Source organism: Camelus ferus, chromosome 21 (genome assembly GCF_009834535.1).
Source record: "Camelus ferus isolate YT-003-E chromosome 21, BCGSAC_Cfer_1.0, whole genome shotgun sequence".
In the NCBI taxonomy this organism is placed as follows: Eukaryota; Metazoa; Chordata; class Mammalia; order Artiodactyla; family Camelidae; genus Camelus; species Camelus ferus.
This window is the reverse complement of record NC_045716.1, coordinates 22,189,552-22,468,778: the sequence shown is the minus strand read 5'-3', so window position 1 is coordinate 22,468,778 and position 279,227 is coordinate 22,189,552. Positions and strand designations below refer to the sequence as shown.

The following is a 279,227-nucleotide window of genomic DNA, read 5'->3' as shown; positions in this document are numbered from 1 at the left end:
GGAGCAGCCACCACATGGTGTAATGTCTTTGCTGCCAAACTGTGATCACCTTAATAGCTGGGGCTAGGTCTTTTTGATCACTGCGTCCTAAACACCGGTTACAGTAGATATCCAACAAATGATCTGAATTGTTGAAGGGGAGTCTTCTTCCCACCTTTGACCCTTTTCCAAGGCAGAGTAACTGCACACATTCCTTCTCTTTTCCTTAAGGCTTTTATTCTCCACTTCTTCCCTTGGTTCCAAGGTTTCTTGAATTCTTAAGAGATTATTACATGTTTATGCATGCATCTGCCCTGGAGCTTGTGGTGCAAATTTATGGCCACTTCCACATGCATTATGGGGCCTGTAGTCATCCCACATCCTCTCTAGTCCTTTGCTGATACCTGTCTTGCTTTTCCTTCTCAATTTCGGGAGCTGAGGGCATGTTAAATAAGTTGCTTTTAGAGAGGAATTTTCCTCTATACGTTAAAAGATCTAAGTCCTACCCTAGCCCTCTTCCTTACTTGTTGAGCCCTCCCAATATTCCAGGCACTGTGCTGGTTCATGATCTAGCAGAAAAGGCAGCCACCACCTTAGGTTGTTTCATTTACTCATTGGACACCTTCTGGAAACATGTAGCATGGCACCTGACCTAATCTTTGGTCAGGCATAGCTTCCTTCAGGAACATTTCTGACAGATGTTCAAAGTTAAGTAGAAGGTGGCTAAGGGAAAATGAATGATAAAATAACCAAGGAAACTACAGATTTAAAAGGCCCTGAAGTGTGGAGGATGGGAGGGACAGAATGTTCAAGGATCTTAAAGTCACTGCCAATAGGAGTGTGGGGCTGGGAGTTGTGGCTCAGAGGAGGCTGAAGAAGTAGGCAGAGATGGAAAAAGACAGAGCCTTGATGTATGATAAGGCTGCTTTAGTTGGGAATCTTTTGGTTGAAAGTGAGAAAAATCCACCTAAAAAAAAAAAAAAGGAAGCCTTTATTGGCTCAGAAGCTAAAAGTTCAGGGCTTTCAAGATCAAAGATGTCATTGAGTTTTGACACCTCTGTCTGTCTCATCTTTGCTCTCCTTTGTGTTAGCTTCATTCTCAGGCTGGCCTCTGTGAAATCGTCCTCTGATCCCCCTTGTCACACAGAAGCCAAAGACTAGAGAGGAAGGGAATGTGAGTGAGAAAGGCTAATTGATAGGGGCCACTTACCCTTCCACTCTTGAAGGTTGCCTTCTTTTCAGGCCATGTCCAGATGTTCCGGCCTTAGCTCCCTTGGCGGAGGGCAGGAGGCCTGGCCTTTTAGGGAGCTTATGGAGGGAAATAAGGAACAGGTGAGAGGATCCTGTTCCCAGACTCCAAAACTGTTTGCGTTCTTAAAATAGCAAACCTATATCCGCCTGTCTCTTTCTTTAAGGGCCTAAAATGCATTTTCTGGGCTACATCCTCAACCTTCCCAGGAAGCAAGATCTTATGGGTTTGGTAAGAGACAACGAGGAAGACAGGAACCCCAGAAACTCCTCCCAACTCCCGCCCCGCTCATTCTGGCCCTCAGTCCCCCGTGCTAAGCGAGTCCTGACCTACTTGTCTTACTCGCGCTTTCTTCTTGCACCTTCTCAGACCTTTCCAGGTCCTGCCCCACCTTCGGGGCTCTAGAACTCCTCTACCGCCCCATGAGCCGCCCTTCTTCCGCCTCACGTACACCCTAATTAGCAGGACTAGCAGAAGAACATCCCACCCAGTGACCCCCTTTTATTCTGGGCTCTGGTGCTTCCGCCTCCGGAGCGGAGACTCCTCCCCCTCATCGTCCCAATTGTATTCCCTGGAAGAGCAGCCGGAAAAGCCTCCGCCTGCTCAGACTGGGATAAGCGAGAAGCTAGTTCCTTCTCGCAGCCGGCTCTTTGAGCCCCAGGAACCGCCGGCACAGCAGCACCAAAGGTCGCGAGCACAACGCGGGCTCAGATCCAGCCAGGAGCCAGTGGAGAGGGAGAGACTTCAGCACCACGGACAGCGTCCCGCCCGCGGCCCTCCAGCCCGCGGCGCGCTCCGGCCGCTTTAGGCGAGACTCCAAGCTATGCCAGAGGCATGGCCTGGCGCTTGGGCCCCATGGCGATGCTCATCTGCTTCGGCCTCCTCGGGCTGTGCTCAGGTAAGGACAGGTCGCCGCGTTCTTTCACCCCTGTCGGGGTCGAAAGTGGGAAGGAGGGATCCCTGAGGCGAGGGAGTCTGCTGTGGGTTAGGGGAGAGACACCCCTCTACAACCACCCCCCCCGCCCATCCCCCGGGACTGCAGGGAGTACCTGGGAGGAGGACATACCCAAGGTGATGCTGGGAAGAGATGGCAACTTGGGCAATGGTGGTGGAGAGGGTGTGGGCACAGAGAGGAAGGAGGGAGGGGCTCTCCCCAGGTTTTCTTGGTTGGCAGGAAGAGGAGACTGGTTGCAGCTGAGATGCCATTTGACTTCTTGTGAAACATTATCTCAAGAAAACCTACCTGGTTTAGCACCTTCCCTTGGGTCGCCATCACTTCCTATCCCCCCAAGAACATTGGGCTCTTGATTTTGCTCACGCTACAGGGACAAGTCAGGAAGGAGAGAGAAGCAACTTCTCAACTCTTTTATAGGGTGGACAAGAAACTCGAAAGGGAAGAGGTTCTGCCAGGCTGAGGGCCAGGGAGGAGTCTCTGAGGAGGCTTCCTGCAGAGTTACAGGAGATAGTGTTGAGGGGCAGGTGCAAAAGGAATATACAACTAAATGCACTTTCGACACACCTGCCTGCAGTCTCATGGGAGGTGGGCTCCTGTGTGCTTGGAACTTGGGACTAAATATATGCCCTGACCCACTGCTCAGGCAGCCCAAATATTCTACTCCAACCCAGCACCCTTGGGGTGAGACGGTCACAGCCACATAGATGGGCACTGAGAAGAAAGGCTGTATGATGGGACACGAATAACTGTTCCCATTTCACCACCCTCCAAAATCTTCTTGAATTGTAGGAATCTTCTAGGAGAAGCCATGGAAACAGAAATCTCAGGTCTTTTGAAGCCACTCTCTGAGACCTTGCAGAAAGAGCAGATCTCCACTAATTCTTGCAGAATGGGTTCTTAGTCTGGGGGCATGTGTGTGGGGCTGTCTGGGCTCCTTGGTCAGTGATCTCAGAGAGGGACTTCTCTAAGAGGGGCCTCCACTGGGGTGACCTAAGCATTGGGGATGGGGCTGTGGGAAGCTACAGCTTCCTGTTGTGGCTAGGTTGCCCCACTTGCCTAGGGAGAGTGGGATCCTGGGTAGGCCCTCCTTGCCTACGTACTTACCTCCTGCTCAGGAGTCTGGGGTACAGACACAGAGGAGCGACTGGTGGAGCATCTCCTGGATCCTTCACGCTATAACAAGCTTATCCGCCCAGCCACCAATGGTTCTGAGCTGGTGACGGTACAGCTCATGGTATCACTGGCCCAGCTCATCAGTGTGGTGAGTCGGGGGGGAGGGGTCCCAAACTCTCTGAAGCCAGCACAGCCAGAATGCATTTTTTTTTCTTCTGGAGTTCCCAAGGCTTGGGGAGGTGTGGGAGGGAGCATGGGTGGTGTATATAACAGGCCCACAGGCTTGAGGGGGTGGGTGGGCTTCTAAGCAGCATCTCTTCTTTCCCCCAGCACGAGCGGGAGCAGGTCATGACCACCAATGTCTGGCTGACCCAGGTTAGTGCTCTTCCTGCCCATATCCCTGGGCTTCTCTTTCCTCCTTTCTATTCTTTTCTTTTTTGGCATGTGCTTTGCCCCTTTTAATCTCCTCAGGAGAGGCAGAAACGTATAGACTTTGGAGTCCAAAATAGCTAGATTTGAATCTTGGTTCTTCCACTCACCAGCTCTGTGACTTTGAATATGTTAAACTCTGCAAGATTCATTTTCTCTTTGTCAAATGTGGATTCTAATATCTTGGTTTAGCTATGCAAATTAAATGAAAAAGTCACATTTGCTGGTAAAGAAACCATGGTGGGGAGGCAATGGCTTTTAAAAACCTCCTCAAGCCAGATAGGCTTCCTCTTGTCCCTGTTCTTGACCTTGAGCCCCTCCCAGGGCAGAGGTTGGTGCTGCCTCCCTCTCTCCCTTCCCCAGGAGTGGGAGGATTATCGCCTCACCTGGAAGCCTGAGGAATTTGACAACATGAAGAAAGTTCGGCTCCCTTCCAAACACATCTGGCTCCCAGATGTGGTCCTGTACAACAAGTAGGTGACCCTGGAGCAGTGGGAAGGCTGGAGGAGACCATGGGAGTGCTCAGGTCTTGGGGAGAGGAAATCAGCTCATGCCAGGGGAGAGAAGGGACATTTCATTGGCACAGACCAGTCACTACCCAGACAGACAGACCCAGGCCAGTGAGAGAATGTGGACAGCCAAGGTAACTTGGACCATGCCAGCCCCCTCCCAGCCAATTAGGATTCCCAGTATTTGGAGCTGCAGTGGGATACAAACAAGGATTGACAGCCTCCAGTGCTTGAACTGATTAAAGAATAGCATTTCCTGGAGAAATGGGCAGAATCAAAGAACTTGGAGGTCCCAGTTTCTCCTCCATGTTCCATCCTCTGTCTTGCAATAATCCCTCTTACCTCCAAGATCCAAAACCACTAGTAGGACCATCTCCTGCTCCCACCTGCGTCTGTCCTCCCTTATTTCTTGTGGCTCCTTCTCATTCTGGCCTCCCTGGCCCTTCAGGCCTCCTGACCAGGACACCTCTTCTCCCCACCAACCCACCCAGATCCGCTTCTTGCTCAATTCCTGCTCCACCTCCCTATACTCCTAGAAGGTTACCCTTTTCCCATAACTCCCTTTGGTTTTCCTCTCTTCCCACTCAGGGCTGGGTTGATGGGTGGGTTGGAGGAATGCTTAGGCCAGGGCTGATTGTGCTTGTTCCTTGGCAGTGCTGATGGCATGTATGAGGTGTCCTTCTATTCCAATGCTGTGGTCTCCTATGATGGCAGCATCTTCTGGCTGCCACCTGCCATCTACAAGAGCGCATGCAAGATCGAAGTGAAGCACTTCCCATTTGACCAGCAGAACTGCACCATGAAGTTCCGCTCATGGACCTACGACCGCACTGAGATCGACCTGGTGCTCAAGAGTGACGTGGCCAGCCTGGACGACTTCACACCTAGTGGCGAGTGGGACATTGTGGCACTGCCCGGCCGGCGCAACGAGAACCCGGACGACTCCACTTATGTTGACATCACCTACGACTTCATCATCCGCCGCAAGCCACTCTTCTACACCATCAACCTCATCATCCCCTGCGTGCTTATCACCTCCCTAGCCATCCTTGTCTTCTACCTGCCATCCGACTGCGGTGAGAAGATGACTCTGTGCATTTCTGTGCTGTTGGCACTCACTGTCTTCCTGCTGCTCATCTCCAAGATCGTGCCGCCCACCTCCCTGGACGTGCCGCTTGTCGGCAAGTACCTCATGTTCACCATGGTGCTCGTCACCTTTTCCATCGTCACCAGCGTGTGCGTGCTCAACGTGCACCACCGCTCACCCACCACGCACACCATGGCGCCCTGGGTCAAGGTTGTCTTCTTGGAGAAGCTGCCCACGCTGCTCTTCATGCAGCAGCCCCGCCACCGCTGCGCCCGCCAACGCCTGCGCCTGCGGCGGCGCCAGCGGGAGCGCGAGGGAGCCGGAGCCCTCTTCTTCCAGGAAGCTCTGGGGGCTGACTCCTGCACGTGCTTTGTCAACCGCGCGTCGGTGCAGGGCTTGGCTGGGGCCTTCGGTGCGGAATCGGCGCCGGCAGCAGGCCCCGGGCGCCCCGGGGGGCCGTGTGGCTGCGGTCTCCGGGAGGCAGTGGATGGCGTGCGCTTCATTGCGGACCACATGCGCAGCGAGGACGACGACCAGAGCGTGAGTGCTGCCCAGAGCCGGGACGCGGGCATGGGATGCGCGGCGGCAGGGCCCTCGGTATCTGGAGGTCAGAGCGTTGAGCAGACACGCGCAAAGCTAAGGGGGAGGGGGTGCAGGGTGCGGGAAATGTGAGTCCAGCCCGTTGCCGTGGGCCTGGGCGCTGGCGTGGGCTCTTTGTTGGCTTCTGGAAGGCGGTGCCGTCTAAATTGGAGTTCGTACAGGATGACCTTGCGGCTTCCTGAGGACTAGTATGCAGAGCGAAACGCCTCAGCTGGGGCATCCCTAGTGTGGAGAGGGCTGCCAGCAAAGGGGAGGAGGCCCTTCTGGATTTGCAGCTGGCCTGTCCGTGACCCCAGGAGACCCTCCCTGCCGCTTGTATTCCAAGCCCACGTTGTTAACCTACAACTCAGCACAAATGGAGATGAGTCCTTTGTGTGCCCTACGGGAGAGGCAGGCTCAAAATTGAGGGCAGTAGAAAGTGTGTATGGGAGGGGATGGGGGGTAGGGTTAAGAGGTTCCACCAGCCGCTTGGGTGAGGACAGAGTCCCAAATCAATATCCTTTTCCTGCTTTTCTGGGTCCCGGGGGATGGCCTCGTGAAATATTTATGGAGGTGGGGGTAGGGGGAGGCCAGGGCTTCCTAGACCCGCCCCCCCAGCTTTCTGCACACCCACCTCATTCTGCAGTGGCTCCCCAGAAGGGGGCTCCCTGAACTCTGAGTCAGGGAATGGGGGGAAGTATGATGAGTTGACTTCCCCCCACTTTGGGCTGTGGCTGGCCTGGCCCCACAGTCTTTGGGCACCTGGCTGGTTCCAGGCTGTGGCTCAGCTGTTGCCATGGTGACTGGCCATGCTTACACTGGTATGCAACCATTCTGGTTTAGGGGGTGAGGTAGGGTGGGCTCCTGCACTACCGTTTTGGGTAGTGGGATGCTTCAGAGCCTGGCATTTCTATTCCCTGGGAGGGGAGAATATGGAGCTGGATCTGAGGCTTGAGCCAGGGATCAGGTTATGGTCCTGATGGAAGAAGAGGGGGACTGAGGCATGAGGAGATGGGGCAGGAGCCTCATGGGTGGCTGAGGCCAAGTGGGAGATGCCAGTGGTACAGGGGCTCAGCCAGCTGCGTCACTGCCTCCGCCTCCCCTGCTGCAGTCCAGTCACAATGTAATGTGCATTTACTGAGCTAGGTGATGAAGATGCAATGACCTACTTGGATGCTTCACAGGCATCTCAAACTGAACATGTCCAAACTGAGTGCTTGATCCACAGCCCCACCACCAACTTGCTTCTCCTCCAATCTCCTCATCTTTTAGTAAATGACATCACCATCCACCCAATGGTTTTGACCAAAAACCTGGAGTGATCCTTGACTCCTCTCTTTCTCTCTTCCCTCCCCCACCATCCACGTAATCAGAAGTTCTGCCTGTGAGCCCAACCTCCAGAATAATCCTCAGCTTCATCCTTTATTCACCATCTCCACACTACCTCCCTGGCTGGTGGCCTCCATCAGCTCTTGCCTGGGCAGGCCATAGACTCCTAATGGTTTCTCTGATTCAGCACTTGTGCTCATCCATCCAAACAGACAATGTCTCCTGCTCACCTTGTGCCTTTTCCCTACTACTCAGGTCATTAGCTGATCTGCTCAATTGTTCTAAGCAAGCTAAACTCTTTCTGGCCTCAGGACCTTTGCACGTATATGTCCCTCTGCTTGGAATGCCCTTTTTTCCCTATAAGAAATTATTACTATTATTTTTGCTCTAATGTTTGAGAGAAAATTGTGGACACCATGACCCTTTATCCTAAATACTTCAGCTTGTCTCTCCTAAGAACCGAGATACTGTCTTGCATGACCCATATTCACTGATCAAATTCAGGAAATTTAGCATCAGTATAATACCTTTATTTAATATAAAGTCCATACTAAAATTTTTTCAATTATCTTAGTAATGTCCTTTGTAGCATCACCCCCACCCCAACCTAGGATCTTGAATTATATTTAATCGTTCTGTATCTTAGTTTTCTTCAATTTGGAACTGTTCCTCAGCTTCGTGTTTTCATGGCATAAACATTTTTGAAGGATATAAGCCAATCAAAGTTCCCTTATCTTGGGTTTGTCGGTTTCTTTCTTCAAGTTATTCCTGAAACAGCTGGCTCCTTCTCACTTATCTGAGCTTAGCTTAAATGTCACCTCCTCAAAGAGGCCTGCCCAGATCACACCCTGAATTATATATTTCCCTCTGTTTCTCTGTCTCAGTCCTTTGTTTTTGTATAAACACCTACCAGTGTGTAGTTATTTTATTTTTACTTATTTTGTATCCTTCTCCCTCGCTGGACTATAAACAGCAGGACGAGTTTGTCCTGCTCTCAGTCACATCCCCCGTACCTCGCATGGTGCCAGGTACATAGTAGGTACAAGTGTGACATGAACGAGACATTATTTAGCCACTGACTAAGTGGAGGGGTGCAGCTGCCTCCTTCTCATCTGCCCAGCCAGCCGGGCTGCAGACGAACATGTGTACAAAGGTCCAGGTTCAGGCTGGAGTGGAGCAGCTGTGTGTGGAGGCCAGCCCTCCTGCAGGTCCTGTGACTGGCTCCCAGACCCACAGAGGTTATTCTTTTTTGGGCAGATTTGATTACATCTGGGACCCAGTCCTCACCCTCTGGGGCAACTGGATGGGGCTCCCTAAGTAGCCATAAGGAGCGAGGCCTGCAGAGGCAGCCATTCCTTCACTAATTCAACACCCGTTTACTGGCACTTTGTGTTTGAGATGCTAGGATTACAACAATGAATCAGATCAGGTCCCTGTAGTTTAGGAGCTCATAGCTTAAGGTTGGGGGTGGGGAGGGGGAGAGGACAGGCATACAAATTAAAATGACAATACAGTGCAGTAAAATTACTGTCACAGAGATGTGTACACAGTACTGAGGGGACCCAGAAGAGACAGTGGTTCATTCTGATCAGAGGGATAGGGAAGCCTTCAGAGAAGAGGTGGCATTTGATTTGGGCTTTGAAGGATGTGTAGGAGTTCACAGGTAGAGCAAGGGAGGACTGGAGTTCTAGCCAGAAAGGAAACTCAAAGGCACAGAGACCTGAGGACAGACTGGAGTTTGGTAAGCCAGGTTAGAGGGTGGAAGAAGATGGGAAGTTGGCTTATATTTGTCATGTATTTGTCTTGATTCTAGATTGGGAGTTTGGATGGTTGCTGAAGCTACTGGGGCCACTGGAGGCTTTTAAAGCAGGCAAGATTGGAGCCTTGCTTTGGGAAGGTTACTCTGGGGTAATGAAGGGAGAGGAGTGATGTGTGGTGGAAGCTGCTTATCCCTGATCCACTCCTCTCCTGTATCATGTGACTGATACCTGGGTCTCCTTCATCTCCTCTGTCCAGGTGAGTGAGGACTGGAAGTATGTCGCCATGGTGATTGACCGTCTGTTCCTTTGGATCTTTGTCTTCGTCTGTGTCTTTGGCACCATCGGCATGTTCCTGCAGCCTCTCTTCCAGAACTATACCTCTGCCACCTTCCTCCATGCAGACCACTCGGCTCCCAGCTCCAAGTGAGGCCCTCCCCAACTCCATGCTCCTTCACCCCTCTGTCCTCTGTTGTACAATAGTTTTGGGTGGAGGAGGGACAAGTGAGCTACCAGGAAGAGGGGTGCTGCCCCCACAGACCCATCTTTTCAGTTCACCCAGAGTCCCTCCCCCACCCCCTCCCGCTACACCCAGCCAGCGTCAACCTGGAGGCTGGGGTCAGCTGCATCGAGTTCTGGCTGCTCTCCTCCTCACATACTGATGCAAACAGTAGTGTTGCTGGTAGAGGATGAAGGCTGAGAAGTGGAGGATGGAGATGTCAGAGCCTTCGATCCTGAGGAGAGTGTGATGGGGAAGGGGCCAAGAAGGGAACAGAATCATCTGCTGCCTCCAAGTCATGGGAGAAGGGGTGCGTGGGAGGATGGGGCAGGACAGGGGCTCCAGCTTTGTGCTGGGCTGGCCTGACACCATGGCAGCTCAGAAGGGAGGAGCAAGGGGAGAGGCCGGGTGTGACTTGCTGTCAGCCCATTTAAGTCGACAGCAGCTGGGCTGGGTGGGCCTCACAGAGGGCAGGGTTTCCTGCCCAGAGGTTAGCCTGGTACTGTGGTCAGAGTCCTGGGAGAGGCTTCCAGCCCAGTCCCACAGCCCCTCATTTCTAAGGGGTCCAGACCTCAGTCCCAGGTCTCCTTCTCCCAGTGAAGAATTCTCTGTACCCCCTAAACTTCCTTTTTCTTTCTTTCTTGCTCAGGCCAGGTATGGAGGGGGGCAAGCCTAGGTATTAGGGGAGCCTCTGAGTCTTTGGGTGATCTGCTTGAAGGTTTGAGGTCCAAATTCCCAAACTGTGGGAGTTCAAGTTCATAGGCTGTTTTTCTTCCCCGTTTGAACCGACTGGTCGTTGGAGTAAGTAAACCAAGGATGTTAGCTTTAAGCAGACCCAGCCCTTCTGCCTGCAGCAGAGCAGGCTGGGCAGTAGAGGGCTGGCTCTGGAGGCCAGCCAAGCAGGGTGTGAATGGCCAGAACTCTGCCACATCAGCACGGCTCCTGCTTCCATCCTTCTGTTCAAGGCTCCATCCTTCCTGCTCTGGCTCCTCCCCTTCCCCCTCCCAACCAAACCTGCAAGGGGCTGAAGCAGAGCTGTGGAAGGACAGGTCTGCCGCCGCTGGTCTGCACAGCGGACTAAACCGCGGGCACAGGCTTCCGCTTCCCATCCTGTGGGTCCCTGGAGGCCGTATCCTGACGCTGTTCTCAGGGGCCAGCGGGAGGCCACCTGGCCTGTTAACCCAGGAAACAGACCTCTTAAGGGATCTCCTGGCCTGGCCAAATGACTGGCTCTGATTTGTGGTCCCAGCCTGGGCTCAGTGCTGGGCCAACGGGTGGCCACAGAGGGGTCAGTCTGCCCAGCGCACCCGAGGGGCCTGCCTGTTCTGCTCTCTGGAGCCTGGCTGGACTCCTGCCCCTCCAGGCACTGCGGAGGTGGGAGATGACACAGTGCAGGTGAAGAGCACTGGACAGGGACCAGAGTCTGGGTTCTAGTACCCGCTGACACTTACTTACTCAGCCATCTGGAGCAAGCCTCTTGGTCTCCCTAGGCCTCAACCTCTTCACCTATAAAACGGGGAGAGTAAGGCCCCCTTTGTGGGGTTACCGTGAGGAAGAAGTGCAGTTTGTGAAGCAGCCCAGTGCTGTGCCTGGAGCAGAGTAATGCTTCGTGAACGTCGAGCCTGAGAGGCAGTCAGAGCCGGCCACCCATCGTATCGTCTTCCTCCCAGACTCAGCTTACCTTGCAGCAAACAGTCCCCTGAAACAGGGCCTGGGTCTAGGGGAGCTGGAGCTGGAGAGGAACAATGCAGGGGATGCTGGGGTGAGTCTATCGGGAAGGCCGCTCTCTGGCGTGCCCTCCGCAGAGGTGCATTCCATACCCGGGCTGAGCTCTGGCCCTGGCCTCCCTTCCGGACCAGCTCCTCCCGACGCAGGCGTGTGCTCAGGCCACCCAGGTGACCTTGTTCATGTCCTGGCCATGGAAGAACATCACTGGGATGTTGAGCCAGCAGCCGCATATGATGTGCTCAGTGCATTTCCCCACCTGTTGGTGGACATCTCTTCTGGGAGGTGAGTGTCTCAGCACTGTGGAGACTCCCTTCTTCGAGAACAGCAACTTGAGAGTTGCCTGTATTATGCCTGGACCCACTGCCAACTTGCAGGCCTGAGGAGACATCCCAGAACCCGAAACAGCTAGTGGACAGGAACCCTCCCTCTGAAGGGTAGGTGCCGGCCTGGGGCCCTCCTGCCCAGCTCTCCTGGGCTCCTCGCCAGGGCCTGAGCTGCTGGGGAGGCCCAACAGCGGCTGCTGTGGCTGGACCTGCTTTCAGTACTTCCCACAAGTGGCTGTTGCCCAAGTAAGTCACAGACAGTGCCGGGGGGCTGTTGGAGAGCAGCTTGTCTACCTCCTCTCCACGACCCACCTGACACACAGGGAAACCGAGGCCCGGAGACTGCGGCCCAACCTTGTACCACTCTGAACTTGCTCGTCGTCTGTGACGTGGGGCGACAGAGCTGGCTGAGGGCTGCAGCAAGGAAGAGAGGGACTGATATGTAAGAAGGGGTTAATGGGGCAGGGTCCCTGGGGCAGTGCCATTCCCTCCATCACTGGGTGCAGCCCCTTGGGGACCATGCCAGAGGTAAGGAGGGGAGAACAGAGGCAGAGGAAGGAGGGCTCAGGCAAGGTGTCACCCCGTGTCAGTAGAGTCTTAACTCTCAGGGCGCTGGGGGGCTTTGGAGAACCAGTCTCTTCCAGTCGTGGGTCCTCCGTCTTCTTCTCTTGGGGTCGTCAGGGCAGCCCCTTGGCCCCTTCCATGGAGGGGGGCTGTCTTTGGAGAGAACTTGGGTACCCAGCTCAGTGCCGGGCCAGGACTGGAGGCCCCAGATCTAAAGGGGGAGGTGGAGATCCTGGATCAAACCCAAGCAAGGTGGGCTTGGGAGGGACAGCAAGGAAACTGTTGGGATTGTCTCCATCAGAGGAAGGCCGCAGGCCATGGGAAAACCATTTTTGTCGGAGAAGAGGGCACGAAAGACTCGCTGTTGCCAGCTGGCACTGTGGCAGGTGGGAGGCAGCGCCCCGGCAGTGAGGTATCTAATCCTGGGACAGCTGGTAGCAAGTTATCGCAGGTGTAAAAGCAAGTGAGACGTGGGCAGCCCCCAGCTGGCTTTTTCTGTGGAGGAGGGCTATCTGGGCGGGAAGGGCAAGGTGGCTTCCCTCTAAGGAGACAGGGTGGATCTGGGGGCTCCTGTTCTGCGTCTCCTTCCAATCCCAGTATCAGCTCCTGTTTCCTGGTGACCCGCTCTGGGCCAGCTGCTTCACACACCGTCTTAATTATCTCACAACAATCCTGCAGGGAAGGGGGCCCTGTTGACAAAAGAAAAATGAAGCTCAGGGGGACCAAGTGACAGCTGGTGAGTAGTGCTGGGCCTGAAACCCAGGACTGAGCCCAGAGTCCAGGCTCTGTGTGGCCTTCGAGGCAGGAGGGCGGAGGAGCGCTCCTTGGGAGGGAAGTGAGGCATTTGGGGTCTTCTCTGAAGCCCCTCCCCACTCAGTTCCAACTGTCACCCTCTGCTTGTAGGCAGAGTTGGGCTGGCGTCACAGCATCCCTCACAGGCTGGCTGGTGCCGGCCAGTCGCCCACCCAGACTAGACAGAGAATAAGCAGCCACCTTTCAGTACTCATCCCACGGGCCTCGGAGGTCAGTGCGGTGGCTACAGGGTCCCAAGGGGCTACTGGGCTCTAGGAGTCACTAGGACACCTCGCTCACCCACTCGTGGTCCCCCATCGCCCCCACGCTGGCCTTGGCCACCCCTGCCTGCGCTCCTGGAATATTTGCACTGGTCTAGCCCACCCCAGGCCAGACTCATTAGGAACTCAAGATTCTCATAAAGAAAGTTGTTTCCAAAGATGTCTTATCTCTGTTATATTTGGGGGGCACGGGGAAATCCTCATGGGCCAGGGCTGGCAAATAAGGGGAAACGGGAGAATACTGGGGACAATGGACCGTGAGAGGTTCAAGACAGTACAAGGGTCTGAAGAAGCCTTGCAAGCCTATGCATCAAATGGAAAAGATATGGCCAAGTAGCTGGGCCCAGAGTAGACAGAGCCCAGAAATAGCTCCTGGGGAGGCCCTTTGTCGAGGGACCCCGGAGGACAGGGCAGAGGTGAGGACCGGTCTCCCAGAGGCGGGGATGGCCAGGCCTCCGCTCACAGCCCTTGCGCTCTGGGGAGTCAAGGCCGTCTGTGTGGATTCTGGACCTGCTCCTGGAATGCTGGTTTGGTCTGGGCCCACATCCTGGGAGCAGTATGAAGTGGTGGCCCCAGATGAGATGCAGGGAGAACAGCTGAGCTGAAGGAAATCCCTCTAACGCTCCCATGGGGCAGCCCTGCTCCCAGCCCACAGGGAGCCAGATGGCGGGGGGACAGTCTCATGTCACACACTCACCTTAGGGATGAAGGGAATGGTCCATTTTCTAAAAGGCCTGGATGCTACATTTCCCTCCAGGTGGAACCAGGTGCCTGAGAACAGAGAGGACAGGGGCGCTCAAGGCTCCTGGTAGCTCGCAGCAGGCGGAGATGGTCCTTTGCTGTCTGTAAAAACTGTTCTGTTCGGCCAGAGCTGTATTTCAACAAACTATGAGCGACCCCTGTGCAGAGTTCTGGTCCTTACTTAATGTGCCCCCAAACATATCACTGGCCTTCATGGCCTCAATTGTTCCATCTGTATAGTGGACGAGGGAGGTTTCACTGTGACTTAGGAAGCCTTGCTGTCAGACACTTCATGTCCTCTGGTACAGTATTTTTACAAGGTCAAGGAAGAGTCTCGTAGAAAATTCTGGACTAAATTGCTATGTGGAAAGTGGTATATTCTCTTTGAAATCAAGACGGAGAAATTTTCTGGATGCCATCTATGAAGTAAAAAGCAAATGGCCTGTCTCTTAAGATTGCAGCCAAGCCAGTTCTGATCCAAATATGTATCTCCCTGCAAGCCAAACAGCTGGGAGTGGAGGGCTGTAGAAACCCCTCAAGGAGAGCTAGGGCTGCGTGTGTAATTTGTGAAGTCTCCAGGGTGGCTTTCCTACTCTGGGCCCTGAAATCTTGCACAGCAAGTCTGTGGACAAGATACTTGATGGTGGAGTCTGATAGGAGAGGGTGTGTGGAGCTGGGGAGGTAATTAAAGGTTGCTTGATGCACCCCAGCCCACCTGACGGAAGCTCATCTCCTAGGCAGGCCCTTTGAAACGGCTCTTTTCTGCAGGCTGAGGGAGACCCCTCCCCAGGTTGTGTGTCAGATGCAGCTGGTGCTGTTGCCAGAAATCCCAGCATCACAGCTCCCTCTGTCCCCACTTTCTCATCCCCCAAGAAACCAAGACTTGAGGCTTTCTAACAATTCAGACTCTTTTCTTTTTTTATTTATGAGGAATGTGTATTATTAGTCACTTTTACCAAGGGACACACAAAAGCGGAATCATAAAACGGACTGCAGCCATCGTGGCACCCAAGTCTACGCTTGGGCTCTTCCCCACTCTGCTCTTGGAGTCACTGCCAAGACCCCAAAACCCAACAAAGTCCCTTCAACATGAGTAAAGGAAACAGCTTGAAGCAGCGACAATTTTTACAAGTGATTATTCAAAGAATGCACAAGAGCCACAGTTCAGACAAATCAACTACAAAGATCATTAAAAAAAAAGCTGGGGAGAAGAGGGTCCTGCTTATTAAAAACAAAGGTTGGACGGAAGTCAAGAGAACACGCTAGTGGGAGCTCTGCCTCCTCTGTCCTGCGTGACTCAGAGGGGCGGGGGTGGGGGTGGGGCGCGGCCGTGCAGGGCCGGACACAGGCGTGTTTCCAGCAGACACGTGGGATACGGGGAAACCCTGCTCTCTTCCTATAGTAGAAACTGAATACTGCAAGTTTGCTAGACAAGAGGCAGCTGAGTCTGAACTTCTGCAGGAGATCCTACTGCCCAAGATAGACCAGAGGGGCCGAACATGCCGAGGAATCAGTAGGTGATGCCCTCCAGCCCGAAGTACCAGGGAGAAGGGCTGCCTCCCGGGCGGGGCAGGGCTGATTTCACGTGCCTTGGGCAGATTCACAGGACTGGGGGGCAGGCCCCTCCCACCCTAGAAGACAGGCACTGTTTCCCTCCTAGTCCCTTGGGCCACTTTGGTGTTCCGCAAAGACATCCTCAGCGTATTTAAAACTTGTGTTACCTCATCTTGATTAAAAGTAAAGAGGAAGAGTAGCCACAAGACTAACCGTGCGGACGTGGATGTATCTACTGTTTGAAGAGGTGGGACAGACGGAGGGTGAGCTAGTCAGTGGTTTGTGGGGTGTGGGGTGGGGTGGAAGGTCGTCTGAGGGCACTGGCTCGGGACTTTCACAGACAGACAGAGGAGTCATCCAGAGGAAGGGGGCAGGCTCAGGTCTGGAGGGGCCAGGGCCTCTATACTTTTCTTGAGCATGTCTGCCTGGCTTCGGCCCAGAGCCAGACTCCACAGAGAGGCGAGGGTTCTGACCTCAAGAGTCCGCATTAGCCTGAGGTGCGGACAAGGGTCCTACCTCCCAGTCTTAGGACAACCTGCCCTTTCACCTACAACTACTGCTGAGCATCAACCCTATAAAGATTCCCTAGCAGGCAGGGCGACCTGAGGTCTGTGAACGAACAACCTTCTGAAGCTATCAGACAAAACAAAAGCACTTGGTTAATCAATGGAACATTACGTCTGAATTTTAAACCTGTGCAATTACAGGTTATCTGTAGCTGTTAAGAATCAACATTTATGGCATTCTTTTAAAACTCCCAATTTGCCCATCACTCCGTCACCTTCCGTTGGCATCACTGTCATGAGAAGTACGCTGGGTGGGACGGTGATCAGACCCAACATGATTTTTTGCTCTTTTTCTTGCTAAGTCCTGATTATCTGAGCAGAGAGGATTTACCCTCTAGGTTTTATCCTGGGCTTTTTCCTACCAGTGGCGTGGGGGTCTATGGTCCTGCTCCCCTCCGTTGGTAGGACAAATTCCTAGGAATGCTTTAGGAGGACGGGCAGCATTCCAAGACACGTCTGCCTCCCCGGGAAGTGGTCCGTGTCACTGCTGCAGAACAAACCTCCTCTACTGCTTAGGCAATTCCTTTAGGCCTGGTTGGCTAGTCCCAGCCTTCCCTGCCGCTTGGGTGGAGAAGGGATGCATTTCCCGAGGAGCAGCTTTCCCTGCCTCTCGGCCCCTCCCAAGCCAGCTAAAGTGCAAGGTCCGAAGGTCACAGAGCATCATCTGCAGATTCTGATCACGCTTGGCACCGGTAACCAACTGACTGCAGTTTTAAACTCCTGCCCTTATAAATGTTTCACCAAGTTCTTTAAGTTCACCTCTTTACCCTCTTGGAGGAAAAGGAGAAACTTAACAATCACAAGGAAGGAATCTCAGAAGGGGAGGAGGGGAAGCAGAGGGGCCTCAGAATCCACACATGAGATCATTAGTCCCTGGCGTGATTCACACAGAGTTAACTGGAACCTCACTGAGACCACAAGAGGTCAGTGTAGCAAACACAAAGGGAAAGGAAACGGAAAAAACCGAAATAGAAGTGAAGAGGACGTGGGCGGCAGGTGCTCAGTGACTGCTTACTCTTTGGGTAGAAAGAAGGGACAACCCCTTGTCTCTCCCCTTAGGTCTCTACCTCTGCTTGGGAAAGAGAAGGGGTCCTGGCTAGACCTGGCCTAATAATCCCAAAGAAAGCAGGATAAACAGGAACCCCAAGTTCTCAGTGTCACCAACTGTGGTTCCATTAAAAAAAAAAAAAAAAAGAAAGAAAAGAAAAGGAAAAGAAACTAAAAACCAAAACCCCGAAACCCTGACCGATGTGATGAGGAGTGCTACGACCTCTCTCTCTCATCCCAGTGTGAAACACCTCGACCCGTCAGTCACCGGCTCACACTACACTGGGCAGAGATAGAAATTCTTTTCCTCCTGGGGTTTGCTTATCCAATTCCCATAGCCCATGTCCTTCAGACTTTTTTTGAAGTAGTTCTTGGCTGTCTCGTAGTCACGGGCAGCTTTCTTGGCCTCACCATAGGAGAGTCTAAGTAGATCCCTGCGGTACCGGAAGGAGCAGAGCTTCTTAAATAGAAGAAAAATGTTCTTTTTGGAGACCCGGGACAATTCATTCCGTGGCCTGGAGAAACGAAAGCACTCATTGCTCACCTGGGACAGAACAGGTTGGGGCGGGGGGGGGGGAGCTTGGGTGGGGACACACGGTGGGTGGGCTGATGCCCCTCGGGAGTCCGGCTAGCACGCCTGGCCCTGCTTTCACTGTGCCCCCAGCTCCTTACCCATCCACGGTGCCTCTGGTCCCATCCAGGATCTCTAGGTCATAGCCGTCAGCCAAACACCAGTTGACGCTTGTCTCCTTGGTCTTCCCGGACTGCCTCTTGGAATCGTATACACTGACTCGGCCAACCTAGGAGTTCCGGGAGCGATGGGAGAAAGATGGAAATCTTTCAGGGAGAAGATTCTGAAGCAGGAACTCAAGACTCATAGGAAAGAAGGAGTATGGGGTCATGATCTTTCCCCCTTATTTAGGATTCTGTTTGACTAAGACTCAGATGTACTAACCCCACCTCAATTCAAATGAATTCCAGACTAAAGGACGGAAAGCCTTTGGCATTTAAAAGGAGGAAAGGAAAGGTTCTGCGGACACCAACTAAGACTCCCCTTGCCCACGCTGTACATTTTTGCTCTACTGACAGGAGTCCTTGAAAAGGAGAAAATGTCAAGGGAGAAATGGAAGGGCCTGTAGCACCTTGGGGTGGTTGACGATAAAGGGGTGTCGTAGTCCATCCTCAAATGCACTCCCATCTCTTGTCACACGACAGCAAATGGCCCGGGTCAGATGCCCTTGGCTGAAAAGGTAACCTAGGAATGACAAAAAAACGCACATACCCGTGTTCACCCCAAATGCTGTTCAACGGCAGGAGCACGTGGGGAGTGAGAAGGTACAGACAGCTGTTAAGACAGAACCGGCTCCCTAATCAGGAAGCACCTCCGGACTGGGGCTGCCCAGGATACACGCGGGGGCATCAGACATTTAAGCACAACATGTAAGGTTCAGGTAAGGCCAAGGGCTGAGGAGAACAAAGACACTCAGACACTGGGTTTCTCTAACTCATCTTGAGAAGACCTGCCTGCCAGGCCGTTACTTAGGCTTGCTGCCTAAACCAGTCTTCCCATCTCAGCAGACTAGACACTCAGAATCAATTACTAACCACTGAATCGAACACACTTTGAAAAGGGGAAACATCATGTTAACACCGGGCAACGAAGCATGCAGCTGGCTGGGATCTGGGCACCAGAATGACAGTCAGGTTCCAGCTCCCAAGACAGGTCCTTACCCAGTGTGACTGATTTGAGATACACAGGCTGCAGGAAGTGGGTCAACAGTGCCCCCTGTAGGCCCAGCACGTTCCAGCGTAGGATTTTGTCACTACAGGACATGGTTCGGAGTCTCTCCCCGAGGCGAATGCCGTCCCACGTAGGCACGATGTCACTGGACTCCACTGGGATCGTGCCTTCTCCTGGGTAAGAGATTTGGGTCAGACCTACAGGGGCCCCTGGACCAAGCCACTCGCTGACATGGCACTTCTGCTCCTTAGACTTGGGCCAGAGGCCACTTATTTGTTCTTTAGATATTTCACAGCACCTACTACATGGCCACAACCAGGTAAGATCCTTGCCCTCCTAGAATGTTTATGGGTGAGGGGATAGAAAGGGAATGGAACAGACACTAAACGAGTAAACCAACACATACACAGGAATTCTAGATGGCTTTGAGAGAGCTCTGATGGAGGACAGCCAGGGGGACCTCCTGGGACAGGACTGTCAGGGGAGCTGAGACATGAAGGAGAAGAAGGAACAGCTGAGCAGGCTGTTTCAGACACAGAGAACAGCAAAAGCAAAGGTCCTGAGGCAGCAAGGGGGTTGGTGACTGAGGGAGCTGACAAAGAGCCAGTGTGGCTGAAGCATGGGTAAGTAGCAGGTTTTGCTTTTCTGTGAAGGGCGGTGGGAAACCACTTAGCATAGGGGGCTTTCTGTTTTTAGTAACAGCTTCATTGATATATAATCCACCCATTTAAAGCATATAATTCAGTGGTTTTTGGTATATTCACAGTTGTGCAACCCTCACCACAATCAATTTCAGAACATTTCAAAAGAAGCCTCCCATCCATTAGCAGTCACTCCCCATTTCCCCCCAACCTCTCTCACTGCCAGCCCCAGCTGGCCACTAATTTACTTTGTTTCTATGGATTTGCCTATTCTGGACATATCATAGAAATGGAATCATGTAATACGTGATCTTCTGTGACTGGCTTCTTTCACTTCTTAGAACATTTTCCAGGTTCACCCAAGTTGTGGCATGTGTCGGGACTTCATTCCTTTCTATGAACAAACAATACCCCATGGCATGGATAAATCTCATTTTATTTCTCCATCCATCAGCTGATGGACATTTGGGTCGTCTCCGCCTTTGGGCTATCACCAACAGTGTTGCTACGAACAGTCATGTATTGGTTTTTGTGTGGATATATGTCTTCATTTCTCTTGGGGATGTACTGCGGAGTGAACTGCTGGGCCATGTGGTAGCTCTGTGTTTACATACTTTGAGCAGGGCAGTGACGTGATCTGATTTACGTTTGAGGGTCACTCTGATGGCTGTAGAAGAATGGCCTGAAGGGAGGAGGGGTGGACGTGAGGAGCCAGTCAGGAGACATTAGAGGACAGTGGAGGAGGAGATGCTGGCAGACAAGGAGCAGAATCTGCAGCCAACTAGACAGGAGGGGAACTGGTGCTTGGCGTCCTCCTGTCAACTCCTCGGGGCTTGGTTCTGCATCATTTCCTTTCCATTTTCTCCAACCTTCCCTGAGGGGGTCCTACCCACTCCATGGCTGTGAAGATCAACCATAGGGGGATGATTCCCCAGCATTCATTTCCAGCCAGGTGCTGTCCTCTGAGCTCTGGATGGTCCCTCTGCCTCCTCTTTGATATGGAGCCTTCCCCCATCTACCAAGTTCAAGATGGAATCTTGATCTTCCTACAGATCTCCCCCTACCCAGATCTCCCCTCTCCCTGTAGACAACAGCCTCATACCCCAGCAACTAACAGCACACACCCAGCTGCTGTGCCCTGGCCCTGTGATGGGCCTGGGGCTTTGAGAGCCTTTTTGCGGGAGAGGGCGGGCGTGTCACTCACCGTTCTCCACTTTGGTGCGGAGCTTGCCCTGCTTGGGATTCTCAAAGACAGGGTAGTGGCGGGAGTCTGTGCTCTCCACAGCCCGGTCACTGCAGGACTTGTCAAAGAGGGCACCATCCCCACACGGGGCCGTGCTGCAAAACAGGGGCCTCTGTTAAAACCTCCAATTTCTTGGGCCTCAAGAATAGCCCAGCGTGGGAGAAGCAAGGGACTTTCCCCAAAGCCTACCACGCCTGCTGGAGTGGGCAGAAGTGTACGCAAGAGTCATTCCACAGCAGGCCACGTGCCTCAAACACAGAGTCGAGTGGGGCTCATTGAACAAGCTCTGATTTACAGACCAGGAGGGCACTCAGACACCCAACCCTGGCCGCCTCGCACGGCCAACTCTGGCTGCAACAGAGAATGTACAGACCTGATATAGAGATGGAACGACACGGTCTTTTTTATTTGGAGCTTTTCTCCTCCCTTAGCAGGCTCGAATATACTGTCCTTCGCGGTCTGGGGGTTGTATTTCATTAACTCGCTGTAGAGAAACCTACAAGAAGAAAGACTGGTGAAGAAGACGGTTTGATTCTGGGAAGAGCAGTTGCTTCTATTATCTGATCCCATGTAAGGAAAAGCCTTAACGGTGCAGACCTTTCATGGTTTCTTGGTTGAAAGAGGTGGTGGGAAATTCCCCATGGGAGACCTCAGCATTTCTTAAAGCTAAGTTAACCCTTCAGGTGTGTTCCATCTCTGCCAAGAACTCTGTGCCATGGCAGCCACAGGGATTCTAGGGCAGAACTAGTGGACTCCAGGACTCCAGGGGGCTGCCACTTCTCCCCACGTCTCTTGTTTATCAATTAAAGAAAAGATTGGGGGGGGGATGGTACAGCTCAGTGGTAGAGTGTGAGCTTAGCATGCACGAGGTCCTGGGTTCAACCCCTGGTACCTCCATTAAAGAAAGGAAAGGGAAGGGAAGGGGAGGGGAGGGGAGGGGAGGGAAGGAAAGGAAAGAGGGAGGAAGGAAGGAAGGAAAGGAGGGAAAGGAAAAAAGGAAGAAAGAAAACCAAACCTAATGACCTCCCGCCACTCCCCCCGCCCAAAATGAAGAAAAAGTGAACTGGAGAAGAGAGCTGACAGGACAGGGGGTTTCACAGAGGTCCTCAAAGGGAGAGGGAAGGCTTCCTCATCCCTACAGTGCTGAAGGCTGAGGTCACTGTGTGTTTTCAAAAAAGGACTCAAAGTGGAGTTAGCAGGAAGAGAGAGCTCGCAATCAGCAGGCTGAGTAGCGGGATGCAGCCGGTTCACAGAAGGGACTTAGTCTGTAAGAGGCTCCGCGCTCACTGACCTGATGAAGCCTCTCCGGGAGATGATCTCTGCGTGGCAGTCGTTGACGGTTTCTCCCTTTAGGCTCAGAGAATCTCCTTTCACACAGCGATTCCCTGGGAAGGTGGTTAAAGCAAATGTGAAATTTCCAAAGGAAAACGATGAGGACTAGGGGAGAGGCTGTGTGCTCTTAAAGCCTGAAGGCAGAAACAGCCTCGGTTTCTCAGCTCCTGATCCCATACTCCTTTCTCTGGGCAATGATAATACGTTCCCTGCTCTGAATTAACTGGAGCGAAAATGAAACTTAAGAAGGGTCTTCTCTGTGCCTTAAATTCACCCACACCGGCCCCCAGGAGAGAACGAGGAGACGCTTCCAGGCACCGTGGGGGACGGCAGGCAGGGGGAGCCCACTGACCTGTCCCCAGGCTGACCACGACACCCAGGTCGTCAGAGTCTTTCTTCATGATGATGGCAGCCAGGATCTTGCGGCCAAGCAAGGAGGGCTGGAAACTGTTGGTGAGGGCGTTGAAGCACCGGTGGCTCAGCATGGCTATCTGGTCGTGGAAGGTGCTGCCCGTGAGAGGAAGCTGTGGGGACAGGGGGCCGTGTCAGGGCCACAGAGCCTTGTCCACGTCCACATGTTTCAGAGTGGGCACGGGGACCGAGGCCTGCTCGACTTGTGAGTCACCCTTCCCCCTCTCACATCTAGTGTCCCAGGTCTATGTTCCAGCGAGGCAGATATGAAAGCCGAGGGATAATTCACATGCCAGTAAGTTAAGAGCTGACTCCCCCCGGAGAGGAGTTAGCAGGACCCCCATAAAAGATAGCACCAAAAGTAGACGTCTTAACTGTCTTTGGCTGTGTCTCTGGGGACCTTGAGAGGAGGAGCATAGTTCTTCTGAGACTGGCCCCTGTCACTGGGGTTACCTCTGTGAAACCCATGCGCTCTGCCTTCTCGTTCTCCCCGATCAAGACGCGCAGAGCCGCATCTGCCGCTTCCTGCTTGCCTTGTTTCTTGCTGTGCGCGCAGACGGCTGGGAACCAGCGCCCCCCAACTTTCGCTTGGTAAACGAACCTTTGGGATGAGAAACAGGGAATAAAGACAAGCACCTGACCTGCTGGCTGTTCCAGAGAAGGGCTGGTTTTGCTCCAGTTGCAGGCCAGTGTTGCCAATACCCACCACTCTGTTTCTAAGGCAGCATTTCCCGGACTTTGGGCATTCATGAATCACAATGTGATTTCTGCTAGATCCAGATATCACTTGGAGTCTTACTTTCTTAGTGTTTTTCTCTAAACTGACTCTTTAAAAATATTAATACACAACCCATTCCAAAAATAGGCGGAACTAAACAAGCAATTCTCCAAGGAAGACATACAAATGATCAATAGGCACATGAAAAAATGCTCAATATCGCTAAATATCAGAGAAATGCAAATCAAAACTACAATGAGGTATCACCTCGCACCAGTCAGAATGGCCATCACTAAAAAGCCCACAAATGACAAATGCTGGAGAGGCTGTGGAGAAAAGGGAACCCTCCAACACTGCTGCTGGGAATGCAGTTTGGTGCAGCCACTGTGGAAAACAGTATAGAGATTCCTCAAAAGACTAGGAATAGACTTACCATATGACCCAGGAATCCCACTCCTGGGCATATATCCAGAAGGAACCCTACTTCAAAAAAGACACCTGCACTCCAATGTTCATAGCAGCACTATTTACAATAGCCAAGACATGGAAACAGCCTAAATGTCCATCAACAGATGACTGGATAAAGAAGATGTGGTATATTTATACAATGGAATACTATTCAGCCATAAAAAGACAACATAACGCCATTTGCAGCAACATGGATGTTCCTGGAGAATGTCATTCTAAGTGAAGTAAGCCAGAAAGAGAAAGAAAAATACCATATGAGATCGCTCATATGTGGAATCTGAAAAAAAAAAAAAAAAAAAAAAAAAAGAACATAAATACAAAACAGAAACAGACTCATAGACATAGAATACAAACTTGTGGTTGCCAAGGGTGGGGGTGGGAAGGGATAGACTGGGAGTTTGAAATTTGTAGATACTGACAGGCATATGTTGAATAGATAAACAAGATTATACTGTATAGCACAGGGAAATATATACAAGATCTTGTGGTAGCTCACGGTGAAAAAAAATGTGACAATGAATATATCTATGTTCACGTATAACTGAAAAATTGTGCTCTACACTGGAATTGGACACAACATTGTAAAATGACTATAACTCAATAAAAAAAGTTAAAAAATATATAAATACATTTTAAAAGGAAACGTCATATCATTACTGTAAATGGAAAACCAGTATCACTTGCCATAACTTGAAGGTCACTGTAAAACTGAATATGATAAAATCATGTTATTAAATTCTGACAGGACACTATTGCCTGTAAAGCTCTAGACTTCTCTTTATTATAAAGGAAGTTTAGCAAGTATCAGAGAGGGTTTAAAGAAATACTAACACACGTGGACTTTCTTCGTAACTTAAGGAGAAATGAGAAGAAAGTAACCTTCTCCCTACTGAATCACTGTTTTTTAATGCTCTGATTTTTAAAGTACCTGATTCCATTTCCTGATTAGCTCAAGAGGACCTAACCTGGAGAGGTTAGTGTGTCAGGTTCTGCCTCAGATCACGGACCCACACCTTCACAAGGAGTTATCTTTCAACTCCTGGGAGCCATGTGATGGCTGAGGGGGAGAAGAGTGCATCTCGGGCTGTGTGCTCTGCTGATGGGAAGCGCACAAGTGGAGCAGGGAGGCAGGTGGTGCCACTGGGGGCCCTGGAGGTCCCCTCCCTTCCTGGCTGGGGATCTCCACAAACACAGAGGGAAGAGCATGATGGAGCGAAACAGCTTGGGCAGCTACCAGACAAGATTTCAAGAATCTTCGCTTTCAACCAGATCCTAATCTGCTCTGGGGAACCCAGCTTTGGATAATCCAACTGCATATAACAAAGCTTTCAGCATCAAGATTTCTCAATCAGCTCAGGCAGTAAAAGGAATCAATCTTTACGTTCAACCACACCGAGCTTCTCACTATTTCTTGCTTATCCTAAGCAGCTGAATGCCTTTGCTCCTTTCTTTGATGATGCCGACAGGTTTGCACAGGCCAGTGGGCTAAAGTTCAGTAAAGGAAAAGGACAGTGGTGTGAAAAAATGTTGCCCAGGGGATAGGGGCTAAACCTCGCAGGATCTTTCCCTGTGGGATCCCGGAGAATTTTCTGAGTGTTCTGTGTGTTTGAAAAGACCATGAGCTCTTACGCACAAAGACATATACATATGTACGCAAATACACACACATATATACCTGTACATGCATATAAGGTAAAGTTTGTTAGTTTTGCGATTAGAACCCACTAGAGCTGCACTGTCCAATGTAACAGCCACTAGCCACACGAGGCTATTAACTTTAATTAAAATTTAACACAATAATTCAGTTCCTCAGTCACACAAGCCGCATTTCAAGTGCTCAGTAACCACATATGGCTAATGTTTACCCTTTTAAGTGTAATGCTGGGGACAAAAGCCCAACTGGCATGAGTTAAGAAAATGAAGACAATGAAGACACTGAGTGGAAACAATTCTTTGAAGAGGTTTGGCTGTGAGGGGAGCAGAGAGACGAGGTGGGACCTGGAGGGAGACGTTGGGTCAGGGGAAGGTTTTTAGAAGACGGGCGAGGGCATGTTTGTAGGCTGATGGGAGTGACCCAACAGAGGGAGCAAGTGATGACGAGAGAGGGAGGTAAATGAGGGAGCAGATGAGGGGGAAGGGGATCCAGGGCGCAGGGTGGAAGAAGGATGCTCCCCGCATACCGGCACAGATGCAGCGCACGGATGCAGGTAGGAAGGTGGATTTGGTGATTGGAAGGGACGGTACCTGTCAGAGGATTACTGCTAATTTCTCAAGTGTGAAGTAAGGTCATCAGTTTAGAGTGAGAAAGAGGGGTTCTGGTGGAAAGCTGAAGAAAGAGGCAAAGGTCTGAAATGGTTTTCTCAGAGTAGGAAAGAGAATTTAAAACAAAAATATAGTAGGAAAAACGCGGGGAAGGAAGGCAAAAGTAGGGGTTGGGGGGGCAAGTAACACTTATTAAAAGCCTTCAGTGGCTTTCCACTGCTTGTGTGGCAGGAGCATTACATGGCCCACAAGGTCCCCCTCCAGTCTCATCTGGCATCAGGCTTCCCTTTGCTCTCTGCTCCCCTACACCGGCCTTCTTGCAGCCCTTTACCAGCTCTGCGGACGCAGGGGTACTATCTCCTTTGCCTGGAACCCTCACTCCTTCTCTCTTAATCGTCCTTAAGGTCCCAGCTCAGTGTCACTGCTTGGAGATGGCTGCTCCCCTCTCCTTACTGAGTCAAGCCATGCTATATAGATTCTCACCGCATCTTGTAACTCACGCCTTTTATAATATGTATCAAATAGGAGATGTTACATTTCTCTCTGCGATTATTAATACCTGCCTCCTGTTCTAACAAGTACAATGTACTCTATAAACACTTCTTGAATGAATAAGTAAAGCAGGGAGACCAGGAGACTAGCACCATGGTTTAGGTGAGAGAGGACAGTGGCTTAGCCGAGAGTGTTGACACTAGAGGAGGAAAGAGGAGGAAGGGATCTGAGATAGAAATTGTTGGTACAATAAATGGAACTTGAGGACGGTTTGGCTGACGGGGGTGAGGGGGATCGGGGAGACGGTCCTCAGGTTTTTGGCTTGAGCAGTTGGGTGGACAGTGGCATCATTTACTGAGATGGAAAAGGTGGGCAGAAAAAGAGGTTAAGGGGGCAAAAGTCAAGAGCTCTACTCTGGACATGTCACGTTAGGGACGTCTATCCAAGAAGAAGTGACAAGCAAGCAACTGGACAGAGAAATCGAGAGCTCTGAGAAGGTCTGGGCTAGAGATATAAACTTAGCAGTCTACAGCATTTCCATATTAAAAGTCATGAAATCAGGTAAGGTTGCCAAGAAGAGTAGAAAGAAAGGAAAAAAAAAAGGACCCAGCACAGTTCACATCAAGACTGGAGTAACGTGTGTTACTGTATCAGGCCGTCAATAAATGTAGCTACTAAATGAGTATTTCCCCTCCTGTATGCAACCTTCCTCGACTCCCCAGGGGCCACCGGTTGCAATGTGCTCTGTGTCCCCACAGCACCCTGCATTTACCTCCACGATGGCTCACTGCCGCACTGCGCTGTGACTGCGTGTCTGCAGTACGTGCAGGGGCAGGACTTTTTCCTATCTTCAATCCAGTTCTGAAATTCTGCCTGAATGACTGACCTGAAGTCCTGGAAATCATTTTATACATTTTACGGAAGGGAAGGGAAGAGAGAAATGAACTGAACCTACCACGTGAAGGATGAGGTTAAAGATAAGCGGGGCTTACTGAGAGGGAAGGATATGACCTAGCAGAAGAGCGGCTGGGGAGCGGCCCCTTGCTTTCCTGGACAGCTGCACACAAAGGGCAGATTCCCAGGGTCTCTCTTATGTGACCGCATCCATCCTGCCACAAGGACAGGATGAGAAGGCCTTTTCTGGCCCCCTCCAGGTTGAATGTTCTAAGTTGGGTCATGCTGGTGAAAGTATTAGTTTTGTTTTTGTTTTTGTTTTTTATGTCAAATGCTCTTACATATCAGTAAAGAGTAACCAGCCAAAACAAAAATGGACAAGTACAAGAATAGATGGTTCACAGAAAAGGAAATACAAATAACATATAAGCGTGAATAGATGAATACTGTTACTTACTATTAAGACAAATTTAAAATAATAAGATACCACTTTTATGAACTTTTCTCCTTAATGACTTTTTACGTTTGAAAAGTTGGATACCACACAAGTGAAAATTCAAATAGTTAAGAGTATATGTGAAAAGTGAGCGACCTTCTTCCCCTAGAAGCAAACAGTTACCAGCTTTTTAAAATCCTTCAAGAAAATTTTCTATGTATATAGAAGCACACTATTTATACCTCTCCCCTCACTTTGCACCTTGCTTTTTTACTAGGAGTATACCTGAGAGATCATTTCATATAGATGTGCCTTGCTCTTTTTAATGGGTGTATAGTATTCCCAAGTGTGGACACAGCAGTTTACTTAGCCAGTCTGCAAATGATGGAGCTTTAGACCGCTTCAAGTCTTGTGCTATTATAAACAATGCTGCAATGAACATCTCTGTACTTGTATCATGCACAACGCATGCATGTGTGTGTGAATTCCTAGAGGTGGCATTGCCAGGTTGAAGCATCACTTTACGCTTGGCTATAAAGCGGATGATGAATTACATCACTGTTGCTAAAGTATATTGACAACATGTAAATTTAACATACAATGTGAGGTTCAGTACCTTTTTTCATTTATTAATAATTCTTTGTTTCTTTTTCTGTAAATGTTCAGTTCATACACTTTATCTATTTTTCTATTAGATTGAAAACAAGCCCTTACATATTAAAGAAATTAACCTTGGGCTGTTGTGTATGGTAAGTGTTTTTCCCTCAGGTGGAACTTGCACTGTACACCAATTTTCTTATAGTCACATTTCCTAACCTTTTCCTTTATGACTTCTTTCCTTTATGTTCTGTGTCTTGATTAGAAAGGTTTTTGCCACTCCAAAATTTCAAAAAACCCCACAAAAACCTCACTTTTTATCTAGTGATTCTATGATTTAATTTATTTCATATTTAAATACTCCATCCAATAGACTTTAGGTATAGGGAAGGAGACAGACATTCAGCTGTTTCTTCCCCCCAGATGGATCAGCAGTTTCAACACCATTACTGAATAGCCCACTGTTTCCCCACTGATTTGAAGCCTCATCTTTGTAACGGACAGAACTCCCACTTACACCTGTGTCGACTCTTAGGCGCTTCACTGTGTTCACCGATCTGCCTTTCCATCCACAAGCCAACACAACACCACTGCGACATCTGCTAGGGTCTTTATACCTTATTACTCTTCCAGAATTTTCCTAGCTCTTCTTGCATGTTTATTTTTCATACGAACTTCAGGATCAAGTTCTCTAGTTCTAAAATAAACAAGTTCTAGTGGCATTTTTATTGGGATCACATTAAAGGTAAAGGTTAATCTGGGGACAGCTGCTGTCGTTACGTTAGATTTTTGTATCTAATAAGAGTATTCCCCCCATTTAATTAAGCCTGCCTCACACCCCTCAGCAGCATGTCACTGAATGCGGAGCCGACATGGTCCCCGCCGGGATGTGCCTGGGTTGCTTATCTTCTTAGTTGACGCTGCAAACAGGACATTTTCTGCCTGCTTATTGTTGTACACAGAGAAGTTCTCGATTCTTATATATCAGTGTAGTCCCCTGCTCTCCTAAATTCTCCTTTGTCTCTAATATTTCTTCAGCTTTCTCATGAATATTCCAGGTATACTATTGTTATCATCTGCAAATAAAGGTAACTTCACCTCCCCCTTTCCTCTCTACACTCACTTCTTTCTCTGAACTGACTGCATTGCTAGTAATTCCAGAATAGTATTAAATCACGGCGACACTGGCATCCACACCTCCCTCCCAATGTCAGTGGGAATAATTCTAGTTCAACATTAAGTAAGAGGCTGGCTTTTGACTTCAGACATGTATTTTTATCATGCAAAGGATGCATTCAATAACTTCTATTTTATAAACTGCTTGGTTTCTTAATCTGAATGGATGATGAATTTTACTAAATGCCTTTTCAGAATCTCTGGAGATGATCATGTGGTGTTTCTCCTTTGATCTATTATGTGGCAAATAACAATAATAAATATCCTAATGTAGACTAGCCTTTGCCCTGCACTGAGATACCACTTTTCGCATTTTAGAATGCTCATGGTGTAGAGGAAGAGCCATTCTTTATCTACTGTTGATGGAAGCATAAACAGGTATAATTTCATTGGAGGAAAGTTTGGCAAAATTTACCAAAATTTTAAACGCATATGTACATGTTATTCATTGCAGCCTTATTTATAATAGCAAAAGTTTGGGAGCAATTCAAGTATTCATCAATAGGGGGCCAGTTAAATAAACCATAATAAACCCGTACACTAGAACACTGTACTTCACAGCTGTATACAAAGAATATAAAGTGACATGAAAAACTCTCCGAGATAATACTGCTGTATGTAAATAGCAAGCTAGAAATCCATGCATATATGTGTTTCTGTGTAACAAAAAGGGAGTATTTATATAAAAGATACTCTTGTATTTTTTGCTTGTATTTATATAAAGATACTCTGGAAGGATACATAATAATGTAAAGTTGTTATTACATGTTAGTGTGTTGGGGTGTGTGTGTGTGTGTGTGTGTGTGTGTGTGTGTGTGTGTGTAGGTGAGAGCAGGGCCAAAGTGAGAATGAACATTTTATATTTTTATTTTTGAATAATATTTAAAAATTTTGTACAGTCTATTACCTATTAAAACAACTTAAAAAACAATGCACATTAAAAAAAACAACAATGTAGATGACCCATGGCCAACAAATTCCACTCCGGAAAATTTACACCACAGACAAGTCTGCACATCTGAGTGAGAACATACAGGGCCCTGCGGGAGCGCTTCTAACAACAAAACCAAGACCAGCCTGGATGTCACTGGAAGTTGGTTAAATAAATTATGCAAGGTGGGGCTTCAAACAGTAATAGCAACATTCTTTTTCTTAGGTAGAAAGAGTACTGGGTAGTAGGTAGCTGGGTGTCCATTTCAGAAAGGAATTTTTACATCTCTTGCTCAATAAGGCAATTTAAAAATTGTGAGCATCTATTTAATGAAGTACTATGTAGCTGTGCATAAGAGTCGGGTACATCTATACATGCTTATTTGTAATTATTTTTTAGACAATGGTAAGTAAAGGAGTCAAGGTGCAGAACAGAAGATATGATATATACTTCTTTTGTTTAAAAAAGAAAGAGAAAGGAAAATGTGCTCATATATGCATGGAGATTTCTAGTAAGGACTCAAGAAACTGGTAATAGTGTATGAGACTGTGGAGGGAAACTAGAAACTGAGACAGAAATGAGACTTTTCGTTGCACATTTTTTTCAATCAGCTTGAATGATTTTCTACAGACATACATATTCCTTTAAAAATTAAAATTAGTTTAAAAAATTACAAAGGATCACGCTCCCTGGAAGAGTGACTGCCTTCTCAAGATGGCTGATGTACTGGCTTCTCAGAGGCCCTGGGGACAGGGCTGGACCTGCCCCTCCTGTCACCCCTAGCTAACGCACATCCCTTCTTCCCCGGGGTTATATAGGCCGTCTCCACTCTGTGACACATGGCTGTAGCCAAGACAACACTCACTTGGGCTCATGAGGAGGCCCGGACTGGTCGACCAGCTTGAACTCAGCCGCGAAGCCGTGGGAGCGGGCGTACTCCAACAGGCCGCCCACGGGGTTGGTGTTCAGGTATCTGACGAGCTCGCCAATCCTCCGGACCTTGTTGGGCATCACAGATTCCAGGTTATCAAATGATTCCGTGTTCGTGCTTCCGGGCTGCAGGAGAATCGGCCAAAGAGGAACCATCAACGTTTAATAGAAACTGTGAGGGACTCATGGGCAATCCTGAGCCACTCAGTTGCTAAAAATTTATTTATTTTGAGGGGGAAGGTGAGGTAATTAGGTTTATTTATTTATTTTTAATGGAGGTACTGGGGATTGAACCCAGGACCTTGCGCACGCTAAGCACACACTACCTCTGAGCCATACCCTCCTCCCCTGGGTTGCTAAAAATGACCTGTATCTCTGGAGTTGAGAATGGCCACACCTGGTCATCAGAAGATGTCGAGTTGGTCGCCTCCCCGTGCAGGGCCTTCATGGCCTCCTCTGCAGCCATCTGCTTTGCCGCTTTCTTGCTGGGGGCACTCGCAGTGGGGAAAGTATGGGTTCCCATTGCAACACAGTACTGGAACCTGACAGGAGACGAAAGGAGAGGATTAAGCCAGTTTTGATGGAAGAGCTTTACCTAGCCTTTGTCAGGTTGTCATCCTTCACGACTTGTCATTTCCTTGTACACATCACCTCTGTGCCTTGGCTCACGCAGTCACTTCTGCCTTGAAGAGCCGGTGCCTTTCACCCTCCTCCTGCCCCCAGTCTCTCTCGGCCTGGCTGACCCCTATTCAACATTTAAGCATCCACCTAATTTCACCTCCTCCAGGAACCCTTCTCTTGAACATGTGAGCCTGCAGAGCCTCAGAGCAGAGAGCGTCCCGGGTACGCCCAGATCTTGCACCTTTCAGTCCCACCACTAGTAACCTCCAAGCCGTGTATCTCCCTCGTGCTTGGTCCCTGCTTTGCCCTTTGAATTCCTAATCCCAGATGCTCTGCTCCACAAGCAGCAACCATGCTCTCAAGGCCCCCTATTTTCCATATTGAAAACAGGAGTGATTGCTCAGTGAAATTAGCTGCCATCTCTGAGGAGGCAAGGAGGAAAATGTATCTCTCTCTTTTTTGAGAAAACCTCAGCAGAGATACATGATACAAGAGATGTACTTGGGGTCATGGGCAGGGCCTTCTCTGGATAGGAGGCGGAATTCACAGGAGCTCCCCAGCTTGTGCACACACTCAAGCAGTGTGGTGACGGGGTTCTTCCCAGAAAGGAAGGATGTTGCTGAAGGGGTGGTAGTCTGGGACTCTGCAGTCTGGAGAGAATGAGAGACAAAACAAACAAACAAACAAACAAACTAAGGAAACTTTGACTGTTCCACCACGGCAGAGGGAACGGGGACGGGAGAATTTCTTGGATCAACTGCACGTTTGGGGCTGGCTTTCCAAAGGAGGAGGGTTGCAGGGATTTTTCTAGGCATTTACAGGAAAGGGTCAGTTATTTAAATGTTCTTGGTTCCATTTCTTATCTGCCAAGAGAGGAGATTGGACTTGATAATTTTTAACATCTCTTTCGACTCTGAAATTCTGCAATTCCAGTTAGGTGGGGGGTGGGGCTGGAAGGGGAGCTGGGTACAAGTGGAGGGAAGGCGGGCTGGGGTGGGGGGTGGAGGGAGGAGTAGGCCCTGACTCTGAGACAGAGTTGGCTGCGTAGGCTGAGGCTACTTCAGGAGGGTCAGCTAAAGCTCTGATACTTCCCAGACTTGGAAAGTGACCTGACGCCCTCCTGGAGGGCGGGACACCTACCTTCTCTGACTCTTTCTCCGAGGAGGAGTAGTAGGATTCTTCTGATCTTCCACTGTCCTTGGCTTTCGCTTCCTCAAGCAGAATTGTCATGGCTTTCATAGCTGCATCCTGCTTGGCCACTTTCTTGCTGCCAGCTTCAGCTGGGGGAAACTCTCGGCCACTGATGACAACTTGGAATTTAAATCTTGATGGAAAGTGATTAGATGTGTGAACACTAGTCTAGGCCATCCCTTCTGCCCTCTCCAAAGCGATCTTCACCCTGAAATCTCCTGTTACACTAAGGGGCTTGTTGACTTGCAGAGGAGACGGAGGGTAGGCCAAGGGACTCCTGTCCCTTTGGAGGCTCAGCCTAGTCCTACTTTTGGAAACAAAGCAGCCAGTGACTCTCTCCCCAAAGCTCATTAGAGCAAACATACAGCCACAGGTGAACACATGAAACTAGCTCAAGGGAAACCCACTATCTTTCAGCAATGAACTAAGATAAAGTCTGTACAAGAAATGATGAGCTAATAACATCACCGTTACCATTACCATCTCGTTAGCAACCAAAACCCTTTTATCCTAAAGCAGTGGTGGCAGACTGGCCACCTCAAGGGCAGTCCCTAGAGAAAGCAAAAGCTTCTTACAGCGCAGTCTCACACTCCCTAGATGCCTACCGGGATCAGTACCTGCCGCTTCTGGGGGCCTGTTTTTCTCCCCAGCCTACCCGTGAGAGAGACCCCACTCTCCTGGTTTGAGTCATCCTATAGCTCTATTTGTCTGCAGCCTGCGATGAAAGGAATTTCCCCGTGTTATGCAGAGAACCAGAAAGTATTTGCTCTAGGCCTCTGGACGGAGCTTAGACCGCCTTTGTACAAAGCTCTCAAATTTGTTCAGCTCTTTGCTCAATCTGGGATTTCATTTAGAAAAGTAGGTCAAATTTCTTATTTCCTGGGTCTTCTGAAATATCTGAACATGGCATCAACGTTTCTTACAGCTGGAGTCCAAAGAAAGGTTAAACCACAACCCACTGCTGTTCCCCACCTCTGTGGGGGGATGGAGGGAGAAGAAAGAGCGACAGCCACCCAGTCTCCACCCCAAACAGAAGCAAACCAGTCCCGGCCCTGCCAGCTTTCGGACAGACAGACCCCCTCTTCTTAACAGCTCTCCTGCAATGCCATCTCAGTGCCATGAAGACGGTCAGGGTAAGGATTAAGGGTCACAGCTGGGAATCCTTACCCTCAGGAGCCAGCCTACAGTTAGTGTACAGGTGAGTGGGTTTCTCTCCCGGCCCCCGGCACGCTCTCCAGCTGTGGCGAGCGGCCACTCAGCTTCAGCGGCCTCAGCTCTCCGCTGGGCCCCGAGGCGGCTCCTTCTGGGCCCACCTGTCTTCCCCAATCTGTCTGCTGGCTTGTAAGAGCTTACGTGCAGGGCCAGGCCAGCTGTCTGAGTGAGGTAATTTCTGATTTCACAGCTTAGGAGCAGCAGCAAGTGCTAGCCCACCCATCTGTGCAGAGGCGGTGTGTAAAATTAGAACCACCACCTTCAACAGGCAGGCAGCCGTGCGCACGCTACAGCATCCTGTCCTTACAGGAGCCGAGCGGGGAGTGGAGCGGTTTGGACCCGCTGCTACTTAGCAGCACAACCCACACTTACTCTCTATGTGCAGTCTGCCCCAACCCTCCTGTTCCTGCACCCTCTTGGGGAACTCAGCTCGGGGGAAGGGAGGATGGCATGTGGAAGAGGGGTGAGAAAGGCGTCGAGTCTTCATTACCTCTGGCCTCAGGAGGCAGGCATGACACTGATGCGTGGAAACTAATCATCTCCCAAGAAGCTACATTTTAGCCCATCGTGTCAACCTCCCCCTTGCTCGGCCAAGATTCTGGCTGGGCCGAGGTCTACGTTCCCTGCTCAGGATGTGGAGGAAGGGCCAATGAGGGTGATTTAGCCCACAGGCAGGCAGGAAGAGGGAAAAAACAGGGGCCACCAACCGGCACTGCTCACAAGTTAGCCGAGACTGCATCAGGAGCAAGGGCGCCTGACCCCAACCTTAGGTACAATTGCTGGGTGGTCTCTTACCGAGGTTCATGGGGTGGTCCGCTCTGTTCTATCAGGTTGAACTCACAGGTCTGACTAGCGAACTGAGCATATTCTAACAGCCCGCTGATGGGGTTCTTCAGCTGGCACTCGGTCAGCTTCTTGTAGGGTGAACACCGTGGCAGGCCATGACTGTAGAAGGAGGGCATCTCCATGATGGCTCGAAACTCACCTGGTGCTGCGTGGATACTGTTCAAGTCATCGGGGATGTCATCTGTGGCCCACTGGCCATTTTCAAAGTCAACATACCCTGTTCTTGGGGGGCCGTTGTCATGAGCAGGTGGTTTCAGTTTTATTGGTTCTGGTGTGACTTCTTGCTTAGGTTCTAACTTGACAACAGGTTCCTGCCCATTCTCCACTTTTTCTGTGGTGACCGTGCTGTTTGAGGTGTCTGACACGGCTAAGTGGCAGGTGGGGAGCTCTGTGACTTTTCTGGTCTCCGGGATAGCAGCTTGAGTGGTTTCGGGAACACTGTTCATGTTTCTCTTGATTTGTATCCTCTCCCGCTTCTTGTCAGTCAAATACCATATGGGAGGGGTCGTCCCTTGCCTATAGACATCTCCCTGCCTCTCCAAGTCAATCAGCACGGCATTCACATCTCGGGCCTTGGTGAAGCCAATGTTTTTAGCCAAATTCAGGGCAGAGGAGTTGGACACGTTAAACAGGTAGTCGCAGATCTTTTCCTTGATCTCAGCCATGTCGAGAGGCTCAGGAGGATCTTCTAAACCAGATGTGGGGCTTCTGTCCCCAGTTTCCCAACTGGGGTCTGTGCTTGGGACTCTCTGGCTGTGGCTGTCTGCTCTTGATACTTGCCTGGGCTGGCTCCAAGCCTGAGCTGGTGCTGCAGTTCTCCACAGAGGTGGCGTTCCTGCCTCCCGATGCAGCTTACCCTTTTCTGCCAGAGAGTATAAGATGTGATTGATTTCCTTCTTTGGGGCTTGGAGCTTCCTAGCCAGATCATGCGCTGTGGTGACCTTCCCTTCCCCAAGCTCCTCCAAGAGCCCCAAGATCCTTTGTTCCTGGCTGATAGTCAGTTCCTGGAAATGTGAGGAGAGCCTATCAATGCCTCTCCATGGACGAACCCAGCCACGTGGGGAAGGATGCTGGAAACTTCTCGGGAGCACCTGACTTCTGAGAGGCACTCCCCTGGGGACACCCCAGATCTCTTGTTGCCTGACTCTGGCAGGTGGTCCTGGAAACCTTGGCTGGAGTCCAGGGAAGAACGGTGGCAGTGACGGTGTCTGCTTTCCAATTAAGGGTACTTCTGTGAGCCGCCCCTTGAGAAACTCTATTTGCTGGAGCTGGAAACTATTAGGATGAGATCCCAGCCCCGGCTGCTGGTGTCTGAGATTGCTGTGCTCATAGCCTTGAACTGGATGGGGGTGATATTTGTTGAGGGAACACCCCTGCAGAACAAGATGGAAAAGAAAGTGAATTAGGACAGCAGTGGTGAGCCTGTCCCTTCCCCTGGCTGGGGTGGGGGTGGAGGCCACACCGGATTCCTGACGAGAGGAAAAGGTGAGTGAAATGTGGGCTTGTGACCCAGCTAGGGCGGCTTGCCCAGCTCCTAAGTACGGCCTGTGGATCCAACAAAGGGAAGGGGGGCGGGCAGGAGGTAAGATGCACAGAATTCCCAGAAGCGCACAGGGATTCTGACACCTCAGCTTGGCCTCTCCAGCAACCTAACTCCTTCTTTTCCCTTCGACAGAATTTTAGCGCGTTGAGAATGTATCTTTCCACTCAACAAAATTTTTTTAGCCTTGTAAAATCAGAAATACAAACAAATACATGTTTTGTTTTAAAAAACAAAAACAGCATAACCGAGAAATACCAAGGGTGTCAGAAGGCCAGGAAATGACCCACTACCCAGCCCCTGTCTCTAAAATCTATTGTTTGGGTGACTAAAGAAACAAGTAAGCGGACCAGATGAACTGGAACCCCATCCTCCAAGGCTGTAGCAGAGGAAGCCTCCCCGCCTGGGGAAGGGCAGCAGGACTGCACAGGTCACCTCCTCGCACTGCCATCCCGGGAGGACCAGAATTTGGTTTTTGGGGAGCTGGATGGTTTCCTTAGAAGGCACATTGTTTTTATCCGTCAGTGGGGTGCCTAGGCTCAGAAGGGACAACGGGCACTTCTGCTCAAACCACCAGGCTCACCTGGATGTGCGGGGCTAGCTGCATCTACTCCTGGGCACCTTGGCCCCACGCTCCCACACCCTCTTAGCTACTTCCCATCAGCCGCTTCCACTGCGTGTCTTCAGAACCCCGTTCCGTCGGCCACAAGCTACGTCACTTTCTCACAGATTGTCACACATTTACCAGAACAGTGAGCACTGTGACCCCTTTTCCACCCACACACCAGTGCTCCTCCTCTCCCTGCTGCTACTCACTGGAGGGGCAGAGGCAGGAGGGATTTACGTGTCCCACCTGGGTGGGAGTGTCTGTAAACACCTTGCGACCTGTCCGTGAGGCTCGCACATCTAGGAACATTTCCTCATGCTCCCATCCCCCTTGTCTGATTTTCCTGAAGGCTCCTGGGACCTGCAGGCGGCTGTGTCCCTTTCGTCAATAACTTCAGCCTTCCAGTCCCCCACCCCGCCCCCCTTCACACTTAGGAGGTTTCGGCACTCTGGCCGGCCACGCTCGTGGGATGCTGGCTGCAGAGCTCCTCAGTGTCTCTCCAATGACCGCCACTGCTGCCTTTCAGCCACACGAGTGGCTTGTCCAGCTCCTCATTCAGTTTCACTGTTACTCCAGCTGAGGCCACCACCAAACCTCAAACCCGGAAACTCTTTGTCAGGGTCAGTAAACTTTTTCTGTAAAGGGCTGGACGGTGTTCAACTGTAGCACAAAAGCAGCTACATGTAAACTGTAAACCCTCCTTTACAAAACCAGGAGAAAGGCTGCACTTGGTCCATGGACCGCAGTCTGCTGACTCCTGCTCTTCTCCAACGGCAACTTCCCTGTGTTTCTACAACGTCCGCTCCTTCCCTCTGCGGCACCGGCTGCGCAGTGGCCCTCTGCAGCTGCATGCCAGTCACTGCCGGCTCTTCCCCATTCTGGCTTCACACTTCCCCACTCAGCCTGGGTCTCACGGTTAGTTCCCTTCTCCACTCTCCTGCTGTCCCCTTTTCCTGTTCCACAGCCTCCAGATGGTGCTGGAGAAGGACACCACCACTCATGCTGACGGGGCCATATAAATCCCTCCTCTTGAACTTCAGTTAGGTTCCACTGCTATTTGGTGGTCAATTCAGTACAACAAACGTGCATTGGCCCCCTGTGGATTAAACTCTTCTTTAAACATTCTCCTGCCACAGCCTGGTGACAAAGCACCAAGAGACTCCTCCTACCTCTCTTCTTCCTTCTGTCTGTCCCTGTCCCTTTCTTTCACCCTTCGTATATAATCAGTCCCCGCGGTTTGTCAAAGGACCTCTTCTTCCTTCCCCAGGCTGATTTCATCCACTCCCCAACCTTAACCAGCCCTCTTAAGAAACAGCGTTCAAATCTGTTATCTCCAGCCACTGCCTTGTGCTGAAGCTTGACTGGAATTTTCAAATGTCTAGACAATCTGTCCACTTAGATGTCCTGCCATTACCTCACATGCCACACACTCCAAACCAAATTAATCTTTTCCCTCAATCCAGCTCCTTCTCCTGCTGTTCTTATTCCTGTTAATGGCATCATTCTCCTCTTAGTTATGAAGGCTGGAAACCTGAGTCATCTTTGCTGCCTCCCTCCCTCGTCTCCCGCATCTCATCAGGTAGCTGCCAAGTCCTATCTTGTCTACCACTTCCGTCTTTTCTCTTAAATATGTCTTTTTCTAGTTCTGGTCCCTCATTACCTCTCACATGGTCTACAAGAGCCTCTCATCTTTCCGTCCCTCTGCATCCCGATGCAACGTGCCTGCTTCTCCCTCTGCTGCCACCTATTACCACTCTGACCCTTTCCTCTCTTGAAATGCCACTTTCTTCAGGAGACTTTTGACTCCCACATCCCCCAGCCCCTGGGAGTTTCCTCTCCTTGGACTCCTGCTCAGCACCTGCTACACCACTCATGTTACCTTTCGTCATAGCTACTTTTTAAAAAATGACACACAGAGATTGTAGTTTATCTGAAAGGTGATTAACAATAGGAGGTGACCTAGAAATTATACTCAGCTCTCCATTCTCAATGCTCCCCATGCAGTATTGATGGGGGCTGCAGGCAACTCCACAGTAAGCTCCTGGGGGCAGGGACTACGGCATCCCTAGCACCAGGCACACAAAGCTGATCCTGAACCAGCATGCGCTGAATCAATGCCTGCACAAACAAGATGTCACTAGGCACGCAATCCCATCTCTTTCCTTTCTTTTCTTTTACTTTTTTTTTTATTAATAGACTTCATTTTTTAGAGCAGTTTCAGATTCACAGCAGAACTAAGCAGAAAATACAGACAGTTTGCACATAGCCCTCCAAACCCACACAAATATACTCCCTACTCTCAACACCCCTCATCAGTGTGGCATATTTGGTACAATTGATGAACCAACATGGACACATTATTATCAACCAAAGTCCATAGTTTACATTAGGGTTCACCCTTGATGTTGTACATTCTATGGGTTTTGACAAATGCATAATGGCATGTAGCCTCCACTACAGTATCATACAGAATAATTTCATTGCCCTAAAAACCCCTTGTGCTCCATCTATTCATTCCTCCCTCCCTCTCCCTCCCCAAACTCCTGGAAACCATGACCTTTTTATCGTTTATGTAGCTTTGCCTTTTCCAGAATGTCATTTGGTTGGAATCATATAGTTTGTAACCTTTTCAGACTGGCTTCTTTCATTTAGTAAAATGTCTTTTAAGTTTCTTCCATGTCTTTCATGGCTTGATAGCTCATTTCTTTTCTTTTTTTTTTTTAACTGCACATATATTTTAAAATTTACATATATGTACTCTTCATTGTTTCTAAGAACATTTAGAACTTTAGGTTTTTAAACTTACATAGTTACCAAAGGAATAAAGCAATCACAAAATAAGAATTCAAAAAGATACATACACCCCACTATTAACAGCAACATTGTTTACAGTTGCCGAGATATGGAAGCATCCTAAGTGCACATCAATAGTTGAATGAAGATGATGCAGCATATATATATGTAATGGGATACAGCTCACTCATAAGAAAGGAGGATATTTTGCCATTTGTGGCCTTTCATTCACTTTTCTTTTTTTCACTTCAAAAACCAAAATTTTATAATTGGCATAAACATTTCCATTGCATCTAAAACAACAAAATACCTAGAAATAAACTTAACCAAGGAGGTTACCTATATTCCAAAAACCAAAATAACTCAAAGAAATGGAAAGATTTCTTGTGCTCTTGGACTAGAACAATCAACACTATCAAAATGGCCACACTACCCAAAGCAATTCACAAATCCAACACAACCCCTGTCAAAATACTCATGACATTCCTCACAGAACTAGAACAAACAATTCCAGAATTTATAAAGAACCACAAAAGACCCCAAAGAGCCAAAGCAATCTTTTGTAGGTCTTTTTTTTTTTTCTTCTTTCTTTCTCTTTCTTCTTTTTGTTCTTTTCTTATGGTCTGATGACTAGAGAAGGTCCTTTAACATTTGTTGTAAAGCTGGTTTGGTGGTGCTGAAATCTTTTGGCTTTTGTTTATCCGTAAAGCTTTTGATTTCTCCATCAAGTCTGAACAAGAGCCTTGCTGGATAGAGTATTCTTGGTTGTAAATTTCCCCCTTTTAACACTTTAAATATATCGTGCCACTCCCTTCTGGCCTGTAGAGTTTCTGCTGAAAAAATCAGCTGATAACCTTATGGGAGTTCCCTTGTATGTTTGTTATTTGTTGCTTTTCTCTTGCTAATTTTAATATTTTCTCTTTATCCTTAATTTCTGTCAAGTTGATGACTATGTGCCTTGGTGTCTTCCTCTTTGAGTCGATCCTCTGTGGTACTTTCTGCGCTTCCTGGACTTAGGTGACTGTTTCCTCTCCCAAGCTGGGGAAGTTTTCAGTGGTTCTCTCTCCAAAAATTTTCTCAGGTCCTTTCTCTCCCTCTTCTTTCTGGGACCTCTATAATGCGAATATTATTGTGCTTCATGTTGTCCCAGAGTTCTCTTAAACTATCCTGATTTCTTTTCATCCTTTTTTTCTGTTCTGCAGTAGTGATTTCCATTAATCTGTATTCTAGCTCACTGATCTGTTCTTATGCCTCATTTAGTCTATTCTTGGTTCCTTCTAGTGTATTATTCATTTCAGTGTTTTTATTCTTCAACTCTGTTTGGGTATTCTTTATATTTTCCAACTCTTTGCTAAAAACTTCTCTCTGTGCATCTATACTCCTCTTGAGTTCTCTGAACATCTTGGCCATCATTACTTTAAACTCTTTCTCAGATAAATTGCCTATTTCCTCATCACTTATTTCTTCTCTTGGGATTTTTATCTTGTGCCTTGGCCTGGGAGATATTCCTTTGCTACCTCATATCATCTATCTTTCTATTTTTATTTTTAGATAAGTTAGTTATGTTTCTCGACCTTAGAGAGGTAGCCCTCTGTGGGAGACATACTATGTGTCCCAGCAGTACACTCCTCTCTTGTCACCCAAGGGTCAGGGTCCATCCAGTCCCAGTGTAGAGTCTGGCCTATGTTTGTGGATTCCTTCCACAGGCTTTGGGATTGTTGTTTTCTTATTTCTAGTACCTGCCCCTGGTGGATGAGGCTGGACTATTGGCTTATGCAGGGTTCCTGGCAGGAGGAGCCGGTGCCTGCCCACTGCTGGGTGAAGCTTGGTCCTGGACCTCTGGTGGGTAGGGCTGTGTCTAGAGGTCTTTGTGGCTTAGGAAGTCTGCTGATGGGTGTAGCTGTTCCCACCCTGCATGTTGTTTGGCCTGAGGCTTCCCTACAGGCTGTTGGGTGGGGCTAGGTCTTGGGGCTGATGATCCAATCAGGATGTCAGCCCCCAGGAAAGCTCATGTAGATTAACATTCCCGGAATGTCTGCCACCAGCTTTTATGTCCCCTGAGTGAGCCGCAGCAGTCCCCCACATGCCCAGGAGACCCTTTATACCAAGCAGGCAGGCCTGGCCCAGGTTCCTATGAAATCACTGCCTCTTCTCTTGGACCTGGTGCACATGAGTTTCCATGTACATTTCCCAACCGAATGGAGTCTCTGTTTCCCCTAGTCCCGTGGGGCTCCCAGAGCCAAACCCCCCTGGCCTTCAAAACCAGATGTCCTGGGGTCTCCTTCTCCCAATGCCAGGACCCGGGCTGGGGAGCCTGACGTGGGGCTTAGAGCTCTCACTCCTGTGGGAGGGCCTCTGCGACTTAATTATTCTTCAGATTGTGGGTGACCCACCCGGGGAGGGTCTGAGGCCCAATTATATCACGAGCACACCCCTCCTACCGTCCAGCTGTGGTTCCCTTTTTACGTTTCCAGTTGCAGAAGATCTTTTTTGCTAGATTCCGGTCTTTTTTCGGATGGTTGTTTAGCATTCAGTTGTAGTTGCGAGGAGAGGCGAGCTTGTGGTCCTAACCACTGTGCCATCTTGACTGGAAGCCTCCCCATCTCTTTCCTTACTTCTATTGGGGTACACGATTCTCGTACCCCCACCTGGGGCCAAGGTATAGGTAAGCACAGAGAGTGAGCGCCCGGCTCACAGAGCTCAATTATGGGGACTTCAGGGGGTTTCTGATTAGCTCTTTGAGTGACCCTGGTAAAAGAACTTTGTTTCAAAGTGGCTAAAGACAGTTTCTAGCCCAATGTTTTCTAGATTTAAACTGCTGCTACTTGGTCAAAGCCTGCAAACTATTTGAATGTCTATCTACAGAAGAGTTGAACAAATCATGACACATTCGTGCTACCGAACCATACCTACTCACAGCTTGTTTTTTTTTTTTAATGTGTTATTTAGGAATGATATAATGTTTAATTAACCAAAAAAAGCAACCTGCGGGGGAACATGAATGCTGTAATTCCTTTTTTTGTAAACAAAGGGAAAAAGAATCCATGAACATGTGCACACTAGAATGAACACAGAGGAAAGACAGAAGGAAAGGATACATGAATTTGTTAACAATAGCTATTTTAGGGAAAAATTAGAGGGAGAGTATTTTTTTCTTTATACTTCCTTAAATTCCCTGAAAGTCAAACCAAGCGAAACCACCACTGGAGAACAGCCATGTGGAGGAGAGTCATTGAATGGGAGTGAGAGCAAAAAAGTGGGAAATCAACCCATGGTGATCATTCCTAAATTCCTCAACATCTCCACTCACCACCTCATGCTTATGTACTATGCAAACTATATAACAAGCCACTCAATATTCACTGCCCTGCAAAATTTCATTTTAGTCTCATATATTCAGGAGCAAGAGACCAGCCCCCCACCTTTACCACATGAAGAAATGATTTCCTCCAAGTCAGGTGTCCCTAATCCCTTTAAAGAAGGAAAATATATGCATGTATGTGTGCATGTATACATATATACACACATATATACATGTGCACATATATATGTACACACATACACATATGTGTACATGTATTTTATATACATTTCAAATGGAAGTGTAATTTACATCCAGTAAAATTTACCTTTTAGTGTTAATTCTATGAGTTTTGACTATACAGATTCAAAGCACATATAGCCTAATAACAACCCACCAAGATCAAGCTATAGAACATCTCCATTTCCCAAAAAACGTTTTCTCATGCACTTTGCAATCAGTTCCTTTCCCCACACCCAGCCCCTGGCAACCACTATTGTTTTCTGCCCCTCTAGCTTTGTTTGTTTGTTTTTTCCAGAATGTCATATACATGGACTCAAACAGTGTGCAGTCTTCTGAATCCAGCTTCTTTGCTTAGCATCACCAGTCTGAGATTGGTCCATGTTGCATGTAGCAGCAGTTCCTGCCCCTTTTGCTAAGCAGTTTTCCATTATATGGATGTATTCCAGTTTATCTAATCACCTGGAAGGACACTAGGGTTTTCCAGTTTTTAAAGATAACGAATAAAGCTGCTATAAACTTTCTCCTACAGGTTAAGAGAGAAGACCGCTAAAAGTAAAGCACGCTGTCCAAGAGGGGCTAAAGGCGGGTTGGGCAGCCATGGAATCCTAGCAGAAAAACTGAGGGGTTGTCCCGACCTGAGCTCAGGCTTTGCTCCTCAGATGGGGGGCCATTTTCCCCACAAGCCCTCTTCCACACCTTGCTCAACACTGCAGGATTAATTAGCATGATACAAATTCCTAAATTCCTAGAACAGCAATTTTGCTTGGCAAAAAAACCACACACATTCTATCTCTCTCTCTCACAATGCGCATAAGTCACGTTTGGAGCGCACAAGAAGGATAAGCTGAGCCAAGAGAAGGCGAGCAAGTTGTGAGTGGCCCGGCTCTGGGCTCTGATCCCAGCCGCTTACCTGCCTCGGGTCCATGGCGCGCCCCAGGCATGACCGGGCGTCCAATCGCCGGCAGCGCGACCCTCCCCAGCGCGGGCCGTCGGCCTCCCAGACACAAGGGGCGCCTCTGGAATCGGGACAGGCCTGGGTCGGGAGCTGGGCTGCGAAATGGCTCCGGTTCAATTTCACTTTCCTTTCTTCAGGAGGACCGCCCCCTTTGGAAAGTTTGGCCGAGGGGCGGGGCTTGGGTAAAGCTAGCGTGAGCGGTCGGGTTTCACGCCGATTACAAATTTAATCCTTCCTTGCAGGAGAAGCGGGCAAGATACTCTTTCTTTAGGAAAACGGCTATAAATACTGAACCCATAAGGCCCCTCAGATCCTTCTCGGGAAAACATGGGATAAAGCAGACGGAGAACAAAGCCGCCCCGCGAAACCCAGCCCTGGAGCAAACGCCTGACGCTCTGCCGTCTGCCTCCCGGCTCCTCACTAACGTGACCACGTGACGCGCGGCCCTAAAGTGCAACAGGGCGGGGGCAGATCGCTTCAAAAGACTGAGGTCCCACTGCGGACTGTTTTCTCATACTCTAGCACATTAACTGACGTGAACGCATAGCAGCCAGTATAGAGTAGCAAGATAATGCTGACAGCAACTGAACAATTAAGGATCTACACCATTAAACCACGGCCACCACTCATCACCCAGTCAGGCAAGGGTTAAGTCCTTTACATGCCTCATCTCCTTAACAGTCACAACAGCTCCGCCAGGTAGGCGCTATTCCCAAATTACAGGTGTGGAAGCAGAGGCTCCACTAGGGCCAAGCCGTTGCTAAACCCAGATCTGACTGGGGCAAGTTCAGTCTTCACCACCACTCTACACTCGCTGAAGTTATACCATGACTTTCTAAAAGGTAACTTTTATTATCAGTTGATTTCACGATCAGGCTTATATAGCTGCTCTCTTTTGTTCAAGATGTCTAGGAAAAGATTCTACAAATCAATTCTAATGCTCAACAGTCCCCTAGCCCTCCCCATGAAAAAATGTCTTTTTCTGTATTTAATTGCAATTTTATCCCTGCTGCTTATGAGACTTACAAGGCAGTCCCTTCACAGCATTTTCTTCAGTTGATGCCCTTTCTCACCATCCTCTCATTCCATTCATCCTGTTAGTCACTCCAAATTTCACATTTCTAGTGTAGTGTGCACTTCCTCCCTCCATGCCTTTGCTCACTATTCCTTTGCCTCGAATGTATTTCCTCCACTGCTTCTGGTGAGTCTTTTAAGATTTGTTTCAAATATTAACTCCTAGGGAACCTTTGCCCCATTCTGGGTGGGTGGGTGGGTGCAATTCAAGGTTCCTTATTTTGTGCTTCTCCCTCACCCAACACTTAGCCCTACCAGAGCACTTTCACCATCCTCTGACAATGCCTCATTCATTCATTTAACAGAACTTTACAAAGCACCTAGTATGTGCCCGATACTGTGTTAAGCATTGAGGACATAACACAAATAAAAGTTCAGTCCCTTCAGCTAACAGTCAGCCTGTTGGAGAACAAGGACATTTCAACAATCATCATAATGTTATGAATTACTTGTTTCCATATTTGTCTTTAGAGCTGGAAAGTCTTCTCCTTGGGGCAGGGAACATTCCCACATACCCTGCATAGTGACCTTCAGAGGGCTGGTCAGTTGACTGAATAACAGACTGCTCAGTAGAAAAAACAATGGGCAAAACAGTGGCACAGGAATGTCACAAGAGGAAATTAAAAATGTCAGTACACATAAGAAACAATGCTCGATCTCATCACATCAGGGAAACACACAGTAAAGCCACAGCGAGTTACTGTCCATCCATCAAACACCTTAACCATCTGATCAGAGCAGGTGGGAACAAGGAGGCAGAGCAGCTCCTAGTCACCACAGGAAACCAGTTCACCATTACATGGGAAAAGTGTGAACATACACACCCTGCAATTCAGCAATTCCATCCCTAGACCTAGATACACATACATGAAGTTCATAGCTGCATTATTCATAATAGCTCCCAACCTGAAACAACCCAAATGTCCATCAAAAGGAAAATGGATAAATGGTGGCATTTGCCTATGAGAAAATATTATACAGCAGCAAACATGAAAGAACTATAACCACATGCAACAAGATGGCTAATTATCTAAACATGATCAGTATCATGAGTGAAAGAAGCCATACATATACTGTATGGCTCCACTTACATAAAGCCCCAAATAAGGCAAAACTAAACTACAGTGTATACTGCATAAAAGACAGGATGGTGGTTATCTCTAGGGAAGAAGGAAGGGCTTTGACTGGGAAGAAACGTTCTGGGTGCTGGTAATGTTCTAGTTCTTGACTTGGGCAGTGGCTATATATTTAGTTGCTTTCCAATAATTCATTAAGTTATACGCTGACGCTTAACGCACCTTTCTGTATACATGTGCAAAACAACAGCAAACTCTCCCTGTAGCAATTCCAGCTTTTTTTCCTACGTTCTATTTTTCACTTAAGTAAAATGAACTACATCTCACCTCTGCTTTCTTGTCTTCAGGCTAAACAATCCCAAAGCCTTTAACTCCTCCACAAGAATGGTCCAGAAAAGCATTAATCACAACTACGGTGCAGGGGAAGCTACACCGCTGCTGCCTCCATTGCTTCTAATCCAACCCAGGATGCAGAGGTGAAGCTGGAAGGGGAAATTTGTTTCCTAAACAGAGGGTCAGTTTATGCCTTGAAAGAAGAACAACTGGTCTTGTCATTTAATCTTAGCAGCTCAAGTAATTGCAGACAGTCTTATTCATAAACGTTTCATCTCCTCCCCTCAGTGACTGTTTCAGCACCCACAGGGTTGTGAGATGGTGATGGAATTCTTTGTGCTGTTCTTTTGTAGGGACTTGATGTGTTGGATGAAGCTCTTTTAAAAATTAACCAAAAGTAACAAGTTGATGGCAGAAAATTTCAGAAAATACAGATAAGCAAAGGAGGTCAAAGGTATCCCTATTTCTCCATTGTTAACTGCCCAGTGCCCACCCTTGCCGTGTTTCCCTTGTGCATGAAGGCTCCGTGGCCACACAGGCACAGCTCTCCTAACGCAGGTGCTCACCTCCCCAGAAGCCCCTGAGTATCTGCTGCCCGGCTGTGTAGTAACATTAATGCAAGTCCTCCTGTGTCCATACCCCATAGGTAATAACTGGCCTAAATGGTTAAGAGTTACCATCTAAAAATTAGGCAATCAAGAAAAAAAAAAAAAAAAAGCCCCCCACTCGGTGTTCTGGGAAGCCTGCCTTCCACGTAACACTTCCAAGCTCTGGCCCCACATGTGCCTTCAGGAGCTGGCCTGGACTTCCCCAGTTACGGGGAAGGACGTGTTATCATTGGGCCCCTGGGTTGGTTTTAGTTTCCAGTCCCTGCTAGTCTTGCTTTTTAACTATAAATAACTGTTAGTCTGGCTTTGTAATGATTAATTTGGCTTGTCGTCGCTCTTCTGTTTAACCTGACTGCGTGCAGAGATGCATATTTACAACAACAGTCTTTTTAGTCTGTAATTTCCTATAACCAGGCTTTACTGCACATATGGGCTACATCCAGTTGGATCATCTATCTCCCTACTGTAAAGCAGATGTCTGCAGACTCCTTCAATATTTGCTCATACAGCAGATACTGCAACAGAAATGCACTGTCTGTTAATGTGTGCTACTGAAATTGCAACATATTATTTAAAAAAGCAATGAATTACTGAGTTATTTTTAAGTACTAGGGCGCTATTTTAGAACAGGAGCTGCACATAAATAAACTCATGTTCTTATCTTAACTCCTAGGAAACACATAATAAGCAATTCATAGTTGCTAGGCATATATTTATTTTTGTTGTTGTTGTTTCCCTTTAATTCTTTATCATTGGGGTTTTTTTTTTTTTCATTCCACTAAATAGCTACTGCCACATGAACCTAATTTTCACAATTCCCTGGGTCTTCCCACAATAACCCGCCTCACTTTGATAACCTGTAAGGGCTTCCTGTGGGCAGAACCGCGGAGCTGCCCGCCCGGCTGAGCAGTGCTCCACAGGGGTCTCTGTGCTGCTGCAGATTTCACTGGTGACTGGACTGGCTTGTGAAGTTATAAAAGAGCAGGCGATGCCTCCAGGAGCGGGTAAGTGCCTCTACACAAAGTCATCCAGTAAATGAAAGAAGAAAACGGGTATTTATCAACTATCTCTAGGCATTGTGGTAACTACTCTCATATATTAAAAATACAATACCAGTAATAATGTCAAAACAATACTAATAATAGTGGCGAACAGGCCTGTGTGGAATGTTTTACATGTAAGTTAAGGGACATTTAGTCTCAAAACCACCCCACAAGATGACTCTGCACAACCTGTGGTTTTATGTACGAAGTTCTGGCACCGTGGAATCACCTCTTCTGTCTGTCTGGCACATAGCACCTGACTGACTTCTAGTTTGGCTCTGGTCAGCACAGGGAGATTCAGCTACTGGCCCACATCGGGGTTCCACTGAGTCAGAGTCCAAAGAGAGGACCCCCCGCTCACTCTTGCCTTCGTTCCCTTCTCTACCCTGGGACCTGGCCTATGAGTGGCTGGGCGCAGTCCCAGTTTCCCAGACTGCAAGGGCAGTCTCCCCATCTCTGGCTTGCAGGTGCAGGCCTGTTCTAGGCAGGCTCGGGGCAGCTCTGCGGTGTTTCCTGGGGAAGTGGGTCGATTTCGCCATCGGCCAGTTGCAGACAGCCAACTTCCCAAATGGCCAAGTCTCTGAATAACCCATTTACTAAACAACCAATATGCTGACCTTACTTTTTTCTTTAAGCTCTCTAGTCTTAACTGACCAGCTTTTATTCTGTCTTCATAATAGTGTTAGAGGAAATATACTCTGCCCATCTCCCTGTTGCTGAAGAGCTGCAGACTGAGGAGGAGACTGGGGGGCAGTGGGAGGGCACGAGATTGAGGGGCTTTTGTAGAACTGAATTTCAGCAGACTGATTTTCTTGCGTTGACCTAGAGCCATTTCCAGGTGACTACAGTCTTCTTCCCAAAGGGAATGAATATGCTTTTGTTCTTCCTAACACGTCTCTAAAAGCATTTCCGTCAGGATTGACAAATTCACAAAAATTTCCAACTATGCACACAGAAGAGGTGTGTGAAGACTCAGCAGAGAGATTTGAAGACATTGGCCTTGAAGACCGGAGCGATGCTGCCACAAGTCAAGCAATGCAGGCAGCCACCAGAAGATGGAAGAGGCAAGAACAATCCTCCCCGAGAGCCTATGGAGGAAGCACAGCCCTGAGACACCTCGATTTTGGTCCCATAATACCGACTTCAGATTTCTGGCCTCCAGAGCTGTGAGGGAGTACATTTCTATGGTTTTAAGCCACTAAATCTGTGGTAATTTGTTACTGCAGCTTTGGAAACTAATACGCCATCCTTGGCAGGCAGTGCAAACCAGGGAGCTCCGAGTGCAGGACCAGGACAGACCTTGCTGTGCAGCCAGGGATTCCTGCACTTGGGGCTATCAAGGGAAAAGACTGAAACAGACCAGCTGTTGTAGGTGACATGTACACAGCCAGAATTTTCACTTTTTAGTTAAACTAAACAGTAGAGCCTTCTCATTACTATCAGCAGAATTAGAGCTTTTTGTTTTAGTTGTAGAAAAGGGTATTTCTGTAATATAACAAAGACTACCTACCATAAACCAATAGCCAATATCATATTTAAAACGGAGTTGTTAGGCATTCCCACCAAAATAAGAAATAAAGAGGGCCACCATTACCACTGTTATATTTCCTTAATTCTGAGATGTACTTCAAATATTTCTGATATTGGAATGTGAACTACATGCATGTACATTATATACATGTACATTTCATCTAGTAGCCCCTAAAAGCTATTATTAAACTGATAGCATGTTCTTATGCTCAATGGTCTTAGAACCAAAGAGGTATTTAACATTATTTTGAAAACCCTAGCATATTCTATAACACAAAATAGAAATAAGAGATAAACTACTAAAAAAGGAAAGAAAAACAGATTATTTGCAGATGATACTATCATATGCATAGCTGATCCAAGAAAATTAACTGAAAACTCATAGAACCAACATCAGTTAAGGAATGTGGCTGGATATAAGAGAAATACACAAAACACAATACTTCTTTATATGAAAAATACTATATTCTTAATATCAAATAAAACATTTTTTAAAAGGAAACATCTGGGAATAATCCTAAGAAGTGTGAAGAGCCTACATGTGAACAGTACAAAGCTCTGCTGAGGAACACGTGTGATGGCTGAGTAGTCTATGAGTGCTACTTAGTGCCAAATTAAATAGCAGTTTACTGCAAATTCTAATGAGGTCAGGGGCAGTAAGGAGTGGATACCTGACAAAATGATTAACCTAAAGTTCAAGTGCAAGAACAAACAGGCAAGAATGGCCAAAATGTTTTTTAAAAAGAGGACAGCGATACTGATTACATCAAGGCAGCACTGATGTAACACAAGAATGGAGCTACAGACTAACAGAGCAGAAGCACGTTTCCCCCAGGGGATCCTATGTGTGTACAGATCCAACGCATAAGAGTCACAAGCAGCAGTGAGGGGAAGAAGGGCTGGTCTATAGATGGAGCTCAGCCAACTGATTGGGTATGTGGGGAAAAAAAAATCTATCAGGAGCTTTGCCTTATATTCATAAGCCAAAATGAATTACAAATGGATTAAAAGATTATTTGTAAAGTATTTTAAATAAAAACACTAAGAAACAAAGTCTGTGTGTATACCTTGACTTGCTTCACAGCAATGGAAGAGGTCACAAAGGAGAAGACTGACATCAGTTCACTGCAGATAAATTCCCGTACTTCAGAATAGCAATGTAACGTTTGAAAGTGTTCAAAGTAAAAGGTTCTTTAAAAGAGGCATTAATAAAAAGATGAAAATGGACAGGGAATCAACAGTTACAACCCATCACGCACAGGACAGAGTTAGTATGTATATATGGATGTATAAAGCCCACAAACCTAGATAAGCTAGCATGTACATATGCGGTGCTCAAATGGGCCAGCACTGAAGTTTACCTTTTAATTTTCACAACCACCTTATGAGAGAGTGCACTATTACTGTTCCCATGGCACAGAAGGGGAAACTGAGGCAGACCAAAGTCATAGAGGTTGTTCAAGGTAACACAGCCAGTAACCGGCAGAGCCAGGATTCAGACTCAGGTCCTTTGGCTCTGGAGTGGGTGCTCTTGGCTATTACACTATGCTGCCCTCACCCAAACTGCAGTTGATAAAAAGTCAATTCACTAAAAAGGAAGGGCAAATTTTGAATTCCCAATTAGAAATTTGCACCCCTTAGGGAGTGATGGAAATGTTAGCTACCCTGATCGTGGTGGTGGTTCCATGGGTGTATACATCTATCAAAATTCATCAAATTGTATATCTGAAATATGTGTGGTTTACTGTACAGGAGTCATATCACAATAAAAGCAGTAAAAAAAAAAAAAAAGGAGTGCCCATCAAACGCTTGGGGAAATAGGCAATCATACTTGTAGTATGATTTAGGTTTTCATTCATAAATTAGCAACGAAAACTACCCCTCAGTGCTAGCTGAGGGGACTTCAGGGCTACCTTCACAATCTAATCTTGGACTCTAGGACCCTACTCTGGCCTCCTTCTAAAATGTTCTCAAATATGATTAGGTCACTGCCATCTCCCTTCTTTAACCCTTTAGTGGCCACTCATTACTCTTAGGATAAAGGCCCAAGTCCCTAAAAAGGTCTGCAGTGCACCGCCCACTCCCTGGCCAAGCCTATCCTTCCATACTTCACAAAAGGCACCTTTCATCCTGTCTGCCCAATAGCCACAGAACGCAAAAGCCAAGTGTAGACTGCCTTCTCCTCCAGTCCTGCCCTATGCCAGAAGGCAGGTAAAGTTTACAGTATCTATAACCCTAGGCGGCTTCCTTCATAATCCTTATCAGTAGCTGTAGTTACACAGTTGCATAATCTTTGCCTGTCCGGCCTGAGCAGCACTAGTCTTGTACCCCCATGACCCAGTACTGTGCTTTGGCTATAGAAGGTATTCACCAAATATTTGTCAAATGAACATACATTAATGACTGAATGAAAGAAAGAGGAGGGAGAAAAGTAAAAAATAAGGAAGGGAGGAGAAATAGGCACTCTACCATATGGTGGAAAGACTAAGATGGGTTCCACTTTTTTACAAAGCAATTGGACAATGTGTGTCTGAAGTCTTCAGTATGTTCATAATCTGTTAATAGCCAACAACCATTATTAACATTGTAATCCTATTGCTACATAATTACTAGTACATATAATAATACAATCATGAAAATCTACCTTGAGGAAGATAATTTGAAATCCAGCACACAAGTTTATACTCGCTATAGAATTATTTACAATAGTTAAAAAATAAAGACTGAAAACAGCTTTAATGTCCAAAACTGGAGACATGGCAGATTAGATTCTGGTACAGTCATAAATTATACAATACATAAAGGTGACATTTAGGAAGAGTTAATGCTATGGAAGATGTTTAGTTCATAATAACTGGAAAGACAAAAAATCTAAACAGAGAACAATTTCAGCTTTGAAAAACAATATGCCTCAGTGGCCGAGAATGCTGAGTGCCCCCCCCGCCCCGGATCTCTGCCTTCCTTTCTCAGAGAACCCCGAGTCTGTCCTCACTCCTCTGAGAAGGCCAGGCTCCCCACTACGCCCAAGACACCGAGGGAGGATCGGGATTAGTCTAACGCGGACTTAGCGAGTCCACTCCTCTTTCCAGGGATACGTGTGATACAACTCTGGCCAACAAAACACAAAGGAAGTCTGTCAGGGGCTTTTTGTAACAAAGGTTCCTTGCCGTGAATAAGCGATGCCCTGAAGATGGCAGAGTAGAGGGCCGGGACAATGCTGAGTTGCTGATTCAGCCTGCCCTGGAATTGCCCTCTCTGTGGGCAAACCGACACAGTATTGCACAAAAGACGCCAAAATGTTAATGATCATGTCTGAGAGGTAGGGTTACCAGTGATTTTATTCACTTTAATTGTTTCTTCAATTTTCAAGTTTTCTATAATAAAGCATCTATCACCCCCCAAATAAGGGGGAAAAGTTAGTAAGAACAAAAAGATAACTACATGTTGCATGAACCTTGCCCTTAAGAAGCTCAGTCTAGTAATGAAAACTATGTAAATAAATAAATAAATAAAGCTATGTAAATAAATGATTAAGACATGATAAAACCACAATGATACCACTTCCATTAGCATGGCTAAAATGAAAAAAAAAAAAACCCTCATAATATCTAATGGTGAGGATATGGAGCAACTAGAACTCCCATGCACTGTTGGTGGGAATGTAAAATGGTACAACTATTTTGGGAAACTTCTGAGGCTAAATGTGCAATCACCCTATGACCCAGCCACTACACTCCTGGGTACTTACCCAAGGATAATGAAAAGAAATGGCCACAAAAAGACTTATACAAGAATGTTTATAGAACAGGCGTAGGGAGAAAAGGAAAAGGGGAGTTAATGGGTGCAGAGTTTCAGATTTACAAAACTGAAAAACTTGTTTCACCATGTGAATATATGGAATACTACTGAACTGTACACTTAAAATGGCTAAGATGGTAAATTTTGTGTGTTTTTTAAACCACATCAAAAAAAAAAAAAAAAAAAAAAGAATGCTCATAGAGCTTTATTCTTGATAGCCATAAACTGGAAACCGCCCAAATGTCCACCAACTGCTGAATGAAGGAACAGCAGATGTGTATGTGTACAGGAGGCACTGAGATATGCAGCAAGGCTGAACCTCACTGAAGGCAGCTGCACCCAAAGTATGTCTCGTATAATTCTACTTATGTGAAATTTTAGAACAGGTAAAACTGATCTTTGGTGAGAGACATCAGAACAGTGATAGCCTTTGGGGATAGTGGTGGCTAGCAAGGTTCATGAGGGAACTTTCCAGGATGATGGAAATGCTTTATTTTCTTGATTTGGATGGTGATTACATGGCTATACATATTTGTCAGAATCAACTGAATGGCACACGTAAAATATGTGTTTATTGTATATAATTATATATCAAAAAGAGATTTATGGAAATGGTGAGACAACAGAACTGGAAGAGGAGACATTCATCATCTTGACTACACACTGAGAGGCTGTGAGCAGAACAGGGGTGCTTCTTTAAATGAGATCAACAGCCACAGATAAACACTATTTCATGCAGCAATTCACAGAAATGCTAAAGAACGTTAAAATTATGAGAATCATACACAAACTTGAATCTCAGTTTTCTGGAGCAGGCTTTGACATTCTGCTAAATCAAAACAAGAAAAAACGAGTGATACATAGGCACTAATGTGAATATCTTTAAAACAAAATATAGAACTTTATCTAATTAAAACTGATTTTATTTAAAACACTACACAATATTTTCATCAAATATCTTGTTAAAATCTGCAATAACTGAAGATTAGCTTTTTAAAGTCATATGTCAAAAAGCAAAACTTTAGAACACAGAATGAAGAAAAAACACTTTTAAGCTTACAAGCAAAGGAAGAAATCAAAAAGGACAAAATATTTCTACAGAAGAATGAAAAATAAGTTTGTATGTTTAATGATAAAGCCAAAATTAGATGACAAACAATAAACTGAATATTCACAGCAAATAGAGGTTGTTGTTTATTTTTTTACAACGAGCACATTCTCATGTCTTTTAGAGAATTTGTATAATTTATTAAAAAATCATTTAATAAGTGAATAGACAAAATTATGAATTAACAGAATTTTTTAAACAGAAATAAAAATGGTTAATAAGCATATGCAAAAAGAGTTCAAACTTAATCATAACAAAAAATGCAAATTAAAATGAGACATCATTTTTCAATTTAGCTAAGATTTTTTTCTCTTTCAGTTAAAGTACCCAGTCCTGGGGAAGGCAGGGTGAGACAGAGGCACTGTGCATGTTCAGGCCCTGCAGTGCCAACTCAGATTCCTTTTTTAGGAAGCAGATGAGGACTAAGCTCTACAAGAAGGTACCGCACTTGGGTGGAAGTGGGGCCCAGATGTTTAGGGGTGAGTGTGGGGTTAAACAACAGCCCTCTAACCTTAAGGCTCTAACTGTGTAAGAACTACATATTTGTGTTAAAAGAAGAAATGAAAGGAATAGTATTCCCTCTACTTTTTTGTTGGCGGCGTGGATGTGGCGTGGGTAGAGTTCCCTGAACATAAGGCACAACAGTCACCAGGAAGATGGAAGTGGGCTTGGGCCCTCCGTGGGAGAGGGCCGGAGACCGACACCCGAGCAGCCCCAGTCCTGAGGGACAGAGTGCACTTTGGGCCGCTAGTCCCCCAACAGCTCTGCCTCTCACCCCAAGGGGGGCGGCTGTCCCTGGGGAGTGGTGGTGGGTGCAGCTTGAAGACGGCTATGGAAAAGGCAAGGTGCAGATCAGCAGGTACAACCTGGCTGCATCTGGGTGAAAACCAAGCAATAGCAAGATAGAATATATTTTACTTAACAGCTATGACTGTAAGATCCTGAGGAAGGTAAGGGAGGAGACACTCCGCAAGCCATTGTTAGTAGTTCTCCCTCCGGAGGATGAGAGGAGCTGGATGGAGAGGGGTCTCGTATCTTTCATCATTTTCTAATTTGGATTTTTTTTTAGCCTTTTTTGACTGTTTTGGTATTTAAAAAGAAAACACAGTTTTAAAGTTTACAACCCTTGATCCCAAAACTCCAGTCAAAGAATGAGTTGTTAAAGGACTTGGAACAGTGCCTGGCACATTGTAAGTGCTCAAGGAAATGTTTTAGAGATAAATACTCAAATTAAAAAAAGACCCAAACTATGGAAAAAGTCTTAATATACAACCTATTATAGTTCAGAAGGGCTCGGGGCTGGGGCTGGGGGTGAAACATCTCACAGGGTGGAAATCCCAGGTGGCTGCTCCCTGGGGCCTCCCGCATTGCCTCTGCACGTTCAGATGCACATGGGAGAGACTCTGCTTTTCTAGAAAGGACCCGCAGTACTTGTGTTTACAGACATTTATAGTGAGAACTCTATCTATCGTGCAGACTGAATCCTCATCAACACGGTGGCAGCATTTTCTCTCTGTGGGCAGATTTTCATTCATTCGTTTAATAAACATTTATTAAGTACATACTATGTGCCAGGCACTGTCCTAGGCCCTTGAGATACAGCAGTAAATAAAGCAAAAATTCCTTTCCTCATTATTCTCATGAAGCTGATGTTTTAGTGAGGAGACAGGCAACAGATAAATAAATAAACAACATCAATTGGTTGTTAAGTACTAAGAAAATGCTGGCTAAGAAGGTGGTAAGGAATACAAAGCAAAGAGCACCTCCTTCCTCAAGGGGCTCTCAGTCTAATGCAGAACCGACCAGCAAACAGACAATTATCAAACAGGAATCAAATCCACAATAAGGTAGTGCTCAGGGGTTTATGTGACCTGCTCATTGATGAAGGTCAAGGAAGACCTCCGGGAAGAGCAGCATAACTTGAATCCAGAAGAAAGTCAGCCAGACAAAGCAGTGTGTGTTTGTGTGTACATGTGTGTGTGTGTGCACAACCCAAACAGCAGATGCAAAGGCATGGAAGGGATAAAGAGCACACAATTGATGCCACAACAAAATAACACTGTGTGATGGGCAAACAAAACCAGGTGGATCCATTCCAGTTGGAAGGCTCTGAAAGGGCCTCAGAGAAGTGGGACATGAGCACACATGTAAGCGCATGTCTATGCATACACACACATACACACTTGTGGTAGTCATCTGCTGTTTTTGCCTGCCTCATACCTCTGCACTTCCCCATCCCATGTAGTTATGGAGGGGCGTTTTGCTCCTTCATCCCTCAAGTGGGCCTGTGACACACACCTGTCTAATTGTGGCATCCCTGTCACCTTGTCCAGAGTGATTAGTTTACAATGCTAGAAGAGAGCTGTAAGGTTAGGCTTGGGGCTGCCAGTAGTCACCTTTTTCAGTATGGGTGGAGAAAACAGCAGGAAAGAATGAGGGTAATAAATAAAAAGCAGAGGAAGACAGGGCCAAGAGAATCCTCATGACATTATTTCAGCCTCATGATCCAGCCATGCCTGAAGCTCACCTTTGAACCTCCCAGTTAAATGATCAAAGGCAGGGATAACCCTTTTTTGCTTATGTTAGTTTACATTAGGTTTCTGCCACTTGCAACTAGATCACTATACCCCTTTTTGGGGAAAGAACTTCACTTTGTGTGTGGTGGTGGTGGGGTACAGAGGGAAGGAGAGGATGAATTATGTTAGAGGGTCTCCTCCATTTAGATTGATAAACATGATGAAATAGGTAGCTTCAAGGCATCTGGGAAGGTACAGAAGCTGCAATGAGAGCTCCTTGGGTGTAGGAACTGAGAATATATTTGTCACGGTCTATATGGATGTGTTATATAAACCTGGTGAGTTCCTAATAATTTACGATACAGCCGTAAGTCATCCTCAAACTGAGAACCAACACAGAATAGCTCATCGAAAACACCAAGCACATCATCTCTTTAAAATCCATTTACTATTCCCACATTAATGCACATCAGTCACAGATCTTTCCCAAATGTTTAATTTTGTGACAAACTTAACATTTTGAACTCTTTATCCCTGACACCAAACAATCATCCAGTGTTCTCTAGAAAATTTAACTCAAGCAGCTGTATCCATTATGGTCCAAGTCTAACAGATGTTATAGCAAAATAAACTGCTGTATCACAAGAGATCACTACACAAGCCCAAAAGCTCAGCTCCTACTGTTCACATATTTGAAAACTCAAATCAGTTGGTCACAGATAATAATACCAATCTTGGTCTGAAACACAGCTTCAAATCTTTAAATCCATGAATCAGAAAGATGCTCACATTATACTGTGTTACAGTATAAAAATAGCTGGCTCAAGGGAAACTGTGTGTGTTAAGAAAAGGGCTTCCTTCTGGCAGAAGTAACAATACCTCAAGATTTTTTCTTCTTTCCACAGGCATTTAACAAATACCTACTGTGTGCCCACGATCCCAGCACTGTGCCCATGAGCCTTTCCTTTTTCTCTGGGTGAAAAGGCCAAATCTTGGTTCACATCTGGACAATGCTGGGTAAAATGTAAAATAAAAATAATAATTTATCATTGGACAATTTGAGATGTTACTCTTACAGCAAATACTGGCCCTCTAACTCGGCTGATGGCTCCCATCCCCCGCTACATCAGGTTCACACAGCTAGGACTCCAGTCACTGAGAAATAACAAGACTCAAACTCCACATAGCCTGAGGGCCTGGGTTCAAGTTCCAGCTCCACCATTAACTAGTGTCAGGAACTTGGCCAAGACTCACCTGCATCTGTAAAATGGGGATAATACTGCACTGGGTTGCTTGAGGGATTAAATAAATCAGTGTATGTAAAGAGCTTAGTACAGTGTCATGCATATAGCAAGTGCTCAATAAAGAGAATAAAGTGAGGCCTTAACCTCTTTCCAGTTCTAAAATTTTACGGTCTATGGTAGAGATGATGGGTTTTGAGTCTCCCCTCCCCCACCCCAAGTCTGCTTTATCGTTATCTGGAAGAATAGCAAACATCCAGAATAGTAAAAAAAGTTCCCCTGCTTTTCCAGCAGCTGTACTAATGGGAAACCTTCAGCAAGGGAGCAAGTTCAAGTGCATGGGTGCTGGGCCCTTACTAATAATAGCTAGACACTTCAAATTCTGACAACAACCCTGCAACGTAGATAAAATTATCCTCATTTTATAGATAAGACCAAGTAGGAGTAGAAAGGTTAAATAACTCATTCACTGTCACACAGCTGGCAAACGCAGACCTGACTCCAAAGTTCATGCCCCCTTTCCACTCTATTTCTTGCCTCCCATACAGCAAACACACCCGACTGTTAGTGAAATAATGAAAAAGATATTTCAGGATCTCTGAAACGATGGGAACGGGCCTTCTTTGGTAAAGAAAGAAATTGGCATCACCTTTCACATTTGCTCGACTATTTGTTGCTCCTGCGTTCTCTGCTCCCAGTGACCTGTTCTAGCCATCCGGCCTCCCTCTGACAACGGCCACTGTGCAGGCCTCTGTGAGCAAGTCTCCTCCTTTAGCAGCTTAGACACTGTTCCCTCCGCTAACCGCAGGATGGGACTCCCCACACTGCGTTGAAAAATCCAATGATAGGTACGTATCCCTTTCTGAAAGACAAGTTTCCCAAACTGTGGCACCAACACGGCACACCTGAAGCAGGCTTACCCTCTAGCGGGGCCCAAGAATCAAGCCAAGCAGATGAAGAAAGGGGAGGTGACGCAACCAGGCCTCCTGCACCAGGGCCAGACCGAGGCGGAGCGCAGTGGCCGTGACCCCGCAGTGGGCTCGCCACGGCAGACGCCTACGCCTTCCCTGTGTAAGGCAGGCCAAGGGCGGTGGACGTTATTCCAGGGATCAGGCCTATGCGGTCAGGGGAGAGGGCGCAGGAAGGCACAGACCTGGAAGAGCCCCAGGCGCCTCGCTCTCCACTCTCCCAAGCGAGGGAGCTGGCGAGAGGGAAACCAGGGCCTTTGGTACCCAGCTGTTCGGCTCCGGCTGGCACGAGCGCCAGAGCATCCGTGCGCAGCCTCTGCCGCCCACACCCGCGCACACCCGCCAGCACAAACACAACGCACTCAAGCCCTGGGCCCCCGGCGCCCGCCTCTCCGCAAGGCTGGCGAGCCTCTCCGCTCCCCGAGACCCCCGCCTCCCCACCTGGCGCCGCGGCCACCCTCAGAGCCCACCCGGGCGCCCCCGCGCTCCCCCTTCTAGCAGCGCCGGACGCTGGAGCGGCGGCGCGAGCCGGGCGCTCAGGCCCAAGAAGGTTACGGCGAGGAAGAGAAGAGCCTCTTACCGGGTGTCGTAATTCTCCGGGATACAGCCCGACACCAGAGGCTGCCACTGCCGCCGGGACCCTCCCCCCTCCCTCCCCCACCACGTAGCCCTCTCTACCTTCAGTCGGGAATCAATGGCCCGGTCGCGGATTGGTGACATCATTGGCGCGCCGGGCGTGGGAGGGAGCACCACGTGATTCCTCCCTCTTTTGTTTGCGTCTTAGTTAAGCCAGGATTTCTGTTGCTGTCTTCCTAGAGTTTTTAATTGATCTGTTAATGGCGTCTTGGTAGGTGTGGTGGGGAGGGTACTTGGGTTTGGGATGCTGCGTTTTTGCTCATGGCGTTGATTAAACTCCTCAGTCATTCATAACGTAGTTGGGCTGGAAGGCCTGAGATGGTATGTGGGTACCATACTTTTAAAAAATAGATCTCAAGTACACAGAATTAGTTAATAACGCCCTATAATCAGTAGTCCTTGGATGGCCCATTCAAATTAAATTAGTTTTTAAATGACATAATGATCACCACCTTTAACTTGGCCACTTTGCCACCCCAAGCGAGAACTAAAACATCACCAGTAATTTTCATCTGCTTATAAGTGGTCCTGATCCTCTACCACTGCCTTCCCCTCAGAAGTAACCTCCATCCTGACTGCTGTTTACACAACTCTTATGTTACTTTAATTTTTTTTTCACATTTATATGTATTATTAAGCAATGTATTTTTTATTAGTTTTTTCTGTGTTTTTGAACTTTCATGTAATGTTCTGGACTTTATTTTAACAAACATGTTTCTAAGTTAGTTAGTCCATTCAGGCTTCTATAACAAAATACCACAGATTGATAAACAGAAATTTGTTTCTTACAGTTCTAGAGCCTGGAAGTTAGGGTGCCAGCATGTTCCAGGCAGGGCCCTTTTCCTATTGGCAGGGTTCTTCTACACCAGAAGACATTAGGGAGCTCTGTCGGGTCTCCTTTAAAAAGAGCACGAATCCCGTTTATGAAAGCTCCACCCTCCTGACTTAAGCAGCTCCCAAAGGTCCTACCTCCTAATACCCTCCATTGGGTATTAGGATTTCAATATATGAATTTGGGGAAGGACACAAATATTGGCCATAGCACTAAGATTCATTCTTCTAGTTGAGTGAAGTTGCATTTCATTCATTTTCACTGCTATAGAAAAATTCATTTTGTGAGTATACCATCATTTATCTGTTCTCTGGCTGCTGAATATTTATGCAATTTCCAGGGTTTTTTGTTTTTGTTTTTGTTTTGTTTTGTTTTTTGCTTTTTCCAACTATGCTTCTATGAGCATTGTCTTTTGGTGCCTCTATACAAAAGTTTCTCTTGGGTATTTACATAGGAGTGGAATTGATGGGTCTTGAGTATGTCAGTGTTCAACTCTATGTGATAGTGCCAAAGTTTTATTCAAAGTAGTTACTAACAGTTTACAATCCTACTAGCATCCGCATCTTCTCTAATACTTAAGATTTCTTGATTTTTGCCAGTGAAATGGGAGTTAAATGTTTCATCCTGGCCTTATTGGCATATCACTGAGGTTAAGCACCTCTTACATATTTTATCTATAGTTTTGTGAAACGTCAGTGTAGGGGATTCAGGGGTTTCAAGGCAGATCAAGGAAAAAGATATGACCATGAGGTGGCAGTAGCACACTCAAGCTTTATTTGGACAAGCTTTGACAGATTTGCAGACAAGGGAAGTCCCTCACGAAACCTGACAGTCCAGAGACTATTTGAGGGAAAGGAGGGGAAGCATCCAGAAAGAAGAGCAAGGAAATTCCCAGAGGATAGGGGACTTACATGTTTATGTGATGTGCTTGGCAGCCTAACAAAGTCTCTGGGTCAGAAAGCTCCAAAGGACTGCAGCAGCCTGCCGTCTTCAACCACAGGGTTTATCTTATCTATGAGTAGCAGATGTTGGTTGCACTTTGGTGAAGTATGCATGGCAGGCAGGCAGCTCTAAATGGCTAAAAATCTGCTTATTTGGGTTATGCTTTAACAACTAGATATGTAAAATTTTGAGTTTGGTGCAGGCAGACTTTTGAGCTAATTGGTTCCAGCCTCCCACGAAGAAATAAACAACCTAGGGGGAGCTATGTACAGAGGGCATCACTGGCTCATTTTTACAATAGTCAGTTCGTGTCTTTTGCCCATGTTTAAAGTGGATTGTTTGTCAAATTCTTTATATACTGTGATATTAATTCTTTGTCAGTTATATGTGTTGCAAATTTCTTCTCTTGTTTCTAGTGTGCCTTTCCACTTTCTATTTTGATAAATAGATGTACTTAACCTTGAACTATAAATATTTATACTGTTTTTTCCCTACCCTAATATATATTAACTTACTCTTCACTCTAAAAATATGTAGTTTTGCTTTTGGCTTTTAAATCCTTATTCTCTCTGAATTTACTTTGGTTTATGATGCAACATAGGGAATTCAATTTTACTTTTTACATATGACTGACTTTTCCAGCTTTGTTTGTTAAACAGCCCCACCTTTCTCGATTGATCTGTTATGCCAACTTTGGCAGTGTCAGCATCCCACTTACGCATATACGTCTGTTTCTAAGCTGTCTATTCTGTTCCACTGAACAATTTATCTTGGTGTCAAAACCACACTATTTAATTACCATAGCTTTATAAGGAGCCTTGATTATTTAGTGGGGCAAATTTTGCGTATTTTTCTTCTTTATCTTCTGTCTTGGCTATTCTTGGTCCTTTGTGTTTCCATGCATATTTTAGAATTTGCATATGCACAGGCACACACACACAACCTGTTGGGACTTTAATTGGCATTGTGTTGAATATATAGATCAATTTGGAGAGAATTGACATCTTTATGATTTTGAGTCTTCTGATTCATGAACAAGGGGTAGATCTCTTTTCATTAGGTCTTTGTTAATGTCTTTCAGTAAAGGTTTTTTATTTTCTGTGTCCAGATCTTGCACATCTTTTGTTGCATTTATTCCTAGATACTTTGTAGTTTTTGTTGCTATTATAAATGATAATCCTTTAAGATTATGCTTTGTAATTGTTGCTAGTATAGAAATAAATTGGACTTTTGTATATTGATATTGTATCCAGTCACTTTGCTGGATACAATAATTTGTCTTTGATTCTAATAATTTGTCTATTATTCTTTCTAATATTTTTTTCTATTGATTCTTCCAATAATTTGTGTCTTGATTCTTTTGAATTTTTCTATGTAAACAATTATTATCTGAAATTAATGCCTGTTTTTTCTCCTATCCAGCTCTATTGCCTTTTATTTTTATTAAAATATTACACTGGTTAGGACTTCCAATACAATGTTAATAGATACAGTCATCTTTTCTTGACATTCTTACTTGGGCATTCTTGACTTGATTCTGATTTTTGAAAAAGAAATTTAGAACTATTTTTGTAGAATTTTTTTTGGTAAATAAATTTAGAATAACATTTTGTAGGCTTTTTGTAAATCCCCTTTGTCAGATTAAGGAAGGTTCCTTTTATTTCTAGTTTACTGAACAAAAAAAATGTATCTTGTGGGGAGGGTATAGCTCAGTGATTAGAGTGCCTGCTTAACATGCACGAGGTCGGGGGTTCAATCCCCAGTACCTCCATTAAAATAAACAAATAAACAACCTGATTACCTCCCCCCAAAAAACAAAATAAATAAAATATTAAAAAAGTGTATCTTGAATGGATATTAATCAAAGTTTTTCTACATCTATTGAGATGATCATATAATTTTTTCTCTCCCTTTCATATGTTAATATGATGAATGATATTTATAGATTTTCTAATGTTAAATTAACCCTGCAGTCTTAGGACACACAACTTGACTGTAAAATATTATCAGTTTTATATGATGTTGTACTCAGCTTATATTCTGCGTAGGATTTTTGCATTTGTATTCATGAACAACATGGGCTTGTGATTTTCCTTTCTCATTCTGTCTTCATCTGTTTGGGTTTCAAGGCTCACAGAATGATACAAAGAGTATTCCCTCTATTTGTATGCCTCTGGAAGAATTTGAGTAAGATTGGAATGATCTTTCTCTTCAAATTTCAGTGGAATGCACCTATAAAACTGGGCTAGGTATTTTCTCTGTGGGAAGATTTTAAAATACTGCTTTCATTTCTTTAATACTTACGTGACTATTCAAGTATCTTATTTCTCCTTGAATCAGTTTAATAGTAATATGTTCCTTGGAATTTTTCCATTTCATCTGACATTTTAAATTTATTGGCATAAAGTTGATAATATTCTCTTATCTCCTTAATCTTTCCTGAATGACTGAAACAGCCTTGTGACTGTTGATCTTTCTTTCCAAGCCATCTTTCCACACCTGCAACTAAGTTTAACTTTCTAAAATGCTCCTCTAAGCACCTCACTCCTGCTTACCACTCTCTAACGACTTGGCATCATTCTTGGAATAGAGCTCAAACTCCATAGCAAGGCATCCCAGGGGACCTCCCTTCTCCCACTCTAGCCCTCCCATAGCGAAGGTGCTTGTAGTTCCCCCGGAAGCCCTGGCTCCTTTGGCTGGGTACCCTTCCTTCTGCCCATCTCGCCCCCGTCTCTTCCTCTGTTCCTTTAGTTACCTGACAAAGGGTTATTGCCTGCTAGTTACTCGGAACTAAACTTGACTCTAACCTTGTCTGGGAAGCTTTTCTTGGTCTGCCAAGGTTCAACAAGCTGTTCTTCCTACTGGCCAGAAGCATCAATTTCCTTATCTGACAAATGGGGATAACAATTCCTATATTATACGGGTTTCATATCTGCTTAGTGGTAGGTAGGGTAACCATATATCCTAGTTTATACTTGTTGTTCCTAAATCGTATCTGGTTAGTGTCCTCTGAGAATGGAGACCAACTACAGGTAGTTTAATAGGATTAAGAACCAAAACTGCATTAACATAACTTGAACTCCAAGAAACTCCTTCCCAGGAAGATGAAGTTGCAAATAGCATTGTTATTTGTTTCAGGAACTTCTAGAAAATCAATTTATTTGAACATAGACTCCTCAGCTAGCCCTCATCAGGGTAAGAGCCCCCTACTTACAACAGTGGCTTATCAAACACCTGTTCACTCTTCAGTGTTCCCCCCTAAATCCTCTCCTCCCTGTATCCACCAATCCTAAACTATCATATCGTGATTTTGTCAATCCCAATCATCCTCCCGGGCCCCTGCATTGAAAGATCCAATTTAGACCCAGTTCTCCAAACCTTCTAAATATCCTACCCATAAACTCCTCCTTCAGAGACGCTACTAAGGTGGTGGTCTCCCTTGCTACATTAAGATATAAACTTAACTTTGCTGATAAACAGTTTATTTTGATGATCTCTTTGAGGCATCAGCAGTTGACACCCTTTAAATTCAGGAAAAAAAATCCCAGTTTGGATGATAAATGATTCCTATTATAAATTGTTACCCTATTAATGTAATATTTATTGTTCTCATTTAATCCTTACAATAACCCCACAAAATATGTATTATTATACTACCATTGTACAGATAGAAAAGTGAAAACACAGAGAAGTTCAGTAATTTATCCAAGATCCCATAACTTTTATGTGACTGGATTATAACCCAAGGACTCTGACTCCAGAACTGATATTCTTTTTTTTTTAAGTAGTTTTCTTTTTAATTCTAAAATCACAAACCTGGGGGATAGGGTATAGCTCAAGTGGTAGAGCGCATGCTTAGCATGCATGAAGTCCTGGGTTCAATCCCCAGTACCTCCTTTAAAAATAATAAACCTAATTACCTTCCATCCCCGCCAAAATAAAATAATTAAACAATGCCATAATAAATAAACAAAATCTTTTTTAAAGAAGCACAAACTTATGAAAAAGTTACAAGTATGGTACAAAGAACTGCCCCACCCCTCAACCAAATCACTGGAGAGTAAGTTGTCAATCTGATGCCTCATTTCCTTCAAATGCTTTAGTCTTTGTCCTACGAATAAGGACATTCTCCTAGAAACCACAACACAGCCATCAAAATTAGGAAATGAACACTGATACGTAACTATCTCCCTCAGAGCCCACTCTGCTCTTGCCAGTTGTCCCTATAATAATCTTTATAGCAGAAGAATCCAGTTCAGAACTACATCTTGTTTAGTTCTTAAATCTCTTGACTTTCCTTCAGTCTGGAAACAGTTCCCCAGGCTCTCTTTGACTTTAATGACCTTGACATCCTTGAAGATTACAGGTTATTTTGTAACATGTTCCTCACTTTGAGTGTGTCTGCAGTTTCCTGGTGCTTAGATTCAGGCTGTGCATGGGCGGAGGTGGTGCTGTGTTCCCACTGCTCGCTAGCAGATGGGACAAGATTCTGATGTGTCCCACTGTTAACAATGTACACACTCCAGAATTTGATTTAGGTGGTGTTTGCCAGGCTCTTTCGTTGTAAAGTTACATCTTTCCTGTTTGTAATTAGTATGTTGTGGGGCACTATTTTATTTTATTTTGGATTGTTGTTGTTTTTCTAACTTTCTCCACCCCCCAGCTTTGTTGAGGGATAATTAACAAATAAAATTGTGTATGTTTAAGACATACAATGTGATATAATTGGAAATAGGTATAAGGTTTGATATCAGTATACACTGTGAAATGATTACTACAATCAAGCTAATGCATCCATCGCCTCACACAGTTACCACCGTGGGTATGTGTATGGTGTGGGCTCTTTAGATCGACTCTCTCAGCAAATTTCAAGTACTGTATATACTGCAGTGTTATTAACTATAGTCACTGTGCTGTACTTTAGATCTCCAGAACTTACCTACCCTGCATAACTGAAACTTTGTGCCCTTTGACCAATATCCCATTTCCCCTGCCCCTCAGCCCCTTCAACCACCATCTACTCTCTGTGTGTATGAGTTCAGCTGTTTTAGATTCCACATATAAGTGAGATCACACAGTTTGTCTTTCTGTGTCTGGCTTATTTCACTTAGCATAGTGCCCCTCAACTTCACACATGGTGTCATAAATAGGATTTTTAAAAAAAGTCTGAATAACTGTGTGTGTGTATATATATATATATATATCACATTTTCTTTATTCATCCATCAACATGCTTTGTTGTTTCCATATCTTGACTACTGTGAATGATGCTCTAATGAACATGGGAGTACAGATATCTCTTTAAGATACTAATTGTTTCCTTTGGATATATACCCAGAAGTGGGATTCCTGGATCATATGTACTTCTATTTTTAATTTTTTTGATGAACCTCCATACTATTTTCTGTACTGTGTAGCAGTTTACATTTTGTGGGGTGGTATTATAAAATATGTAAATATCCTATTCTTCATGAAAATTTCTATTTATTCACATCAATATAGAGTCCTGTTTCCTATGTTCTTTCAATGGGTTGTAATCTGTTACTTCATTATTTATTCTGATGCCTTAATTTTTCTAGAATTGGCCTTTGGGAGTGCTTTCAAGCTGCCTTCCAAATCTCTTTGACATGCTCCGCCATTCTTCTAAGCAATTTCTTGTTTGGGTAGATAGTATTTTTTCCTTATCTGAAAGACTAAATTAGGTATATATAGAATTTAATTGCATTTGCTCAAAAGATGGTATTTTGTGTTAAAATGAAATATCCTCCTAGAGTTTTAAATCATGCAGTGTGAACAGATACAAATGAGAGTACCAGTTTATCAATGGGAGCACTCACTGAGCGTCTGTTCTGTCAGGAGAAATGAATCTGTTCCATGTTTTCTCCATTAGGAGACTATAATTAGAAACTGAGCCTTTGAATAGCATTTTTTTAGTCACTTAATTTTTAGTTTCTCATTAAAAAATCCTGTATATTTGTTCCGTGAAAATTTATTAATAGTTCTGCAAATTCTCTTCTACCCTTAGGGAAGAGATTATGTATTTAAATAGTCTTTTCAGGCACTTCAGCCTGAGCACCTCCCTCCTCTGGGCTCCTGCATCGGCTACCTACTTCTCTGTTTACAGGTTCATCTCACCCACGAGTCTGTTGCAAGCTCCTCAGGGCAGGGACTTCAACGTCTACACCTTTGCACCCGCCTGGACCCGGTTTGGGGCCTGGTGTGTTACAGATGCCCAGCAGGTGCTGGTGGGATGCCCAGGTGGTCACGCACTGTGTCTCGTTTCTGCCCACAGGATGGCAGCATTTAGTCAAGGCTCCAGCCTCACCAGTGGCCTGGCTGTTTGGGAATTTGAAAGTACCTGGCTTCTTCCTCAAATGAAAACAGTACTCCAGGTCTCCTCCTATGAAGAAACCCTCCACGAAACAATGCACAGTGTTATCTTCCCATTGTCTCTCCAAGGTGCTTCCTGGAAGATGACCTCTCGGAGGTGAACGACATGATGTTTTTGGAATGTGAGCGTCCATCCCTGAAGGACTATCAAGGTCTGGAGTTTGTGTTTGCTAAAACTGAGCAGGCAGGCTGAAATCACGACCTCATTTTGCATACAAGTCAGGAGCTGCAAAGACCTGTTGTTATTTAAAGAGAAAGGAGGAGCAAGGAGCTCTTGCGCACTTGCTGTCTGCCTTCCGCTTTAAACCAGGGGCTCTCATTCATGAGTGGGCATCAGAATCACCTGGAGGACTGGTTAGACCACTGATGGCTGGAACTCACCCCAGAGTTTCTGATTCCGTAGGTCTGGGATGGGGCCTGAGGATTCGCATTTTAACAAATTCCCAGGTGCTGCTGCTGCTGCTGCTCCATGAAATCACTGCTTTAAAGGATCTCATTTAATCCTCAGCAGCCCTTCCACGTGGGCATTACTCTTTCCATTTCACAGATGAGAAAACTGAGACCCATAAATTTAAAAAGCTTGCCTACTGACACATCCCAGTACATGGAGAGCAGGAAATGTGAACCCTGGTCATTCTGACTCCAAACTCTTGCTCTGTCCACTGCACCAACTGTAAGAAAAAGGGAAGGAATCTGTACTTCGGGGATGTCTCTGAACCATTTGGCTCCAAAAAATATGACACAATTCCCAATCCCAGTGTGATGCTTTTAATTTTTAAGAATTTAGCCATAACAGTTAATCTTTGCAATTCCTCTGGTATGCAGGTAATGAAGAAACCTGCCAAACTGGAATAAACAGGTGCCTGGCATACGAAGGTACAAGAAACTTTGCACTATTCATTTAAAATTAAAATGTCTTTGGAAATGAAATATTGATCTTTTAGGTATTTTAATCACCAAACTCCAACTTGGAAACTAGAATAGGATGTGAAAATAAGGCAGAAGTAAGTAATTATAAAATCCATTAGCTTGCCCATGGAGAGGGAGGACACAGTTCGTCTATGGGAAAAAATGAGGAAATCAAAGCCGGTGGGCTTTCTCCAGAAGTGAATCAGCAAATTAATGACTCGGCTCCAGGTTCCAGCAATTGTTGAGTCCCTGATGTGCCAGCCTGGGATGTATTGAGAATCTGTCCTATATTTGTTATTCAGGCACAACCTGCCTCCAACACTCTCCCTCCAATTTTACATAAAAAATTAAACCTGATCTCTCAGAGGCAGGGATGGATTTTATTCTAAATGTTTGTGGAGGATGGGTGGGGCAGGGAGGAAGAGAATGGGAAGAAAGAGATGAACTCGGCTCAAGCCAGGCTTCCAATCTGGTGAATGAAATGGTCTCCGCACTTTGGCTGGGCTTCTGCTTGGCTCCTGTTTCTCCTCTGCAGTCAAGTCTCACCTGTCCGGTCCTAACTGAACAGGCTCGCTCATCCTGGCCTTTAAAATGTTGCCAAAGAGGCCTTATTAAGAATGAACGAGGGGCAGAGATGGGCAAGTGGGGGCTTTACACTTAGGATACCGCCATGCTTCCTGCTTCCAGTTCCCAGGGGAGCCTCACCTGCCACCTGGAGTCGACATCTCTAAGGAGAAATTCCGTTACTACAACCTGTGTGATCTGAACATCCAGAGGCTGCTCCAGAACTGAGGGTTCCTGAATGTTTCCTTCTACCTCCTTCTCCCAAAGGGGTTATAACCAAGCCCTTGGAAAAGAGAAGTGCCTCTCTGGGGCAATGGGTAGTGCCCTGAGCAGCGGGGTCACCTGGCAGGGCGCTGGGAACAGGGAGCACGGAGACAGCCTGTGTGTCCGGAGGCGCATCACCTACCCTCCCAGCCTGCGCCTGCCGCCCCAGCCCTCCAGGAGGGTTGCAGCTCCAATACTGGGCCTCAGCCCCTTCACCCTGACACACTACACTTCCCAGGAAGTGTAAGCTCCCAGGGAAAAACAGAGGCTTTTAAAGAATAGGATGCTACAAAAGAAAGACTGTAAACTGAAAAGCGTATACCAAACAAAGCAAAAATAATACTTGAAAATATTACTTGGTGGTCTGGAGGTTGGGAACCATGGCTTTCATGGGTGGGCTGCAATCTTGACTCCTGGTCCTTAATTCTTTGCTACCAGCTGAGTTCTAACACAGGTCCCTGCGGCACGTCACCTCGCTCTGCTCTGCGGGTTCGGGCAGCCATCCCAGGCTCTGTTTCCCGGTCCAGGTGGAGGCCACTGCTGCTCTCCTAGCCAGTGGGAGCGGAAGTTACATGACTTCCACCCACCAGAGAAGGATTCCTCTTCAGTAAATTCAGTTTCTGCTGCTGCTCCCTTGACCAATTACTCCTTCAGTTCCCTGCTGGGTGAGTGATGTACCCACAACTCACCCACGTGCCTCCTCCATTTGACACCTATGCTTTAAACCGCCCCCTAAAAACATATACTCTTCAAGCCTTCCCCAAAACAGACCCTGTGGCGAATGCATCACAAATGTTTGCATTTCTGGTACTGAGAGAACATCAGCAAATAGGAATTTCAGACTTCTTTTACCCTTGCTCTCAAGCAGGTAAATTTGGGTAAAAACAGCATCAATAATAGAACATTGTTAATTGATTTACATACTGTCTGTTTTCACAGATGATTTGGAAGTGGCTTACTATATTAAAATACCCAGAGAAGAAAAGAATATATAAAATGAAAGACAGGAGAAGAAATCAAGTGATTCACAAACCTTTAACTACATTTTGCCTCCATTTTCTTATCTTCCTGCCTCGGGAGCAGCTCAGGGACTCAGACCACTGTTGCTTGACTGATTCTCTCCCTCCCTCCTTGCCTTCTTTATTAATTCACATTTCAGCCAGTATTTACTGAGGGCCTGCTAGATGGCATTTATTGTGCTGGGTGTTGGGGCTGCAAAGATGCCCAAGATATGGATCCAGCCTACAGGGAACTTGGCATCCAGTGCCAAGTGGTCCATCCGTTTCAATGTGACTTGCCCTCCACAAACATAAAGCATCACGTGGTTTACTGGAACCAGCACCGGCTCTGAGATCAGGCAGATCTGGGAGTGAATCCCACCTTTCTTTCTCACTTTAAGCCTCAGACCCCTCATTGTAAACTATGATGAATAATAACTATCTTTCTGGGTTATTGTGAAGATTACTTGAAGTGTGTGCCAGAGACACAACCATAGTTAACATTTATGAAACACTGAGTCTGCCAGGCACTTTTCCTGTATTAACTCACTTAAAACTCACAACAACCCTCTGAGGTAGTTACTATTAGCATCGTCATGCCTGTCTTTTGGAGGCACAGGGAAGCTGAACACCTTGCCCAAGGTCAGGCAGCCAGTTAGCAGCAGAGGCAGGCTTCAAATCCAGGGTGTTTGGTTCCAGAGCCCACGATCTCAGCTGCTACCCAGCACAGCTTCTCAGCCACTGCTGGGAGTTAGCCTCACCTGTGATGCTTTGGCGTGCTTTGCTTCTAAGCGGGAGATGCTGATTTAGGTCTGGGAGGAGGTCCAGGAATATGTATTTTTAGAGAGCTCTCTAGGTGATCTTGATGTGCATGTTGAGAACCAATAGGTGTTTAGATAAATGAGAGCTGTTACCCTTGGAGTGAGGGAGATGGAGAGGGCTTTAGAGAAGTAGGTCTTGAAAGACGGCGTAGATGTTTCTCAGCAAAATGTAGGTAAGGGCTCTCCAGACAGGAGACAGAGCATGTGTAAACCCTTAGGGAACACAAGTGTATGAAACTCAGGTTTATGAAACCCAGTTGTGTGTGTGTGAGTGTAAGACAGGGTAATGGAAGAGGGAGAGGGGATGAAGAAAGGGGGACGGGTGGTGGAGAGAGAGGGAAGGAGGCTGGAAGGTGGGTTGCGGCAGCGGGGGTGAGGGGTGGGGGGCAGGACTGGAAATCATGCTAAGGGATGTAGATTTGATCCTAGAGACAGGGGGAATACCTGAAGAATTTCCATGCAGGGTAGAATGTAATTTGCTTTCTCAATGTTTTTTATTTAAAACCTTGTCTTTTTGATTCCAAGAATTTTGACATATTGAAGGAAAATAAACAGAAGCAGAGAAAAGAAAATCACAATTTATAATTAATTCAGCCAGAAGCATCTTAGCACTTTTGGTGAGAGAAGAGAGTAGACTGCTGAAAATTGAATGCACTGTGAAGTGGCTATTATTTCACTGACTTACCTCATTTGGGAAGAAAAAGGAGGAAGAGAGAGTATTTTCACGGCTGAAGATATGGAGGCACGATTAAGGGAAATCAATTGCTGAGCTCGGCCTTCCCGGGTGGAAGGTGGCAAAGGGGCCCTCGCGGGAGGCAGAAGGCCCCGCAGCTGTGGGGAGGGGGGAGCCCAGCCCCCGCTGGCCTGGGGACGCCAGTGTTTGGTGGCTCCACAGGGATAAGGGGAATGAGATGCAGCAGGAGGAGTTTCCCGGGCATCTTCCTCCGCAGGAACCGGGGGCTGCTGCCTCCCCAGCTCCCTGGGTTTCCTGAATGATCCATGCCTCCCTCTGAATGCCCTTAAGAGATTCAGACCTCTGTAAAATTGGATCGGGAGGAGATATTTATCAGTCCTTACGGTTTCTTGATGATTGGGAGGACTGGCAAGAATGTGCTTTTGAGGCAGTAAAGCCTCTTTTTAATCACAGTGCACAATGTGCTTTCGACTCCCGGGTGTAATCAGAGTCGTGTGAGCTGCATTCTTGATTTGCGGCCCCTGGGACGCTGTGTTGGGATTTCCAGCCTTCTTTATTTTATGCTGATAGAGTCAGTTGAATCTAAGCATGGCAGAGACTAGAAAGCCCCATCATTAGACAGAAAGAAGCAATGGCTGAGTAAGTCAGCTCCCTCTGGGTAAAACACAAAGCTTGGAAATAAGCAACTCTACATAAACAGCAGGAGCCTGGGCTAGCTGGGTGCCTGTGGGAGGTGACCTCACATATGCTACCTCATTTGATCTTCATAGCAACCCTCCAGCAGGAGTACTATTAATATTCCCTTCTTACAGATGGGTAAACTGAGGCTTGGAGTTCTTTCTCGTGGAAGGTCACCAGCTAGTAAGCACCTAAGTCAGCATAAGAACCCTCGTCTAGAGGACTCTAAACCCAGGTGTTGTGTACTTAAGTTGTTCTTGATTAAATACGACATACTTGACAGGGCTCCTTTTTCCTCTATGGAAACCTTTAAGGATGGCTTTCTCCTTCCTTTAGTCTTCAGGAAAGTCTGCCATGTGCTCAAGATCAAAGTTCTCTGGTGATAACGCTCTCCTCCTAACTGAAGAAGTATGTATGTAATTTATGGGCATCTCATTTATTTTCTAAAGTCCAAAACAGCATCAGAGGCTTCCAGGGGTGTCCCTTCAGCCCTGCTTTCCTGGATGCTGGGTCATTTCTCCTACTCACCTTAGTTGGTGCTGCTGCCAACTAGCTGAATTAGACTAGAGGAAAAACCTGGCATATTTTGAGTGTTGCTTTATTAGTGACTTTAAAACTAGGAAGTATAGCAGGTATACAAAAAAGTGTACGCATACATCTTTGGACAGGTTAAAAAAGAATAATAAAGGGGCAAGGGTGTAGCTCAAATGGCAGAGCACGTGCTTAGCTATACAAGGTCCTGGGTTCAATCCCCAGTACCTCCTCTAAAAATAAATAAAATAAGTAAACCTAACTTCCCCCCACCAAAAATTAAAAATTTTTTTAAAATTAAAAAAAAAAAAGAATAATAAAACGAACATCTGTATCTTATCTACCCAGATTGAAATCTAGAAAATGTTCAGAAGCTTACAGTTCCCAGCACCCCTCTCCAGCCCATCTTCCTTTCTTCCCCACGACACACCAATGTCTGCATCTTTAAGCAGGATATGATTTATTTCTGCCTGGTTTTGAACATCAAAGCACAGGCACATACAATGTGTACGCTCCCTCAGGTTGCTTCTTCCCTCAGTATTATGTGACTGGGCTGCATTCCTGCTGGGGTACCTGGCTGTAGGTCATTGATTTCATCTTCACTGCTGCATGACATTCCATTGTGCGACTATCCATAATTGTTATACCCACTCTATTCTTTTTTTGGGTCGATTCTGGTGATATTTTGTTTATCTGTTTTATAAACAACTCTGGCTCACTGGATATGCACATACTCAACTAATCTAAGTAATGACAAATTCTTTTCCAAAGTGATTATACCAATTTACACATCCACCAGCAGTGGGTGAGAGTTCCAGTTGCTCCACATACAACACCTGGTATTATCTGATTTCCTTTTTTTTTTTCTGTCACTCTAGTGGGTGTGAAATAGTAACTTGTCATTTTGTTTGCATTTCCTTGATCACTAGAAGCTGATCACCTTTCATATGTTTATGGACATTTGTGGTTCCTTTTCTGTGAAATTCATGTTCTTTTTGCCTATTTTTTTCCCAATTGGCTTGCTTGACTTTGTAAGTCATGCAAGTTGTAACTCTCCTCTTGCTTTTAAAGAAATACGGAGTCAAAGTCTTAATCTCAATATACTCAGATTTGTCAGTCATTCTCCCTTGGTCTGAGCTTTTGGAGCCTTGTTTAGGAAATGTTTTCTATTGTCTCCTGAAAGTTTTGCAGTTTTTCTTTACATTTATGCTTTTAATTCAATCAGCATTAATTTTTGTGCATAAATTTAGATAATCATTTTTTTCAATGCAGCTCATTGAATAGTCAATTTTCCCCCATCTGATTTGTAAGGACAGCTCTATAATAGAACAAGTTTCCATAAATGTATGAGTCTGTTTGTCAGCTCTCTGTTGTGTTTCATTGTTCAATTTGTCTTCCTCTCCCTGCACAAAGGCCACGTTACCTTAATTACTAGAGCTTTATGACAAACATTCTTGATATATGGTAAGTCCTCCTACCCTATTCTCCTTCAGAAATGTCAAGGCCCTTTTTGTTTTGGTATCAATTTAACAATCAGCTTGTCATGCTTCACAAAAAAACCTGCTTGGATTTTGATTGGCATTGTATTAAGTTTATAGATTCATTTGGGGGAGAATAAACATATTTACAATCCTGAACATGGATATTTTCCCATTTATTTAAGTTTTCTTTATTATCCTTTAATAACATTTTATACTTTTCTCTGTAAAGCTCAAATACATATTTTATTAGTTTATTGCTAGATTTCCAATATTTTTGGATGCTACTATAAATGGTTGCTTTTGTAAGATTTCATTTCCTAGCTTCTTGTTGATAGGATATAGAAATGTAATTAATTTTTATCTATTGTATTTGTATCCAGCAACCACGCTCTCTTATTAATTCTAATAATAATTTATCTTTAGATGCTTCAGGGTAGACAAGCAGACAATCACATTAACTGCAAATAATAAAATTTTCTTCCTTCCTAATGCTGTTCCTCTTATTTTTCCACTGATACTGCACGGCTAGGGCCTCCACTGCAGAGGCGGGAGTTACGGGTGTCCCGGTCTCACCCGTAAGTGTGATGTGTGCTTTAGGAAGATATCATCTTGTAGAAATCATGTACTGGGTTAAGGAAGTTCCCTTAGTATTAATTTTTTTATTGCTGTATTACAAATTACTACAAGTTTAATGGTTCAAAACAACACACGTCTATTATTTCAGTTTCCATGGGTCAGGGGTGTGAGCACAGCTTAGCTGGGTCATTTGCTCAGAGTCTTACAAGAGTGCAGCCACCTCGTTGGCCAGCCTGTCTCATGTGGAAGCTAGACTAAGGAAGGATCTTCTTTCTAAGCTTGTTCAGAATGTTGACAGAATTCATTTCCATGCAGCTATATGACTGAGGGCCCAGATTTCTTACTGGCTATTGGCTGTCCTCAGCTCCTAGAGGCCAGCCGTAGTTCCTTGCCGCAAGTCCCTTTCCATGGCAGTTCACAACATGTCTGTTTGCTTCTTCAAAGTCAGCAGGCAAATCTCTCCAGTCTGCTAAGATGGTCTTCTATAACAAGACCCAATCACAGGAATGACATCCCATCACCTTTGCTATATTCCACTGGGTAGAAGCAAGTCCCAGGTCCAGCCCACACTCAGGAGGAGAAGAGCATACAGAGGCATGAATCACTGGATGATGACACTACACCTTCTCTGCCTAGTTTGCTCAGGGTCTTTTTTTTTTTAATTAACTGATGTTGAATTTAATTAATCTCTTTAAAAAATCTATTGTTATTAAATGATTTGATCTGTTAATGTGGTGAGTTTCATTATTTTTCTAATATTAAACAAACACACTTTGGGATAAACATAATTTAATTATGATGTGTTTGTTTCCCATTTATTTCTAGATTTAGTTTGATAATAGTAGGTTTACAATGTTCGTGTCTATAGTCATAAATAAAACTGCAGTTTTCCTTGTACCATCTTTATCAGGTTCTGATATCAGTGCTATGCTAGCCTCATGAAATGAGTTGGGGAACAGCTCTTTTTTTTTCTTATGCTTTGGGAAAAAAAATGTGTAAGATTGGAATTATTTTGTTCCTTGAATATTTGGTAGAATTTGCTGGTAAAATCAGGCGTTTTCTTTATGGGAAAAATTTGAACCATTTAGTTATTCATAATGATTTTATGGCTATTCTACTTTTAATATTTTCTTGAGTCAGTTTTGATAAGCAATCTTTTTTTTTTTTTTTGCTATTTTTCCCCACTTATTTCCAAGTATCCTCCTATTATCATTTTAGTGATTGTAGCATCACTCCTAATACTGCTTTGTATTCTCTCTCTCCCCTTCTCTGTTCCCTCCCTTCCTCTGTCTCTTTTTGTTCAGTCCTGCTAGAGGTTTATCAATTTTATTTGTGTTTTCACAGGATCAACTTCTGGCTTTTTAAAAATCTTATCGAGTGTATGTTTATTTTTTATTTAATTTCTGCTCTTTATTTTATTCATTCTGCTTTTCTCAAAATTGCATTCAACTAATTTTGATAGGTATTTTCATTAAAGTTCTGTTTTACATATTTTAAAATGTCCATTATGATTTATTTTTTGATTCATGAGTTATTTATAAGTATGTTTCTTAATTTCCAAAGGACATGTTTTTTGGGTATAATTTTTTGTGTTACTGATTTTTAGCATATATCACATTGCAGTCAGACAGTGTTGCTTGTGTGGCACCAGTCTTTTAAAATGTGTTTGTGGCCCATTAAGTGGTCAATTTTCAGGAATGGTCCATGTACTGGGAAAAAGTCTACTACAGATTTTATGATGGTTAAGTCATTCAAATTTTCACAATCCTTTCAGATTTTTTTTGGTCTGCCTGGTCTACTGCTTACTCAGAGAGATGTGTTACATTTTCCTACTATGATCGTGGGCTTGTCTGTGTTTTGCTGTAGTTCCATGTTTGTTTTATGTATTTTGAGGCCACATGATTAAATATATAAATTCAGAATTGTTCTGTTTTCTTGGTGAACTCAGTGCACTTTTGCTTTTACATTAAAGTCTGTTTCACCCCTGATAGCTGTTGATACCAGGTAGTGAGATCCCTGATAGTGGATAGCTCCACCACTTTCTTTTGGCTAGAATAACCTGGTGTATCTTTTTAAAATTTGTACTTTTAAGTGGTGGGGGAGGGTATAGCTCAGTGGTAGAGTGCATGCTTAGCATGCGTGAGGTCCTGGGTTCAATCCCCAGTACCTCCATCAAAATAAATAAATAAACCGAGTTACCTACCCCAAAGAAATTAACACAACATTGAAAACAACTGTACTTCAATTAAAAAAATTTTGTACTTTCAATTTTTCTTTATCTTCATGTTTTAGATATGTCCCTGATAAATAGCATTTACTTGGATCATTGAAAACAGTTGGTTTGACAATCTTTTTCTTTGCCTAGAGCATTTAGTCCATTATTTTCATTGTGATTATGGAAATAGTTGGCTGTATTTGTCCTGTTTTGTTTTGGCCTTTCAGTCTGTTCCACCTTTTCTGTATTTTTCCTCCTTTTGAATTGACTTTGTCGAGTCTTTCAACCTCAACTAATTTGAAAGTTATAGACTATTTCAAATATACAATTGATTATAATTTTAATGATTTACTCTGAGGTTATCAATGTTTACCTTCCTTCCAAACAATATCCAGACCATTTGTACTGCACTCCTCATCCCCACCTGCCTGATCGTCATTGCCTGCTTTAGTCTCGTCTTCCTGTGAAAACCTGGTTGAGTCATTTGACAGAATCTCCTTCCTCCATCACCTTTCTACTTTGGTGGTCAAGGTACACTCTAGAGTCAATCTTGACATTTCCAATCTTCTTGTTATCCTGTTTAGTTTTTGTGTTTTAAACTTTTTAAATGTCAGAACTACTGAGCAGGCATTTCCTTTCATTCTCACTCTGGGTACTCCTCTGGGAAATCAGACATGTGTACAGAAGATTGGTTCTTCTCCACCAGGACTCTTTATGTTGAATGTGACTGAAAACTCAACTCCAAATGGCTTCACCATAAAGCAAAGTTACTGGCTCAGGTAATTAGAAGATTCAGAGGCTCCACGGATGTACCACGGCCCCCATTTCTCTCTTCCTCTCCTCTCTGCATTTGGTGGCCTGGGCTTTATCCTCATGGTCCACATGTTGCCCCCTGGCAACTCCACCCTTGCACCTCATGAAACAAAATGGAGCATCACTTCCTGACAAAATCTGTACACCATACCTTCCCGGGGAAGCCTATCTTTTCTGGTAGCTCCTGCTTAAGCCCTGGCTCTGAGACTCATTTGCTCATGTGGGCTTAATGCGAGCCATGTGCCCATTCCTCAGTGAGGGTGATGAGTTACTCTAATTGTCTTAGCCTGCTTTGGTCCACCATGGGTCTGGAAGTAGGATTAATCCCACCCAAATGCACAGTGGAGATGGGGGAAGGGTGAGTTCACCAAATTAAAATCCATGTACAACGGGCTGGAAAACTGGGGGAACAGATGTCACAGAGGTAATGAATAATGTCCTCTGTAGCCTTCTTTCACCACGTTCTCCATGAGAACTGAGGATGCCAGGTCCTCTTGTTGACCTTCAGACAATAATAGATGATTATTTTCTCATTTGAACCGAAGCCAAACAGGATCCAAGGTTCCTAATTTCTGAGTCAAGTAAATACTGCATTGTCATCCTTACAGAAAATTCTCTAGGAAATCTGAAGTATAAATCTGTTAGGATTCCTAAATTCTGATTTTTCAGGCAGAGCTATATTTCTACCTTCTCATTCCAAGAGGTGGGAGGTGAGGAGGGTGTTCGAAGAAAGGGCAATTGAATCACCGTGTATAGGAGCTTACAGAAGACCTGACATTTCCCTTGATGAGTGACTGGGGTGTGGGTGCCCCACTGCTCTATGTATTCTTTCTTGAGAAATACTTGATGGCTTTTAAGCGATACCCCAGTGTTGGAAAGTAGGAGGTAGAACAGATTTGGAAGAAAACTTTACCTAAGTAAAGAGGAGATCACCTGTAGGGAACGGTAACATATTGCATTTGTGTTTTCCACCTTCGCTTTTCTAGGGGACAAAATTGCATTTTAAGAGATGCTATTAAGTGTGACTTGTCCTTGGGAAAAAAATGAAGTGTAAATTTCAAATTCATGCTACAAAAAAAAAAAAAAGATTAAGCTAATTTTGGCTACTGTTCATGTACTATTCGTAGTAGTGACTGAAGTAAATATTAATAACCTTGACCACCATTAGCATAATCCACTGTAATGCTGGATATAAAATTGCATCATTTTAATAATCTAATTTAATGTTTCCTAACCAGTGGGGGTTCTTGTAGATTTGCAAGTATTAGCTCTAAATTCTTTAAACTAAAAGCAGATAACATTGAAAATGATCAATGCTACTGGAATATAAAGTACACGATGAATTCATTTAGCCAGTGACAATATGCATATCTTTGTTTTCAGTGAGAGATTGATGATGTGGGGTGCGTATGTGTGTGCGTGAACATGTGTGGGGGGAAGCAGGGCCTTTTATTTTTATCTAATGTTGGCAAAATTGATAACTGACTATGAGGATGAATCTAGGAAGAACATGGCGAGGCTCTGGGCAGGCCTCAGCTTTCCACACCCGCACAGAAGGCATTCTCAACATGCGGTGGCAATGTTCCAGTCCAATTTCTGCCCAATTAGGCAGAAACTCTCTGATTTTGGGCCAATCACTTCTCTTGTCCCTCCATTTCCTCTGTGTAAATTAAGGGACGTGACAGACAAATGAGTTTCCAGGATGCCCAAGGAGTTTCCTATTTCCTCACGTTGCTGTATCTCCATCTGACCTGCAGGGGGCAGTCTTATTCAGAGGGCCCTGAATTTAGCAGCATGTCCACTTCTGAGAAGCGGGTCCACCTGTGGGTTCTAATGTCCCTTTCCCCCCGCTTTCACAGCTATGTATAATGTAATAATGGGTCAAGTTTCCTTTTAGATAGAAGACAACACCTTATTTAACAGTGAAATATAGTTAGGACAAAAAAATCCATGGGTGTCACATGGCAGGCTACCCTGTTTTTGTGTTAGGTTTAATGAGACACCTGCTAGCAAGGACAACATGTTATTTTTAACCTTAACCTTTCGCCTAATGAAAATTGTTGAGATGGCCCTCCCTGAATCTTCACCCAGAGCTGAGGCCAAAGAAAGACATTAAGCCCCAGACAGACTGGGTGCCAGGAGAAACAGAAGGCTGCAGCCGCAAGGCAGACAAATACCGAGTGAATAATAACCTGGCTGCATTGTTGGCATTGGCCGAATATTCGTGTAGAGCCGAATGCAAATGAGCACAGGTTCATGGGGCCAGAACTAAAAAGAAACGAGGGCAGATGAAAGGAGTGGAGCTTCAAGCAAATCCCTGTCTTTACACAAATCTATCCTCCCTTCCCCTCCTCCCCAGCATCTCCTTGCCAACTCAGGGGAGGGTAGAGATCCCCTGGGGGGCACCGGCCAGGCTGGGCACTGGGGGGGGGGTCTCACTTCAGAAAGCTCTGGATCAGCCCTCAACTCTGAGTGCCCCCAGGAACCCCTTGAGGGGCTTCAGGGAAATGCCCGGGCATCACCCCAGATGCTGCCATCAGAATCTCTGGGGCTTAGGGGCACTGGCTTGGATGTTTTCAAAAGCTTCTGAGATGATTCTAGTGTGAAGCCAAGATTGTGAACCTCTGCTCAGATAAATGGAGTGACCACCATGCTCAACGGCCTGAGTCTTTATTTGAACACGGCGGCAAGCAGGCTTTATCACACATCAGTGTGTCTATACCTTCTCACTGGTGAACAGCTGCTCACCTTGGGCATGGGTCTCACTTTCTTTCTAGGTTGTTAAAACCAGGTTAGGCACTAAACCTGTTTATGTGCCTGCAGGTTGGCACTGACATCAACACCATCTTGGCCTTGCTTCAAGAGGCAACTTTTCCCAGGGGGTTCTGTTTCCAATCTAAATTAAGATTTCCTCCTGAAAAAAAACTCCTATTTTCACAACTGTAGACTAGGGAAGGAAGAAGACAAAATTAAAGGAAATCAGCCACTTGTATTTTTGGTTTTTGTTTGAGTCAGTTCCCTTCTTGTTTTCATTTAATGCCATCATATTTGTATCAACATTTGCCAGACCATCTTTAAAATGCCCTTTCTCTCTCCAGCGTCAGTGCAAGAGGAAGTAGAGAAGGCCAAAGACTCAGCTCAACCTCGGTGGCACAACTCCTGCACTTTGCACAAAGAAAGAGACGCAGCCTTCCACCCAGACCTCCAAACCTGCAGTCCACTCCACCACTCACATTCCACGCCTGGGACTCAGCATGTGGACTCAACACGCGCTCTTGGTCTTGCTCATCCAGAGATGGCTGGCCGTAGAATCTGAGCCCCCAGGTGTGTGTTCCCTCCCAAAAGGTGCTGAAAAGTCCTAGATCGTATTTTCAGTTTTATGTCCTGACTTAGGTAAGTCATTTACTGCTCGGTTTTCTTTAGCTTCATTTTCCTACTTGAATAATGGGCATAATATTTGTCATCCAGCTCATAGGGCGACAACTAACTTATTGACATTTGAGGTCCTTAGATGAAAGTTATTATTGTTTATAAGTAAAAAGTATTATTATTTAGTAATCACTGAGTTGGTAAATGTAGTACTTCATAAGGAATTTTTGGAAGAGAGCTTTAAGGAATGAACAGCAGCAGAAATATAGCTAGATATATTTTAGAAAATATTTTTTAACTTAGAAAAAGTCCCAAATAGTAGATACCAGTTTTGAAAGCACCTAAAAGGCATTTTCTTCTTCTTCTTCTTTTTCTTTCTTTCTTTCTTTCTTTTTTTTTTTTTCTTTGTCTAGAGTTACAGAAAAATTCAGAAGGAGGAAAGTAAGGGTATGGGGGTTTCCATTTGGGGACCTTGATTTCCCATCCCCTGGCTGCCAAGCCTTCTTAGTGATGGTTCCACACATGTGGCTGCAGCTGTGGGGACAGCTGGAGAGACCTGTTGTCTTTCTGGTCCCCTCTGATATTTTGCAATGTCCCTTCTGATTGACCCCGTGAAGGGCATGACCTCTCTGGCCTGGCTCTGGCTGTCATGAGGGTGTTGCCACTTGGATAGGGAGCAGGAGAGAAGATGTAGTTGATTTGAAAAAGTAAAATGCTCCTTGGAGCTCATGAGTAGAGCCATGGAAACCTGGTGACTCCCCCTGGCAGCTCTGGGGGCTTCTAACCAGAAAGGCTGGTGCTTCACAAGCTATCACACGGTAGAAAGAGAAGAGCTTAGGCTAAGGTAGCGAGACTGATTGGTACAGGCCATTGTGTTACTGTAGAAAGGCCGGGCACAGGGGCTCTAGAAAGTTCACTGGGGCCCCTCAGCCAGCCTTCTAAGACAGGTTCCCACCTGGCCCAGGGAGAGAACTTCCCACTTGTCTTTCTGTGTGTGTTACTGAAAGGAAGCAATAGTTCAACCAATCTAAGCCCTGTCCCCTGCAAGTTAGTCGGCCTGATGCCAACAAAACCCTGCATAGGACATGAGGACCAGGCCCTTCTGAGGCTGCTGTGTGATGAGCACTGGGCACTAGGCCGAACAAAATGTTTGCTATTAAAATGGATTACAAGGAAATTACAAAATCACTTTAACCACTCTTCTGCACTCCTGCAGAGGGAAAACAAAGTGGCTGAAACAGAAAAATGTTTCCCAAAGGAAAATTTAATTTCCTCTTTGGTAACCTGAGAAAGTTTACCACAATTTCATTCAAAACCTTCAGGTACTGGGGGGGAGGGTATAGCTCAGTGGCAGAGCACATGCTTAGCATGCACAAGGTCCTGGGTTCAATCCCCAGCACCTCCATTAAAAAAGAAAAACAAAAAAACCTTTAGGCACTTGACTTTTTTTTTTTTTTTAATATCCTTTACCTTTTTAATAAAAAGTAAAAAACAAACAAAAAAATACATCGATGTCCTGAATAGAACCTCTCTATGTAAAGTTCTCACTAAACAAATAAACATAGGACCAGACAAAAGAAATGGAGCTGCGAATAGCAATATGATATATTATGAAGCGTTTATATATATGTATATATTATATATGAATGTGCAGGTATATGTGTGTGCACCTATGTACGTATAAATATGCCTACGTATGTCACACACACACACACACACATATATATTTATACTGACCTCTTTAGATTGAAGTCCAAGGCACTTTTTACAATGAACAGGTTAAAGCCATTAATTCAGAACGTAACTGTTTCTGGGTACATATCGATTTATGGCGCCAACATCACAATTCACATATTTCCTTGTTTACCTTGGAGGGTCTGGTTGGTGTAATGAACAAGAGACTTGGTTTAAAAATAGATTAGGAATGTTGCTAGATGGTTAAACTAACTTCTTTTGCTAGTTTCCTCTGGGGAGGAGAATTCCCACTGCTGGACTGCCGAGTTTCTCAAGGAAGGAACAGAGGTGCAGCCATTTCTGCACTACCCTGGGCTGTGACCTGGATGGCCTTCTGGGGGACCTGCCCTGAGAAGCCACCTGCTATTCTGATGGCCCTGCTAGCATACACTAAAATGAAAAACTTAAAAAGGTGCTTTGAGGTGGCTCAAGGCTATGAAGTGAGTGCTTTTAAAAATGAGACTAGAAAAAGACTGCTTCTTTTGTACACCACCCAAGCTCTATGACCTCAAGAGGAATTTGAAGATGCATTTGTTTTTAATTCTTATGATTGCACGGGACCTCTACTTCATCAAATACTTCTGTAAGTGAGGGTCAGGGAAGAAATGGTTTAATTTTTGATCATTAATGATGTTGGTTACCATTGGCATGTGGTGAGGCCAGCACTTCTCAGCATTTGTGTATATATATATGCAGATCACTTGGGGATCTTGTTAAGACACCCAATTTGATTAAGCAGGGCTGGCATGGGGCCTGAGTTCTAACAAGTTCCCAGGTGATGCCTATGTCGCCGGTCCACGTACCACACTTTGACCGGCAAGGGTTAGCATATAGCTTACACCTGAATTACTGTCAAGAGATCTGCTTTCCCCAAGTCAGGAATTTGTATTGAGTTCCTTGATTCTAGATTGAAGAACAACTTTGAGTAGAAAAATCAGAACACTCTCTACAAGTGTAAAAGCCTTGGCCTGGGAAAGGCTAGAAGGAAAAGACAAAAGACACAGTTCTATTTAGTAGTGGAAAAGTATTGAGAGACAAATCAATTACCACCAGTACATTCATCAGTCAGTTATAAAATTGAGAATAAACTAATTTCCATTACCCAGTGAGTGAGTAACTTGCTAAAAACAGATGCCCTGGAGTTCTGATGGCTTTAATGGAGCTCAGGCTAACATGTAACTAAGGGGCAGAACGGAGACCGAGAGAATTTAGCTCAATAAAAATAAAATGTGTGTTCAACTTAAGTCCCAGCTATGCAAGACTGAAGCTGGGCATTGAGAAATTTCTCTTTTGAATGGCGTGAATAATATCATTGAAGCCCCAGCCTCATCTATATGTAAGCTCAGATAAATGGAAGTTTGTGAGGATTCCAGCTGTTTCCCCAGGAGAAAACCTGCTGTTTTGCACTAGCGGTGTATCTGTGTGACCTTTCAGAGACTGCAGAGGGAAGAGATGCGCACACTCAGTTGACTCTACCCTGATGCTACTTGGTTTGCACCTGTACAATATTACACCAAAGTGATAACAAGTGAGGGTCCGTTTTGGGAGGAGACCCACTGATCCTTGGAAAACCTTTGTTCTGTAACCAAACACATCCTGTTTTCATCTAGAAATAGTCCCTTGGTCAGTCAAAGGAGGGAAGTGAAAAATTCTACATGTCTCAGAGGAGGCATGAATATCATCATTGCCCAAGGAGAGAATTTTCCACAAGTTTGCCAATAAAGGAAAACATCTTGATTGAAACTCGCTCTTTCCTCCCAGCTAGAGTAAACTCGCAGAAAAGGAAGCCCAGCTCTTTGCTGGGTCCTGCGTGTCCTGCCTCCTCCCCTCCTTCCCTTAGGAGCTGTGCTCCGAGTTGTGGATAAGCATGTGGAAACCTTGCTCCCTGTAGGGCAGCGCCGACTCGGAAAAGCGCATCTACAAACTGGGCTCTCACTGGGCCCCATGTAAATGGAATTCCAGTCCCGGCTATGCTCGGACACAGAGAAACTTCCAATGCCTAGAAGGACGAGTCTGTTGTGTCACAGGAGAACAGGACTCTTCCTTATGCCCAGTTCTGACATTGCCAAAGGAAAAACTGGTTGGCTGAGTTTGAGACTGACATCATTTATGTAATAGGGTCTTGGCATTTATATAGAAAGAGCCTGCACTTTTATTAAACTGGCTTTGCACAGCTGCTAGAGGAGTGATGGCTTTTAAAATCTCTTTGGAAATGGCTTGATAGAATTTAGGGTAGGATTATTCTTCTAAGCTGGGAATAATGTTGTTTTGTCGCTAATAGTCAGGTCTCAGAGAATTAGAATATGGCAGTTCTAACGGCTAGGGACCCTTGGTCTGGGTGTCAGGCAATCACTAACAGTGATTTGTACTCAGAAACAGTCGTTGGGAGAGCAGGTTGACACTGGACCTGCTAAAGACTAGTTGGATACAAAATGTTAATTGAAAGTTACAATATATTTTATAATATAGCAATATATTTCATATTTAAAATAAACTGTTATGCTTTCTCCTATCGTTAAAAAATAGCAAGCAGTACAGAGGCAAGATGCAAATTCATATTGAAGCTCATCTGATTCTGAATATAAACACATCAGTTTCTGAGTTCACCATGAAAATGTTTCCTCCGTTAACATCCTGTTGCTCTCTTTTGTTGTTCTCTTCTGGTCATTGTGGAATGGAGAGTCTGGGGCCAAAACTGAGTTGTTGCGCCATTAAAAAGTGTGTCTGATGAAGGTGGATCAGTCCTGGTTGAGATTCAAAAACTGAGACAACATGACACAGTTAGAGAATGTTGTTCATTCACTGTCCTTCTTCTGTGGACTTGGATGTTGGCTGTTCCGATCAGACTGATACTTGATTTGTCTCTCTCTCTAAATATATATATATATATATATATATATATATATGTTTTTTTCTTTTTGGCTATAAATTCAGCATCTCTTTGGGATCCAAACTACAGGTTGGTTTTGGATTTTGTGCTTTTCCTCCATCAGCTTGGTTGGTCACAACGTCTCTTTTGTTTGTTTCAACACACAGTCCAGGCCCAAGAGTACAGCTTCCAGAACTCATTTCTCAGGTGTGTAAACAACTGTGGCAGGGCACTTGGCACCTAGGTTTGGAGGTCATATGTTGAAGATTTGATAATGGTTTTGTTCAGAGGGAACTCCAGTTCATGTTTGGGCGTTTCCAGTAATGGTGTAAGAAAAAGAGATCACAGTTATTTTTTTCTCTATCTGTATATATTTATATACCATTGCACTGAGTACTTCTTAATAAGCTTCGGTCTATTTTAGTAAAAATCTACATATTACGTGTCTGACAGGAGTTTAGTGTTAATTTCTAGTCATGCAGCCTGGCACAAGCTTTCGGAACGAAGAGCACTCATTTCTATTCTACTACCAGAAGCAGGCAGTTAATATTGCTATCCCTGTAGCACTCCTTTCGTAGTGGTATCAATGATCCCATTCCCACAATGTTTACTTTGGCCGTGGCAGACAAGGAAGGGATACTGTCCAGGGTGTCATTAAGCCAACTGACTGCAGGGTAGGGAGGGGAAGGGGCTGTTCCCGCCTAACAGGAAACCACCAGATAGCTGTCTAAGGTACTGAAACCTAATGCCACAGAGTCAATAGGGACAGCGAAATGACCACTGACAGAGCCTTCATCTGCTTCTAAGCAATACCCAGGGAAGTAGAAGGACCGTGTAGGACCGGGGACGTATTTTAGGATTTAAAAGCAGAATCTTTAAAAGAGCAGTAACCTACTGGTAGTGCAATGACTTCATAGTGTCTCAGTTGTGGTACTGTGATGGTTAGTAACACCATTTGTTCTGAATGAAACACTGATTCTTAATCTGGGGTGCACTGTAATGTTGAGGTACACCCTGAAGGAGGAGAGAGGTCCTGGGAATATGTGCTAAGCCCATGTTTCTCCCTGCTAATGTCACTAACTGGTTGATAGGTAATAATTACTTTTTGGTAACATTTGACTACATTCAGAGGCAACATTAAAGTGTGGACTAGACAGAGCTGGTCTGGGCTGCTGCTGACAACAAGAGTGACTCCATTTTTAAATCTACTGAATACTCTGTACTTACGAACATTAACTCTTACTTTCATTTGAAGTATAGAGAAATTGAGGTATGAGGTGGTTATATTCATTGGCCAAACATGTGGATTCAGTGTTAGAGTCTTATTTATTCTGATTCTTTGTCTCTACTTTTCTTCTTCTCCGTCATTATTTTTTCACCAGGAAATTATTAAAAATCTAAGGGGGAAATCTTCAAATACATTAAAATCATTATTTTTTTTCAATGCCATTCCTTCTTGACCTTTAATGAATAACGACAGCTCGCACGCACTCAGCACTTCAGAGCCTGCATGGACATCTTCCACGTCTCGTCCCCGACGAGACCGCTGTTACACTGCTGGGACCTGCTGAGGTCAGAAGTCAGTGGTGACTCCGGGCCTCACCCTGCCTGTTGTTTTGGATTGTATTAAGCGTTTCCAGAGATGTGGTGTCATGAAGTTACGTTACGAGAATGGTGAGAGCAGTTCATAGACACTTTATGGCAATTTATTGATGACAATCACGCATATGTGGCCTTTGATCCAAAGATGCAGCTTTTTATTTGGACTTCAATCTAAGGAGGAGGGGGCCCCTAGTCTGATATAATTTGCCAACTGATGCTATGTCCTGAAATTCCACTGAGATTAGTGGTCTTAATGTGTCACAGTACATCCCTGACTTTACAGTACATGGCGCTATAATATGGCTTAAGCGATGAGGGGGTGGCTCTGTATTTTTAATTCAAGTGTCTAGATAGTTTAGGGAATATTAGAGTACTTTTACCTGTTATTGAGTTATCAGAAGGGTGACAGTAGGAGCTTTGCCGCTGGGTCAGCCTTCCAGAAGTGGGCAGAACTCCATCAGTTCAGTATTGGAGTGAGGTTACCATAATTAATAGTTTGTCCATATAGCCAATTCTTGAGAAGATGATTAAACCTTCTCCACCACCAAACTTGAAAATAAGGTACAAGAAGGCATGGCGTGAGAATCCACCTGCCCCCTTTGCCCATCTGACGGCAATGCTGAGGTGCAGTGGAATTAGCCAAAAGACAGGCTGTGGGAAGGAAACCTGGGTGAGCTACACCCTGGATAATCGATACCTAAGTCATCAAGGGTTGATTGTACTTGCAGGAGGATGCATAACCTCCCCACAGAAAGCTGAAATACTAGTACAGAGATGCAGCCTCCCATTTACCATTGTAGGATCAACATGCAGATTCACTTGCTTTTTTTTTTTTTTTTTGGAAGAGTAAGTATTCTTTTGCCAAAGATAAAAACCATACGTAGCTATTGCACTACCAATAGGTCCAGTCATGCTACAAATGCCCATGTGTGTCCAGGATGCCCGTGGCTACTGCTACTGGATGTAAGTCCAGTCACTCCCTTTGCTAGTGCCAGGCATCAGGATTTACCTAAGGATACAGCATGAGCAGTGGCTTAAAGCAGAATCACCCACAGACGACAATGGGTCAGTGACAGTCTGTGCACACTTTTGGGCAGGAGGAGTGGCAGTGGAATCTCTCATGGCATTTGTTTGAAATTCAGATGAAACCCTTATATGCGTGCACGTGCACACACACACACAACCACACACACACACACATCGCAGGGTTAAAGCAGAATGGGAAGGGTGACTAGGAATTAAGACTTGATGGCTGTCGTTTAAAGGATCAGGACTGGCAAGCTCAGGCTGACCTGTCAGTGCTCTTCACACTGTGAAATGAACTAAGGCCACAGAGAAACTGCACGGTTATTTCGTCTGCTTATATGTTCAGCTGTCACTGAAAACACGAGCACCCTTCTTGGACATAAAAAAGGAGAGGGATCTTTCAGATAATCAATAGTCAAAAGAAGAAACAAACAAATAAAAAAGCCAGCAGCAAGTGTGGCATCTGTGGTATGCAAAACAACCAAGGAAAGTCCTCAAAGGAGTTATCAAGATAAAAATGAGGCCATTAAGGGAATATCAACAGCTATAAAAATAGATAAAAGAAGAAGTTTAGCAAGAAACCACATCTGGAAAGAGTGACCTTTCTAGAGTCGTCTACCTTCTGCTGTCTGGTCCCCTTGTCCTTAGAAGACCAGGTCCAGGGCTGCAGAAGAGACGTCTCCACAGCTAGATGCCACCTTTGGAAAGGCGGCGACATCCTGTGCAAAGTGAAACCCGACAGGACAACCATCCGCAAACGACCGCCTTCCGTTTTACCGTAAACAGATGAAATGCTCCCTACAGCATCATTTAACTCCACACGAGCAGAAGTCAGAGACCTCAGAATGAGAAAAGTGATGGATAGCGGGGGGGTTTGGCATCACAAACGTTCCGCATGGTTAGATGATGGAGCGAGGAGAACATTTTGCATCCCCATCCCCTGTCCTCTCCGTGCCTGTCACTCGCTACACCAGATCTGGAGGTTTCTGAAGTCTCTTGGAATTTGAGATGTAATTAGAGTCGTTTGTGCACCAAGATTAACGTGGCACAGTAGGAACAGGCTACTGACGCATCCGTGTCACCTTACCTTACCCACAAGGCTCCTTAAGGGCTCCCTTTATCCTCATAACCCTTCACTTTGAAGTGGTTTTAGGGCAGGTAGAAGGGACCACCTGGGTCACTCACCATCATGTCTCCTCCCAGCTCTCAGGTGAAGCACTTGACCTCTTTGCACCCCTAACATCTGGGGCTGGAAACCTGTCGCTGGGTAAATATCACAAATGAGCAAACCCTCAGACAACACTATTCGCGCAGGTGTCATGGGGTCGCACCTGTTCGTACAGGTGTGCACGCACGTGCACAGATGCTGTTCCCCTTCCCTCGCGTACATCCACCCGATCACACGCTCCACTGGAACCCAGCTTGTTTGGACATAAGATGAAAACTCTGCAGAAGCTGTTATTTTTAGAAAGCTGCTTATCTCTCCAGAATGCCAACAATTTGGTCTTGTCATTCATCTCAGAGCAAGCATGGTGCGTATCCAGGACGAGGTACCCTGTTTTGCGTTTGAAGGGACATGTTTGAAGGGTCATCTTTAGTGACTCTGCGAATGTGGCCACCACTGGCAAGCTACCTGAACTGAGGGCACCCACATCCAGATTCAGACCAACTTAATGAACATTTAGAGGGTGCCTACTGCGAGCAGGGTAAGGTACCAGGTCCCTCTTTATTAGGGTCAATTGCAAACAAGAAAAGACCTGGGTTGAATATGGGATGTGTGTGTGTTGTGTGTGTGTGTGCGCACACGCTTGCAAACACAAGGGTTTATATGGGTATTAATATTGGATGGAAAGTCTGGCTTCTTATTTGTCTATTTTTCTTTCGGTCTAAATTGAGTTTTACAACTGTGTAAGGATGGGAGGAAAGAATGTCTGTTTTGGCAAGATGTGGGCAGCTCTCTTTTACTTTTGTCATCCAGGGGCCTCCTTAGACGAAAGGAAAGAAGAGACGTGGGCTGCAGGACCCTGTGGTGAGGACCCATCCCCCCAAGCCGGATTCTACACCCTCCCTCCGAGGGACCCTCCTCTGGGTTGGCTTCACTGTCGCTACTTCAGTGCATCTGACCCCCCACCCCCCCAACGTGAAGACCTGAGATTGAACGTGGATTTCTGTTCTCCACCAACTCTGCAGCAAGGGCCCTGCCAGAGGCGTCGCTTCCTGTCATCTCCTCTTCCTGCTCCCAAGTAGAGGCACCTAAACAGAGATTAGATTTCTGGTTTCAAGGCATATCAAACCAAGCACGCTGAATGAACATGAGTTAGTTAATTAGCTCGGTCTTTCTTCTTTATGTTCCCTGGTCTGAATGTTCCTTGATGGCCAAGTGACCAGGAGAGAGTTGATCTGCATCTTAAGACCTATGGGTAATGCTTCTGGAGTGGGGAGTTTTATTTAGCAACTGCTTGAACTTGTGTACGGGGTCGGGAAGGAGGTGGAGCTGACCCCGATCGGGCTGTCGGAGAGTGGGGTGTGGGTGGTGCCCACCGCCACGCTGACGCCCCGGGCCTCCATGAGGGCAGACAGGAGCTGCTGCTGCTGCTGGCGCAGAGTGTCCGCGATGAGCAGGGGCAGGGAATTGAAGCTGGCGGTGAGATGCTCCAGCTTCGACTCCAGGCTGCCAATCTGTTTCTCCAGATCTTCGCTCCGATCATTGAGTTCTGTGATTAAGTCATACATGACGTTTTGCATCTGTTTGGAGAGACAGAGAGATGAGAGACAGGAGATGACAGATCATCACAGAAGAATCCGCCATGGGTAAAAAGAAACATTCTCCAAATCACAACTGGACCAGCAACATGGATGGACCTGGAGGTTGTCATCCTAAGTGAAGTAAGTCAGACAGAGAAAGAAAAATACCATATGATATTCCTTACAAGTGGAATCTTAAAAAATGACACAAATGAACTGATCTACAAAACAGAAACAGACTCAGACACAGAAAACAAACTTATGGTTACCAGGTGGCGAAGGGGGTGGGAAGGGATAAATTGGGAGTTCAAGATTTGCAGATGCTAACTACTATGTATAAAATAGATAAACAAGTTTCTACTGAACAGCACAGGGAACTATATTGAATATCTTGTAGTAACAAATAATGAAAAAGAATATGAAAAGGAGTATATGTATGAATATAACTGAAATATGATGCTGTACGCCAGAAATTCACACAGCATTGTAAACTGACTATGCTTCAATAAAACAAACCAACCAACCCCAAATTACAACGGCACCAACTTCCACACCGGCTGTGTCTGATCTGGCCAAGGACGGAGAAGCGGTTTACTTTCTTGGAGACATGGAGGCTTGAACGACACAGCGTTTTCGTGTGTGTGTGTGTTTGCTATTGTTTTCTTATTACAAAAATAATGCACATTACTTATAAAAATATATTAGAAATTATGTAGAATGGAAAAGCAGCAGCACTTTCTTCTTAAGTAGAGCGAGTGTCTAAAGTGTCTTCATGTTCTTACGACGCCCAACCTCTCGGGTCCGACGTCAGTGGAACCCACTGATTAAGGAGGTGGCACTGTGGTGGGGAGTGGACAGCGCAGTAGACTTATAATTGGTAGGTCAGGGGTCAAGCATGTGTCTTCAGCTCACACTAATAACGTGCCTTCCCTCAGGCTCCTTCACCTCTCTGAACCTTGGTTTCCTTATAAAATAGGAGTTAATTAACTATACATAGTCATGAAACTATCCCGCGACCCCCAACCCATTTTCAACACAGTAGCCAGAATGTATGATGTACGACATAACTCACTCAGGCACGGGCTCCAGTGAAAGGGAGCTACCTCGCTGAGGTTACTGCCCCTACACTGCCTGGTCAAAGGGGAGGGACGCTGTCTCCGTCTGGGACATCCCTACGGGCCAGTCTACCTTCAGAGCACCTGTGACTCAGCAGAGGCCTTTGTTGATTGTATCACACTTCAGACTCTTCCTCTGCCACATTCTGGTTCCCTCACTCCCTGACGTGCCCCCCAGGAAACCTCCTGTGCTCTGTGCTGTCTCCCAGTGTCCCATGGGCCCGCCCTGTCCCCAGTGCTCGCCCCCTACCCATCCCATGGCTGACAGCCTCGCCTCCACTAAGCCTCCCCTTAAAAATCACCTTCTCAATGAAGCTGCCCCCATGCCCTTGATAACACTGCTCCTTGTCCACAGCTCCATTCCTGATCCCACTAACCCTGCTCAACCTTTTTCTTTTCTTCATGCCGTGTTCTAATACAGTAGCTAATTTGCTATTTCTTTGGCTTATTGTTGTCTGTCGTCTACTGCAGGGCAGATACCTTTTGCTGTTGTTTCACTGATGTGTTGAAACAGTATCTGGCACATAGGAGATGCTCAGCTAACATTTCTGGATGGACAAAGGTACATAAACATGCCTAGTAAGGGGGCCTGTCACACGTGATTGGCACTAAAAGATGTCGATAGAACTAATGAATGAATAAAGTGCTGACACAGGGGAAAACCACCATCCCTGCCATCCTTTGCCCAAGGTAGGAGTTTAACTGATGGGGAAAGACCTTTGGCACCACATATTATTTCCACGTACCTAGAAGGTTTCTCAGTGTTTACCACCAAGAGCTGAGTGGCTTGAGGAAAGGACAGAAGACTCCCCAGGGGGCCCAGCCCAGGGCCTGCCTCTGGAGAGCAGGTGCTCAGTAAGCTTTTGTGAATGAACGCGGAAGGAGGTCGTGAGAGCAGGGGAGCAAACATGGGGTACCTCCAGGGAACTGCAAATACGATAAAACTTTAAAGTAATAAAATAAACTTGTCTTCTGAGAGTTAAATCATAAAACCAGGTCAGAGCAACACTAAACAAAGGGAGCTCATGCCAAGTGCACCACTTTCCTTCCCGGATCTGCGCTTGGGAGCGCGCCCTGTCTCCAGGCACTGCCATTCATTCAAGCTGTCCCAACTAGAAACCTGGGCGTCATCTGGTCCCCCAGCCCTCACAGCTCGCCAGTACCAAATCCTGCCCACCCTATGTCTAAATATCCCTCAAATTCAATTCATTTAATTGGAACGAAATCATTTTTGTCCCAACCAGTACCATCCAGCAGGCTGCGATGCCCTCAATATAGTTGAGTCCCATGGTTCTGACGCTACTCTCGGTGGAGGTACTGGGGATTGAACCCTGGACCTTGTACATGCTAAGTATGCTCTCTACCACTGAGCTATCCCCATCACCTGCCCCTGACTCTACTCTTATCAGGCAACTTTCTGATTATAATTTGGCTTCCAGGGTTAGTCTGTAGAATCCTTGTCTATGTGACAGCCACATTTCTTCCTGCAAATTAACAAATGACATCAGACTTGGGAGCAAGATTCATAGGACACTTCGAGCCCTTGGGTGTTTCTGTGGCTGCAACGGCAGGGAATCCGGCTGGTGGTTGCTCTGTACTGCCCCCCACCCCACTCTCCACCTCTAGGCCCTGTGGCTCTGGTCATCTGCTAGTGACACCCTGATCCTATTTCAGCTGAAATTTCAAGTTACTCCAGGAAGATGCAGAAACCACTGGTGCCTGCAGGGGCGAAGGGAGTGGGAAAAGAGGTGAAAGAGAAAAAAAGTGAAGGGAGGTGGCAAAACGCGAGAAGCCAGAGAGGAGATGGGGAAAGGGAGATTGAAAAATGTAGTGATACTTCCCCAGCTAGTGACATGCCCCAGAGAATATTGGCTGAAGCCCCAAAAGGAGCCATCACGGAGGTGGACTGGGCAGCTCTGCCGTTGCAAGATCAGGATTTTATTGTGGATGCCAGGGAGGCGAGGATGACTCTAGACGTGGAAGTGCTTCCTTCATTAATTAACATTCACAGAAGCTCCTCAAGGCGCACACTCTTCCTGGAATGTACAGACCACAAAACTATTTGATCGCAGGGCACCCTGAACTAAGTCCGGGCCCCTGGGTCTTGGCTTCTGTGCTGTGGCTGGCCAACAACCCCACCTTGGGAGGGTCTCTTTGCTCCTTTAGATCTTGGTTTCCTCATGTCTATTCCTAATCAGAACTACCACGTGCAAAACCGTTAGAGTTCACAAAGCATTTTCATGGCGATCATCTCATTTGATCAGTTGCACCTCAGATGTGAAGCATTATTTTTACATTTCAATGGGAGAAACTGAAGCTAGCACATAAAGCATCCGAGCCCCCAGCTCTGCCACCCTATGAGAGAGCTCTTCAATAGAGCCAGTGGTATGTGGAGGCCACACGCCTTTCTCTTCATCTAGAGAGGACCAAAGGGCAGGGCTGGAAGGTGGTGAGCTGGGAGGACAAAACACAGAACAAAAAAGGAGCGAACATGGCATTATTATGTCTCCCCCATTCTGTTGCCTGGAGACGGGATGTCAGGGGGAGTGTGGACCAACGTGAATGATGCCAGGCTGCTGCCAGGACCTTGGCTGTGCCTCCCAGGAAGATAGACTAAGACTAGATGGATGTGAGAGCTCGCCCTCCTGGCAGGTCCCACCCCCATCCCCCTGCAGCCCTGCAGGAGCCTTCCTGTGACCCTCTCCTCCACTCCCTTTCTCTCCAGGTAACTCGCTCCCAGGCTATGATGGTTTAGTTCCCCACCCAATTCACATGAGCCTCTTTCCAATTCATGGACTTTCTCCCCTTGCCCAGCCTGCGCTGCATGGAGCCCCATCTCTGTGAGAGGCAAAGCTGGCACTGAAGAAATCCAGGCTTGAAAGTCCAGTTTACCTGCTATTTCCAGGAGAGCACAGCCACAGCGAGTCCTGCCAGGTGAGAGGGGAGGCAGGAAACATGGCAACTTGTAAAAGGAATATCTTAGGGCTTGTTGGGGCATTCCTGCATCTCCCGGCTCGGGTCCCCAGCTTTCCCTACATGACCCTCCTCCTGGCCACAGCTGATTGGTCCAAGGGTGCACAAGTGACCCAAACTGACCAGTCATCTCATCCCTTCTGAGGATTAGAACTAAGACCAATAGGAGGCCGATTTGTCTTTGCCTGTGGCTAGACTCGAGCATGTCCTCTCTGGGTAGGGGCCTGCCCTGGTCTGCCATGGAGACAGGAGGCATAGGAAGTTGTCAGGAGAGGAGGGAGAGAAAGAGCTGAAGCAGGTACTCAAACAGGAGAGAAAAGAGAGGGTGAGCGAATACTTCCTGGGGTGAGGTCCAGTTCTGGTTGGTTCCTTCCTAAGGCTGACCACGTGCCTGCCTTAAGGTTCTGCCTGGAATGAGACTCCTGGTATCCTTATAGCAAACGCCTCCATCTTTAAACCTGTTTCTAATACCAAGAGTGTTAACCAACGTACCCAAGACCCAGGGGGTTCCCTCCTGCACTTGGGCTCTCCATTCACACACCCCCCTCCCCCAGGCTCCCAGGAGCCCTGCACTCTGCCTCAGCGCCCCCTCCAAAGGCACACAGACCTGTGGGCTTCTCCCCGCCCTTCCTAGCCACGTACTCCCTGATTGAAGCCCTCCCCGGCCTGGGGGGGCCTTTCTCTGGCTTGATCCCTGAATTGAACAAGGCACATGCGTGTCACCCAACAACTGGCAATTTCTCTGATTGTACCCTCTTCTCAAAGGGGGCTTAATTTGCCTGAGGGAGTTTCTCTTGCTTACCCAGGGAGCGGGTTCCACGATGCTAACTGACATCTGCTGGAATGTTCTGCCAGCCTGGCCCTGGGCTGCGCACTTGATAGATGATTTCTATCAAGAGGCGCTAGGGAAGAGGGGCTGAGGAGGGGAGGCCCCCTCTTCAGCGGTGCCTCCACACAGCTCAGCCAACAGCGCAGGCTTTGGTTCTTTTGCTCCGGAGATTTGCAGGAGGGGTGAATTGCTTTACAGTATTTAAGGCAGTTTGGTTCCAAAATGCAGAATGACAGTGAGGCCCTCAAAGGAGGGTTCTCTTTTTTGGCATCTTCATGAGAAATAAAGAAATGCACCTACCACCCCCACCACCCATTTGGGGCCGGGAAAGCTGAGTTGTAAGGACTGGAGGATGCAGAAAAATGAACTTCCAATTATAACGGCAAACCGGAAGGACCTTCCTCGGTGTGACCTAGGCAGCAGCATCGCTATTGTCACCACTGGGGCTCATCAGTGTGCAAACTCAAGCTTATCCTTCGCAGCCCTTCGTGTACAGCTCGTTGGGCAACACGCAAAAAGATTTAGCCGATCAGCTAATTCATTCGCAGGCAAGACAAACCTGAGCGACTGAATTTAAGAAACAAATGCCAGGCTTTAAAAGTCAACAACCCACACCAGTAGATTGCATGTGTCAAGAACGTGAACTTAGATTATTTTTTAATGAAGGAGGAAGTGGTCTTTGCTTTCCTGGTCCTGCAACGTCCAAGTGGGCAGTGGCCTGCTCTTCCCGGCCACCTCTGAGAAATCGAAACGGCAGCATCTGTGAACCCTTTACGAGGTCTTCGGGTTTTGCCACTCACCTTGGAAAGGTCCACGAGGGTGTTGGCTTGGTCGCTCAGCTTCCTCTGCTCCATCTTGACGCTCCTCAGTCTGTGGGAAAGAGTCGTAACAGCCGTACGCCTCAGTGCCTGCTAGGTTCAGCCCCACGAGCAGATTGCACCTCCACACCAGTTCGCCTGATTTTGGAACTTAGTACAACCAGGGACATTGAGCGTGGGTGACAACTAACCAGAATCAAAGGCTCGGCAGGCACACTCTTGTCCCCACGCCTGCTTGCCCTCGGTCACTTCCGTTCCCTCACCACTCCCAGATCATTTCCCGGCTTCCACACCTTTACCTAGGCTGTTCCATCTCAAATGCCCTACTCTCAGCCTTCCAGGTTCCCGAAACCTCCAGGTCAGAATAAATGTTTTCATCCTCTACTTTTAAAAATCCACTTTACTTTTTAAAGACTTAGCTTATAGAAAGCACTGACCACAATTTGTTCTGCTTCAAGTTGTAGTGTGTGTGTGTGTGTGTGTGTGTGTGTGCAGAATGTGAGAGCCCTTAGAGGCTCTTACCTAATTTTTACTTTCCATAGCTGTCTGCCCAATGCTTGGCAGCGGCAGGTGCAGTAAATGAAGAAACAGACTGCCCTGGGTCCAGGCCACCCCCCTGCCCAGTGCCTGCTGAGTGCCACAGAATGGATTTCTTCTGCTCCTCTTAAGGATATGGGAAGATATTGATGGAGTTCTGGGGAACCCATCACTTCCAGTTTGGTCCTCTGGTGGCTGAGCTACCCTGGCATACTCACTGGTGAATAGCTTGGAGGAACTTCCTCTGGTGTTTCCTGACTTTGGCGTGGTCAATCTTCTTTAGCAGCTTCGTGTGTTTATAGATTAGCCACGTTTCCCGAAGGACGTTGGCTGCAGCATTCTTGATCTGAGGGAAAGTAAATAAGGCAGGTTGCTGTCAGGTGAACATTCCCAGGTTCGCACAGCATGTTTTTTGTGTTTGCTGATAGAGTCTACCTTATAAGGAGATGATTCTTTTCCCTGAATCAAATCAGGAACACTTAGAAAGGATGAATAAAATGCATCTCTTGTTAATCCTATGTTGGACACAGTAGACCGGAGCCTGAAGTTGAGGGGTGTTTCTCGTTTCTTCCTTGATCATTTCAGGACAGCCTCTCCACTGCGGCCACTCATGCTATATTTAGGCAGGCTGCATTACCGAAACCTGGAGGCCTGGGGCACCCTTTGAAAAGATAAATATGTACCACTGCTGCCCTTGGATGCAGAGTTCTACACTCTACCTGAGATTTCTATTTACTGCTCATGGTACATTTCTTGGATTCAGAGAGTAAACAGATTTCCTGTCAGCTGGAGATTTTAAAAGCCCTCTTTGAGGAAAGGTCTTTCCCGCCGAATGAAACTATAGGTAACAACCAGCCCCTTGTTTCCTCTCCCAAATGGCCAAGAACCTTTACACTGCAGTTTGACATGTAAATGTAATGGGCACAAAACTGAAATAATTTCAAAGCAGTGTCTGAAAATCAGTGCAGACATGTCGGTGTGAAACCAGAGCTGCCTCTCTCCCAAGGCTGGCTTCTTCTCTGCACGGCAATCACACATTTCAACATATGACGCTGTCATCTGTTGACATGGAAACCACTGATCTCACCCAGCTCACGACAGAGCTGAGACATATCAATGGCATCCAGATGGCAAGGGACAAAGTTTTAATCCAAACACAGACATCTTCAGCAATTAGTAACAAGAGCAAGAGGAAACATTTCTTATTAAGCACAAGCTAGACAGATTTTTGATGAACCGTTCCCATTTCTGTCAGCCATGCAAATTGGCACAGGCCCACAGGCCCAGGGCCTGGAAGTGAAGCAGGCCAGCCTAGTAGAAATCAGGTTACTAGCCAGAAAGGATTTTAATAAAATTGGAGAGGACAGACCTGCTTCTTCAGACTGACATCAACAGATGGGACGTTGTTAAAATACTGAGACGTGTGGGAAGGCCTCAGAAACATTGTTTTGCAGCCTGATAACTTGTGTGTGTATGTTTTAAAAATTTATTACTAAGGCTGGATTGTATTTTTCATTGGCGCTGAAGCGATGTTTTAAAAGAACAGCTAGGTCTTCTCAGAACTAGCTAAGCCACATAAATATTGCTTTTTTCTTCAGTAAAAATCTACTGTGAAAATGGCTTTAAATGACTTAATTGCCCACCTCTGGAACTTTCTTGCCTGAAAGGAAGCAGGTGGTGGTGAGTAGCAGCTGGAAATGGTGGGGGACCAGGTAGGAGGGGGGAGGCGGAGGAAGGGGTGGTCACGGGGGTTCTGTCCAGGGGCTGGTGTGGACATCAGCCTCCCGGCCAAAGGGGCAGCACAGAAGGGAAGGCTTTCTCTCTGCGGAGTGGAGCGAGAGGGCCACTTGGCACATGGTTTCTTCAGTTTTCCTAGGCACTTAGCCTCTAAGGAAAGCCTCACAGAAGAGCAGGAGGGAGAAGCCTACTTTTAGGATGACTGGCAGAGCCCCAGTTACACCAGTCTCCTCTTCGGAATACTGAGAAAACCACAGAATGTCAATGCTGATGAACCTTTGACAATTGCCTCTGTCTTGATGTGCAGCAAACAAGTGAAATTGGAAAGCTTGCAGGTGAATCCCTGTTCTGCCAGTTTGGGAGGAAATGCTTCATTATCTATAAGACAGGAAAAATAAATCCTTACCTAAAGGGTTGCTATGAGGCCCAAAGGAGGCCATGACCATGCTGCTGACGGTGCTGGGGCTGACAGCGCACATTTACCGGGTGCCAGTTTGCCTACATGTACACTCATGTAATCGTCACAGCCACCCTACCAGGCAGGTGCTAATATTAGCCCCATTTTACAGATGAGGAAACTGAGACCCAGACCCAGACCATAAAGTTATAAATGGCAAACTGAGTCAATGTGGATTTAAGAGTTCTCTAAATTACAATGTACCAGAAAGACACTAGCTGTCATCATCTGGCCCAAACCTGCACTGAAAATATGAGGAAACAACGGCTTCAGAGACAGAATCCCACAGCTAGCTAATGGCCAAGTCAAGACAAGAGCCAGGTCCAAAAAGAACATAAGGGTTTCATGTGGTCTGAAGAAAGCTCTGAGTAGATATCATCTCTACACAAACAGAACTGTTTCCTGTTTTCCAGGATGAAGGAACTGGAAAGGACATTAGACTTTTTAATCATCACGGCCGTCACTTAGCAATATGACAGAACAGGGAGTCTGGGTCCTGCACTTAACTTTAGCCCAAATATTAGGTACTAAAATTACAGCACAGCCTCGGTAGCTGAGCGAAGCAGCCACAGCATCTTTATGGGTTTGAACAGGAGGCCCCTGCGTATTCGGGAAAGTGTCGTTAAACGCAAGACTTGGTGCTGACTCGGAATTAATCGCCAGCAAACAGCCTGGCACAAAGCTAAGTAGATCAATATCTGCAAGAGAAAAAGAAATAGGCTTTTAACTGCACTGTGCTTTCCCAGGTCAACAGTAAACGCTATTGTGACCAGGTTCTTCCTCCAATTCACCTGGCTGATGCTTTGAGCATCACTGGGGCGGGAAGAGGTGGAGGTCGTGTGCCCCTTCTGGGAGCCACTGAGCTTCTGTGGGGCTCCCAAGCACAGTTCCCTGATGGGGACTTGGGTACCCTCTGAGCTCTCCTGGTGGGCAGGGGCACCAGGGCCCAGAGATGCTCTCGGGGGTTGAGGTTGGCAGTGGGATGGGTCAGGGAACTGAGAAGAACTGGGTAAAGTTGGCCATGATCTATAGGCTCAGGGGTGGTTAGAGGAAGGCCATTTGTGCGAGGAAGGCTGGCTGTTTCATCCCCCAAACCCATAAGCTGATTGTTTTCTGAGGGTCCATTCATTCTCTACCAAAAAATTGTATGCTTTCACTCTGATGGGGGCCAGAGAATGGGCTCAGTCACCTGTGTACTTCAGAGTGGGCCCTAAGATGAATGGGCCTGGGCAGGAAAGTCATCCAACAAAGATCTTGCAAATCATACTGACAGCTAACATTCATGGAGTGCTTACTGTGTGCCAGGCTCTGTGCCAAACACTTCATGTTTACACTCTTCCATCAGCCCTCAGAAAAACCTCACAAGCGGATGAATTATCATCTCTGCCTTGGACCAGTTATGGAACCTCTCAGAGACTCAATTTTTTTGATTCCTTCTTTCCAAAAACACTTACTGAGCCCCCACGATGGGGCAAACACTGTTCTCGGCAGTAAGACTAAAGGGACACACAAACCAACAGCGTGCCTTCCCTCTGGAGCTTCTAATCTTGTGGAGCCGGCACGCACTTAGTGATGCAATATCAGGTGGTAAGTGCTTCAGAGACACGGCAGCGCAGCAGGTGCTACAGCGATGCCAGTGCTCCTGGTCTGTGAAATGGGACTGCGGCTGATGGAACAAGGATGCACTAAAGCACTCAGCACAGAGCCGGGCTGCACCTGCCCCTCTGTACGCGGCAGCTTTATTGCTGTTTTTCCCCCCAGCAGATGTCAGCTTCTTCCCCCACCTCCAGCAAAAGAAAACATAAACCAGAACACATATGTCTGCCCTTGAGCTCTTGGCCATATTATCCATGTCAACCACTTGCTCTGGCCACCTCTCTGCCAGGGTAGCCTGCCTCTCGGTACTACGGGGAGCTGTTGCAGAGGAACATGCTGGGCAGGATGAGAGGCACGCTTCTCGTCCCCCACCCATGCCCTGGGAGAGCAATTCCAGGACCCCCACTGGTGGGGACCCCCCAGGGAAGAAATATTAGCATGTCCACGCTTTTGCCAGGAATTCTTCCCAGGGAAAGAGTTTTCGACCTGGAGGCTGGAGAGGGGGCAGGAAGGAAAGAAGAGGGGGCCGATCAAGCCTGGCAGGTGGGTGCGACTTAAATAACTTCAAGAAGTTCCAGAGTTTGAATTCAGATTAATAAAGCTAAAGGGATGAGAAAATCGCAATCCGAGAACCCTCAGGCCAGCCCCACCTTCAGACACTGGACTGCAGGTGTCCCTTACACCCAGGGCCCGCCCGTCTTCCCCACCCTCATCCCCACAGACTCCCCGTTGGCCCCTGTGGCTGTCATCTCTTCAGACTCCCTGCTTATATCCTCTCTCCTTCCCTCATCTGTCCGATCCCAGAGCCCATTCTCAGGCTTCTCACCCGCTTCACCCGGAAGCCTTCACCAAACACTTAGAAATGGGGGCTGCACCGCTGTGGCTGGCAGGACACTGGGGCAGGGAGCGGGGAGGGATGTCCTCCTGTGGTTCAGAGCTGGCATTTGTAGCTCTTTCCCCAAAGCAACACAGTAATGAATCACAGCTAATTCCATCATGCTATTAACATGATGCTCAGCTTGTTTGGAGGTAAACTGGCCTTTCTCTCCAGCAGGCCTGGGACCCTAACCACTATTCTGAGTTCCAGGGAACTGACTGTTCTGGAAAACCCACTGGGTTATGGCAGGAGAGCTACCTGGCAACCTGAGAACAAACGGCAGCCCTGGCTGGGACCCAGCTCACTGCATATGGCTGGGGGCCCGCCCTTGCCCATCGCTGGGCCTGAAGAGGCTCATCCTTAAGAATCCTTCCAGATCAAAAGCTCAATGTTGCTATGGCTATTGTCAAAGACAAACTATACCCACTCTGCCTAGGACAGAACTTCCGTGGGCGATATAATTTATAATCCCCTTCTGGGGAGAATTAGCGTTCCTGATAACTGCTTGACTGATTATCTGATAAATTTTTATAAAATTAAGATGGGTTCTGGGAATCCACTCACAGGTCCAACCAGGCGTCAGTCAGGGGTCTAGTGTCCTTTATCCAGACCTTCTGCACCCTGTATAACAATGACTACCCTTGTCTTTTCCTATAAAAGACCTCTTCTGTGAGTAAATCTTTGAATTAACTTGCTGGGGAAAAAAAGGTTTTTTTCCCAGCAGGGTTGTGATAAAACTTTGACACATGTTCATAATTAAAGTTTTCTTTACTCTTTCTGTCTCCGGCCACCGGAAAGATAGGAGCTGCCGCCATGTCCGCGCATCTGCAATGATGGTCGTGCGGAACTGCTTCAGCGTCTTGATCAAGAGGAGCAAGCAGACGTACAGCACCGAACCAATAACGTGAAGGCCCACAACGCCTCCCGCTACAGTGGGCGGAGTCACTGCAAGACAGTGGGCGTGGGGCCGGCGGCCGATGGCAAAGGTGTCATGGTGGTGATGAAACGGAGATCCAGCCAGCGAAAGCCAGCCACTTCCTATGTTCGGACCACCATCAACAAAAACGCAAGGGCCACCCTCAGCAGCGTCCGTCACATGATCCGAGAGAAAAGTACCGCCGAGATCTGCGCATGGCCGCCATCCGCAGAGCCAGCTCCATCCTGCACAGCCAGAAGCCTGTGATGGTGAAGGGGAAGCAGACCCACCCCACCAAGAGCTCCTGAGCACTCCCTTCCCAGAGCAATAAAGATGTCAGCCGACCAAAAAAAAAAAAGTTTTCTTTAGCACTGATGAGTCCTGGGGGGTTACTAAAAGTTTTTGAGCAGGATGGTGATATGTTCAGAGTTAAGTCTTAGAGTCTGAAGAGATTCACAAGGAAGCAAAGTACAGGATGACTCAGGTAAGGGAGGCCCAAGAAAGATGAGGAGGTAGCAGGCAACTGTGATGGGGGTGCAAGACTGAGATGGTGGCTTGAAGGATGGTGGGGCAGAGGGCCTGGAGAGGCTGGCATGCATGAACAGCCATGGCCAGGTCAAATCAGACTCTGAAGCTGCTCATCCCCCTGTGGGGACCAGGGCAGAGAGGAGTTGGAGATGCTGCTAAGATGTCAAGCCTGGAGACTGGAAGGATGGTGATGCCATCAGGTGACCAGGGAAGTCAGGAGAAGGCACTCACATGGGGGAGACATGGTTTGGTTTTGGTCTCACTCATTGACTTCATGGGGCAAGGTGCTTGGATGAAATATTTGAGGCAAGAGCCCATCATGGCAAGGATGAGACATGGTCCTTAGCCAGGGGCACACACACACACCATGGTAGTGCCTGAAGGTTTGACAGGGAGAGTAGGTATGGCAAACAGAACATCTGTCCGTAGTGCCGTTGAAGCCAAGTGTGTCCATGGGCAGCTGCCTTGTCCTTTAGAAAGGAGAGGTGCTCTCTGAGGGCAGAGACCATCTCTTACCCATCTTGGTGTCCCCAGAACACCAGGTACGGCATCCAGCAGGGGATCCCTGTGATAGGTATGTTTAGTCACATAGAGTGGAGAGATGGGGATGTGTAGCATTGAGTGGGAGAAAAGATAGGATCTTTTTTATAGTCTTTCTGTGTGTCATCTACGTATATGTTATCTAGTAGCCTAGAGGTTTGCAATAAATTGTAATTCTAGATTAACAACGGCAGTAACACTGCAAAGTCAGTGTGGGAAGATCTGATCACATTAAGTGCACAGATGATGTTGCCACCAGGGTTGACAAGTTATACAAGAGAAAGAAGAAAAGCCATGTGATTCAGGAAAAGCAGAAACTGAGTCCTGACCCTGTGTGACCAGACTTCTGCCCCACCCCTACCCCTGCCTCCCTGGCAAATAAATAAAAATGGTGGGGCTCTAATGGTAAAGGCTGGACTGAAACCTTTATGTCAAGGCAGGCAGAATGAATAAACACTAGAACAACTTGAGTATTTTTGTGATTAATAGGTTACAATTCCTCTTTTCTGTTTTTTGGCTTAGATGTTTGAAGAATTAAGGTCACATGTACTTGTAAGAGATGGCTTTTATCTGTTAAATCTGCTAATTGCCCACTCCTGAGAGGTTTGCAATTATGCCACAATCAGCGCCTCCCACGATTGGCTCTTCCTCTGTGAATTCACTGAGATGAATAGACTGAGCTTAGCGTCAGTTTGACCCATGAGACGCCCCAGCTGGACACACTGGGCCTTTTGGAGAGGACACAGGATGGATGAGGCAGCACCAGGGGAAGAAGGGTGGGCTTCTCTGAGGCCAGGTCAAAGGGAGCTGAAGCCAGAGCAGGCCCAGCACTGCGCCTTTCAATGAAGGTTATGGAAAAGAACCTTTCAAAGTCCCAGCCCTGCAAGCTTTGAGAATCCTTTCTCTGTAAGAACCATCTCTTTTGTGTTGTTTGTTTTTTTGGGAAAAGATACGAGACATTAAAGGGACATTTCAACAGATTTAAGTGTTCTTGGAAAAGGGAGATGTTATTTGATTAAAAAGGTGACTTGTACTCACGGATGCACAATAAATATTTGTTGGTTTGATTTTTCATCCTACTTTTCAAAAAGTAAGCGGACCTGAGGAGGATTTTAGAGAATTATTTTTTGAAAGATTGAAATTAGCAACCACATTCTCATCTCCTTCTACAATTATAGTGCAGGGAAATTGTTTATTTTCCTGTCATAGGGAGCTGGCTTTCCTCGGCTTTATTTTCCTCTAGTGTCTGATTCATGGAGTGAAAAATGGAGAGGACAAAGGAATAACATGAAATACAAAGCATATCCTTGGTTGCAAAACGCAAACCAGAATAAACAGAGACCATTGATATCTCTGCTCTAAGAAAGAGCTTCTGAGCAGATTTTGGAGGGCAAACTCCCTTGCTCCTGACTCCTGCACTAAATTATTCTGGGAGAATAGATGCAAATATATTTGCATTTAGGTTCCACCAACTTTGGTAAATTTGCTCCAACCTGAGCATGCATATCAGGGGGCTGAGGGAAAGCAGCTGGGTTACAGGGTTTGGGGTGAACCTGGCTGGCTCACCCATGGGCACAGTCGTCAACCCTGCCGTCTTGACACTACAAGTCACATTTGCTTTGGTACATTGGACAGCGCAGGGTCACGATGTACCGTATACAACCATCTGTATGTCAACAACAGAAGCGTATTGGCCTGCATCCTTTCTTGCCAACATCTGTGGAGGCTCTTTAAAGAGCCCAGTACATGTAATCAAAGACCAAACAATCAAGCACCATAAATAATTCTGCAGAGAAACTGGAGAGGCCTTGGCAGCTTCTCCATCCCCCTTGGCCTCCCTCTGAGCTCACACCCTGTCACACTCCCTCCTTCTTTTCTTCTCCCTTCCTGCCTTTGTCTCCATTTCCGACATATTTTTACTGCACCGCAACATTCATCACTGACGTTTTCTCCAGCTTTCAAAAACCCCAATCAAAATGTGGTTGCTCGTAGGTCTCCTAACCCACTTTAGTCCTAAATGAGGAAGATTTGCTCTGGCGGCCACGACCCCAGTACAGGGTCCCGCTTCTCTCTCATTTTGGAAAGAGGAGAGTTTTGCAGGAACTCATATTATTGACCCTCGTTCAGCCTGCAGCTCTAAAGAATTTTCCATAAAAGCTGTCATTAAATAAACAGCTCCTGCCTCGCTCATTTGGCCCACTGTTATCCTGGAAGGCGCATTGCTGTCTCTTCTAAATGGGCCTTTTCTTCTCTGACAATTCAGTGGGAAGTCAGACTTTTTGCAGCTAAACGATCTCCCCAGTCCTGCTTATATTCAGTTTTTCACCCTCCTTAACACCTTCATCAGGGTACAGGGAGAAATATTATTTGGAAAACCTGAAAGGGGAAAATTGGTTGATGACATTTGGAGGGACATTATTTAGGAGTGATCATCTGTAATGATTTTTTTTTTTAAGGACTAGACTTAAATAACATTTCCAATATAGTTTTTTAAGACTTTCTACTGCTCCTCCTAATGAGAATCATGAAAATATTTGAGCATAAACAGAAACGCCTCATGCTGGGTGATTTACTCGGCACCGTTCGGCAAGGGGGTGGGGTACTTCATTGTATGCTATAGATTTCATTATCAGGAAAATTATTTGGTTGCCTGAACCACACATGGTAATTTAGGAGCAGACAGGAGCCTGGGCGTCGGGAGACTGTGACCGTTTTGTGCCAGCTGTGTGCATGTGTCCGGGGCTCCCTCAGCCCTCCTGACCTGTCATAGCTGCTTTCTGACCGCCTCCCATGTGGGCTCATGTCCCCCCGTAAACCATGGGCAGTGGAGTTTTACCCGTTTGGTGAGCTGAGTGTCCATCATGAAGTTGTGAACGTGCTTCTCCGCTTTGGTGAGTTCCAGCTTTCGGGCCACCACGGCCACCACGAGGGCAGTGCAGCCTGCACCCTGTGGGGGGACAGCAAGAGGGCCAGAGGAGAGAGCATGTCATTAAGAGGCAGGGCTCAGGCGGAAGGCTCGATGTGCCCCGCGCCTGCCGTGGGGTTCCCGGGAGCGGAGTGGGGACCTGAGCTCGCTGGCTGGTCAAGGCCACGCCACAAAACCCATCGGGGCCCTGATTCCCGGCCCCGCACAGTGGCCTGCCGTGCCCTTGGCTTAGCTGCGGAGCTGTGTCCGGGAGACTGAGTCACTACAGAACAGGCCACTTCTGATGGGGGCAGGATACTGGAGGGGGCTGCGGCTTGGGGGGAATGTAAAACAACAGATATCCCTTGGTCACCTGCCAGGCTGTGCACGGAAGAAGGAAGGTCCGGCACACGCATGCCCCGCTCTCCCTCATGCACATCCCAGCCCCGCTGCCAGCTCCCGAGCAGGGGGCCAGGAGGAAAGAAAGCCATGCAGTATGGATGGAACACCTGCTGGTTGTAAAGAGTTTTCCTGAAAACAATTTAATGAAGAGGCAAAACATTTGCCCCTAAGTCTGCTTCCCAGTGGAACACTGGTCGGCAGGAGTCTGCTTGTTGCTCGGCTGGGCCTTTTTACCTGGAAGTCTAGGCTATGACTCAGCACAAGAAATCAGTTTCTTCCTGCTTTCACCAGGAGGCTCAGGAAGTCACCATCTTGCAGAGATTTTAAAGACAACACCACGCCTGCCTCAAACCAGTGCTTTAAGGGAACAAGCAGAAGGCCCCCAGTATTTTCCAGAGCAGCATTCCTATTCTGCTCAGGTAGGTCGGTTCTAGCGGATGGGTCGGGGGGGGGGGGGGAGGCGGAGTAAAAGAAGCAGGTTACACAGCACTCTCTCTCCCCTAATCTTCTGGGTGCTGAGAAATGAGCAGAAAGAGGCTCATCCCAATATTCTCCTGAAGGACTTTCAAGTCCTCTTCACTGACCAGCTTGTGCTTGGGCTGTGAGGGGGTGGGGTGTAGGGGAGATGGCAGTGGAGGGAATGCTACAGTGAGGGGCAGTGAGAGAAATCCACTTGTCCCTGATTCTTCTGCAGGCAGCAGACATGAGCCAAGCCCCCGCCCCGGTCCTTGGACCAGAGCATGCCCTCCCCAGCGTGCTCTTCTTGCACACGGGCCCCTGGGCTGCCCTGACCTCCACTCATGGAGGGAGACGATGCAATCAGAGAAGTCAGTGCTTTGATCCTCGAGATGCCAAACAGTAATTCCAGTTGCCACAGAGCTCAGTTTAGCAATTGAGGTCCCAGGGTTGAAGGAATCCATCCATAATGTTTGGGGCTCACCAGGTCTAACAGCGTGTGTGGGAAACAGTAAAGGATGTTTTGAAAGGTACTGTAGCCTGTACCAGCGTCGGCAGGAATGCATATGGCAAATCAACCCCCTGCTCTCTCCTCCATCATCTCATTCTTTCCTTTTCCACAGGTTGGCAGAGGCTGGCCGGCACGGGGTTTTGGCATGACCGAAGCTGGCAATGCTCTCCCCTAGCTTTTCACAAGGCTTCCCATGAAAACAACCTCGTGTTTCTTGGTACATTTCGTCACTTGGTCAGCCACCCATTTCCAGCACAACAAGCTGAAAAGGACAGAGTCCGTGTGAACTTTCCTTTTCTGACCTCAGTTTCCTTTCTTGTTCAGGGACGGCCCTGTTTTCTTGGCACCTGTGACCTGCCAGAGACTCTGTGCCCAGTTTTCAAAGGATGTGTTCGGGCAGTTGGACAGCCTGGTCTGTAGGTGTCATCAGTTTAGCCAGGCCTCCAAAAGCAAAAAATAACTTAAAAAGAAGCTGTTCTAGAGGGAAGATGTGTGTTCCATTTCCCCTCAACCAGACCGAGTATATTCCTTCTCTTTTGTATGGAGTTCCAGAAGTACTCTGGGCTGAGAGCCCCAAAAGAGGGATATGTCATAGTGTGAGAAATGGAGCATCAGATGGAGAGGGTTCTTCCCAGGCTCCAGCCTCCCTCACCTCCCTGGGTCCAGGGAAACTACTTAAATCACCCCGAGAGCTGGGAGGGTGGGCAGGATCAGCATGAAGGAGTCTCCCTGCTCAGCACGCCACTGGGGGAGTCTCATTAAAACAATCAACCATCCACAATCCAGAATTCCCAGGGTCTAGATGGATTGCTCTGTGGTTCTTACCATGGCTCTCAACCTAGCCCACTGAAAGCAGGTGGACTCCAATGGGAAGCTAGCGTGTTTTACCTGAGGAACCGTCTGTCTCTCATGATTCAGACACACTTCTGCAGGGAGGCAGGAGGGTGGGCTTGAAGACATTTCCTAGTTTCTTTCAACTTAAAGATGTCAAGACTCCTTTATCACGGATGTTCCTCTGAAGAATGCTTGGTTCTTAACCCCTAATTCTAAGTTGAATAGAGAGCAGTGGATACTTTCAACTTGATTTTTCTTTTAGAAAACCGGTCCTCTGGATTGATTAGGGAAGTAGCCAATAATGAAGCCTAATCTGGTCGTTTCCATTAAGAGGTAACCTTGTTAACGATGGGGTCAGACGTTAGCAACCTTCCGAAAGTGGGCAGGTGCTGAAATCCAGACTGGTCCTCTCCGCTGTGTGTGTGTGTGTGTGTGTGTGTGTGTGTGAGAGAGAGAGAGAGAGAGGGTGGAGGGGGGGAGATGGAGGAAGGGAAGGGAGGGAAAGGAAGAGGGGAGATGCAGAGAGAGAGCCAGAGCGGAGACTGAGACAGGGAACAAGTTGTAATGCCCCCTTAACAGTATGAGACAGACAGGGAAAGAGGACAGGAGGAAGTGCGGGAATAGGAAAAAAGGATGGGCTGATGGGATTGAGAGGAAGTCAGGAAAAACAAGGAGCCACCTGAGCCTTGAGTCAGAAGTGAATGGTGGACTTCGGCTCAGGAGAGGAAAGAAAGAAGTACCATGGAAGCCCCTTCCTCCCACGGCGTCCACCTTTAAGTGGTGTCGCGATCACCTGCGCCCCTTTGGGGATGACGGGCCCTGTTACTTAGATGAGCTTACAGTCTGACAGCAGCACGTTAGCCGTTTGGGAATGCTTGTGTGGTGTGGCAGTGATGCGGGCTGGTTTGAAAAGACAAGTTGCCAAGGACTTGGCTGGTCTGAGGGTGTGAGAGCTCATGCTGTCCTCGCTGTCCTCGTGTGGAATCTCAGAAACGGCTGGTGGGCAGAGGGGGCGTGTGAGGAGGGGACAGAGTGGGACAGAAGAGAGGAAGCAGCTGCTGGTACGACTTCCATGGGGTCAGATGGTGGAGCAAATCCATGACTCAGACTTCTGCCTTCAGTCGTGCCAAGTCCTGAATCACAGTTGACACCAACTGGATTCCCTGGGTCTTCTCTGTCCAATGCGATTTCCATGGGACGGTGACGGGAGGGGAGAGGGTCCACCTCTAACGAGGTCACACTTTCCAAGGTACACGACGAGCAGGAGCACAGGAGGGAACAGAGAAAGGAGTGGCTGGCGTGGTGTGAACACACCGAACTCATCTATAGATTTGGACCCTAATCAGAGACCCGGTCTCCTCCACACCGGTCCTCCTCCTTCTTGTTTCCAAGAGACATTTTCCAGCTGGAAAACCTTAGAATCTTGAAAAACAAGTGTCCCAAGGGGAAAAGTATGAGGTGTTCTTAACTAAAGAAGCATGAAATAAAATAAAACATAAATGAAAGTGACAAATGGAGGAGGGAAGCCTGGAGGATTTACAGTTGGATTCTGTTTCTGCAGCAGATTCCATGTAACCACTAAAATAACATCAACTGGTTTGAAACCAAGGTGTTCCAGGGAGAAGCTCATCTTCTAAAACTGACATTAAGCAGATGTCTTGCTGAGCCCTCCTTTTCCCTCCTCCCGGAATGACTCAATTCGTGCTACCTTTTACTTCATCATCCTTTTCCTTTGACAGTTCAAAGAAGCATCTCTCATGAAGCCTTGGGGGAAAGCTCAGTGTCCCCAGCAGATAGCCTGGAAGCTCTTGTCTCTTTGTCCCCAACTCGTGAAGGGTCCACAGAGTGAGTCCTGCTTTAGAAGACGGCTCTGTTAAAATGGGTTTCCTACCAAGCAGTCTTGGGGGCCCCAAACGTCTTCCAGATGCCTGCCGAACCCAGAAGCCTTCAAAGGCCCATTGTGGATATTGAATACTGTCAGCTTTCCCTCTGCCTTGTAAGTGTCATCATAAAATTCTTTACGGCACGATGCTGGACTTTGATATATCTGCCTTTGTGGGTGAAATCTCTCAGACACACCAGGCCTGTGCCAACAATGTCAAGTTGTTCAGACAATTATATACCCTGCTTAATGGTTGATAATTACACCGTTACTGGGATTGCCAAGAGAAAACAATGATTAAGACTATTTACAGCCCGCACACACAAATCCTTCTTTTCCCTTCCCCTTCCCGAGCAGGCCTTGCCTTGGCCTGTGCAGTGTCCATGGCAACCAAACAGGAAGCCCTACCTTGAATCAAGGCACTTGCAATAATAATCTGGAGACAGACAGTGTTGGGAGGCTGGGGGGAGGGGAGGAAGGGATTCTCAGCCACGGGAAACCCTTGAAAAGGAGTGACTCAGCTAGAAAAGTCATGTTTGTTAGAAAAATGCCACCAGGGCTCCTCACTGCAGCTGTCCCCAGGGGGAGGCAACTGACTTTAATTTGGGTAAAAACACTCCAGCAAGCGGAGGAAAGCTTCCTGCCCCTGTGTGTAGATAGCTACCTATGTATGCAGGAGGGTTTGAGCAAAAGGAGAAGATGAAAGGCATGTGCTGTATTTTCAATATAGGAAGTGGGTATTGGTTCCTCCTCACCCGTTAGTTCTTGCCACTTTGATCACACCTCTCTCTACAAGGAAAAAACATCCCCTTCCAAGGCGCTGCAGTAGCCCTAGGAGCAAAAGGGGTGCTGAAGGCCACACCCCAAGGAGAAGGCAGGGAGGGGCCCGGGGTCCTGTCCGCATGCCCGGCTGTGTCAGAGTAGAAGCCGGGAGAGGCGGGAGGGCGGGAAGCAGGGACGTGGCGGAGATGGGCCCGCTCCTTGGATAGGGCACAGCTCCTTGCTGAGACGAAGAATGGCTGGTATTTAAAAATAACGGAGGCTCCCAGCAGGGCCATCCACCTATTGGCAGCCCGGCTCTGGGCTGGGGCCTGGCTGAGAGCTGGTTCTGAGGTACAAAGCTCGCGCCCCAGGAGCGGCTGTGAGATAGGAAAGCTTTGGCCTTCGGGTGGCATTTCATTCCTTTCTGGAAGGAAGAATGGTTCCCTGGTTTCCTGGTGACAGCTGGAGCTGTGCCAGACAGACTCCTACTGACTGAGGGGAGGCATTTGTTCTGAGGCCTTACACTTACCCATGATTTATCCCCGCCCGGCGCTAAGCCTTTCGTCATTAACTGCTGCTGAGGACTGCCTGCTAATGGGCGCCTGCTCTGGATTTCAGTCAAAAGGGGAGAGGACTGTGTCCAGAGGTGATGTCGCAGCCCTGGACCCCTCCTGCTCACCAGCCCCACTGCCCCGGGCCTCTGACCCCCGGCCTCCTCTGCTCTGAGCAGCCCGGCTGCCTTGTCACCCAGATCAGCCCCAGCAGGCCACCAGGCTGTGTGGGGTGGGAGTGCGGCAGCCACCACCCCTGACAAGGAGGACCCTCGGGCTTAGGTGCGTGCCTCTTCTCTGAGCCTGTTTCCTCTTCTGAAAAGAGGACCCTGTGTGTTCACTCTGTGCTCTGGGGAAGGAGGTCGAGGAGCAGGGCTGCCTGTCCTGGTTGGAAAGGAGCCCTCATCACCTGGCCAGTGAAGGAGCAGTGGGGGCGGGGATGCTGAGGACTCGCCAGCACTGATTGGCCAGAGCAGCTCCTCATTGCCAACGGAGCATATTAACATAAAGCACTGCAATCCATCCTCATCACCAGCTAGTGAGGAGGGCGGGGCGGGCCTCCCACCCACACTGTGCACTAGAGAATGCTGAGGTCCAATAGGCTAAGTGTCCTGCCCAGTGTCCACAGTGAGGACCAGCAGTGGGAATTCAGACTCCGCTCTGAATCCTGACTCCCTCCCATACACTCTGCTGTGACAGTCATGTGTGTCGGGGTGGGGGTGGCAGGGTGATGGGCGGGAGAAATACACCTTGAAAGGACGCAGCACAGCTTCTGGGCACCTGGGGAGAGATGGGGATGGAGGCATGGGCCAGCCGGGCGCCAGCACTGGGAGGGGGCAGGTACACAGAACCCAGCACTGCCACATTTGGATGTGGAAGCCAAAGTCTGGGGAAGTCAAGAGCTGGCCCAGGGCCATATCATCAAACCAGGACCAAACCAGTGGCCAGCTCAGGCCAGGACATAGGCCTCTCACGGCCAGCTCAGTGGCCTCTCCCTGGTCCCTGCCTCCCTGAGTTCTGGCTAAACATTATCAGATGTGGTGCCAGGGTCTGTGTGGCCCAGGGGACAGGAAAGAGGACAGTTAACCACAAGCCCTGACACTCATGGGCAAACTGGACGGTCGGGTGGTGGATGGGAGTGGAGGGCCAGTCCATTTCTGGGGGGCTGTGAATTGGCCATTCGCCGTCAGGAACCAAGACCTATTCCTAGCTTCAGAAAAGAAATGGAAAAGCGAGAAGCCATGCAGATTTCACGCCTTCCTTCCTACGTGCAGGGACACGCATACTGGCCTGCTGGCCCCACGCCTGGACAAGGGAGGCCCCTCTGTGCTCACAGCAAGGGCACTGCTCCGGGCAGCATTCGGAGGGAGGGGAAGGGTAATGGGCGGAGGCAGGTACTCACCATGATGCCCGTGAGGAGACAGACACCTTTCCCACAGTATGTGTGGGGCACCATATCCCCATAACCAATGGAAAGGAATGTGATAGAGATGAGCCACATGGCACCCAGAAAGTTACTAGTTACGTCCTGCTGGTCATGGTACCTGCCGGGGGAAGACAGGAGTTAGTCAGTGGAACCGCCACACCCAGGAGTAACTCTGGGCAAACCTGGACAGAGAAGGAAACCTGGACAGAGGAATGTGATCTTTTGCTGAGGTGGAGACAGCAGCGATGGTGGCACACCGGTCTCTCCAGGAGATTGAAGCTGCTGCGACTCTGCCCACTGGGTCCTGCCGGCAGCTCTTCATCCGACCCCACAACCCCCCACCATGAGCTTGGTCCCAGTGGTAAAATGTTTTGTCATGATTGGCACCATATTGTAGACGTCCTTTCGGTAAAATAGCTTTGGATGAAATCACGCAGTAATAAAATTGAGATTTTCCCTTCCAAGCTGACAGTCTAAATGTACGTGGATGTGATTAATCTGAAATCACAAGCTCCTGAACAGGGAAAATGTCAAAAAAAAAAAAAATCACCAAACACATTTAGCAATTTCCCGTAAGAAGGTTGATGGAATCCAAAGACTGGCTCCTCCCAGGTGTCTGCAGGGAGGCTGCGGCAGCCAGGGCTCTCTGGGAGCTGTTTCCAGGGGATGCTTGGGGGTCTCCGCCGAGGGATGGCCCCCTCTTCTGAGCTGGATGGAGGCTCGTGGCTGTCCTGCCCTGGGAGAACCAGCTGGAAACACATCACCACCATTCTGTCTGTCCGATGCCCATTCCACCCCATCTTTTCCCTCCCTTCCCTCATCCCCAAACTCCAAGGTCCACTGTGTGCCAGGCTCTGTGCCAAGCACTGAAATAGAAAAATGAACAGGATACAGCCCCTGGCCTTCGGGTTCCCAGCCCAGGGAAGGGTCCTCTGAGGATGCAGACATTTGCGAAAGAGTCAATAAGTGGGTGGATGAGGCTCCTGGAGGACAGGAAGGAAAGGACAATGACCTTGACCCAAATGGAGGAGGGCTAGTCAGAGGCTTGAGTTTTCCAGGCAGGCCAGAGGGGAGGCTGTTCCAGAGGGAAGGCCCTTATGAAAACCCAGGGCCCAGCTTGAGTGCAGCCGGTGGGCCTGGCTGCACCTGGGGTGGCCGGGCAGGTGAAGGTGTGTCCTTCCTCAGAATGTTCTCTACCAGAAGCAGTCCGAGTGACACATAATGGACTCTGCATTTTACCCTGCAGGGACATCACTACTTGATAAAATCTCCCCATCAGCGTCTTGGAGGCCACTGGATGGGAAAGATAAGACAGGGCCGGGGAGACGGAACCATCCTGGTTGGATAGAGCAGAAAGCCATTTAGGAACCTTAAGCCACAGAACTGAGTTACTGATCGGGCTTACATGAATTAATGCACATGACATGCTTGGGATGGGGTCTGGCACAAAGAGGCCCCAGATAGTATTAGCTGCTACTGTCAGTTCTCGCTACGCCCCCTGCAGGGTCTGGTGCCCAGCAGGCACTTGGCAAATATTGCTTTTCTTTTCCTTACACCCCCACCCCCAGGTCAGGTGTGCAGGAAAGGCTACAGGTACAGGTGCAACTGGGGATGAGCCTAAAAGGAGGCAGAAGCCTGCTAGTCAGAAAGGAGGTGGAGGGCGCGTGAGCAGGGAACACCAAGGGCACAGTGTGACGGCTACTGTTCATCGACTCTTACTGGATCAGTACCACCTACCCCAGGGCTAGCACTTTGTACACAGATGCTCTAGCTCTCACAACATCCTGTGAAGGATTTTTATAGGCAAGCAACTGGAAGCAAAGAGACATTGAGTGACTTGCCCAAAGACACACAGGAAGTAGCCAAAGCAAAGCCCATGCTCTTTCGCTGTTCCACTCAGCATCAGAGAGGTGGAAGCAACTGCTGTGTGCCTTGGGAGATGATGAAGAAGTTTCAGAAAGAGGAGGGCTCCTGGGCTCCAGGAGCAGGTGATGAGGTAGCTTTGGAGACCAAGGGTCTGATTTTGGAAGGCCCTGAATTCTATGATAAGAGGTTTGTATTTGGTCTTAGAGGACTTGGAAGTAATTCTAGGTTCTTGAGCTGATGAATGACAAGATGACACAGCCCACTGGGAAGAGAGGTCTGCAGGTGGTGAGAAGGATGTTTAAAAAGATGCAACACACAGGTGGGGGAGCCAGACAGGAAGGAAATGAGCAAAGCCAGAGGGAGGTGCCGGCAGCAGCCTTCATCGCCCACCTCAGCCTGGTCCTAGCAGATCCCCATGAGCACATCATTGGTGGGCCGTCCAGCCCCAACTTGAGTCGTCTACCAGCAACCAGAGGGGGCAGCATTGGCCTTTCCTGGCTGTCTACACAAGAGCATGCATGCCTGGAACTCCATGGGGATCTGAAGAGCAAACGCTCCCTCCCCAAAGCTCTGCTGGTGGGATTTCTTACCTGCCTTCTCCTTCATGCTTCGCTTGCACCCCAGCGACACTCTGCTGCTACCCCAAGGGCACTCTGGCTGCCTGCTCCTTCCAGCTGGCCTCACCTCCCCAGGGCTGGGCCTGTGTCTGCTCATCTGGCCACACCACAGCAGCATAGGCTGGCAGTGTCCAGATCTGATCCCCAAGATGGAGTGTGCCCTGCCCCAGGGCACCAGCCCCATCCCAGGTCTGACGTGGTCTTGGACGGGCAGCCACCCTCCCTGTCCCATTCCCCACAGCCCTGGGGTTCTGCCAGGCCTTCAGTCCCATGCGGTCCCCTCCACTTGCAGCCTCCTGCTCTCTGGCAGGAAGGAATGGTGGCAGACCCTGGCTCTTAGGGTCTGTGCTGAGGTAGTGATGGGGACTCGTTCCCTGGGGGGATGGACCTTAGGGTCTATGAAGCAGCAAGACTCAGTGACAGACGGAGCGTGGGGGCACAGACGGGGGAAGACTTAAAGACAGCTCCATGCCACAAGCCAGCAACGTGTACACGCATGTTGAGAGTGTAGCCAGGGTCATCAGTCCATCAGACATTTCCTGGAAGGGGTCTTGGCTCAAGTCTGAGGACAGTGAGGTCAAGGTGGTGGGTAGAGAGGAGGTGAACCTGAGATCCTGCGCTCGGCTCACCTGGCTTCAGGGCCCAGCGCCACCTTAAGTAGCTCCATGGCTGTGGGCAAATGACTTCACCCTTCTGTGACCCAGTTTCTTTACTGATGGGAGGATTAAGGAAAATAATCCACCAGCAATATTAGCACGGTGCTTGGCCCAGAGTAAGTGCACCCTAAATGTCATCATCACTGTTGTTGCTGAGAGGGGCAGGTGTTATCCATCTGTTTGCCTGAGAAACAATCTACAGGAAAATACAGGGGCAGAGGGATACAAGTGCAGATGAAGAGGAAGGGAGGGATAAAGATGAAAGGGGGGTGAAGATGTCTTGATGTTTAGGCTGGAGAAGTATTTGATGCAGGGATGAAAGGAATGTACTGTAAGTTCTTGGAAAAAGAAGGGATACGAGACACTTGGTAACTGAGAATGATAATTCCCACAGCTACATGCAAGACTGATTAAAGAGGGCAGGTCCCAGGCATTGAGAATGGCTAGGAAGTTTGCAGGTGCCCGTGGAGAAGCAACGGAAAGCCTTGAATGCTTTGGATTGGGGTTTGGATTGAATTTGCAGCCTGTCTTCCAAGGACATTATTGGCTTTGCTGTGCACGCGGGTCTCTACAGTCCTCCTTTCCTTGCAAGGAAAGGAGGCTTAAACCAGTGTTCCCTGGCTGCTCAGCTGCCCTCCGGACCATGGCCCATCCTATTCATATGTGGGCAGACTCTGAGGGAAAGAGAGTAGAACTCCAAGTAGAGTATAATAACAACAACTGGTAATCTCTCTCTCTCTTTTTAAAGTTGAGGTCTGATTTACTGCTTTATTTTTCTCTAGATTCTCTTTATGGTCTTGTGGGTTTCTTTTTCATTCACCATCTAAAATCCACTGGTGCTAACTAGGTGTGCTGAGAAGAGGAGAAGCAGATCTTATTACGGGTGTTATTCGTTCATCATTTGTCAGACGTTAATGATGTCCCCTCTGACAGGGGCTAGAGAAGACTCGGAGATGAATCGGACATGCACCCGACTCTCCCGTGGCTGGGAGCGTCGTCATGGAGATAAAACACGCCTGCAACTCACCAAGCAGGAAGTCATGAGTGAGAGAGCCAGGCTGGTGATTCAGGACTGTGGGAGTGGAGAGGAGGGCGAAATTGTTTCCAAACCTATTCACAATTTTAGAGTGGTTTACACTTGTCACAAATTCACGTACTAATCTCATGATATTTTTTGCAACGGAGAATTTTTTGGAGAAAAGTGTCCCTGTTTTTCTTTAAGAGCTAAGGAGGAAAGGGTGTAGGTATTTTTTTAGGGTTATTATAGTTATTAATTTATCATTAGGGTGTGGACTATGGTTTTTCACTTTTTACTGTTATGAAATAAATGATAGACGTGAAAGATTGTATGATTGCGTAAAGATGGTAGATTAAACACACAGGATACTTTTTATCCCTCCCCTTACCCCTGTAAAGTACCAGTTTTAGTTCCCTGCTCTTAAAAATAAGCAGACAGCCAGGAATCCCCAGACATCTCGAGCAGTAAAGACGCAGACCAACTCAGTCAATTAAACAAACAAAGGAAAAGCACTCTGGATCACATACAGGCCATTCACAGACAAGAACCCTTGAAACAAATCCTATAATTAATGTCATAAGGAAGATAAAACAAAATATTGGACCCATGAGACAAGAATGTACGCTGTACCAAAAAGTCCTCCTAGACGGCCGGCAGATACATTGAGGAAGCCTCCCCAAAGGCAGAAAGGACAAAGAGATGAAAATAGGAGAGAAAGTAGGAGGAAATGAGTGAATCAGTCTACTGATTCAAATACTAATAACTTCAGAAAGAAAGAACTGGGGAAAAAGGAGGACGGGGAGAAGGAGAAGGAAGGAAAAGAAGGAAAGAAGGGATCATTAAAGACATCATTAAAAAATTTCCCAGAGCTGAAGGACACAAGTTTCTAGATCAAGGGCCCACTGTTCCCAGCGCAGTGCATGGAAATAGAGTCACACCAAGGCACGCGATTGTGAAATTTCAGAACACCAGGGGGAAGGAGAAGATTCCACAGAGCTTCCAGAGGGAGAGCGAGAGAGAGGGGTCAAACACAAGAATCAGAAGTCAGAGTGACCTTGGACTTTTTCACAGCAGCACTGGAAGCTAGGAGGCAGTGGAACAAAGGCTTCAAATTCCAAAGGAAAATTTTCTCCAAACCAGAATTCCAACCAGCCAAGGCTCTCAAATATGTGCCTCCTCTGCACCCTTTCTCACGAAGCTACAGGAGGGTGTGTGTCACCAAAACAAAGGAGTAAACCCAGAGGAGGAAACTGGAGAGGAGGGAGGCCGGGGGTGACAGAACTGGGAGACCCTTGGGTGATGGCCACACACCAGGTGATGGGGGACAACCTGTCCAGGCTGGAGCAGGTCAGATGGTTCTGGAAGGTATTTCTCCAAGAAGACAAAACTGGTAGAAAACTTGCAGTGCCTGAACATCCTGAGAAGAAATTTAGACACCTACCAGAGTTTGGAGTTGAGTTAGTGATAAATACATAGAAGACTAAGCAAATGAACAAATATGATAATTAGCCAGGAAAAACAAAAAGTCCTGCAGGAGAGGAAAAGTCATCATCCTTTACTACAAAGCTCGACTATGAACAGAGTCAAATTGTGTTGGCTGAATAATGTAAACACTGATAACGGATCTAACCAAAATAGTGATAGAATTATGAAAGGAGGATCTGGGAGGGGGCAGAAGAGTCGGAGGAGAGGAAAGGGGGCTCAGTCCTCATTGTTGGCAGTGGGAAGGGAACAGATGACGCCGAAACCAAAACGTCAAAAAGTAGCAATACAAGCATGTGATTAAGAGACATGGAGGTGAATGCTAAAATTAATTAGCAAAAGGAGGTAAAAGTAGCTGCCTCTGGAGACGCATACATGGGAAAACTGGTGGAGGACCGCGAATACCACAGAACAACGGATTCTTTTATGCATGTGTAACTTCCATATTATCAAACACAAAACTAAACCCAAGAGAAAAAAACCACAAAAATATATGTGATGTAACATTAAGTTACGAAGCATAAAGATAAAGTAAGCATCCCTGAGCTCATCATCTTGTTGAATCTACTTGCGTATTCTCTCCAGTCTAGTCTCCCACTTCCCCCTGGAGATCATTCATATCCTGAATTTCATGTTTATCATGTCCTTGCTTTTCTTCATGGTGCTTCTACATACATATGTAGCAATGTGCACTTCACTTTTGCCTGTTTCTGAATTTCATAAAAATGAAATCATACTACAAGAGTGTGATAGGCAGCCTCTAAATGACCCCAGTGCACCCCCTTCTCCTGGTGTACTCACACCCTTCTGTAATTGCTTCCTTTGAGTGTGGGCTGGACCTACTAGCTTGTTTCTAAGGAACAGAATATGGTAGAAGTGATGGGCTATCACTCCTAAGGCTGGGTTATAGGAAGACCGTGGCTTTTGTCTGGGAGATCTCCACCTCATTCTCTTTATGGACCACTCTCTCTTAGGACCTCAGCTTGCCCACAACCACGTGAGTGAGCTTAGAAGCAGAAACCCCTTAAGTTAAGCCTTGAGGTAAGACCACAGGTGTGGATTACAATCTCACGAGAGACCTCAAGCCAGAAGTACCCATTTAAGTTGTCCCTGAATTCCTGACCCATTACAACCATGAGACAGCGAATGCTGGTTATTTAAAGCTGCTAAATTATGGGGCAGTTTGTTATGCAGCAACAGATAACAAATACAGTGAACTCTTCCCTGAATTGCTCTTTTCTGTGCAACATGAATGTTGATGTATGTGGCCATAGTGTATTCTCATTCCTGTACTGTGTTTCATCATATGAATATATCATTATTTGTTCATTCACCTGTTGAAAGACATTTGAGTGGTTTCCAGGTTTTTCCTCTAGTGAGCAATATTGCCATAAACATTCTTAATTACAGCTCCCGGTTACATAAGAATTTCTCTAGGACACATACCTAGGAGTGGATTTACTGATTTGTAAGGCATGTACATATTTAACTTCATTAGAAAATGTCAAGTTATTTTCCAAAATGGCAGTACCATTGGGTTTCTACCAGCAGTGCATATGTGTTCCTGTTGCTCCGTATCCTTATCAACACTTGTCATCATCTGACTTTAATTTTTGTCAAACTGGTGGGTAAATCGGTATCTCATCATGCTTTTATTTTATATTTCCCTGATAAAAGTTGACTATCCTTTCACCTGTTTTTCGGTCCTTCGTGTTTCGTCTTCTGTGAAGTACCACTCTTGAGTTTTACCCATTTTTCTATTGTTTTTTTTTTCCTTTTTCTTATTGATTATAAGAGTTTTTTTTTTTTATATTCCAGCCAAGAACTTCGTCCGTTTATGTGTTGTGAATATCTCCTCCCAGTTTGTCCTGGGTCTTTTTATTTTCTATATATTATTTTTGATGAATAGAGGTTTTAAATTTTACTGTAGTTGAGTTTATCATCTTTTTAATTTATAATTAAATTTATAATTAGTGATTTGTCTAATTTTTTAAAGAAATCCTTTCCTACCAGTGGTTATAAGACTTTCTTTTATTTTTATTTATTTATTTTTTTTTATAAGACTTTCTTTTAAATGTTTCTAAATGTTGCCTTGGATAAGCAATTATCCCAGGTCCACTTAATGAGCAGTCCATCCTTTCTCCCAACTGGCTCTAAAGGCTGCCTCTGTCTTATAAATTGTACGTGAAAGGATGCTATTTCTGGGTTCTCTATTCTATTCCATTGGCCTATTTACTCAACCCTGGAATTACATTACAGTCCTCTTTGTAGATGTTTCTAGGTACCTTCTCAGAGCCTAATGCATGATAGGTGCTCAGTAAGTATTTGTGGGATGAATGTGGCCTGTTTGTTGCCTTCCCTGTCACTCTGTGAAAGTGATGCCTGCTTTAGTAAGTCAGTGACACATGTTAAGGTGACTTCAGCTGTTATCTTTGGCAGATAAACTTTTGTCAAAGTGGCTGCCAAATTCCTTGGGATGAAGTCGGTTCTCAGTATTCATGAGAACTCAGCTTCTTGACAGGAGCTGTGACCTAGCTCTTTTCACATAGATCTTAGAGATTTGATGGCTCCAGCCATTTGTCCTGGGTCTGGTTTGTTTGTTGGAAATTTTCAGGAATCAAGCCAAGTGGATTCTTCGTCTCCACCTTCCATCACTCCCCAGCATCACACAGTCGGCCCCCAGCCCCCAATGAGCAGCAGACCCTGTGCTTGTTCAGTTCTCCAGTGGAAAAACCAACAGGTACCTGACTTGACCCCTTGGTGACCTTTGATCCCACTGGTGTCTCCCTCCTCAAAACGCTGCCCTCTTGGCATCCTCAGTGGCTTGCTCTCCTGCTTTCCTCCTGCTCTGACCATCCTTCTTGGCTCCTTCCTCTGGGCTCCTCTTCAGTGTTGCTATGCTCCAAGTTTGCCTCACACCTTTCTTGCGTCCGACATGCCTGCCACCATGCTGGCTGATCCCTTCTAAATGACCCTTCAAGAAGCAGCTTAAATCCCCCGACCTGCCCAGCCAATGCAAGCTCTTTGTCTCTAACCTGCACCACTCAGAATCTGCACTGTCCGTCTGCTGCCTACACACTGTCTCGGGTAGGAGACCACAAGGTGGTTAGGAGCCACGGCTGAACGTGCAGGCTCTAGGGCCAGACTACCTATATTTGAATCTGGGTTTTGCCCCTTACTATCTGCATGAACTTGTCCTCAGTTTTCCTATCTGTAAAAGGGGATAATACTTGTACCAACTCACATAGAGTTACTATTAGGGTTACGTGAGCTGGTATTTCTAAACCATTAGAACAGTGCCTGCCTGGCACACAGTCACACTAAAAAATGTTGACTACTGTTGTGCTGTTACCATCTTGTGTGTGTAAGTCTGGCCTTGTCATAACAGAAGAATGCAGGATCTGGGGCTGAAAGACTGCCTTTCACTCCCTAATGGCTTTGTGACCTTGAACAAATGACTTCACTCTCTCAGGGTCTGTTTCCTCTTTGGGGAACCAGGGGAAATCATGTCAGCCCTGACTATCTCAAAAGGCCATGGTGAGGAGCAACTGTGGAAGAGATCTGTCCACCAGGAACACAGGATACACACAGAGGAGGTGACTGCCTCTTGGAGAGTCTCCTACCTGGGGCGCCTCCCACTTGGGGCTTCATCTCAGTGACAAGGGCAACCACACGGGGCATGGAGGGAGAGCAGGCAGCAGGCACGGCCAGGTAGGAAAGCAGTCATTCATTCCTCCCAGGTTCACCTTTTCCTTGTCCTCATCCCACTGACTTCCGGGTTGACCCCCGCCCTTCCGCATGGTGATTTGCAGTTTTAACCCCTTATTGCTATCAAACCTGTCTGCTTCATCTTCAAAATAGGTCCTGAATCTGACCAGTGCCCCCACCTTTGCTGCTGCCACCTGACCCAGGCCCTGCCTTCTCACCTGGACCCCTGCAGGAGTCACCTAACCGATCCCCCTGCTTCTGCCTGTAGGATCCCTGCCTACTACCCACTAATGGAAGCCAGAGTGGTCCTTGCAAAAGGTAAGACAGACCATCTCACCTCTCTGCTCCAAAATTCTGTCTCCCTCGGGACAAAAGCCAAAGTCCTCATAAGCCCCCCAAACCGTGGGGCCTCTCTGACCCCATATCCCGTGAGCTGCCCCCGCACCCACTCCACTCCTTCCATCTGGGGTCTGTACAGCTCCTTCAGCCGCCCAGCTTTCCTCCGTCTCAGAGTTTGGGTCCCTGCCATTTCTTGTACCTGGAAGGTTCTCATCTCAGTTTCAGACCTTTGCTCAAACGTTAGCTTCTCAGGAAAGTGTTCCCTGCCCACCCGATTACAACATACGGCCGCCCCACACCCAGCGCCCCTCACCTTCCTTCCCTGTGTCACTTTTCGCCACGTGCATATCACCACCTGACATAATGCATATTTGGCTTATTTTTGTGTTTATTGCTTATCATCTGTCAATCTCTGCTAGAATACAAGCTTCATGAAGGCAAGGACTTTTTCTCTTTTGTTTACTGAGGTGTCTCTAGTGCTCAACAAATATTTGTTGAACACGTGAATGAATGAATGATCCCATTTTGTCTTTACCACAGGCCAGCAGAACAGTCAGTGGGATGGGGGCTGTTACCCCAATTTTACAATAAAATCACGAGAAGCTCAAGAGAGCAATGGGCCTGCCTAACTTCTTATAAGAAGTAAGTGGAAAAGCTGGGCCAGAAACCTATATTTTTTCTGATTCTAAAAATGGTGGCTGCAGTGAGCAGGGCACAGGGTGGGGTGTGGCGGCAGCCTCTGTGCGCCTGGGCGGACCCCGGCCGGTCCCAGCTTGGCAGAGCACCTGCTCAGCCCCGGCCAGTAGGACGATGGCCTGGAGGCTCCGCGCGTGACGGTGAGTCCCAGCCTGGGTCAGGGAGACTGAGAAGCTCTTCCTAAGGGAAGACATCTGCACAGAGGCCTGGGCTTTACTCCCATCCCTACCTCTGCTTTTGTCTTGGATGCCAATATAATCAACTCTTAATTATCAAGGACCCTCAGCGTGCTAGAGCATGTGATTCCAGGGTTGGGGAGAAAATTGCCATTAGGAGGGTATCAGAAATGTTTGAGGTCTGTGAAAAAGTACCACTGAAATGCAAAGTTAGCTAAGGAATAGATGGCTTTTGGTGACTTCCAGCTACAGGTGAATTCACATCAAGGTGAAAACAAAAAAAATAGTTCTTTCTTTTCCTAAAAACAATTTCCCTTAAAAAAAACTTAAAATATGAAATAGATGGCCCTGGAGACTCAGGGCTAACCACCAGCCTACCGGACCACGTGTCTGACGACCACGCGTATGTAAAGCCACTCCCTTGTCTGCCTCATTCCTATGGCTTGTGTCCTATTTTTTAAGAGTTGTCTTTGAATTTAGGAAAATAAGGACGTTTCCCTCCACCAGGTAATTCAAGGCAACAGCCCTGATCTTTCCAAGGCAAGTCTAAATCTAGTCTTTTATTTCCAGCCCCGAGAACTAACAGCATGGGTGCAAAGCCTCTGGTTATGTTTAGAAGGGGAGAGAACCAGCACCACCAAAACAGACAACCCCAACCAACAAGCTGCGATCTGTCACCAAACAGACACGGTGCGTCCTCTTGCCGTGAACATGGTGGCGGTGTGGCTTTTTGTGGCGGAAGTGGTGGCATGCATGCCTCTTCAGCGATTTTCCTTGGAGACTTTTGCCAAATGCGCGAGAGGCAGGACATCCGGCTGGTGCCACGCATTGGGAGGCAGCTCTCTGCCGGCCCCGGTTGGGGGGGGTGTCTGGACAAGGACACCAGCTCGGGCCGTTTTCTCGGGGTGTTTCTCTTCTCTTGGGTCTCCTCCTCCCTTCGTTGGACTAAGATGTTTTGTCCGACTCCTCCACTTTGCAAATGGATGCGCCATTCGAGGGAGGCCAGCTGCCATTCCTTCCACAGTCCCTTTTCTTCATAAAGGGGCGTGCTGTCAACCTCTCTGCATGGTTATTAAATTAAAAACCAGATGCTCATCTGGCAAATCCTTCTGAGTCAGTTTCTCTATTTGCAGTGTTTTCTTTCTTCTTATTAAAAAATATTTCCATGTTTCCTGATTTGGAAATGTTTAATAAAATGCATGAAAATGGAGAAAAACAATATGTTTGGAAGAAGCACTGTTTCTCGGGGAAGCGTTTCCTCCGCAGCCCTCAGAGGTGGTGTGGCACAGAGGGGACGGGAGGCGGCCGGTCCCAGCGCTGCCGCCTGTTAGCTGCGTGGCCTGGGTAAGGCACGCACCTCCCCGCGCCTTGGGCTTCCCTTCTATACATCGAAATGTGTAAAACCTCTGTCGTGGCATGGTGTTGATAGTTCAATGAGGTAACAAATGTAAGACCTGCCTAGCAGGCCTGCCTGGCAGGTACTGAAGCTTACTAAGTGAGCTCATTCGGTCAGCAACTCTGAATGAGCCCCTACTATGCGCCAGACTTGGCACTTTCCTCAGAGAACTTACAGTCCAGTGAAGAAGGTGGATACAAACCAACACAAAAGTCAAAAGAGGCCATGTTAGAGTTGAGATGAGTGCTGAGAAGCAGCACGAGATGCACCAAGCAGGGACCCCCTCTGAGGACGCAGCCTTTACACAGAGCCACCCAGGTCAAGCAGGGGTGGGCCGGGGTAGGGGTGCTCCAGGTGGAGGGACTGCTCCAGAGAAGGCTTAGGGGATCAGGAGGACCGTTGGGGGAGAGGCAGGTGGATAAAGGCTGCTCTCTCCCAGCACCAGCACTGGGCTTTGATGAGCAGAGCCTTGCAAACACACTGGCACCTTTGGCCTCACTGTCACCAGCTCCCTGGGTCCTTGTTTCCCCTCCTCCACCTTTCTTTCCGTTGCCTCTCTGCTCTGTCTTCTCCCTCACCCTTCTCTCTCTTTCCCTTTGAAACACTGACCCCACCTCCCTGCATCTCCCCTCTCTCACTCTCCTTCACTGGCTCAGTCTCTTTCTCATCTTCTTCTTGTAAAGAGGAGAAGGGGGCTTCTGCCTCCAAGGAGATGGCCATCCCTATGGGGACACCAGTCTTTGGTGGCATCAGGTTGGTTTTGCTTATCCAGCAAACTTATATTCTACACCTCCTAGGGGGCCAGATACCAATGACATGAGATGAAACAGCACAGGGTCCCTGCTCCAGGGCTCCCCCCAGCAGAGTCAGAATCCTGGGAAGGAAGTGGAGAGGGCTGCCCCAGAAGAAGTACACATGTCCTTGTCCTCCCAGGACATGAAGACCACCTCTGCTCTTCTGGTGACCACATGCCTCTTTGTCCTTTCAACAGCCACCCCCAGGCCTCTGAAACTAGCTCAGATCTCCCCTCCAAGCTTCGGACCCATGGACCCATCTGCCAACCGGAGACACATCCAGGGGGACAGCAGGTAAATTAAGTTCAGCTTATCCTGAGCCCTGCTCACTACCTGCCCTCTCTCCAATGCCTGCATCCCCTCCAAACCCACCCCTCTTCCTTCCACATCTCCTAGCTGTGGGCAACACCACCACCTCACCACGCCAGGAACTGGGCATTGCTCTCCAACTTTCTTCACCATCACCTCACATCCAATGAGTCAGTGTGTCAATTTGGGCTTCTGTCCCTCACTCTCCATCCCCACAACCACCTCCCTGGTGGAGGTGGCTTCCTGTCCCATGTCCATCACGGCAGCAGCTTCCCAATGGATCTCCCCATCTCATGGTCATCCTTGTGTTCCCCTCAAACTCCCCTCCACATTGCAGCCAGGGAAATCTTTCCAAAACACAAGACTCTCTCCTGCTCAAAACCCACCAGTGGCTCCCACTGGCCTTGGAGGGGGGTGTTCCTTGGCCTCAGTGTGGAGACACACAGGGACACACAATCTCCCCGGGACTAACAGTAGTTGAAGGGTTGACATTGGTGAAAGATTTACTGTTTAGAGTCGGTAGTTTCAAGGTTACCCCTGTGATAGCATCACTCTCGCTGTCTTGTACTCTGATTTGCTTTCTCCAGTGGAAAGGAAGGGCTGGGACTCTAGCTAACCCAGCGGAAATGATTTATAACCTGGGGCCCACCCACAGCAGAAGGCGGGTATCTCAATACCATCTCTTTTGCATCACTGGAATAAAAGAAACAAGTACATAAATAAGGTTGGGAACTGTTGGCTGTGACGGAGGATTAAGTACCAACTCCTTAGACCGGCCTGGTCCCTTTAACCTTGAGTGCAGCTGCATCCTCTCACTGACCCCCCTGGCAAGCAACTGTTTATTCTCTCTCCCACCCTGCTCCCCCCACCTCCAGGCTCTGCTCATGTTGGTCGCTCTGCCTGGAGTCCTCTCAGGCCCAGAAAGTCACCTCCTCCAGAAAGCCTTCCTGGATCAAGCATCCTCTTTGCATCTCCCACTGTGGGATCTCATCGGGTGCTCTCACCGGGGCTCATCCTTCTGCACAGCCCAGTCAGCCCCAGTGGCCAGGCACTTGGAGGAAGCTCAATGAATCTGCTGAAGGAGGCAGTGAATGAACAAGGGGCCAGGGGAGGTGACGTTTAAACCTGGTCTCATCGCATGCCCCTCCAAGAGCCTCTGCTTTCTCTCAGCTACCGTCTTTGGTTTTCATTCAGCTCTGCCCTCCTGGGGCCTCGGTCTTCCACCTGGTAGCTTTCCCTCTCCGGGTTGAGCCTTTCCCCGACATCAGTCACAGAATGAGACCTGGAAGCAGAGGGGCTTCCCAGCTCTTAGCTTTTTATACACGGAGACGTGAACAACTGTAGTTGGGATTCTTGCAAAATATTTCCTTAAAGACCTGAGAGGTGATCTATTTCTCATTTTATTTCTGGGACTATCTTGGTGAGGAAGGTCGGACTGGAAATATAGCCCTATTTTAAAAGATAACAATCATCATCATCATCATTTGTCAAGGGCATGTCACATGGGTCAAACCTTTCCGTGCATTATCTCATTTCATCCTCACAGTAACAAGATTTGTCATTGTCGTTTCCTGTTTTCTTGAGTTGGAAACTCAAATGAAACATCTACTGAGTGGCAGAGCCTAAACGTGAGCTGGAGTTGGGCGATTCCTCATCTCCCGCTTTGACCGTTTTATGCCTTTGAGGAAGCGGAGGCCCAGCCAGGTCGATAGGCCCAGCCGGGGATTCTCCCCTTCGCAGGTCTCTGATCCTGGGTCTGTATTACCATGAGCCAGCTTCACGAGGGAGGGAGCCAGAGCCAGGGCTGCCCTGTTTGCAGCGTAGGGTGTGCGCTGTGCAGCAATGGAGAGGGCCGTTCATGGAGACGTCAATGCAAATGGCGCCCCCTGGAGGGAAGTGCCGCGTAGGCAGTGGTCCCCACTGGAGCCTCAAAGGAAAGAAGGGTGTCTTGCTCCTCTCAGTTAAGCCTTCCAAAGAGAATTAAAGGCGGGCAGCTCCCCAAGCGAGCAAATGTTGAGGAGGGCACAGAGCTGCAGTCTCACCTGGGCAGCATTAGTGTGGGAGGGAGGTGGGGACCGCCCTGTGAGCAAGAACAAAGAGATACAGGATGGAAGAAATATCCTGGGAAGGAGTTTTCTTGTTACTGTTTCCCAGAGCAGTGGGGATTCCAGGGCAGGACGTGGGAGCTCCAGTTGGACAGCTTCCCCTGCCATTGAGTAGAGGGGGTGCAGAAGGGGTGAGTGGGAAGCATTCTAACTCAGCAGAGGCAACCACCCTGACCTGGGGAACATGGCTCTGGGGCTCTGGGGGCTGCAGGAGCCCCCTGACCACAGGCAGCCTGCATGTGGAGGATGGTTGCCTCTAATCTCTTTCCAAGGCCTGGGCGTCCAGATGGCATACTTCCCTGGATTTCTGGGGGTGGGCTTTGCCCATGTGAAGAGTGACAGTCTCGAGCAGGGTCTTGGGGGCTGGTCCAGGCCTACCCGTCCTACAGCCAAATGACCCAGACCTTGATTTATATGATTAACTAGAAGGTCCTGGAACACATCAGAAAGAAACTCGTTCTGAAGCTCAGGACCGTGTGGAGAAGGGAATGGATATAGGCTGCACACACCCAACTTCCCCCTTAAGGGGGCTTTCTTGCTACAGGAATTTCTAAATCTCCGGAGCTGGCATGCCCCAAGATCTCCAAGAGCAGCAGCTGGAAGGAAAGGCTCTTGTGCTGGGGCCTCCCTGTTCATCTCTGTGGCCCCAGGGGCAGAACGAAGGGATGCAGCTGGGGAAAGACTGCTTGCCTCATCGAAACTCCTTTTTTCTGCCCCTTGAACTGAGAGATTCTTGCTGGGGAAAAAGAAGGAGCAAGACAGAGGAGAGAATCCATCTGGAGGTTTCTTCTCATTTGCAGGACCCGAGGGGATGGTATAAAATCCCCTGCGCATCTGCAGTCCCCTCATGAGCTAATCTGCTCCTCTGAGAAACAGGGGTCCTGGGCCCCAGCTCCAGGCAGCTGTAACCCCTCTCCGCACACACACAGGATGGAGAGCTGGTCAGAGAGGGGAATGGGCAGCTGCGGCTTCCATCTTTGATGCCCTTAAGGGCTGTGTTTGGAAGGACACAGATTCCTGGAGCCTTGCCCTAAGTTGCTCTGATGGTGACAAATGTCCTTAGGGGCACAACAGTGGCTGTGCTGAGGGTCTTTGCCCACAGAATGGAATCCTCCTAGGAAGCATTAACCCAGAGGCTCAGGACTCCCCAGCACTTTTCAAGGGAAGTGAGAGAACAGCCATGGACATACTGTCAAAGTCCTGGGCAGGCAGGGCTTTGCCTGTTGGCTCGGCTTGGTCTCTGGGAGTCACTGAGCTCTGGGGCTACCTCTCACCTGGCAAACCTCATTCTTTTCAGATAAGGAAATGGAGGCCGGAGAGGAGCGTGCTGAGCCCAAGTCCACCGTGCTTCTCTTTCTACTGCCTTTTTCTCCTCCATGAGGCACCAGTCATGTCAGCCCAGGATAGTCGATCCCAGGAGAAACCCTCAACTGAGAACTTAGGTTCCCTCCAACATGTGTGGCCCTGGGCAAGTCACTTCCTGCCTCTGGCCCTTGGTTTCCTCATGTAAAATGTGAGGATTTGGCTAAATGAGCTCTAGAGCCCCAACTGGTTCTAAGGTAGTTGCTTCTCTGATGACACGCTACCACCCCCCACCCCGACTCAACCTCCACCCAGTCCCTGGGGAGCGGGTGGCTGGGCCGACTGCAGACACTGAAGCCAGTCGTCTTCACAGGCAGGAAGGCACGTTTACATCCCACAGGGAACAAGATCAAGTAAGAGTTCAGTTCCAGTGGAAACCATCTAGTAGCCTCCATCCAGGGCCAGCCAACCACCCCTCAGGGAGCCATAGCAGGTGGCCACCAAGTTACACAGAACCTCTGATGGCTCCTAACTGAGACTTTTGACCGTTGAATACCTGTGATTCCTGAAATGGAACAGGAGAGGGTGAGCTGGTGCCCTGGCTGTTATAAAAGAGTCAGAAAGGCTACATCCGGAGTCACCTGAGTCTGCCTGTCTGTCTCTCGCCCTGCTCCTCCTCCCCACTTCCCCAGAGAGGGCCTGGAGGCGCCTCCATCCCAGCGCCCCAGCCCTGGCTCTGTTTTACAGGAAGCAGCCATCACAGAAGATGCTTGTTACATGTTGCCAGGCAACAAAATGCTGCCTGAAAACTACAACCCACCTCTGACACTTCAGAGGGCTGGAAGCCGGCAGATGAGAGGAGGCTGCCAGAACAAAGGGGAAGCGTCAGGAGGGAACACGTCGGAGCTGAGCAACCGCAGAAGCAAAATGAAAGAGCCCAGACAGTTGTATAAAGTGCCAAACAGCAAACAGATGGGGAGGAAAAACTGACTCACTGAAATGAGGGAGACAGACAGAGAAGGCGATATGGAGGAAAGCCCTCCACCGGTCAAGTCCTCAAAAGGCCGCCTTTATTACGGTTATTCTTCCTTCTGATCAAATCTGTCATGATTAGAGTTGAGGTTGTTGGTGAGGAAGATGACGGTAATGATAAGGATGATGATTCCTTTGGTAAACATCAATTGGCTTCTAATTGAAGTATAGTCAGTTACAATATGTCAGTTTCTGGTGTACAACATAATGTCTCAGTCATACATATACATACATATATTTTTCATATTCATTTTCATTATAGGTTATTACAAGATATTGAATATAGTTCCCTGTGCTATTATTGGCTTCTATTTTTATCTGATGAGTGATTCTATTAAACACCCTCAAGCAACGGCACGCTTCTCCAGAGTTTCTGAGAAATATGATCATCCCCTAAAACAAAGATTTTCACAGTCATCATCATCGCCCCCCCACTCCACCCAAATCGAGGTTCATTTGCTTGTTAGCTTAAGTGACCTTGGGCTCTGGAATCTTCAGTCACAGAGTGGATCAGGGAGAGCCAGGCCCAGGGGACCTCAGAAGTTGGTGCCAGGAGTGTCCCAGGTGGAGGACCCTCCCTGTCTAGGAAGGATCCCTGGGCCAGCAGTGAGCTGCCTCACTTACCTCCCAAAGCCTCTATTCCCTACTTTCTAAAATGGGAAAATTAATGCCTGCCCTGCCCATCTCTCAGGCTGCTGGGAGTCAGAGGAGAAAGTGCGTAGACAGAGAAGCCGTGAACAGTAAGATAGTGTTCCCGATTTATTCAAAAATAATACCTAACCTCCTACAAGGGTTGGGCATTCTAGGACATTCTCTCACAGACTTACCAGCTGCTGGGGGAGAGGCAATTCAAGGAGCAACCTCACCCAGTGGTGGGTGAGTTACCCCACTGTCCTCAGCTTCTGTTTTTCCACCAGTGAAATGGAGGCAAATACCGCCAAAGATTCTTGTGAGGGTTAAGTGGGATGATGAATGTGAGAAGTCAGCACTGAACAAATGACGGCTCTCCTTCTCCTTCCTCAGGCTTGAGGTCATCCTTAACTAGGCTTCCGAGACCCTGGCTCAGTCTCACCAGCCCTCGTGTTTTGCCTAATTTGGCTGCAGCAACAGTCTGGCAACCTCAGGAGGGTATAGTCTAATTTCTGAAATAATGAAAAGCCTCAAGACACATTTACTCCCTAAATAAAAATCCACAGTTTAAATTATAAACAAGAACAAAACAAATTAAGAATGCTGGTAACTAAGTGGGAGCAATTTCGTATGTTAAACTTGACAAAATAATTACAAAGCTACTATCCAGTTAACTGCATTCACATTTACTTAACGCTGTAAGTTGGACAATAGAGCTGTTTACTTCATTAATTTTGACATATACTTTCTCAGGAAATGTCTAGCCAGTCTTCAACCCCCAAAAACTTACACCATGGCATTCAAGGATGATGGGCCGTTTCTACCTGTACCCACTAACAGGAAGTGGCTTCCCACTACAAACTGCTATTTTCCTACAGCACCAATCAGTGTCCATCGAGGTACCAGATGGCATGCCCTCAAACAAATTAGAGGATGACCTCAGAGCCCCAGCTGAAAGAAAACTAAATTCACTTTGCACAGTTTTCTCTTTCTCATTTCACCCCAACACAGTCACAGAGACAACTTCCCAATTTAACAAATACCCCAAGAGCTTAGGGATTCTGGGGTCCCAGGCCTCTACTGCCCCCGAGTCAGGAGACAGGACAGATTACCGAGCCTCGTTGAGTCACCATGTCCTAATCCATTAAATGGGGCCTCTGGACTCTATTCTACCTGCTCACTTCTTAGGGGCGTTGGGAGAAGTAAAGAACACGAGTCCTGGATTTTACGGTTTCCCCAGCTTTTCATGCCTTCTCTTTTGAACTTCATACCCAGCTAGGAAGTAGGTAAGACAGGCTTATATCTCCAACCTATAGATCAGAAGAATGAGGCCCAGGAAAGGAAAGGCCCAGAGTTCATCAAGCCCCAGCTGCAGTCATAGGCACTTGTCTTATTTAATAGGGAGTAAGTGACCTGCCCAAGTTCACACAGCTGGTGCATGATTAAGCTAGGCTGTGAGCCTGGGTTTTTTTTAGTTTAGGTGCCACTGCTTTTAATTTTGTAGGCAATAAAACCTTACATTTAGGAATGCGGGGTGTTATTACACTCGTGGCTAGTGTTACTGAAATTGAACCAAATGGGTTTTGTCCTGGGTTGACTGGGGGGTGGGGGGGCTGTGGAAAGCCTTGGACACTAAAGCGAGGAATATGGACTTAATCTTCCAGAGGAAGCAGCTGCAGGTTTTTTAAGGGTAATAGAAGGTATCCAGTGGTAGCATAATTTGAGGTCAGAGAAGCTACTTCTACAGCCCAGTGCAAGACACCAGGGATCTGTGTCAGTGAGGTATCAGGAAAAGATGAATTTGAGAGACATTGTAGAATAAGAACTATAGGGCTTGATGCCTGAATAAAGGGCTGAATGGGGTGGGGGTGGGCACAAAGATAGTAAATGGTTTTGAGCCTACGAGATAGTTATGGCACAATAGTCCTTCTCCCCTTCTTATTGGTAAGAGAACCCAGGAATGAGCAATGGTTGCCAATAATAATGATTACATTGGTCCAGCCATGTAACTGACCAATGGATGTGAATGGAAATGACACATGTTACTTCCAGGAAATGTCTTTAGAAAAAAAAACACACGTTATTTTGTCCCTTCCTCCCTCCTGCTGACTGGAAGATAGATGGGATGGCTGGAGCTCTGGCAGCCTTCTTGAATTATGAGGAAGAAGTCATGTACCAAGGCTGGCAGGGCAACAAGGAAGGAGGAGCTTGGGTCCCTAATGCCATCGAGCACCATGCCTGCTTTGGACTGACCCTTTTCCAATCTTCTTTTTTTTAAATTTTATTTATTTATTTATTTATTTATTTATTTATTTATTTATTTATTTATTTATTTATTTATTGAATTATAGTCAGGTTACAATGATGTGGCAATTTCCAGTGTAGAGCACAATTTTTCAGTTATACATGAACATACATATATTCATTGTTGCATTCTTTTTCACTGTGAGTCCAATCTTCTTTTGAATAAAAAGAAACTTCTATTTGTTTAAGCTGCTGTTATTTGGGATTTCCTGTCTCTTGTACCCAAAAACTAATACGAACTGAAAATTTTCCTGATAAAAAGAAGGTAAACACAGGAAAGCTGAGAGAAATGAGGGGCAGCATGATGATTGTGAACATAGACTTGGTGCACGGGGCATTCAGTGCATGAGAGCACGCATATGAAACTCTCGGCCTAGCAGAGGGGAGGAACCCAAGAACTCAACGCTGCCGCGGCTTTTCTTTTGCCTGGCCTGGGCAATGGCCTCCTGACTCATCCTCCTAGTAGTCTTCTTGCCTGTTTCCAATTTGTTCTCCACACAGCGGCCAGAGTGATATTCTTAGAATGAATCAGGTTGCATGACTCTTCTACTTAAATCTCTTCAGTGGCTTCCCTCCGCACTTGCCCTCCACCACTTGCCATGGCCCCCGGAGCCAGCACTGTTGGCCTCCTGCCCCCTCTGTAGCTCAGGCCCTGCCAATCACACACCTGTCCACACTGGTCTCCTTCCAGTGACTCCACATACCATGCTAAAGGCCTTCGTACATGCTGTTCCCTCTTCTTGGAAAGCGCACCCCCTTGGTCTGTAAAGGACTCATTTCTTCCCATCCTTCAGGTCTCAGCTGAAACATAACCTCTCTAGAAAGACCTTCTAGGCAGGTCGCAGCTGAGGAGGATTCCTCTCCAACCCCGTTATTAATAATAATAATAATAATAATTACAACCTTGTTTCCTTTAACACCTTCAACAATATATACCATAGATTTTAAATTTCATATTTATTTGTGTTTGACTTGTTATTTGTCTTCCCTGGAAGACTATATATAGACCCCATGAGGGAAAAAAAATGTGTGTTTTACTCTCTAAGTTATATTTAATTGCTGACATGGTGCTTGGTGAATAGTAGGGCCTGATAACTATTAACATTGTTCTTATTTAGGAAGCCATTCATCACTGAGCATTACAGCTCAAGAGGGAGGCTTGGCTCAAGGATTCGACTTGGGAGGTGAGCATGCTTCTCATGAGAGTGGATGCATTCTCTAGGGGCAGGCACGACAAAGGGAGATGGCACAGGATGGAGAATGTCCAGCTAAAGGGAGCAGATCTGGTGGAGGAGAGAGGGGGATGGGAACCATCAGCATGGGATGAGTCCAGAGACCATGGGAGTGGTGGGGTGATCTCAACTCTCTGGCAATCCCTGTTTAAAGATCTGCAGGGGCCCGATAAAGCACTGCTTTTATCAGCAGAAAAACTAAGGCAGAGTAATGGGCCCCCAGGCCAGGCCCTCTGCCCCTCGCTGAAGCTGGAAGCAGGACGTGAGTGTCTTGACACTTAGAGTCCTACCTGGGTTCCCACTTGGCTTAACACCCTGCTGGCCTTAACTCAGCTGTGGCTCTGTCAGGCGGTGGGCCACGTGGGGTGGGGGCGCCGATCACTTGCTGCAGGGCTCACGCTAAGCAGGGCTGGTGGGGCTGTACTGAGGGAAAATTAATAACAGAGTGTGGGGCTGTAGAACGGGGCTGTCAAAAGTGCCAAATCTAAACAGAGATGTGCCCTGAGTCTCACTCCCTAACTCCCAGGTCATTATACCTGTTCTGGGAGACGCCTGCCTTTCCCATGGGCCACTCTCAAGCTGCATTAAAAGGAGAAAAATGCCAAGAAAATGGGAGGTTGCCTAATACTTGGGGCACTATGTTCAGTCTGGGGCCTCCACTTTATGCGGTCATTGATGACCAAGGAGGAGGGTGAGCAAGAGAATGGAGTCTGATCAGGAGAGAGTCCTGGGAGGACTTGCTGAAGGATGAGAGGCCATTAGATTGAAGAGGATGAAACCAGTTCTCAAATATTTAAGGGGCCTTCAGTGCAAGAGGGAGGACCAGCCTGCTTCACTGGGCGCTCAACAGGGACTAAATGCTCTGCCCTGACTAAGGCCTTTCTGTGAATTAACCCATTTCCCAGATGTCCTGAGGCTAGCTTGCCCAAGGTCACAGGCTATAAGAGCTTGAGTGAGGCCCCAAGCCCATATCTGCCCAGATGGTAATGATTTAACAACCAGCCCATGTTGCTTGAATTTCTTTTGTGTGGATACAGAAGACGGAGTTAGGACCCAAGTTAGAAACAACAAGGAATTAATTTAACCAATATTAGGAAGATATTTCTAAATCAGAGCTGTCTGCTGATGGATTGAATGGTCTTTTAAAGTGATGCAATCCTTGTCCCAGAGTGTATTCAGTAGAGACTTCGCGACTCTTGCGAGATTAAGTACAAGTACAATGTACAAGGTGAATGGTGAAACCAGGAGCCAAACTGTCTTTAACCCTGAACTCAGGCTGTACCCAGCCTCTGTGCGCTGCCACCACTGTGTCACTGCATGTATTGACTCAGCTGAAACATGTTTAAAATTTTCAAAAGGAGTTTTACTTACTAGGCTCTGTGCCTTGTCTATTGTGGGGGTGTCAGAGCCCATCTGGCCCGTCTCAGTATGTCTGGGCCTGTCTGGACCAGCCTGCAGGGGCTTTGTTAGCAGGTGGCTCCCATGAGCCTCTCAGGAGAACAAAATGACCAGGTGTGGTAGGGTTGGTGGGTTCCCAGGGCCACTACTTTCAAGCCACCAAGGGAGGGACTGTGGTTGCCCCAAAACTCTTGGGCAGCTCACAGAGCATGGGAGCAGGCATCCAGGTGGGGTGGGGCTGGGGATGCTCAGTGAGGTACCATTTGGAGCACAGCATGTGACACCCATATTCCCTCCCAGCTCAGCCTCTAGGGTACTGGAGCCAAATCTCAGGGGACAGAGGAGCCTGTATTAAATGGAAGGAGAAAACATGAAAAAAATCCGCCCGCAGCTCTGCCATGAGAGCGGGGCTGCAGGGCTTCACAGCAGCCTGGGCGGTGGCAGCCATGCCTGCAGTGGAGTGGGTGGAAAGCACAGGGGGGCACAGTGAGGAGAGCACACCTCCCAGGCCACCGAACACATGGCGATGCCGTGGGGTGAGGGTCCCTTGCTGACGAGTGCCTGCACTGGAGATGCAGGGCACCATGGGACCACCAGGGGCAAACAAAACCACCCCGAAGTTAAAAAATGGAAAAGTTGACAAATGTGGATTTCCTGTCTTGAATAATATCAGCTCACAAATAGATATGGCTGATGTGGCTTACAGGAACCCCCTCCCTTTTCCTCATCTTGGCTCCCTCCAAGGATTCCCACCCTTGTAGGTTTTTTGGCATTGTCTCCTCCCAGTGGTGCAGCCTTTTCCAACAGGTCCCAGAGGGTGAGAATTAAGACCGGATGCCCTTAGGCATCCAAGATAAGAAGCAACTTCCCTCTTACACATCAGACTTGGTACTAGCTGTGCACCATCCTTGGTGGGATCAGGAAGACGGTCATTCCAACCCATTTCTGCAGGGCTTAATTCTCTCTCAGATCCCAATTGAGAAAGGTTGGATGAGCCTTTCCAGCTGGAGAAAGAGCCTTGTACTTAGCTGGGTCTACCTAAGGCAAAAATCCTGGAGGCAAAAGGGCGCTGGCCTCCTCCCAGCAGAGAATAGGGAAATCTAGTGTTTAATGTAACATAGGCTGGAGTAATTTGGGGATCAACTCGACTGGAAAAATGGAATGGTTTCTCAGTGCAATGTGGAGTCAACTTTGCACCTACACTGTCCCAAACTTAGCCCTTGAGAATGCTAATTTTCTGGACAATTTCCTCATTTCTTGATTCTCTTTTCTAAGAGGTGTCATGCATTAATCATAATTTGTGGAATAGTATATTATTGAATATAAATCAAAATATGAAGAAACTAGTCACAAATTAACGATTTCCATGCTTAATTATCAAAGAGCACACAAATAGTGCCACGAAGAAAGGAAAGAATTGTTGAATCAGAAGTGACAGAGAAAAGTGGGCTGTAAAGGAGTAAGGATGGGTGGAAATACAAAACACGCACATGAAATAAGAATACGACGCTACTAGAGGCAGGAACCAGAGGCAACCCTGGGGCAGAGGACCCAGTCCTGAGGTTTATCCTTGGTTGCCCGGGGCGCCAGGCTCTCCCACCTCAGCGGTGTTGAACCTCAACCCTGGCGGCACCAGGAGCCGGCGGGCTGGCTCCTCCCCCGCGGCCCGCCCCTGCCTATGAGACCCCGCCCACCGGCCCCCACTGTTTGTACTGCCCTCCCGCCCTGCGCCCCCTGGCGGAGAGAACCTCGGCCCCGCCTCCTCTCAAAGGCCTTGGCCTTGCGGGGACCACCTGCACACCCGCGGTTTCTCCCTGACCGAATGAGGGGCTCCCGCATCGTCGCTAGGCCCCCAGAGCCTGGCCCGCCCAGAGCCGGTGCTGAAGAGCTAATGCAGACGTGCCTCGGATCACGCCTCACCTGCAGAACTCCACCTGCCGGGTCCTCCATAATCATCCCTCGGCCTCAGAGGGACTCTAAGTGGCCCATCCGCCCTGGGAGAGAGGACCCCAGCCTAGGCTCACGTCCTCCCACTACCTTGTCCACTAAGGCCAGGTCGGAAGGGGAACGCTTTAGGAAGGAACTTTTAATGTGCTTCTCTGAGAAAATGATATGTAAAAACCGAGTGTGCCCTTCAACTTTACTTCCCAAGCCCTGTTGATATAAAATATGAGTTTCTATGGAAGATGAGAAGACAGGTTTTGTTGAGGGAGAAAAAACAAAATGTTCCCTCTTTATATTAAAGATAAACACAAACATACATGTTGTCATGCATTCTCACTGAAAATGCAATAAAATGTAATGGAAAAAATCGCACATAACATCCCGCAGAAAACAATATATGTATTTTCCAAGAATTTTCTATGCATATTATGTATCTCTATATTTTTAATTGGTAACATCCTATATAACACTATTTTGTGTGCTCCTTTAAAAAATATTACATCATGACTGTTTTCCTACCTGATTAATAATCTTCGAAGGATGATTTTTTAAAAGTGTTGCCTAACATCATATGGATATGCTGTGATTTATTTAACAGCTTAAATTCTGGACATTCACCTGATTTCTGATTCTCCCCTGCTGCAGAATGCATCCTGCTGAAGAATCTTGACACAAATTGATTATCCCATTAGAACAGCTTCCTAGAAGGCGAATTCCTGGGTTAAAGTTAAGAACTTGTAAAGGCTCCCCTGACATACTGTTAAACTGTTTTCCAGAAAGGTGGTGCTAATTTTCCTTCTCACCATCAATATGTGAGAAACAACCCACCTGCCCCACCACCAACAATAACAACTTTCTCCAGCATTGAATTATATTCATTTAAATTTTTGTCAACTCTAGAGGAGAAAAAGCAATTCTCTTTGTAGTTTTAATTTGTGGTTCTTTGATTCAGGAGGCTGTGTTTTTCATTATATTGGCTATATGTATTTCTTTCTTTCTGGTTGTCAGTTTTTTTATTTTTAGCGAATTTTTGAGGAGATGAGTTTTTCTGATCGGTAACTAAAACTAGTTTATACAATAGGAATTTTTACCTCTTGTCATGTTTGCTGCAAATATTTTTCCTAGTGTAACATTTGCTTTTTAAATAAGTTTATATTTTTTTGGAGAACAGAAATCTAAAATTGTATGTATGGTGTAATCAGATACACCAGTTTTTTCCTTCACATTTCTTCTGAGATTTTATGCTTAACAATTCTCTGCCATCTCAGGATTGATTAAATATTCACTTTGTTTTCTGGAGCTTGTTCATGGTTTCTTCTTTTACACCTGAAATTTATTTTGTGGCTGGTGAGAGGTTGGGTTCTAATTTGATTTTTCATCCAAGCATCCAATCTCCCCATTACCATTTATTGAATAATCTATTGCTTCCTAATTGGTTTCTTTCTCAAATATGGGGTTCTCACATGCTAGGATTTATTTCAGGGGTTTCCATTAGGTCCCGTTGACCTGTCATTACTGATTTTTCAGTAATGCCACAGGGACAATTACCTTAGTTTTATAAAACATTTTAGTATCTAGTGGAGAAAGTCCCCCTCGATGGTCTTCTCTTTCAAAAACAGTTAAGCTATTCTCTTTTATTTATTAAAACTTCCTGAGAATCAGTAGGTATTCCCCTTTAAAATACCTAATTTTGTGTTTTCTTTTTTTCCCTTGATTAGATTTATTAGAAGTTGGTATCTTTTGGATTTACAAGTTCTGTTTTTCTGTTTTCAGATTCATCAACTCCTGTCTTTGTTATAAAACTAACTTGTCCCCCTGAAGCTTGTTTTGTTCTTCTAATGAATTCAATTTATTTTCATGTTCCTTTTTTTTCAATGAAAAACTATAAGGATATTTTTCATGTGAGAACAACTTTGGTCACATCCTGAGCTTTGATATATACAGTTATCATTGTAATTTTTAGAATCGTCTTCACTGGAAATTTTGAATGATTCTCTTTTGACCAAGTTATAATTGAGGTGATTGCTTTAAAAGTCCCCCCCCAAAAGTTTCGTTTTAATTGAAGTTTTATGGCCTTGTAGTTAGAGAATATATCTGAAATTTTTTTCTGATGTTTTGAGACATGTGGCCAAGAAGTTGATTGATTTTTGTAAATGTTTGATGGATGCTTAAAAAGAAAATGTATTATTCGTTTATAGGCTACAAAGTTCAATACGTAACAGTCAATTAAAACTCAGATCCTCCATCTCCTTATTTATTTTTGCATAAAAGTTCACAGTAGTACTGTGTATAGTGTTTTTATCCATATTAAATGCTTCCTTTGGACCATGTAATGATTCTTGTGCTGAATTCAACTGGGTTTAAAACGAGGACTTCTACTCAATTGCCCTTTGGTTTGTACTTACCTAATAAATCTTTGCTATTCATTTATTTTTCTGGGTCCTTCCGTTTTAGGTATCTCTTTTGTAACCTGCATAAAATTAAATTTTGCTTTTAAATCCTATCTAAGTAAGGGACAGTGTCTTCTAATTGGGGAAGTAAATTCAATTATGTTGATTGTTATAAATTTTAGGTTTGGTTTCCTCTCATCTTGTTTCATGCTTTCTGTCTTTAAGCTCTTCCTTCCTGCTTCCTTATTTTTCTGTCTCTGATGTCGCTGGTGTGTCTCATCCAGGAGTGTGGACAAAGCACATTTTCAGGGTAGGGAAGAGGGGAGGCTCTCAGGCAGGATGTTGGAGGCTCAGGTCTGCTGCTCTCTGGCTCTGTGACTCAAGGCTCATTACTTAACTTCCTAGTGCCTCAGTTTCCTCACCTGCAGGCTAGGGATGATAACAGTCTCTACACCTCACAGAGTTGTGTCATTAAGTGAAATAATACCTGGCTGATGCTCCTGTCATCAATACTACACTTTCAAAATTCTACCTGTGGTTACCTTTAGGTTTAAAAAAATAGGGAGGGAAGGTATAGCTCAGTGGTAGAGCACATGCCTAGCATGCACAAGGTCCTGGGTTCAATCCCCAGTAACTCCATTAAAAAATAAATAAATAAACCTAATTACCTCCCCCCACCAAAAAACAAAACCAAAAATGATTTAAACTGTATTTCTCTAATTATTAAAATTGAATGATTAGGCTTTTAAAATTCTTTTCTGCCTATTTGGCATGCTTTTACTAACCTTTCTAGACTTCTCTCAACTTTTTAATCTGAGGGTTTGCAACCCTCTCATTACTATGGAATTATTATTTTTATTTCATACATTTACTCTTTCCAGAATCTACTTTTTCTTCGACATTAGAATTTGGCTTTGCCATCATGCTTAAATGTAGCCTGGATTTCATGTGTACCTGGTTTCAATGCTGTCCACCTGCCTTTCTTTCATATTGTTTTATTATTAAGATCTTAATTGTGATTCATCCCTTGGTCAACTGATACACAAGCTCCCCCAAAAGTGTAACCTTCTGAGCCCACAAAACTCCAAGAATGACCTCTGTTCCTGTTGTTTCCTGACATGAATGCCCTAATGTCTCCTGGAATTTAGGATTCCTGGGGGAAAGTCTCCTCTGTGTTGCCTATGTGCTTCTAGGATAGTTTAACCTTATGATTCAGTAAATTTTCCAGAAAAAAAAATTTCCCCCTATTCTAACTGGAAAACAGGAAACTTTTTGATCTGCCTAATCCTATCCCCCTACCCCGACTCCTCCGGCCGGCCAATCCTGAAAAAGTTTTCTTCCTGTATGTCCTTGTTTATGCTTTTACCCAATTCATTCTGGTTTCTTCCTCCAAAGCAACTCTAGTTCTAGGAGTTAGCCTTGATTCTGTAGCTTCCAATTCTTTCCCACTTACCCTCTTCTCTCAACTCTGTTCTTGTCTTCATTCGGAGAAAACCTTTCCGTTTGTCCAACACATTCCACATTTTAAAAAAATTCAGTGCCCCACTCATTTTGCTAAAACAACTTTCCTTTTCTGTGAACTCTGCTTACGTGAGCCAGATACGTTTTCATTTCACATCTGCCCACTCTTCTCCATCACCGAGATTACATTTTCTTGCACCATTAGGGAAGCCCAAAAATCTTCAAATGTTACTTTTTGTTCCTCATAATTAAACATATTTCGGCATCTTCAGAATTCTTTTCCTCTTCCTTAATGCTGCAGATTTGTTTCAAAGGCCTCCTGTAGGATTCCCCTTCCCTCCTCCTGTCTTCCCTGCCTTCCTCACTCTCCTCCACTCCCTGCCGCGAATTCATCTTCAAATCAGGAGTGATCTCTCCAGACCTTTCACGCAGCAGGACTGCCTTAGGCTGCTCCTCAGCCCTATGGGGTGCTGACTTCCCCCACCTCCAGCTAGAGGGCAGGGTTCCTGGGCTCACAGGCTTCATCCAATGTGACAGGATCCTTTTCCATCCTTACTATTTCCTACCTCATACCCTAAACCAGCAGTTTGCAACCCTTTAAAATCACGGACTCCTGCTAGTAAATTTTTTTGAGCATGCACCCTCCCCTGGCTATATGTATATTTATTATAAATTGTCCACATGTATTACAGTCTTCCTGCATATTAAAATTAGCAAAGTGTCCATTTTTTTTTCAAAAAAAATAATCAGGAATAGAAGTTCTGATCATTTTCTGCCGTCCCAGGGGGTCACTGCGCATGCATTACAACCTCTGGTTCATTGTTATCAGGGTTCTTCCCAGTTCTGCCCAGTGCACAAGGCTGTCGAGTTGGGCGCTTGAGTCAACCCCATGCAGTGTGCTTCCTCCTGTAGATCTGCCTGCGCCTTTCTTGGAGTTGAAGCCCCCTGCGGGCCGTGGTAGGAGACTGAAGGAAGGAGCCGGAGAGGTGGAGGGACTTGTTCTTGCTCCTAGCTTCTGGCTGGTGCAGACCTGGGTGTCTGGGGCAGAGGCAGAAGAGGCCGGAGAAAGGAAGCTTCTTTTTATCTTCCCTACGATGGGAAGGGGAGAAAGAATGGCCAGGAATTGCTTTTCTCCAATTCCAGCAGCCAGGTCTCCAGACTCAAATTTCTCATGAAAAGGCCAAGGTGCAGACATAGATGAAAGTTCACGTCATCACCACCAGAGACCTGCTGATAGGCTGGAAGGCCTGAGATGCTGACACAGCCTGTGCGCAGAACTTGGAGCCTCAGGAGAGAAGAGGCCAAAGGGATTCCGCTCAAGAGGCTGGGAGGTCATTTACAAAACCTGGCTTGGGATCACAAGACTCAGCCCCTGCTCTCCGCGCTATGGGCGGCCCTGTGGCTCCTCCCAGGGAGATAAACACCCACATGTGAGCCGACAGACTTCTGTTCGGGGCGTGCCGGGAAAGCCCCCTCCCCCAGCCTGCCGCCATTCGACCTGGGGCCTCAGATGGTCTCTCCACCAACAAGGCTGCCTGGTGTGTGACAGTGTTTAATGAGGAGGTTCCTGCGATGGGCTCTGGGAGGCCTGTGGGAGGTGGGCACGCGGCCAGGAGAATCCCAGAGAATATGCCGAGTGCCACAACTGTCAGGCCTCAGAACCCATGATGTAATGCCTCGCCGGGGTCCAAGGAAAACAAGCCCGCTGTTGATGCTGCCCTCCCAGCAACCAGGCTCTGCCCTCCCGATAGCAGGCTCTTCTGAGTAATTACTAACTCCCTCTCCCCCCTAGGAAGGAGGAAAGGTGAAAAACCCTTATTGTCGCATAAAAGCCAACCCCAGATATGAGAAATGTCTTTGAAAATGTCTCGCTGAAGAGGGATTTCCATAGCAACTTCAGAAGTGTGTGTATACAGCCAGAGATGCATCCGGGCTGATGAAACCCACCTGGAATGCGAACACACGCCCTGCTCTGGGCAGCAACAGAGGGGAGTTTTTCTAGAACCTGTCACTCTGCTATGCAACCTTGGGCAAGTCCTTTACCCACTCTGCTGTCTCAGGTGACAGAACCGTCATCCGATCAGGCTGAGAGAGAGCAAGGTCATCTTGCCAACATCGTCCTCCCACCCTGGTCCAAGGCTTCCATCCTCCAAGGCAGCCCCTGCTTCCAGGTTCTGTCCGGTCTCTGGTTGAATAATTCCTGTCTCAAAGTCTCTGCCAATCTTACTTATTATTTGATATTGGGGAAGGAAAGTGGGCATTTAAGCTGGATTCTGAGAGAAACCGCTCGGTCTTTTTTTAAAGCGCTTTTTGCCTGATTAGGAAAAAATGTATTTATTCATACATGCTTTCACAGCTCCGTAGGTCAGATGCCTGGGAGAGTCGCCGAGACCCTGAGATTTGAGTGCAGAAGGTTCACTGGGGCTGCTCTTAGGGTCGGCACCCATGGGCCGTAGAGGGAGGAGGTGAAGTGCCATGGGACCCCTCCATCCCTTGGAGAGCCCGGGAGCCTGGGAGGCCCGCAGAGCTGTTCTGCCGGAGGTAAAGGCCTGGGCCTTTCAGCTTCTGCACTGACAGGGCACTGGATGCTTGCTGCCCCGGGCAGCAGACTTGAACTTGGCTGAGGCAACTCCCTTCATCCAGGGCAATTCTGCCAGAACCGACAACCCCAGCTGAGGGGCCGAGAGCCTGGGCCCAGAGGAGGCGTCTGGGTGACTGGTGCATCACTGCAATCATTACACTCAGAGATGGTTGAATTTAATGTGAAGTCAGCCCTGAAGACAGTGTGACAGAACGGTTAAGAGCACTGACATCGGAGGCAGGCAAAACAGCAAGACTGGGATTTAAGTGTCAATCTCAGTGGCTTTGAGACGCTCAGATCTGGAAAGTCACCAGGAGAGTCCAGGCCACAGTTTCCTTGTAAGTGCAGGATTCAGCCTGGGCTGGTGAAACAAATATGAAGTTCAGAGTCAGAAGCAAGTTCAAATTCTGGCTCCGTATTTACCGGCTCTGTGACCTTGGGCCAGTTAATTTACGTCAGTTTCCTCCACTCTAAAACCAGGGCAGTCACAGTGTCTCTATCTTAGGTCAACTGTGAGGACAAATGGAGATATCAGTGAAGCATCCCACATGGAACTGGCACAGGGTAAACTCCCCAAAATGGGCAACGACATCCCACGTGCTTTAATATACCTCGTGTGAGATCTAAGCAGAAGCCTTTTGGTCAAAGGGCCTTTTCACCAGAGGAGGGAAAACTTTAGGAGAAGTTTTGATTTGCTCGTTGCTTCTCTGTACCTTTGCCTTAGACTTCAGCTGGGGCTTGTCAGTCATCTCTGCAGACAGAGGCCCGGTGGTCTGATGGGGACCTGGTTAATCCAGCCTCAGGGTGGAGGCCATGGAGACCCATTCAGTGCCAAATAACATACAACAGAGTACTTGGGTTGGAACCCAAGCATTTGCAAGCTATGCTTTGAAGCATGCTTATCTTCCAATAAAAAATCATCACCAAAAAAAATCACTTCTGACAGGTTTGATAAACAATGCAATTCACTTGCTGCTACTTTGCTCCACGTGCAGCCCTTCCTCTCATCTGAAAAATGGAACGATGATATACACCAGAGAGGGTTGATTTGAGGACATGGAAGATTTCAAACACCTTAAAGGGCTATACAGATTCAATTATTATTATTGTTAGAAGACTCAGCTTCAATCAATTAGAAAGGAAAACAGAAAGAGTATATAGTTCTATCTACAGTAGGAATTGGTTTGTTCTGTTTATAAGAAAGCAGCCACAAAATTCTCAAGAGTTCTCAAGGGATCTCTGTTATTATTAGGAATTGTCACTATCCTTGTATTACAGTGCACAGTTCACATACATTATCTTGTTTGACCCCAACAACAAATCCTATAAAGTAGGCATTATCCCCAGCTTGCAGATGAGAAAACTGAGGCCCAGAGAGGTAAAGTGACTGGCACCATATTGCTCAGCTAAGGGTACTATGAGGAGTTTGGGGTTGGAACCCAAGCATATGCTTCTCCATTGCAGAAAGAGTGCCTGCTTACCAGGCAAGTTTCATGAGGCGCAGTGAAATACCAGGACCCGTGTAAATGACACAGGATGCTTGACCTGGCCTCCCAGCATACTAAAAATAACCTCTCCCAAGGGAACACGTCTTCCTTCTATCTCAAGTGATCCTCATTTTAAAATGAGGACACTAAGGCCCAGAGAGGTCAAGTGACTTGCTCAACGTCTCACGGCTACTTAGGGACAGAATCCAGATTTTTCACCTAGGTGTTCAGATTCCACACATGAAATCAGAGAAAATGAATATCCAGGACCAGCTTGAAAGGGAGAGGAGTCACCAAAGGCAACTTGAAGATGGAGGTGGGAGGAGGGTGCCACAGGCCTACCCTTGAGCCTCGGGGATGGCAGTTCTGAGGGGCTGGCATTAGGTGTAGAGCTCCCGATCCTTATAGGCCAACCCCCTTCTCTCCCACCAGTCACTTCTCTGAGTCACTGCCCAGCCACCAGTCTCCTAAAACAATGTTTCCCAAAGTATGTCCCATCAGTACAGTGCTTCTCAAACTTTAAGGTGCACAAACTTTATAGAGGACAGTATGGAGATTCCTCAAAAAAACTGAAAATAGACTTACCATATGACCCAACAATCCCACTCCTGGGCATATATGCAGAGAAAAATATAATTTGAAAAGACACATGTACCCCAGTGTTCACAGCAGCACTATTTGCAACAGTCAAGACATGGAAACAACCCAAATGTCAATCGACAAATGACTGGACAAAGAAGATGTGGGGGATATATATATATATATGTATATATAGACATATATATATATGTATATATAGACACACACACACACACACACATAATGGAATACTACTCAGGCATAAAATAAAGAATAAGATGATGCCATTTGCAGCAACACAGATGGACCTTGAGATTGTCATTCTAAGTGAAGTAAGTCAGAAAGAGAACGAAAAATACCATATGATATCGCTTGTATGTGGAATCTAAAAAAAGGACACAAAGGAACTTATCTACAAAACAGGAACAGACTCACAGACATAGAGAACAGACTTATGGTTGCCAGAGGGTAAAGAGGGTGGGAAGGAATAAATTGGGAGTTCGAAATTTGCACCTGTTGCGGAGTGATGGAAATGTTAGCTATCTTTCTTGTGGTGGTGGTTTCATGGGTGTACACATCTATCAAAAGTCATCAAATTGTACATCTGAAATATGTGCAGTTTACTGTGCAGGAATCACACCACAATAAATGTGTTAAAAAAATAGGTAAGTGACTTCAGATTGATAACAGGTTTTAGTTGTGATGTGTTACAGGTCAGTGAAGTGAGTCCTGCTCTTATAAGAATGTTTAAGGTATAACAAGTCCTAATTCATTTTCTGCTTAATTTAAACTACTTCTATACATTAAAAAAGCCATTAATTTAAGCATTATATATAATTTTATATTTGAAATTTTTATCCCTGCAAATATCCTACCTCTCAAACAATTAAAATGAAGTGATGAGGAAAATAATCAGTTTCTTTAAAGAGTTTTACTTGTGGGTGACATAAAAAGCAGAAAGTCTTTGGGAAAGAAACCAGAACCGGTTTTATTCTTGTAACCCTACCTTTCAAGCTAAGGAAATAGAAATGTTGACAGAAATATTCATTGCAGAAAAGTACATAGTTCTTAACAATCGGATTTTTGAAGATCATTCAACAATATCTCAAAATATTTTCTGAAAATAAAAGATATTAATACTTTTGTTTAATATTATTGTTTGCTTAAAAATGCTTGTAAAACATCACAAAAGGACTCAGATTAAATATAACGAATTAATCAACAACTACGAAAACCTTTAAGATGCACACAAATCACCAGTGAACTTGTTAAAATGCAAATTCTATTCAGTCCTGAGATTCTGCATTCTAACAAGTTCCCATTGATGCTCATGAGGCTGGTCTGTGGACCAAAGTTTTGAGCACTGAGGCATCAAGAGTGATGTCCAATGAAAAGCGTTTGTGTGTGAATACTTTTGAGAAAACCTGGATTAGACAAAATTAAACCAGTTTCATTACTGCAGGACTTCTCAGAGCCTTTAAACTGCTAGAGGGCATCCTCAGTTGCCAAGAGGGAGAGAGGGTACAGAAACTTCAAAGTATTATACTCTAGAAAAGGTTGACGATACAACCAGAATGCTTTGATATATTGGTTTACAAAGAGGGAACAGGAAATGAGAACGATTATATATGCGTTTTCCCCAACTTACCTTGGTTCCAGTATTTCCATGTTGCTGCAGGTATTCAGCCCCAACTCGGCCCTCCCCTTCCCCATTTTCTCCTGAGCTGTCTAGGTACATGCCTGTCTCCTCCGTCAGACCACATGCATCCTGGCGCCCCTGCTCCTCCGCCTTTCCCCCAGCCCAGCACGAGCTGCGTGCTCAGAGGACCCGGTCTAGCGGAGAACAGAACCCGCGGAAATACCTTTCGCAGACGCGGACGGTCCAGGCGGCGATGATCCACAGTGAGATGCTGAACACGAGCAGCACGGTGCCGGGGCAGATGGTCATGAGGGTTTTCATGACGAAGCGCGTGTTGAAGTTGATCTTGTTGAGGGCCCCGATGCTGCGGGACGAGGCGTCGGTGAAGAGCTTGCTGTGCAGCAGCATGACGCGCGCGATCAGGTACAGGCGCAGGAACATGGGGATGGACAGGATGATGTCCACGTCGGCCTCCGCCCGCGAGGGAGTGTAGGAGAAGGCCAGGCGCGCGGTCCAGAAGAACTTGTACTCGCCGGGAATGGGGTGGATGGCGCACACCAGCATCTCCAGGCTGATGTAGAGGATGCGCTCGTAGGTCATGGCTATCCGCCAGTCGTCTGCACCGTTGTCAATCACGAAGAGCTGGTGGGAGCAGAGAGCCTGTTAGCGCAGCCAGGATGGAACCGCACCGTGGGGTGACGGAGGGCGGGGCAGTCGACCCGCGTTAGGGCCCTCTTGGGAGGCCTCGCTTGGGTAGTGAGAGCCCTGGACCAGGAGTCATGTGACCTGACAAAGACACGTTCACTCTCTGAGCCTCCATTTCTGTAAATTGCTTCCCTAGGTCCCTTCCAGCTCAAAGGTGACCCCAAACCGGCTGTTTCATGATAAGGAAGAAGAGCAGCTCACTTGCATTGAACGCAGGCCCCTGAGCCCCTGCCAGGCCCGGAGCTGAGCCCTGGAGGGGGATACGGAGATGAAAAAGCTGTTTCCTGAGTAAACTCACGGGGTTGACCCAGACTCCTCTCCCCACTTGGAGAAGAGACTGGTGAGCGTCTGCTGGCAGGGCTTTGCTCTTTGACGGTGCAGGGGGTGTTAGCGGGGTGGGCCTGGGAGCCAGGCTGCCTGTGTCTGGATCCTGATCCTAACACTAGCTCTGTGATCCTGGGCAAGTGACTAAGCCTCTCTGTGCCTCAGTTTCCTCACCTGGGGACAATGATAATATCACGTGCTGCCTAATGGTCGTTGTGAGGCTGCAGTGGGCTAGTATATACCAAGTGCCGAGAACCCTGCCTCGCACTCTGTGAGTATTAGCTATGGTTATTTTTAGCATTATTAATCAGTGGGGTCTCTTTCTATAAATGAAGGTGGGGCTCAGTGATGTCAAAGTTCTCTTCCAGCCCTAACCTTCCTTCCACAAAGCTGAGACTCCTGTTGTCACAACAGGAGGAATGGCAAAGCAGCTGAAAAGAATGTACACTGACACCTGCTGTGTGCCCGGCTTGGGCTCGGTGCTGGGTTCACATCCAGGGGAGGCCCAGGCTGGTTCTCAAGGAGGTCCCACTGTGGGCCCCCCATGCCTGATGACTGTGACAGGGGCCTCACATCTTTCCTCTCTGTGGCCCCAAGCTCCACATCTGTGATGTGAGAGGCCTCTAAGGTCCAGCTTGGGCATTCTGAAGGTTCTGATTCTTGGAGAGGGAGGCCCGAGATCAGGGGCCTGTGCTGGGTGTGGGGGCCTCCTGGGCAGGTGTGAACCTCACTACTGAGAGGGGACAGAGTTGCTTATCCTCACGCCCTGTCCTCTCTGTGCTGGGCCCTGGCCCCTTCAGCTCGCTCTGTCCTGGCTCACCCATGTACACAGCCACCCATGCTGCTGGCTCCAGGGCTACAGAGAGCAGTTCTACACGCAGCTGCTTGCACTGGCCTGTAAGGCCGGGGTGGGGGTGGGGGGGCAGGGTCCCACAGCAGCACGAGCTGCTGCTCCGGATGCATTGGTACCTCCTAGCCAAGGGAGCAGCCCACGAATCCCAGGAAGGATTTATGGCCAGAAGGGAATTAGGCTGCATTACAAAGAAATGAATGTTGGGGCCAGGGTTGGGTGGAAGAAGTTTTATTTAACCTGGAAATACACTCTCAGCATGGAAGGAGGAACAGAGAGGTCAGGTCAGCGTGGACTGGGCACGCTGAGCTCAGCCTTCCTCTCCCCCAACCTCACCTCCACTTCACAGGGAGTTTAGGGACTGGGAGGCCCTGTCTGTCCCGCAATTTCCTCCATGGTCTGGGCCAAGGAAACCTTCTGCTGTGTTTTGAAGTTAGTCACCAAGCATCTTCTCTCCTGCCTCCTTCACTGCCTCCCTTACTAGGCCCCAGCCTCACAACCAAGGAAGAAGAGAAAACTGCGGCACCCATGCCTGGGCCTCTGAGGGTACAAAGGACCCATCCAGGGATCTGTGTCATGTCTGAGACAAACTCAAGGTGAACCAATCAAGTCACCTGACTTGAGCAACAGGGGTCTCCTGACTGCCTTGCTTTTGAGGTCTGCCTGTGACATTCTGTCTGCCACAAGGAGCAGGTACCAGGCAACTTGGTGGGCTGCCCAGAGGCAAGGACAGCTGCAAAAGTGCACAGGGAGGGGAGGCAGGCTGTGCGAGCAAGTCTCTCACCTTGCTGGACCTCAGCTTCCCCTTCCTCCTGCCCTGGGACCTTACAGGGCTATCATGGGGAATAAAGGAGATAATGAGTATGAAAGCTTTTCGTAAACTACGAAAGATCATTCATTCTTCAACAAACATCTGTTGGAGGTCCTCTGTCTGCCAGGGACTGGGCATTCAGGGTTGAATGAAATAGCTCAGAGCATGGCTCCCAGGATGAGGATCACGGAGGGGAACTAGAAGGCACTTGGGAGCAAGGGGCTGAGGGGCCAACCTGGGCCCAGGTAGCTGTACTTAGGAAGGTGTGATCTCTGAACAGGAGCGGGTATCCAGCACTGCACCAGCTGAGACTCTCCCTCCCTCCTTCCCCGGTGCAGCTGAGCCTGGGTTTTTCCAGACACAGGTTTCCACCATCAATTAGAGGGACCTAGAGGCTGCTCAAAGGGTTCCCTCTGCTCCTAACTGCCGCCGACAGGCCGAGCCATGGCAACGTGCCTGCCTGGCCAAACTCTTCAAATACAAAATGAAAACTAACCGCCCTATAAGAGAGAATTGCATCAGGTTACTATAGTAACTGGGTTCACTCTGGGCAGGAACTGAAGCAACGAGTTGCAGGTTCCTTTGATTCCCTGATGGAGAACAAGCTTGTATGCCCTGCAAGTCAAAGGGGAGGCACGTCGGCAGATCTACCCAGCTTGACAGGAAAGTGCTGGCCGCAAGGCAGTGTCCCCACCTGCCTCCCAGGTGCCCTGCTTCTGTTTCAGTTTCCTGGCACAACCCGGGGTGGGGGGGGGGTGAGGGGACAACATGGGGGAGTGGAGTTGGAGGCTGGCGAGCTAGACTGAAGTCTTGCACATCCAGATATTAGCTGTGTCATCTTAGGCAGGTCTCACCCCTCCTCTGAGCCTGCTTCCACATCTCTATCATCAGATTATTAACCTTGACCCTGCCCACCTCACGGGATTAGCATCAGAATCCAATAATACAGATAAGAAGAGGGACAGTGCTTTACTAACTACACTTGGCCCTCCATATTCTCAGATGCACAGCTGTGGATCCGGGGGCTGAGGGTTCTATACCATTTTATGTAAAGGACTTGGGCACCCTTGGATTTTGGTGTCTGCAGGGTTTCTTGGAACCAATCCCCTGTGGACACCAAGGGATGACTGCACTCTCAAAACGTGAGGGATTATTAATCCGACTGGCCTGGGAGACATTCATCAACAGTGTGTATGGGGGCCAGGGGGAGATATTGCAGCTTGCAGATTGACAGCTTCTGCCAGACAGGGTTCCAGTACAGGGATCTGCGGAGTAGCAGGGTGGGTGATATGGCCCAGAAGATTCCATTGCTGTCCCATATGAGGACATGCTTCTGCTTGCTCCCATCTGCCGCCTGGCATCCCCGCTCTCTGAGTGTAGCCTCACTCCTTTCAGACTTAGGGCAGATAACAGTACCCCCTGCCACGTCCTCACTCAGCATCCTGTTCATTTCTTACAAATCACAAATCTCAGTTACACATCTATTTGTGTTTACTTGGTTTTTGTCTATCTTTCCCCTAGAGCAGTGGTTCTTGATCTGTCTGCACAGCAGAATCACTTGGAGAGCTTGTTTAAAATACTCGTCCCTGGGCCCACCCCAGACCAAGCAAATCTCAACCTCTGGGCATGAGGTCCTGGCATTAGGATTTTTCTTAAAGCTCCTTAGATGAGTCTAAATTGGAACCTGGATTGAGACCCACCAGTCACAGCTGGAGCTCCAAAGGGATGCGGGGCCACGTCTGCCTTGTTCCCAGCCCAGATCTTAGAATATAACAGGTGTTGGGTAAATTCTTGTTTAGTGAACCAATAACTACCACTTACTATGAGCCCTTGGGTGACTAAATGCCCCTCTCTTGGGCTGTTTCCTCTGAGGAATGAGGGGTTGGATTGGATGATCCTCGAGGTGCCTTCTGCTCTGAAGAGCCCTTATTCTGTGGTCCTACGCAAACCTCATGCGTGGTCTCAGGGCACGTGAGCCCCGCGGAGACAGAACCCACACCTGGCTTATCTCACCTCTCCACGACGCCTGAGACAGTCCTGGCACACAGTGGGCAGTCAGTAGAATTATAATGAGTAACGGGGTGGGGAGGTGGATGACTGTGTCACGTGAAGAAAAGGACAGATGGCCCATGGCCCCTGTTAACCACCCAGAATAGAAATTCTTGCAGAAGACTCATTGCTAAGCCTGTGACTAGTAAAGCACCTGACCATTTATCTTATATCACGGGAGGACACCTACCCACTAGGGGTGGTTCAGTCTGGAATAAAGGGTCCCAGGTGATTGTCAAGGCCTAGGAAGCTCCAGAGATCATCTGGAACCAGATCTGGAGCAGTGCTGGACCAGAGGAGGGAGGGCGGCTCCAGTAAAGAGCTGTTCTCCCCTAAGGTTCAGCCTCAGCCACCCAGGCCCGGTTCTAGGGCAGCCTGACTGATCGCCCTGATGAATTCTGGAAGAGTGCTGCAGTGACGTGGGCAGGCTCTGGCATGGGGCCAGGGGCACCAGGAGGTCATCAGGGGGTCCGCTCTGAACCGTCACAGAGCAGAAGCCTCAGAGGCCCGGGACACAAACACATTTCCTCCTGACCTGGCTGGGTTTGCCCTGAGTGAGGAAGGAAAGTCACATTCTCCAGGCTGCTGAGTCTTTCTGCCTCCCTAGTCTCAAACGGTGATTCCGCTCCTTTGGGGTATGGCCAGCCTGAAGACTGAATGCTTCAGCGCCAGGGCTTGTGGTCATCGGCAAGTCTCACTCTTACCCCAGATGATGCCCTGAACAGACCCGGCTCCAGACCCAACCCTCTGCCACTGGTTCTAAGAGCCTGTAGGATTTCCAGCCTGTTGGTATGATTCCAAGAGCTTCGGAAGGGAGATTTTATGTGACAGAGCAATTCACACTTGCCTTCAAGGAGCTTTAATTAGAGAGAAAGGAGAACCAACTCGATTCAATCAAATAGTTAGTAACAACCAACCAAGACTTGAAATGTGCTGAGAGCAGATCTTAAATGTCTCAGAAACAAAAAAGTAACGATGTGAGATCATAGATGTGTTAATTAACTTGACTGTGGTAATCATTTCACAATGTATACGTGTATCAACTCATCACATTGTATGCTTTAAATATATACAATTTTATTTGGCAATTATACCTCAATTAAAAAGAACCAATCGGTGAGAACACTGTGGGGATATAAATATGAATTAAACACATGTCCCATGAATCAGCTCACAATCTCAAGTAGCTCTAGCAGAGGAAAGGCACAATAAGGGCCCATCTTGGAAAGCTTCTTGGGCGAAATAGGGTTTCCACAGTGCCTGGAAGGCTTGCGTCAGGCAAATCTGGTGTGGTGCTACCAAAAAGGCCATTGAGTCTTCCCACCTCATTTGTCTGCTTCTTCACAAGTGACTTTGCTTCCCCTCCCAGCAAGACATAGGGTCTGTTTCTCAATCCCTTAAATCGGAACTCAGCCACATGCCTTCCTTTGGCCAATGGGACATGAGAAACGTGATGTAGCCGAGGTTTGAAAATATGTCAGCACAATGGGGCTGGCTATAGACACACAACCCCATTCTTCCTGTCGCCCTTACTTGTGTGAGTGAGGCCGTTCTTGACCAGCTGTGTGAGAGCTCACCCCAGGTGAGACCAGCAGAAGAACTTCCGAGCTGAGCCCTGCCCCGGGTGCAGATCCACACAATTGTGAGCTAAATGATTACTGTTTTAGGTCATTAATTTTGGGGGTTCTTTGCAACAAAACCAATATATAAACAAATCTAACTCATGCATTGCCCTGGGAGGCATATTAGAAGTCGGGTGGCTTGCCTGCCATGCCCAACATTTCCCTTTTGGCTTCTCATGCCCCAGCCCCTAGAAGGAACTTCCACCCTCCACCCTCCCACCCCCGCACAGTTAATCAGACAGGGTAACTGGATGAGGAGGAGACCACGATCAAGGGCCATGCCAGCTTCCCCCAACCCTGCCCCACCCAGTAGACACAGCATTTCATTTATCAAAGAATTACTCAAAGCATTTAAAAAGTTATTTTGCAAGCAGTTTATTCTGCCTGCAACGTGTTTCTCACATGTGAGGAAGTCAGCTGGTATACTGAATTGAGGAACAAAGGCAAAACAGGATTTATCAGGTGTTGAGAAAATCTGCAGGGAGTCTGGGAACAGTGAATCTTGTTGGCAAATGTGGGGGGTAAATTGATCACCTGGCAGCTATCAGAGAGGTCAGTGTGGGCATTCCATCTTTGAGTGGCCAATTAGAGGTATCAAAGAAAACAGTCCGGTTATTTATGGATTCTCCCAGAACCCTTGAATTTTAGTGCTGGCACATGGGTACATAACAGGCTCTCTGTAAAATCTGCTGGGCCCTTCCACCTACAGACCTATTCAGTCAGACCAGGTCTGCACGCTTCCCTCATTGGAGCATCTCAGAACAATCAGGTTGTTCACCAGCTCCCTTGGGGGCTGGGGGGCACCAACTCTTGTCACCCCGGGGCAGGTCAGCTCACATGCAATCTCTGGAGCCCACCGTGTGTTAGCTGCAGGGCTGGGAACGGGCTGTCTCAACTGCGAGACAAGGAAACTATCCCGGAGCCTCCCGTGTCAACCTGACAGAGCACCGGGTCCACCAGGAGCTCCTGCATTCCCCTGGAGGCACACAGGGAACCTGCCTTTTTTTTTTTTTTTTTTTTTTTTTTTAGGTGTAATTACATTTGGAGTTGATTCATCCGGTTTGCATTTCTTCATTCTATTTTGAAAGACTTGGGACCTCTCTCAGGTTCTTTCTTTAAGCAATGTCTTTCCTTAAAATGTTTTCAGCTGTTAGGGGAGATCCTGGTTAGACATTTTCTGACCAATCTGAAAAACTTTTATTCTTATGCAACTATGAATTTTTTTTTTTAATTAAAGGAGAGAATATGGAAAAAGCCTTTTGTGTTCTCTACTATTCTCTCTCTCTGGGAGAAAAACCCAGAGGAAATTTCCATCATTTAAAAAAATACATGAAGGAAAAAAAAGCAAAAGAAAAAAATGAAAGATTTTCTTAAAAATCCAGTAATTATATGTATAATTATATTTATATATTTTATATATACACACACACACACACACACACTTTTCAAACTCCCTGGAACATATAGTCTGCATGTACATCATACTATGGGGGGTTTCCATGGAAACGACATCAAAAGCCCTGTAACACCTAATTAGTTTTCCCCGAGGACAAGAGCTGATTGCCAGTGATGAAATGGACACCTGGGTTTGCAGTAATGGTTAACATAAAACTTCCAGTCAGCAAATGCTACCTGGAACTAGCTAAAGAAAGAGAGGAAGGAAAAAAAGAGAAGGTAGAAAGAGGCTGGCAAGTAAGCGAGCTGTCAGAAAAGTCTATCAGTCTACTACCAGTAAGACTTTCAGAGGGTTGGGGTCCATGCTAGTCAGCTCTGTGTCTTTCTAAGAAGAAATCCTCCTCGTCTGAAACTTCTGTGACTTACTGGGCCATGTGTAACGTCCATGTAGTGGCTTTTTGGCCTGACTAGAGTTCTCCTGGATGCTCCCAGCAGAGTTCACTTATGGTCTCCTGCACTGGGCATGAGGACCCTTAGGGGCTTTTGAGCCTGAAGTTGGTTTGGGACTGCCAGAGACAAGTGGTGACCCTAAATCCTTTCCATTCCCAGTTCTTAAGAGAATGAAAGCCAAGTTACAGCATTTGAGGAAGCTAGTATTTTTCACTCACATAACAAGAATTGCTAACAAGAATGGTGCCTGACCACGGCACCACTGGGGATAGCGCATTCTGCCACTGACCATCTGTGCGTGGGCAAGTCCCTTTCCCTCTCTGGTCCTCAGCTTCTTCATCTGTAACGTGAACATTTCCACTTCTGCCTAGCTACGGAGCTATTTCCTCTAATGAGATTTTTCATGTAAGCTCAATATAAGAAACAGATAAACTCAGAGCTCTTCTAGTTAAAAGGGGAGAAAAGAGTGTTCGAAGTCCAACTCATTCACCTCTTCCCCCCGCCTAGCTCTCTGTGGTGGCCTATACCCCTCCACGGAACCCTTTAGTTAGAAAACCATTGGCTGGACCAGTTGGTCTCTAGTTACAATAAGCGTTAAGGCATGGTGCTGGAAATCAAGGTGCTTTGGGTCTACCTCAAGAGATGCTGGATGCACAGGCATGGAGCTTTTCCTAGATCAGTTTGCTTATTCAGTCATTCATCCATTTAGTATAGGTTGAGTCCCTATTATGTGACAGTCACCATGCTAAGCTCTTGGGATACAGCAAGAATAAATAGACAAGGCCCATGTTCTCATGGAGTTTATGTTCTAGTGGAGAAAAACAGATAGAAAACAGGCAAACCATTTAATTCCAGTACGTGATGCCTGCTAGGGAGAGTCTAACACAAGCCAAAGGAAATAAGAGCAGCCTGGGTAGAGGCTGCACCGTTTTAAGCAGGCAGTCCACGCAGGGCTCTTTGAGGACTGAACCTCTGAGTGAAAAGTAAACTCTGCAAAGGTAGGCACTGCAGGCAGAGGGGACAGCATGTGCAAAGGCCCATGGCACGATAGAACTTGGGGAATTTGAGAAATGAAAGAAAGAAGGCCATTCTGGGAAATAAGTGATGGGTGGCACCAGATGAGGCCAAGGAGGTAGCAGGGCCCAGATCACTGGGACTTGGGAGGCCATGGAAGGAGATGCTGGAGGAGCAGGGAGACCACAGGCCCACCCCGACTCAGCGCTGTGTGCACATAATTACCACTTTCTGAAGACAGACTGGGTGTGGGTTAAACACACGTCTGCATTAGTCAGCTTGGGCTGCCGTAATAAAGTTTCATAGACTGGATGGCCGAAAGAACAGAATTTTATTTTCTCACAGTTCTGGAGCCTGAAAGTCTGAGATCCAGGCGGCCAGCATGGTCGGGTTCTAGCGAGGGCTCTCTTCTTGGCTTGCAGACAGCCACCTTCTGTGTCCTCCCATGGCAGAGAGACGGGGTGGGGGGATCTCTCTTCTCATAGGCCGCAGTCCTATCAGACTGGGCCACTACGATACCGCATTTATCCCTAAATATCTCCTGAAGACTCTATCTCCAAATACAGTTACACTGGGGGGTTAGCGCTTCAACATATGAATTTGTGGGCGGGCACAAAATTCAGTTCATAGTAGTGTCCTCATGTGTCAAAATCACCCCAAAGCCTGCCTACAGGCCTAGCGAAGTGATTTTGCACATACTGTTTCATTGCAACCTCACAACCTTCCTGTAAGGAAGTAATATTATGCCCATTTTGCAGATGAGAATAAAACCCGAGAGGTTAAATCAATTGCCCAGGGCCCTGCATTCTATGTGACTGCAGGTCCCGTGCCCTTGTACCTGCCAGTCCACCAAACAAAACCCTCTATATTGGGAACTAGCCTATTGTGGCTTTACTTTGGTTTAGTCTAAAGAAATCTCAAGCCCACTCTTTTAAATGTTCATTTCTCAGAAGAACCTTCAGTGACCACAGAATCAATATATAATTAAAATAGGCTGGGTCTGCACCACCTCAGGAAACCAGAGTTGCGATTAGCAGTCCAGACTGGCCTCTGTGGAACTAAGATAGTTATGTTTATTTCCCTGGGACCAGTCCTGAGCCAGCAGGGACAGCACAGCCCACTTAGAAGCAGCTGCCACGGACCACCCACCCTGGAGGCAGGAACAGTCATGAGATATTCACATACAACACTATGCAAAGTTCAGTGCCCTGTTGTTTGTTGTGCCACCAGCGACACCACACCCTCCCTTCTCTCCCAACCCACACAGAAGTCAGGCTTTGATCACGGGTCCTGTGGGAATGGAGGGACTAGGAGGTGACCTGGTGCCTACAAGGGTCACTGTGTGCAGGAAGGAGCTGGAGAATTCAGCAGACACAGGAGTCTGGCATGAGAAGAGTTGCCAGGAGATAAATGGAATCCAGTGAATCATGACACCCGTGGGGAGATACTGGGTCCCCTCCTTGTTTGGGGTGGGAGTTTGTGCCCAATTCTATTTGCAGCAGTAAGGGTAAGATGACCTCAGCCAATGTGTGGGTTAGATCAGCCACGCCCTGGTATCATAACATGCCCCACCCCATCCATCTTCCACCCCGCTACCAGATCAAATGGTCTAGAATGCAAACCAAGCATGTTACTTCCCTTCTTGGAGACTTTCAATGGCTCCCCAGAGCGTTCAGAATCAAGTTCAACCTCTTGGTTGCTCTTGGCACAAGAGCCCTTCACCACGTGGTCCCAGCCTTTGCTGCACCCCACAACCTGGCATCTCATTCCAGCCAAACCTAGTTACTCATGATCCCTGAACTTCTGTCCCTTGAAGTTTTATACAAGCTGTTCCCTCTTCTCAACCTCCTCACCAGAGAGTCCCTTCTCATTCTTGAAAACCCAGATCGAGAGTCTCTCCTTTCCACATGTCTTAGCTGGCCTCTTCCTAACCCCAGGCAGGGTTAGGTGCCCTCACTGGCGATTTCCCACCCTGTGCCCTACACTGTCACAGAGCCAATTCTCAAGTAGCACCTGGAAAGGAAGGTCCGGAGTGTTAGCCCCAATTTCAGGGGAGGTGAGCCCCAATTTCAGGGGGGCAGGGTGCCCATCTCCATCAACAGCCAGAACAACAGACACCAGATATTTCAGCCTCACCACATACCAGGCCCTGTGCTTTACAGGCATTAACTCACTTGGCCTTTAACAGCATTCTGGGATAGGTATTATCATGCCCATTATACAGATAGGGAAACTGAGACTCAGAGAGATTAAGTAATTTGTTCAAGGCCATACAGTTACTAAGGAACAGACCTGGGCTCTAAAATCAGGAAGCCATGTTCCAAAGGCCATAATCTTGACCACTATGCCCTGATCCCAGGTATGCCAACCACCAACACTGGTGTTTGCCCTCTCAGGCCAGGCCAGAGGGTATTTCGGGATCTCTATATGCCTTGGCAGATCAGGTAGTTAGAAGGTTTCTGGGCACCTGCTAAGTCTCGGGTAAGAAGAATCGTTTTCTCAACAGGAGGTTTCTGAGAAGTCTCCATTTTGTTTTGATACATGAACCAATCCTGCTGAATGCTTTCGGGGTAACAGCACGATCACCAGTCACTGGGGTGCCGCCCTGGCCCCATTGTAACATGAACCAGTTGACCACTGGGGAAAAGTTCTTTAACCCTGGCTCAGAGGGCGTTTTTGCACCTAAAACTAAAAAGGTTTCTGGATCTTTCAACAGCCTGGGGCACAGAAGAACCAGGTCAAGACCAGGTGTTAGTGGTAAGTGGGGAGTGTTTGTTTCCCGCAATAGATTAAAACGCCCAACTCATCCTCCAGGACCAGCGGAAACGTCTGCCATCAGGGGAGCTTTCCTGATCTCCCTCCCACCCCCGGGGGTTGGTGGGGGGAACATGGCAACCAGAAAATACAGCCTGTTACTGCTTCCAACTTGCTGGCTCAGTCCAAAGTACTTTTCTTTACATTAACCTTCTTCATCCTCACAACAATCCCACGAGAAAAGTTCTGTTATTTTCCCTAGTTTACAGATGAGCCAGCTTCCCCAAGACCACACAGCAAGTGAGTGGTAGAGACAGGATTTGAACCCAGGGTCCACACCATCATCAATTAAGTCTCTTACACTCCCAGAGAGCTGCCTTACAGACGCACAGCGGTCCACCCACTTGTCTACACCAGGCACCCAAGCTGACACATGGCTCCTGGAGGATTGAACGTCTTCCCAGACCCTCTCGCATCACAGGGCCACACACACAGCTCAGGAGACCCAGGCTGCCCAAATGAATGTGTAACTGGGGGCAAATATTCTGAAAATTTGACAAGTTAAGATTTCAAAACTCTATCAGTGTGACAGTAAAGTAAAACATTTTAATTGTCCACCATTTCTAGAATTCTCCCAAGGCAAAATAGTCTTTTGCAACATATACACAAAATAAAGAAACTGAAGGATTTTTTTTTAACTGCTAATAATAATTTTTAAAAAACAAACCTGGAAACAACCTGAACACATCAATAGGGAACCAGTTGAATAAACTCAAATACTGTGGAACATTATGTCGCTGTTTTAAAAAATGAAGTGGATCTATTTGTATGGACTTAGAAAATGTTCATATTTTATTAAGTAAAAAGAGAAAACTGCAGCATAATGGGTGTAATATGATTTCTCTTTAAAAAAAAAGCAAACACCAACATATGAAAATAAAAATCCCTCTATGTGTACACACATACCGGTATGTTTTTGCATACGGACGCAAAAACACAAAAGGGGTGGTAAAATCTCTCTGGTTAATCACCAAACTGTTAACTCCAGCACCTCTGAGGAGGTAGTAGGGGGTGGGAACCAGGGAAACTATTGATTAGCTCTTCCTTTAATAATTAGAACATACCTCTGCGTTAAAACAAGCTTTGGTAATTTTGAAAACCCAATAAGGTATTTTTTTTTAAAGAACTGTTTTGGGGAAAGTCACTAGTTAAGCCTAACGGGGATGTTTTAAGCACAACCATTCCTGCAGGGCCAATGATCCCCTGAGTTCCTTCCTGCCCTGTAATTTTCCGTATAGAGCCTGGGGGCCCCCGGGAGCAGCCCCCTCCCCACCATCCCCCCGCCCAACACACACATCCCACCACCACTAGGATGTCCTGAACAAGGCCTCCTGAGAAGTGTTAATAGCTAGGCTCCTCCCACAAGGCCGATTTCATTACCTGTTCCATAGCCCTTCTGACTACGCCACCCTGTGAAAAATAGCTCCCCGCACTGTTCTCAATGCTTTACAAATATTAACTCCCCTAATCCTCATAACGACCCTAAGTTATTATCATTATCCCCATTTAAAGGTGAGAAAACCAAGGCCTGATGAGGGTAAACGACCTCCCCTAGGTCACACAGCTGACAAGTAGTGGAGCCGGGATGGAACCCACACAATCTGGCTCCAGAATCTGTGTGTTTTTGTTTCCTGTTGCTCCTGTAAAAAATAACCAGAAGACTGCGACTTAACCCAAATTATTCTCTTCCAATTCTGGAGGCCAGAAGTCTGATATCAGTCCCATTGGACTCAAGTAGAGGTCGCTAGCCAGACTGGGGGCTCTAGGAGGGGATCCACTCCCTTGCTTTTTCCATCTCACAGCCCCTTCCTCCCAGCTCTCCAACCTCTTGCTACAATTGTCACATCTCTTACTTCCTCTTCTGGAGTCCAACTTCCCTCTGCCTCTCTTTTATAAGGACACTTATCACTGTGTTTAAGACCCCTACAGAAAATCCAGGATCATCTCTGCATCTTAAGATCCTGAATTTGATCACATCCTTTTGCCCTAGGTGATATTCACCAATGCCAGGGGTTATGAGCTGGATATTTGGGGGGGGGACCATTATTCAGCCTGTCACACCAGGCTTTTAACCACTGCACTGTGTTCATTTAATTTTCTCAACAATTATAGAAGGATGTTGTCATTATCCCTATTTTTTAAAATACGTAGGCTGTTTTAAAGTTATTCTTTTTTATTTATTTTTAAGCTTTTATTTGCTTTCTGTAATGGAGGTACTGGGGATTGAACCTAGGATCTTGGTCATGCTATGCAGGCGCTCTACCACTGAGCTATACCCTCCCCTGTCATTATCCCTATTTTACAGATTGGAAGACGAAGCCTCCAAGAAGTCAAATGAGCTGCCAAGGTTCACCCGAGTAGAAAGCAGAGTGGCAGAATCGATGTGGACGACTTGCTCCTGCACCCCTGCAGCTGCCGCTGGAAAGCTCAGGACAGGTGGGGCCTCAGGGGTTTTTGAAGCAGGGGCTGCTCTTGTTCCCCTCTAGACTGAAGCCATTTGGCATCCTAACACCACTGCAAACCTGATGAGGGCTACAGATTTGCTTTCCCCAGAACAAGATGCATTTTCACACCACAAATGGCAGGTAGTTTCTGGGAGTTCCCAGCTCCCAGGCTAAGAATGCTTGCTCTGGAAAGCAAGGCCTCAGAGAGGTATTTGCATACCCATGTTCACAGCAGCATTATTCACAATAACCAAAAGGTGGAAGCAACCCAAGTGTCCACTGATGGATAAATGGATAGGCAAAAATGTTATACATGGAATATTAGTCAGCCTTGAAAAAAGAAGGTAATTCTGAAACATGCTACAACACGGGTGAACCTTGAGGACATTATGCTAAGTAAAATAAGCCAGCCACAAAAAGATAAATACTGTATGATTCCACTTATATGAGGTACCTAGAGTTGTCAAATTCATAGAGACCAAAAGTAGAATGGTAGCTGCCAGGGGCTAGGAGGAAGGGAGTTTCAGTTTTGCAAGATGAAAAGTGTTCTGCATGCACCACAGTGTGAATGTACTTAACACAACTGAACTGTTTCCGTAAAAAAGGTTCAGATGGTTTATGTTATGTGTATTTTACTACAATTTTTAAAAAGGACACTTGCTCTAAACTGAGAGTTCTCGCAGGGTAGGGATCACATCTGTGCAGGCCAGTGCACAGGATGGGCTCCACGGGTGACTGCCCGTGGCTGCTGAATGAGTTGGGGGGGTGATTCTGCTGCTTCCACCCTAGAAGCCCTGCACTGGTGGTTCAACAACGACCCCCGGCTTGGTGAAAAACAGAAGCAATAAAAGCGCTGAGAATTGAAAGTGGGGTAGAGGCAGCGAGGATAAGAATAAACCCAGCTGTATCATGATGAAGAATGAATGGTTCTCACCCATTCTTGAAAGGAACTTTGAAAGGGACCTGGGGCTCTGATGTCAATTTTACAAATAACTTGAACCCCCTCTAACTTGAGAGTGACTCCACGCCTCTCCCATGGCTTAAAGTACCCAGGCTTGCTTCTATCTATCTATTTATTTATTTGGCATGAAAGTGAACATTTATTTATTTATTTACCTCTCAAACTTTATTTTTTTTTAAATTGAAGTATAGTCAATTTACAATGTGTTAATTTCTGGTGTACAGTATAGTGATTCAGAGATATATAGATATATAGATATATCTATATACTATATACTTTTTCATGTTCTTTTTAATTACAAGCCATTACAAGGTATGGAACATAGTTCCCTGTGCTGAACAGTAGGACCTTATTGTTTATTTTATATATAGTAGTTAGTATCTGCAAATCCCAAACTCCCAGTTTATCCCTCTGCCCCTCGTCCCCCTCTGGTAAGCACAAGCTTGTTTTCTATGTCTGTGAGTCTGTCTCTGTTCTGTAAATAAGTTCCTATACAAATGAACCCAGGCGTTTTGACTGTTATGTCCCTTTGTGGCCAAATGAGGCAAGGGTATAAGATACTTAAGGATTTTTTAACTTCTCTACTGTTTGCCTGAATTTGGGAGGAAGAACCAAACTCCAAGGGCTGAACTGCATTCCTCTGGGCATCATGCCAGCCCCTCAGAAACCACCTCACCTGTCAACCTGCCAATGCTACACTGTCCGTAAAAGCATCCTTCCAGTGGGCCAGGTGGATGGCACAGGAGACAATGCGATGGCAAGAAAATCAAGCTAGAGTGACAGGTGGCAACTGTGTCATGATCAATGGAGGATGAAGCCATTGAGGCTTCAGAATTGAGAGTGGGTGGAGGCAGATGAGCACAAGAATAAATTTTTTCACCGTTGTGGTAAAAATGGGTGGCGCTCACTGCGGGAATCTTGAAGGGAACAAAAGGCCCTGATATTGCTAATGGGTGTCCCTTTGCAGAGGGTCAGGTGACTCATATGGCACCCGGGGTGGTTTACTCCCTCCTGTCCCTCTCTCTGCCTCGCTCCTACAACCATGCCACATCTTCCTCCTTTAATTGGGATTGTATTCAATAGCCTTTCAACCAGCGACAGAAGGAGGTGGGCTCTGAGTGGAGCCCAGTCTATAAATACAGGGTAACAATAGGAACCAGAATGCTCCACAGGAAAGTGGTAGGACTTTCCCTCCCCATGCAGAGCATGGAAGATTTTCACAGGGATTTCTGCAACCGTCCTCCCCAGTTATAATCCCAGAATGATAATAACAAACTGATGAATTTATTCAGGTAGTCTCCGTGAAACATAGTTGTCTTTAAAAGGAAAGGGAACTTGCATGTTTTGTTATACCCATCCTTTATTCCAGCTTAACTGGTCCCTAAGAGGCTTTAACTCCAGCAAGAGGGATTTTGGCTACAGAGGTTGTCAAACCTTGCAGAAGACGAGAGAGAGAAAGACATATGTTAGAGAAACTCACCCCAGCAAAGTATTTTCAAAACGGAATCCAATACACCCATCCAGGAGAGAAGGTCCTGTATGGATTCTAAAGCCCATTCCCAACTGTTTAGATGGAACTACCTTCCCTTGCCTGTGATCCAGGTAGAAGGTTGTTTTTCTTTCCTTGAAGGTGTTGGCAAAACTAAAAGGTTTCTCCATACACGCTCCTTCCTTCAGCCAGGTCTCGGGCAGCTTCTGGTGTGTCTCTTTCCATCTCTTTCATTTCCAGCCAGATCGGGGCGGGGGCGGCGGGTGGTTCCTGGGTTATGGTCCTTGGCTTAGCACTAAGAATGGGAAGCCCCTAACCTAAAACCATCACCCCTGGGAAGATTCGCACCACAAACACTTAGAAGCCAATCTTCCCATTCCAAATGAATACAGGAACAGTTCAATTCAGAAAGAAAGGACTATTTAAAAGCTGTAATAAATCATGTGCCAAGTGAGGTGTCAGACATGCAAACCAGTGAATGAAAAGTTGGCGAGCTACAAATGGAGGGGTGTGTTGAATAGTTTGAAGCTGTCTGGTTCCTCCTGCCCACAGCCAAGGCCCAGGGCCAGGTAAAGCACTGTCCCTGCTTCTCGGCCAAATGTCCTTGGACAGAGGCTGACATTGAAAAGGTCAGACCTGGATTTCCATCCCTGCACCTTATAACAAAGGGAAGAATAGGGAGCATTGTGGGGAGGTGGGGAGCTTGGAGGGGAAAAAGAGCAACCAGTGGGGGTGACAGACCCCAGTGCAGCCACCTACAGACAAAGCCACCAGGGCTGGGAACTGATAGACCCCATTTGAAAGTTATAAACAACATAAAAGGACTACCATTAATGATGGTTAATAAGGTAAACCTCAAATTCTCAATAGATCATTAATAATACTTTTAACAAAGAAAGAAAACAAATCAATATTAAGTCTCGTAGCTTATTCAGGACTCTGGGGACTATTATTCAAGGCAGAAATAGAACACAAAGCGCCTGTAAGAATGGCCAGAGCAGGAACTTAGCTGACTTAGTTAATTCCGAATACCTGCAGTTAAAATCCCAGCCTGCACCAGATCCCCACGGTCAGCGTTGAGGAGGTGGGGGTGGGCAGGGGACGGTGTTGCATCCATTCCAGGGTTTGCAAGTACTCCAGAGAGCATCCCTCATCTCCCTTGTGCTCAATCCTTCCACTGGTGGATCCCTTCCTCCCTCATGGGCGGGATGGGATGCAGCCACTCCTTAGACATGTGCACTGCGTGGCACTGTCCCAGGTGCTGGAGACACAGAACCAGTGGTTCTGCCCAGCGCTTTCCTATTGTGCAGAATGAAGACAAGTCGTTCTCAGCGCCTGCAGGGCTCTGAAGGATTGGGTCCCTCCTTCTCCGCAGCCTCCATTTGTGTGTCGTGCCCCTGCTCCGTCTGCTTCAACCACGCTGGCCATCTTTCAGGCTGCCACGCTTATCTTCTCCTTCCTGACACACGTGGCCTTTGGGCATGCTGTTCCCTCAGCCTAGAATGCTTTTCTCTTCACTCTGTGCCAAGTTAGGACCTGGTCATCCTCCTATTGACTGGCTTGATCCTAGTTACTTGTGACACTTGTTATAGTTATAATTTAATTATTTGTGCAATTATCTGACGGAATCTGATCTGTTATAAGACTATAAGCTACTTGAGGGCAGAGGCCACATCTATTTCTAGCTCCATTGTCTCCCCAGATCCTGCCCTTAAAACTAGGTGTTTAACAAATATTCAGTGAGTGTGGGAGGGTATAGCTCAAATGGTAGAGCATATGTTTAGCATGCACAAAGTCCTGGGTTCAATCCCCAGTATCTCCATTAAAAAAATTTAATAATAAATAAATAAATAGATCTAATGACCTCCCTTCACAAAAAAAAAAAAAATACTCAGTGAATGAAATAAATGGAGCATATCTTAAAAGATATGCTTTCATGCATACATAGATGTTTCGACAATTTTTAATTGAATGAAAAATTAAGGCATACAGACTGCCCTGGCTGTAATTCACCTGACTGCAAAGCCTCATGGAGAACTGGTTGCAAATTTGCACTTCAGAAGGCAAGTCATGATTCAAGAACTGATTATGTCCATAAAGCAGCAGGAATGTCTGAGGCTGGAAGCCCTGGGGGAGGACCAGGCTCCCCCGACTCCCAGCCCCAGCCCAGCATGACAGCCCCAGTGGTCGAAGTGCACAGCAATCACTCGCCCAGGTGTGCAAGGCGCTCCTGGGTCCTTGTCAATCATGGGGCAGGAAATGAGGCCATGCCCAGAGGACAGGATCTGGCTTTTGACTGTGCGGTTTGCTTTTGTGATGAATGAAAGGGTTTTTCAAATGAGGCTGGTGGAATAGAAATAATCAGTAAACCGGGAAATAAAAAAGGCACTTGGGAGCTGGGACACAAGAGTATTAGCCTGGTGTGTCTGTGAAAACAAGGAACGCTCTGCCTGGCTTCATAAAGAGCCTGGGACCAATTGTGACCTAACAAAAGGTGCCACTGGGACAGTGTAGTCTCACTCCCAGTGAGGCCAGTCCCAGAAGAGGGGGAAAGGCCATCTGGTTAGCTTATCTCATCCCTTCCCCTAGAACAGGAGGCAGAGAGAGCCTGACCTTGGGGACTTTTAATTCTCATACTGATGGTCTCCTTATTACCATGAACATTTAGAGCAGGGGGATCCTAATTCCTGAAGACAATCAAGGATGGTGGGAAGAACTTGGACTTTGGAGTCTGGCAGAGTAGCGTTCAAATTCTGGCTCCTCCAGTAACCTGCTGTGTGATCTTGGGTAAGTAAATTCACCACTCTGAGCCTCATTTTCCTGAGGAGATATTTTTATAGTACAATGAGAAAGGAGAGATTATTAATAGAAATAAATCACGCAACAACAAAACCATCATCTCAAAGGGATATTCTTGAAATCGCAACCCCAAGTCATTTCCCTTTGCATCGTTCTCCACCACTGCCCTGTTTTGTTCGGGCCTGGAGGACTCACCAAGACTCACCTCTTAGCCTCAGGCCTGGCTTGAAAACCCAGGAAGGAAGGAAGGAAGGGAGGGAGGAAGAAAAGACAGGTTCATGCATCAGGCCCTAAGCCAAGGACTTTGGCATCACTAGCCTGTCCGGTCCTCCCCACAGCCTGGCTGATATCGTCATCCCCTCGCACAAACCAGGAGAGTGTGTTAGGGATACCCGCGGAAGCAGCAAGTGACAAAGCAGGAAATAAAGCTGAGCCTTCTGACTCCCAAGTCTCCCACACTGAAGAATCTGGTGGCATTTATCCTACCACTTTTTTGGCGGGGAGGAGGTAATTAGGTTTATTTATGTATTTATTTTTAGAGGAGGTACTGGGAGTTGAACCAAGGACCTTGTATATACTAAGCATGCGCTCTACCACTTGAGCCATACACTCCCCTCCAAACCAGGTGGAGTTTAAACCTCAGGCCTCTAACCTGTGACTATGAATCAGGACATATCCCATGTGTCATTTATGGCAAGAAGGTACCACTTATTCAGGAGCAGCCCCGACAGGAAGCGCTATTTACACTAATGGAATAATAAGAGCACTGAAAAGCACTAACACTTACAGAGCGTTTCCTAAGGGTGAAGTAGACACAGAGCTAAGCACTTCACAAGCACTCTCAGGCTTTATCCTCACAAAACTCAGTCATGTGGAGATTCCTTAAAAAACTAAAACAAGAGTTACTGTACAATCCAGCAATCCCACTCCTGGGCATATATCAGAGAAAACTCTAATTTGAAAGATACATGCACCCCAATGTTCATAGCAGCACTGTTTACAATAGCCAAGACATGGAAGCAACCTAAATGTCCATCAACAGATGACTGTATAAAGACGATGTGTTATATTTATACAATGGAATATTACTCGCCATAAAAAAGAATAAAATAACACCATTTGCAACAATGTTAAGTGGACCTGGAGATCATCATACTAAGTGAAGTAAGTCAGAGAAAGACAAGTATCATATGATATCACTTATATGTGGAATCTAAAAAAAATGACACAAATGAACTTATTTACAAAACAGGAAGAGACTCACAGACATAGAAAACAAACTTATGGTTACCAAAGGGAGAATGGAGGAGAGGAATAAGTTAGGAGTTTGGGATTTGCAGATACAAACTACTATGCATAAAATAGATAAACAAGTGTCTACTGTATGGCACAGGGAACTATATTCAATAGCTTGTAATAACCTATAATAAAAAAGAATATATATATACACATAAATGTATAACTGAATCACTATGCTGTACACCAGAAACTAATATACTGTAAATTAACAATACTTTAACAATACTTCAATTTAAAAAACCCTCAGTGAGTCAGCACTGATATTGTACTCAACTTGCAGATGAGGAGTCTGGGGCCAGAGAGGCAAAGTACTTGCCTGAGGTCACACAGCTGGGAAATGGTGGAGTGAAAATTCCAAGCCTGGCCTTTCTAACTCCAGGCATTCAGACCCACCACCTCACCATACCCTGGGCTGACTGGCGAGACTACTGGGATAAACTAACATTTAATTATATGCTACTAACATTTACTGTATTAACATAATATTTATCAAAGCATACTATATATATAATGATTTATACCAATACAGTCTTTAGAATATGATCAAGCTGAGATGAAAAGAGGTGAATGGCCTCCAGTCTCAGCCAGATGTGACACCCAATGGATTAGGTCACTCTCTGAGATTAGGTCAAAGGCCCAAGATCACTGTCACCCCATGGGTGAACGCACAGCGGTGCTAGGTGTAGGCCGTGTTCTGGTCAGGGTGCCTCTGAGGACTGTCCCTGTGAACCATCCAAACAGTGTAGCCAGAGCCCCAGGGACCGCGGGCAGGATGGCCTGCTTTTGGAGCCCAGACTCTCCAAGCCCATAAAGTGAAGCTGTCCGGGGTCAAGTCCCCTCCCCTGCATAGGGTCACGTAGGAAGTCAGCTGTAAATATAGTAAAGAGTGACAAGTAGGAGGACTTTGCTCCTACTAAGGGCAAGGAGAGCCTCCACTGCCTCCCCCTGGAACACTCACGTGCCCGGGATGGGGAGACAGTGGCCGACAGTGAGTGGGCCGTGGCCTGGAGCCGCCTGGTCGGCATGGTGTCCTCACCCCTCAAGGGGTCAGGCAGCAGAGAGCAGGACCTGGGAAAGGTCACTGAGATTACTTCTGCAGCTGGACTCAAAATGGCTTTGAGTGCCGGGGTATCTAGGGATCCGCACTCCAGATCAGGAGACAGCCACCCTGCCTTTTATGGTCGGGAGGGTCTGGTCTGAAAAGGGATCTTCCCAAGGGCCCAGGAAGCAGGTATCCCGTCCCGAGACTCCAGGCTTCACAAGAGACATTCGTTCGAAGGAAACAGATTCCGACTCTATCCACCCAGCTGTACGCGGCTCAAGCTGGCCAGTGGATTCCAGCCTCCAGCTCCCTTCCTTTGAGATTGTGGGGAAGACCAGGAGAAGAGGGAAGAGGAAGACCCTCACCCCCCACAGAGGAGGCCCCTCAATTTTACATGGAAAGCCTTGCTTCTTTGCTCACTGTCCCTGACTAAAGAGAACCATTTATCTTGGCAAAATGGGAGAAGGCCGTTTACATTCTGAAATGAAGTGTCAGCATGCAATGACAGCGAAGGTCCCAAGATACCTCTAGAGTCACATTTTATTCTTCTCTATCCACAATCATTAGGGGAAAATCGCTCTGCTGCTTCTGTAGAACCCATTCACAGGAGGGAAATAGATCAATGAGAGAGCCCCAGCCCAGAGCCGCTGCGCTGACAGCTCTGAAGCGAGCACATCCATTCTTCCCCGGAGCCCACGCCAGAAGGACAAAGGGTGCTGGCTCCCACCCTCTGAAAGAAGAGCTGGCCCCAAAAGTTCTTTAACTAGATGTCTATTTCTTATCTTTTATACAGAGGGAGCAAAATCTCTTTCTGAGAGTGACATATCTTACACTTCAAACAAGTGCAGCATTCGCCACTTATTTTTAAGTGCGCTTGCCTGCTAAAGTGATCACAAAAAAATCCAGGGGGAGGACAAGGCAAGATGGTGGAGGCCCAGCTGTTTCCATAGCTGGCATCTCCAGCCAACAGCTGCAGGACCTGGCAGAGGGTCCTGAGAAGAGCCTGCAGAGCTGGCACCCCAAGGGGATGTGCAGTTCAAGTGTGACAGCCTCGACCTCTGGTCCTCCGTTTGCCTCCATCGGCGCCTGGGTGCTCCAAGAATGCTCCTGGCGGCTGGCTGTGAGGGGTGGACCCGTGGGCACCAAAGGTGGGAGGGGCTACAGCCGCAAGAGCAGGGGAATGAGGACATAGCTCAATGTTATTCCCTTGTTCTTTGATTCTGCAATTATTTGCAACAGGCCAGGGACTGACAGTGTGGGTGCGATAAAGTTAAAGTAGCAACCAAAGTAATAGCAGTGACCATACTGAACTCAGACCCTGTTCAGACCCTCTGCCAAGTGCTCTCTATGCGTTACCTCATCCAGCGGTCACAGCAACCCCTTAAGCAAGGTAACGAGATGACTCAGCTCGTAGACGAGGAAACTGAGGCAGAGAGTTAACCCTTTAGCCCGGGGTTATATAGCCGTGTCCGTCCATGAGCCTTGTGGCAGCCAGAAGTGCCCCTCTCTGTCCCCCACCGCTGGAGTCTCTAGGAATCGGCAGAGGGAAGAAGAGCCCTCAGGCTCATTGGTTGGCAGGGCCCAGGGGGGTTTCTGAGCCACTTCCTGGGGCCCTGCCGGGGCTGAAGCCCAAGACGGCACAGCGGGAGTGGAGGCAGTGGGTAGGGAGAGCTCCGTCCCCCACCAAAGGCACATCCTGGCCTCTGGGAGACTGGCAGAGGGCAGGGCCATGACTTGGCATGCACAGTATGAAAAGGCTCCTTGCAAAGTCAGGCAGGCTCTCCCTCCCGTCAGAACAACCACGGGAAGAGGCTGGAGAACAGAGCCAAGGAGGATGCCTCCAGGTGAGGAAACTGGCAGGATCGCCATGGCCCCCTGCACGCCTGTGTCAGCGAGTGGGGCCCTGCCAGCAAATTCAGGTTTCCTGGGCTTGAGTCTGATGCCCACTGCTGTCTGGAGGGTTCAAATAAATGGATCCTTTTCTTTTTTTTTTTTTTCTGTAATATCCTAGATACTGTGTTTTGCCTCATATTCTTGGGTTGTGAGTGGCGTACGGCAGCTGGTAGTCTTCCTAAAACATGACTCTGAGTAGGTCGTCCTCTCCTCACATGCTCCTGCTTCTCGATAAAGCCGAACCCCTGAGCCAGGGTTCTAAGGCCCCACAGTGTGGCTGGGCTGCATGCAGCCTGGGTCCTGCCCCAGGTCAGTGGCCCGCGGTCACTGAACAAGAACTAGACCTTCCCCCTCCCCACCCCTGCATTTATGCAACTCTCCTCCTTCCTGGCTGGAGAGCCAGCTCCTGGACCGCGTCTTTTGCTCCTCTGTGCAGGTTTGGGGAACACTGCCTGCCTGTTTGTACTGACGAGGTCAGGAAGCACACTCCGACGGTCTGTTCCTCTGCAGCCAAGAGTCAAGTGGATCTGGTATAGATCCAGCTGTGCCACCAGTCATGTCAGGGCTGCAGCTGAGAAGTCGGCAGTGTGGGCAGGCAGTGCCAACTGAGGTGGAGCCTAAGTGATGTTTCTGACAGTAAAACCCTGAGCTTTGGGTCAGAATTGACGCTGGGCATTTAGGTAACAATCTGGTGTCATTATTGGCTCCCAGGATGGCCCTGGAAACACCCTCATCAACATCTGTCTGCCCCGAGACAGGCAATTTCCTTTAAAACCAGAAAACCCACCAGGGTCTCAAGTATTTGTCCCACAGTCTCCCCAGGCAGACAGGTGTTTGGGGCCTCTGAACACATGTTTTACAGTTAGAACCCAAGGAACGCTGAGTCCTATTTCTAAGTGTGTTCAACCAGGCGGGGACAGGAAACACACCAGGGGGCAACCCGGCCCAGTGTTGGTGCACAGCTGTTCCCACAGCTGGCAGACATGCTGCAGCTGCCGGCAACAAGGGCCAACACTGAGCAAGGGAGCCAAGGGCCAAGTGAGAGGTGCATGGGTGGAGCCACAGGCCATTTGGCTGGATGAGTTGGGAGGACACATTCAGCCCAGGGAGGACTCCTCTCTAAAGAGCCTCTGTGGGGGTGGGAGGAGGGTATAGCTCAGTGGTAGGGTGTGTGCTTAGCATGCACAAGGTCCTGGGTTCAATCCCCAGTGCCTCCATTAAATAAATAAACCTAACCTCCCACAAAACAAAAACAAACAAAATAAAGAGGCTCTCACAAAAGTTGATTTGCCCTCTCCTTTCCCACTTACCCTGCTGCCACCTTCACAACAGCTCCCCAGGCACTATCTGTCCTTCCTTGGGGGTTTAAGGCCCTGGACAAGCCCACGGCTTTCTGAGCAACTCCAAACTCCATATTAATTGCTGCCATACCCCACCCACATTTGCATGACAGGTCTTCCTTGTCACCTCTGGACCTCAGCTGCAATCAGTCGGGGACAGTAACCCTTTCCTTGCTGGGAGCCAGCCCCTTCTTCAAGGGCAGGTTCTCCTGGCAAGGGCATCTTCAGCAAGAACAGGACATGTTAATGCATTCACTAGCAAGCACTAGCACGACGCACCTGAACTCGTGACACTCACTAGTCTCAGTGTTGGACCGAAACTTGGGAAGCGTGGACGGCAGGGACAAGACCCATTAAGATTTCATTAGTGCTTAGAAGTTACAGTGCCCCTTCCCATCCACAGTCCCAACAAATCCCCACATCGAGGATGCCCCATCTTTATCATCCCTTAGCAATTTGGTTCAAACTCTTCACGCTGTCTTACAATGAGTTGTCCACCTATTTGACGTCTTCTCCTCAACACTTCACTCCCTCCCAAGACCATGAGCTATTTGAGGGCATGGAACACTAGCTACTCTCTCCTATCCTGCCACGGGGTAGGTCACCAGTGTTTGCTGAATTTGATTGACTCCTACAGGGCCAGGTTAAGAGAACAGTAGTAGCAGCAGGAGCAGGAGTAGTGATACTGGCAAATACTGATACCGCCTTACTATGTGCCAGACACCCTTCTAATTAATCCCTGTTACAGAGATGAAATAATTAATGCTCACACCAACCCTAGGTCAGGACTACTGTTATCCCTATTTTACAGATGATGAAACTGAGGCACTGAGAGATAAAATAACTTGCTTCAAGCTCACAGCCAGCAACCAGCAGGGCTGAGATTTGAACCCAGGCAGTCAGTCTAGTTCCAAAGTCTGATCTGTTATCAGATTCCACATACGCTGCCTCTCAAGTTGAATGGATTTTCTAGGAGAGATTCTTTACAGAAATAGAACATGTGCAAGGGGGGAATTAAAAAAATTCGATTCTGCAGATAGCCATGCAGAGGGACATGAGAGACACAGAAGGAAAATATGCCTCGTTCCCAAAGAGGAGGATGCTCTGTGCATAAACGATGCTGCTCTGTACACAGCCAGGGTGTGAGGGAGGCTGCCAGGAAGAAGCAAAGGAGATATGGCCATTCTGGGCATGAGCCCAAGAACAAAGTCCTGGGGGTGGGTGGGTGTGTCCTGGGCATGGTCACAAGAGGAGCACATAATTGTGGGGGGCATGGCTGGGAGCATGGATTAGCTCAGAGCAATGATTCCCACACTCTGCTGCACTTTAGAATCACCTGGGGAGCTTGGAAAAAACCCTATACTCAGTGCCTCCCCAGAGCAATTAAATCCCAGTCTCTGGGGGTGGGACCAGGCATCAGTATTATTTTAAAGTTCCCTGGGTGATTCCAATATAACAGCCAAGTTTCAGGACCGCTGGTTCGGTCTATGCAGTGTTGTGCACAGAGCAGTCTATTCTTCCATTATGACCTAAAATGGTGTGAGGGGCTTCAGACTGGGTGGACCTGCCCTTCTCCCATGTGGTCGCTGTTTGGGGCCGTTCTGGAGGAATGTGCTTTCCCTGGTTTCCTAGGGAGCCTTTTAAAATGATGGCAGGTTTTAGATTGTGCAGCTCCAGCTCACATTCCAACCTTGCTGCCCACCAGCTGCATGACTTTGGGCATGTTACGTAATATCCCAGCCTCAGTTTCCTCATCTGCAAATAGGGCATTGTGGTAGGCAGAATAATGCCCCCCAACAAATGTCCATGTCCTCCTCTCAAGACCTGTGAATATGTTACCTTACAGGCAAAGAGGAATTAAGGACGCAAATGGATTAGGACTAAAATATAGGGCGATTATCCTGGATAATCTGGGTGGGTTCAGTGTAATCATAAGGATCCTTAAAGGTGGAAGAGGGAGGCAGATAAAGTCAGTGTCAGAGTGATACAATGTGCAAAAAGCCTTGGGCGGCTGTTGCTGGCTTTGAAGATGGAGGGGCAGGCAGCTTCTAGAAGCTGGAGAAGGCAAGGAAATGGATTTTCCCCTAGAGCCTCCAGAAAATGCAGCCTTGCTGACCCCTCGATTTTAGCCTAGTAAGGCTCATTTTAGACTCCTGACCTCCAGAACTGTAAGATAAAAAATTTTTATTGTTTTAAGCCACTGAGTTTGTGGTAATATGTTACAGCGGTGATAGGAAACTAACACAGGATGAATGGGAGTAAATCGGGGAGAGTGTGACGATAAAATGAGAGAAATTTTGAAAAACATGCCACACTACTCAGTGCTTTGCAATTAGTTGTTATTAACATTTTTACCATCACCATCCTATCAGGGCTATCGCCTCCTGTGCTCCACGCACCTGCCACAGGGCTGTCCACTCTCTACCCACCATCCCTGGAGCCATTGCCTGCTCCTGAGGTGGCTGAGTGGTCCCAGGCCCTGCGCGTCAGCAAGACGCTTTGTGACCTGGGCCCAGGCTGGTGGGAACGGGCCAGTCTTTCTCCGACGGCACAAGAGGCTCCCTAGAGCCCTGTGATGCCCATTAACAAAGCACAGACCAGTGTTTCTGCTTCCTGACTCTGTTCATGAGAATCAACAGGAAATGGGGCTGGGGGGGCAGGGGGGCGGGAAAAGGTTGGGAAGGGGGGCCCCCAGGGAGTGTTCCTGATCACCAGCTAAGAAAGCACCGTGGGAATGGTCAGCAAGGACCTCAGAGACTTACTCTAAAGGACTGAAGGTGTCCAGCATCTCAACAGTTGCCAACAGCAGTCAAGAGCTGGACCACCGTGCCAAGAGCTGGGGTTGGGTTTGCAATGGTGATCTCCTTGGCAAGGAGGGTCCAAAATTAAACATCCATCAAGCCCTTGGTTTGTGCCAGGCTCTTGCTGCTGGTACTCACTACCTTCCTGTGTGGCCATCTGATCCCATCACCCAGCAGGAGAAAGATTCAGGGAAGTTCAGTGATTCTCTTGAGGTCACCAATTTGCAGCAGAGCTGAGATTCAAACTTTTGATTCCAAATCTAGAATGCTCTGCTCTGTACCATATTTCATTTTCTTTTCACAAAGGTCCAATTAATATTTCAGTCATTATTGATTTAATCCTGGGAGCATGAGAACATAGTGAGTATAGACTATTAATCTGTATTTATGCCTTGAAATGGGCCAGCTGTGAAAATGTAGAAGCTTCAAGAACAATAAAGCGCTACAAAGGAGCCTGAAGGAAACCTGATGCCAGATGAATAAACCTTGCGTCAGCTCAGGGTTGCTGGAACTGCAGTTCTACATAACGGTCATAAACTTTGGGTTTCACATGTCCCCTGAAGTGGACCAGGAGGTCCCCTCCCCACAGTGGGCACCCAAGGACTCCCACCAAATTAGAATGTTGCACCAGCCCTGGGAACTAAATTTACCCTGAAAGGACACCCAGATCCGAATGTTCTCTGCTACAAGAGATCCTGTCCCTCATTGTCCTCTCTTTTTCCAGAGTCAGGCAGTATCGGCTGTAAATTCAGCCCTGTCAATTCAACTGGAAAGCCGCGCACGCACACACACGGAGCCAGCCCACAGCGACAGGCACCACATGTTTACGTATGAAAGACTGAAGCAAGCAAGAAAGGAGAGCCAGAGAAGACAAGAAGAGAAGTTGGAAGAGGCAGGTTTAGATGATGCTGATAGGATGATCGAGAAGAAACTGAGAAGAGGAAAAAACGGCATCAGGGCGGCAGGGGCAGGCTCTCACGGGATAAGCCAACGGCAGCATGAGCCACGAGCCACGGTCGATTCCTGCTCAAAGTCAGCTGCTCCATTATGAGCTACAGGCAGCACATCTCTGCCTACATTTCCCCAGCGTTTGCACCTTTCAAGCCCACTACAAACTGAGAAGCCCCCACATCAGCCTTGGGTGAGGTCACCACTCCTGCAGGCGACAGCCAGGCCTTGGGGACCAAAGCCCATTCTGCCAACACTCTGAAGGGTGGCCATTCCCAGCCACACCCCTTCCCCAAACCCACAGGTGGACCCAACGTCCTGCCTGAGGGGGAGCTCCAGCTCCCAGGCTGCTGGGGAACCGTGTGTTTTTAGGTGGAGGCTGGGTTAGGGAACAATAAGAGGAGAGCAAAACTGTAAAATCTTGAGGTTCTTGTAAATTTCATCAGTGCTGTTAAACATCTAAAAAAGATCCAACAGAGCAAGACAAATTCTGGCTACCCAAGGGGCCAGGGCTCCTGGTGGGGTCGTGTTCCATCAACAAGATCACAGAACCCCAGATTCTGAAGGGGTATTTTTCCATCCCTCTCCCTCTCAAACAAGAATGTACCAGGTAGCTGTTGTCTTTATTTCTAAAGATCCCCCAAGGAAGAGATTTTCAATGTTTCCTGGAGCTCAATGCTTTACTTTCAAGTCAGAGCAGGCGCTAAATCTTGCAGAGTGGGTGGGCTTCCGTCATCTCACCAGTCCCCTGCCCAACCCTCAGCCCCAGGCTTTGGTCTTAATACTGACTAAAAATATTGATGTTTTAGCAATCTTCTATAATGCTTTGCTAATGCAACTTGGGGATAAATTCTCTGGTTTCCCTGTCCCCCCATCAGATTGCCATCCCTGAACCCATTCTAATAGACACTTAGGGGCTGTTACCATTGGAGACAAGGATGCCTAATCTCTCCTGATCCTACTCCCAGGATCTGGGTCCAGGCATCCCATTTAGTCTTTCTTGTCACCACTGCCTTTATGATCAACGACATCTCTCCCACTCCCCAGAAGCCCTGAGCTTTCCTAGCTCTCCACATCTGCAGAAGCTCTGCCCAGCCTTTAAGGCCCATCTCAAATGCCCGGCGGGTGGTGGCCTCATTGCCATCCACTAAGAAGGCCTTACTGTGTGCGCCGTGCCCGCGCGCCACAGCTCAGCCTCCAGCACTTGGCAGCCGAGGCACGGAGGAGTTGAGTGCTTATCTCCCCATTAGATCACAAGCCTGTTGCCAGCCATGAGGTGCCCAGTTCAGAACGGACCTTCAATAGCTCTGTGTCAAATGAGTTAATCACCTTTTGTCCAGTCCTCAGGGGAGGTGGAGAACAGTTTTTATTTCTAACAGCAGCAGGAAGACAAATACTGCCCTGCCCACCCCACCCCACCCCCCTCCATCCCACACACACACCCAGGGGTGGTCATTTCTCTGCTGTCAAATCAGTAAGGTTTCTAGCACATTCTAGCCAGAGGCATCAGAGAGAGCTGGGTGGAGCCTTGGAGAGCACTTAGCTCCCCGCCCTGGTTGCACAAATGAGGGAACTGAGGGCCACCAGGGCAGGTCCTGTGGGCACAAACACAGCAGACCAGCATCGGGGCTGGGGTAAACCTCACTGTATGGAGCTCGGAGGCTGCGGCCGCTCCGCACCTGGCTGACAGCTCCGCCGTGGCTGGTCACTGATCTCTGGTCGTAGCTGTAGCCAGTGCAGCCATAGGTCAGCAGTCACGGCCAAGCCCAGCTGCTGTGGCTGAGACTGCTTCTGGAGTGCTGAAGCCCTGGGGACGTGGCCATGCGGCAACACTCTCCTGTGATACAGCCTGCAGGGAGGGGCAGTGCTGTAACAACCCAATCCTGCCAGGTAGCCAAGTGCCCATTCAACCTTTTAGTTCACAGACCGTGAGCAGCACGGAGACAGGGTCCACTCTGCAGCTCCCAGCCCCATCCCGCACCAGAATGCGGCTCAATAAACACACTAGGTGAATGAATGCACAGCGGGGCTTATTTTGCAGGTAGATTGGGAGGGAGCATAAGACCACAGCCCAAGGGGAGGCCCGCAGATGTTTAGAAGGAGAATGATTTTGCAGATCCTTGAATTTTTTTGTCTCCATTCCTCCTGCCTTTAATCCAACAAAAGGAAGTTCACTTCCCCAGATTCCATTTCTGATTCCACATTTGTATCAATGGTTTGGATGAAGCTATCATAGTCAGGCTCATCAAATGTGGGAGGACAGGAAGCTGGGAGGGCCCCAAGCACGAGTTGCTCAGAGAGATGCTAAAAGACCCGGACAGACTAAAACAAAGGGCTGAAACGAAAGGAATGTGCAGAAATGGAACAAAGGCGAATGACAGATGCAGCTCTTGTCCCCAAAAGCCAACTGGACAAGCAAGGGTGGGAGATCAGGGGCAGGGGGTAGAGACCTGTGGCTTGGCAGCTCTGTGAACAAGGCAGAGGGTTTTAGTAGACATTCGATTCAATGTGAACTAAGAGGCTGCTGTGCAAGCTGGGAGCACTGGCTGTCTTTGGCCGCAGTAATGGAATGAGAAAGCAGGTAGGTAGCACTCTGTCTTGAGCAGCTCACACCCCTGGCAGGTGCAGGCCAGGTGCACTGTGCAGAGCAGCAGGGGCAGGATGGAGACAGGGCTCCCAACAGTGCCAGGAAAGCTGGGGACTTCTCACCTGGGCAGGAGAAGACCCTGGGAGGTCTTGTGTCCAACCCAGGGGCACTTGAGTGAGAGGCTGCTGGCCCTTTTCACAGGGACAGTCAGAGGAAGAGAAAACAGGGGTGGGGGAAACTGTTGAAGCCTGGCCCACTGGTGACCTAAGGCTCAGTGTCTGAAGGGAAGCCTAGACACACCCAGATGGGCCTCGGCTTAGGGGTGAAGGGAAGTCTGGTCCTGAGGGCCAGGGGATGGGCAGAGTCACTGTGGCTCCAGACAAGCAACAACTGGGGACAGGAAGCAGGAGCCAACCCCTCGGGGAGTGGGGGAGGGCAGGGCAAAAAAGAACAAGACCCAGCATGGAGCCCAGCCAGGCAGCCACGGATTCAAAGAAGACTCTAGCCTAGCAGGGGTCAGAAGGGAGGCAGGGAAACCAAAGCACCCTCCCAGTCCTGACGGCTTGGAGAGCTACACAGAGTTGGCAATCCCCCACCTCCCTGGGGGTGCTGGACCTCAACCTTGGGGTAGGCCTGGGACGCAAGGGGAGGACAATAGAAAAACCAGGACGAAGAAGGGATTTCTAACAGGGAGAGTAGCCACTTGAAGGCAGAGCAGAGGCTGGGGGTCCCTTCCGGAGGTGTGGCTGGGGCCCAGCGCCCCGGTGCTGCTACAGGGTTGGACCAACAGTGTCTGGGTTGCTGTTCTGCCCTGGGCCTCGTCATGTTCACTCTTATTCTGTTTCGGAGGGGCATCCCCATGGCTAAGCCCAAATTCCAGGCTGCCTCTGGCCCTCCAGGAACTAGGGGCAAGAGAGACAGACCAAGGCCAGAGCTCTCCTTGCCAGCAGTGAAGCCTAACAGGCTTGGAGACGGTCAGCCCACCAGTCCACCTCTGCTTCTCACCAGTCACAAGACCCTGGCCACAGAACTGAATGTCTCAGGGCTCAGTCGCCTTATCTATAAAACACGGATAGTAACAGATTCACCTCACAGGACTGCCACGGGGATTCACTGAGATCCTAAAGGGCACAATTTCTGGCACATAAGCCACTGACAAATACAGCCTGACATTATTATCATTTGTGGGGTTCCAAACCTTTTTCTAAGTCCAAACTGAGAACCAGAACCTGGCCCGTGACATGCGGGTGTCGGGACAGGGTGTAGGCAAGTGCAGGGCTGACGCAGTGAACGTGCGGGTAGGAGACGCGTGTGTGAAAAAAGCCCACCATACTCGGAGGGGCACCCATACCCAGAAGCCATCAGGTGACTGAAAGTTACATAAAAATGACGAAAGCAGTTCTGGAGATGGATGGTGGTGATGGCCACACTGCAGTGTGGCTGTACTTACTGCTACTGAGCTGTACATTTAAAAATGGTTAAAATTGTCATTTTAACTTATATCCATTATACAATTAAAAAAATTTTTTTAATGTCATAGTCACGCCTTAACCCCAGATCTGCTGACCACAAGCCCAGTGTCCCTCCCTCCCACCCGATAGGTTTGTACTGATGAGGTGCTCAGAGGAAATGGAATTCTGCTTGATTGAATTGTGTTGAATTCTTTCATTCAAAGATCATCTCAGCACAGCTCACATCTTTCTCAATAATCGGGTTTTGGAGAATTTGCCATCTTTACTCTTAAAAACAGGAAGATGTCATCTTACCAGATTCCTGCTGAACAGAGACTAGAATTATCAGAATTTTCTTGGCCGTATAATGCGATGAAAATTGTAAAGAAGTCTCCAAACACTAAAAATTCTACAGTGCCTTCCAATTTCCCAAATCCTCAGAGAGTCAATTATCTTTAGCCTGGACTTAGGCTCCTACTATCACAACACCCTTTAATGGCACAGCGGGGACAGCCACAAAGACGGTGAAGAGACGACACGGCCTTGCTGAGCCTGTAACCGAGCACACGGTCTCCCAGTCAGGAGTATGCACTGGGACCTGTGGCGCCTTCACAACGCACATGCCCCGGGCCAGTGGGGCCAGACGGGGCACTGGGGATCTGGTGCCCATCCCTGGCTGAGAAGGGCTGTCCTGGGGGAAAAGATTGTCATTTAAAAACAGTAACAACATCAATGCGAAATAGAATGAATTCACTCTGAAAAAGTCATGGACACAATACACTGGCACTCTCAGGGAAACAGATACTCTATTAAGTTGAACACTCACTTCCCAGTGACTTTGGAGAAGTGGGGGTTTGTATTCATGGAAGGAGGTTGGAACTGAGCGCCGAGGAAGGGAACGCAGTCACTTACTTTAATTATCCTAAAAGCTTTAAGATGTCGGACCAGATTATATTTGTAAGAGACTTAAGAGGAGTCACTTTTAAACTTTAGGATGTTGGAGCCAAAGAACTGTCCTTTTGATTATTTACTATTTCTAGTTCAAGGCCATATTAAGGGGACAGCCAGCTCTGGGGAAAGAAGCAAGGCAGTTAGGAGAAGGGACAAGGTTGCCCGGACAGTCCCTCACGAGGACCTCCTGAATGCAAACTGTATCAGACCTTATTACCAAAAACCACTCACAGCTACTCTCCCTATGTTTTTCTCTCCTTGTCACTGAGCATCCTTCAGACATGGAACCCGGCATGCAATCAGAGGCCCCAGAGATCATCTGACCCAATCTGCCTACTTTATAGATGACAAAACTCAGGTTGAGAGAGAAGTAGCTCCTCCAGGCTCACACAGCGATCAATACCACAGACAGGCCAGGCCACAGGCTCCTCCGACCATGTAAAGGTGGCCGAGGCTTGCTGGGTGGAAGCACCTTGGATGGGACAGGCACTCAGGCTGTTTCTCTCAGAACCCTTTCATTCACTTAGCTGCCCATGTTGGGATGGTGATCTCTTGTATGCCTGAATTACAGCAGAAGCTTCTTGAGAAGCGTGCCTCAGCCCCCTCACTTCCCAGGGTGAGGACGGTGTGTGGTTTCCAAGGTAACACACAGCTGGGTGGATTCAGCCTCCCAGCACCACCTCATCCTGAGCCAGCAGTGGAGGAAGAGTGGGAGGTGAGGGTGACACCATCTCCCAGCTACAAACACTGACTCCTCCTGAAGCCAGTTTCCCTTCTGTCTCCCTGCCAGGGTTCAAGGGCAGAGGACACCATTAAGGTCCTGGACTCCTGGAGCTGAGGAAGCTTCTGGAGGACTTGGCAAGAGGCAATTGCCTGGAAGCCACTGGAGCCCCAGCCGGCTGACTCTGGAAGTCTGGGACTGTCCCTCCTGGCTGGGGCAAGTCTGAACATGTCCAGGGCAGAGGTTTTCACACCTGTTAATAGATGCAGCACACGCCCTGTCAAGAAGCCTTGCACAGGATGACATTTCCAAGTGACAAAACAGAAAGTCAATACAGGCAGCTGAGAATCAGGCTAGCTGCTCCCCCCAGGCATGCCAGCCCCATGGGCTCCCGGTTGCCATTAGGGAAGAGCAGCAGGAGGCCCTCACCCCTGGGGGAGGAGCAATGGGGCAGGAAAGCCCTCCCTGGGGCAGAAAGGGTTAAACCCAAGTGTTCAAACATTTAGCAAATAAAACCAAAATGTCACACAGAGACTGCCAGGGCTGGCATAGTAACCATGGCAATCCATGGCCAGCCGCAAATCACAAATTGGAGAGTGAAGAGGCACTCGGACTGAGGCCCAGGAGGGGACCACGGAGGGGGAGCACGGGCGCTGGCGGAGGCACCATCAGCTCGCAGCGGGCAGCCCACCAAGACCCTTATGATGCAAAAGTCAAGGCCATGGACATCAGGCCATACAGAAAACTCCGTTTTCTCTTCTGTGGAGTGAGGGGAGAATCAATCTGCCCCGTGTACCCCCTGGGCTTGCTGTCCGCTCATTTGGCTACACTTCTGGAACCTGCTATGTGCTGGGCACTCTCTGCTATGGGATACAGCAGTGAACCCAAGTCAGCCCCCACCACCATGCACCCACGGCCAAGAGCAGGTGCAGGCAAGAAATAGTGTCAGGGGGCAGAGCCGATGCCAAGCCAACTCCTGGAAGGGGTGCCTTGCCCAGGGAGTGGGGGTGGCCCGAAAGGTTCCTGAAGGAGGAAATATCTGGTCTGAAGCCTAAAAGTCAAAGAGGTGAAGCCAGGCAGGCAAGAGGTCTGACAATATATGTGAAAACACGCCAAAAAATACAAAGCACTAGACAAGATGAGGTGACACCATCGTCACCGAGGTGGTTGCTAACGTGTCAGCCTCTCAGCTTCCTGTCTTTGAAGGGTAGAGTCTGACAAGGACTCGTGGTGTTCGGACTCAGAAGCTACTCCCTCCCGTTCTCCTTTCTTTCCAGCCATACCGGGTGCAGCCGGGCCAGTGGGGGGCGGGCCGTGTCCTCAGCTGATGTGCAGTGGCCCGGCCAGGCCCAGCCAGGCACTGTCCCCTGAAACACACTCCCAATTTCCAGTCTCCCACGTGTATGACCATCTATCTAGGCAGTGTTCATTAGAGTGGAGCAGGAGATGGATGTGAGCTGGGCAGAGGAAGCCACCATCGAGAATTTTCCTGTTGAGCTGGACAGCCCCCGGTCCTGGAGCCACGCTGGGCACCCGGAGCTCCCTCCTCCTCTCTGTGCAGCACACCTGGGTTATGGAGCTCATGTTCCCAGACCATGCAGGCCGAGAGGGCCATCTGGAGGTTTCAGGATCTCAGGAGTCCCCAGTCTGCTCAGCTCAAAAGGAGGACGTTTGCCTCTGAGCCCAGTCAAGGCAATTCAAATCCATCAGCCAACCAGCCAGAGACCTCCTTAGGAAATATCTACTAGGGGACAGCAAGGATAGAGACCCCAGCCCTAGGGGTGAGGCAGGGTCTCAACAGGGTTGGGCAACTGCCATCTCCCCCAGGACAGACACGCCATCTTTCCCTTCTCTCTCACACACCTTAAATGTTCCAGACCAGTTTCATCCCAAGCACACAAGGGCTCTGCCCCCAGTGAATACAAGGCTCCATTAAAGCCCCATCTCCCCAGGAACATTGCCCAATCCTCTGTGGCCACATGGTGTTTCACACACACTGCATGCCACGGCACGTACCAGCCTGGGTCACAGAGGATCGAGGTCTAGGACGAGCAGCTTCCAAATGCAGGGACGGCGTCTGAATGATTTCTGGGTTCTTAACGCCTGACACACAGGAGTCCTTGCCTTACAGGCAAGTTCAGGGTGTGACGTGGGCCCACTTTCTCCTTCAGGGAGAAGGGAGGGTGAGGGCACAGAGCAAGACTCAGCCTGAACCATCAGGTCCATTCCTAGCTCATTTAGCAGTGGGACCCTGAAGCATCTGGACCAGTGACACCTCCTGCATCCCAGATGCCCGTGTCCCTGTGACAGTGGGTTACATGCACCCAGGAGGGGCTACATAGGCTCCGATCTGTGGGACCATCGGGCTGTGGCAGGTGAGCCTTGTAACGTGAGTAGTCTTCTGAATATAGTTTATGCCCTACAATCTAAAGTACGTTTCCTGTCAGCTGAGAACTCTATTGGTAGTTAATAAAAATATCCACTTTTACACACCTAGTATCTCAAAAGTCTCTCCTTTTGTTGGTCTCCTGTGTTTTAAACTCATGCAGTTGAAGACCTATGTCTTGTCACTATCATTATGTTTCTATCAAATTTGAAGTAGACTAGAAGCCTCTGGAGGCCAATACCAGATCTTGACCTGATTGATGTTTTTCACTTGGAGTATGGCCAGTAACCCCACACTGAAATTAATTCTCTCTAAAGTTGCCATCCACACACTGGATGGTGGGAAATCTGCCACTGCCTATGTCCCATTCTAGGTTCACAGCAGTCCCTGCATTTTAATTCAACAAACATTAACTGAGCCCTGCCATGTGCCAGGAACAATCCCGCAGCTTCTTGTCCCTGCAGTTTCACCAAGGACACCAAGGCTGGCCCCACACCTGCAGATGTAGGTGTGTCTGCACCTCCTCCCTTCTCCCTCCTCCATCCCGCCCCCCAGGCTCTGAGCCAGGGCTCTTCCTCCCTGGGGCACTCAGTCCCTTCCCCTCCTGTGCACTCCTGAACTAGAACCTGGCCCCCTGGTTATCTCCTCTCCCTCTCAACTGGCTCCTTCATTTTTTGTTGTTGTTTGGAATAAACTGATTTCATCTGTCTGTAAACAAGGTGTTTAATAGTTATGGCATTTTTTAAAATGTGTATTAAATCAGATGAGTTAGACTGTATCCCAGATGAAACAAAGTGCAGGGAAAGAAATGAGCAAATCAGCAAAAAGATTTGTTTTTAAATCTGTACATTATCCACAAGGCTCAAGCAATAGAAGCAAACACTAGAAGGTCCCTAAAGTAGTGCCATTCGAAAGAAACCTTTAATAGGGCATCAACTTGCTCCTTCCCGACAGCTGACAGACACACGCAGTCCCTGCAGCCTGCATACACAGACCAGCATCCCTCCCTCAGCACCGTGTCCGCTCCAGCAGCCACGCTGGGTCCCTCCATTCACAGCCAAGCTTCTCAGAAGACGGGCCAGTGACCAGGGTCTTCACTCCCTCACCTCCTACTTGGTCCTCCTTCCCCTTCACTGCCCTGTGACTGCCACTCCCAGCAACTGCGCTGAGGACGGGCACAGGGACCTGCCCACAGCCTGATGCAGAGGACCTGTGTGACCCCCAACTCAGGGGACCACAACTCCTTGACCTCCCTGTGGCATAACCAACGCTCCCTTCTCTGTCTCAGCTTTGTGACTCCCTCCCTCCGGGGCCCCCTCGACCTCCCTGACTGCTCCTTCGCCTTTGTGGGCTCCACTCCTTCCCCCCACTTCTCACTTGATAATGTTTCTCCAGGGGGTCTGTTCCGTGCCCTCCTCTCATCTCGCTGCGCCCTGCTCATCCAGCCCTGGCCTCTGCATCGATGTCCTGGAGGCAGCTGGATGCCCACCCGCCAACCCCAAACCTCAACTCTGATGTGTCCAAAACTGACCTGCTCGTCATTCCCCACCTCAACCTCCTTCTGTGGTTTCAATCATGATAAATGGCTCTCCCAGCCACTGAGTTACCCAAGCAATGGCTAGACTCCTCCTCTTCCTGCAGACAGTACCTCCATCCTAATAGGTGACCAAGTTATGCACAGCCTCTCCCGTCCCAGCTCTTGTCTTGCTCTGATTCAGGGTGTCACCACCCCTCATCTCAACCATGGAAATGTGCTTCCAACTCATATTCCTGCCTCTGAAACTGGCCCTTGCAACACTTGCCATGCTGCAGCTAAAATGCAAATCTGACGTCTCTCTCCCCATAATTCTCCCTGCTGCCCACCAGACTGTTCCAAAACCCTTCAGCAAGACAGGCGAGCTCCAGCTGGTCCTGCCATGCTCCAGAGTGGACCCGCCCCACTGCCTAGGACTGTGTCCTGCAGGCATTCTGAATGCACCCTGCACTTTCCCATCCCAGGGCCTTGGTGTCTGTTGAGACCTCTGCCCAGGCCATCCTTTCCATCCTGTCTGCCAAGCAGACACATCCTCACTGAGGCTAAGGTGTTTTGTACAGATGGTTTAACTTGACCTGCACAGCAGCTCTGTGGTGGATACTATTATTAGTCCCATTTTGCAGAAAGGAAATAGACTCAGAGGGATTAAGTCACTTGCTAAAGGCCACCACACACACCACAATGTGACAAAGGGCATGATTTGAACCCAAGCTGGGCCACTCTAAAATCTGTGTTCTCAGCCTCCTGCCCTCCTGCCTTCCAGGATGGCACCAAAGACATTAAATTAGAGCCACAGATTCACTCAAGGTTGGCAACCCCTTGGAGAAGCAAAGGTGATTTCAGGGTTTCCAGCACAGAGAACTGGGCTCCTGTCCCAGGCTCTCTGCAGAGCAGACCCTCATTGGCACACATTGAAGGAATGAACGCCCTAGGTGGGTCAGAAGGGAGGGAGGGAGGGAGGGATGATGTTGAGGGGGGCAATAAAGGGTTCAGAGTTTTACACGTTAAGCCAGAGACATACCAATGGCCCCGAAAGCGTGAGCCTGCAGCCTGGGGAGAGGAGGCTGGCACTGCTGATCTGGGGATGCTGGTGATTGCCAAACCACAGGAGTGAATGCACTCTCCAAAGGAGAGTGCAGTTTTCAAAGTTTTGGTAAATAACCAAAACGCACTGGGGTTTGTGTGTTCATTTCTTTCCGGTGCACACTAGCCGGGGAAAACAGATGTCTGGCCTTTGGAAGCTCCGTGCTCCAAAATACCAAGAGAAGAGGAGACAGAGGAGGGACGGGGCAGGGATCCTAAAATGACAGAGGCTGCCTCAAGGGAAACCCAGGTGCCTCCTTTTCCCTGCTCCAGAACAGAGCCGGGCTGAGTGGAAGTCCCAGGAGGCCCATTTTCTCTCAGTGGCAGGGCAGACTTCCTAAAAACTCTCACTGCCCAGCCAGGGAGAGCCTCCCTCAAGGGGCAGTAACTCCCCGGGATGGGCAGGCCGACAGAGCGGGGGGCCTCCCACACTAGGGAGCGTTACACTCGTCGCCTGTGAGAAGCGGCCAAGCCTCAGGCTCATGACTTGAAGCCAGAGTTTTGTTGAGAGCCTCCCAATAATGTTTCAGGATTCTTCTTCCTCAAGAACACAAGTTGTCCAAACTAAATAAATAGAAACACTCTTCCAGAAGGTACCTCCCGCCTCCCGTGTGTGCTGGGCCCAGGCCTGGGTGTGAGCGTCTGAGGCCGGGTTGGGGGGAGGTAGAGATGTGGTCGTCCAGTTCCTGCTAAACTTCAGCCAAGCGGACCAGCAGCTGGTGTGGATGAGGGAGGAGGTGAGCGCATCCTTAACGCGAGCCCCAGCCCTCAGCCCCCGAGAGGAGATGCGCCGCGCCCGGCCCCTGCCCTGCTTCACAACAGGTGGGCAGCGCTGACCTTTTCCTACTTGAAGGGGTTTTTCAAGCATCCCCTCTGGATACGCCCCACAGTCATGCTCAGGATAACCCCTCTTTCTGCTCTGAGGAAGCAAGTCCCCAGCCGGTGGGCAGCAGACCTACACCAGAGACCTGCCGAATGGGGATGGGGGTGCTTAGGGTCCCCAGTGAGCAGACGTGAAAACTGAGGCCCAAGACCACACAGCTTAGTCATGGTCTAAGTGGCTTTGGAAACCAGATATCTTGACTCCAGTACCCTTTCATTCAAAATCTGCCCTGCAGACATGTGCCCTCTGTCAGACACTGCAGGGTCCCTGGAAACACAAAGATTAATAGCATCACTGTCCCTGAGGTTGGGGGAGAAGGACCTAGAAGGGAAAACTACAGTGTGGTCAGGTGAGTGCATTACCAGGGCCCCGCTGACTGGGCCCATTTCCCTCTGGCAGGAGAAAGTCCAGCCAGACCTTTCCAGAAGAAAGGATATTACTGAACAGGTAAGAGGCACAGAGAGGGCCAGGTTTGGGTGACTCCACATGACAGTGGGCCAGGGAGGGTAAGGGGCCGGGCGGTGGGAGTGGACGGTGCAGGATGGGCTGGACCACAGCGGCGGGGAAGTGCAACCACCCGCCAGTCCCAGGCAGTCGTGACAGTGACCATCTGGGGCACAGCTAGGACGTGGACGAGGACCAGCTGGAAGCAGTGGGACAGAGGTCACAGGAAAGGGACCAGTTTCCATTTCATGAAAGCCCACTCTGTACCGTCAACTGTTACCCACCCTCTTCTGAGATCAGCAAAGTGGGTAAGATGACTTCCATACTTCAGATGGGGAAACTGAGGTCCAGGGAAGTTGTTACCAACTCAGGTCATTCAGGCTGAAGTGTCTGAGCCAGGTTTCAATGCTGCTGACTTCACTTTGTTTCTTCCCGCTGGGAGGGCCAGGCGGAGACAAGTGACTGGCAAGTCTCTGTCGCCCATGACCAGGGTGAAGCGGAGACGGGATGTGAGCTGAGGATGGACAAAGGGTGCCAGCAAGGTGCCAGCCTGTCAGCAACCCAGCCCGGCCACCAGGCCAGAACTGAGGTCACAGTGACAGCCGGGCGGGATCAGGTCTGAGAGCTAATTCTCCTGGGGGACAAGGACCCCAAAAGAATCAGAGGGAGGGACGCCTAGTTCTTCCAGTCCCCATGCCCAGGGTGGAGAGCAGCGGCGGTCAGGCTGAGCGGAGCATCGCGTGGGGCTGAGGGTGGGAGCAGCTCCTTTCTCCCCCTCCTTCAGGCCTGGATCATGGCTGAGCTTTAGGACTCTGCCTTTTTTCCTTTGGCCCATGTGGCCTCTTCTGCACAGGGCAAGGTGATACACAGTGGTACAGACCCATTCTAGATGAGGGTGTGGTGGCTCAGAGGAGTTGAGAAAATACCTGGGTCCCACAGCCAGTTTGGGTTGGGATGAACCTGGCTGGGAGCCCAGACTGTGACTTCCGGTCCAGTCTCCTCCCTTATACTCCTGGCTCCTTCCTTGGGTTGACGGGACAGTGGTCTGGGTTAAAGCCCACCTGCTTTGTCCAGCTCAGACCCCATGAAGGGAGGTGTTGGGTGGCGTCTGGGACTCTCAGCCTTCAGAGCACAACCTCTGTGCCCACAGAGACTCAAGAGTCCCCACCTTCTAGGTTAGCGTCCTCTGGTTATCAACAGAGTGGAGCCCTTCCAAGGAGCCTGGAGCCAAGGCTTCCACCCCCAGGCCGCTGCAGCAGCCCCTGACACCAGGTGGGAAAGCAGACCCTCTCCGGGAGCAGGAGGCGCGTGCCCATACCTGCCTGTTGCAGCCACTCCAACCGGAAATGCCAAGTGACAAAAGGGATGGCATTTTACAGTCAACAGAGCTCTCTCTCATACACTCCTCATTCATCCTCACAACCCCCATCAACAGTACAATAAACAACCCCCCTCTCCATGTTCCAGACGAAGAAAAGTTCACAGGTTCCAGCCGAGAAAGGTCACAGAACTGGCCAAAGACGCACTGTGCAAACGAGGTCACGGCCGAGACAGCCCCAGCTCTTAAGGTTCCGGGTTCTGGTCTTTGTCCACCTCTCGCCTGCTGCCCAGATGTGCATCTATCTGTGCTCCTCCTGCCAAAGGACTGGGATTATATCCGATGCACATGCATGTGAGGAAAAACATCTGGATCCTTTAGAACTATGCAGGTCCCCAGCAGAGCAGGTCAGCCTGAAGATGCCAAGTGACTGGGGGGGTGGGGGTGGGGGGGTGGTACCCACTGACAGGAGAAGATGCTACAGATCTGCTCACTCTTGCCTGCCCTTCCCAGGCCAGGTTGAACCAGCCTCCCTACATCAGCCAAACTGGAGTGCACCCCAGAGGTCCAGCCAATATTTCTCTGGAAGCCAAGTCACTCTTAGGCAGCAAGAAATAGGCCTCCTTGACCACAGCGGATTCTATTCTATCTAGAAAATGACTCCTCCCAGCCTGGCAGAGTCCAGCAGGGGTAAAGTCTACACCAGTAAGAAATACAGACACCCAGTGGTATTTGGTGCTGGGTGTGTGTGTGTGTGTGCGCGCACACCCATGCTTGTGTGCACAGAGGGACAGGATGCAGGTCTGCCTCACTTGGGGGATTCAGTGGCTCAAGTTCAGAAAGGATCCAGCAAGAGATAGAAAAGGCACATTAAGTCCTAAGGGACTCTCACAGTACAAGGGGGCTAAATGAAGATTCTGAGCAGGACTGCCCCCCAAATCCTGGAGCCGTGTTTGCCTCTGGGATCCCCGGATGCAGGTAATGTCACAGTTGTTCTAAAGTCACAAGGCAGCTTCACAATTCCCTCTCCCACAGGGTCCAAACTGGAAGAGAAGAGCCACTATCTCAGATACCATCTCGTGACATCATCCGAGTAGCTACTGAAGGGATGGGTGTGGGGTGGAGACGGGCTTAGCCCAGAGCAAAGGAATGGCCGCTGCAGCAAGAGGGGAGGGCGAGGGCACCTACCTGGACTTCGCGGGTGTGATAGGCGATGATCAAACCCAAAAGGATGATGGTGGACAGACTGATAAGGCATTTCAGGGCCAACGAAAACATGGAATCCTGCAGGAGAAATGGAAAGAGACCATTAGGGAAATCCCGGATGCAATATCTCATTTTACCCTGAGGCTTGCAAAGATTTTGGGGGGGGTGGGCGGGGGAACAGTGAAGGCAAAGGAAAAACTGTCACTAGCGCCTCCTGAGAGCAGGATACAGCACAAAGGTAGCCTGAGCCACAAAAGCACCTTGGTCTGGGCCCTGGGCTGGCAGCAGCCCTCAGAGCCTCTGTTTCCTAGAGTTAAATCATATTTGCATTCCTGGGATGAGCCCTGTTTGGGCGTGATGGACGATGTTTGTTATACATGGCTAGATTCAGTTTGCTGATGTGTTGTTTAGAATTTTTGCCTCCATGCTTGTAAGTCATACGAACATAATTGTTTTTTGTGCCACTATTATATGGTTTGGGCATCAATACCGTGCCAGCTGGGCCTCTCTTTTCTCTTAGCAAACCTGAACCTGAGGGTTCTCAAGGTCCCGTCCATCCCCGACAATGCAGAGTTCTTTCAGGAATGAATGAGAACGCCCTGGCAGCATGCTCATCTCCTGTTTTCAGCCAAAGGCAGGGAGGGAAGCAAGGGCAGCAGAGGAGCTACTGGAGAGAGAAGGGGTCCCTGAGCACAGGAGCGGAGTAGGGGGTCCTGGGCAGGAGAAGGGCCCTGAGGCTGGGGGAGGCAGGGTGGGCCATTTGGCCTTCAGTGCAGTCCTCCAGCCCCAGGGCAGCTCAGGAGACCCACATGGTTAGCAGCAAGAGCTCTGGGGCCAGCCTACTGGATCCAGACCCTGACACACTCCACTCCTGTAACCTTAGGCTGCTTACTCCATCTCTCTGCGCTCACTCAGGTGCCTCGGGCAGCAGACGAGGGTAACACTGGTACCTACCTCACAGGGCTACTGTGAAAGATACAGGAATTTGTCTCTGTCATGTGCCTAGACCAGCGCCAGGCCCTGTGAGGGCTGGCTACTATCATTTACCTCACTTCCTCTACAGAGCGGGTGCCCTCTTGGGCATCTGGAAGCCAGGGAGTAGAGATGGCTTCCAGCCCCAAAGGCAGGCAGGCACACAGCCCTGAGCAAAGGCAGCAGAAAGAGCCGGGCCGTACTTCCAAGCACTATGTAGCTGCAGCCCCTCGTATCCTGAGATGCACGCCACATGAGAAACAGCCCCCGTGCTCCAGAATCAGGAAATGCCTGATGTCTGTAAAACACCTTACAGTTTACAAGGTCGCTTCACAGCTTCTTCTCACCCATCCTCGCAACAACCCTTGGCCTCTATCCCAACTTTACAGACATTACAGGCAGAGGTTCAGAGGGGTGAGTGGCTTGTGCCAGAGTTCAAAGCCAAGGCCTCTGACTCCCCACCCACAGCACTGCCCATAAGCCCTCGGGGTCACTCTCCAGTGGGAAACAGTGAAAATGTGAGAAGTGTCCATTTACACAGACCCAAATGTCACAGCTTAACAATGGAAGGATATGATTCAAAGGTAGGATATGGTTATTGCCAAGTGAAACCCACAGCAGAGCTAGAGAGGAGAGACATCACTGTCTAAGGAGGCAAGCTTTCAGAGACAGAGTGAGAGGTGGCTGAGATCTTCAGTGTCCAGGGGTGTTGTCCATATGGCGACCACTAGAGTCAATGGAGGGCTTGGACTTTCAGATGCCCAAATCCATGCTCTCGACACCCTCCACAGGCTGAGATGGAAAGAAAGCAGCTCTCCCCGGTGTCCACCAATCTACCTTTTATTTACTTGACATAGTTTGAGGGCCCACTTTGTGCCAGGCACAAGCTAGTGCTAGGGACCCAAGGGAGAACAAATGAAGTAGCTCATTCATTCTTTCATGATAATGTCACATGACCATTCTCATTTCTTGAGCACCTGCTAGAGGTCCAACAGTGGGCTGGACCCTGTAGGATATTGATAGAGGGCTCCTGCCTACCAGAAGCTTCCAACCTGGCGTATACACAAACTCCAACTTTCTGCACGGTGTAGGATCACCCAACTGTGCGAAAGGTCTCCGTTCTGTTCTGCCCAGCTGATGGTCTAAACATAATGCACTTTTTGTTTATCCTCTTGCACATCTACAGTTTAAGGAAGAGCAGGCTGCAATCATTTACTCCGTTCACATGTGCGGAGGTGTTTTTGTGGGGGACTGGTGCAGTGCTGCTCCAGCGGTGGGCCCAAAGTGAAATAGAACACAGTTCCAGCCCTCAGGAAGGTTCCGATCTTTGAAAGCACTACTTGATGCCTGAAACACCACCCAAATCACAAGATCTAGTGGGGCTGAAGAGAGCAGGCGGTGAATTCAAGGATGCTTAGCATTTTAGGAGAAGACTACCTCCCTACAGAAAGCCACTGGGGATAGCTCTCGATGTTTTTGAGCCAGAAATGACCATAACTTTCTTCTCAAAAGGGCCTGAAGGCATCTGGGGAGCATCATGCCTCCCCAGGGAAGAGTTTGGGATCAGCTGCACATTTCAACCTCTAATTTGTTTCTTTTGGCAGAAATTAACTGAAATCAGAATCCAAGTCTACTTCCATCATTTTTAGAGGAATTGGTGAAAGGACTGGGGCCAGATGCTGTCTCCTCTCCTTTGAGCCTCTTCCTTTTGTTCTAAAACTCAAAGCCTTTACATAAGAGGTGACTCCCACCTGCTTCTTGGTTTTGGCCAGTGAAACCTTGTCGGCCAGTTCCAGCCCCATGGGGAGACAAGTGTGCATCGGATCAGCAGGAATGCTTGCCACGCTACAGATTCCCTTGCATTCTCTATTACATGTCAATGAAAAATAAGCCATCAGCCATTTTGAATAGCTAGAAAAAATGTCAAAGAAGTCTGGCTGGACTTGAAATGTTTCCTGTTTGTTAAAATATTGAGTTATCATCTTTACTTTGCTGTCTGAACTCCAATGAAGCTTGAAATTGATATGGTTCCTTGGGTGATGGCAGTGACTCAGGGCTAGCTAATTAGCTGCCATACACGACACGTATGTATGTATGTACATACACACACCTGATTGGCCCTCACTTACTCCCATCCAAGGACTAAAAAGGACTCATAGGGCTGGGAGGGAGTCCTGTGGTCAACTGGTCAATCCTTCTCCCCTGCAACTCAGAACTTTTCAACAATAGAGTAATAATTCTTAATAAATAGGAATAATTAAGAATTATATCCCAACAGATGAAAATTGTCTTTTAAAGCCACCTATGCCTAAATGCCCCCAAAATATTAAAGTAAATTTGAGAATAGCCAGTGATGGAACACTATGTAGCCACTTACAACCATTTCTGCAGAGAATATTCGAAGACATGAGGAAAGGTTCATGCTATAATATCAAGTGAAAAACCCAGACTCCAAAACTTTATATATGGTACATTCCCAATAATTTTCAAATTTCTTACTTTTTTAATGTAAAAAAAGACTGAAAATACAGTGTCATTCTATAAAATGTCAGGGTACACCACTGTATTACCTCTGACGCTCTGAGTACAACAGGTGCTTAACAGAAGCCACTTAATGATGGCAATTTTATTTTTACCTAACATTTATTAAGTACCGACTACATACCAGGTCCCAGACTATGCCTTCTACACAACTTATTTCACATCCACACCCTACAGATGAGGTCATAATGTCTCCATTTTACTGACAAAGAAACTGAGGATCAGAGAGACAAAGTGACTTTTCCAAGGTCATACAACTAGCCAGATTTAAGCTATATTATCAGATTTTTCTGTATACCATGCTTTCCCCTGCCTTCAAAATGAACTAGGCTCCCATGCAAAATAGTGAGTTCTTGTCATCCTGCTAGAGGCTGGGTATAGCCATCAGGGGTGAGCAGAGGGGAGTCTTAGCAGGGAAGGAGGGATAGACCACATTCCTGCAAGATGCCCCCATCCACGTGGTCCCTGTTCTGCTCCAAGCCATGAGGCAGCCCTTCACCAGTCTATGACTTCTCATGGAAGACAATAATCTGGTATAAAGCACTACTGTAGGGGCCTACCATGCAAGGGGGGCATCATCAACCCACTTTTACAGAGGAGGAAACTGAAGCTCCAAGAAGGTACCTAACTTGTCCAAAGACATGGCCAACAAATGGCAAAGTCAGGGATGAAGAAGTCAGGATTTAGGGCGGAGGTGGGTGGGAAGGGACAGACGGGGAGTTTGAGATTTGTAGACACTGACAGGTATATATAGAATAGATAAACAAGTTTATACTGTATAGCACAGGAAGTATATTCAAGATCTTGCAGTAGCTCATGGTGAAAAAGGATATGAAAATGAATATATGTGTATTCATGTATGACTGAAAAATTGTGTCATACACCAGAAATTGACACAACATTGTAAATTGAGTATAACTCAATTTAAAAAAAAGGAAAAAAAAGAAAAGAAGTCAGGATTTACTCCAGATCTGTATGCCTCCAGGTTCCGTGCCCCACCCATGCACAGACACCCCCACCTGCCCTGCTGGTCAGGCCTTTCTGACCTCTAATTTCTGCAGTGAGGCTTCTCAGAACTGCTCCAGCCTTTCCTCCCCCGAGGCTGTGCGGAATGTGATGGAGTGTGTCCCTGGCTCTGGAGCCAGCTGTCTAAATTGCCCTCCTGGCCTGCCTGGTAGCTTCCAAAGACAGGCCAGAACGGTAATGATTACAGTAGATCTTCCCAGAGACTTTGAAGTTCAAAATGTGTTTCATTGTTTGGAACATTATTGAAAATAACAGAAAACTATACTTGCAAGCAGAGTCCTAGGGGGCACTGAACGGAAGTGAAGTATTAGGTAAAGATGTGCAGACACCTCCCCAATCAAGGTGACACCCTAAAGTGTGTGCGTGTGTGTGTGTGCATGTGTGTACACATATGTGGTCCATTCATGATCTCTGACACTGGCTGGAACCCCCAACGGGGAAGAAGTGATACCATCTAAAAGTCTGTATTTACTGAATTAAGATCTACATTTTGTGCATTCGACTTGGGAAACAATTGATTTAGAAATCTTTTCTGTTTAATAAGGTCAACTTTTCCTTCGATTTCACAGAGAGGCTCCAAAATTGATTGACATTCAGCATCGGCTTAACACTGTGACTCTGTAATGGTTGTCCTAATTAGACACTCTTGCTAATTAACACTATGCAAATTAAAACCAGCCCCTCACCCACTGGCCAGGAAGACTGCACTCATGGTTGCTGCTCTCTGCGCAGACACAGCTTCTTTCCTCAACCTGGTGCTTTCACGCCAGCGCCAAGCCCCTGCCTCTTCCCTCCTCTGTTCTCATCCTGCCTCTTTCTCATGATCCCTCGTTCTCATCCACTCTCCGCACCTTTCACCCACATGCTCATCATCCCAGGTTGATGATGTGAGTACAGCCATGGCTCTTCCTGGCATTCTCAGAGGGACTGCCTTGCTAGGCTCCTACCAGAAGCCAGCCACCAGCATCCTCTTTTGGTCATTCATGGTCCAGAGTGGAATCACTCAGACCCTCTGCATCCTTCAATGTCGAACTTGAGAACAGGGGAAACAGGCAAAGCTGTTGGGGAGGGTGGACTCTGGGTGTCTCAGAGGGCAACTGGATCTCCAACAGGCCTGACAAGGGAGAAGTTCCAAGAATCCAGGGTGCTTCATATCCAAGCTGGTCCCCAGCTGTGACATCAGAGGGCCCAGGAGGTCTCAGCCTCCACGGTGGTAAATGCTTGGCTTCGGACAGGCTTCTAGGCCTCAATACCCTCCATAAAATGAGACTCTTGGACCATATAGTCCCAGAAGTCCCTGAAACCTAATGGCTGATGGCACCGGGCACACAATGGCCATGACACATGCACGAGCTACAGGGACACTCTCAACATTTCTTTTTTTTTTTCTTTCTTTCTTCTCCCAAGCATTTCTATACATGATGGAACTGTGAGTGTGCAACAGTCAGCGACAAAACACACTCACACCATCCTCTCCTCAAATAGAACAAGATGGTTAACAAGGAAAATGACCATTGTCTCTTTCTGAATACCATGGGATTTGAAACCAAAAAGCCAAAATTCAAGTCATATCTTTGCTACTCACTAGCTTTGTGACATTGGACCCATCACTTAACATCTCTGGGCCTCTGTTTCCTTCTCTGCAGGCCAGCTCTAACAGGTCTCACTCTCCCAGGTGTTGGAGGATGAAGTAAAACAACACATATGAAAAACTGCATTCTTTTTTGACACAAAGAAAAGTTCACATTCTCTCATAGCCAAACTCCCTTTCTCTTGCTGCGCAGATGTCAGCGCAGGTAACCTCATGCTGGTTCTCAGCCGGGGGCCCCTGAATCAGCTCCAGAATCAGCACTTAAGGGTTACAACAATTTACAAAGATCCTGCCCCAGGCATTTCAGAAAGACAACTTGGGTAGTCTGCAGTGGGCCAGACTTTCACTCACTCACCTAGCCACGCTATAAATCTTTACTGAGCATTGAACTATGCCCAGGCCCTGTCCTGGCTACTTGCAAAATGCCAGGGATTCCCACACCCCATCCACCCTGAGCCTGAATCCCAACAGGTGGACTACGGGCAGGTGAGCAGGGCCTGGACGAATGGGCAGGAAGCCCGGGCTGAGAGAAGACCTGCAAGGGGCTCCTTGAATAAGCAGGAGGTGATGAGGACCAGAGGAGGCGACCTGAGAGACTCAGTGGGACCCAAACCTGACTCCACATCCTGAACATGAGGTGAGGAGTACAGAGGCCCCACAGGGCTTCAGAGAGTAACTTTATCCCCAGAGATGCTGTTTGCTGAGGACGCAGGGGCTCCACACCGGCTGTGGAGTACATACTGGAAGACAGTGCGAGCCCTCCCCCTGCTCAGCGCCCACCAGGGTTGAGCTCCCATCCCGGGTACTGGGGACCAAGCTGCAGGCACCTTCCCTCCTCATGAGCACGCTGTGTGGGTGACAGTGTGTCTTTCCCGGGGCCCAGGGGCTGTCTCCCACCCGCCGAGATGGAAGCCCCAGAAGGCCAGATTTTTCAGCTTTGTTTATCCACTTCTGCATCCTTGAGCCTCAGACATTGTCCAGCACAGAGTAGGTCAATAAATATTAGTCAAATGTTGCACATTTGAATGAAGGGAGCAGAATTTTGAGATGTGACAAGGAGGTGGACGCTTCCATCCTCAACTTCCAAATACATGACAACTAACGGAACATGATCAAAATAATAGCTGGCATTTACTGGGCGCTTATAACGGCCAGGCGCTGCTGTAACTGCTTTAGACCCTCAGAACAACCCCATGGGGGGCCCAGGGGGTTCAGTCACTTGCCCATCGTTACCAAGTGAGGAAGAAATAGAAGTCAGATTCGGACCCAAAGATCTGTGCTCTCTCCGTCCAGAGAGTCTGATGACACAAGGCCATCAGTCCTCGGAACGCCACCCTTCCCCGCCCAGCCTTCCCAGGTGGGACCAGTCCCCATCTCCCCTGCCCTCTGAGGAGTCCCCAGTCATGTCACCATTAAACCTCGGTCACCTACTAGCATGACAGACTTGAGCCGCCCGAGGTCAGGGCCGCGGGTCTGCCTCATCATTGCCAGTGCAGCCCGGAACCGGCCTGGCATGGGGAGGCAGGCAGGAAACGCTCGTGGAGTGAAGGAAGCCAATGGTCTCAAAATAAAACTCCAGTCAAGTCGGCCTGGGGCATTTCTCTGTGGCCTTCCACTTTGTCACTCCCAGAAGGAGATAGAACCTGATGGCTGAGGGACATCATGCAATTAATACAAGGGCATTCAGGTCTGAGCAGAGGGTGGCCTGGTAATGGTTAGTGAAGCCAGCATGAAGACCAAGACACCAATTAAGAGGAAATCATCCTCCCCAGGCCTTGGCTCTCCCGCTGTGCGATGCCCCAAGGAAGTAAAAAAAGGTCATTTGAGAGACCGTGCTACCAAAATATCAAGTCAGATGGGTCATCCCTAAGGCCACAAACACAATTCCAATTAAGGAGATGGTTTTCTTTACAAAGTCTGAGCAGAAGGGAACTGGCGTATCATGGATTCTCTACTGCATGCTTGCTTATAATGTACTATCCTGCCCCACTTACAATATTGGCAAAGATGCCATTCAATTCAATCAAAATTTTTATTACATGTTTGTCATGTGCCAGGCCCTGTGCTAAGTGTGGGAGGTAGAAATAATGTGTAGGCCAGGGATGAAAACTGCTGCTCTAGAGGCCCAAGAAAGAAGCCCAGAAGGCTGGGGCCACCATCATAGGCTTGAGGAGACACCACTGAATAGGCAGTCATATACATAAGCAGGAGAGCCCCAGAATCTTGGAGTTAAAACGAAACTTAAAAGCCATCTAGTTAAATGGCTCATGACTCTCCCCTTTAAGATTCTTGGCATGTGGTCATCCAGTCTCTGCTTGATTACCTCCAGGGACAGGGAACTCACTTCCTATAAAGGCAGCCTATCTCTACATTGGAAAGCTCTGACTTTTTCACAGATCTGGCTTTAGCTTTCTTAGGGGCTTAGCCCCCAGTAAAGGTAAACAAACAAATGCCTCTGTGAAACCTCACTCTGACTTTGGCATCAGAGGCGCCTATGCCAAAGTCCTCAATAAGTGAACCCCTCCCCCAGACAAAAACCCATAAAAATACAGAACACCAGGCTTGGAGGTGCCCTTGGAGGTCAGCTAGTTCCCACCCTTTGTTCTCTATGAGGACACTGAGGCCCAGCGAGGTAGGCTCAGCCCTATCACACACCAGCCTATGTTGAAGCAAAGCTTAGGACCTGGGTTTTGGGGGCCCGAGGCCTAGGCTCAAGGGGTGGGCATCCCTGCCCGCCCTGTCTCCCCTGTTTATGAAGATATAAGAACCTTAAATGTATCTATTTTCCAAAAGCCTAGATCCCTACCCTGGAAGTCACCTCCAAACATCTCACCTAGACACTTTATTTCCTTCTCCAATAAACAGCCTGCTCCTGATTACCCTTCATCCTCCTCTGCTCGTGGAATGTGAGTGCTCTTGGCCAGCCAGCAATTACATTACTCTTGTCATGTCAAGAAGCTGGAACCTCCTTCTCCAGCTCTGATGAATGCACACCTGTCACTATGCCTCTCATCCTGAAGGTCCCGATCCCCACCTTTGCCTCAGAAGAAGCACATAGTGAAGGTCTCTTGTCCCAGCCCCAACATCCGTCCTGGTAGCCTTATAGAGAACACTTAACTCTGCCCCCCAGGTGTGGCAGAGCCCTGCAGGAAGGCTGCTCACCGTGAGGGGTTCTCCTTGCAAATACCCACTGCTACCCTAAGACCATGGTCCCCACATTTCCTCCAGCTTGCAGAAGCACCTCCCCCTCCTCCTTTTAATGTTCTAGAATGTCTGAGACAAATAACTGCTTTCTGGATGGCTTGCTTTGAAGTAGTTTTATTCTCTTATTAAAACCTATCTGGCCCCCAAACCAGTAAAACAGTAGGAAATCACTTTGCTCTGCAGAAGACTGTGTGTGCACACTGGGCTTCTGGCTAGAACAGAACCAGCCCAGGCTGGGCTTTGGGCTTCTCTCCTCATCCTGCCCCAGGACACACACCAGACTCCCAGATTCTCTGCAGGAGCTGTGGTCAACCAACTGCAATGAACTGGGTAAATTCATCTTTAGATGGATAGAATTTGAAATAAGAATTCTCATCACCTGAGAGCCAAAGAGAAGCATGTGCTGGTTTTAAAGACACAAAGCCAGGCCTACAGACTACCCCCCACCAGTCCACCTTTCAGCCTTATCACCCCTCCAGTTCTCTTCCTTCTTTTCACCCTCCAGCCTCTGCCTCTTTCTGCACCCAAGGCTGCTGCGGTGCCTGCAGCACCATCATATACCCTAACTCTACCTTGTAACCTCATCAGAGAATTCCGTAGCTCAGTTCTCTGCTCACTCCCAGACTGGTGCCCAGAGGCAAACCCATTTCCATCCCCACACGGGGCAGAATCAACCCCTGAGCCTGGCAATGTTTGGGCCCAATGAAAATTTTAAGATGCCCAGAAATCACATATGGTGAGAAAAACAACCGCCTGGCAGGCTCCACAGACATCTCTGAAGGCTGTTCTGGAGCTTCCCGGATAAGGAGCAGCCCCATCCCATGTTTCCCCTGCCACGTTTCCAGGCTTCCCGGAGCAGCAGCCGGAGGCCAGCATCACCCTCCTTCCACTTCCACACCCGCATCCTCGCCAATAAACGTGAGACAGCAAATCCTCCACGGAAGGCAAAGACTGAGCTGGAAGGGGCCTCCCAGGCCATCTAGCCCAGCTCCCCCACTTTACAGGAAAGGAAATGGGGGCCCAGAGAGGGGCTCTGTCCTACCCAAGGTCACACACCAGTAACAGCAAGGGCTAATCTTGCCCTAAGTCTTCCGAGGCCCGGGCCCGTGCTTTCCCCACACCTGCGTTCTGCCTGCCTGTCAGCCTGCCCGTCAGCCTGCACACTCCTGCAAGGGGCCCTCTGCCCGATCCCTCGCCCACCCCCTGCAAGCGCTCCCTTCAGATCAGGGGAATGAACATTTCTTCCACGGCTCGTTCAAGGGCAAGTCAGAAGAAATAATAATCACCTATTCTAGGTTCGTCATCTTCTTTTTGCTTAAAAAAAAAATCTAAAAGCTTAAACATAAATAAAGGGAAATTGTCTGGAAAAATAACCAGTTGGCATGAAACAATTGGCATTTCAGAGTGGCAGAAGAAGTGGAAATACTGTTTTTCAGAAATTCAGCACAGCCATGAGCTGTTAACTCCTAGCCGTTTGGCACGGGCTCCCCGATTGTTTGGATGTGATGGACGGTGTTGATAGAAGTGGTGGAGACCAAACACGGGCTATTAATAGGCCGAACGTGGCACTTTTATCCCTCTCTCTCGCTCTCTGGCACCAAACTGTTGCCGGCCTATCTACCTTTGGCTCTGAGGTGCCATCAATTCCAGCAATGGGTGTCTCCGGCTCGTGTCCCAGCAAGCTCGTCCGTGAGCCTAGAAGGGGACCAGGGCTGCCGGCCAACGGGGGTGCCTGTGTGTGCAGAGCCCCAAGGGAGTCGCGAGGCCTGAAGGTCCCTGAGGTGCTGCCCCCACCTTGCACGGGGCACACAGTAGATTATCCAAAGTCAGGGGAGTCGGGAATCTCTCAAATCCACCACGTAGTTCTCTTACCCACTTCCCTCCTGTAGGAACTTGAGGCAGCCCTGATCTCAAGGCTGGGGCTCATCCTTCTAACTGGTTCAAGTCAGAGCTGTTTCAAGGAGGAAGGTGCCCCGTGGTTCCTTTCCTAAAGGATACTGCTTCTGGGATTCAAACTCCACAAGGCTTTGGAGTACCTGGGACGTGTGGGTCTCTGAGTCCACCCACTTTCATACAGGATCTCGCTTAATCCTTACAAGGAATTATTGTCCCCTCCTTGACAAATGAGGAAACTGAGGCACAGATCACAAAATTAAATGAGATCACATAATTAGCAAAAGGAGGAGTCCTCTGAGTCCGAGCTCAGGATTGGAGAAGCCCCGGCAAAGCCCTGTTGGGACCTGCGCCCTGTCCTCCCTGAGGGTGTGGTCACCTCGCTGCCACTCTTCTCAAGCCTGAACTGCTGGGTCTCTCCCTCCAAGCTCCAGGCAGTTTCCCCAGCGCTCCCCGATCCCAGCCAGCTGTCCCCTACCTGCAGAGCATCGGTCACCAGGGGAACCAGGCCAGAGACCCCAGCTGGACTGGTTTGGCTCCAGCACCATCTTTAATGTCCATTAAATGAGAGTAAAAATCCTTTCTTCCTTTCAGAGTTACTGTGAAGACCAAATAATGACTGTGGAAATGTTCTACCACCTAAGGGTTCCCAGAAGCTTAAAACGGTCTGTGCACAGGGTGACCATATATATATCCGGGTTGGCTCTGGGGAGACCAGTTTATGCCTATTGTCTGGCATAGTTATTAATGTGAATAGCAATTATTAATATAATACTCTCAAAAGTGTCCCCGTTTAGACAGTGAATCATATGATCACTTGGCATATGTAGCACTTGCTGCCATGGGGTCTGAGAGAATTGAGGGCCCCTCCCTGCCCTCCTGCCCCCACGTCTCCCAGCTCCCACTCCCACTTTGTCCAGTGGGAGGGATAGGGCTCAGAGCTGCCATTGGCCGACCCCTTGCCAGGGTCCCTGCTCCCAGGAGTCATTTTGTTAGATCAAAGCAATTATTATAGACAATTTTAGCAGCGCAGCATCACAGTGCCTGGATTAACTGCAATTATACATCACTCCTTTAAGGTTTATTCCATCAATTATGGACAATTTCAGTCACGTGCCTTGCTGCCTTAACCCTTTGTGGCTTGAATTACTCAGCACAGAAGAAGCTGTAACCATGGAGAAGGCTGACTATCAGAATACATTTGCCACTGAATCATTGTGTGGTGGATGTCAGTTTAGGGCTTCCTCATTCACAATGCTCTTTCTTGCAGTTTTCCTATTTGATCCCTGGGAGACAGGGAGAGCCACTCCCAGCTCAGAGACGGGAAAAACTGAGGCTCAGAGTATTTAAGCAATTACCCAAGATCAGACAGCTAGGAACCCCAACTCTTCTAACACTGTGTTGCCAAAACATTGTTTTCTTTAGGGATCAATGAATATGACCAGCACGGGTGGCCTCTGGAATGTGACCCTTGGGCTTCAGTGGTCTGACAGGGCCCCATGGACAGGCATATGGGACAGCAGCTGAGGGCATCTGGAGGCAGGCCTGCCAAGGAGTTAGCCCAGTGCATCAGATGGATGCGTGCTTGCCAGGCAGAGTCGCCCTGGACCTGGCGCAATTCAAGTGGCCTTACTGACAAAGAAAAATAAAAGAAAGAAACTCCAAGAAGAAAATGTCCACAGCAGAAAAATATACATACATGGACACCCAGAACCTTCCTCCTTCCACTATTCAACGGGGAGAGACAGAAGAGGCTGGGGAGGGGATGGCAGGATTCCCACAGAACACAGACACCTAAGGGTGTCTCAGTGTTGAGATGGGAGAACCAGAGGAACACTGTCTTCCACTTCCAGGGCCTTTATTTGGGCTCCTACCCCATATCTACTGTGCTCTGCCCTGGTCACTGAATGCTAGTCTAGTGATCTCTGAGACGCCCCAGTCCAAAGCCACATTTTACAGATTGGGGAACTGAGGCACCAAGCAGGAAGTACCCTGCCTATGCCCCAGCCGGCCAGAGCCTTCCCCTCAGCTGGGTTCTTACTGCCCGAGGTTGTGAGTTGCGGGGGGGTTTCTGCAGCGTTTCTCTCATGGGAAAGTTCGCTGCTTCCTTTCTCCCATCTCTCTTTTTCCTCCGCCCTCATCTCACTCTCCTCACCCACACTTCTTCCCTCATGCGCTATTTCTATTTCCCTGTTTTCCGGGAACAGGGTTTCAGGTTGTCAGCTCAAGTTTCGAGGTCTGAATGAAACTCACTGTGCTGGAGCCCCTGGGCTCCCCCTGGGGGGGGTCACCCCAGACTCTGGGCAGCCTTGTGGCAGGGTCTGGGTCCTATTTGTCTCTCTGTCCTCATTACCTGGTACATAGTAGTAGGTACTGAATAAACACTTGATGAATGAATGAATGAGTGAGTGAATGAATGAATGAAAGACACACCATGCCAAATTCCCAAGGAGAGCAGAATCAAGCAAAATGACATCATTACAGGTCTGATCATTCAGGTAGTCAATAGCACTTAAAATTGGGGGGAGGGGGTGAGTCTGAGTCACCTTTAATTTCCTCATTCCACTGACTAAACAGATACTTATTTGTTTAGAACCCATTGTTTAAGCCTTTAAATATAACAGCTGTGATCAAAGACCTAGGAAAACTGAAACCCCTGCCAAGCCCTCCTCACCCTGGAGAAGCTCTAGGACCAGGAGCGATAACCCTGCAAAAGCAGCAGAACAACTGATGCTTGGGAGGAAAACATGTCTTTGCATCCACAGCCGTTTTCAATTCTTTCGTGGAAGTGGCTCGGGGGTCCCCTGGACAGGAAGAGCCGATGGTGGGGCTCCCGGACAAGCACTGTGGTTGATGACACGCTAAGCTGTGAAAACCCGGGTCAGAGCAAAGGAAAAAGACTGCACGGGCCACAGTCACTGACGTCTCTCCACACAGATGTCCCTGGCTTCCGGGCGGTGACTCCAAATCAGCTGCCTCTTGTCACTTGGGACCAGGTGGATTGGAGGGGGGTGGTTTCGGCCCAGGGGAATGAATTGCTTCATTGAAGAAACCCAGCTGGGCCTAGGGCTGTGGGCAGTGGGGAGCCAGGTGGGCTGGGGGAAACTGTTCCTGCAGGGCTGGAAAAGGCCAGGCAGCCTGTGAGCTCTGGGGGGTCAGGAGAGCACATTTTTCCTGGAGAACTCACCCCTCTCCCTCCAGCTGCCACCAGCTGCCAAGCACAGTGGGACAGCCAGGAGACATGGGTCAGATGGCCAGAGGTGGACAGACAAGTACAGAACAAAGGGCGTGGGGGCCAAAAAGAGAGGTCATGAGGGTGCGGAAGTCAGAGCTGGGACAGGCCTTAGAGTCTTCTCCTCTTACAAGCCAGGGCACTGAGGCCTGACCTGACTGAGGTCAATCAGCTGCTAGGTCCAGATCCAGAACCTGGCTCCCCAGACCCCTGCTCCAGTGCTCCTTCTGCTACACCAGGGAGGTTCCACAGCAGTTAACATAAAACACAAATTGTGCTGAATGGGAGAAAAGATTTGCAAATGATATGACAGATATGGGGTTAATAGCTAACACAGCTCATACACCTCAACATCAAAAAAACAAACAACCCAATTTAAAAACAGGCAGAAGAACTGAACATTTTTCCAAAGAGGAAATGCAGACAGCCAACAGGCAACATCACTAATCATCGGGGAAATGCAAATCAAAACCACAATGAGGTATCACCTGTCAGAATGGCTGTCATCAAAAAGAACACAAATAACAAATGTTGGAGAGGATGTGGAGAAAGGGAACCCTTGTACGCTGTTGGTGGGAATGTAAATTGGTGAAGCCATTGTGGAAAACAGTATGAAGGTTTTTCAAAAAATTAAAAATGAAACTATTATATGATCTAGCAATTCCACTCCTGGGTGTATATCTGAAAAAACCAAATACATTAACTTGAAAAGATGCATGCACCCCAATGTTCATAGCAGCATTATTTCCAGTTGCCAAGGTATGGAAGCAACCTAAGTGTCCATCAACCGATGAATGGATAAAGATGTGGTATATATACAATGGAATACTACTCAGCCATAAAAAAGAATGAAATTTTGCCATTTGCAGCAACATGAGTGGACTTGGAGTGTATTATGTTAAATGAAATAAGCCAGAGAAAGGCAAATGCTGTAAGATGTCACTTATATGTGGAACCTAAAAAATACAACAAACTAGTGAATATAACAAAAAAGAAGCAGACTCAAAAAGAACAAACTAATGGCTCCCAGTCAGGGGGAGGGGCAAGATAAGGGTGGAGGATTAAGAGATACAAACTATTATGTATCAAATAAGCTATAAGGATATGTTGTACAAAATGGGGAATATTTTATAACTATAAATAAAGTATAACCTTTTAAAACTGAATCACTATACTGTACACACCTATAACTTATATAATATGTACATCAACTATACTTCAATAGTAAAAAAAATTTTTAATTTAAATTAAAAAAAAGAAAAGACCTAAATGTAAAAAACACACATACGAATTGTGCCGCCCCTCTGCCTAAATCCCTTCTGAGCTCCCCATGGCCTCTAGGATGGGGTGAATCCCCTAAGCAAGGCACCTGCATGATCTGACACCAGCCCAGCTCTCTAGCCTGCCCACACCACAGATTCCAGCCATATTGAGTCTTTATTCACACGTCTCCAAAATGCTCTGCACTCTCAGGTCTCTGGGCCTCTGCACATGTTTCCTAGGCCAGGAGCGACCTTCCTCTCTTGGCCTGTCACATTCCTGGTCAATCTTCAAGACCCAACTGTGCTCCCACTACTCCCACTGCCCCACCCTCCTGAGCCGCCCCCTCTTCCGTGCTACCTTCACCGGACATCAGGTCTCTGTGCGAGACCATCTAAGTGCGTTAAGTATCTGTCTACCAGCCTGTGAGCTCTTTGAGCGGCTTTTTAATCTTTCAATTTCTCCCTGACCCCCAGCACCTAGTATGGTGCCCGGTATGTGAGAAAAACTCCATTAATGCTTATGGAATTAATTATCAAATTAAAGAGTGAGTGAACCCCTGGGCAGCATTGATAGTGCCTTGTTTATGTTCCTCATGAAGCGACTCAACCTACCGAAGGGCCAGCAGCACTCAGAATACTTGTTAACCCCTATCTTCTCTCCCATCTCCCTTCCTCTCTGCGTGGGAGGCTGGCAGGGTCTCACCACAACCAAGAGTCAAGTGAGGTGGCATCTCTGCCTGGAAAACAGCAACAGAGATTCCGGGGCCCTGAGTGACGCCTCCAGCTGATGTGAATGCAGGTCACCAAACGGTGATGGCAAAGCAGGCAGGCTGGCTACTGAGCCCACTTATCCATGAAATGAACACATCAACGTGTGGCCACTGCCACCAAGGACTCTGCAATTAGCAGCCCCCAGGCAGCAGGGTGCAGCTGTGCGGCTCCACCCCAGCCCGGTTCCAAGTCTCCAGGTATCTGCTCTAGAGAGGGAGCGGATTCCAGAGCCCAAAGGAGCAGGGAGTCCCCAGAAGACCCCTTAGGGGCTCTAAGTGATATGATCTTATAGACCATTTGCCTTCCAAATTCTGTTTTCCCTACACAGAGTATGAACAGCATATTACACCTGGTTTACACCCCCTGAGCACCACCAACTGGTAGGGAAGGAAGGTGCCCGGCATGGAGAGACGACAGCGGGTACTTGACCTGGGGGCGAGGAGATCCACAAAGTGGACAAGCCACGCACAGGTGACCAAGAGCCAGCCTGGATGCAGAGAATGCTTGACAGGGAGGGTGGCCGGGCCCGGACCCCAGCCTGGCTCTCACCTGGTGAGGCTGAAGTCTCCCTGCCACGCAGCTGGGGCAGACCTGGGCGGCAGGGCATCTGAGCCTTTCCAAAGCAGTCCCTGGCCATCCCAAGAGCCCTTCCAGGGGCTCTGGCCACCAGTGGAAGCATTTTAAATGATGGAGCGCAGAGACAAACAGACGGAACAAGGTGCCGGAGCTGCCTCTCAGAGCTGCAAACGTCTCAGAGGCTCCCGGGGCGGATGGAGAGAGAGACTGCCAGGCAGGGGCCATCAACGACTGGGAGGGGGCCACGGGGAGCCAGGGATTTCTAAGACTCAACCTGAGAACCTGGCAGGAAAGGCGCTGGAAATTGTACTTCTCCTTTTGGTCTGTCTATTTGTCTCTTGTAATTTATCTAGTACTTCCTAAAAGGTCACTGGGTGGTGATTTCAATATTGTAAAATTTGTAGAGATACTCTCAAAGAAATGGACAAATTTCACAGGTTTACCCTGGCTTACAGGGAATATATTTTATTAAAAGCGTCTATTCTGAGTGCACTTTGGTTAGGATTTGGCGACCGATTGGTTAGCGATCCAAAAGGCCTTGTGCTATTAAAAGATTCACTGTGTCTTTGGGGGGCGGTAAAAAGAAATTGAAATCAAAGGCACTTGCGAAGGTATGGTTTGTGGATGGAGGCGAGAGTGGCGTGTGAGACCACAAAGTGCTCTGTCACCTTCCAGTTCCCTGAAGCAGGGAGCTGGGCAAGGAAGACTCTGATTAAAAGCAGAAGGACGCACAGCCTGCAAGGGCTCTCCACCTCCCGAAATCTCACAGGACCCCTTCACGCGTCCCTCTCCTCCCTCTCTCAGCTCCTCATTAGCTAAATTCAATCTTTGTCATTCAGAGGAAAATAAGCTGGGAGAAATCGCCCGAGGGGAAAAAGGGTCCCTGTATTGGAACAAAACAGCTTCTACAAGCAAACACCTTTTTCCTCAGCCCCAGTCAGAATTCTCTATTTCTCTCCAAATAGCAGAGCCATTTCCTTCCTGTCAGCCCGGTGATGCACAACTTCCTGTCAGCGCAGCTGAGGAATCTGGGGAAATGTGTCTTCCTTCACAGCCCCCGCTGCAGGTTTGCCGAGCCTCCCACGGTGCCAAGGAGCAGAGTTTCGCGGGATCAAGGAAGAGGCCCCTCCCCTCCCCTACTCCGTCCCCACCGACACCTCCCCTGAGCCCACCCCGCCCCAGGTCTGACCACCACACGCTAGCATCTTGGGCCTCCGTCTCCCAGAGGCGCGCGTGGGGACTGGCCCTTCCACCCCCAAAGCCACCAGGAAGAGGCCTGGTCCTGTCCCATCAAGCCCAGCTCCGTCCAGCTCCCCGCTCCGGCATCCCGGTGTAACCCCGAACTGCGCAGAGGCTGTCGGGAAGACTGAGGCCGGCCCCAGGGCCGCGGAGACAGCGAGAGGGGCAAGCGAGGGGCTTTTCCAGTAAAGATGGGCCCCTGAAAGCCACTTCCAAGTTAGCACTCAGGGGAAACCCACTGTGGAGTAGAAATGAAAACCCTCTTTCCCCCTTCAGATCCCATAATACATGGAGCAAGAGGCAGGAAAATGAATTAAAAAGTAAGCACCTCCATTTATTGAGGTATCCCCAGGGGTCTGTGCTATCTCTAGTCCTCCACAGACCCTGTGACTGTGGGTCCCAACTTGGCAGCTCAGTACCACCTGGGGAGTTTTTTAAACTCCTGATACCAGGTTGCACCCTAGACCAATGAAATCAGAAGGTCAAAAGCTGGAAACCAGCGGGGAAGGTAGAGCTCAGTGGTAGAGTGTGTGCTTAGCATGCATGAGGTCCTCGGTTCAATCTCCAGTACCGCCAACAACAACAACAACAACAAAAACTGGAAGCCAGACATTAGCATATTTTAAAGATTCCCAGGTGATGGCAAAGTGTAGCGAAGTTTGGGAACCATTGAGGGAGGTGCTATTATTACCCCCATTTTATTCATGAGGAAATTGACACTCAAAGAAATTCAGTCACTTGCCTAAAGTCACACAGGTTGTAAGTGGTGGAGTCAGGATTCCAGCTCACACCTCTGTGATTCCAACAGGGAGCCCCCCTCACTCCAAACTTCCTGCAGAAAGTCTTTCAGATCTACCAGATTCTGCCCTCACCCTCCATCCCCACTCCCCAGTCAGAGCATCCCCAGGACAGGAGCAAGGGGGTGGGGAGAGTGAGCTGAGTGTGTGTGAGGGGCCTCTCAGGGGGTAATGTAATTAGGAGGTTCTGCTCCTTCCTCATCTGACAATTCCATTTAAATTCTCTCCAGAACAAAGCCCTGGCCTAAAAGGATCCCAAGGGGATGGCCAAGCGTGAGGCAAACACAGCAGTGTACACGTGTGGGTGCATGGGTACAAGACAGTGGGTGCTGAGGGGGCACCCACAGCCTGGAAAGGGTGGGAGCCCAAGGGAGCCAGTAAGTGAGAGGAGACCCAGGTAGAGCTGAGACTGCAAAACTTGGGGCTGATCTGCTGCTTCACCAGCTGTGGGACCTGGGGAAGTTACTTCCCCTCTGAACCTCAGACCCCTCCTCTGTGAGACACAAGGTCCTTCCAGCCCAGAATTCTCAGGGCTGCTCTGATGATGGCCCCATCCTCAGGCCTGAGTGGGTGTGGGTGTGGAAACAGCCGAGGCCTCACCTGGGGCAGGCAGAGTCCACACACAGTTCAGGCGCCCACAGACCCCTGGCTCCCAGGGCTGTCTGGTCAGGCCAGGGCACTGGCTGAACATATGGGGCAAGGGGAGGAGCCCCTGGGGTAGCACCCACACCTGCCCCACCTGCCCATCTTAGCCAGGGCTCCCTGAAGTCCGTCAGCTTCCCCTCACCCAGTCCCACCCTGCAAGTAGGGCAGGACGGGGGCTGAGAGCATCTGGAATTACTCTGCTCATCTGAAAGCTCCCACTCCCCACCCCAGCCCAATGAGCCAAGTGCCAGACAGAAGCTAGTTTTCCCTCTGTGGTTTATTCAGGGCACACCCCTTCTGCGAGCCTTCCCTGGCCCTCCCTGGCATAATGAAATCCCCTGTGCTACTTCTATTCCTAGTTCAAACCTCTCTCTTTGCACTTATCATACTTCACCACACCCATCATCTGCTTACACTGTTACCACGAGACCCTCGAGGGAGGGGTCGGAGTCTGTGGAAGCGCTGTGGTCAGGAGAAAGGGCTACGGACTCAGAAGACCTAGCTTTGCCACTTACTGGCCCTATGACCAAGATTCAACTTACTTATCTATAAAATGGGGAAATAAGAGCAGTGACTTCATCAAGCTGTTGTGAACATTAACTGAGATGACACATGTAAACAAGGGGTTTAGCACAGGACCAGCACCGAGGGCAGGAGCTCAGGAAGTGGGACACACAAGTGCTTTTTTATCCCCACGGTTCTAGCGCCTAACGTGAGACCTGGCCCACAGACCTCAGCGCTTAATAAGCCTGTCAGCAGCCTTGACAATTCACTCAGCCCTTCCAGAAGCTAGATACCCCTGCCCACTCCCCAGCCAGGACTGGTCCCTGCAGCTGCCTCACAGAACGTCCTCCAGAACAAGAAGCTGCCCCACCGAGTAAAGGATCAACACTTTCTGGAGAAGCCAGCTGCCCGGCCCCTACCACTGCCCCCCTGCCTCCTTAGCTGGTACCCACACCCCTTCAGTCTGTGCCCCCCTCCACCCAGGCTCCCAGACAGCACCCACTAGGGCCAGGCCTCAAGTAACCCCGCCCCAACTTCAGCCCTAATCAAATCTGAAATCTTAAGATAGAAAGGGCTCAGGGAAGCCGGGAGGGAAAGTAGAAGATGGAGCCTGCTTCACAGCCAGAGGCCCAGACCCATCGAGCAGTGATCAGAAACCAGGGGGGTCACGGGAGTTCTCTCCTCTAGACACCTTTTCACACCACTTCCCACAGAGCCAGAGGAAAAGGCACTTGGCAACGGTTACAATTCCAGACGGCGCTTAACTAAGTACACAACCTCCGAGAGACAGAACAGTTTGGTGAAATAATGACCCCGGGGACTTCTCCGGGAAAGCTGTCTGTACACGGAGGGGCTGCTGTGAGATTTAATGAAGCCAGTTCCACATGAGAGGGGAGCACAGGGCGATATGTCCCTGCCTGGGTGACACTCCTGTGAGGGGGAGGGATGGCCGTGTAAGCCAGCCTGCAGAGGGCCAGACACAGGGCCAGCAGGAAAGGCTGAGAAGCAGTCACCCTCAGGACTAGAAGTTGAGGAGGGAGGAGAGAAGCGGTGTCCCCATCACACACAGATCTGGGCAGGTGCCCTCACCCCCACTCTCTCCCCTCCCCAGCCCTCCTCCTGCCCCTCCATTATGCAAATCAAGTGACTATACAGATTTGCATAATTCATGCGTTATTAGTACATCCTCTTGTCAGGCTTTCAGACTTGGTAAAGCAATTCTGCTATCTTTAATGGAGTGTAAGAGTCAAGGGGAGAGATATTCTGTCCTTTTCTCGTTAAACACAAAAACAGTCTCTAAATCTTTCAAGTTGGGGAGAGGGTCAGTGAGAGAAATGAATTCCAACCGGACACTTTGTTGACACTTTGGCCAAGAGTGTACAAAGGGCCTGGGTGTCAGGCACGACGCAGGCCCCCGCCACGTGAGCCATGGCTCTTAACGCACACCGCAGCGTGGTCTGGTCCTCAGTGCAGCAGAGAAAGGAATGACTGCAGACATCACTATTATTAGGTCATTTGGGGGCCCTGAGTGATTCCATGGCTACAGAACCCCCATTCTGCACATGAATCAGTTTTTTTGTCTTTGACAAAGTACTTTCTCTCTACTCTCTTACTCAGTCCCCACAATAAGCCTGTGAGGTTGGAAGGGTAACATTTTCACTCCCATTTTAGAGATGTGGAAACTGGGGCCCAGAGATAAAAGTTACTCACCCGAGATAACACGTAGGCTCCCTTTCCACTATGCCAGCGATGGCAAACACCTTGCCCCTCCTCCATCCCTCCTTGCCCAGGAGAGACATCACGAATCAACTCTTCCCACCAAGCTCAGATCACACCTCAGAATCCTTCTCAAAATATCCCTTCTGGCAGCTGGTACCAATTGTTCAGAGCTGACACCCTGATAAAACCTGTTTCCCGTTCGTGCACTACCTCGTGCCACTCCTCAACATCCAGCCAATACTGTGATGGTGCCTTGAGTTTCTAGGAAGTGTCTCTGGGCTAAGCTTAGCCTGGCTGCTCAGCCCCAGAAGCCCCAGAAGCCCCAGACAGCCACACACCAGCCCACTCCCTGGTTCCAAAAGGGCTCCAGATGGAACCGGACACACCTGCCTTGGGGAGCAGATCCAGAAAAGGGACTCTCATGCCCCCAAGTCCCAAAGTTCTCTGCTCTCCTCACTGCAGGGGCCCCACCACACAGGACCAATGAGGCCCATCTGGACTGGTGCATATCTACTTCAGATACAGCGAGGACCGAAGGCATGCGGCTTCAAAACAGACACGGGCCTTGCTGATCCCTGGCAAGCAGCCCTCCCAGGGGTTCACACAGAAAATGGGCCAAGGGGCTGCCAGATCCCAATCACACACTTCCCTGGGGCCGCAAGCCGCAGCCAGCCACAGGGACAAGCTTTCCTCCTTGTACATCCGCTGAGCCTCTCCAGTCTGGAGAAACACTCCCACAATCCCTCCACACGGGCCCCTCCCACAGCCCTGCAGGGAAACCTGTTAAATCATGGTCATTAAAGCCCGAAAGGGCTTATTTTGACCCTCGTGCACATCGTTGTTCTGCAAGGTGGAGAAATGTGCATCTCGGCCTGTCTCCCGCCTCCCTCAAACCCCTCCCAGCTACAGGAGCCCCAGAGCAAGCCTGGTTCCCCCCCCTCCCCAGTCCCTCCGTTGGGGCTGAGAAGCAGCCCGCCAGTCCCACGGAGCAGAGCGGCCCAGTGCCCACACCAGCTGGCACCAGCCGCCCTGGCCGGGGGCTTTCCTTCTGGAACCCATGGGGCTCAGCACTGGCCGCCTGCCAGGCCCGAGGGAGATGGAACACACCCTCTTCACGCCAGCGTCCAAGGGGTCTAGACAACGCCTTCCTAGTGAGCTCACAGCCGGCACTCCCGCACCTCCTCATCCCCTGCTCTCCCCTCACTTCCCAAGGGAGGTCCCCTGGGCCCCAAGGCCGGGCTGCCACTGCAGTCATGCATGGCCCACCCTCCAGACCATCTCTGCTTCCTCGGCTAGGGTTCCGTGAGTGTCCACCCGGTACTGACAGTTCCGAGGCTCTTCCCTGGAGGGCCATCAGGCAGGGGCTCACCAAGGGCGGGGCTGGGAGCATCTGGCCCTCAAGGGGGACGGTTTCATCCCAAATTTTACTTAGAAGAGCAGGTGCCTGGTGATAATAAAAGTGAACTGACTTTTCATCAGTTTTATTTATTTTTACTTTTTTATATTCTCTACAGACTGCTCCCCTACAGCCCCTGCCCCGCCGTGATGCCCCGGCTCCCTGAGGCAGCTACGGCCAGTGTCCATAGGGCTGGGGCATGTTTCTGGAGAGGAAAGAGCAAAGGAACACATGACAAGCAGTCAGGGCAGCGAAAAAGCCTGGCCTTCGGAAGCACCCCTTCTCTCCGCACTCAAACAGTCGAGGAAAGGGAGGCACTCGGGGACCGCCCTCTCAGGGGCACTTTCACTCTCTCTGCCTCCTGTGCGTACTAACGGAGGGATGTGGACACTCCGTGTGTCCCTCTAGATCTGTTTCTCCCTCCAGGCCCGTCAACACCCCACAAGGCAGCAGGAAAGCGGCCCCGCAACCCAACCTCCCATCCCCACCACCCACACATAGAGGTAATGAGGAAGGCACCAAAGCTCAAAGTCACCCGGAAGCAAGTGGCAGAGCCAGGAGCTGAGGCTGGGGGTCTCCCTGACCCCCTCGCTGTCCGCCCTGTCCCCTGGCCTCTCCTCGGGGCCGCCTCCCACCATCCCTCTCTGCCCACCGCCCAGCCTTCCCTCCACTCATTCACCAAACGTTTGCTGAGGGCCCCTAAAAAAGGCGCCTGTGGGAGGCCTTCCCAGCCCTCACCTCACAGATCCTCCTGACAACTGTCTCCACTTTGTGGATGAGGGCGCTGCCCCTCAGAAAGCCCACACACCTGCCAGGCTTGCCCTGACAGGGAGGGGACAGAACCAGGGCGAATGTCAGGTCACTGACCCCAGATCCAGGGCTCTCTCCTCTCTGGAGCCGGCGCTGCGCCAAGACTCAGCAGGGCCCTGGGCAGAGGTGGGGCCAGCCTCTGGGCGGGAGGCGCTGAGGACCAAGGCTGGGCTGACCCCCGAGCTCCACACTGGGACCCCCTGCAGTGAGGCTGGGGTTTGGGAAAGATTCCAAGTTACTAGTAAGGATGCTCCCTGTGACTCCCCGTGACTCCCCACTGCTGGAAGACTGCCAGCACCACCTGATTCCCGCAGGATATCCTCCAGGGACTCCCCCTACTCTTCAGCCGACACACCCAAGACAGAACTCACCATCTCAACCACTTCCCGGGCCTCCATCTCCTTTATAGGCAACTTGGTCCTGCCTCTCTTCACCCTGCCACACCCGTCTGTCTCTGGGTCTTGTAAATTGAAATAGTGGCCATGTACTGAGCTAAGAACTTTACAGCTGTGTTCTTATTAATCCTCTCCCACAACACCCTGGGGGCTGAGCACTGTGACCCCCATTTCACACATGCACAGGCTGAGGTTCAGGGAGACCGGGCAACCTGCCCAACCGCACAGCCTGTCAGCACCCGAGCTGCAACGTGAGCCCAAGCATAGCTGGCTCCAGCACGCTGGCGCTCTCCCTCCCCGATCTTTGAAAACGAGCAGGAAGAGGGTGTGTTCCATCTCCCTCGGGCCTGGCAAGAAGCCAGCGCTGAGCCCCGTGGGTTCCAGAAGGAAAGCCCCCCAGCCGGGGTGGCTGGGGCGGGCACTGGGCCACCCCGCCCTCCGGGACTGGCAGGCTGCTCCGGGGCTCACAGCTGCCTGTCCGCCCTCCAAGAAGGCGCTGGCTTTGAGCAGAGCAGGGAAGGGATCGGGCCACAGTACTCTCTGACCCTTACACACAAGCTAGTTATCCAGGATGGAGAAATGTGAACACTACGCATCACCTGTCTCCACAAAGCCCTACCCTGCTCGCACACCTTCCCTCCCTTGGCCCCCAGCCTGGTTCAAGCCTTCACCTCTCCTTCGCTAGAACTATTGCAATAACCTTCCAGCCAGCCTCCCTGCTCCTTTTGGAATCCATCCTCTGCTGGGGTTTGAGCACAACACTGCTCCACTCAAATACTTCCCATGGCTCTCTGTGCCTTGAGACAATAGTGCAAACTCCTTGGCCCCATGTGCAAGCCCCTGTGGGCAGCTTTCACATCCCTTTTGAGTCTTCTCTTCCAAACACTTCCAGGAAAACCTACCTCCTTTGTCCCTGAGAACACCAGGTGCTCTCCAACTTTAGGCCTCTGCCCAAACTGCCTGTAGCTCAGAGTACACTTTCCCTTTGGCCTCAGGAAGCCGTCCCCACCTACGAAGCCCGTGCCACCCCCACTTCCTCTAAGCCCCCAGACGTGCCCTCAATGTGACGTTGTCCCTCATTAGGGCACGTGTCACAGTCTGCCTTTCCTCGGAGTTATGGCGGCCTGGCCACTCCCCAACCATGCATTGTCCATCTCTCTGTCCCCCAACATTTCTGGGGCCGGTGCCTGGCACCAAACCCAGAAGAGCGTCCTCAGAGCTTCACCATATTGATGCAGACCCTTCCCGGACAGCCGGGCCTTGTCTTTCCCTGGAGCCAGTCTTGAGCTCAGAACAAAGACTTGTTTCCTGAGGTGGCTACTAGGGAATCCTGGCCCACCCACCCCAAAAGGATTCTAGCAATGCCCAGGCTGGCGCACTCAGCTGTCTCTCCCCTGCCGGGAAATCTGCCACTCACCCAGCTCTGTCTCCCACTCACACAGCACAGAAATAATAGCCCTGCATTTTCCTGCAAATTCCGTCTTCCCAAGAGGAGACTTCAGCTCCACCTGTTCAAGAAAACACAAAACAAGAAGCAAAAGGGAGCAGGCCTGGGGGGAAAGCCATGTGGCCCCGCGGGGCAGAGGGCTGTTCCTTGGCTCCGTCCCTCCATCCTCAAGTATCATGGGTGCAAGTGTCGAAAGTCTCTCATCCTGCCACCTCCCGTCTGTCAGCACATCGCACGGATGAGCATCTTCCCCACGCAGGCTCCCACCAGGTCCACGCCACAGCCCACCACCACGGAGACACCACTGCCCCATTTACACAGGAGACCACAAGGATGAAAGACACGGGGATCAGACACAAGGAAGCACTCCATTGAGTTGGGCCTTGAACTCTGGTCTTCTGACTCCTGGTCCAGAGTCCCCCCCAACACAGGGCTGCCCCTGGGATGAGGTGGGGGAAGAGAGGGATTAGAATAGCACACTGAAGGTAACAAAGCAACCTCGTCCGTTTTCTCATCTCTCCTCCTAAGAAGCCTGCGAGGATGAGTCATCTAAAGCAGGGTTTCCCAGCCTCCGTGCTATTGACACCAGGGCCGGGTAATTCTTTGTTGTGGGGACTGTCCTGGGTGTTGTGCGATGTTTACCAGCGTCCCTGGCCTCTCCCCACCAGACGTCTGTAACATCCCTCCCCTAGTCGTGATGACTGAGAATGTCTGTGGACATTGCCAAACAGCCCCCTGGGGAGCAAAGTCGCCCCAGCTGAAACCTTAACCTAAAGGCACAGAGTTAGATCCAGGCCTCAGGAAAGGGAGGAGACCCCCACCTCATTCTCACTCCCCCCATTCAGGCAGGTGCTCCTTTCTCTTGTACTTATGGTGCTCATTGGGCTCCAACACCACTTCAGATGTTCCCTTCTGCACAACCTCCCTCCACTCCAGGGCCAGAACTGGCCTGCCCGCAAGCAGTTCTTACATCAGTGGAAGGAAGAACGGAAACAGTATTTACTGAGAGTCAGCATTTACCAAGTGTCACGTCTCTGGGCTAAGGTCATTCATTAACATCACTTCCCACAACTGCAAGGTAGGCACCATCACACCCATTCAACAGATGGGCCAACGAACTCAAAAATTAAATCACTGAAGTCTCACAGCCAGTAAGGATCAGGTTCTGGATCTGGACCCTGGGCCACCAGAATGGAGTGGCCTTAGTCCACAGGTCCCAAGATCCTCACTCTCCAGGCCCAGGTCCCAGCATCGGACACCAGAAGGGTTGGGAGAAGACCTTCAAAGCCACTCCTGCCCCTTTTCCCAACTCTCCTCCCAGCTGACAAGCGAACAGGTGTGACAGCACTCGGCAGGTCCCTGAGAGCCCTGGGCACCTGGGGTCGTGGCTGGTGAACACGAGGCTGGGGGTTCCCAGGGAGCTGGTCCTATCCTCCTCCCGGGCTGTGAGACCGTGAGGAGGTTGTCTGCCTCTCCAGCCAGAGCACGTGAATCCCTTCCCCCACATCCCTGTGCAGTTAAAGTGCTGGGGGATCAGGAATACATGTCTTTAGAGTTTTGTATTGTTTCAGTAACTTCCCATAAAATTGGCCTCCCCAGAATGCTGGGGGAGCTGTTGACCACTATGACTCTTTTTAATTCATCAAACTGCTCTAGGGTCAGCCCAGAGCAGGGAGATGTGACCTTGAAATATGGCTCTGACCCAGAAGACCCTAGCAGCTTCCAGTGACCTTCAGAGAGTAAGCACCGATAGTGCTGGAAGCACAGAGAACTTATTTGAATTCTTTAAAAACGTGGCCAGCTGTGCTGGGAACTGTCCTCTGGAATGCAAGGGGAGCCTTCCCTCAGGGTCCAGGGGTTCAGGCAGAAGCTTTCCGTGTCCCAGGTCTCTGACCCCCCACAGCCTCGGGGCACATGCTACCCATGTTGTGTTGAAATCGACACATTTCAAACATAGCAAGTCCAATCCCAAACTCCCATCTTCTCCCCAAAACTGTTTCTCCCACAGTCATTTCCAACCCAATTAACAGAAATTCCATCCTTACATGTGCTTGGGCCAAAATCTTGGCCTCGTCCTTGACCTCCCCTTACTCTGCCACCTCCCCACCACTACCACACTCCTGCATGCAGTTCATCATGAATGCCTTCCTTCCAAATATTCCAAAGATCCAACCACTTCTCACCATCTCATTGCTACCACCTGGGTCCAAAGCACCTTGACTCCTCACCTGGACCATGACCACGGCTTCTTAACTGGGCGCCTTTGCCCCCACCCCCTCGTCTGTTCCCAACACCGCAGCCAGAGCGATCCTATTAAAATGTAAGGCAGATCTTGTTTCTTCTCCACTCAGAGCCTTCCATCTGCTCCCATTTCACCCAGGGTAGAAACCAAACTCCTCAGAACAGCCTACAAAGCCTGGCAGTTGGTCCCACCTCCTCTCTGACCTCACACCCTCCCCCATGCTCCCTCAACATCCCCATCACTCATCAAGTCAGCCTCACTGCCCAAGACCTGCGCTGTCCAACACAGCAGAGACTGGCCACATGTCCACTGAGGCCCTGCAGTGTGGCGAATGCAATGGAATTTTTAAAATATTTCATTTTTCAATATACATTTTAAAAAATGATACTCCATTCATTTATAAGAAAACTTAAATATATCTGCAACAACCTATGCATGTGAGTCTACTTTTTAACTGCCAATTTTATGAACAAATACAGATCAGGTATTTCCAGGGAAGACTTAGTGTCCAGTTGAGATGTGCTTACAAGATACACAACACACTGGATTTCTAAGACTTAGTATGAAAAGCAGAATCTAAACTATCTCAGTATTTTTTTACATTGGTTACATGTTGAAATGGTAATATTTTTACTCTACTAGTTTAAATAAAAAGGATTATTAACATTAATTTCCCATTTCTGTTGTTCCTTTCTCTAACATGGCTACAGGACAATGTAAAATTCCAGATGCGGCTCACATCCCATTTCTCCGGGACAGAGCTGTCCAGACCACACCAGGTATAATGCTGACCCAGGGCCTTCATACTGCTCCTTCCTCTTCCCCCTACCCCGGGCTCGCCACCTTGCCTCCTAAAGATCTTTCATCAATTGTCACCTTCTCAGTGAGATCCTCCCAGACACTTAATTAAAATGACGACTCTTCCCTCAGAACTCCCTGCCCTCCCATCCCAGCTTCCTTTCTCTTCATATCATGTATTTCCATCAAATATAATGTATAATTAATATATAGTTCGCTGTCAGTTTTACCTGCTAAAATGTAAGTTCCAGAGGCCAGGGATTTTCACCTTTTGTGGTTTCTTTCTATTACATCTGTGGTGCCTAGAACAGTCCCGGCACATAGTAGGTGTTCAATAAGTATTTGCTGAATGAATAAAGTTACCTATTTTTCTTCCTGGGCTCCATACACGGCGAGGAATTTCTAAAGGGCAGTGCCAAGCACACAGCAGGTGCTTGATACAGGGCTGTTGACTGGTTGGCTGATCTGGGGAAACACAGGCAGCTTAGCCAAGTCATCCCACGGAAGACAAACGCAAGTACCAAGGGTCCTTGAAGTGGACAGTGTGTCTCCTCCCCCTGCTGGCCCCACCCCTCTCTCCCCGCCACCCTCCCCCGCTAGGAAAGCTACCCGTCAGCCCAACAGCAGTGGGTACTTCAGAAGAAGGTACAATTCTTTCCCTTCCCATCGATTTTTATTCTCCCAGTGAGAAGACAAATCTGTTTCCCCTCCGCCAGAAGGCCTCAAGCCATGGCTACTTACATTATAGTAATTAAATCCCTGCTGCTAGGAGGGTTCAGGAGCTGAGCAGGCCTCATGCCAAGGGCTGGCCTGCAGGGAGGAGGCAGCGGGGCGGGAGGCTGTCCAGAAGGGTCTGTCTCTCAGCTATCTCCTGACAGTGAGAAAATCCACTTAGCCACAATGCCTTCGCGGGTTTTCACTCCTGGGTAGGAAGATAAAACCTCCCCGGCGCCCCCTCCGAGAAGCACCTGCCAAGCCGCCAAGAGCTGCTTCCCCTTCGCTCCTTACTTCCATTGGGTCCTCACAACTGTCCTCCTCCTAAAATGGCCGACAGAGGACTTAACATCGTCCTCAACCTCACTGCTCCCATTTCCCAGATGACATGGCAGAGGCTCAGAAACCCAATTTCCTCACTCTTAGTCTGGGGCCCTTCTCTTCCCCCACAGTCTGTACTGGTGCTCCACCTGGGCCAAAATCCATGTCACATGCTGTACACACAGTAGGGCCTCACTGAATCCTCAGCATTGCCCAGAAACAGAGTCAAGTTCAACCCCAAGGAAATAGAATCAAAGCCTTGAAGCAACTCGCCCACCTCTACAGAAGCAGGAATAAATGGCAGTCAGGATTCAAACCCAGATCTGCCGTGTGAAGGCCTGTTCTCCTAACACTGGCCTTCACTGCACAAATATAAGAGGCAGGGGCGATGGGGAGCCAGACACAGGGGAGCCGGAAGAAGCGAAGGTGCAATGGCCCCGTGGGGGAAAGAGGGCGGGGAACAGGAAGAAGGAATGAGAGACTCAGTCTCAGCTTTACGGGTCAGATCCAGGCCACATGCATGTGCTTTGTCTCCTACAAAGCTCCCGTCATACCTGTCATGACTTGTTCAACGCCTGCCTCCCCTCAAGCCTGGAGCTCTGGGTCTCGTTAAGTCTTGAACCCCCAGAGCCAATCTGGCACCTGTCAACCCTCGGGAGTAGTCACCTACGAAAGACCGAAGACTTGGGAAGCAGGGGAGGGGCGTTCTGGGATAGACATGGAGTGAAAACCACAAAGGAGAGGGGGGCCGACAGCCCTAACATCTGCATGAAATAGAATGGGCCCAGGGAGACGCCTGCTGGCTAGGCCAGCACACAGATGATCCTGCCAGGAAGGGCCACAGGTTGGGGACTCTCTCTAGTCCCCTGGGTTTTGCTGAATAAGTCTATGAGTAAGCAAATGAACAATAAAAACAGCTGGCCTTCCCCTAGCCCTTTGCCACCAGACCAGCCCTGGGTCTGGTCTCATGGGCTCTCTGTGACATGCACTGTCACCCCATTCACAGATCTGGAGACTGAGGCTCACAGAGCTCAATTTTCTCACATAGCTGGCACAACCAGGGCACTGCAGAGAACACCAAAGCATGTCTGTTGACTGCTTAGCTGACCCCCTTGAGAGCCTGGGGGAGACCATCCTTGGCCCCAGAGCCCAGTCTTCCCTGTCAACATACTCAGGGCATCTGGAGGTTGAACAAACCTCTGTGTCTAAACTGACAGCCTCCTCCTCCCTCTCCTGCCTCCACCCGTCCCTCCAGAGATCGAATCATCCATGAGTGGGGAGTGAGGGCGGCATACTAGAGCGGGGCTAGAGCGGGGCGGGTGGAGGGGGGCAAGGGTGGAGAGAACAAGAACAGCTTTTTGGTTTGGAGGCGATCTGCAAAGCATGTCTGCCGCACAGGGCATGCGTTTTGACATTCGTGGGTTCAAGTACCAAGTCCACCACTTCCTGGCTGTGAGACCCTGGGCAAGTCACCTAACCTCCCTGAGCCTTGAATCCAGTCATCCATAAAACAAGGATTGTTGTGAGAATTAAAGGAGAAGAGAGGAGGTAAAACACATAGTAGCTGCTTGATAAATGTTCATTTGTTCATTTCCTTCTCCTCCTCCATCTGCCCCTTTTATCCCTCCTAAGGCTCAGTGTGCTTTGGACTCCTTTTTATGGAAGGGGAAAGAAGTTTCCATTTTGTGAGCACAGTGCGTTCCACCGAACTACTGAGGACAGAAGCATTAGAGATGACCCCCTCCACCTGTGAGGAAACCCTCATGACTCAACCTCCATCCTGGGCTTGCTCTCAGCTCATGTCAATTTCACTTCACTCTTGAGGGATCCTTCCATCGCGGGCACACAGCATGGACCAGTCTGGTGTCTGGTGCCAAAATGTCCTCCCACCCAGCTCAGCACCATTACTCCTCCCAGGAGCAGGGGAGAGCAGCTTGGCAGAGCTGAACGCCTGGTCCAGCCTGGAGCAGGAGGGGCAGGGAGTCCTGGGCCCAGCTCTGAGGAGCTTCTACAGTCCTGTGGCCACTGAGCTCTCGAAAGGAGCAACATGGCAAAGTCTGCGGTGGACCAAAGAGCCCCCGCAGGCAGCTCTGTGCCAGATTGAATCCTCCACCTGCACCCTCAGCAAAAGGAATTATAACCCCACTTTCCAGATAGAGAGGACACTGCTCAAGGCCCCACAACTCAGTAGCACATGGCCAGGACTTGAACCCAGGTCTGTGTTGAAAGCCTGAGCTCTTTTAGGAAGAGTGAGCAAAGAACAACACATTTTATTAAAGAGAGACCTCTATAGCTGCCTCACATCCTTAAGAGCACAGACCTTTGCACTTCTGGAACCTAGAACAGGGCCTGCCACAGAGCGGGTGTTCAGTGGGACTAAAACCCAGAATTCCTGGATTCCAGCTGCACCCTTGCCATTCACAGTGCTGAGTGGCCTTGGGCAAGTCACATAACTTCTCTGGGCCTTAGGGTCCTGTAAAGAGGAGGATGGTCTCTGCCCTGCCTTCCTCACTGAGGTGGGAGGCCGAGACGGGGGCCATGTGCACCCAGGCTGGCACACCCGGTGGGCCTGTGGAGCTTGGCCGTTCCAAGAGGTACTGGGCCACACCAGGCCAGATACACCAGCAGCTGCCCCTGGACGCTGCCTCCCCTGATTCATCCCACCCATATTATCCAACTCGAAGCCCCGCCAAAGGCAGTAGCCCAACCCACAACAACGTGCCCACCCCAAGCCCTCATCTCGGAAGAAGGTGACATCACCTGCGTCCGCAGCTCCGGGCATTCCCACATGTGGGAGCTATTCGGGGACTGGCTGAGCAAGCCAACATCCTACCCGATGGAAGCCAGGAAAGAGAGAAAATGGCTAAGCCCCAATTTGTTAAAATCAGAAATCTTCTTAAAAGGGAGAAAAGGCTGTGCAAAAATCCCTGCTGGTGGAACCTGGCAATGATGCAGGCAGGTGCCAACTCAGGCAAAGGCGCGAGGAGGCACTGCCATTTGTTGGCAGCCCAGGATGCGTCAGCCACCGGGCTGGCCACTTACCCAGTCATTATCACGTTTCATCCTCACCAGGCTGGCGAACACCACTCTCTCCATGAACAAATGGGGAAACTGAGGCTCAGAAGGTTTGAGTCACTGGCCTGATGGTCCCCGAGCAGGCGAGGGGCTGGGCCAGAATTAGCCCCCAGTGCAGTCTCTTCCCTACTCCCCATGTTCAGCCAGCAAATCATCTGCCTCCTCCCACGCCCTGTCTGCGGGGTGGTCCCAGCCAAGACCCCCAGCTTTCTGGGCTTCTCCATCTATCAGATCAAGCTGAACACCAAACGATGGTTCCTAGAGGTGCTGCCTGGCAGGCCTGACACCCGGGAGCTCTGAGGGGCAGGCAGCAGCCTATTCGGCCCCTGTAGGAGGGAGTGTCCCGTAAGACAGCTTTCCTGTTCATTTGACACTCAGCACAATGCCTGTCCTTTAAGAAAAATGCCCAACAAGCCGATGCAAAAATAGCAGATGCCAATTTGCATATTGTTTCACACATCATGTGCACGTTGTTCATTTAGTGTCACCGTGGCTCAGCTCAGAATACAACTCTGGGTACCTTGCCCCAGCCTTGTTGGGGGGGAAATGGCCTCCACCCCAGGCCAGCCCCGATGCCCTGGTCTGGACGCCCCTCCCAGACCTGGTTGCTCTTCATGCCCCTTGGTGCCTGGCTGGGAGGGTTACCAGCTGCCAGCGCAGAAAAGGTAGGCAGAGCCTTAATTCACAAGCGCCCACAACCTTTTGAATTCAAGAAGGTGCCCCATCACAAGTCTTGAAGGAAAAATTGTGTTCTCTTAAAGACACGTCCGGAAAGCCTTAGCGTTTCTTTTCTTCTCCGGTTCTCTCCCAGGACGGCCTCCTGGCTGGCCCTCGCCCTGTCATTCCGTGCTCTCAGCCTCATTCTGCCTGGTCATCGTGTGTCCCCCTGACCTTCCTCCGGGCCTCTCAGCCTCTGGCCTGGCTCCCTGGCTTATTTTTATTCTCTCTCCACCTGTCTGATTTGCAGGTCCACACCCAATGAGCTGCACCCAGGCCACAGAGTGCGGACTCTTAGTGTAGAGTCACTGGGTCCCTGTGAGGTGAGAAGGCTCCAGAAGCCCCAGCCAGGCCACCACTACAGCCCCACCTTCCAGGGAACACCCTGCTCCCCTCTTACTTGTGCAGACTCACCCACAGGGACCCAGCCAGAAACAGGACCCAAGGTGAGGCCATTTGATTTTAGGAGAAAGGAAGGCATATTCCACACCTTTTCCAGAGGACCCTTCTGCATCCACCCGTGTAGAGGGTGACAGGTGCACCCACGCCCTCCGTGCTCTCCGGGTGGCTATGGGCTACAGGGGCATCTTCTAAGCACTGTTCTCATAAAAGCACCAGCTGGTGGGCGTCAAGGCTCTGACCTGGGTGCTATGCTATAGGCAGGGGCTGTCATTCCGTCTGAACATCTGAAGGACGGGCTCTAGGCTCAGTAAACTCCCTGAGGACCCACCACAAGTTTGGATGTCAGCCCAGAGCCCAAGGCCGCAACAGCCACGCCAGGCCGCCTGGATCAGCATCGCCTCTGAGAAGAGAACAGCATTGGGTCTTCGGGGCCTGAGGGCACCAGACCCTGAGCCCCTGGCAGTTACACTCATCAGCTCAATATTAAGTTGTCCTGTGCCCTCGCCCTGGGCTCTCACTCCCTGCTTCGAACCTGCTGGGATGAGACCCAGCCCCAGCAACTTTCCCAGGCTTCTCTTTCCTCCCCACCTGTCCCTGTGGACACCGCATGGCGGGAACCCCAAGCTGCCCCTGCTCCGTCTCCTACTCACTCCGCCCAACTCTTCCCCCCTCCACCCTGTCTGCCAACGTTCTCACTTTTAGAAAGGCCTGTGATCTTGCCATCTTTGTCTTTCTAATCCTTCAGGGCCACCCCATCTCCCACAGGGAGCCTCCATGACATCCCAAATTATGCCTCCTTCCTCAGCACTCCCAACGCCACCACCAGAAACCCCAGGCCAGCCCGGGTGCAGCCCCGACAGCCCTGGGGAACAGGAGCTGGAGGACCATGGCTTGCTGTCTTGGAGACAGAGCGGCACAATGTAAGTCTGATGGATGCAGAAAGCTCTGGAGCAGGAAAGGAGCTCTCATTTTTAAGTTGGAGAAACAGAGACCCAGAGAGGTAAAGGGACCTGACAAAGGCCATACAACAAATCAGAAGCAAAAGGCGGAGGCACCTCTTCAGGGCTCCTTCAAAGCAGAGACAGGCCTTTCTTTAACACTAACTGCCGCTGACAGAGCTAAACAAAGCCTCACACCAGGAAAGTAGGAAACTGGAACTCAAGGACGAAGGAGAAAGTTCTAGAAGCAGGATGGAGAAGCCCTGGAAGTTCCTGCCCTCCAATCCCCAGCAGACATGTGGGGTGGGGTTTGGAACAGACAAGCGGTGCACCGGAGACCTGAGCTCGCTCTCTAGAACCATCTCTCTTCACATGGGCACCGGGGGCGAGCCACTCAACCCCTGTGCAGCTCCGTTTTCTCATCTGTGAGACACTGCCAAGTGTAATGGCTCCCAGGGCCACAGTGGGATCCTGAGAACAACAAACACGGAAATACCTTGTGAGATGTAAGACGCTAGGCCCGCGTGGATCACCCCACCAGTAGCCCAGTAGCCAGTGCCGGAGAAGGGGAGAGGTGGGCAAAGGGGAAGCAGAGAGCGGCCGAGAGGCCAGGGCTGGGTGTGGAAGTGTTCTGCCAGGTCCCAGACCGCTGGCTCTCAGGGGTGGAGAGGGAGTGCCATGAGGCTGTGACAGGACCCCACCCAGTCCCAGCCTCTGCAGGACAGGCTCCTGTTCTCTCTGTAACTCCCACACTTTCTGCCCTCTCCACTTTGCCAGCAGCATTACCAGGCTTCTAGGTGAGGAGGCATCCCAAGGACTGACCGTGGGCCTGTCCACATCTCACCCTGGACCCAGGCTGCGCCCAGGCCCGCCTTGCCCTGGCCACCCCCCACCCCGGGTACCTGCACTGGTATTTCCCATCCTCCATCAAGCTAATTCCTGCCTCTCTCTTAGTAAAGTTCATCCCAACATTTTGCATCATGGGTCTCAGCCCCATAAACCTTGATTTGTCTCTTAAGATAAGCAATTTTCCAGCAGCAGCAGGAAAGGCCTCAGCTTGGGAGTCCAACGGGCCTGGGTTCTTATTCCAGCGCCACCACCCACTAGCACTGTCATCTTGGCCAGGGGACTTCATCCACAAAGGGGGCCGTAGCCACCCCCTACCTCCAAGACTCTTGAGTGAAACGCTGGCCCAGTACGGTATAAACGGCCCTGCATCCTCTCTCCTGTCCCCCACTGCATTCGCCCCATGCAGTGCCAGGCCCAGAGATGAAGCAGGGTGGTCCCTGACCCCTGCTCCGCCTTCCCTCTTTGCTCTCTTGGATCCCAACTGAGCTCCTGGGGGTGGAATGAGAGGGGAGGGGGAGGGGACACCCCAAAAACTATCAGCCTCCTCCGGACTTTCCCCAACAGAAAAAAAAGGCACCAGAATTTTCCTCCCCACAGCTCTGGAGAACAGCACAGTCTTAGAATTCCCCACCCTCATTATTTAAAGAGGAACAGGAGGCATTCTTCTTTCTCTCTCTCCCTTTGGGGTTTTGAAAGAAAGAGAAGAAAAACAGCTCTGAATGAATAAATGCGCCAGTCTGGCCGCCACTGAGGAAGGGGGTGTTTCACACCCACAGCCGCCCCTCACATCCCCTCCGCTCACTCCCTCTCTCCAACACACTCATTTTCTACCCCCGAATGTGTTTTCCAAATAACTATAACAAAACCAAAGCTCTCAGTTCTGAATTTACATCTCCATGCGGGCCTCAGCATCACCACAGAGGTTACCCCCATTTCTTTTCATTTTGTTTCTCCTCAGCTTACATTTTTTAGAGCAGATCTTTGGACCCTGGCTTCCCAAATCCCCTTCCTCCCAGCTCAATAAGGGAAATGCAAGGCTGTCCACCAGCTTGCTAATTAGCCTGTGCAGCAGATAAATGCCCCAGCGATGATGCCGGGGCCGGAGCAGCGGGGAGCGCTGCCCATGGGGAAGGGAAGTCCGGATGTGTTATGAAGTCTTTCCCCCAGGACAGTTATAAATAGTGTCATGACACGCAAAGGAGAAGCATATATAAAAGTTAGCTGTCCCTTCTGTGGGTTACAAACGTTTGACTCATTTGCAGATGGTCCACCAAGGTTATAAATAGAGTCGCCACCACCCTGGGTGGGAGAAGGGACTCGTTTTCACACTCCCAGAGCCTCCCTTGCCCGCCTTGGGCCAAGACACTCAGTGTGACCTGTGATGGTAAAACATATGCTTGGGGCCTTGGTGGCTGGCTCTCAGGCTCCTGCTGTAGCCAATCACCCATAAAGAGTCTCTTGCCTTCTGCAACCCTGTCCTGCAGGTCGTCCTGCAGGGAGTCTTGACGGAGCGGGGGCTGACCCAGTCCTACTTTCCCAGCACGCTTGAAACCACAGACGAGCGTGCCCCAAGGCATCTGCTCCCAAACAGCAAGACATCCCTCAACAGCGGCCCCTGGGTCTGGCAGGAGGTGCAGACCATTCGCCCAGCAGAGCCCCAGGGGCTGCTCTGCCCCTCTGCAGTCAAGACCACCATGATCGGGGTGGGGGAGGGGAGCAGGGGAACAGAAGAGCTGGGACCCATGATCCCACTCCAGCATCCAGGCTGGAGGCTGGGGGTAGACTTCTGTGGGGTCAGCAAAGAGATACAAGTTGGCCCTGAGGGACCCCATTCTCTTTAAAGAGTGACTGGCCAGGGAACGGAGCTCCCCTGGGCACACAGAGAAGCCTGCCCTTTCTGGGGTGGCCTCCCACGAGGTGGCTTGAAGAAGGAAGAATAACTAGAAATGAGAAAGGAAGCCACACGTGGGAGGGGACAGGGCGGCCTGGGGAAGCACCAGCATTCCCACTCCTGTGCCTGTGGCCTGGTGACCCAGCAACATGGCCAGCACGGGGAGGGGGAGGAACGGAGGGGCAGGAAGTGGGTGGGGAGGGCAGGAACGGGGCACGAGCGGGCAGCGGACTGGCTCTGCCTGGGAGATGAAGCTCAGACGGATTCTGAGACCGGGGGTGGGGAAGTGGTTTGAGGTTGTGCAAAAGTGGTGGAAACAGAGAGCCACCCTGCTGCCTCAGCATTTCCCAGCCTCCCCTGGGCTGACCCCACAGCCCGATGCCCGAGGTCCCTGGGAAACCAGGCCCACCCATGACTTGCCAGCTAGACGGAGGCCCCAGCTCAGCCACCAGCGGGATGGCCAGGTTGGGTGGGGACATCCACAGCAAGGGGAGGACAGGCTGGCCACATCCCCAACTCTCTCTGGACCCGGTGGAGAGGTCACAGAAGGCCATGTAAGACAACGAAGTAGGTGTGCCTCAAACCAGCTCTGGAAGAAAATAAAGAACACCAAGGAGGACTCCCCAAATCCTCATTCCCTCATCCTGACTGACACTAATGTGGCAGGGACAATGTCACAAAGATTTCTCAACAGGCTCTCCAGACCTGGCCCTATCATGGTGGCTAAGCCCTCAAGGTAAATTCACTCCGAAGAAAACACCTGGACCCTCATTCAGTGCAGAGGTAGCTCGCTAGGAGCCACGGCCTTGGGCACAATCACGAACAGCTCTCCTGTTACCTAAGTCCCACCTTAACCCATTTTCCTCCCCTATCATCACCTGTGGCTTGGGAGAGGGGAGTGAGGACCATTCAATCCTGATCTCTCACATCCTCAAACTGGCTTACTTTTGCATTAACTCAATGCTTGCGGGACATGCCACGTTCCTTCTCAAGAGACCCAGGCTGGCAGGATGAATTCCTCCCCCAAGAACAGATATCAGCCAACGACAGACAAACAGGAAGGCCACAGCCCCGTGGAAAAGAACAGAGAACTTCAATAAGCAGCAGTTCGGGCACAAGGTTGGCAGTCTTCAATCACTTGGAGAAAAGAAATTGTGTCCCTTTGCCCAGGGCCTTTGAGTGGGAGCTGCCACCATCGGTGCAGAATTAACCAACCTGGGTACGGCACCTGAGGCCACCCTGTGCATCTTCCTGCCTCCAGACTGATCACCAAAGCCAAACAGATACCCAGAGTTCTCCAGCCAAAGAGACTGTCACCCATTCTTCCCTGGGGTCCACTGAACGTCTCTGAGTTCCCCAAGCCAGTGAGTCTTCATTCTGACCTAAACCTGTCCGTCGCAACAGTGTCCCGTTTTCTCTACGAGACTGGGGAACAGGTGTTCACCTCCCTTACAGCAGACCCACGTTTAGAGGTACCTTCCCGTCAGAAGGCCCAGCCCCTTCTCAGAACTTCTCCTTTGCAAGATACAACTTCTCACTCCATTGACAAGTCTTAGTTCCCAAGCTTTCCAGGCCCCAACTAATTCTGGAGCCAGAGTTGGATGACAGAGGAAAAAGACATCTCTTTTCCCTCCTCATTGTCATTATTGGTAACAATAACAATAGGTCCTGTAGGGAGTGCCTTACACTTATCCACTTCACTCTCCCCGCTTGGCAGCTGGGGAGACAGGCTCGCAGAAGCTACATGGCTTGTCCAAGATCACACGCTGGAGGTGGCAGAATCGAACTTCAGTCTGATTCTTTAAAACAATCCTATTCACCTCCAGGAAAGGAGAAGGGATAGCTGCCTGACCTCCTCCTGGGTCCACAGGGCCTGACACAGGAGACACGCCCAGAAAATACTTGTTCCATAATGACTCAATGCCCTGATGGATAGATGACAGCAGGGCTGAGGAGCGGGTGAGCAGGTTAAAATGAGCCCTCTTATCACAACCAGTATTGAACCCAGGGTGAACAGAAAGTGGCCATCTTGCTAGCTGAGGCAAGCAGGACTTTCCCAGTTGCTGCCCACTCCAGGCTTCCATCAGCCCAAGGTCAGCAATTGAAAAATTAGGTGAAGCCCAGTCCCTTGGATCACCTCCCCCTCCCTTCACACCAGAGTCTGCCTTCTCCGGCTCTGGGAAAGCCCCTTTCCCTGAATACTCCATCAGAGAGGCACCTGCTCCAGGCCCTTTCCTGACCAGCAGCAACCCTCCCACCGCATCAAGACAAATGTGCACAGACCGATCCCACGCTGGGAGCTGTCTCTAGGAAGAGCCATTCCCTTAAGAGCTCCAACCACAGGCTTCCCTGAAAGAGAAGGTACTGGTCTTGCCCCTTCTCCCCACCCCTCCAGCACTTGGGCCTTCATCAGTTTCCCCCAGCAAGGGCTCCAGGTCCCCAGTGGGCTGCCTGGAGGGAGCTTGGGTTGTGCCCAGGGCAACTACCAGGCCTGCCAAGAGGCTGGCAGCCCCCTCTCCCGGAGAGCCCAGCAGGAGAAGGCAGCAAGCAGAAGGACCGCAGATTCAGAGGCTCATTACAGGAATGACTAAGTGAGCTGTGATTCCAGGGGAAACCCCGCTCTCTCCCGCTCACTGAGGGGTTCAATCTTTGAGCTATTTAGACGAAAGCGGCTTCCAGGAGCTGCCCTGGGCTCGGGCAGCCCCCTCCGAACAGCCAGGTCCCTGGGGGACCCTCCACCTGGAAGTCTCCATTCTGGCTATTCAGGTCGTCTGACGGGTCTGCCCCACCCCTTTCCAGAGCAGGCAAATCTGCCCAGCCCCTGTTCAAGTGAGAGGCTGGGAATGGGGGAAATCCGATCAGCACCTCCCAGGTTTTTGCGGCTGGATTTCAGCAAGGAATGTGACAGTCTCGCAGCAGCTGTGCCCAGCCTGAAACAAGCTCTATTTGAAACCTCCAACAGCTGAACCCCTCCCAGCTACCCGCCGGCCAGCCCAGCCATCCCCTGCCCAAAATGACAAATAAGTAGAGAAATCTAAGCAACAAGCACGTATGCACACACACACACTCTCGCGCGCGCACACGCGCGCACACACACCAACAAATTGGGAGTGAAGGGTAGAGTGGGAAAAAATCCACTTGCCCAACGACTCCCCAGGTCTCCAAGCCTTCAGCTCGCAGTAGGAGGGCTCCCAGCCAGCAGAACATTGACGGAAACCCACCTTCTTCAATTCCCACTCCCTTGGAGGACGCGATTTCCAAGCCCCCTCGGGGAGGGAAACCCCCTCCTCCGTCTTGGGACTGAAATGAGAGACTGAGCAGCGGGGCCAGCTCCCCCGCGCTAAAGCCGGTGCCGCCGATCTCCATCGGGGCGCGCACTCACACACTCGCGCACACACTCATCCTTATTTATCCCAAGAAGAAGGAGTTGGGGTGGGAGGGGAGAACTGGGGCTGAGCCGGGGGCGCGGGCTCTCGGGGACGCCTGGGAAGCCCTGTCATCCCATCCGAAGGAGAGGCGCTCCCCACTGGCTGATGCCAAGGCGGTGCCCATCTGCTCTGCCCTGGTAACACCTGTAGCCATTTTTATCAGGGGATGTTTACGAGGCAGCAGCACGTTTATTCTGAGTCCTCTTTCCTGAGGGAAAGGACTGCTGATTTCCTCCACCTATATTTTTACCCCATGGCCCCAGGTGATGCAAGTCACGGGTGCTTTTCTATTTTGCCCTAAGTCTCTCAGGGATGGGGAGGAAAAACAGAAACTTGGGAAGAAGGGGAGAAGACAGAGAGAGAGAAGGGACTGGCATGGAATCCCCACCCCCTACCCAGACATTTATTTCTTTTTTATCCTCGGGAAAATGGAGTGGAGCAGGGAGGGAGGAGAGGAGGGGAAGTCACAGGAACTGGCAAGCACATCAAGGCAGAGTGTAATTAATTGGTGCGTTAAGCTGCTGGGTTATGCTTTAGTACGAGTGAGCCAGGAGGAAAGATGATTTCTCAGAAGGGATTCTTTAATCCTCCCTAACACAGAGACTGCAAATTAGACACAGTGTGTGGGGATGTCCTCCCCCCAAGAAAGTGAGGAATGAATTCTCCCGGGATTAAGCAGGAAAACCATGGGAAGTTAGAGTGTTCAATATAATTGAGCAGACGCCTCTCACCACCACCACCATCTCTCACTCTCCCCCAATCTCTCTCTCTCAATCTCTCTCTCTTGCTACCTACATATTCCTTTTGTTCAAGGTATAAAGAGAAACTGCAGCCCCTACCTTTGAGTACAAACCCCAAGAGAGCTCGGTCTCTATCACCATAACAACAATTCCAAACATCCCAAAAATCAGAGCATAGTCACTCAGTCGCTTCCTCTTTTCAAACAGGGCCCTCCTGTGTCCCAGCTTATAGCCAATGTTTTGGTTTTTCCGCTTGTTGGCTTTGGGAAAGGTGGTGCTGCTGGCGGTGGTGCCGGCGTGCTGGTGGTTGTGGGTGGCATTGGGGTGATGGAGCAGGGTCTGGTGGGCATGGTTGTCCTCCCGGGAGGAGATGATGATCTCCGGGGGGTTGCTGGGGCTGAAGAGCTGGAGGGGCTGGCCCTCAGGCTCAGCCTCGATGAGGTTCCTCCGGGAGGCGCTGAGGCGGCTGAGGGGCTTCATGACCCCACCGCTGTACTTGCAAGAGCTCATGGCAATCTCCGTGAAGGGGTTGCTGTCCCGCCGGTGCACCAGGGGGCTGGCCTGCCGGTGCCGGCCACCTCCACCGGGCCCACTTGTGGCTGTGGAACTTGGAGAATGGCCAAGCAAGTGGTCATTGAGATTGAGCTGGCTGCCTTGCCTGGAGGAAGGGTGGAGGATGGCGGTGGAGTTGGACGAAGGGGGAGCCCTGAAAGCAGTGGGAGAGGAGTGCAGCAGGCCGGGATGGACGGGCTGGCTCTGGAGTTGGGCGAGCTGAGACAGGGGATGCGGGGACTGCTGCTGCTGCGGCTGGAGCTGCGATGGCTGAGGCTGCAACGAGGGTCCCGGGGGCTGCTGGGGGGCTGCTGGTGGCGCTGGCGGTGGTGGTGGCGGCGGTGGCTGCTGCTGCTGCTGCTCATCCCCGGAGGATGGACAGGGGCACTTGGGGTCTTCATCCAGGTCTCCCACCCCAGAGTCATGGAAGTGCCCAGAAGTGTCCATCTTGGGGCCTGGCTGGATTCCCTGCAGCAAAACCCCCCACCCCAAAGCCACCCTCGCTCCAAAGATGTCCTCAAAGAAAGCCAGGCATCCGAGCTCCCCCACCAGAGTGTCTTGGCTCCAGTCCTCTCTCTTTGGCTTGCTTCGCTTCTCTGGGGCTGCCTGGAGTCCAGACGCTGCCACTCAAGAATGCATTGTACTGGGCAGGGAGGGAGGGCAGGAGGGGAGCTTGAAGAAAGAAGAAGGGGGAAAAAGAACTCTGTCTCAGGAGGTGGTCCTCTAGGAGCGTGTGAGGCCAGGCTCAGCTTCACTCCTCGCTGGCTCAATAGCTTTGCTCTCCTCCTCCTGCCACTGTTATAGGGTAAGCCAAGCCCACTTATTAGCAGCTGGTCTCATTGGCTTGGCTTAACTCTCCAACCACCTCCTAACTCCGCCCCCGCACAGACTCCTCCCCGGAGGAGGGGCCTGCCTCCCTCAGCTCCCAGCCCCAGCCGCCGCGCAGCGAAGGCTGGGAACTGTAGTTTCCGCTCCCCACCGTGGAGGCTGAGCAGCTGCCCTCCTTCCTCTGACAGGTATGGCAGAAACCCGTGAGCTCACGGCGGTACGGGATGTTTGCGCACGCGGGGCGGAGGGGAGGAGGAGCGAAGGTCCTGCTAAGGACGAGCGCTGTGCACCTTGCTGCGGGGGCGAGAAGCAGGAAGACAGTCATTAACGGTCAGGGTCTACGATAGGTTGTTTCACACATATTATCCATCTGGTTACATCCTCCAATCAACCAAAGAGGTAAGCATCGTTCCCATTTAACAAATTGATGCTCAGAGATATTGAGTAACAACTTCAAGGTCACAGAAGCAGAAGGGATGCACATCCTCCTGACCCCAGGTTGATAAGCTCACCTACTGAACTGCCTGCAATATGTGTGCAGGAGCATCTGTTATTTCTAAGCCTCACACCAACCCTATGAAAGTGATGTCATCATTCTCCTTTTACAGATGAAAACCTTTTTTTTAAAATCACTCAAGTGCAGATAACTGGCCAGATGTCACCCCGTTTGTAATTAAGGGATCTAGAATTTGAACACATGTCAGGCTGACCCTACAGCTCCTACACCATCGCCCAGGATGCCTTTCCACTACGATGCTCAGCACAAAGTAGTTGTTTCATAAATGTTGCTCAAATGATGGGTGGGAAAGAGCCGAAGTGAAGCTATTGAGAAAGCACTGGCCTCCCCAAAGCAGAATGTGTGAGGTGGACCATGGCTCCAGCTGGACTTGGAGTCACAGGAGGGTCTGGCAGGAAGACTGAAGACCATGGTTGCTCCCCACCTGATCTGTCCTTTGGAGCCCTGAGAATCAGAGCTGGGAACAGCTGTTGGCCTCCCAGGTTCAGAACCATCATCAAGTATTTATTCAGCCCCCACTGTGTGCAAAGGGAGTTCCAAAGAGATGAGACTCCAGCTGAATTCATTTCCATCTCTAACTGCAGCAGACTTAGGGAATCAGTGAGGAAGGGGCCCTTGTGGGATTCCCTAGGCACACCTGGAGTTTTAGGAGGGAGCTGTCTTCCCGCCTGGCTGTTGCTTCTCCCATCACTGCTTGGCCTCTGTCCAGCTGCTTTCCTGGTAGGAAGAGGGAAGAGTAGGACGGACACACACACACACACACACACACACACACACACACACACACACACAGTGAGATTCTAAAGCAGTTCTCCTGAATGGTGAGTGGCAAGTGGCCAGGTCGGGGAGGGGGTTGGGACAAGGAGCAGAGCTCCCATCAAAGGAGCCCAGAGTACCTTCCATACATCAGTTCTCACCTCTCCAATCCCCTATCAGCCCTGATGATAGAGAGCTAAATATTACTTGTAAAATAAGCCACAACCCCAGAAACCTGAATAATTATAATTACACACACTAATCTTGATTATTGTTATTATATTATCAATGACATGGTCATGCCCCCTCTAGGTCATAGGGCTGGGGCTCAGACACAAGCCCAGGGTCTCACGTGTTTTCTCATGACCATGCCAGCCCTCTGGTACCTCTCCCACCTCACTCCCTCTAGCACGCCTGCCTTCCCTCCCCTTGCCTTCTGTCTTCCTGGTTTCTCTCCTTCCATCCCCAAACAGAGCCACCTGTTTGGTTCAAGGCTTTGGATAACATACTTAGACTTAATGATTTCCTAATAAGTTATCATTACTATCTTGTTAGTAGCAGAAATGTGCTGTTAGTGTTGCTTCTCACTGCTGGAGACAGCATCTGGGCTGCAGAAAATCAATTTTTAAGGACAGACTCCAGGTATGGGCATTTCTGTGCCCACTCCACTGCCATGACCTGTCTTCTGCCTCAGTTGACCTTTCTGGGCCAGCCTCCTGCCTCCGGTTCTCCTCCCTGTGCCGGCTGGATCCAATGGGGGCTGTTAGAGTATGTCCTGCTGTCATGGATGGGGATGACAAACAGCTATGGGTTGGGGGGCGGGGGTGGGGGCAGGTACAAAACTGTACCAGAGCCAAAGGGCAGTTGGAGATTCGGCTGGAAATGGACTGGGGCTTAGCTGATGCCACTGCTGCAGCTCACGCCTCTCAGTACAGCCGCCCTGTTGGAATGAGAGGAGCACAGTGTCTCAATTAGAGCTTGGGCCCTAGAGTCAGACTGCCTAGGCTGGAGCTCCTCTCTGCTGTGCAGTGGCTATGTGACCTTCTGAATCTCAGCTTCCCACTCTACAAAATGGGAGTGATAAGGTCCCTACATCATGCAAGTCAGTGTGAGTAGGCTATCTCACCAGAGTGGGCATGCAGCCCCGAAGCTGGTGTGCTGGAGCTGGCCGGTACTGGCTCGTAAAAGTCAAAGGTACATCTCTCTTCCCAACTCCACAACCAGTGATGGCGCATCGCTAGCCTGAAATCAGTGATGGGGGAGTATTTACACGACAGGAATCGACCAACACTGCCAGTCAGGGCTGACTTTTTCCTGCATGTCCAAATCCACAGCTTGAAGGATAGGTTCTTCGTTCCCATAAATAAGACTTCTTAGGTCTGTAAAGATGAAGGCCAAGGAGCTGTGGCAGAGGGCTGTACCAGGGAAAGTGAACAAGGACATGCTCACCAAATCCAGTAAAGTAAAGGTGGCCTTTGGCCGTACCAGCTCTATGTCAGGTGAGGCTGTCACTGTGCCCCTGTCCTCCTTCCCACATTCATTCCTCACCACTTCCCTCTTTAAGCCTCAACACCACCAGCTTCTTATATTTCCTCCAATAAGCCATGCTATTTTATACCTCCATGCCTTTGCTCATGCTGTTCCTTCTGCTTGGCATGCCCTTCCCATACATCTTCATCAAATACCTCGCTTTTTGCCCTTCAAGACATGGCTCACAGGTCTTCTTTCTGGGAAGCCTCCCCCAGGCTCCCCAAATCCAGATCAGGGGCCCTTCTTCTATACTTTCAGTGTGCTGTGTTCACCTCTATCCCTGTCTTTATCAAGCAGTGTAGCTGTTATCTCTTGGTGTGTGTGTCCTCTTCCCCCTAGACTATGACCTCTTTGAGGGCAGGAATGATGTCTTCTCCACTGGTGGATCCGCAGCTCTTGCACAGAGTCTAGCATATAACAGATGCTTAATAAAGATTAATTGAACTGAGCTGAACTTGAAATTTTGGAGAGGTCATTGGGAGGCAAATAAGAGGAAGTCATAGTACTTTCCACAACAAATCATAACCACAATTTCCCCATCAATAAAATGAGTGAGATAGTATAGATGATTTCTAAGATCACCCAACTTTAAAATCCCATAATCTGTGGTCTGTGGAACTTGTTATCCCCAAAACGTAGAACTGACTGAAAATGGGTTTAAGAAAAGCGATGGTATGTGGTTTATTTGGTTGTCTTTCCCACTAAGCTGTGGACTTCTTGAGCACAGAGAAGGGGTCTAATGTTTTTTCTGTACAGAGAACAGAGTATCCAGCCATGGAGATACTCATTATAGGTTTACTAGATGGATGGATGAGTGCATGGATGGATAGATTGATGGGGTGGGGGTTAATGGATTAATGAATGGATGGATAAATAGGTGAATGGGTTGGTGAGTGAATGGATGGATGGGTGAGTGTATGGATGGATGGATTGATGGGGGGTGGATGATAGGTGGATGGATGAATAGATAAATAGACAGACAGACAGACAGATAGAGTTTAGATACAATGACAGACAATAGTGGGTGTTTTAGAAAAGCTAGTGGTGTTTAGGGCTATCCTTAACCTTCCAGGGATAGAAGTGTCACTGAGATCAGCCACAACTCCCTCAGACCCTGGACAGGTGGGTCAGAGAGAGCTCTGGGCTGAACAGCTCATTAGCCCGTCCGGGTTCGGTCATTACTGTGTTCTTATCTAGGAGTTTTGTTACGGGGTCAATTAATGCCTTAATATTAAAAACAGCCCCTGCGCGTTTAGAGCACTTTACAGTTTGCCAACTACTTTCTCATAAACTACTGCATTTGCACTTCCTGGCAGCCCTGGAAGGCAGGCCAGGAAGGTTCTATTTCTCCATCCTTTACACTCTCACTCCCACAACCTAAAGTGCAGAAAGGCTGAAATGACTTGCTCAAGATTTGAACCTGGATCCTTTTGACCCCTAAACTCATGCTCTCTCCCATCCCCCATTCGTGCTGCCTGGAATGCCACTCCACCGTCACTCTGTGTCCAGTCTGGCTAGAATTTAAGGAGAGCATGGTGCTGCCTCCACCCAGAACCTTCCCAGACAGCCCCTCCTTGGCGCCTTCCCCCCAATTCAACATCATCTCCCTCTTCTGAATTCCCTTAGCACTTTATTTCTATCTCTCTGGGGACACTTTTCACCTCTTGCTTGTATTGGAGTTGTCTGTAGACACGTCTTTTCTCCCCTACTTTTAATTTACACCATAAGCTCCTTGGTGACAGGAGCCTGTGGTGTAAATTGTAAAACACACACACAACACTGCATCCCACCCTGCACCCAAATGATATGTTGAATCAAGAAGTGAGTGAGTGAATTTATGCATGAGTGAGAGTTCAGGGCATCTTGACCCTGGACACAGTGCTTACCCCTTACCTACCCTGCTGGCCACGGTGAATCCCGATCTGTAAGTGTAGGTTTCTCATCCATGCTTCTTTTCCCTGGGGTGAGGACTTGCCTAACTAGAGCCCTCCCACCCTTCCCCAAGCTATGGCAGAAAGAGCGAGACAGGACCACAGCACATCCCACCTGCCTCCAGCCCACCCACTAACCACTCTCATCCATCTACAGCAGCTTCATACCGTCTCCTCCAGGATCCGGCTTTGCTGGGGGAAAACTGAAACTCTTGTGCCTTTGCCTTGTCTGGCTCTCGCTATAAAAGAGACGTACTTTCCACACCCTGGTACGTTCACTGAGGGCCTGCTCTGTGCACACATGGTCCCAACAAGCCAGTAAGGTTAGATTAGTAGCCCCATTCTACAGATGGGAAAACTGAGTTAAGTTCCAGAGAAGGCAACTGGCTTGCACTTGTTCTGAAAGGAGGCCAGAGGCCACGCCATGAGCCAAACTGGACTGTGCACTTGGAGAGGTCACCCTGTCCTCTCAGCTACCACCACTGGGCTTCTTCCTGCCTGCCTTCTCCATGAAAACCACTCTGACGATAGGAGCTGGGGAAGGTTTCCAAAGAGCAGCTCCACGGAGACCTGTCTGAAAGAAGGGTGGCGACTCTATTCCAAAGACTTTGTGGCAGGTGGGGCTGGTCCTGGGTGTGGAAAGAAGACAGAGTGGAGCAGGCAGGCAGGGATGCTGGGAGCAGCCTCGGGCTGGGAATCCGACCCGTCTGCTTTAGAGCTGCCATCATCCTGCTGGTGGCCACTCAGGCAAGTTACACTGCTCTGAGCCCAGAAAGTAGGACCCAGTCACACCTCCCTCCCTGGTGGTTTTGTGAAAATGAAAATACATTTTTAAATGCTTCTCCTGACCCCTTATTTCAGGGGTCAAAAGTCAAATAAAAGGTACTGATATGGTATCTGGAAAAAAAAATACATGGGAAATGGGTACAGGGTGCCAGTGTCTTGTCACCACATTGCCCTGCCGGCTCACATGAAAGTGGTACAGGTACGCACATTTTGCAAACTGTAAAGTGCTATGTATGTGGACTGGGCAAATGCAAAGACCTTGGTGGAACTTGGTGGTTGGGGGAGAGCCTATGTAGACCCCTGCTTAGCCAGGGCTCAGCATCTGAGCCTCATCCCTGGAGGCGGGGCAGGTCCAAAGGCCCGTGTGCTCAGGGCTGAATCAGTGGGGAGAGCCCATCACCAGCCAGTCCTGGGTGGGTGGGTGTGTCCACTCCCAGCCCCACACTGTAGTGCAGATCATGGCACCCTCCTCCCCACCAGAGATTCTGCTTCCCAAGTGTGGGATCTTTATTTTGTTCACTACCGAATCCCAAATGCCTGGCACAGAGCATGCTCTCAATTAAGATTTACTAATCAAGTCAGCTTCCTGGCCCCAGTCCCAAAAGGCTCAAGGAAAAAATTACCTCTAGCGGTTTCCCAAACCCAGAGCTGGCACCTGGGCTGCCCGAGGCGGGGGCCCTAAAGCAGAGCAGCCACAAGTCCCGGGCACTGTGCAGCCCTGGATGAACCACCCTCCAATGGTTAAGTTCTCGAGTTAAGGACATATACCTGGGGCGTGTCTGGTGACTTGGGTCTGAGCCTTCTGAGCAAGCCAGGCGCTGTCGGCCCTTCCCGACTCCAGTTGGCCAGTGGCAGCTCAGTAGGGAAGGTCCTGGTGGCTCCTGGCCCAGCTCTGCCTCTGAGATGAGGCCCCAGCTGATTCTCACCCGGGGCTCACCTACCTGGGGCCTGGCAACCTGTGGCGGGTTTGTGAGGAGTGTGGCGACCTCTGCTGGTGGGACACGCACATAGCTCTGCACTCTAGGCACCTTGGGAGGTGCGGAGGATCCCAAGTGGAACCCGTGCCCTTAACTTTCTGCCTCCTTCCATGAAGGTTCAGGGACTACATTCAGCGCCAAGATTCACCTTTATGGATGCTTTGCAAAGGTAGCTCCTATTTGGCAGGTTCCTTGAGTTTTTCCAATTGGAAAAGAAGATAATACCCCTAGGATCTGTCCTAGGTAAGCCAACAGAAAACCTTTGAATGGGGGCTACACGAGACCACAGAGATGCCTGGGGCCCGACCTTATTAACGCGAAAAGAAGACCCCCCAGAGATGGGAGGTGACTTGCCTAAGCTTACGTGTGAGTTAAGGACAAAGCTGGGACCCGAATCAGGGTCCCCTTGATGTGTCCCTCTCAAGAGGTCTATCATCTCAGTAGCTGTTGGACATCCGACAGCACAGCTCACCACATCCTCTCCTGCCCTGCTGTGTCACTGCATGCATCCCAACCCAAAGCTCCCTGCTACATCTCCATTCCAAGTCGCCACATCTCCATTCCAAGTCACTGTCTTTAAATGAGAAAAAGTCCCCTCTCCCCACACCACATCTACAAACCAAAGTCAGCAGCCAAAGCCTCCCGTGCCCAGCACTTTGATATGAATAATGCAAAAGGGCAGGCATCCGGCTGCCTCCCTGCCTTTCTTTGCTTTCCTCCTCTCCCCATCAAGGTGAAAGCTAGAGGGTTGCTATGGACACTGCACTCAGGCTCTCCCTCCTCAGTAATAATCCGTAGCCGCCCTCCCTGCTGGAGCCTGGGTCTCTAATTGCCAAGCCTCGGAGGCAGCAGGATGCCTCACAGGAGGTACCAGGCAGCTGGAAGAGCCCGAGGATCACATGGGCTAAGGGAGGAGGAGAGAGTGACAAGATGGAAATCACCTGAAATTGGAAGCAACAAGCTCGACCTGGGTAGGTAGAGCAGCAAAGCTGATGTCGATTTAGCCAGAATTAGAAAAGCATTAGGGTCTTAACAGGATCCCCATCAAACCGGAAGCTTAATCACTGTGGCCAGCGTCTCCCAGGCAGGATGCTGAGAAGATGGAGGGGAAAGGAGAGGCCCCCCCGACCGCCCCCGCCAGCTGTGTGCAGGAGCAGTGTCTGCAGGAAAGACCTTGACAGCCGGTTGGCTCTTATGTAAGAACAAACATGGGCAGGAGCTTTTCTGAGTGGGACTCCTGGACCCTCTGCTGCCCTGTGGGCAGAAGCACACAAGCTCCCCACTGCCACACAGCCCCCCTCATTTCTCCTCCCCAGGAGATCAGATCACTACCACCACTGCTGGTCTCCCCACCTTGAGAATAGGGCATACTCCCCCATCAGGATCCCACCAGGTGACCAGAGAACTGTCACCTCTGATCCTGTCCCTGCCATCAGCACCAGAGCATCTTACCTCTGTGAACATCTCCTCTAAGAGATCAGGACACTGTCACTGCTATTCCTGTCCCCACCCTGAGCCCAGAGCTGTTTCTTCACCCTTGGGCTCTCCACCATGAAATCAGAACATAATCACCTCTATCCATGTCCCACGACTGCCCACCTCCACATCAGACCAGGTCACCAAGACCAGGAGACTCCATAGAGCCACAGCCTCCAGGCCAGCGGAACAGGAGGGTCCGACGTGGAGCATCCTTTCTGTGTTTTCAGCCAAAAGCCACGTGCTGCTGGGAAGGCTAGCTGGCTTCATCCTCCAGCACCCCCAGTGGCCACCAGGAACCTTTAAAGTGAGGGCTGGTGAGAACGCACGTTGGACCCTACAGTCGCTGAACATGTGCATCCGTAGCTACAATGGCCTTCTGGAGGCTGCGCTCATTTCGGAGCTCAGCCATCAGGAGGATTAATTAGCTTTGCTGGGCCCTGACCGCCGCTACAGAAACCCCCCTTCCCACGTGCATTAATCCTAGAGGAAGAGTGTAAATGGGCCAGGGAGGCCCCAACCCTATCCCCCCAAACCCCTGAGATGGACAGAGCTAGATGGTACTGACCGAGCTAGAGATCCACACACATCCGTACACACATGTATATTAGCATATGCATGTGTTCATACGTGCCTATACGTAAGCGTATATTTTTTAAAGGTTGAAAAAGATTGGTGGATGGAGGAGAAAAAGACTTTCCAAATCCCCACATTTACGAATATTTGTCTCATTTTTAAATTTCTGCCATGAAATACAGTGAAGCAGAACAGAAAGCTGTCTCTCCCAGACCCTGTAATGGAAATCCCAAGACTAACCTTGAAAAGAGGTCCACGAGGCCAGCCAGGAAGTGGGTGCCAGGAAGGCAGCTAAGCCCACACACCCGCAGTGACTCACTCCAACGCCAACTTCGTAACAAGTGAAACTGCAAACCGCACCTCGGGAGAACCAGAAATCACTACCCATCCTGGGGCTCTCAAAAGTCGTCCTTATCAAAGACATCAGGGCCAGGATACTGGGGGTCAGCTGGGTTTGGCAAGGGGGTTCCCAGCCCCTGCTGGCGTGACCCTTATTGCAGTGACGAATTCCCCTTTGAGTAGAGCCACAGCCCCGCCTGGGACTCCCCTTTCTGCTCCAGAGCCTCTGGCCAATTTTTCTAATAAAATGAAAGACACCCAAAAACTGGGGAAACCTCAGTCACAGGTCGGTCAGTAACAGATTCAACCATCAGTTCGGGGGCCCCTATCAAGCCCCCAGCATCAAGCAGCTGCTTCTTACCGACCCCGTGACCCTCTGCAAGGGGGCTCCTGTCGTCCCCACTTTACAGCAAGAAACTGAGAGGCCTAGAGGACTTGCCCAAGATTGAGTGACTGACTTTCAGGCTCCAAAGGCCCAGCTCCCCCATCTTGGCCATTTTCCTGTCTGGTGTTCAAAAGTCACACTCAGAATGGGGATGGGATGAGGCTGTACATCTCAGAAAGAACACGTGCCCCAAATAAGCCATTCTTCTAACTGGGGAGTTCATCCTACAGTCTAAGAAAACTGGCCTCCTCTGATTGTCTCCGAAACTGTATTCCCAGAGCTGATTTTATGACAGGTGGCGGCTCGGCAATCCCTGGGGCCCGTCATGGGTGTTCCCGGGAGGCCTAATCCTCTTTCTTAGTACAATAGCTTTTTCCTCCTGCAAACCTAGAGATTAAGCCTCCTGGTGGCCCCAGGAACTGGCAAATGGGAGCCCCAGAGGGTAAGAAAGGCTAGTGGCTTCCTACTTATTTCTTGTCACTTCCGTTAGAGAAGCTTCTGAACCAGCCAGGAGGGGCAGAGAAGGGGAAGAAAAGGAAAAGGGATGAGAGCCTGCCCGGGCAGCCCCCAAGATCTTGTCATGGCTGCTTCCGGCACCGGGAGCCTTGATTCATATCACTGAGGCCCTCGCGCATCTCCCGAGAAAGGCCGAGAAGGCTAGAAACTCCCCCGCGCCCGACAAAGAGGTTTCAGGTTGCCCCACAGGCCTCGTCTGAGTGAACTGCTAGTGCAGAGACAAAGGACAAGACAGCAGGAGATCCTGAGAGACCTGAACTCCGGGTCTGGGACTGGAGGAAATTGATCTGTGTGTTATTGGTACCAAGGCAGGAATTTTCCACGATAGGTTGCCGGAGACAAGCAAGCAGCACCTCCTACTTCAGGCCAGACAAGTTCTAGCTGGAAAGATCAGTCTCCTCACGAAGTAATAGGCGTGAAGTGCTTAGCACAGTGCCGGCATGGGCTGAGGACTCAGTACATGTTTCTTTCTTTCTCGCCTCACCCCTCTTATATGAAGGTGCTTCACTGACTGAAAGGGGGCTTTGGTAAATAAGTTGGTCTCTGCGATCTGGCTCAAGAATCCAAAAGCTCTAAATTCAATGCACAAAAATCATTTTAATTTAAGCCATCACTGGGGAGAGGGAAAAGGGCAGTCACCCTTGGTTCCAAGGAATGCGTAGCATGTCATGGAAGAACTCTGAGCACGCGTGAAGGTAGTTGTGCCCTGGCTCCCCTGGGCGGCGCCCAACTGAGGCAAGGAACCTACATCTCCTGTGCTCATTTCCACCTGGAGTATTCCTGCACCATTTGTCTTTGATCTTCTGAAGAGCTTGGAGAAACTGAAGTCAATGAGCCCAAGGGGTAGACAGAGCCCAACTCCAAGGCCAAGCTCAGTCATGCAGCTTTCAGGCTGTTCTTGGCTGGGAAGGTGGCGTCGGCCCCCTTGATTCTCCTCCATCACCCTGGCCTTGGCTGTTTTGAAGCAGCTTTGCCAAGTGATGCACCAGAAGAGAGAAGAAAAGAGACGTTCATTTTGTCAGCTGCACCAGAAAAGTGATGGTGGGGGAGGCAGGCAGTGGAAGTCAGTGACTCAAAGCAGTTTCGGGGATTATCTGCTGTTTTCAATTATCCACGTCCCTCATCACCATGGAGAATTGAGAATTGGGTGTATTTGCCTCCCCCTCAATGCTGTTGCTGGCATTAGAGACATGATTTGTACTTGGAGCAACTGTGGGTAAAGGACTCGGAATGGTCTCTGTATAAAACTCTCCCCAGCACTGAAATGTCATTAAATAACTCTCTGCTCCTGGCACCTCTTGGTCCCTTTAAAAATAGCTGGAAGAGAAACATACCTAGGGAGGAGCAAATTGACAATTATTGAGCATCTGTGTGGTACTCAGTACTCATTTTGAGCCAAGGAAACTTCGGCTCAGAGAGGTTAAGTGATTTGCCCATGACTTGTCACAGCAAAGAACACAACAAAGCTGGTGCTGCCGTGTGGAGCCATCTGATCCCAAGGCTCATTTCCCCACCCTACCTCTCTCTCAGTGAACTCGCACTTCCCTTATAAAATATGGTGGGCCCATCTTGGTCTTCCCCTTCTGTATTTGCTAAGATGCTCTCAGTTGCCAGTAAAGAAACTCCAACTCAGGGAGTTTAAAAATAAGAACATTTATTATCCAACACGCTAAGAACTTCAGAGGCAGGACAGTTTTAGGAGCCATTAATTTGATGGCACATTTCACCACAAACATAGGCTCTTTCTGACTTTCTGTTCCACCATCTTCAGCATGTTAACCATTCCCTCATGGTCACAAGATGGCTGCAGGACCTCCAGGCATCCCACCGTCACCCCCTCAAAGTCCAGAGACAATAAAAGGAAGCACCTATGTCTTAGATCTCTTTTTAATAAGAGGAAAACAATCCCAGAAGCCCCCAGACTTTCCTCTATAACTCACTGGTCAAAATGAGTTACATGCTCAGACCTAAGGCAATCATTGGCAAATCTCACACAGTGGGATTACCATGTTGTCTAGACGGGGGCCTGTCTTCCTCTAAAGAAGATGCTGACCAGAGGAATGTGGACAAAGTGGGGATTCAAGAAAGAAGTGAGACAAGTGCTGCATCTGCCAAGCCAGCCAGAGGTCCAGATGTGCCTCATTATAAGGATTCTTGCCCCCAGTGTGGACCCAGGACATGTGCCAGCTCAGGGTCTTTGTGACTCAGATAAGAAGGGGTGAGGCACCGGCTTGCACCAAAATGAGAACCCGCTGGCCTTATTGTGAGCTTGCTCATCTAGAAGACACACACTTCTGCCTTCATTAGAGAGATGTGGGAAAGAAATCTTATCAGAGATGTGTTCTATCCCATACCAGGGAACAAAGCCTCTCGTGAAACTTAACAGGCCACGCAGGGTGATGCGAGCGGCTACACAGCGCCAAGGTCTTTAATTTCCTGTAGGAAGCCTGATGATTATCTGTCTGGAAATGTTTCCGCTCAAGTAAGGATATGTGAGAGCCAGAACGGGGGAGCTCTTTATATCATCTCGCTGTGAACTCAGACTCCTTAAAAGGAGACGCTTGTCGAGGGATGCCAAACAAGCTCGGAGTGACCCACCAGCTCTGCCCTCCCTAAGCCCCCTCAAAGGCAGGCTGGGGGTCCTCTCAATGGAGGAAACCAAGGGAGTGACCTGGAGTTAGGCAGGAGGTATGGGAAAGAGAAAGATCAAAAAACATGCAAAGCAAGAGAGACAGAAACACTCAGAGAAACACAAGGAGGCAGAGAGTGAGACCAGGAGACTAAAGAGAGAAGAACAAGAAAGAGAAAAAGAGGAAGGTAGACGTGGCCAAGGAGAGAGAAAGGAGAAAGGAAATGAGAGACTGGGGTAAGGAGGGAAGAAAGATGAACAACAGAACTAGACAGACCGGAGATGGCCAATGGTCCCTTTTTTAAGGATTCTTGTTTCCCAGTTGGAATTTCCAGCCCTGGGACATCTTCTTATAGCCATCCTTGCTTTCTGCATGAGGACAGAAATCCAGAGGTCACACACTGTTTGTCCAGCCCAGCAGGATCCAGATGTTTCCAGTTCCTGGATCAGGCTGTGCTGATGGGTCAAGGGGGGTCATTATTTAAAGAGGCCTTGAACACACATGACTCTTAGTAAAAGGGAGAAGAAGAAACAGCCAGGACTCAAAAGAGTTATTCTAACTTTGTGAGTTCAGACCTCTGAACTCACTTCTTATCCCGATTTCCGTGGCTGGGATGAGGACAAGAGTCTCTAAATGATCCCTCTATTCCATCTTCCCTCAAAGCACATGTAGGCCTCTCCAGAAATAATGCCCAGCTGAGCATAAGCTCTGTTTCCCTCTGCTTGCTGCCTAGAGAGCTCTTATTCATCCGCCAAGTCCCTATTCAAATAAACCTCCTTTATGAGGCCGTCCATGACCCCCCCAAAGCCCCAGACAGGGTCAGCTGCTTCCTATGCTGTGGACCCCCGGCACTTTGTAAGGGAATTCTCCTGAGGCACATCTCACATGGCATTGTAATTATGTGTCTATGTTCCCCAGCATCTGGGACAATGCCAGGAGCATGACGGGAACCCCGTAAGTATTTGTTGAGTTAATGAATGAGTAAATAAATAAGTCTGCTCCCCTGCCTAGACTGTGAGCTTCTCCACTTGTGTAGAATTAAATTAAATCACGGAACTTCAGAGCCAGAGAGCGCTTAGCACCCACTTAATCCAGCTCTCAGATATCACTGTATGTTTTATTACAAATGTGGACAACAGAATCCAGTGATCACCAAGTTTTTCTTACATCCCTGGAAGTACTTTTCTGATCTATGCCCATGTGTAGACATCGGAGGGTTCCAGTGTTTTTTTTATTTACTTTTCTGAATTTTCATAGGAAAAGCTTGCTCATCATAAAAAGTTTGGAAAGAACAGAAAATAATAAAGAAGCAGAAAAATCATGTATAAACTCTCTGCTTAAATCAGGTATTGGCATATTTTAGTCTTCAGCAAAGTATTGTGTTTTTCATATAAAATTGAAATTATGGCATAGGTACATCGGCTTTAGAGCAGTTGTCATTAGTGTGGACCTGCTGTTTTATGTTCTGTTTATTTCATTAAAGGAAATCTCACAGATACAATAAATCCCATCTCATTAACACATCAGCATAATGCCACCTACTTGGCATTTTTATTAGATGTCACACTCTCCCATTATATGTCTACCATTTGCTCAGCCATTCACTCCTTGGGGGTCACTTGTCAATTTCTGGCCACTATAAGCATCACTGCTCTGAATCTCCAGCAGGTAGGTATGTGTGGTTGGAGATAAAACTTACAATAACAGCATCACCTGTGGGCCCTGGAAGAGCTGTACCTCAGGCGGCTTAGATGGAAGTGAGGATATGTGCTCTGGAACCCGCAAAAGCTGACTCTGAAGGTGGCGGTGGTGCTGGCGGCACTGCTGGTGTGTGGACGCATGTGAAGTGTTAGAGCTCAGGGGGCCGAGACCAGGGCTGTCCGGTTGCCGTGATATACCCAGAGCCCAGCACAGGGTCTGGCACGCAGCAGGTGAATGAATGAATGATGCTTGGCTGGGGGATGGATGGACTGTGCCCAGGAGACTTGGCAGCATCTCAGCCTTCTGTATGTTAGACTCCCTGACTGCAAACCAGAACCCCAAGCCTCTGGGGAAATCTGGGAATGGTATGTGTGAGTGGCAGGGAAGTGTTCCTAGTCCTCGGACTGCAGCGCTGCCCTGCAGCCGGCAGACCCTGCCCCCCACTGAGCAGTAAAGGGGATGGATGGTGATGAGATGCTGAGCACAGTGCCCCCCCAACTCCCAGTGTCTCTTGCGTGCTCTCCCACCCACACACACACCCACACACACACACTCCTACACATGTGCACCTCTCTGATCTCATATGGGGTAACCTCCAGAGCAGTCTGTTTGGGCAGATAACCCGCCAGGTGAGAAAGAACATAACAGGGCTTTCATCTTGCCATCTGAGGAGCAGCACATGGGTGCTCCGTTCAGCCGACCAAGCAGGTCAGCAGGGCCTGAAAGGGTCCATCCTGTCATTCACACCACAAATGGCTCCTGGGCCCCTGCTGGGCCCAGTATCTGAGAATTCAAGGTGAACAGATGGGTCCGTCCTTGAGGAGCTCACCCTTATGCCCTAAACAGGTTCTTGATTTGCTCCCCCGAAACCATCCCCTTGTCCCATGTCCCCCACCTCAAGCAGACAAAACCCATCACCCCCCAGATGATGGGAACCATCCTCAGCACCTGCTTCTTCCCATCCTGCTGACCCAGCCTCGTAAACAGCTTGTGGCATCCTCCTTGTCTCTTCACCTCTCTAATCCAAGTCATTATCCTAACACCTCCTAACTGGTCCAACTGCCACCCCTCCAGCCCTCGGATCCATCTTCCACAGGACACCTATCTTTTGAAATGCAAATCTGATCAGATTGCTCTTCTGCATAAAACCCCACAATGGCTTCCCAGAGCTCGCAGGGTAAAAGCCAAAGTCCTCGGCAGCACAGCCCCATGGCCCTGAAGGGGCCCCTCACTCTCCTCCCCTGCATCACCCTTCACCACTCCGCACCTGCTTCCGCACACTCACCACACTGGCTCTCTCCAGCTCCTCAAAGAGCCAGGTGACCTCACCCCTCAGGGTGCGCCCATGTGATGTTCCTCTGCCTAGAATGCCACCAATACCCCCTCCCACCATCTGCTTTCCCCGGCCACCAGCTCCTCCCCATCCCTAGACTTCCCATGTAACCATCACTTCCTCAGGGAAGCCATCCCCGATCCTCAGCCTAAGACAGGTCCTCTGTAGTTCACTCCATTAATATCCTGTACTTTTCTTCCTCGGTACTGTCTCAACTATAACCAAACAGTACGTGCTTAGTGTTGGAGCCCTCCCCCTCAACTCCCACTAAAACAGAAACTCCAGAGAGTGAACTCAGGTTAACCTAGGGCCAGGAGCACAGAGATTCCACAAAACATTATTAGTGACAATTATAGTACAGAGCTAGAAGCCGTGACAGTGGAGGGCAGAAGAGGCACCTGGGTCAACCCTGGAAAATGGGTGGGGATGGGAGCATTTTCCGGAAATGGTTAAAGCTTGAGCTAAGTCCTGAAAGATGAGGATTCATGAGCCAACCAGGGGCAGAAGTGAGGAGATTCTCACTTTAGGCAGAGAAAAAGCTTTGGGGAATTGCTTTGGAGAAACTGGAAATAATTCCAGATGGCTTGGGTTCACATGAGTGTACAAGTACTTTGAGAGATGACTAAAGAATTAAATAGGAGACAGATGTGAAGGGGTTTACAACAAGAAAGGTAGTTTGATAAGGGAATGGAGCGCATCAAAGGATTTAAAACAGGAGAGTGACCTTATTACAAAGCACACCCTGGCTACAGTATGGAGAAAGGATAGCATAGGAATAAGGTTGGAGGTAAGAAGCTGCTGCAGGAATCCCTGGAGCTGATAAGATCCTGGGATCCTGGACTAAGGCAATGAGAAAAAAAAGAGAGAGAGTCATTCCAAAATTCCTGTCTTGAGCAGCTCAGTGAAGGTACATCCTCCAAGATAAGGAATGCAAGAGGAAGAAGAGATCAGGTCAAGATGATGACGCACCACTAATTTGATATGTTGAAATTCGGGTGCCTGTGGGACAAACCAAATGCACATGTGAAACAGGCCTGGAGTTCAGAAGAGAGGCCAGCGGGTCTATAGTTCAGTTCAGAAAAGATTTATCAGGCACTTGGAATGAAAGGTATTGCTGCTCAGAAATGTCAATATGGAGAGGACCAAGAGAGGAATGTGCAGGAGCTACAGGGACCCGCAGTGAGGTTCTGCAAGTGCCAGGAAGACTCCTGGGGGCAGTGGTGCCGGAGCTGAGCACTGAAGGAGGGTGGTACTGGAAGACAAAATTGGAAAGGTAAATAAAGGCCAAGTCCTGGAAGCCTGGAGTATCATGCTAACAACCTGGAATTTGTCAGAAGTTATTGTGCAGCCATTGGAGAATTTAATCAAAGCGCTGACCACAGTGGGAAGCAGAGTCAGACGGAAGGAAACAGACAGGCTACCTCCCAACAGCCACTGTCCCCCTTCCTCCTTATAAGAGAACCCAAGATTTGGTCATCCTTCATGTGGCCATATGTCACAGAGAAGGAGGGCTACATCTCCAGTCCTGGGACTTGAATCATAATTGGTCTAATGCTACCATACTGATCCCATTCCCCTGAATAGTGACTAGTTTAGGCATGAGCAAGTGACAGCCAACAGAATGAGAGGGGATATAGCATGCACGAGGTCCTGGGTTCAATCCCCAGTACCTCCATTCAAATAAATAAATAAACAAATCACCTAATTACCTACCCCCCCAACAATGACAACAACATGACAAGGGACTGTAAGAGGCTTATGATGCTGGACATTGTTGGGTGTATGTTTTACCTGAACCTATGGAAGCTATCCTGGACCATGAAAGGAGTTAGCTTGCAGAGAACTCATGAGGCTGGCAGAGCAGAAAGAGGAAAGGAAACTAAGAGCTTGATAACATCACTGAGTTGTTGAATCAACTAACTCTATAGCTGTTCTCCTTCTAGTCTTATCATATGACCTTCTTAAAATGTGACCCCCCTCATGCTGAAGCCAACTTGGGTTGGTTTTTCCGTTATTTTGAGCCATAGTCATCACCACCAACACAGAGGGAAAGAATAGAAACCCTGACACTGGTCAGGAGAGACATAGGCAAGATTGTGGTAGCACAGAGGTTGTGGTTGAAGCTACATGTGTGAATGAGATGCCCTTGGGAGAAGGTATATGAAGTATGTAGACTGAGAATTTGGGGAGGGCAGGACAAGGATCCTGGAGAACAACTATAGGACAGGTCAAGGAGAAGTCGACATAGGAGACCTAGAAGATGTGGCTGACAATAAGGAAGTATGAGAGAGTAGAACACCAAGATGCGGAGGAAGAAAAAGACTGATGGACAGCGTCCCAGACAGCAGAGATGCTGTCTAGATAGAGAGCTGCAAAATACCCCTGGCCTCAAGGAGTTCCCAGATGACACTAGTGAGAGCTGAGTCAGTGGGACTGGTGGAAGGAAGAGTGATAGTAACTTGACTGAAGTGAGACAGGGACAAATGGAAGTTAAAAAAAATAGAGCTGATAGTAGGTTAATGACTCTCTTCTTAGTACTTGGTCACAAAAAGACTTACACATGGAGAACTTAGAGGAAAAGGCAAAGAGGATGGATGGTTATCTATTGCTGCATAGCAAATTACCCCCAAAACTTGGTGGTTTAAACAACAAACATTTACAATCTCAAAATTTCTGTGGGTTAGAAATTGGAGTGAAGCATAGATTGGTGCTTCTGGCTCATTCTCTTTCATGAGGTTGCAGTCAAAATGTCAGGTGGCTTAATTTTTTCAGTCTTTTTTCTCCCTGAGTTTCATGTTGGGTATGTCTATTTCTCTGTCTTCAAGTTCACTAATATGTCCTTCAGCAATGTCTAATCTGCTGTTAAATCCATCCAATATTTTCTTAGAGCATCAATGAGCTATGGGACAACTTCAAATGGCCTAGCATATGTATAATTTGAGTCTCAGAAAAAAGGAAGTGGGGGGAGAACAGAAAAAATGTCTGAAGAAATAAAGGCCAAAATTATTCAACATCTTATGAAAACTATAAATGCACAGAACCAAGAATCTCAATGAACCCCAAGTACAATAAACATGAAGATAACTACAGTAGGGGCACATAATAATCAAATGGCTCAAAATAAGTGCTAAAGAGAAAATCTGAAAAGCAACCAGAGATATTATATACAAAAGAAAAAAGATTAGCATGATAGCAAACCCCTGTCATAAATAATTCAAGCCTGAGAACTAGCACCTATTCAACACTGTACTGAAGGTTCTAGCCAGGGCAACAAGATAAGACAGAAAAGGTGTCCAGATTAGAATGAAAGAAATAAAACTGTCTTTATTCAGAGATAACATAATCAATCACCTATGGAGAAAATCTGAGGAAACTCCCAAAAAACTATAGGAACTGATAAGTGAGTTCAACAAGGTTGCAGGAGACGAGATCCATATACAAAACTCAACTGTATTTCTACTTATTAGCAATAAACAATCAAAATCTGAAATAAAGAATGACAATTACAATAATATTAAAGCCATGAAATAGGGATAGATCTGATAAAAGACATGGAACACCTGTACACTGAAAATTACAAAACACAGCTAAGAAAAATGGAAGATCTAAATAAAGGGAGAGATATATACCACAGTCATGGGTAGGAGTCTCAAGACTGTTCAGATGCCGGTTCTCTCTGAATTCATCTATAGATTCAATGCAATCCCAGTCAAAACCCTATCAGGCTTTTTAATAGGTATTTATGAGCTTATTCTAAAGCTTATGTGAAGATGCAAAGGATCTAGAGGAGCCAAAACAACCTTTAAACAGAAAGTTGGAGAATTTACACTACCTGACATCAAGACTAATAATCAAGTAAAAATAATTAAGACAGTGTGGAGTTGACATAAAAACAGGCAAATAGATCAATGGAACAGAATAGAGACTTCAGAAATAGGCCCACACACATGTGCACTACTGATTTTCAACAAGTGTGCAAAGGTAATTCAGTGGAGAAAGGATAGTCTTTTCCATAAATGATGCTAGAACAACTGGATATCTACATGCAAAAAAAGAGGAAAAATTAATAATTCATGCCTCACACCACATACAGAAGTCAACTTAAAGTGGATCATAGACCTAAATATAAAACCTAAATCAATAAAACTTCTAGAAGAGAGTGTAGGAAAAAATCTGTGTGACCCTAGGTTAGATTGGGGTTTTGATTGGGATTACATTGCAAGTATAATCAATAGATACAATAGTAAAAGCACAGTCCATAAAAGAAAAAATCATAAATTGGACTTCATCAAAATTGAAAGGAATTGGAGAGCCTAACAGATACATATGATTTTAGTACAGTGTACGAAATGTCATGGGAGTACAGTGGGCATTAGTTGGTTACATACCCAGCAATAACTGCCCTCTTCCCTTTCCTAAAAGCTCTCCCTTTGGGAACCACCCTACTTGCACTCTGTGGGAGCCACATCCTTGCATGAGATTGAGCCCACCCGTTTCAAGGTGGTCCCTGCCTGGTATAATTTCATCGTTTGTACCACACACTGACTGATTCAGGAAAAGAAGCTAATGCCAGCCTAAGTCAATCGACGCATGGATTCTCTTGTCCACTTCAGATCAGTTTAACCACAGTGAGGCTTAGGGCTTTTGCTCTGTGCCTGGGCGATAAGACAGTCTCTCTTTCTGCCCATAGATCAACAAGTCTCCATTGCTGGTGGCAGCCATCTTGCCTCCTCGGGAGAAGTCAATCTGAAAACAAAGCTAACATATCAGAGAAGGATAAAAGTCTAGAGAACCAATGATATTTTTTTATACTGCAAACATTTTAATGATTATTGTTGAACATATATTTTGGAAATTTTTGTAAACTTTAAATTGCAACAAGTTAAAAAATGATAAACCGAGCTAGAGTCCTGATCAAACCATGCCTGAAGCTATTACTCCTGAAATTCTCAGTCATCTGTGATAATAAATTCTCTTTATTGTTTGAGTCAACTCTTTCTCTTACCTGCAACCAAAAGCATCCTTACTGATATAGGGACATGGAAGAGAGCCCATTAATTTTGTCTAATAACACTGGGGAAGTCTTCCCAGAGGGGACATCATTTGAGCTTTGATTTATAGGATGAGTAGGAATTCACCAGGAGACAAGAGAGGTAAGAATGATCAGGGCTCAATCTGTCAGGCAACAGGAAAGGCCCTCCATGACCTCCAGGTGACCTTGAGGGCGGCCTGCCTTCCCTCCAGCCCTGCGGCTGAGATCCTTTCACTCAGTCCTCTCTCCCCGACAAATCTGCACATTCTCATCTCTGTTCACCAGGCAGCAGCTTATTGCCAGTGAGGGGAGATATTAAAGCTGGCTCCTTCTGCCCAGGAAATGGAAAGAACCCAGGAGAATTAGCTGGAGAAAACCTATTAAGCAACAAAGAACATACCCAGCTGTCAAGTCATCTGCAGAATTTTAAATCACACACATCGCCTTCTGAGTGGCCTTCCCAGCCTGTAAGAGCTCTCCACTTCAAGAGGGCCTTGGAGACCAACGGGGTCTGGAATTTTCCCGGCCTGGGCACACCTCATCCTTCTCCCCTGTGCGTCCTCTAACCAGTCACAAAACTTTAACAACAAAATCCACATAGTCATGAACCTCCCCCCACCAATAAGTACAATGAATCCTCTTTCGTTTTGAGAAGAAGGCCTTTCCCTCCTGGGCTAAGGTAAAATCCAACCTGTGATGTGGCCTCAGCTTCACACTGATCAGAATTCCTCCTTGCGCAGTGCTTTCCAGCACATTATCTTGTCCGTGCTGAGAGCCTGGCAGGATTACTGGTCCCCAGTAGCTGATGAGGACCCAGAGGCCCCCAGAGATTAAATAGCTTGCTCAGAGTCATGAAGCTAATGCCTGGAGGAGCCAAGATTTGAACACAGGCCTTTGGGCCCTGTTCCTGGACCCCTGCGCTGCCTCCCTTCTTACACAAATTCTCAGAAAACCATCTCCACTGGGCCTTCAGTCTGCCATGCCAACAGCAGCAAGCCTCATCAGAACAACAAAGTATTCTGGCCTTCCAGACTGTCCCCCAGTGGACCCTGACTGGCCTCAGCTACCAAAGTGAGGCCTTGGGCAGTCACTGGATGTGTCTGAGCCTCAAACCACACAGGGCCACTGCGCTCCTCTGGCTTTCACCGTCCACCAGTCCTAGAGAGGGGGAACAGTGCTGGAGCAGGCGTGGGAGCGGAGGGTTCTAGCCGACACCCTGCTCAGTGGGACGATGGAAAAGCTACTCATGGTAGAAAGGAGTCAGGGGAAGGCAACTTCCTACCTGCCCCGTGGGAACCAGAGCAGAACGTTCCCGGGGCCGAAACCTGCACACCACCCTCACAGTTTCCATCCTTCTCACACGTTTCCTTTCCCACACGGGTGTCACCACCCCAAGCCGCCTCCTCTGCTGCCCAGCCTCACCCGGAACAATAGAACCAGGAGGCCTTCTAAAATTAGCCAGCTCTGCCTCCAGCCCTGCCCGGGCGGGCCCTGCCAGGCCTCCTGTGGCTGCTCAGGGTCACTGACTTCCTGAGCTGGGACGGGGACCAGCTTGGTTTTATTCCACTGTGCGGCCTCTCTCCTCGCCTACCTCCTCCTTCCAGTTCTGTGGTTCAGACGCCCCCTGGGTTTCCACCTGGTACACCCGAGTGAGAAGTGGATGAGCAAAGCTCTGAGCAGAAAAGCTGGGCCTAGAGGACGGAAGGCTTCCCTCTGAGTAAATAGCTGGAGACAGTTGTCAGTCCATCTCAAACGGGCACCCACATGCCCAGTGAACCCCGCGTGCTTCCCCGGAAGGACATTTCTCCAGTCTCCTAAATGATGAGCTGACTCCGCCCCTCACTCCTCAGACCGCCTACACCCTCCACCCTCCCCCACCCTCCCCCCACCCCACACCACCACCGCCACTGCCACTGCCATGCCAATGACCTTGCTTCTTATTTCCTGGGGAAAAACCTGGTGCAATCTCACAGGAACCCCCTCCTCTCCTCAGCACAAACCACCAGCCTACTCACATCAAGACCACCCTGTCTGCTTCCCTCCTGCAAGGATAATGTCCCTGGGTCCATCCATGTACCCAGATGGTACCCTTCTCTCCTCCTCGAGGGCTTGGATCCTGCCCAGGTCCTCACTCCTACATCACTAGCTTCTTCTCTCCCACCAAATCCATTCATCAGTAGGTGAAAAAGCTTTAGCATCTCCTATCTTTAGAAATCCTACCTTGGCAGGGAGGGTATAGCCCATAGGTAGAGTGTGTGCTTAGCATGCACAAAGTCCTGGGTTCAATCCCCAGTACCTCCGTTAAAAAAATAAATAATTTTTTTTAAATCCTACCTCGATCTCATGTTCCCTTCCAGGTACTCGCCCTTTGCTTTCCCCTCCAATCACAGCAGAACTGTAGAACAGTGGCTGCAGCCTGGACTCCACCCACTCGTCTCCTGTTCTCTCTCAATGCCCCCCAACTAAGGCAGCTCAGGTCAAGGACTTTCATGAGCACAATGTTGCCAAATCCAATGGTCACCTCCTATTAGCATTTTACACAGTTGACCACTCCCTCCTTGAATCATATTATTCTCTTGGTTTCTCTGCTCCCTATTCTCCTGATTTGTATTTCCTTCAGCTTCCAAAGCTGCTCCTTCTCAGCCTCCTCATTTGTAAGTTCCTCCTCCTTTGTTTGATCTTTCGATGCTGGAGGGTCTCAGGACTCGGTCCTAGGAGATCTCTTCTTCTCCTGTCTATACACTCTCCCTGGGTGACCACCTCCTGTCCCAAGGTTTTAAATTCCATCTATATGCTGATGGCTCCCAAGTCTACATTTATAGCAGAGAACTCTGGATTTCCCTGGAATTCTAGGCTCAAATACCCAACTGCCTGCATGACATCTCCGTGTGAATGTTTAATAAGCATCTCAAAGTTTGCCTAGGGCAGAATGGAACTCTGGATTTCCCACCCCAAAATCCATTCCTCCCTTAGTCTTCTCCATCTCAGTAAATAACATCACCATCAACTTAGTTACTCCATCCAAACTCTGTTCACTTTTCTCCATCTGCACTGCTTTTGACCTTGCCCTTGGTCTCTCCTGATGGGTCTCCCTGCTTCCTTACTTCCCCAGTTACAATCCGTGTTCCACACCTGGGAAGAGTGATCTTCTAAAAACATAACTCAGATCAAGTCACTTTCATGATTAAAACCTTCCAGCGGCTTCTCATCACACTCCAAATTCCAGCCCCTTGCCCTGCTTCACAAAGCTGTACCTGTCTGGTCCCTGACTAAGCCTCGACTCTTATCATGTCCCATTCTGCCCAGGGGACATGGGCACCCTACTCCACTCTGCCACTCCAGCTTCTTTCAGCTCTTTACCATGCCAAGCTCCCTCCTACTTTCTGGCCTTTGCACATTCTGTTCCCTCTGCCTAGCATGTTCTTCCCCTAATCTTTGTTCTTGTCATTCAGAGCTGAGTTTGTGTGTTTACTCCTCAGAAATTCTGTTCTCAATCAGCCAATCTCAAACAGCCACCCAGTAACCATCACATCTCCCTATATTAATTCTTAGGATAACACTTGACTATCTAGTACCTAGACTGTCTGATCATATTTCTGCTCCTTCATTTGCTTGTGATCTGCCTCCCATCACAAGACATAAACTCCACAACGGCAGAGACCTTATTCTTGTTCAATGCTATGCTTAGAGAGTGCCTGGCACATGGCTAATGGTCAATGACTATTTGTTGATTGACTGAATAAAGGTGGCCCGAACACGCCTATTTCAATTTTTCAAAAGGGTTTTTTTAATTAGCAAGGTCATAATTAGAACTAGGTATTGAAAGATTAATAGGCAAAAGGAGAGAAGCTGGGCGTCAATGGACCTTTAGGAAGCTGATGCTCCATGGGAGGCAAGAGGACATGTGGCTAAGGTTGATAAAAGACAGCAAAAATCAGTAATATCCAGTGCTCAAAAGGGAGGGGAAACCAGCATTCTCATGAACAACTGATGACAGTATAAACTGCATAATGCTTTTGGAGGCAAATTTGGTAGCATTTATTTAAAATATTCAATGTTTATGTCGTCTGGCCCAACATTTTTTGTTTTCACCCAACATTTTCACTTCTGGGAGTTTTTCTGCAGGATAAACACAAATGCATAAAGAGATATGTATACAAAAACACTCCAGCATTGTTTATAACAGCAGAAACTCAAACTCCATAACAACCCAAATGTCCATAAATAGGGGACTGGTTACATAAACTATGGTATAGGCCACACACTCGACTTTAAAGAATGAGGCAGATCTGTATGCATTTTAATGGCAAGATGTCTATTTCAATACGGGAGAAAAACAAGTTGCAGAATGTACCGTGTACACCATACTATCCTATTTTTGCTTTCAAAAAGAAATAATAATATGTTAATATGTGTATAAAAATTTTGGACGAGAATACACCAAACTGTTCCTGATAGTTATTTCTGGGGGATTCGGGTGGCTGAACTAGGACAGAGGCATAGGGAGTGCAGAGAAGAGGACAGACACCAGGGCTGCTGACAAGGAGACAGGATTCCCAGAACCTGTGCTGTAAATTTCAGTCTGAGTGATGGGGAGAGTGATAGCCCTCTAACGAGCAGGGTACCACCTCACCGGACAAGAACCACAAAAATAAGGTCACACTTCATATAAATACCTAAATTACAACTGGCCATCTTCTACAGATGACAACCACCATCCTGGTCCTTTACCCTTTTCTGTCCACCCCGCACCAGTGTGACAAAAGCCTTTGCCTTCATTCCCCACTGTTCTGCAGAAACCAGGCTGCCAGCACCATCCTTAGACCCAGGTCAAGGGGCCCTGCCCTGGGACCTGCACACACACACACGCACGCACGCATACACACAAATATCGTTAAAAAACATGGCTGACTCAGCAATTTCCCTCCTAGGTACATCTCCAAGAGAACAGAAAACATATGTCCACACAAAAACTTGTACATGGATGTTCACAGCAGCATGATTCTCAGTAGCCACAAAAAGTGGCAACAATCCAAATGGTCATCAATAGGGGAATGGATAAACTAAACGTGGTCTAGCCAAACACTGGAATCTTATTCAGCCACGAAAAGTAATGAAGCCCTGATACTTGCTTCAGTGTGGACGAACCTTGAAAACATTATGCTAAGTAAAAAAAACCAGTCACAAAAGGCCATGTTGATTCTGTTTATATTAAATGTCCCAAATGGGTAAATCCATAAAAACATAAAGTAGCTTAGTAGTTGCCAGGGACTTGGGGGAGGAGAGAATGGGAGGTGACAGCTCACGGGTACAGAATTTCTTTAGAGGGTGATAAAAAAAAATAACCACTCTGAAATTGATGGTGATGGTTGCACAACTCTGTGAATATACTAAAAACCACTGATCTATCCGCTTTACATGGGCACATTGTATGGTATATAAATACTGCTAGAATAAAGCTGTTATTATAAAACATACACATACATGGGAGGAGGGTATAGCTCAGTGGCAGAGCGCATGCTTAGCATGCGCAAGGTCCTGGGTTCAATCCCCAGTTCCTCCATTAAATAACTAAATACATGATATTACCTGCCCCTCCCCCCAAAAAAACAATACTAGACTTACCGGATCATTTTTAAACACACACACACATACAAACACAGACACAGACGGGGCCCCTTCCTCTCTCAGAAGCGTATCTCAGAGCAGGCATAGCGCAGTGCACACCCCTACACGTCTTCTGTTGTGATTCGTGTTTCTCCATGTCTCTTGCCCTGTGGCTTCTGGACAAAGGCAACTAAGCCAAATGCCACAACGGGGTGTGGGTCACGGCACAGCCAGCACTGGGATGAAGCTGCCTTAGCCAGCAGGGCAGATGTCACTGAAGAAGTCTCAGGTAAGAGGGAAAAAGTAATTCATTTGTCAGATCCTTCCTTTTAGATCACATGACAATATATCCTGTCCCAGGAGGCAGGATGTGCGGATGTGCGTGTTCTTGCTTCTCTTCCTGTTTCAATCATGAAGTGTTCAGGAACGAGCGGAGTGTTTGCAACTGTAGCATATGGTCGTTGAGGACTATTTTCAATATTCAATCATTCATGTTACACATCAGTTTGTAAATATGTAGATCAAGATGTAAACGCGTAAAGTTTGATACTGATTCTTTACATTGGCCGCCAGATTAATTTATTTAAACTACTGGTTTGCCTTTTAATAGATGACAATTTTGGAAGAAAAGGAACTTCTTTGAAAACATATGGAAACTACTTTTAATTTTCTTAATGTTTTACATTTACTTCTATTTACATTGAATTAATGAAAAAATTCAAGTTCTGTACTTTTTGGAAAGTGTTCTTTGTATTTTTATCTTTTAGATCATTGCTATCAATAGCGCAAAAAATTAGGGGAAATCTTGACCAAATCAATATAGTGATATTGCTAAAATAAAGGCAAGAAAAATAAATTTTATGGAAAATTATATAATAACTTATGAATGATGTTTGTCTGTATTACTTTTCCAATCATCTCTGGCCCATTAATAAAACAGCAGAACCCAAACACGCACAACAATAATTCAACTCAATCAATTTGGATAGTTTGCCAACTTTGAGTTCTGTATTTCCCAATTTTGTCATTATAAAGTTATATTTGTCAAAGCAGGAGGTTACAAGGTGTTTTATTTATAACTTAAATATTAGACACGTAGCATGTAGGCGTCTCACCCCAGCCCCGCAAACCTGGGCAGGCCCATGACTGTGCCTTCAGACTCTTATGAGGGTGATGGAGGGAAAGCACACGGGGGATAAACAACCTGGTGACTAGAGAAGGGGCCACTCCCAGGCCACAACCTCGCCACGTCGCGCTCCCAGGCACCTGCAGGGGGAGGAAAGCGGCTCCCCAGTAGCCAGGTGAGCACACGCCTTCCTTACCCAGGAGCCTCCTCTTCCCAGGAGGATGGACCCTTGGGAGAACCCCAGCCTACCAAGAGAGGGAGCTCTTGCTCTATGGCCCCAGGTGCGGCCGAACACAATATTTGTCCATCTATAAATTCACCTGGCCGTCACCGGCAGACGCACAGTCCCTGCCCTTATGCTGCCTTCAGTCTAGTCGGGAGGCGACACCATGATCACACAGATGGAGCACCCGCGGCCCATCCAGTCCCAGGAGGGTGCGCTAGGTCCAGACTGCTCTGGCTTCAGTCTCCTCCATGGGTCCTGCCGGCAGGTCTCTGCACTGGGCTCTGGATACCGCACAGACTACAGGCTCAACCAGAACACACAGCACCCTCGAACAAACGGCACAGTGGCCTCTATATTTACACAGATCCAAGAAATACTTCTCACTGCAAACCCTACCCCCACCCCCACCTCCAAAAGTGAGAAAGTCTCAGAGGCAGAGCTCTGACTCAACTGTACGCAAGAGCTGCTGTTCCAGAAGGCTAGACGGCTGGGAGTTGCACTCAAGTGAGCCGTGACTTCAGTTCTCCCCAAGAACAATGGGGAAATGCTTACTTCATATGTGTGTAATGAAAGGGCTGCTTTGGGCAATTTTCCTGAAACAAAGGAACTGCCTGATCCAAGAGGGAATTGAAGTCATCACCTCTAAAGACAAAAACTTCTTGTGACTTTTCTGGGACAGTTTTTCCCTGTTCAATTCACCAAGGTTTCAAAAATCTGGGGGGCTGGCTCAGCCAGGGCACCCTGTTCCAGTCTGAGCAATGGAACAGAACGTGTAAGGGAAGGAGCAGGCTCTGAGGGGTGATCACGAGGCTGGTCTGAGCACAACTAGTGGGACATCGGTGGAGGGAAGCGAGGAAATCTGGGAGTCATTCCCATCCAGATGAGCTCACCAAGGGAGGGGCAGGAGAGAGAACAGAAGGCGAGGGCCTGAGGAATACCTGTATTTCTAGGACAAGAAGAGAGGAGTCAGAAATAGAAAAGGCAGGAGCAGAGAAAGGGAGTGGGTGACCGTATCTGCTGATGCAGGCAGGTCATGAGTGAGAACTGACAATGCTGGGTCCGTAGTGTGTGACCTTCAAGAAGCAGTTTCAGCAGAGAGGGGAGCAGAGGTCAAATTGCAGAGTGTTAATAAGGAGTGAAAGGAGAGAACTGAGATGGTACTTGAGGGGTCAGCAGACGAAAGAGAAGCCGTTTCAGGACAGGGGAAGATGGAGAAACTGGGAAATCTAAAGGAGAAGGGCAACCTGATGCAGCTAAGCCCTGGACAGGGGTACCAGACACTAGCGGGGAGTGAAGCACTGGCGAGAACCACCAAGGCAGGAGGAGCGGAAGGATGGAGTTGAGGAGGGGAGGTGGGGGACACAGGTTGAGGCTCAGTCACTCCGGCAGCCATCGCCTGCCCCGCTTTCCTGATGCCTGGAAGATAGACCACGTCAGCATGGCCACACCACCACTGTGTGTCTGGCATCTGAGCTAAGGGACCCACAGGCCCCAGAGCCCGATCAATTTCATGGTCATAGTCATGGGTTCCCCTGGTGGGCTGGGGTTCACTCTCTCATCACTCATCTGACAGTATTTACTGGTCTCTACTATGTGATAGGTACTGTGCTAGGTGCTGGGAGTTACAGGAGTAAGAGGGAGCAGGCCTCAACCTCACAGAGCTCAGAAGGTAGCAGGGAGCATGATTAAGCACTTTCACAGGGGGCAACAGTCTAGACAGAGGGGCTATGGGGACGCTTCACCCTGGGGAGGAAGCGCAGAGCCGGGCAGAACCAGGGAAGAAAGCGAACCACAAGCAGAGAACCAAAGTCAGAGGAAGAGGGAGCCAGGAGGCCAGCAGGGGCGAGAGTGTTCCCGGCAGAGGGTACAGTATTGCAGAGATGAGTAAGAGCCTGGTGATTCCAGGAACCAGGATCCAAAAGTTCAGGATGGCTGGAGAGCAGAGCACAGGATGGTCATTCAAGGGATGGGGCTGAAGCCACAGGAACAGGGCCTGCCTGGGCTATTTAGCAAAAAATACTGAATAAAATAATTACCTAATTATGAGTACAGGCTCCCAGAGGTCACTATATCCTGTGACCAAAACAACTGTGTACATTGCGGACTGAACAGAATCCTAACCTTTAGGGGGGTGGGGGAGGGGGAGGAGGGATTGCTGCAGGGGCTAAATCAGTGACCACCAGAAGCACAAAGGGAAGGGAGGGAGGGAGGGGTGGGTCCGTACCACTCTGGCCTTATGGACGCTGAAAGTGACTATACCGTTTTACTGGAGCTGGCCAAGTTCAGTCCCACCACAGGCGTGCAAGTGCCTCCAGTGAAGAGTGACTGACAGAAAGAAACCAGGTCTGAGCAAGTCCTGAACTGCGCCAGATTCATGCTTGCACACCCAGTGCCATTCCCAGTGCGGACTTCCCAGAGGCGTCAGTTATCCATTAACCACCGTGCCCTGCGTGTCGTGGTGGGAAGGCGTGCACACCCAGAGGGGTGCTGAGAAGCTGCTCCGGGCCCACCAAAGGGCACGGCTGAGCCTGCTCCAGGGCTGACTCTGGTTGCGCACTCCCTCCCAGTTTAAGGTGGGCTCAGACCATCCATCAGTCAGCCCACCTTGAGGGCCCACTCCCTGAGCAGGTTCAAGAAGCTTCTGGGAAAGCCTGAGGACCCCAGACAACCTGCCAGGGGGTCCATGCAAGGCTCAGCCAGCCAGACACACTGAGAGGGGACAGAGGGGCAGAGGGGGGCCTCAGTGCCCCAGGCAGGCCAGCCGAGGGCTCAGCATCACAGGCCTGGCCCCAGCGCTCTGCCCTTCACTCATGCCTTCATTTCAAGATTTGCGTTTTCCTTTATTTACTCATAAGAACTCCATTCCCCAAAATGCCAAATTTATCTCTCACATTCCAAAGGGTAAGGTCAGGGGGAAAGAACACTAAAAATGGAAGCTCAGTTCCAGACCCAGCTCCCTGGTTGCCGGCCGCGGGGTGTGAGGCAAGGGGGAAAAGGAGGAATTCTCGGTAGCTGAGCTCCCGGAAGGCAGGCACGGTGCTGCCTGCATCACCTTTGCAGTGAGTAGCAAGATGCCCCATTTGACAGGTGGGGATCAAGGCTCAGAAAGAGACCTGACTTGCTCAAGGTCCCACAGCTGGATAATGAATGACAGGTGGGGCTCAAACCTGACGACAGAGTGTGCTGGGCAAAGTCACTCCCTTTCTGTGTCCCCATTTCTTCCATTTTAAAAAGGGAGCAATATTAGGGCTACTGAAGAATGGAATGAAATAACACGCTTGAAAACGTGTGGTAGACTGTAAAGCTTGACACCCGAGTTAACGTCCCCCCCGCGCCCCTTCCCTCCCCAGCGCTCCTGCAAGAGGCCAGGTGCTGAGAATGAATCTGCCAAACAGATCCAAGGCCTTGGCTCCCTGCCCTTCTCGGCTTGCTTGGCCAATACTCAACTGGATTTATCATAGTTCCTGGAACACCTCAGATCTGCTAGAACAATGCCCGGCCCAGGCCAGCTGTCTGGGGCCTCCTGACCACCTTGCAGGACCAGCCAGCCGCAGCAGCAGGAGACCCTGAGGTAGCCAAAACCACCAGTGGCTCAGGTCTGGGTGTGCCTGGGAATTCACTAGAGCTGTCATGACACAGGGACTTTGCTGGGAATGTCTCCACTTAGAGGACACTGTCAACGCCCAGGTGGAGAGCAGCCGTGGTGCAGAACAGGGCCCTCCACCTCCAGAATCCCAGCCCCAACCTCCGAGGAATGGCAGGTCCAGGTGTCCACCTGTCATCCCCCTCTTTGTCCCCCAGCACGCCAGGCATGTTCCCTCCCACGAAGTGGCTTCTGCAGCCTTCTCGTCCCATTAAGCTTGTTTCATCTAACCAGAACATGCCAGGTGGCACAGGCAGGTGGCTCGGCCTCCTGAGCCAAGTCTGGAAAAACCCAGGAAGCAGGGAAGCAGGCCAGTCTCCCAAGAGCTCAAGCTGGGCCTTCTCTGCCACCCTCTGATAAAGGGCACAAAGCTCATGCTCCCTCAGGGACACAGAGGGCAGGGGACAACCCCTGGGTGGGGAGTCAGGAGTCCTGGAGTCTAGTCCTGGCATTGCCACCACTGCTGTACAACCTTAAGCAAACCACTTCCCCTTGCTGGGCCTCAGTTTCCTCATCTGTAAGCGAAGGATCTGAAGCTAGATCACCGAGGCCCATTACAATATTTGCTTTCCATGATGTCACATATCTTGGTGACCCTCGTTCCCCCTAGGAAGCCTCACACAGTCCCTAACACAGACCTTCCTCCATCTTGGAAACTGGACGTCATTTAAGACAAAACCAAGCAGGAAGCAGGCCGCAGGTCCACCTCTCACCTCCTGGAGGAGCCCTCACCACCCTCAGTTTGGGCTCCAGAGGAACTCAGCTTTGGCTGGATGCTCCCTGGACCCACCTGGAAGAAACAGGTTAAAACCCCAAACTGTAAGGAGGAACTCATCACTTCACTTGGCTGTCAGGCGATGGGGCCCTGCCCAGATGCTGAATTAGCCCACAAGAGTGACAGCCCCATATAGTAAAAGTTGCTAAACTCCTTGTCACCTGCTCATCAGGTCACAAGAGAATGTGACAAATGCTGGCCTTTGTCGCAACTTGGCTGCTGGCAGGGATGTCCTGGGTCAAGCACAGGGTCCTCGGGTCCTTCCAGGCAACTCACCTCAACACCAGCCAACAGAAGACAGGGCCCTGCACACATCTCTCCAGCCCCTCGCGGCGCTGGCCACGAGCTCCAGACAGAGGCCAAACCCAGGGAGAGACAGGACAGCTTTGCCACCTCGCAGAAGTTTCTTAGTCTCTGGGTCTCATTTCACTTGCTGTAAAATGAGGATAAGAGGAACGACTGTACTGATGCAAGGGATAAAATGCAGAGCACACAGCCATGTGCTGCATAAACAGCGAAAAAGCCATCCCCACAAACGGTAATGGTGGAAAAACAAGATGGGGGAGAGTTTCACAGTGGTATATGGGAGCCAGCTTACGAGGGCCAATTTTTACATGTCTTGCTGGCCAGCGGACATCATGTTAGTAGCTTGAAATCAGCTATAGCAGGAGAAACGGTCAAAAGCTAAAACTCAAGGGCTTTTTTTTTTTCTCAGAGAGCCAATTTTTCAACACTCACCAGCACACCACTGTACGTAAATAAGAGCAAAGCAACAGGATTCAGTGTGCTGTTGCTTCTTCAAAAACACTCAACATAACTTTATACAACTAAATGAGGCCCCTTTAAGACAGTAAACCTGGGAGGTCATGTTGTTTCCTGACAATAAAACTTTTTCATTTCCACAAACATTTATTGAGACCTATTACATGCCAGGCACCAGACAAAGATTCAAAAAACTCTTCCTGGAATGGCTCACCGGGTGATGGCGGAATGATAAAAGCACATACGGAGACAGTCGGGGAGCAGAGCGGTCTGACCCTGGTTGTGAGGGTCCAAGTGCAAGCCACAGGGAAGGGCACTTTAGGCAGAGAGAACGGCATATGCAAAGGCACAGAGGCACGGATGATAAGACAGCTTTTTAAAATTCCTCTCTAGAATTGGCTCTGAGGAAGTTTTAGAGTTATCTCACTCTAGGCATTCTTTATTCCAGCCGAAAAGTGCCTCTCTCACCTTGCCCCCCTCACCAGAATTTAGCACCAAATTTCCTTTGGCTATTGCCAAAACCCAAATCCGCTTTCCGGGGGAGAATCTGCCATCCCTGAGACCAGCACCTCCAAAGCAAAGAGGAGCTCCCAAAGACATTTGCTAGAGGCAACATCTCTGTCAAGGGGACTACTTTGGGTTGCAGCAGGCACTTGGATGTACACGACCATTTAAATTTCCATCTCATTACTCCATAACGCTTTACCGGGAACAATGAGCACCAACTTTTTCCTCTTAAGACATTTCCATTTTCTGCCTTGGAGAATGCCAGAATTTGAATTTCAAAAATGAAAGCAAAAAAAAAAAAAAATCCAAAAGCATCCAGACAGAAAAAGAAGGTTACCTTCAAAGGAACAAAATTCAAGGTGACCTCAGACTCCACAACACTAAACACTAGCAGACAGTGGAACCAGGTCACGAATCCTAAGCCAGCCAAATCACTGTCCCCGTACAGAGGCGACAGAATGTCATTCTCTCATCCACAGGGGTTCAGAAAATTATATCACCACCTGCCTTTTTTGAAAAAAGTATCTGAAGGCACACCAACTGTCTGGAGAGGAATTAAAATACAAAACTCAAAAATGGGGAAGTTGAGGAATCAGGAATGAATTAAGAGTAAGCAGTCAACCAATTAAGTCTAAAAAATAAATTACTGTTGAAAATGTATTTTAAAATTGGATGTTGAGCATTTATATGAAATTCCAGAACAAGCAAAATTAATCTACGGTGAAAGTAGTTGTTCCTGGGAGGACAGGGGTTGACTGGGGTTAAAAAGAAACCTTCTAGAGTGGTGGGGATGTCTCTGTCTTATAAGGGTTTGTGTTACACAGGTGTGCATTTGTCAAAACTTGTTGAATTGTGCACTTAGGATCAGTACGCTTGGCTGTATGTAATTATGTCTCAGTAAAAATGAATATCTTAATATTGAGGCTTCTAATCTATGCATATGGTGCGATCTCTGTCTTTAAGGTCTTCCTTTCTCTCAGCAATGTTTTACAGTTTTCAGCGTGCAGGTCTTACACGTCTTATCAGATTCATCTCTAACTACCACATGTTTTTATGCTATTATTAACTGGCATAATGTATTTCCATTTTTGACTATTTGTGGTTAATAAATAGAAATATAATTGACTTTTCTGTATGGATCTCATATCCTGAAATCTTGTTGAACTCACCTATCCATTCTAGCAGCTTTTTTGGAGATGCCATCAAATTTTCTACATAAATGATCAGATCACGCATGAATAAAGACAGTTTTACTTTTTTCTTCCCAATCTGAATGCCTTTTATTTCTTTTTCTTATCTTACTGCACTGGCTAGAATCTCCAATATGCTGTTGAATAGGTGATGAGAGTGGACATTCCAGTCTTAGGGTGAAAGCATTTAGTATTTTACCACGAAGTGTGCTGTTAGCTGTGGGGTTTCTGTAGATGTTATTGCTCAGGTACAGGATGTTCTATTCTATTCCAAGTTTGCTGAGAGATTATTTCATCAACACTGAATGTAGGATATGTGTCAAATTAATCATTAGAGAAGTGCAAATAAAATGCTAATGAGATATCACTATATACCTACTAGAATCAGTAAAATTAAAAAGACTGACCATACCAAGTATTGGTGAGGACGTGAAGCCACTGGCACTCTCAGTCAGTACTGGTGGGCATGTGGTACAACCCCTTTGGAAAACAGTTTGACAGTTTCTTAAAAAGTTAAGAAGGTATCTACCTAAGAGGAATGAAAATGCGTACCCACATAAAAACTTGTACATAAATGTTCACAGTTGCTTTATTTGTCATATCCAAGCACTGGAAACAACCCAAATGTTCATCAACAAGTGAACAGATAAACTCTGGTGATATATTCACACCACACACCAGCAATAAAAAGAAATGAACTGTTGATATGAACCTGCAATAATGTAGATGGATCTCAAAATAATTATGCTGAGTGAAAGAAATCAGGCAAAAAAAAAAAAAAAAGAATGTATACTATATGATTCATTACACAAAATTATTGAAAGTGCAAATTAATCTATAGAGACAGAAAGCAAACCATTGGTTGTCTGGGGACGAGGGTGGGGGTTAGGGAGAGGCGAGAGGAGAGGACCCGGGGAAGATTTTGAGGGTGATGGATATGTCCACTGTGGCTGTGCTGATGGATTCCCGGGTATATGCAAATGTCAAAACTTGTCACACTGTATGCTTTAAATATGTGCAGTTACTACATGCCAATTATGTCTCAATCCAGCAGTTTAGAAGTGGAAAAGTAAAAATTTTTGGAGAATGTTAGTGCCTACAAATTATTATTAAAAGAATATATACATAACATTTAAAAAATAATTTAGGAGCAATACTCTGAGATCATAACCGCAGACAAAGTTAGCAAGGTGGGGGAGAATGTCTTGAAATAAAAGCAGCTAAAACTCTCATCATAACATAGGGTATCATAAGTCAGGGTTATTATTGATTTGGGTATTTAGAGAAATATCTGGTTGAAAAAAAAAACAAGTGTGTAGGAACTCCAGCAGAAGTGACTCTGGTTAGCCACTGGGGCTTCCCATGTTAAGAGGCATCGGTGCCAACCTGTCAAAGGGTGAAGGGATGGACCCACTGGCTTCCCAAGTCACATCCTGTGTGACTCTTCCAAATACCCAAAGCCAGGAACCAGGTCAGCACCCCCACCAGAGACACAGGAGACCCATCAGCCCCACCTCCCCTTCTCTGCTTCATCCCTGCCTCCTTGACGTTTACACTGAACAGTATCAATCAGTGATCAAACAGCAATCGCACTGCTGGGTATAGGTCTGAAGGAAAGGAAATCACTACCTCAAAGACATATCTGCAGCCCCATGTTCACTGCAGCATTATGCACAATAGCCAACACACAGAAACAAGCAAATTGTGCATCAATGGATGAATGGATCAAGAAAATGTGGTACATATACATACAATGAGATATTATTCAGTCAAAAAAAAAGGAAATCCTGCCTTTGGCAACAACATGGATGAACCATGAGGTATTATCCTAAGTGAAGTAAGTCAGGCAGAGAAAGACAAATACTGTCTGATCTCACTTATATGTGGGATCCAAAAACAGCTGAATTTGGAGAGTACAGCTCAGTGGTAGAGTGCATGCTTAGCATGTACAAGGTCCTGGGTTCAATTCCCAGAACCTCCATTAACAACAAAAATAATTAATTAATTAATTAAAAAGCTGAACTCATAGAAACAGAGTGAAATGGTGGTTGCCAGGGACTGGAAGTTGGGGGAAATGCAGAGATGTTGGTTAGAGGTTATAAACTTCCAGTTACGAGACGAGTGAGTTCTGGAGATCCAATGTACCACATAATCAGTGTACCTAACAATACTGTATTATATTCTTGGAAGTTGCTAAGAGAGTAGATCTTAAATGTTCTCACCACCAGCAGAAAAAAATGGCAGTTATGTGAGGTGACGGGAGGTCTTAACTAACCTTACTTGGCAGCAATCATTTCACAATACATACATGTACCAAATCATCGTGTGGTAAACCTTGAACTTATACAATGTTATATTATGTCAATTATATCTCAATAAAGCTAGGAAGGAAGAAAAACTGATCTCTCAGTCCAAGACTGCACCGTCTAGGTTCATATCCATCCTGAGCTTTGAATCTCTCTGCCGTGAAAGGCAAGGATTGGCTGCTTTCAACTCTGAGGAGGTACCCCCGCATCCCCTCACGCTGAAGGACACTGCCTTGGGGAAGACAGAGCGGGGTGGGGGCGGTGACCTCACAAAAGCCTTGCCAGCAATTCTGAGAGGACCCCCAGGAGCTACAGTCTCTGTGCTGGTAAGGACCCCGGTGGCATCCAAGCCAGGCTGGCTCAGCTCCAGCAGGGGAGCAGACAGACACACAGGCCCCGGGGGCTGGCAGAGCCTCCCAGCTGGAGATGAGGAAACACGTACTGCACGAAATGGTCATGATTCCAGCATGACTCACACAGTCCCGTCTCACCATGCACCCAGTCACAGCCATTTTCTGAGTGCCCACGGTGGACCGACAGCTCTAGGAGACAGGGCTCCAACTACGAGACAGACATGGCCTCGATCATCAGGGAGTTTACCTTCCCGTGAGAATCCCAGAGGGAAGACTTGGGGAGGGCAGGTTAACAGAACCTGGGGATCGATCAGCCGTTGGTCAAGGGACACGGAGGAGTCCACCATGACTGCCAAGCTTTCAGGCCTGGTTAACTGAAGAGCCAGGGAACCAGTATTCGGGAAGACGGGACCTAGGGAGGAGGAGACGTGGGCAGGACTGCATCAAGCTCAGTCTGGGGCACGGGCAAGCCGACGGAATTTCTTTGGTTGTCCTCTTATCAGTGAGAACCCACAGAATCTGTGGGAGGAGAACAAAGCCCAGGCCAGAGGGCTGGAGGGCTCAGGCTGGGCCTGAGGACCGCAAGGGGCCCCAGGGCTTTGCACCACACCCCAGAGGCACGTGGCCAAGGGACCGGGTCAGGAGGCAGGTGGCCTGTGTTCTCGTCGGAGCACTGTCAGTTACTAACCCTGGCCCAGTTGCTTCACTTCTCTGAGTCCTTGGCATCTGCTAAATGCAGATGAAAATGCCCTCCTTGCCTATTTCACAGAGTGGCTGTGAAGAATCTAGAAGAAATTTAGAAATTGTATATGGCTATATAAACAAAAGGAGTCAAGTCCGAGGCCTGGAATGGGAAAGCCGAGGCTCGTGGTGATGGCACTTGTCCTGGGCCATGCAACGGTCACCAGGCGCCACTGAGCTCTGGTGTCTCTGCCCCTCTGTGACACCTCGGTCCCCCCGGGCACTGCTGGTGGCACTTTCTTTGGAACACTCAGCCTCTCCTGGGCCATCCCAGAAGACAAGAACCTCAGACACACACAGGCCTGTTACCGACATGGCCCAGACCAAGGTCAGCCTCTGCAGAATACGTTCCAGCCCAGGTAGGGGGCAGAGCAGAAACCCCCAGCCACCAGAACAACCCAGGCCTTACTGAGCCCCACGCAGGCTGGGATGGCGTCTGAAAAATGAGAGATGTCCAGCTCTGAGCAGGTGCTCCAAGAAGTTTTATTAGTATCCACACCGGGGAGCCACGGGTTCTTGCCCAGAACAAAGTGCTGAGAGCATCCAGTCCGGGAAGCAAGGCCACCACAGGCCGATAGGTCTGGCACCCATGGAGATGGTGACGTTTCTGCTTCAAGCACAGCCAACTCGCCCTCCTTTGCCCTTTAAGTCTCCTTCTAAAGACAAAGGGCTGTCCTCTCCATGAAGAAATGAGGTCCCCAGCAGTTTCTTGACTTGTCTGACATGTGCCAGCCCCCAGAAGCCTAGACCCAGGCCCTCTGTCTGCTCCCCAACCTCAGCCAGAATCAGCAAGCCACCCTCACCCCGGCAGCCCCCAGCTCACTCTGAGACCCTGACAGCTAAAGTCTGGAGCGGACAAATTCTATCAGGTTCTCCAACTGCTCCTCCAGGCGCTGCTCATCTCCGTGGTTCTCGATGACCCAGTCAAAGGCCCCAAAGTTGTCCAGGCCACATTCTGACTCAGCATCGTCCACCCCTGCGGAGGAGGTACGGCGAGGTCAGACCCCTCCCTGCCGACAAACACTGGGCACCGGCATCGAGGCCTGCTGGCTCCACCTGGAGCCGCCCTCTCCTGAACTCCCCTCGGTCACTCCAGAGGGCACTTCCCCACACCCTGAATCACCGGGATAACAGGTTCCACAGCCCACAGCCACTCGAGCCCCCAGAGAGTCCCGCTGACTTAACCCTTCACTTGTTACCACCATCTCAAACCAGACAACCCAAATGGCCACTTGACTTTCATTTTATGTAAAGATGATCATGTCGATTTCTCTCCCTAAATCTCTGGTTCAATCCTCATGGGAGGCAGCGTGTGCCATTCTCACCTGACAGTGAGAATGGTAATAAGAGCATCTACCTGGTGGGTTTGCTGTGACTCTAAACTGGGATCATATGTACAAAGCACTTGGCACTGGCCTGGCCCATGTGGTGAGCAGCCCTCAGGAGGGGACTGACCCACTGATTTGAACTTCCCCGAGTCCCAGGGACCTAGGACAGGAAAGACTCCGGAGCTGGGCCTCAGAGCTGCCACAGAGCAGGCCCTGGGCTGACACCACTGAGGCTGCCAGTAGAGCTCCGTCCCCCTGCACCCCACCCCCACCCCTCCCGCTCTGTTCATCAAACAGGAGTGAGGTTTGTCAGGCCCCCTCCTCTGACCCACAGTCAGCCCCTCACCAGGCTGGAAGGCAAAGGTGAAGGACCATGGGGGTGGGTCCCAGGCAGACCTCCAGAAGCCCACTGGCCTAGAGAAGACAGCTCAGATAAGGGTTCAAGGCCAAGGTCATGGGGGAACCTTCACCCCCAAGGACACCCTCCTCTACCCCACTCCACTTTCTAATCTGGAGGTACTCCTGAGCCCCAAGCCTCAGACCCCTTCTTATAATCCCCTGTTCACTCCCCACAGCCTGCCAGGGAAATGGCAGAAGACAGAAGCACGGGAGTGGGTGGGCTGGTCTGCAGGCAAGGTGGCCGGCCTGAGTGCTGAGCCTGGAGGCAGAGGTTGTGAGCAGCTCACCTGGTGTGAACACCCAGCCCCGTTGCTGTCGGCTCTGCTCCGTGGCCACCACACGGACCGTCTGCGTCACAGCCCCATAGGCCTCCTGAAACCACTGGATGTCAGACACTCTCCGTGCGTCACTCACCAGCTGCAGGGAAAGGACACAGACAGGGGACCAACAGGACATGGTGTGGGGAGCAACAGGACAGGGCTCTGGGGGTGAGGGCAAAAGGGGGGGGGGGCGACCCAGACCTCACTCTGAAAAAGCTGGAGCATGGACTACAGAACCCAGACAAGTGTATCCCCCTTCCCTATTATCACCCAACCAGCTGAAACAGACATCCCTTTCCTCCTCCAGGGAGCCCTCCCTGATCGCTGCAGCCCACAGCCCACTCTGCCCATGCTGTGTTCTACGGTCCTGTTGGTCATCACCAAACTGAAGAAGACGCCTCAGGCTTTGAAGTCAGATCAGCCGATCCAACACACTCATTTTACAGATGAGCAAACTGAGACCAGAAATAAAAATACCCTAGTCGGTCCCTGCCCTGCCAGCATATTTTAAAATGTAAAAGTGGGTGCTGGGAAAACTGAACAGCTACCTGTAAAAGACTGAAATTAGAACATTCTCTAACACCATATACAAAAATAAACTCAAAATGGATTAAAGACTTAAATGTAAGACCAGATATTATAAAACATCTAGAGGAAAACATAGGCAGAACACTCCCGGACATAAATCACAGCAATATATTTTTTGAATCAGCTCTTGAAGTAATGGAAATAAAAGCAAAAATAAACAAAGGGGATCTAATTAAACTTAAAAGCTTTTGCACAGCTAAAGACACCATCAACAAAACAAAAAGACAACCTACAGAACGGGAGAAAATATTTGCAAGTGATGCAACAGACAAGGGACTAATTTCCAAAATATATAAACAGCTCATACACCTTAATATCAAAAAAACAAGCAACCCAACCAAAAAATGGGCAGCAGACTTAAATAGACATCTCTCCAAAGAAGACAGAGAGATGACCAACAAGCACATGAAAGGATGATCAATATCACTAATTGTTAACAGAATGAAAATCAAAACTACAATGAGATATCACTTCACACCAGCCAGAATGGCCATCATTAAAAAGTCTGCAAACGATAAATGCTGGAGAGGGTATGGAGAAAAGGGAACCCTTGTACACTGTTGGTGGGAATGTAAATTGGTGCAACCACTATGGAGGACAGTATGGAGGTTCCTTAAACTAAGAGTAGACTTACTTTGTGGTCCAGCAATCCCACTCCTGGGCATATACATGATTTAAAAAGACACATGCACCCCAATGTTCACAGCAGCACTATTTATAATAGCTAAGACATGGAAACAACCCAAATGCCCATCAACAGATGACTGGATAAAGAAGATGTGGTACATATATACAATGGAATACTACTCAGCCATAAAAAAGAATTAAATAATGTCATTTGCAGCAACATGGATGGACCTGGAGATCATCATTCTAAGTGAAGCAAGCCAGAAAGAGAAAGAAAAATGCCACATGATATTGCTTATATGTGGAATCTAAAAAAAAGGACACAAATGAACTCATTATAACTTAGATGATTAATTTCTTAAATACATGTAAGCACATCTGACTGTCCTTTACAATTGGATTACTGCATTCTTATTTTGATTTTGATTCTTCTTTTGTGGTTGGCTTTATTCCTTTGATAATTCTGTAAGTTTAAAAAGCTAAGGCTCTAAATTGTTCTTAGAAAGAATGGACAGTACATATATGTAAATTTAAAAGAATGTGCAGTATATTGTATATATGTATTTATATGCAATATTTTGTATATGTGCAGGCAAATTGTACCAATTTTACTTAATAAAAATGAAAATAATAAAAATAAATAAAATGCAAATGTGATTCTTGCCAGTCCCCTGCC

General features: G+C 48.4%; 4 protein-coding genes and 1 pseudogene across 10 annotated transcripts in view; 2 read left to right on the top strand and 3 right to left on the bottom strand.

The window, feature by feature from the left end:
- The first annotated feature begins 1,763 nt into the window (after positions 1-1,763).
- CHRNB2 (cholinergic receptor nicotinic beta 2 subunit) lies at positions 1,764-9,416 on the top strand. The gene is made up of 6 exons (XM_006177227.3): positions 1,764-2,126; positions 3,299-3,444; positions 3,627-3,671; positions 4,089-4,198; positions 4,889-5,861; positions 9,246-9,416. Exons 1-6 carry the CDS (start codon positions 2,063-2,065, stop codon positions 9,414-9,416), a joined length of 1,509 nt encoding a protein of 502 aa, XP_006177289.2. The 5' UTR covers positions 1,764-2,062.
- Positions 9,417-14,804: 5,388 nt separating this feature from the next.
- Positions 14,805-45,050, bottom strand: ADAR (adenosine deaminase RNA specific). Of its 2 annotated transcripts, none has more exons than XM_014552863.2 (15): positions 44,618-45,050; positions 35,173-36,596; positions 33,115-33,298; positions 32,476-32,624; positions 31,751-31,895; positions 31,289-31,479; positions 22,825-23,050; positions 22,391-22,562; positions 21,998-22,091; positions 21,080-21,202; positions 20,668-20,801; positions 18,813-18,995; positions 18,224-18,336; positions 17,754-17,881; positions 14,805-17,596 (listed from the first exon to the last, which is right to left on the bottom strand). In XM_014552863.2, exons 1-15 carry the CDS (start codon positions 44,630-44,632, stop codon positions 17,359-17,361), a joined length of 3,519 nt encoding a protein of 1,172 aa, XP_014408349.2. In that variant the 5' UTR covers positions 44,633-45,050; the 3' UTR covers positions 14,805-17,358. The 2 variants fall into 2 exon arrangements, with proteins under 2 accessions (XP_014408349.2, XP_006177325.2); XM_006177263.3 differs by having other exon boundaries at positions 22,903-23,050; positions 44,618-45,048.
- A 41,789-nt stretch (positions 45,051-86,839) lies between these two features.
- KCNN3 (potassium calcium-activated channel subfamily N member 3) lies at positions 86,840-237,526 on the bottom strand. 5 transcript variants are annotated; one of them, XM_032464153.1, is made up of 9 exons: positions 236,288-237,526; positions 194,036-194,131; positions 150,663-151,081; positions 115,275-115,416; positions 108,406-108,516; positions 99,137-99,264; positions 98,364-98,433; positions 92,401-92,646; positions 86,840-92,154 (listed from the first exon to the last, which is right to left on the bottom strand). In XM_032464153.1, the coding sequence occupies exons 1-9, from the start codon at positions 237,185-237,187 to the stop codon at positions 92,122-92,124; spliced, it is 2,145 nt and encodes a 714-aa protein (XP_032320044.1). In that variant the 5' UTR covers positions 237,188-237,526; the 3' UTR covers positions 86,840-92,121. The 5 variants fall into 5 exon arrangements, with proteins under 5 accessions (XP_032320044.1, XP_006177290.1, XP_014408352.1 ...); XM_006177228.2 differs by having other exon boundaries at positions 86,840-92,646; positions 236,288-237,361; XM_014552866.2 differs by lacking the exon at positions 236,288-237,526 and adding an exon at positions 235,242-236,266 and having other exon boundaries at positions 86,840-92,646.
- Positions 104,399-119,135, top strand: LOC102523211 (annotated as a pseudogene).
- A 38,222-nt stretch (positions 237,527-275,748) lies between the features above and the next one.
- Positions 275,749-279,227, bottom strand: part of PMVK (phosphomevalonate kinase) — an 11,028-nt gene continuing 7,549 nt past the window's right edge. For both annotated transcript variants that reach the window (XM_006177229.3, XM_032464151.1), the window contains exons 4-5: positions 277,304-277,433; positions 275,749-276,265 (exon numbers count right to left, since the gene is read on the bottom strand). In XM_006177229.3, coding sequence (XP_006177291.1) covers positions 276,129-276,265; positions 277,304-277,433 — 267 coding nt within the window. In that variant the 3' untranslated portion in view covers positions 275,749-276,128. The remainder of the gene's footprint in view (positions 276,266-277,303; positions 277,434-279,227) is intronic.

Bases quoted from the DNA above. Each gene is read 5' to 3' on its own strand.
- CHRNB2 (XM_006177227.3), top strand. From the start codon at position 2,063: ATGGCCTGGCGCTTGGGCCCCATGGCGATGCTCATCTGCTTCGGCCTC. The intron at 4,199-4,888 runs GTAGGTGACCCT...GTTCCTTGGCAG, and splicing joins GATGTGGTCCTGTACAACAA to TGCTGATGGCATGTATGAGG. The intron at 5,862-9,245 runs GTGAGTGCTGCC...TCCTCTGTCCAG, and splicing joins GCGAGGACGACGACCAGAGC to GTGAGTGAGGACTGGAAGTA.
- ADAR (XM_014552863.2), bottom strand. The intron at 32,625-33,114 runs GTAGGTGTCCCG...CATTCTCTCCAG, and splicing joins CGGAGAAAGAGTCAGAGAAG to ACTGCAGAGTCCCAGACTAC. The intron at 31,896-32,475 runs GTACATCTCTTG...GTCTCCTGTCAG, and splicing joins GGCCCTGCCCATGACCCCAA to GTTCCAGTACTGTGTTGCAA.
- KCNN3 (XM_006177228.2), bottom strand. From the start codon at position 237,187: ATGGACACTTCTGGGCACTTCCATGACTCTGGGGTGGGAGACCTGGAT. The intron at 115,417-150,662 runs GTATTTCCGCGG...TTCCCCCGGCAG, and splicing joins ACCGTCCGCGTCTGCGAAAG to GTACCATGACCAGCAGGACG. The intron at 108,517-115,274 runs GTGAGTACCTGC...GTCCCCCCACAG, and splicing joins GTCTCCTCACGGGCATCATG to GGTGCAGGCTGCACTGCCCT.